Below are 288,358 nucleotides of genomic sequence, written 5' to 3'. Positions count from 1 at the left end.
TGCATGAGTTCGTATCCTTGGAAATTAGCTTAACTGAGAAAATTACTGTGTAGCTTATGTTGAACACATCATCTGCTTGTAGACAGTGGTAGTCTCATATTTGCCATAATCACATTTTCATGTGATAATGTATTAGACATCAATAGCCTATTGGCAATGCATTTAGTTCTGCTGTGGGAAACTTGTAGGAATGGATTAAGCTTTGTTTTGATTTTTCTGCTAATGGGGATTATGATGTCTCTGTTCAGGACAGCACTAAATACCTGACTCTGTGAATGTGTCACTTTTAAGTGCAAAAGCAGAATTGGCTTTACAATAGACAAAGAGAATATACTAATCTGCTTACTGGATTTTGTTTTGTTTTGTTTCTATTTTTCAATAGTGGCTTTGATACACTTTTTTAAAAAAATGTACTTGTTAACTAAATCAGATGAAGACTTTTGAATGAGAGATGCTACGGCCCCAAAAGATTATATATCAAGTCTGAGTCAAGAACTTGAACATCTTATTATTTTTTTTTAAAGAGAGAGAGAGAGAGAGAGAGAGAGAGAGAGAGAGAGAGAGAGAATTTTTTAATATTTATTTTTCAGTTTTTTGGTGAACACAACATCTTGATTTTTTTTTATGTGGTGCTGAGGATCGAACCCAGCACCCCATGCATGCCAGGTAAGCGTGTTACCGCTTGAGCCACATCCCCAGCCCCATCTTATTTTTAAGAAGTTTCCCTAGTCTTCTAATGTACCCCCGAGTTTAATGATCACTGTTTTCTGAAATAAGTGATAAATGTGAGCACAAGTAATAAGCTATTTAGCTAAAACAGAAATTAACTAGATATACAAAATCTACAATTATTTGTAGCTTATATAGGTATATATTAAATAATTGAGTAAAGACTTCAAAAGATGGACAGGTCTCTTTGAAAATCTCTGTGGAAGAATGGAGAAGTTAGAAGACCAAAAAAGAACTAATATCATATCTAAATGTTTTTAAAGGAATAGAAGAGATCTAGACTTGAGGCTGTGTATTTAATTTACCTTGTTGAAAAAAAAAATACACAGCACTAGGAATATTCTCATAATGTTGGCTTGTAAGTGAGAGACTGTTCCTCAACCCTACTTAGGCAGAACAAAGGGAAGTGGCTGAAACTAGTGTGAGGGGTCTAAGTTAGAATGTAAGAGTTTTATAACTGGGAGGAATATTGAAAACATTTCTTAAGAAACATTGTATAACCTCTTTCTCTAGAGGTCTTCAAAATAGAGTAGATTTCCATGTCTAGTTTAAACCAGGAGCTGCTCAACGGTGAAGGAAATCCACAGTGCTTTGTTTTATGCTTCATATTTATTTTGAAGATCTTTTGAAATCTATTTCCTCATTTCAAATGTTGGAAACCAAGGATTTGTGTTATATAATGATATCACTAATTTTGAAAATATTCTTTCACTTTAAGTGAATTTTGCTTTATGAAGATATACATATATATATATATACACACACACATATATATATACACACACATACATATATATATGTATACATACATGTATGTATATCTTTGCCTTAACACTTCTATCACATGGAAATAATTACTAAGTACATCCACTCACACCCACCTTCTTTTTTTTCTTTTTCTTGGTACACTGTGTTTTTGGTCACATGAATACAAAACAAAGTTCAAATAAGTAGTAAGAAGAACACTTTTGGCAGGCTTTGGCAAATCAAATATATGCTATCTATATGTAATGTAAAATAATTATACATGGAAAAAAGAGGCAGAGGGCCCAGAATCTCTTGGCAGCTGTGCTGTCTGGTTAGAAAAGGAAGCGAGTTATAGTTTGGACATTCAGTTCTGAGACATTACTCCTGAGTCAACAGGATTTTAATTATGTATGTGGCCTAGAAGAGACATTTACGCAAGAGGAACATATTGTTGTCAAATGTGTTTGTGATTTGCTCATGGTTCAGAATTGGAAAGAATCCGAAAGTAATTTCTGAAGGTACATAACTGAACTGAAGGAACATAGAATAATGATATCTTTCCTAGTGGCAGGGAAATAAAGGATATCCCTGACTCCCCATTCCCACTCCCTCACCCAACACATTTCCTTTTCTTTTGTAGTTATTTTTGTAGCTATATAGCTTTGTGTGTACATACATATATTATTTGTGCATGTGTTTCCACACTACATTCATATATCTCAAACCACACTACTTGGGCAGAGATAAAAGATGTGTTAAGTACAACTTCATCTTTAAACATTGTTTTCTCCTTTCAGAATGTTGAGAACACTTAGAGATGTTTATAAATTAATTGTGTTCTTTTGTATATTTCAGTCTAGTTTTTGAAAAAGTTAAAAGTTGGCCAGACGTGATGGAGCATACTTGTAATTCCAGCTGCTCAGGAGGCTGAGGCGGGAGGATCTCGAGTTCAAAGCCAGCCTCAGCAAAAGTAAATTGCTTGCTAAGCAACTCAGTGAGACCCTGTCTCTAAATAAAAAATAGGGCTGGGGATGTGGCTCAGTGGTTGAGGGCCCCTGTGTTCAATTCCTGCTACAAAAAAAAAAAAAAAAGAAAAGAAAAGAAAAACTTAACAAGTTTTCTGCACTGAACTGAGATGATACATGAGGTATAGAAAGCCTATTCTGAATTATGGTAAATAACTTCTCACTTATGGATAGATTAGAGGGGAATTAAGGAGTCTGTGGAAGGCAAAGAATTTAGCTTTTTTAAGAGTAAGCTTTTCTTTTTTATGACCCATTGATTCATTCGTGGATTGATTCATTCATTCAATGTTCACTAAACACCTACAAAGTGCTATTACTTAGGCCTTAGCAATACACTTATAATTGTCTTTACTTTGTTTTAACTTATCTTTTTTAAAAATTTGCCTTCTCCACACCCACCCAGGTATGCTGTATTTTGTAACGACATTTTCTGTTTTTAGTAGTTAACAATTATTGAGCACATATCAGTCAGCTTTCGATTGCTGCAATAAAATACCTGAGAAACTCAACTCATGTGAAGGAATGGGTTTATTTTGGCTCATGATCACTTGGCCTGGTTCCTGTGGGCCTATGGTAGCAATGGAGATGGGAGCACTTGGTAGAGGAAGATTGTTCACCTCATGGTAGCCAAGAAGCAAAGAGAGAGAGGAATTTGTGAGGGTCCCAATATCTTCTTCAAGGGCACACCCTCAATGACCTCACTTCCTTTCATTAGGCTCTACCTCCTAAAGATTCCATCATCTCTTAAGAGTGCCACAGGCTGGTCATGAAGCCTTTGGCATATGGGGCTTTAAGGGACATTTAAGATCCAAACCATAAGAAGCACTTAATAGACATTGTCCTAAGGGCTTTTAATATATTGTCTTATTTAATTTTCACAGCAAACAACCTTATGAGGTAAGTCTTATTAGCAACCTCATTTAAATAGAAAGAAGCCAAGTACAGGCAGGATAGGTATGTTGCCCAAGGTCACATACCTACTGAGTGAACCCAGACTGTGGGACTCAGTCTTTGCTCCTAATCTCATGCTGTACTGTCTCCCAGGATTATTAATTCTACGATTTTTTGATTTAAAGGATTTGTTTAGGTGCAAATTTGCAAGACTGTCTCTATTCCTCATTAAATTGTCATATTTACCTTCTCTTTTCATCTCTTTTACCTCCTTGAAATTCCATCTATAATTGTTTTTAAAGAAAGCAATAAATTACTTGAATCTCTGGTTACTTTAGATTTTGCAACACTTTCTTAACGCCATCTTGATTCTCTCTTAAGGCTTATAATATGACCAAATCAATGTGGCAAATTTTAAATGAGAACATAAAATAAATTATTTTAGAATGTAAAGTGATTTTTTTTCACTTAACATCCATACATAGAAAAATAATCCCTGGTGCTTTGTGTATCTAAAAATACAACAAACCCTATAAGGTTCTTTGGTAAAGGGAAGAAAAGTGCACAATGTACCTAAGTGTGTACAGTATTGGTTTTCTTGAGCTTAGTCAGAGACTACAAAACAGAGTTTTCAGCAAACCTAGAAATGACAACTATGATTTTATAAGGATGAGAATTCGAATCATATTTCTTTAATGCCAGTTATACCTTCCAAAAAAACAGCCTTTTAAGATGAGCCAGATCTCACAAACCAACATATCATCTTGGAGCAATTAAAGGTTTTAGGGTTTCCCCCTCTGGAATATTATTTCCAGTTGACAGATTCTGAAGGTTCCCCAAGGATAACCATTTGTAGATGTTATGTACCTTTTAATGTAGGGTTTTCAAAAAGCAAATGATCACTTTGTTAGAACCTGGGGGCTCATGGTTGACTTTGCTCTGTGTACCCCAGAGTTAGCATCTAAAGTAGCTGGGAACAATTAAAACTGGGTTCTCCCCACCATCACCCTGCCTTTTTTTTTTTTTTTTTTTTTTTTTTTTTGAGTCTATCACTTGCTATATAGCTGTGTGGCTGGAGGAATTTACATAAACTCTTAATGCCTTGGTTTTGGCATCTGTAAGATGAGAATATCAACAGAATGCATCTCATAAATTTATTGTGAAATAAGATAATTTATGTAAAGCACACGACAGCATTCTTGGCTCATAAGAAACACTTAGTAAATGTTAGGTCTCATCCGTCCCCACAGTGGTGAAATTGAAGATAACTTATGTTGAACTCAGTTTTTCATAGAATTTGCTATTCACATTGTAAGGCATAGCTTCATGGTTCTAGAGACTTCTAGGGCTTTTAGTTATTTAAAGCACAAAAGATTATTTCTCTCTATATGGACATAATAAGAGAAAATATTTTATGTTCTATATTTTATATTAAACTTTATAAACATGTTTTATTGATTTGTTTCTTTGGGAGATGAGAGTATAAGCAGGCAGTTTTTGCCATCTAGGCTGTACAGTCAGGAGACAGGCAGAAAACAGACACTACAGGATCTTGAAGAGTGGAGAGAATAAAGGGTACGGACTGCAGGCTTGGAGAAGCTAAATGGATCAAGGGGAGGAAGCTGGTCATGTGATTCCCAAACTGTTTGCAAAACTGCTAGCTGTAATTATAGGCACGACCTACAAACAATGCTTCCCTAGTGAAATGAGATTGGAAAGTCCTGGACTAAACATGGTTAAATAGCTTTCTTGATATTGAACTACTCAGCCTTAGTCCAAATTCCAACCTACCTCGTTCTAGTTGTGTGATTATGGGCAGATTGTTCAATTTCATCTTGTTAATAATATTATTATTAGTAATAAAATATTATTAGTGATAATACCCATGTTGGTTTATTATGAATTAAATCAATTAAAATTCAGTGTCTAGCTTATAGTAAATATTATATGTCAACTCTTATGAATGCAATGGTGGGAATAAAGAAGTTGATGTCATTTAATCCTAAACATGACATCTTTGAGGATTGTCTGTATAATGGGGGCAGAAACACCCATGTCTCAGGCTCATTGTGAGAAATGTAATAAATAATGGAGATATTAAAATTGTAAGGCATAGTACAGTATAAAGAGCACAGGAAGATGTACAATAAATGGTAGGTATTATTATTCCCCATATCTCCACTAATTTTATTCACTAACATATATCAGCACTGGGATGATGGTACTATGGGACATACACATGAATCTAAAATCTGTAGAGTGCAACCTGTGTTGATATATGGAGTATCCTAGGACTCTGCCCTCTTCCAGTTACTAGGAAACAGTGAGGAAGAGTTAAAATGGACCTTGGTAAGGGACCTATGTGTTCAAGATGGGTTGGCTGTGCCGTGGATTCAGGCCTTGGCAGTCATGGATGGAGAAAGGCTAGTGGCGCTTGGATCACAGGCATTAGTGTTAATAGTCATAACTTCAAATAACATTTCAACTGTCAACTGTGATGATAGATATACCTTCAAATAACGTTTCACTAGTCAAATAAATTTGGACTATCCTGGTTAAATGATTTTCTTTACTGTAGAAATCCTCAGATTCTTTGACATGCTAATGTGATACTTAAGTATGCATTTTGAAACTCAGGAAAAAGAATATTTTTTGCAGAATTTCCCAAATGAGTCTTTTTCCTTTCTTTTCATAAAACATTTTATGATACTAGAATGCCTTAGAATACACTTTGAGAAGAACTGACCAAGGTCAATAGGGCATCTTTTATGTCCATTTTGGTCCTTGGTTCTCCCAAAGGGCTGCTGATGACCTGATTTACCCTTCAGACTTTCTTATCATCAGCAGGATTCAGCCTTGACTTGTTTTTAGTGATGAGGTAGCACATTGAAATGTGGAATATGTTGAACTAAATGAAACTGCTGATATTTGACTATTTCTGACCTACTAAAAAAAGGATTTCATATGGTTCTAATACTTAGGACAAATGTCCTGCTGGTTAAGGTACTCCTGCATAATAATACCCGAAGGAAGGCAATTAGTGTGTGAGGACTAGATTGTCTTGGTTTGTACCTTCATTAATCAAATATTTATAGGAAGCTTATATATGTCAGACAACATTGCAATTTATCTGAAAAATTATTATCTCCTTCCCCTCATTTTAGCAATCTTTTTTCAAAATATTTGAAGGAAGATAAGCCAAAAATGACATTTGAATTTTTTTTTCTTTCAGACCCTGCAGGCCACCAGATTGACTGCTTCTGGATTTTCCAGATGCCTGAGTTTCTACTGGCTCTGAGTCTCCCGGGGCTCCTCCCAGGAAGCCAGGGCTGAACTTAGACCCTGGCTAGCGGCTTTCTGGGAAAAGATCTTTCCCTGATGGCTTTGGTGGAAGAGAGGGTTCCCTGGCACGTGGTCTCTCCTTGTTTCACATTGGGCTGGGTGTACAGAGAAGGCTGACTGGGGCTACCGTCAAAGCAAGGGATTATTTAATATCTGTTCACTCATTTATTCCTTCCCTCAACATGTTGCGGTGAAACCCAGCTCACTGTGCCAGGTTGGGGATGCATCAGTGAGCAGGGTCTATGCCATTTGTCCTGTGCTGCTTTGGAGTCTGGCAAAGGGGGCAGAAGCTAGCAGACATTTATCATCAAGTGTGGTAGACAAATTGGGAAGTGATATGAAGAAAGCCATATGGGCATGGGGACAGAGGGCCTATTGAGAGTTGTGTGTTTGGAATTCTCTGCCCTGAGTGGGATAGGAGTTTGTACAGGGATTTCACCCTACCTGTTATTAGGTAAGTAAGGAGATTCTTGAAAGGTCATTGTTATTGGATAAATCTGTCTGTTTTGTTGTCCAGGGGATTCAGATTGCCCTATTCAGGGTTTTAAAATATAGTATCTCTCAACACAGTTTGTGAACTCTGCAGGCAACACCAAAAGAAAGTACTGGTAGGACCCCATTTTAATTCAGCTCAATATACAAAAATCAAAATCAATCAAATGTGAAAGCAGCATATGTGGTCTATGTCAAAAACAATCTTCTTACTGTCTTTGGCTTCTGGGTTCTGAGCAGCCCGTCACTGTAGGGTAAAGCCCTTTGAACAGCATTCATATTACAGATGGTTCTTCGTTGTCACAGATGGGGCCACCAAAGTTTCTTCAAATAATCACCCCTCTTTGGTAATGAATATCTGATCTTATCTTCAAAAGTCATATTGACCCATCAATATGACCCATCAGTTTTAAGAAACCACCAGTGTCCAGGGCCTGATTCTACATTTGTCCTCATGTTACACATGACCATCTTATAAAATTTGGAAATGAGATTATTTTTAAATGCAGACTTTTACTCTTAATTCCATAGTCTATTCAATATAATGATCTTCTTCATTAAAAAAAATAAGGATTGGGCTGGGGATGTGGCTTAGTGGTAGAGAATTTACCTATCTTGCTGAAGGCCCTGGGTTCAATCCCCTGCACCACAAAAAGACAAAATGAAAAAAAAAAAAATCAGGGTGGTGTGGGGGAAGACTAAGGAAAGGAGATAGCTTAATTTTTAAGTTTGAAAAGTTGTGACAAAAGTTATTTAAAAAGAAGAAAGGGGTGACATAACAATCTTCTTCTTTAAAAAGTTAACATTGACTGGGGATATAGCTTAGTTGGTAGAATGCCTGCCTTGCATGTATAAGGCCCTGAGTTTGATCCCCAGAACCAAAAAAAAAAAAAAAAAAAAGTTAATATTTACCAGCATACGATGACATAACAAAAGTAAACATAACTTAAGGGGCTGGGATTGTGGGTCAATGGTACAGCGCTCACCTAGCATGAGCAAGGCCCTGGGTTCCATCTTCAGCACCACATAAAAATAAATAAATAAAATGAAGGTATTGTGTTCAACTACAACTAAAAAATAAATATAAGAAAAAAATAAACATATGTCCAAGATAGAGTCCTTTTATTAACATTTATTCATATCCTTGAATCATTTCAAATAGATACCTATATTACTGTACTTTAATGCTTTATTTTGTTTAATACAACTGTGAGATTATGTAGAGAGCCAGGCAGAACAGTGTTTCTCCAACTCCAGGTCATGACCTGTCAGTGGACAGGGAAATTAAAATTAAAATGAGTCATAGTCATGATTTATATTTTATACAAAGGAAGCACAAAATAGATTAGAAAATATAAAAATTTACCACACTCTTTGTAAGGATAGGTTTTGTTTCATGAAATTTAGTTTCAGGTTTATATCCACACACATAGGCACATGTACCTATTTGTATATGCTTATATATGTATGTAAATAGCACACAAACATACATATGATTTACTTACTGTGGAATGCAGACCAAAAAAATTGAGAAATCCTGAATGATGACTATTCTAAATAAAAGTAAAAAATGACCATGTTACACAATAAATATGATTTTATTGCTATGCATCTTTATTACAACAAGTTTTCAGTTTGAACAGATTTATAGTTCTAATAAACAAAAGAGGCATTCAGGCAACATATATTCCTATATGTATATACGGACATATATATAGGCACATATCTAAAAATGGAATTTTTAAAACATTTAAAATATGATTAAAAATAAACTTCCTGATTCCAGAAATAGCATTTATGAATGCTTGTAAAATTATGGTGCAAGTATGCTGATATTTTAAGCGTTCACTCATTCATATGCTCTAAAGGCTAGCATGAGAAAAATTGCAGGTAGCTGTTTTTCTGAAAGGTTATTGCTTATTAACTCGTAGCCCTCACATCTGCCTGTAATGATAGCAGATGGTCCCTGTGATGCAGTTGAAATTCAGAAAGAAATTCTCAAACTGTTAACACTTGAGGAGAGACAATCCTATCCCTCATCTTAGTAACTTCTCCCTGGATCTCTTTCTCTGATCTGAACCAGTCTTGCTTAACATTGTAATACTGCTTTGCCCATTCTTCACCATGGACCATGTAGACTTCCCGGAAACTCTCAGGGCTAAAGACATTCCAGACATTCTTTAACACAATGTTCCTCAAAAGGTTGGTTTCTTAGGCTCCTGCAAGAACACTGCCCACATGGTTCACAGAGACTGCTGCACTAGCCTTCCATTAGCAGACAGCTGCCCCTCCCCTCCTCTGAAAGGCTTGCTGTGCTCAGCCAGGACTCCATCAAACTCCCCTTTAGAGGGGTAGCCGAGGACACTGGGATCCTCAGTAAAGAAGAATCCATCAATGAGGCCAGAGTTTCCAGCAGCACAGCGAAGCTACACATAGGTTGTATATCTTGGTATGATGTGTGTTTTCTTTGGAAACAGGAATTTAAATGAAGTTTCCTTTAGCAAAACTTGCTCCCTAAATCCAAAGTCTCAGAATTACATTTAATGAATTCAAGAAATAGAAATTATTGGAACTCATTACATTAGTTGCCTTTCTTATACATTCTACAAAAAAAAAAAAAACAGGACCCTTATTTCCTTCATTTTCCCTATTGATATTTCCCATTCTGCCTCTTTCCTCCCTCTTTCCTTCTCTACTCACTTCACTTCACATGCGCTTTGTTTGAAATTCTCTCATTCTCTTTTTAGGCCAGCTAGAATGGATATCAAACATTCCAGAGCCGAAGGTTTTCAAAAAAAAGAGAAGAGAAACATCCATGAATTTCACAAGTGACTAGATGTCTTCATACTCTCTCTGGCTAATAAGATATTCACTGCCAATTTCAGTCAGTAAATTTGCCTAGAATCCTTCTTATCCCTTTTTCCCAACTCAACTCTTCCACTTGACCCCCACATTTCCTGATAAACACAACTAAATCCAGCCTCTCTCTCAGCAATGCAAAACTAATGCAAGGTCTTACACACAGTTCTCACACCATGAAATATGAATTTTGGGTCAACTGTTATCAACTGTAATGACACACCTTAATCTGGGAGCTCTAACCAATGGAATTAGTCATCAGGCCCTATTCTTTCTCAGTGACCCATGAGACACTGAGCAAATTACAGGTGCTCTATATTCAGCATGTGACTGACTGTGGGTGAAATATAATTCAGAGCCCAGGGATGCACCACAGAATGAGGGGGATGATTCAGAAACTTGGAGATCAGTTCACACTCCTGATGTATAGTATGAGAGCTAGAAGGAAGCTATTAGCTTCAAGAATAAGCATTTTTCCTTCCTGGCCTCTAACTCCATAAGCTGTAGTCTGGGACTCGCTTGAAGGTGTTCCTGAAATGAGAGTAAAATAGGCACTGGTTTTTCTTCAGCATGAGCAACACTTACATTTCCAGAACCTTTGTTACGTATTTTTCTGGATCTATTTAACCAGATGGCCTCTGCTTTGGAATCTATGGCAGAATTTTCAATGCCTACTCTGAAACAGAGAGGATCACATGCCCTGTAAGATTTTGTCACCTAAAAATACCCCTCATGGATTACTGGGAGCAGGAAATGAAGCAGAGATAGAAAGTTCACACTGACTTTTAAAAGAGTCACTATAGAGTGTTTACAAGGATCCCACAGATGACTAAAATTAGTTTATTCTGCACAGCATTATCTACTGCTGACTCAAGATGGTGATACAAGCAGTGTTAAGCTGTGAGCTCACCAGGAAGCTCATTCCCTAAAATTATTTTCTGGCAGGGATAGACCCCTAGTTCACATCAGCGGATGGAAGATGGGGTATAAATAGCAACTTGTTATGCCATCACTCAGAACTTGTGTCCTGCTTGTCTTCAGTTCTGCTTCTTGCAGATATAAGAGCTTCATGACTGGTCTGTTGAGCCAGTGCTCAAGAGTATGGTGTGTGTGGGTGTGTGTGTGTGTGTGTGTGTGTGTGTAAAAGAGAGAGAGAGACAGAAAGGGAGAGAAGGAGAGAACACCATTCTTTTGGTTATGTGATGCAATAATTAGAAAACAGAGGTTAAGTGACCGGGTTAGGATCATCCAACAACTCACTGACAATTAAAACTGAATTTTTAGACTTATAATCCTCAAAGATGATTAAACATATTAATTTTCTTCTATAAGGTAGAAACCCTATCCTATCAGTTAATCTAAGGGCCTAGAATCAACTTATTAGAAATATGTATAGATAGGTACAGGCAAAGAAGAATTTGTAGATATCGATGCTATCCATGTGGTTTCTCTGTTAAGAAAACAAAGGCTTCCTTTATATTTAATGGTGGATTTATGAGAATGAAGTTGCATTTTCATAGTAATTAAAGTTGCTATTTTTGGTTGCTTCCTTCACATAGTCAATTCAATAATAATTTAAAAAGTCAGGCAAGTGAACTATTTAACTTCATTGGTTAATCAATGAAAGCAGTGAAAATTGGCTCCAGCTTTTCTGTACCCACCCATAGTCTATCGTATTCTCTCTTGCAGTGGTTTGTATTCCTTTTCATATCCACTACAGATTTTTTATAGCATTCATTTCAGGACACAAACATCTTCTTTAGTGTGTGCCAGACTCCTTTGGGTTCTGAATAATCCTATTTCTCCATAGGTGTCCACTGATAACATTGCCCCCCATCTGTTTCATCCATTTTCTGGCTTATTAAGTACTGGGATGATTTCTTCAGTGACAGAAGAAATTATGTATCATTGATTTTCTATTTTTGAAGCCCTGGAAATTTTTTTGTTGGGACACTGAGTACTTCATTTCTAATTAGGCTTTCCTTCTTACTCATGTTTGGCTTTGCTTTATCAATAAATTACACAACCAATAATTGGGAACAGGATCCCAGCATGTGCCGCAAGCATTCTTCCCTGTGACACATGGGGAAGGAAGGAGGATTCAGGGAGAACTGGAATTGGAATTGTGATGAAGGCAAGATGAGTCTCAGGCCTGATGATGGAATGGAAAGTTTGAACTTTAAAGCAACAACTGGACTCTGACGCAGGTTGGTAGTAGTTCTGTTCTACAGCCAGATGAAAGTTCAGTAGGAACAATCCCATTTTATCAGATATTTCCTTTAAAATAGTCTTTGTGCCAAGTACCTTTAGAAGAAGCCACTGGACCTGTTGAACTATATAATCAGTGTTGAAAGTATTTTCCAAGACCTAATTGTAATGTTTCCACTTCCAGTAAGTTTTTCCTGATCCCCGCCCCCCCCCCCCCCCCCCCCAGGTAGGAGCTATGTTTCCATCCTTTCAACTCCCACAGCATTCTGAGATAATCCGCAGAAGGCACTTAGAACAGTCTGGTATACAGAAAGAATTCCCTAAGTGACCATTATTATTGACCCTGCTTTGTGTCTCTGTTATTTCTGTACAATTTATCTCCCTGCAAGCTACTGGAGAGTCTGATGCATCATTTTTATCTCTAGCAGTGACTTGCACTTCCAGGGTACTTGAAAACATGTATGGAGTGAATAATCAACAAATTGTCAATCCTTCTCAGCCATAACCACCTTATGCCTGACAGTCAGTAGGCAGTAAGTGTGGGCATAATGAGGGGGGAAATAAACCAAAAAATCCATTGTTAAGTCCTGAAAGGCCACTGAAGTTCAGCCTTTGTGTTCATAGAGTTAACTTCCTAATATGTTAATGCCAAGACATTAAACAGCAGCAACTACATCACTCCTGATGTAAATGATGTGCTTGCTATTCACATAACTGCTTAACAACTTCACTGATACTTCCCAATGATGAGTAAAATACTTGTGGCTAATTCTTTTTGGAAATTTGCTCAAGTCAGGAGCCAGTCTTTGTTCTAAGCACTTCATATATGCTCACTTATTTAATTCTTTTTTTTTTTTTTTTTTTTTTTTGGTACCAGGAATTGAACTCAGGGGCACTCAACCATTGAGCCCCACCCCCAGCCTCATTTTATATTTCATTTAGAGACAGGGTCTCACTGAGTTGCTTAGCACCTCATCATTGCTGAGGCGGCTTTGAATTCTGGATTCTTCTGTCTCAGCCTCCAGAGCTGCTGGGATTACAGGCGTGCGCCACCGCACTTGGCTTCAGTTATTTAATTCTTGCTGCAATCTCTTTTTAAAGATGAGGTCCTGAGGTACAATGAGGTTGAATCCCTTTCTCCAGGTCAAGCTTTTGACAAACAGCACATTGTAAGCAGAGCCAGGCTGGAGTTGAAGAGGAATTATGGTTTGATGTCATGTTTCTCCATGTTTCATTCAAAAGGCTGAAATGAAAGCAAAGGCCAGAATCAGTCCAACCAAGATGCTGCTGTGCAGAGGTTTCAATGACCCTCTCCAATACACTTGAGCTCTCAGATGTCTTTTCTATTGCAGGTACCTGATGTAGAGGGGGATAAAAGGCTAAAGAAGCTGCTACTTTGTGAGCCCAGAAAATGTTTGCCTACAGATTTAGACTCACTTACCTTTGTAAATGGCTGCTCTGCTCCATCAGGAAGCACAGCCCCGCCTCATCCTCTCCAACTTTCCATCTCATTCTCTGATCTCTACTGGCTATTCCCTGAGCTTTGCATTTTCTACTTTCCTAACCTCCTTCAACTGCCTGAAACCTACAGGTCTTTTGAGGTGCAAGTTAGATGGGCACTTCTTGCTAGAAGTCATCCCTGACTATCCCAGACAATGACGGTATCTGTACAGCTCCCTGCTCATCTCCCAGCATGGGAGATGTTTCTATGTTGTAATTATTGGTTTAGTTATCACTAGTAGACTCCAAGCTCATCAAGGGTGGGGACTCTGTTTTAGTCTCTGGCATCCTAAGAATCCAGCACAATTCTGAGCACAGAGAAGGTGTCTTATAACTGTTTGTTGAATGAATAAAGGATGGAATAAATGAGTCTGTCCCTTCACGTGTCCATTCCACTCTTAAAGTAGTGCATAAACCAACACAGCAACTGTGTATCTTCACTTTTAGATATTCAAGATTTGGCAGGAATGATGCAGCCAAGAATAATAGGTTAGAGATGTTATTTCTCTGTCCCTATGTAGCAGAGAGAAAATGTCCCACTGCTATCCAAACCAAGAACATATGAAGAAAAAATCTTTGATGAGGGAGAGAAAATGTAAGCCTGAAAAAAAAAAGTTGTGGCTGAAAAAACTGTTTCAAACAGCATTTTATTTTTCTCCTCTGTGGGCTTGTTGTGTAAATTATGTGTAAGGCAAATATGTGATAGAGAGATGCAGTGGTAATTACTTGTTCTCAAATGTTTGGTTAGCCATGCCTTTTAATCCCACATACAGTAGTTTAGCACAGAATTAAATTCTGCCCTTTAGGCAGGATTAGCGTTTGAAGTTTCTTGTTTCTATCATTTAAATATTTTTATCCCAATATTTGTACTTTTCCATTTAGAATAAATGCAGAGTGTGTGTGGGAAATATAAATAGCATGGAATTTTTATGATTCAATTCATCATCCTTATTGGTTTGTGGTCGATTTTTATGGATACCAATTTTTTTAATTACTCATCCATAACTAGTTACAGGAACACAGAAAAAAATTGCTAGTTCACTCCCTCCTCTAATGAATCTAGTATCTTTGCCCAAAATTGAAGTTTTTAATTTTATAAGAGAAAAATAATTTCCTTCAATCTTTACTCCTAAATTTCAAGTACTTAATGAGATATTGTTATATGAAATAATCAGGGAGAAAGGTTTTTCTCTATTGCCGTGTGTAGAGGGAATGGGAAAAAAAATAGTTGGTCTGATTAACTGGAGAATCTATATGAGTGGCCTACATTAATAAAATTAATTAGAATTCTAAATGAATGCATTACTAATTTATTAATTCCTGCTACTGCAGGAATTAATTTCTGTGTGCCCAGGATGTACAGCAACAGCTTTATTAGAGATGTAGAAGAACTAAAACTTGGTTTCTGTCCTCAAGGAGCTTACAATGGGGGTGGAGACAGTGGTATAAACAATTACAAAGAAACAAACCATTCTTCCAGGGAAACCTAAGAGCAGCAAGGCTCTTGGAGAAGAATATGAGCAGGCTGGGTGGGGATGATCAGGAATATGGATTTACAGAGGACAGAACATCTGAGCAGAGCCGGCGAGAGAGGCAAGAATTTAGGGGAGGGGAAGGAGGGATAGGAAGGGCAGCAGAATAAAATAGACACTAGTATTGCTGTATGTATATACGTGTCTGTATAAGCCATGTGATTCTGCAACCTGTACACTTAGAAAAATGAGAAATTATACCCCATTTGATTCAAATGTATGATATGTCAAGATCATTGTATTGTCATGTGCAACTAATTAAAAAAAAAAAAAAAGAATTTGCCAGGCAGCAGAGCCAGTGGTTGATGTATGCACAGAGGCTCTCTAGACACAGGAGTGAGACAGACCGGTTGATGGAATCTTTGGGTTTTATTACACCAAAAAAAATGACCCACCTCGAAACTCACAAAGACACATCAGTGTGAGGCAATCCCATTGTAAGCCTTCCTGGCAGTTCTGGGAAGGCTTTAAGCACAGCGGGGACCTGTTCCTTGATTGGCCTGTAGAGTGAGAGAGCTTTCACGCTGGCAGCCAAATGGCAGGGAGACCACTGATGGGGAAGCTGCCTGAGTGTTTTGGCAAATCAAGATGAGTACTGATCTGTAGCAGCAGTGGTGAGAATTCAGAGGTGAGCGGTGGTGAAGAGACAGAAGCAGAGATCTGGTGATCAGCCAGGTAGGTCACAGGGTGCCCTTGTGTGGAAGCCACAGATCTAGACTGACTCAGGTTTCTAGTTAACGGTGATGGCCACCTGCATCGCCCCAAACAGAACTCAGGTTGAGCTTTTTTGTGCTCAAATTAACATGTAGGCAGAAAGGTAAATTTAGCCCAACGTTAGAATATTTTGATGACATTAGGAGGGATATTTTCAAAATAGATTGTCCTCAGCGGGGAAGAATACCTATCTGTGTTAATTTTTTAAACTATTGTTTGTAGCTCCAGGGAGGTAACTGTAGCCCTTCCAACAGGGAACAAACTGAGGCTTACTCATGGTTCTCCATCAGCATTCCTCCCCTGCTTTTTTTCAAAGAAGTTCATAAATATTTTCCTTGTGATTTATATTTTTATGGTGGAGCCAGCAAATGTATAGGGTAGAAGTTGATTATCATAGTCAATCTAAATTTGTGATGTCAGATCTATTTTACTGGTAGCCTGCATCTTCTATTTAATTGCATATTGACGTTTTTCTGTGCTCATGTTCATATCTGTTTTCATAGCTCTTTAGAAATCCAGAAAGGGAACCTGCTCCAGTCACATTGATCTACTGCTGTCCCTGCATTCTGGTAATGAGGTCCTTTCTTTGTGCCTTGGCGCAAATTGTTTTCCTATCTTTCCTATTTCCTATCTCAGAAATCCATGAACTTTTCTTTCAGAGTCTGCCTCAAAATGAAATTTCTCTGAGAAATGTAGTCTCTATTCCAATTACTTCTTTTTACCTTGACATCATTTGTGAACTGTATTAAAGTTGCATAGGTGTTTCTACTTAAGTCTTATTAAACATTTTCATGTAATTATTTAGGCATTTTCAAATAGTATCTAATGGTGGTATGTGTGTTCAGTAGAGGATAACTTTAAATATTGGACAGACAGTGGCAATACATTTCCATCTGTCTGCCCTAATTTCTTGTTTGCCTTTAAAATCTTAGATATTTTCTCTGGAATTAAGATGTCATCCTTACTTCTGACTTCTCAGTATAGTTCTTTTAAAAAAATATTTAAAATATTTTACATGCACAGAAAAGTACAGAATAAAACAAACCAGAATTTTTAAAAATTAAGTATCTTTTTCAGATACTTAATTTTTGTTAGAAAGAAGTAAAATATGACAGATATAGTTGATCCCCTTTTGTGAACTTCTCCCATACTATTTTCTCCCTTTTCTTTCTAAATGCAACCATAAACCTGAGATTAGGGCATTTATCTTCTTCCTATTCTTTTTCTAAATATTTATCCTTTCATGATCAATATTATGCATTAATGTTTGTGTTTTAAGATTGTGCCCATTTGATACATTTACACATTTGGATTTTATTTTCTCTAACTGAACACCTTTATATCTTAATAAGCAGATGTAACACATTTGTATTCATTGTGATTATTGATATGTTTAGGGTTATTTCTAGCACCTTACTTGGAATTTTTTAATTTACTAAAATTTTCAATGCTTTATTTCTTTTCTTCTTTTGTCATTTTATAAGTAACAATTCCTTTGTTTCCACACTGGTTTGGAAAATAAACATTATATTTATCTTACTTATGTGACTACCACTTTAAATTAAAAAAATAGTTGTGATTATTTTTAAAGATTTTCAATCTATATTTACTTTCTCAATCTTAATATGTCAAGATCTATCCATTTTCCCCCACATCAATACAAGTATCTTTTTCCCTTCTTTTATAAAAAAGTGGCTATATGGGTTGGGGTTGTAGCTCAGTGAAGAGTGTTTGCCTACTACCTGTGAGGCACAGGTTCAATTCTCAGCACTACATAAAAATAAATAAAATAAAGGTCTTTAAAAAAGCGGCTATACTCTAATATTCTTCTATAGCTTACCTTTTTCTTATATCATTTTAACATCTTTTTATGTCAGTAATGTAGTTCTATTTCCTTTATTTTAGTGAACACATAGCAAAGATGGTGTTGGTGATATTTACTGAGTGCTTCACTATGCACCAAAGGTTGTGTCTCATCTGAAGTTCTCAACCAATATATGTGGAAAGAAATCCTGTTTTAGAGGCTTTGAGAGATATAGTAGGTAGAATACGACCCCCATAAATGTCTATGTCCAAATCCCTGGAAACCTGAACATGTTTAAAGATGTGATTAAGTCTAATGACCTCAAGATGAGACCATAATAATGGTCTACTATGGTCCATTGATGTGGGCCCAATCTAATTACTTGAGTCCCTAAAAATATAATGTTTCCCCCTGGTTTAGAGGATGATGTGCTAGCAGAAGCAGAGTTAAAGAGATGGTAGCATGAGGAGGACTCAATACCCTGTTGCTGTTTTGAGATATAGGGGCTTCTGTGCAGGGACCAATGAGAGGACTTTAGAAGCTAAGGGTGGCCCTCAACTGATAGCCAGCAAGGAAAGAGAGACCTCAGTTCTACAACTACATGGAACTGAATTCTACCAACAACTGAACAAGCAAGGAAAGTGTTTCTCAGACTTTACAAGAAGAAACACAGCCCTGCCAATGCACAGATTGGCATTCTGGACTTTTAAACTACGAGCTGGGGGTATAGCTCAGTTGGTAGAGTGCTTGCCTTGCATGAGCAAGGCCCTAGGTTCAATTTCCCAGTACCACAGAAAATTAAAAAAATAAATAAATAAATAAACCACTGAACTGCAATATAATAATTTTTATGCCATTGTTTTACACCTCTAAAGTTGTAGTAATTTGTGTGCAGCAATAGAAAATGAATGCAAGTGAGCTGGCAGGCATGGTGGCACATACCTATAATCCCAGCAGCTGGGAGACTGAGACAGGAGGATCACAGGTTCAAAGTCAGCCTCAGCAAAAGAGAGTTGCTAAGCAACTCAGTGAGACCCTGTCTCTAAATAAAATACAAAGTAGGGCTAGAGATATGAGTCAGTGGTTGAGTGTCCCTGAATTCAATTCCCAGCATCCACAAGAAAAAAAAAAGAAAAAGAAAAAGAAAATGAATACAAGTGGCCACAATTAGAAAGTTTAAGTGAAATATGGCTAAATCATAATTCATATTGGTGGATATTTAGGTTGTTTTCAATTTACAGTATTTTAGACAAATGAGACAGATTTCCTCATATTTATATCTTTGTACATTTTAATTAGAATTTCTGTAGGAAAATTCCTAAAAATGAAATTATTGGGTTAAAAGATAAATACATTAAACATTTAAAAAAAATAAATACTGTCACATTACCTTACAAAATGTTCCATGCAACTCATAGACAAGAACCAAAATCAGTAGGAAAAGAATTACCAAAATCTACAGGAGGTGGCTGGATGTGTCACTGGATGTGGCTCATTGATGATAATTTTAACAAAGCATAGGTCTAAAATGGCCATGTAACAAAAAAATGCCTTTCTTCTTCAATTTAGCTGGAAAGCCTGCCAGTGTCTGTTCCAGAAGAGTCCCTCTGGCTCTTTATATGTGTATTGTGCATAAATTCATTTCTTTGTGCTTTTACTTCTGGTTCATGCTATTTGGCCTTTGCATTATTGAGGACTAACAAAAATAAATAGCTTTTTGAGTAAATATCCCTTATGTTACATATCCATTCAAAGGCCTATATTACTTCAACTGAGGCCAGAGTTTCACATGTGCACAATTAGACACTAATACAATTAGCATTCCGTCAATTTTAAATGACAGATTTTCCAGTGAGGCCCTGGAATCCAAATGTTAGAGAAATCACTGATTAAAGAAAATTACCAGGGGCTGAGGTTGTGGCTCAGTGGTGGAGCGCCCGAGTAGCACGTGTGGGGCGATCCTCAGCACCACATATAAATAAATAAATAAATAAATAAATAAATAAATAAATAAATAATAAATAAATGTATTGTGTCCATCTACAACTAAAACATAAATATTAAAGAAAGAAAGAAAAATACCACAACAGACAGCTCAAATGCAAGGAACCAGTGACTAGCTGGTGTTTTATGTGAATCAGGGAAAGAGGATGGCCAGTTCCTTCATCAGAACCAACCTCTTCACGTTAACTGACCCCAGGCTTTGAAAGACAGGAAGGAGTCTTTCTTGCTAAAAACAAATTTACTGATTGACTTTCCTTGGGTATGTTAACTTCATTCTTTTATTTGGACAGTGATCTTGCCTTTTGTTGTTGTTGTGTGGCTTTTGTTTTATGGTGAGAAAGTTGGTGTTTAGAACTAGTTGGTGGTCTCCGGGTAGATGTTCTAAGTTTTATTGTTAACGTCCACAGCTTTGTAATCAGGAACCAGTAAAACATAAGCCTCTCCGAAGGCTTATCAGGGCGTTGACCTTGGCTGTGTTGGTGTCACAGCTTCTTCACAGTCTGAGGGAGTGCTTTGGCTTTGGACAACAAACACAAGCTGCTCATTGCCCTCTTTGTTCTTTGTGGCTGATTCAGTGGTCAGAGGGAACTGGATGGCACAGCGGCTCCAGAGGGTGCTCTTCAGAGAGTATCTGGTCTGCCTTGGGAGCCGTAGTGTCCAGGACTAGCAGAAGGTGGGTGAGATGTGACTTTTTTGTTTGTGGCTGGGGATGCCATTCAGCACAGACTTCTTGACCTTCAAAGCTTTTGCTTTGGTTTCAGCTTATGAGAACTACAGGTATAAATTTCTTTTCACTCCTGACTTGCATCGATGCTGGAATGTATAGATTTTACAGTGTCCTTTCTTTTCTTTCTTTTTTTTCCCATGTTCTTCCTTTGTCCCAGGACTTCCTTTTCTACTGGTGCTGGGATGTTGGTTTTCTCTCTTAGGCAGTGATTTTTAATCCCCAGCGTTGTGGAACCTTTTGACTACATGTTATACTTGCCTTTTGCCTTTGTGCTCAACTGCTTGATCCTGGGACATTGTAATAAACACCCTCTTTGCTGTGAAATAGAAAGATGCCTAATTCCCGATATGTGACTATCTATTTTCGCTTCATTTTACCTAAGAAACCAGAATGGAAATTTTAAATTCTGATCAATTTTAGTGCAGTTTATAATAACACCTGTTTATTGAACATTATTATTTTTTTTGAAAAATGCTTTCACTTATTGAGTTCTCAGAGCCATTCTGTAAGGTAGGTGCTATTATTAACTCCCCGTTTCACCATTGAAGAAATTGAGATTTTGCAAAGTTGCATAACCTGCCTAAGGCTACAGCTTAGTGGAATGATACAGCTGGATTCAAACATGGGCTTTTTTGGACCAGGCTGTGTTCTTAACCACTGTACCGCAGTGTTCTTTGACATTTCAAATTATTGGTAAGTAATACTTCCAGGAATATCTTTAATCAGAAAAATTAAACACAGAGCTAGTTAGTTGTGGTGAAATAGGAAGAACGCTGGGATAGGAGACAAGAGTCCCGGCTGTATCCTCAACCAGCTGAACAAGTCTGTGAGGAAATAATCCCACCAGCCCATCCAGGAGTTTTTTTTTTCATCTGTGAAAGTTCCAGTCCTCTAGCATTCTTAACAAAACTCAATTTCCTCTTCTTTAATTTTTCCTATACAAAGATAGATTAAACCTGCCACTCCCATATCATTGGTGACAGTTAAAGCTGGTATCAGATGACTCAGTTGGCATAGGGGTACTTGTCCTGAAGAAAAGGAAGAAAAGGCAATGATTAAATGCCACCCCCGGCAGAAAGCAAGCTAAGCAGAATGACTCAAGTCCAAAGCCTAGAAAATCTTGGCGGAAGCAGGGTGGATCTATTCCTCTGTCTCCAGTTTTCTCTGTGTACATTCACCATTGACCGTAGAAATCTGGATGAACATGTGACTCATCATTCATCATCATCTCAAATTTGTTAACTCCATCATGGAGAAATAATGCTACCAAACTTTGTCCAGGTAGAAGTGAGACCAGCCACAGAGAAGACTTGCTAACCTTCCCAAGTGTGTATTCCATGTGTTACCAGCTAAATGATGTCAACCCCACCCCTGAATTCATATGTTGAGGTTCTAACCCCTAGTACCTCAGAATGTGATCTTGTAAGACAGAAGGCCTTTAAAGAGGTAAATGTGGTAAAATGAAATGCTGTGGGTGGCCCCTAATCAAATAGGACCAGTGTCCTTATAAGAAGAGGAAATTAGGACACAGATGACACATAGACTAGAGACAATTGTGGAGGAGACAAAGAGAAAGTGGACATCTGCAAGCCAAAGAGAGAAGGTTCAGAAGAAAACAAACCTGTCAACACATTGATCTTGGATTTCTATCTTTCAGACCATGAGGAAATTAATTTCAGTTATTTAACCCATACTGTCTGTGTATTTTGTTATTACTGTGCAAGTCAACTAATACCTCATGTTATAAAATTGGGATAGTTTTAAAGTGTCTCCCTTACTTTCCAGAAATTCTTCCCCTTCATTCTTTTAAAAAATTTCTTTCCTCTTTTGAGGGAGTGAGATTTCTACACCCTAATAAGTCATACTTCTTATCTAGCTTCATCCACACACTGAAGTACAGAGATGTTGCCATTGTTAATGGTATTTGAAGAGAACCTATCATCTTTCTTGATGAGTACTTTGAACATATCTTACATTACTATACTTCTATAAAATCCTTGTCTTATCATTGCTCTTTTCTTATGTCAGTTCTCAATTAGGTGAAATTAGTTTGATTTTATAACTGATAAAATAAAACACTGAATGATAGATAATTGATGATCATTCCCCAGCCCTGCCACTCTGTGAATTGTACTCCCTGTCTTGGGTAAAATGGAAGCAACACCACCCACCCAGGCTCAGATCCTTAAGCTAGGAACTTAGGAGGTTATTTTCAATTCCTTCTTTTTCCTTGCCTCTGACATCTAACTCATTACCTACTTCTGTTCATTTTTCCTTTAAAACATCAAATGGAAAAAGACTTATAATTTTTAAATTATAACATTAAATTTGAATTGGAAATATCAATATGGGCTCATGAATTAAAATATAAAAATGCCCGTGTGTAGAATATATACAGAGGGAGCTGGAGTATAGAGCTAGAGTGTGTGTGGATGTAGATATAGCTCTATCCACTGAAAGAACAGAATTAGTGTAATCCCCTCTAACAATGAGCACTCCTAGAACTCAGGTTTTGGTTTCTACTCATTCTTACCTACTAAAAACAACCAGAATCTTTGGAAAAATAGCTGATTTAGATGATGATGAACAGGAAAAGCACAAGGTAAGTTTAGGGCCAGAAAGCAAGAGTGCTTAGTGACTTATGGGAGTCTTTTAGTCAGCTTTTTCGCTGCTGTGACTTAAGGATCTGATCAGCATAACTGTAGGGGAGGAAAAGTTTAAGGGCTCATGGTTTCAGAGGTCTTAGTCCAGAGAAGGCCAGCTCCATTCCTCAGGGCTGGAGATGAGGCAGAATATTCATGGCGGAGTGTGTGGCAGAGGGATGCAGCTGTCATGGTGATCAGGAAGCAGAGAGATGCCAGCTCCAGATACAAAATATATACCCCATAGGCACACCCCCAATTAAACCACTCCCTCCAGCCACACCCATCTGCCTCTAGCCATCACTCAGTTAATCCCATCAGAGATTGATATGCTGATTGGGGTAAGATTTTCATGATCGATCATTTCCTCTCTAAACCTTCTTGCATTGTCTCACACGTGAGCTTTTGGGGGACATCTCACATCCAAACCATAACAGGGAGCATGTTACAAGGACATCGGAGCTGGTCTGAAGAACTCCCAATAGTCAAATTTTGGACAATTTGAACATGTTTGTATTGATTGTAAAACACTGAATATATATAAATCTCAGTCCACAGTGAAACCCCCAAAAAGTGAAATAAAGGGGAAAAAAGTCCCTCACATCATTATTGGAGATGACTATTCAATAAATCTCTACTCCAGAATTGTAGTAAAAGGAAAAGAATTAGACATTTACCTTTTTTTTTTTTTTTTTTTTTTTGTGGTGATGCTGGGGGTCAAACCCAGGCCCCTGTGCATGCCAGGAAGACACTCAACCAGTAAGGCACATTCCCAGCCCCTACCTTGCCTTTTATTTTGTTAATCAATGAGGGAAAAGTCATCTCTAGAGAATGTCCAAGGAGTGATAATATTTGAAAGTCACTGTTTTGCAACTCTCAATGAAATAATTGACTCAGGTAAAGATCAGCAGTGGGAAAAGATTACTGTAGAATAGGATATTTACCCAGTGAAAAACCATCGTCACACAGGTTACTTCCTAATCTAAGAGTGCAAAAGGGACATCAGGCAGTGACCACTTTGACCAAGTGATCGACCTTAGAATCAATAACATGGGATTAACTGACATTATGATCCTTCTGATGTAATGCAGATGAGAGTCACAAATCAATTTATGAAGTATTTTTGCTGACAGTGTTTAACCTGAATACAATGAAGTCTTCAGATCTAAATTCAAATATATGTATTACAGGGAATCAAAGAGTCATCAAAGTAAAAAACAAAACAAAAGACCTGCAGAATAATCCTGAATGAAAGATATTCTACAAGACAACTTTTTTTGCATTCCTCCAAAAGTCATGATCACCAAAGAGGAGACTGTCTTGGATTCAAAAAAAACTAAAGAGACATAACAACCAAATACAACATATAAACTGCAATGGATTCTTAGCTTAATCAAAATTGAAAAAAAAAGAAAAGAAAAAGAAAGAAAGAAAAAGAAAAAAAACCCACTTTGGAGTGGTTTAGTTAGCTTTTGCATGGCTTTGACCAAAAGACCTGACAAAAACAATTTTAGAGGAGGACTCATGGTTTTAGAGATCTCTGTCCATAGAAAGCCAGCTACATTCCTTGGGGCTCTTAAGCCCCAATAAATCAGAACATCATGGTGGAAGAATATGATGAAGGAATGTGACTCAGGGAGCAGAGAGAGCTCCCCTCATTAAGGATAAAATACATACCCCAAAGGGACCCACTTGCTCCAGCCACACCATACCAGCCTACAGTTACCACCCAGTTAATACATTCAAGTGTATTAATGTACTGATCAGGGTAGGGCTCTCATAACCAATCATTTCTCCTCTCTAAACCTTCTTGCATTGTCTCACATATGAGCTTTTGGGGGACACCTAATGGAGACAATTGGGAAAAATCTGAATATGAGCTATATATTAACTGATGTGGATGTTACATGATGTTAAGGAACCAATACCAATTTTCTTAGATGTGATAATGGCATTGTGATAATGGTTATGTGTAAGAAATTTCTTATTTTTAGGAGATACATTTATAAATATGAAGTGTAATGATTTCAGCAACTTTATAACATGTATGTATGCACACATGTGTGTGCATGTGTTCATGCACGTGTATGGAAATATAAAGCAAATATATATTGGTTATCTCCCTTAACCCTGAGGGATACATTTCAAGACCCCCCAGTAGAAGCTTGAAACTGTGGATTGTACTGATCTCTCTCTCTCTCTCTCTCTCTCTCTCTCTCTCTCTCTCTCTCTCTTTCTCCCTATCTCTCACCCTCCTTCCCTATCTATCTTTGGTTTATCTATGCTGTGTTTTGATCTGAGAGTAGGTCTTAGCAATCTCATTTTTTCCCTTCCTAACTGAGAATTTTCTCTTGATGGAAGTACTTTGTCGCTTCCCTTTGGCATACCTAAATTGCCCGTGTCACTCCTTTTGCACTCTGGGGTCCTTATTAAGTACAATAAGGATAAATTGAACACAAGCACTTCAGTTCTGCAACAGGCAAGCTGATAACTGAGGTGGCTGCTGAAGTGATCTAAGGGTGGGTCACGTACACAGCATGGATATGCTGAATAGAAGCGTGATTCATGTCCTGGGTGGACAGAGTAGAATGGTGCAAGATTTCATCAAGCCACTCAGAATAGCATGCAATTTAAAACATATGAATTGCTCATTTATGTAATTTTCAATTTAATATTTTCAGACTAAGGTTGGTGGTGGACAACTGAAACCATAGAAAGTGAAATCTTGAATAAGGGAGACTTGTATGTGGCAAATCGAAACGATTGTAGAATCTATGTGGAATCTAGGTAGAGATTGTGTAAGTATTTATTTTACTATTTTTTCAACTTTTCTAGATGTTTAGACATTTTCATATTAAACAATTTAGAAAAGTTTTATGCCTCTGCCCCTCATCTCTATCCTCATGGTCACTCTTGTACCACAACTCTTCTTTGCCTCTTCTCTGAGATATTATGGTGGTCTCCTGAATAATTTCTGACTTCAGTCTAAATGCCTCCAAGCCATCTTCCAAAGAGGGCAAGAGTGAGGGAATAAAAATCGTTTCTCACTATTTCCCTACCTCACTGTGGCTATCCCTTCTCATCATCCCCATGGTAAAGCATGAGTAAGCTTAGCAAGCCAGGCTTTTACCTTTGACTCTCCCTGTAATCCTGCTCAAGATAGTCTTCTGTTACCTCATGTACTCTGCCAGGGTAACAGACTCAAATAGTTGAGAGTGTGGGTCTGGGGTGGACTGGGGAGCAGGAGCCTTCTCTGAAGGGAGCGCTGTTACTTGGAACCCATTGAATGTAGCCACTAGAGAGTACAGGCCCAGTGTTGCTAAGTCTTTTTTTACCATGAAGTCAAAAATCAAGATTTGTTTACGAATCATCTCACATCTTAAATGATAATGAGTAATTTAATTTTTTAAAATATTATGAGAGGTGAAAGAAATTATGAAGTAGACCGTGTGACATTTCTGCAATAATCCATGGACTGAATGCTTCCTCTTGGGCACTGTTAAGATTTAGCCATGAGGTGTCCACCAAGAGCTTGTGTGTAAGACCATGGAAGAAAGTTCAGAGGTGAAATGATTTGCTTAGAGCTTTAATCTAATTGTGGTTTCATCCACTGACAAGGATTAACTGGGTTATAACCATAGGCAGGTAGGTTGTGACTGGAGGAGGAAGGTCACTGGGGGCACTTGTCTTTGGGATTTATATTTGTCCCTGGAACTGTGAGCCAAATAAACTTTTCCTCTTCTATGTTGTTCTTGTCAGGTCTTTTGGTCACAGCGTGAAACAACTGACTAACAGGCACTAATTGGTCATTCTTCCATCTGTCACCTTAGCCTAGAATATTTTCTTCCTCCTTCTCCTGGTGAAATTCTGTGGATCCTTCAAAATCCAGCAGGGAAAACCCTTCACATTGCCCTGACTGCTCTAAGCAGGTGCTCCCTCTTCAGTGGACCCCACGCCATTTATACAACTTTGCTCCAGGATTGTCATAGAATTACATATTACATATCTGGCCATCTGTCTTCTTCCACTGGATTCTGAATCCTCATGATTCAGAACCATATTTTGTTCATTTTTGTCTCTGTGCTACTCACAATTTCTGGTAGTCAACATTTGATGAACTCAACATATGGTTGAGTCGCAGGGTATTAAAGGTAATGCTATAGAAGAATGGAGGATATGGCTTCTAAACATCCAGTTGGAAATGTACTTAAGAATGTCTATGAGTCAATTTTAAAAAATCCTTCCTATTATTATATTCCAAGTAAAGTTGTCTTTTGGGCTTATTTGTCTATTATAGGAATTCAGATAAGCAAGGTTAGCTTTCTTTCTAACACTTGAACCCAAGAGAACGATATTTCAGTATTGTTTTGAAGATTGTCTTTCCAGATCAGTCTCAGCCACGATCAGGCTAAGAACCTAGATAGCCTCAGTCATCAGCAAATGCTCTAAACTTGCTTGAACCTCACTGAGTGGTAGGGAGTGTGCTGAACCAAATCACCTCCTCTCTTTGGAACATCAATTCCATTCAGGGCCCTACACACCTGACCCTCTCATCCTCGTCTCTTTTCTGTTTTTCTTTTTGTAGAATGACTTCTTCCTTTCACTAGACATTCCTGTCAAAATCCAGCCCAAAACTTACTTCTTTCAAGAAGTGTCTGAGAAATACTATCTGCCTTGATTGTTCCTTTATGTTGTGTTTTCCATTGATTGGTGTTCTTTTTTGTTGGGTATGGCCTATATCATAGTAAGACTAATTATGATATTAAGAATAAGATAATATAATAAGAAGAACCCACTTGAGGGACTTTGTAAAAGTAATAGATTCCCAAACTCCCCTGGAGATGCTGATACGGGAGGATCTGGCATGAGATGGGGGAATGAGTACGGGTATTTGTGTTTTTAACAAATGTGACAGCTAATTCTTACCATCAGGCAACCCTGAGAAATAATAACACCATCCTTATAAGCTTAGACTTGGATTCAGACTGATCAAATTTTAAAGCTGGGCTCTTGTGCTAACTAGCTGTGTATAACCACATGCAAGTTGACAAGTCCAAAGCCACGGTTTTCTCATCAAGAAAATGGGGTTGATAATCACTGTCATAAAGTTGTTCTGGAAACTAAACAATTCACATGGAGCATCATTATAGTGCCTGGAGCATTCTCAGTAAATGTTTGAAAAGTTATGCGTACATTTTATTGTAATTTTTTGGCTGCATTCCTATGATTCAAGGTCAGAATGATGGTTTCCTTGGGTTTTTCTGCAGCACCATGGTGATTCAGGACAGGGCAACTCACAAGATTTTACCTCTGCCAAAGACTATTTTTGAGAGCTTGCTAACCTCTGCTAACTTTTTATTGCCTCAATGAAGTATTACCATTTGTTCACTTTAATTTTACCTGTCATCTCCATTCAATTATGGAAAGGTCTCTGAGGGCAGTGACCCTGCCATCTAGTTTTGTTATACAGTAGAGCTAGTATCCTACATAGTGGGCTATCAGCCAGGGGCATTATCTAATAGAACACACACTTATTTCGTGTAATTATAGAAACATCATCCCTTACTTAGGTTACAATAGTTCCTAATGACTCTTGAGGCCTTATATTTTTCCCCTTCTATAGGCTTTCTCGACACAGCAGCCAAAGTGATCTTTTAACAATGTAATCAAAGCATGTCCCTCCCATTTCAAAATCTTCCAAAGTTTCTCACTGTATTTGGAATAAAATCCAAATTCCCTACCCTGGACTTGTAAGTGCTTTCCAGTCTGGGCTGGTCTGCTTCTATCTCCTGAAAGTCAATTCCTAGGTCATTATATTCCAGCCACACCACTTGCTATGGTTTGGATATGGTTTGACATGTGTGTAGCCCCCAGGTTCATAGAAGCTCAGCCTCAGTGTGACAATATGGGAGGTGGGGTCTAGCGAGAAGTCCTTAGATCACTGGGGGAATACCATCAGAAGGGATTAAGGTAGTGCTCATGGGATCTCTGAGCTCTCATGAAGTGAGTTGTTATTAGAACAAGCCCCACATCTGAATTTCTCTATGGCTTTCCAGTTCAAGAGAGATCTTTTCCTTTTGCTGGGTGTAGTGATGCATGCCTATAATTTCAGCAAAACTTGGGAGGCTGAGGCAGGAGAATCGCAAATGCAAAGCCAACCTCAGCAACTTAGTGAGGCTCTAAGCAATTTAGCATGACCCTGTCTCAGAATGTGGGGCTAAGGCTGTGACTCAATAGTAGAGTGCTCGCCTAGCATGTGTGAGGTGCTGGGTTCAATCCTTAGTACCACATAAAAATAAATAAATAAAATAAAGGTATAAAAAAAATCACATCAATCTTAAAAAAAAAAAAAGGGAGTGGGGCTGGGAATGTGACTCAGTGCCTAAGTATCTCCGTGTGTTCAATCCCTGGTATCAAAACACCTTTGACTCATCTCATATATGTGCTCCCGCTGTTATATCCTCACCAGAGGCAAAACCAATGGGCTGCCTGGGGCTTTGAACATCCAGAACTGTGAGATAAATGAACCCCTTTTCTCTATAAAATCATCCAGCTTCGGTTTTCATTATAGTAACAATAACAACAAAATAGTCAATACATCTCTGCTCCCCCTCCCTGGACTGTCCTTTCTCTAATTTCACATATCATTCAGCCCAGTTGTCACTTTCTCAGAGACCTTCCATCACCTCCCTAATGTTTTCCTTTTATTAGTTTCTATCCCATTATCTTGCTTTATTGTCTTCTTATCGCTTTCATCTGTTCAATACTGCACTTACTAGTAGCTGAAATTAACTTTTTTCTTTATTGGACACTCCATGAGAGCAGACATCTTGTCTATCTCATATTCGCAGACGGGGCCAGAACATGTTACTTTTGTGGACTTGGTTATATACTTGTCAAATTGATGAATGAACTTTACAGATAAAGAATATCTACAGGGCCCATTAGATTTCAGCCTTTTCAAAACAAGGGACTCTTAATCAACAAAATGTTTGGTTTTCAATTATTAATTGATTTGATTGGTTCTTTTTTTCTTCTTTCTTGACAATTAATAGAATCCTATAGACATAAAAAAGCTTTTAGCAAATCCACAGCAATAGAGTCCTTGTTGTATGAGAGCCACCACCAGGGGGAAATCAGTACTCTGATCAGTAGCTGTGGACAGTGAGAAAAACTTGGCTGAAGCAGGCCTAACCTCGGGGGACAAGGGCAGGCAGGCAAGAGGCGCTGGATGTTCTTGCAACATACTTCCTCCAGAGATTACCCATGGCTCTTCAGAGAAAGCAGAGGAGGCAGGACTATTGTTTGGGGCACTTTTAAATGCAGGGAGATGCTTCTGTACCTGAAGCAGCCCTGGACCAGTGGCTGTAGCACTGTAGGGAGGATGGCAGTGGCTGTGACAGGTGAAAGTGGCAACAGTGGTGGGTGGTAGGAATGGTGGTGCCACAGGAACATCTCAGGGAGGTGCTGACTTATGAAGTAGTTTCCCACCAAGCTCAAGCCACAAGGGACCTGGGGAAGTGGGCAACAATTTCAGGGACAAGCATGCAGCAGCTAGGAGGGCATTTGACCTCCCACACTCTCCCAGTGACAGGAAGGGTCTCAAGGAACTGGAATTCCAGCAGTTGAGCATGTCACATGTGATCGTCATCAGACGTATGGACTTTGTCATCCTTTGTGTTCTTTTGGTTTTCAGAATCATTCTCAAGGATGAAGCAAGATGACAGGTGAAAAAGCACATAGCATGCGATGTAGCCAGTAAATATTGTTTCCTCTCATTGCCAGGAAGCACCAGTAGGAGCACATCAAAATTAGAGTCCAACAGGTAAATAATATGTTAATCTCTCTGGAGGAAACAATGATGATTAAGACTTTGTCCTTGTCTCCAGAGAGCTCATAATATGCTAGGAACGTGATCATCCAAAAAGGTAGAAAAGTGAAAAGTGCTACCCAAAGCACTGCTAAAAAGTCAGGAATGTTCACATCAGCGATACAAATGCCAAGGTAGGGACCAAGTGAATTTTACAGATGAGGCTTGCTTGGGTCTTGAACAATGGATCTAATTTAGGTATGGAAAGAATCAGGTGAAGTATACTCCAAATAAAAGGAATAGTGTGAATTAGTCACAGAGGAGGAACAACACATAACTTCTATAGAAAATAGTTGACTGAAGCATAAGGCAAGAGAAGAAGCATCTTGAGGGGAAAATGCAGACAGATAGAGGTTACAGATGAACTACAACATCCGATTTAAGGTGTTACGCAAAGGAATAACGTTCAGCATTCTATACAAGAGACTTAAACTCTCAAAATGGACTTAAAAAAAATCGAACTAAAGAATTTTTAATTCGACAATCTGTTTGAGTGCCTACTATATGCTAGGCAGTGTTCTGGGTTCTAGATACAATAATTAACAAAACAGACAAAAAGCTCTGAGCTGCAGGAGCTCATGAACCATTAACATGGTTTGTAGGAAGTATTGTCTGGAATGAGATGGAGACTGGCAGGTTATCTAAGAGACTCATAATTTGTTCAGTCTAGAAATAGTAAAGATCCAAAGTAGGGTAGGCTCAGAGAATTAGAGGAAAGGAATCAAGGCGTGATACACTCTGAAGATAGAATTGACAGAGCTCAGCAACTAACTGTGGGTGGAACCAGAGATTAGGGAACCAAGTGACTATAAATTTGACCCCAGGGACTAATGCCATTACACGTGGGAAAGAAAAGGATCAAAGCTAGGAACAAAAGTGGATTTTGAAGGAAAAAAAAATGTGCTGACTTTCAATATACCAGATGTGTTGGGTTAGTGACTACTTAGTACACAGTTGCAGTAGATATCTGGAATTATGAACTGGGGTTTGGGAAATAGATCTGGCCTGAATATATAGGTTTGTAAGTGAATGACCAGAAAGGAGAATATTGACCAAAGAGAAAAAATATTGGGCTTTTATTAAAGAAATATATCCAATAGAAGCAAAAGGAGGAGGAGGTAAATAAAGAATAATGATAAATTTAGGGGGGGAAACTAAGAGGTTTTGAAGTTAAATAAGGAAGAGTTTTAAATAGCAGTTATGATCTAAAGTATCCAAAATGAAGGACTTCTGCTTCTGGTTGTGGTGATGTTATGGGTATATCCCTCTTGCCATAAATAGCTGTAAAACTGGACAAAGCATATGAAGCAACTGTTTTCAGTCACTGGAAATCAGGCAGTGCTGGACTTTGATCCCTGAGAAAAGAAAAACACATGAGAGGAGCCCCTGGGTCACCCTGTCTTTCTTCCTGGAGGCATAGGAAAGTAGAGCCCAAGTTGGTAACAGTTGTCTTGCTGAGCTGAGGAGGTACAGATCAGAACTCAGGGCTGTTGAGTGGTTGGAATTTGTAGGCCAGGGTAATGAAGAGGAAAGAATTGCACAGAGAAAGAGGTTCAGAAGTCCATACAGGCCACTGTTAAAGTCTTTGGCTGATTATTAAACCTAGGGGAAAACAACTATAGGGGAGCTGCAAGCTGCGTGGAGATTCCAAAGGTGCACAGAAATGATGTAGGCTTTCTGAGATCACAGTGATTCCTTGGGGTTTGCAGTAAAGACTCAAGAAAGGCCATAAGAAGCAGAACTACTCTAACCCTAAGATAATATAATAGCTTATCCAAATAAAACTTTAAAACAGCCTTGTAAAGACCAAGTTGTCCCACCAGGAAATTAACAAAACTCAACACTCTTTGTTCTTTTCTTTTCTTTTTCTTTCATTTTTTCTTCTTCTTTTTTTCTTTCTCTCTCTCTCTCTCTCTCTACTGTGGATTGAACCTACAGCATGCTAGGGAAGTACTCTACTACCAAAGTACATCCCCAGTCCTTCAACACTCTTTAAATCCAAAAACAATAACATAGCATTTAATGTTCAGCATACAATTAAAAAATTGTTATATATGTGAAGACACATGACGACAACAGATTTTTAAAATTCAATCAACACATGGCCAAGCATGACAGAGATGTTGGAGTGAACAAGCAAGGGCTTTAAAACAGTTCTTATAGGAATGGGAAGGGGGGTCTCAGGATGGGAGAGGAGAGGGGAGTGAGGAGAGAGTACAGGAAGGATGATTGGTCACGATCAATGCATAACACCTGTGCATGAAAAATCACAGGGAATCCATCCGTTTGTTGTTATATCATCATATCACAATGTTTTAAAATATAATATGGACTCAAGAAAATAGAGAAATTTTTCACTAAAAAAATGGAAATCTGAATAAAACCATCTGGAAACTCTAGAACTAAAATAGTCTATACATGAAATAAAGAAAAATAATCATTAGGTGGGCTTAACAACAAGTTGGATAATATAGAAGAAAAAAGTATTGAACTTGAAGAAGGGCAATATAAACTGTCTGAACTGAATTATAGAAAAACGGCTGGTGAAAATGAACAAAGCCTTCTTGATTGGTGGGATAGTGTGAGGTGGTGTGACATCTGTGAAACTGGAGTTCCAATAAGAGGGGACAGAGTGAGGCAGAAAAATATTTGAATAATAGCTGAAAAAATTAAAAATTTGATGAAAAGAATGTTAACCCATAAATCTAAGAACATCAGTGAATTCCAAATAATATAAAAACAAAACAAAACAATAATAATAACAACAAAAAAATCACTGCTAGGCTTATATCATAGTGAAACTTCTGAAAACCAAGGATCAAAAAGAAAAGTCTTTGCTGGGTGCTATGGTGCATGCCTGTAATCCCAGCAGCTCGGGAGGCTGAGGAAAGAGGACTGTGAGTTCAAAGCCCACCTCAGCAACTTAGCAAGGCCCTAAGCAACTCAGGGAGACCCTGTCTCTAAATAAAATTTCTTTTTTTTTTTTTTAAGGGTTGGGGATGTGGCTCAGTGACTTGGATCCAGTTCCCAATACAAAAAAATAAATAAATAAATAAATAAAATAACATAAAATAAATTAAAAAAGAGAAAAATAACTCACTCTGCACAAGATTCTAGGGAACAGTAATGATGACTTCTCAACAAGCCAGAAAACAAGAGATGGCATCTTCCCAGGCTGAAAGAAATAAAACCTGTTAACCTGGAAAGAGAAACTGAATGAAACGCTTTGTTTGTTTGTTTGTTTTGTTTTGTTTTTTAATGAAGGGAAAAAATAAAGCAAGAAGGAAAGAATAGAGGGATAGTGGAGGGAGGAAAAAAAGTGATAAGAAGAGAGAAACTTTGTCAAATAAAAGCTGAGAGAATTTGTCAGTGTATGTATGTATCATAAGACAAGTTGAAATAGGTTCTTCAGGCTGAAGGAAGTGATGCCAGACAGAAACTCAGATCAACAAGAAAAATGAATGGCTGTTAGTGGTAAATGTAGGTAAACAGAAACTACTTTTTCCATAGTCATTATTTAATGAGTAAGAATTAGATGCATAGCTGAGTGCCTTGCAGTACTCTAAGAGTTAGGAAATCTAGGGTCTAGTCCACTCATGATTCTATCATGGGCCAGGTAGGATTCTAACACAGGATGTTCCTCTCGTAATGGTAAATATCCAAGAACTAGTTTTTAAAAATCATTACCAAATACCTTAAAGAGGTTATCTGCCCATTGCTTCTCAAATTTTAATATGCATATGAAATCACCTGGGAATCTCATTAAATGTAAGCTATAATAATAAAGCTTGTGATTTTGGTTAAAAAAATAGACAAATATATCAACCAAATAGGATGAAAATGTATCACTTTGTAAAGCTCACTTCTAACTGGTAACTTTTAACCTTTGTACTTGTGCTTTATACTTAAAGCATTGTATGAACTGTCTAGAGTTGGTTCTTGTCTTTTTACTCAGTTTCATAATCTCTGCTTTTTTAACTGAAATATTTAGTCCAATTACATTTAATATAATTTTGAAATTTGATTTATATCTACCATTTTGCTATTTGTTTTCTCTATTTTGTCCCATTTTTTTGTTTTGTTGTTTCTTTTTTCTTTTTTCCTTCCTTCTTTTGACTTGTTGAGAATTTATATATATGACATTTTATCTCCCCTATTGGCTTAAAGCTATACTTCCATCTTATTTTTTAATGGATGACATAGGAATTGAAAGATACATCCTTTACATAGTAAGAATCTATGAATCTATGACCTCACAGAATATCACAATATGTGTGGTATAAAAAACTTCCAAAAGTATTCTTCTAATTCCCAAACTTGTTCAGTATTGTCCAAAAGCATGTACTACTGTTATACTTCTATATATATTAAAAAGTACCATGGTAAATTTTCTTATTTTTGCTTTAAAAAGTCAACTGATTTTTTTTTAATTAAAGAAAATTAATAGAAGAACAATTCTGGAAAACTTCCTATAGTAATCAGTAAACTGTCTGATTACTGTATTTTCCAAGCATAGTATGTAAAGTCCTTAATTTGGCTTACCAGCAGTGAGGAAATCCTTCAGTGAAGTCACTGCTACTGTCCTGATGGCTATCCTTAGAGCATCTCTAAAAGTCACACTGGAGAAAGGGGAGAGCAGGGTGCTAGAGAGGAATAATACTAGCCAGAGGCTGAAAGAATGAGACCACGCTGTCTTTTTTTTTATTATTATTATTTTATTAAACTTCTCTTTTTTTGTGAAGTATAACTTGAAGAGTTATATTTCTTTTTACAAAGCAAGCTGTAAGACATTTGGAAGTTAGTTCATCCAGGGAGATGCTGATAATTACATTTGAATTGTCAGTAATTCCCGTTCTAGCTCCAGAAAGCAAAAATGCAAACACTGAAGAATGAATCTTTACTTAAGATCTCTGTGGGCAGAAAGAAATTTGTTTCCTCTCAAGGTCAATGATGATTTAATGATATATTACATGAAGGATTATATTTTATAATTACATCCCATTTTGAGATCTTATTTTTTATGTAGAAAACGGAGTTTGTCTGAAAACTGCAAATGTCATATTTGAGTTGAAATTGCATTTTACTTACCATAAATATGTACTATCTAACAATCTGTTTGCAATGACCATGTATCTCAATTAAAATACATGTCCACATTACAGTGTAAATCTGTATTTATTTAGATATTCTTGAATTTTATAAGAATAGAAAGCCTATTTCAGAAATTTTTATAATGAAAATAGAAACCTTGTTAACATCATATAAATCATGCTCAATGTGAAAAAGAAAATTGGGGCCATCTTAATAGTACCCTTTCTTGGCACAGAGTGCTAAAGCACTGGTATGTAAGCACTGTTTTGTTTTTGTTTTTGTTTTCTTTTCTTTTTCTTTTGTCTTTTTAATCTTCAAATGTTACTAAATTTCATAGTACTTCTTTGGAAATACTGTGGCTTTTGGCTCCCTGGCTCTGTGTTATATCCCAATAGAGATAACAATTCCTAGCCATTCTTTGCATTCTTGGGCTGTCCTTGACTGTGTTTCTTTACCTCCTGGGCTGTGTGACACCACTCCTTCAAATATGGCCTCATGTTTGTGACTGCTGTGTCAAATTATTGGGTCTGGATGCCCCTCCAGCTATTTACCGGCCTGAACTTGTGAGAAGCCCACACAGTTGTCAGAGTCATGGTGCTCTACTCTTAGGTTAAATCATTCTGGTGGTATCCAAAACACTTCTGGTAGAAGAACTATTTTTTTTTCTCTTTTGAATTAATGAAGCAGAAACTTAAGCTGTGAGCAATGTCTGTAAATAGACTTTGCTCTTTTATGTAGAATGGCCTCCATGTTAGCACCGGCAAGAAGATATGTATTAATTTTATGATATTGGTGCTTGTGCAGAGTAATGGCTGGAAAACAAGGTGGGTTTTTAATTTCTTATTGGTTAGTCTTGATTAATGATATTCATGTGAGGGTTTATGGTATTAGGTTAAACCACATAAAATTGCTAATTGTGTAGATAATTAAGTATGGTTCAACGAAGTAGCTTCAGTTCTAGGAGACAAGACATTTTTAGTTAATTTCCTCTATATCATTGTGAATGCATTACAAATATTTTAAATTAATTCATATAATTTAAAACTCAGAACTCAAAAGGCAAGATTCGTTTTGATCTTATTGCTGTTTCTGCTCAGGGTCACTGCTCCCATGCTCTCAAGGAAAATGGAGACTCTCTATACAGAACATCTCCTGACGTCGGCCATTCTATAGCCCCTTGAGAGGCAAGCAAGTAAAAACACAAATATTACTTATTTGATTGTGAGCTAAAGACATGTTTAAAACCTTCTAACAATACTCTGAATTGGCAGCTGTTCCTTTATGAATTTTTATGAATTCTCTTTTTCTGTAGAGGAGACAATCCATCACAGGAATATATTAGCAATACAGAAATGCCTTTCCCCTCCCCCTTCCTCCATATTTCTCTGTTTCAGTTTCCTCTGTACAGAAAGAGAATTCTGGTAGCTTTGGCTGAGACTTTTCAGTCAAAAATGCTTCCAAATAGAAACCAAGAGCTATTTTCAAGACAGACCTTCTAAAATTATCTTCAGGTAAGTTACCTTTCAGATGTCATCCCTTATAGCTAAAAGTAAACACGTTTGATTTAATCATGTTGATAAAAATGTACTTGCATTCAAGTGTTCTTATATATCAGTACTCCTGGATGGATTTGAATTATATTGACAGAAAACATTCATTTCCTCACATTCTCAAATACCAAGCAGGTTTCAGAACCTGGTCTTCAGCATGGTTGTTTTGGAAAAAAAAAAAAATGTTAATTCCGCCAAGGCTTGATCTTGTTTTTCCTTTATTCTTTAAGCCAGAAGCAATTACTTTTCATTTCAGGATTAAGCGCTGTAACGTTGCCACTCGTCGCTGGGGCTCCTGGTTTCAGCATGTCCCCTTGGTTCCCAGCCAGCCTGGGTGTGCAGGTAGCAGCTGGGGCTGGGAGTGCCTCTCCAGCCTGCATTCCTTGGCCATGAATTTTGCAGCCCTGTTTATCTGATGAAGACCTCCCAGTAGTGAATTGCTCATGACATTGTCACACAGACCTTAATGAATGGTTTGGAAAGATACTGAATAATTTCCCCTGGAATGCCAACCAATCTTGAATTTCCCAGCCTATTCATTCTGGCTGATTGCCACAAAGACCTGGTACTGAGATCTCATAAGACCCTTCCTACAGAAAAAAAAAAAAAAAATCTAACAGGATGTTTTCAAGTTCTCTCTGCTCAGGGAATTTTCAAAAATTATATTTGCCCATACATTGAGTCTCACTTCTCTGCACTAATTATTCACTTCAAGTTTTATAGCCATCCCTTGAAATTCTCTAGGGGTTAGTTCCAGCGACGCTTATCCCCTCCCACACCAAAATTCGAGAATCTTCATCTCTCTTATATAAAGTGGCATAAGATTTGCCTATAACCCAGACACATCCTCCCATACGCTTTAAATCATCTCCAGCTTATTTATAATACCTAATACAATGTAAGTGCTATGTAAATAGCTGTCATACGGCACTGTTAGGGAATAATGACAAAAAATGTCTGTACATGTTCAGAATAAATACAATATTTTTTTCTAAATAATTCTGATCTGCAGTTGGTTGAAACCAAGCATGCATATAACCTGAGGATTTGGAGGCGGACTGTACATAATCTACCCATGCCCTCAACAGCTTGAGCACACAAAGCCCTCTTTTCCTTTTCTTGAAACCCACAGCTTTACTTGTGATAGTTGGGGTAGCTTGATAGCATGGCTTTATTATTATTTCACGTTTTAATTTGCTTTCCCAAACCAGATTGTAAATTCCTTGAGAGAAAAGACCCTGAGAATTAGAAACACAAGACATAGTGGGGTAGGGGGATAAATAGAAAGATCTTTGTTGCTCTAAATACTCCAGAAAATTTGCCTTAACACGCTCAGAAGACTCAAGCTCTTCTGCTAGGTGTGGCTCCTTTCCCCTGCCTGCCCTCTGCTGGAACTGCTAGTGAGCAGTAAGATGGCCAAAGCAGGACATCAACATTGTAAGGGAATGGAAAACAGGGGGCTTCTCTCACTGAAAAACAAGCTGAATACCAATTTGTGAATCCACAGCCTCGATCTTTGGGACTTCTCATTATGTGCCTTTGGATAACTAGCAACCTCACAGTACTCCTTAATTGTTCAACTGTGCACAGGCATGTGATTCTATCTACCCACATGAAATGAACCAAATGTCCCTGCTGGTCCTTTTCCTCCTCCATGTTGTTTCTTCTCCAGAACCATCCAACAGATGGCAGACAGCCAAGCCTGGCTATGCCCCCTCCCAAACACAAATGCCCTCCTGTTTACCAGCCCCTCATACAAAGCCTTCCTTCACCTCCTTCATCTATAAAAGGCATTTACAAAGGTTTGGCAAAGTTGACCAATCTGGTAATGTAACACAGGAGATAGGTCTGAAACTCTAGACTGGTTTCCTGTTTCAAAGGGCAGCAGGATGTGTCAGCTGCTTTGCCCTTGGGGAGGAGAAGTGATCACTCCATGACCTCTCCCTCCGGCAGCCCCACAGGGAGTGTGGGCAGTCTCCCTCCTACCTGCTTGGGGCCAGGTGGCTAGATGTTGTGGAAAAGAGGAGGAAAAACATGAATTCCCCCCCCCTTTTTTTTAAATTATTAAAAGAGAGGAATCTCTGGAGAAGCTGAATCCATTAGCTGAATCCATTTCAGTATCTATGGTTAATTAATTTAGGCAGCTTTAATGCAATTTTATTATGTAGCCTTTAAGAGCTGTTCTGGTAAATGCCCATCCCATAAATACTGACTGTACTTTGTATGTATGGTATCCTTCTGGAAGGGTAAATCTGAATTATGAGCTAGAGATCAATCTATCCAGAACTCCAGACAATGAGAAGATGCTTCCTCATATTGTGGACATTGTTGAATATATTCGAAAATGGGAAAAACTGCTCAGATGTGACACTCTACATTTTAAGACTGTGGATGTCAAACCGGTTGCCTCCCAAACATAATTTTGATGACCAGTTTCACCAAACAATGCATTAAGTCATTGGCTTCTGAATTTCATTCTGTAAATTAAACATGTATAGTGTTTGAATTACTAGAAGGAATAGCACAGTTAGCCAATAAACATTTCTTATAATATGACAAAATTTTAATTGATTATATATACTAACACTGATTCATATCTAAGACTTCATCAATAAATTGTCCATTTTAAAAATATGTTTCTGGAAACAACAATGAAGAAATGCCAAGTTTCAAAAGCAATGTCATTAAGGGGAACAGGTCTAGCATTCCGGGCACATGTTTAACTAAATTATAGTCAATAACTTGTGGCTCCACCTTATGAACTTACTCTCTTGGAATGTCAGAATTTAAAAAAGAAAATATTTGGATTTCACTATTTAAAAGGTGTCCTTTATTTGTTCAATATTACAGCAACCTCTGATGTTATTTTAAAATATTTATTTTGTCACTCTGACAGCCTTCTTTTACATTGCTGTTGAATTTTAATTTTGTTTACAGTACTACATTTCAATAGTTGGCTTCAGATTAAATGACTATTAGTATTTGTGATGATTTTATTAATTAGTTATTTTTTGAAAAATATATTAAGCTGAAAGTTACTCCAAAATAGAAGCTCTAAGAATCACGATTACTGGGTAAATGTTAACTTTAAGTCATTTATTAATTTCACTCACTCAATAAAAATATATTTAATACATGTCAGGACTGACTCATCCATAACTCAAAGCAGGGCCATGGTTTGAATGTTCCCTCCAAAATGTATGTTGAAACTCAATTATCATTGTAATAGTCTTAGGAACTGGGACTTTTAGAAGGTGATTAGGTTGTAAAGTCTCTGCCCTTAAGAACAGATTAATTCTGTTATCTCCTAATCTTTATAAAGTATCTAGCTTGTGATATTCTGTTATAGCAGCTGAAAAAGGACTAAGATATTGAGAAAGGTAGGCATAGCCTCAGGGGCCCACAGTACTTAATGGGACTTATGAAATTGTTTTAATTTCTTTTAAAATCATAAGAAAAAATAAAATTTTGGGTCAAAGAAAATGTTTAGAAACAGTCATCTCTTATTATCCTTAGGGGATTTGTTCCAGGATTCCCCTGAATCTCAAAATCCATAGATGCTCAAGTCTCTTATATGAAATGACAGAGGATTTGTGCATAACCTATGTACATCCTCCTGTGTACTTTAACTCACCTTTAGGTTATTTATAATGCCTAATACAACACTGTGTAAATATTTCTTATGCTGTGTTGTTTATGAAATAATAACAAGAAAAAAATCTGTAGATATTCAGTGCAGATGTGTTTTTTTTTTTAAAGTATTTTTGATCCACAGTTGGTGGAATCCATGGATGCAGAACCCATGGATACAAAAGAATGACTATATAACATTTATATATTTATTTTTATATTAATATGGTTATAAAATATATTTTAAAATATCTTTAATGAAGAGCAGGGCCCTTGAAGGCAAAAGTTTCCAGGTGCCACAAAAGTCACTGTGCAACCCAGTGTACTCTATGGCAAATTTTATCTATACTAGAGTCTAGGGATAAGAAGATGATTAGGACAGAGTTAATGTACCCAAAGTACTCTAAGAGTCTAATGAGTAAAATAGACTTTATATCTATCTATCTATCTACCTACCTATCTACACACATATATAGATATAGACATATTTTATAAGGTTGTTTTTAAAAAATTGAACCAGTAATTATAGGCTGAAAGATATGAAGATTTTATTATAAAATGTCACTTAACACATAAACTAGTCTTGTCCTTTCAGTTAAACTTGTGTAAAAGTAGGGTTTGCATATATTATAATGCTACATAGACAGAGTAACCATATATGATTGTTCATCTCAAACACCACTGGTATTACCGTCCAGATCTGTAAGTCAAAATATTCAGATTTTATAAATACCATTTAACAATAAGGTCACAAAGGAAATTTGGTGTCCTGCGTAGTAATGGTCCAATGAGGAAGATGAGAATGAGATATGGTTTTCCCTAGCTGAGCTAATCTTACTTACTTAAGTCATTTGAGTTTTATTGAGGCTTCAGAAATGGAACAGAATCTTGGCTGCACTTTCCCTCTTCATAAAATGTCTCATTTAGATGAGATCCAGCATTTATTTTTTTCAATTACTGTTTCTAATGCCATAATTAGAATAGTCAGAATGTTCTCCTTAACTTAAATCTTGTTAATATTTGAGTCCATTTTCACATTTTTTGTTGTCAATTAGAGAATGATTTTGGAACATTTTCTGTATTTAGAGCAATTCTACCTATATTATCTTGTTACACACACACAAGCGTTTGAATAAGTAGGACATCATAGAACACCAGAAACACTGAGCACAGGCTCAGGCAAATGTGGCTATGAATCTGAATTCTGCCAATCAAGCTATATGACCTTGGTCATTTCATTTAACCTCATTTGCATCTCAGTTTGTTCATCTATAAAACGGGGACCATTCTATGTGCCTCACAAAGTTGCTGTAAGAATTAAAATAATATCTGTTGAATATTAGACCAGTACTTGGAATATAGTAGATGTTAAATAAGTAGTTGCTCTTATTATTAGCCATGTTTTATAAAGTAGGAAACTGAAACACAGACATATCAAATACTTAGGCCAGCTTCAGGGTGGGGAGTCATGGGTGGCACCTACAGGCAAATATTAGCCTTAGTTTTAACCACATTTTGACAGAAAGAGTGTGAGATACAAGTGCAGAAGCAAATTTATAGATTTGATCACATCGAATCAACCAGGTGATCAATATACGGGCATATCATTGATCACATTGTAAGTATAAGGCATTTTGTGTACAGCTGGGCTAGTGGGGATTGCAAATGTCAGAATCTCAAGTTGCTTACACAAAAAGGAGAATTTGCTGGCTGATATCATCCAAACACAGAGGTGGGAGGGTGATGCTGCAGATGTCTGGATTCAGTGGCAAGAACCCTTCTAGGACTTATACTTTGAGACTGGTTCAATTAAATGCACATGTCATCCTTGTCATGAGGCTAGATAAAGCTACAATGAGCAAGCAAAAATAGTAGCATTTAATTTCTACAAGTTATAATAGAGAGCAAGGTGCAGTGGAACACACCTGTAATCCCAGTGGCTTGGTAGGCTGAAGCAGGAGGATCTTGAGTGCAAAGCCAGCTTCAGCAGCTTAGTGAGGCCCTAAGCAACTCAGCAAGACTCTGTTTCTAAATAAAATATAAAAGTGGGGGTGGGGCACTGGGGATGTTGCTCTGTGGTTCAGCACCCCTGGGTTCAGTTCCCAGTGCCCCCCCCCCCCCCAAAAAAAAAAGAAGAAGAAGAAAGATGTAATGGAGAAATTAATATTTTAATTAATTAATTTAAAAGATAGAATTGACTGAAAAAGGCAAGACCCTAGAATTTCAGAATATCCAGCTGAGATATCTTCAAGAGGCCTGAGTGGACATGTTTGTACATTGCTCGGCTAAGAAGAGACACCTATCATACATCCCAATTGTGTTCTTAGACTGCAGACTTAAATTTCTTTCTTAACATGCCTACTTTTTAAAGAAGAAAGTTGTAATGCTTTGGTATTATCTTAGAGAAAGCAGAACTCTTTAAAGAAGCTGGACGGCAGAGCGACATCTCTGTGATTTAAATAGTTGCAGGATGTCTTGTCCTGTTGGGAAGAAGCATTATTCTAACAGATTGCTTAATGCTTTGTCTTCCTGAGTGTGCGGTGGGAGCAGGGACTCAGAGCAGACTCATAAATTGGATTGTACAGTGCATGAGCTTTTCTTAATGTCTTTGCTGGGGTTATTTAAGACATTGAACTGTTGGTCTTGTCTCCAGTGGGTTAACAGCCACTCACCATTACATTAAGGGGAGGATCATTACACTGGCTTAGAGATCTAGAAAGCTGGTGAGTGGGTGGCAAGTCAGTGTCTTGACTTTTTATGTCAACATCATCATTCCCTACTTGCTTCACATTTCTCCTGTGAGTTTGCCCCTTAACTTCAAGGTTACCTTGATTTGTTTCAGGTCTTTAGTCCTTAATCTTTTTAAACTGTTTTTACCTCAGAATGTTCCTTCCTTTCATGAACTCACTTTTCTGTCTCAAAATTAGATGGGTTTCCTACTCTTTTCCTATGTTAATTTTTTCTCTCTCTCACATCCTTAGGAAACTTACTCCGCCCATTACTTCATCTTCTGTTTGCATCTTCAGTTATCACTCTCCACTTATCCACCTACAGAACCATCCCCTTGAGATATCGAATGAGATCTCGCATGGAAAGTGTTCTGTTATTCTAAAATGGAATATAAATATGGAATAGTATCATTATCCTTTCTTCTTCACTCCAAAATCACCTAAAAATTGTCAGTATGAAGTATTTCTTAATTTTACTTTATCACTGTTTGACTCATTACTTAGTGTCTTGAAATCTAAGCTCTGTCTCCTAAAATACTGTGTTGAAGTTCCTTCTCGTAATCCTTCTGCCAGCATTGGACGCAGTTAGCTACACCCTTCTTTCCTGGTTTCCATTCTCTCTCTTCTTTGGTTCACCTCCACTCCCTCTGACCACTCTTTTCTCCTCTTCAGTCGTCAGCCTTTTCCTTCTACCCCTGAATGTGGGTGATTTCCATTATTTTGTCCTTGTTCTTTTTCATTCTTATAAACCCTTGAAGCCATCTACAGATCTCTTTTCCCCTCAACCTCTATTAAATATCAGCTTGTAGTTTTAACCTAGAAGTCTCACTATCACCCAAACACAATGTATGGATAGTAAAATAAACTCTTATCCCACTCCAAATGTTATGGTCAGGGTGTCCTGTTGGGGTCCAGGTCCTTGGTGTCCAGAAGAAAGAATCGAGCAAGATAAACATAGGTAACAGGCAATGCACAGATTTATTGAAGGTGAATATAGCTCTCCGTTAGGTAGAGCAGAGAGTGTGTGTTTATGGGGGGGGTTGTGTTCAAGCCCTGATCTGTGAAATTAGTGTCTTATATGTTGAGCTGTGAGGTGTTCTTCCCTTTGTGGATCTGATTGAAGACCTTCCTCATTTGCTCCCATAGGTTACCTTGTGATACCTGATTAGAATACTGTCCAATTTACCTCCATTGGTCATTGTAAAATACCAAACCTGTGGTGGGAGTTGTCATGGTAATGGAGTTTATTGTAAACAGGGATAGGACTCATCCCCTTGTCTTGTCCTCCACAAACTTCTAATACCCTGTCTCCGCCATCTTGGTGTCCCTGAACTCCTTACCTAACACAAATATCTTCCACCCTCTCTCAGTCAAGTGTTATTCAAGGATCCGATTCTTTTTTTTTTTTTTTTTTTGTAATGCTGGGGATTGAACCTAGGGCCTTGTGCATGCCAGGCAAGCACTCTACCAACTGAGCTATATCCCCAGCCCCCAGGAATCCAATTCTAACCATATTTTAAGTGCATGCTGTTCTGTTCTTCCCTTCACTGTCTTCCCACTCTGCCTTCAGAGAGCAATAGTTCAGGCCTCTGCATTTTGCTCTTAGTTTGTCCAGGAGAATTTTGTGGCCATACTTTTTCTCTTTTTCAGTGTTGGTTCTTTCCCTTTTTAGAACTGAATAACCATCTGAACTTAATTTATAGAATGCACTAAATATTTTTCTATCTAATACCTTTCTCAGAACCTAAAGATACACTAAAAATGTTTAGAAAGGTTTGCATAACAAGCCTGGCAAATAGCAGCCAGGTGTAAGTTGACTGTTGCTTATAAGCAATAACATGACAAAAATGCATTTCATAGCTACATGTCTTTGTTAATATGATTTGCACCTTCAAATACAATCAGACCTTCTTGTCAGAACTTTTCAATCATATTTGATTCGGAAAGCTGAAATTTTGAGAATATAAAGATGTGCTAATGAATATGCACTGAACATATTGCGTGAATTTTGATACTTTTTCCATCAATCATCAGAATGTAATTTCAGCTTATGTCTAATCTTATCAGAAACATCAGTTTTCAATCTCTGGGATTCGAGTCTTCTCATTTTATTTCTGCAGATCCTAATAACAAAGGATACTTAAGGATAGTTTCAGTTTTCCCAGTTTTGACATTAAGGATGTTTGATGTTACAATATCTTACTGTGCGGCTATTAAAAAAGAAAAAGTACATATTTCTGTAATGTGTGTATACAGAAAGATCTCTGTTAGGGATTGAATGTTTATGTCTTCAAAATTCATATATTGAATGTCCTAAACCCAATGTGATAATATTTGGTGATGGGCTTTGGGAGCTAATTAGGGTTAGGTGAGGCTGTATGGCAGAGCTCTCATGATGCAATTAGTGCCTTTATAAGAAAAGACACCAGAGAAGTTGCTGGCTCTCTCTCCATCATGTGAGGACAATAGCGAGAAGGCAACCATTTGCAAGCTGTGAAGAGAAGCAGGCTCTTTCAGCATCCAGAACTGTGAGAAAGTAAGTTTCTGTTTTTAAGCCATCCAATCTATGGTATTTTTTAAAATTTATCTTTTAGTTGTAGTTGGATACAATATATTTATTTTATTTTTATGTGTTGCTGAGGATCGAACCCAGGGCCTCGCACGTGCTAGATGAGCGCTCTACCACTGAGCCACAATCCCAGCCTCAATCTATGGTATTTTGTTGTGGCAGACTGAACTGTCTAGTATAATCTCCAAGATTTATTTTTAAGTGGGGAGACAAGGGTGCCAAAATAATATCATAATTGGGGTAAAAAAGACAAGAGCTGGGTGCAATGGCACATGCCTGTAATCCCAGGGCTGGGGAAGTTGAGACAGAAGGATCACAAGTTTAAGGCAAGCTTCAGCAATTTAGGGAGGCCCTAAACAACTTAGTGAGACCCTGTCTCAAAATTAAAAACAAAAGGGCTGGGGATGTGGCTCAACTGGTAAATCGCCTCTGGGTTAAATCTCTAATTCCAAGAGAGAGAGAGAGAGAGAGAGAGAGAGAGAGAGAGAGAGAGAGAGAGAGAGAAGAGAAAATAATCTAGGCTTGGACTGTCTTACAGACATATTTTTTAAATCTTGGGAAGTGCAAATGAGAAACTGGTAATGTTGATAGCCTGTCGTGCAAGGATAGGAACTTGGCAGATAGATGACAGAAGGGGAAAGGAGCCATTGCTGTTTATCTTTTTAAATTTTTAAATTATTTTTATTTTTGAGGCTTAAACTATGTAAATGTGCTATCAGTTCAAGAAACTAAATAAATAAAATTTACTTGCAGTAATAACAAAAATATTTGTTCTGGAAAAACAAGATTATATTGAAAGAAGAAAAATACTGATTATATTGAAAGAAGGTTATTGAATACCAGGATAAATATAGCAGTTTACTTTTGATGCAGATACAATTTGAACAAGATGAATGATTAGGAGAAGTTGTATTAAATTGCTTCTTAGTTCTTTTATAATGTAGGCAGTTCTTATTGTCTATTTCCTTTCTTGGATCTGCACTGGTTCCTGCAAGCAGAGCTTAGGGCCCCACATGGGATACATATAACTGGAAGATGATGAACAAGATCTCTACTACTCTCAGTAATTCCAGATGGTCTCTGACAGTAAAGCCTTCTCCTTCAACTTTCTTTGGGTGGTGGTCATAGAGACAAGGACAAAATCTGTCAAGAAAAGAATCCAGTCTTTCCTTTGAAACAGGTTGATGTCTCTTCTAAGGAAACAGATGTAACTCTTCTCACAACTACTTTGTCCAGTTAAATCTCCAGTTGTATCAGGTATATTATGTGATACCACCCCAAAGTGTTTCTCTCATATGCAATCTGATCCCCCTCCTTTTTTTTTTTTTTTTGGTACTGGTGATTGAACCCAGAGGCGCTTAACCACTGAGCCACATTCCCAGCCCTTTTTAATATTTTACTGGAGACAGGGCTCGCTAAGTTGCTGAGGCTGGCTTTGAACTCACGATCCTCTTGCCTCAGTCTCTCAAGCCAATGGGATTATGGGTGTGCACCGCATCAGGCCTCTGATCACTTCATTTTTGTTCAACATCTGTCTCCATTAGTTTCAGGATAAAATCTAAACTCCAGAATATGATATTCAAAATTCCTGATCATTTCTGCCTATCTCTTTATCCCCATCTACTCATTTTTTGCTGTTTCTTCTGGACCCCAACGTGCCTTTTTTTCTCAAGCCTAGAGTGAGAAAGTGCCATTTACATTCTCTGGACCACCTTTCTGTTTGTTGCTTTTGATAATGCTTCTCCAAATTGAGGTATCACCTTATATATATTGAATGCCATTGAGATTCTCTATGTGTTCTTTCCTGTCCATCAAACATAAGAAGTACAGGAGTCATTTTGCACCTCTGATACTGGCATCAAGTATGTTCATTTTGCACCTCTGATACTGGCATCAAGTAGGCACTTGATGGTTGAATGAATGAATAAATATATAGTCTGGCTGAAGTTTTAACCGTAGAAATTTTACAGTAACCTATAACAAAATCCAAACCAAGACTTGGGGAAAATGCTCAGCAGCAGGATTCTGTCTACAATTTCAGAGTATTATTCAACCTCAGATTGACTTGTAAGAGATGAAATATATCAGAAAAAATATTGATGAGCCTTTCAATTTTTTGGAAAACTTTCAGTTTTGTAGATTTTTTTTTGTGTGTGGTTTAAAAACTCTACTAGACATCACTTTGATGAACTCATCTGTTTAAGAGCATTTTACTTCTAACATTCTGAAGCCTTAATGACAGCTCTCAATCCAGTGGACTTTCATTCTTATCTCCAGAAAACCACATTTCTTATGGTTTCTTGGTTGTTACATATCTATCAAAACCATCCCATGGAAGTTAGTCTTCAGTTAGAACCTCAAATCCACATTTGCTTGCTAGAGAGCAAGAGTGACAGCCGGGTGAACTCTACCACTGTGTATTTAGATGTGTTTCTCAAAGATATTCTTTTAAAAGTTTGTGTAAGTTTCAGAAAATAAACATATCTTCATAATATTTTTTTGTCATGGTTTATTAATTTCAATTGTCCTATGGATGCCATTAAAATGTGTCAAATGATATGTCTAATGTGTTAGTACTCATTTTTCTATAGTAATGAGAACTGTCACTATTGAACTGAGTTCAGTAGACATTTGAGCACAAGCCTGGCACTAATCTCAAATAAGTAGCACATTTGATCTTAGTGACATGTGGCTGAAGGCAAAACTCAAATCCAACAGAATTTGCTGGGCTTTATTTCTGATGCCATTTCTTGCAAAATTTGGAAATAAAAATGATAACAGTCTTGGAAAATTTCTAACAGTTTTATTATTTTACAGTCACTGAATCTGCAAACTCTCTAGATTTTCTGTCCTTAAGGAAACATTGTCTTAATTAAATAGTTAATTAAGCTCTTTTAAGAACCAGCGATTCTCCTGTGGTTTGCTCCTATAATTGCCTCTTCACTCATGAACTAAAGGACTACCTAAGCTGTCTTATTTGTGCTCAATATGTTTTACCTATTTAATTCATGCAATCATTTATCACACAGCTGTAATATCTTTGTTATCAAAATTGGAGGGTATTGGAAGACAAGACCTGAGTATCCTTATTTTCTGTGGAATCCACACAGCATTAAATGGTATTAAGCAGGGAACAATTATTTTAGTGTGATGATGATGGAGACAGGAATTTAAAGTAGACTGATAAAATATGAGTTTAACATAGAAAAAAAGTTATTGAAGCTCTATATGTACTATTCATAGCACACAGTAACCTATATCAGTTACTAAGAAGTTTAGTATGGGAAGGCAGTGATGAAAATTTTCAAAACAGGCAACTTCCAGTGAATCATAGGGTGCATGTGTCCCTTCAATTGCTCACCTGCTTTTGCTCAAAGTCTATATGTCAGTTTTTATTTCTCCCATAAGGTAAATTAGCTAATTTTCTGTGAGTTCGTTGTCTGGCAACAGGGTTGCTGAGAGAGGAAGTGGTAACGATCACTAAACTTTACTTTTAGGGGTCATTTTTCAATTAAGATCTTGACAGTCAGCTTACATCAATAAACCAACATGCATCAAACCTGTGAAGATATTCTTTTGATGTCAAAAGCTCGGTATGGTTAGTTTGACGGTAGAAGATCTCATATCCACATGAGGAAATTAAACGGTCTGTCTTAATGGACTAGCAGAGTGTGAGGAACAAGCCTTAAAGACAAAGAACAGAGTTTTTTTAGAATTGAAGAATTTAACCTTTGTTCTAGTGCTCTCTCCTGTCAGCCTCATCAGCAGGAAAACTGTCAAGGTTGATTTCAAATGAATCATCTTTTGCAGCACCCCCCACCCAGAACCACTTATCTGTCACTTCTTGGAAATTGCTACTTGCCCTCAGCAATATGCAACAGTAGTTCAGACATTGCACAAAGTTCATTACATTAAAAAAAATTGAAAAAAATCCCACATTATATATTACATGTAAGTAACATTATATATTAAAATAGATGAATAGTTAGATAAATCGATCAATAGATTGATAATAATCTCTCCTAAACTGATTATGTGTCAACAAGTTCAGCAGTTTTACAGTTAAATTCTGAAACCACAGCCTATTTATCACTTCTTGACAGTTGCCTCTACTGTTTTTCCAAAGAGAGATTAGGAAGTATTTGGCTTAGAGATGATCTTTAAAATATGCTAAGAAGGGCATTTTTTAGCTTTATTAACATTACTTCTACCTAGGTGACTCACATGTCTCTTGATGTTTTTAAATGTTTGCAAACTGAATTTATGGTAATATTTCTTTTTCCTTCAAACCTACTCTAGGTCCCTGAGGCACTTGTGTTTTTAAGACATAGAATTAGAGCATTTTCACTCCTGGAGTGTATGTCTGCCATCAAACATGATGCTAATGTGAATTTTAGTTTTAACTCCTAAAATCAGAGCTAATGTTGAGCTTAATGAGCTGGTTGAATTGAGAATGGACAACGAAGGATGTGTCTGAGTCCCCACATTTTTCATAAAGGTTCACAATTGGGGCTGGGGATGTGGCTCAAGCGGTAGCGCGCTCGCCTGGCATCCGTGCGGCCCGGGTTCGACCCTCAGCACCACGTACAAACAAAGATGTTGTGTCCGCCGAAAAATAAAAAATAAAGGTTCACAATCCATTATCTGCAGTTCAAAAATCCAAAGGGGTACAAAAAAGGAGTACTTTTTAGTAACAAATTTGGTGGTCAAATTTGATTCAAAGCTTTATAATCCTTATTCACCTCTTTAATGAGAATATTATTATGTTTGATTATGAGCTTCTGCATAAGATATGCTTACCACATTATTTTCCTAAAATTAAAAAAAGTCAATTTTGAAACATTCTGGCACAAAAGATTTTTGAATAATAATTATTAACTGTACCTTTCCTTAAAATACTAAAGACTTCTGAGAAATCACTAGGAATGGTAGCATATTAAATCTTCCATATTTGGTGGGGGTGGTTAGTTGTTCTCATAATGCTATGTACATTACTATACTATAATGCTTAACATAATGTAGGAATAATTTGTTTTCAATCTTTCAATTTGGACTAGACTTACAACTCTTCTAGAGAGAAATTGTCTTTAAAAACAATGTTTATTGTTTCTGATTATAACACAAGAAAATTGTGTATTGAAGAAATTTTGTAAAATACTTAAAAGTTTGAAGAAAATAAAAATCATACGTAATTGTACTTCTAAAAGATAACCAAAGTTGCTATTATATTTCATTAAGTCTTTTTTTCCTACGCATGTTCTCATAGTAAAACTGTGATAATACTCAACTGTTGCTTTCAAAAGCATATTTTTTGATGGCTACAGAGTAGCCCAGAGATAATGTATTCCACAGACATGTTTTTCTACCATGATTTATATAATTATTTCCTTATTGTAGAACTTTCCGATTGTCACCAATTTTTAAAATGATGAAGAGACAATCTGTTTATGAATCAGATTATAGTCATAGTGCCCTATTGTCGCGACCCCTTGCCCGCAAGGAAGACGCAACTCAGGAATCTTCTCTCAGCAGTTTATTCAGGTCCCTTGATATTTCTTATTCTTTCTTCTTCTCTCCTTCCCGGATGCCCTCCCAGCCTTAATAAAGCATCCCAAGCCCCAATGCAAAGCTGCCGCGTGGAGCTTTCTCACAGGGTGGTGAAAAATCATGTGCCAACTCTCTCAGATAAGGAGTTGTTTGTCACATACCACAGCGGAGCCAGCGCCATCTCGTAATGGCGACCATAGTCTGCAGAAACGGCAGAAGCGGCTCACCACAGTTCCCCCTTTCTGTTTTATTAAAACAATACAGGCGAGAGTAGAGGTCCTATCCCACTGTGCAGAAGTGGCTGCATAGTGTGGCTCAGTCCTAAGGAGGGCCCTTCCCCAGATCCGAGGCCATATCAGCCGACGCCTTTTTTCGTGGGGCGGGGCGTGGACGCGTCTAACCCGCATGCAATAGGACATGCTCTCCTTGAGGTCCACGTCAAGGATCACTCAAGTGCAGTGCCTTGCCTCGCATCCTGTATCGTGACGATGGTGGACGAAGGGGGATAGCTGAGGCTGAACTGTGGCTGTTATTAATGACAAACAAGTTGACAGCACCCTGAAAGAAAGGCACGGACTGTAAAGCGATAAAAAAGCACTAGTGTGGAAACCCATCTGCGTGCAATGGCAGCAAGACCGGCAGAGTGCAAGGGCTTTCCAACACTAGGAGAATAACAAGGAAAGTCATGTCGATCCCAGTGCAATGTTATAATAACTTGGGGTGCAACGACCATGACAAAGGTTTACTGTTTAAGATGCGCAAGCCAGACTTGAGGTGAGTTGCCATTTTCTAAAGCTGCAAGAGCTTGTATGATCATAGCCTTTTCTTGTGCATGGCGAGTTTTAAGGCGACAGAGAAACCACAAAGTATAACACTGAAGCAGCACATTGCACCAAAAATGCCTACTCCCACCCACTCTTTGAAGAAGGAAAAAGCAGAAGATATCCAATCGGTGAATTGACCCAAAGTCACTGGTTCAACACGGGTACTATTCAAAACAGCAATCTGAGTTAGTTGAGACTGGATCAAATTTTCTGCTTCCATGGACCAGGTTCCGGATAGATACTCTCCGATGATGCGGGAGGCATTTCTGGAATCATAAAATCTGACAGAGGTTATACATAAATGTGCACGTTGATCAATACAACCCAAAAGCACCAAGTCAGCCAATTCTTCTACCTGAGTTTGGAGTAAATCTATTCTTTGGTTGGCAGCTAAAATCCCTGACAAAATATGTTGATTAATTGAATTTTGGGATTCAAGTATAGTGGAAGTTTGTTGAACAACTTGATTAATGGTGGCAGCAGTTTGTACTTGACTGGCCATGGCCACTCCGGCCGTAACCGCTGCAGCAGCAGACACTGCCACAGCTGTCACTATAGCTGCCGTAATTCCAAAATCTCTACGGGTTCTAATCAATTCAACAATAGGAAAGGATTCTGGATCTGCAGTAACCGGGATCGGGACAAAGGTTGGAATTTTCATAATCACTGCCATAGTCCAGGAGCCATTCCAACACTCAGACAAGTAGCAAGTAACATTAGAACAATTAAGCATCCCCTGTAATGTAACATTAGCCAAAATAAACAGGAACGGAGATTGGAGACAGACTGCTGCGGAGGGTAATGTAGCATTAGATAATTGTGAATTATTTGCAAAAATTTTAAGCCTCCTACCTCGCTCCGAGTCTTGGGTAATGCCAGAAACATTAAACAGCCAACTTTGGACTCCTAATATTTCCCTGGGGAAACACAAGCGCGGACTAGACTAGCCCAATCTGAAGGAGTCATGCAAAATCTAGTAAGTCCCTCCACTTGAGTGAGAGTGAAAGCGGCATCTATGCCATAAGTGTGGACGGATTCTGCCAAGGTTTTAACTATCTTAAAGTCTAAAGGCTCATGATATCTTCCCCTGTTATTGTCCTGAAATACAGGGTATGCAAGTCCCATATCTGTATTAACTGTCCTCCAAACTTGCGCATGAAAAGATCTCCCGGAACCTTGGCTCCCCCCCACATATGGGGGTGGGGCAACAGGCATCATATCTTCTTCTAAATTTTCAACCTCCTCCTCCTCAGAATTCTGTTGACCAATATTAGATCCCTCCCCCTTCTTACAGTAGGCATGCGCGTCTTGTGTCTCCTTTTTCTTCTTTTTCATTTTTATCTTATGTAGTTGTTGTAACAATATATCAAGGTCCTCAGAACTCTCTGAGTCGCTTGTGTTCTCAGGCGTTCTGAATTCGGTCAAGTCTGGGTAGAGCCTTCTCCTATTTTTATCTTCAGGCTCTTTTGCCTTCTCACTACTGTTACTTTTGATACTCTCTGCCACTTCACTATGTGATCCTTCAGATTTTTCCTCATGTAGTTGTTCAAGAACGGCCTGACCCTCACTCACAGCTTCTTGGCATTTACCATCTGTAAGGCAACTACGGACCATTTTCCAAAGGGGTATCACCCCACCCTCTAATATGCCCTGCTCAGAAGCAAAGTCCAGATCTTTGCCTAATTTATCCCAACTAGGTACAGTAAGGCTGCCCGAAAATGCAAACCACGGTGCAGCGATATCTATCTTCTGTAAAAATCTCTGTAAAGTACTATGTTTCACTTCCAGGCCCTTGGAACGTAACAGGCCATCTAGGGCCAGGAGAAGCGGACTTGAAGATGCGGCACCCATGACACAACAACAAAAGAAGCACAAAAAACAAAAGCGAAAGTACACAGTGCAGCTGCAATAAAATGTAAGGCTCTCTCTGTGTTTACAGAGGAGCTGCCCCGCTTTGGTCGCGGATCCCATTTACTAGGGACTAACCCCGCTTTGGTCGCGGATCCCACTTACCTGGGATTAACCCCGCTTTGGTCGCGGATCCCACTTACCTGGGACTAACCGGTGCACCACCCCTGACTGCTGAAAGTTCTGGTTCCCGGGTTTCGGCACCACTTGTCGCGACCCCTTGCCCGCAAGGAAGACGCAACTCAGGAATCTTCTCTCAGCAGTTTATTCAGGTCCCTTGATATTTCTTATTCTTTCTTCTTCTCTCCTTCCCGGATGCCCTCCCAGCCTTAATAAAGCATCCCAAGCCCCAATGCAAAGCTGCCGCGTGGAGCTTTCTCACAGGGTGGTGAAAAATCATGTGCCAACTCTCTCAGATAAGGAGTTGTTTGTCACATACCACAGCGGAGCCAGCGCCATCTCGTAATGGCGACCATAGTCTGCAGAAACGGCAGAAGTGGCTCACCACACCCTATCACAGTCACTTAGTATAAAATTATTGAATTGACTATTTTCATCCAAGATTTTAGCCTGAATAGGTTTATTAGTTTTAGACATTGAGGAGGAATCTGAAAGAATGAACCCTAGGTAGATATATTTGGTTCTGGAAGAGAGTAATTTAAGTCTGGGTTGAGAGAGGAGAATAACAGAGAATTGCTCAGGGTGTGTGGGGTGGGGAGAGAGGAGCATAAAAGAATTTCTAAGATGAATTTCGACTGTGTCACAGTTTAACATACTGACAGAAGTGTTGAACCATCTCTAATGGCTTAGTTCTCCTACGCTTCTGAAGGAGTAGCTCTTTTGTCACATGTTCTGTTTTCTCTTTTAATTGCTCACAGTTCCTATGAGAGCAGACATGTGCTTTGTGAATTTAATTGAATGTCTGCTTTAGAATAGTGTGACAAGGAAATATTATCTTCTTAGATTTAGTATGTGTATGATAGGTACAGTCATTTCTATAAATTCCCAAATCAGAACTGTGTGAACTTTTCTAAGATGTGGTTCGTCTGACCCAGCACGACTCTCTCAAGCAGGGCCAAGCAGATAGAGACTGGAAGCATCATTTTTACCCTAAAGGGACTAGGACAAGGTCTAGAAAATCCACTAGCAATTTCTAATCTCCTGGTATTCTAATGTTCCTCACATGAGCCCCACCTGCAGAATGCAGGTTACCATAACATCTAACACTGCCTGTTCTGATTTGTGGCAAAGCTACTCTGCTTTCAGACTGGTGAACACCGTTGCAACACTCAATAAGCAATTAGTGGTGCAAACGCTGGTCATGGTAATATTAATGTTCACCTAATTTGTTTAATTAAGTAGTTAATTTCCGTCTGGTATCTTCATGAAAGAAAAACAAGAGGGAGGAAAAATAATCTCAGATTATTAACTACTTTAAGCTTTTCAGGTGCTAAATCTTGGGCTAAAGCGAATCATGAATCTTTAAAAAGCAAAATATAAAATAGATTTAAAATTATGTTTAGACTATCAAAAGGCAAAGAAGATATATTTTATTTTAAAAAACATTAGTTTAACATATTTCTTAGAATAAATATTATGAAGAGACATAGAATTATATGAAATACAAAATTATACTGTATATGAAGTCCCAAAGACTGTCCTCCAAAATGTTCAGAGCCCATGCTTTTTACATTGACGTTCATTATTCTTCTCTGACAATGTCCAACATTTTCTCTATTTCTAGTTCAGCTGTCAATGACAGTTTCCAATGAATCAGAACAATATTGCAACAACTGAATATTGTAAAGCTCAAGAAACACGAACAAAGTCACAATAGGAAGGATAATCCAGATGAAAAAATAATCCCTAAAATTAAGATATCGGAAAGGATTCTTGGCAAAATACAAATTAGTGTTGAAAACTGTCTTCTTCTTAAAGATGTATTATGTGATCTTTAGGTTTTCCATAAACATGCAATTCTGATTTTTATAATATGCTTGCCCACCTTCCCTTTAAAATGTTGTATTTATCCTAGCACTCCCACAGGAAAAAAAAATTTTTGCTTTCCAAGACTGTTTCTTTTCTCTCTCTCTCTCTCTCTCTCTCTCTCTCTCTCTCTCTCTATATATATATATATATATATATATATATATATATATATTTAAAAGTTGTTGATAAACCTTTATGTATTTATTATTTATTTATTTATATGTGGTGCTGAGAATCAAACCCAGTGCCTCACATATGGCAGGCAAGCATGCTACTGCTGAGCCCCAGCCACAGCCCTGTTTCTTTATATTTTTGAAGTCTTTTTTTCTTTAAAAGCCTTTCTACTTTTTTTTTTTTTTTTTGGCTTTTGAGTTGGCAGATGGCATCATTAACTTTTTTCAATTATAGCAAATACAATAAAATAACTGAACAGAGACTTGAGGCTCACATACCATGGGATAAAAACATAAGCATCCTGATTTACCAAATTATAGATAATCTGTATAGTGTTTTTATTGATGCATATGTTGGTTTTATGGTTGGTATATTTAAATAAATTCCTTGAAAAAAATTAATAAGTAGTTGCATATATGACCTGTGTGAACACAAATTACAATTTTCCTCTAGGTTTTATATCAAAATTGAAGTGAGCACGTGCACATACACACACGGGCACACACACACACAGTGGATATAGTAGTATGAGTCATATATCATCTCTAAAGAGTTATATAATCTTGGTATGAATTGATTTTTATTTACATTCAAATTACACACTATAATACCACCAGGATATGTTGTATTTTCTGCAGACAATGTTTTTGTATGGTGGCTTTGATGCTGGATATGGAAGAGTTTCATATAAGATGTCTTTAGGTTGTAGCAGACACTCCTGCAATTGTAAAATCTATATTTAAAAAAAGTTCTTTATAACTAGAAGAAGCCAGGCCACATCTCAAGTGCCCTGTGACTGAGGAAGCACACCTAATGTGGAGCCCAAGCCCCTATTTGTGTCAGGGATCTCAGTTGGGAACTGATCCTTAAATTTTAAAGCAAGATTAACAGTATCATGACATTCCAGCACATGGATTTCTATTAATTCTTCAAATGCACCAAGTTCTCTCTCATCCTGTGTCTTTGCTTATAAGTTCTCTTGGATTGGTGTATTCTGTCCACATTGAATCAACTCCTATCCATCTTTCAATGCTCAGCTCAAAAGTCACCTCTGCAGGGGAGTTTTTCTTGATACTCTCAGACATAGTCACTTAAGTCATTGCATCAAAAAGCCTGTTTATGGTACCCAGGCCATATAAAGGGAGCACTTGGACTTTGTTCTGAGGATACTGGAAGCCACTGGAAGATTTAGGCAAGAAAACAGTCATGTTTGCCATTCAGAAAGACCACATTGGATAATTGACTGTTGCAATAATCCAGGAATCCAATAATTGCATTCAGAATAATGTGGTGACAGAATGAATGGAGAAACATGGGTGGATTTGAGTCATTTTTCAGAGTTAAATGTCAGAAAGTGGTGTTTGATTAAACATGGAGGCAAAAAAAAAAAAAAAAAGCAAAGGATAACCCTTGTGTTACTCACTTGAAAAACTACATCTACGAATGGAATAGGGACTGGGAGAAGAGAAGGAGAAATCCTGGATAGAACATGAGTCCAGCTCTGAGCATGTTGACTTCAGAGTGTCTGTGGGACATCCAATCCACACTATTTCCTAAACTTTTCTGAAGCTCAGCACAAGACCAAAAATGAAGGTTTGAACATTGGTGTCATCAAGCTGGCATTTGAAGTCACAGAACTAGTTTAGCTCACCACAGAAAGGGGCATGTAAAATTCAAAGAAAAGAAATGCAGGGCCAAAAAATTCTGGGAAATACCAACATTCAAAAGGTAGGAAAGAAGAAAAGCAAGGGAACAGAAGCAGAGACAGAGGCAGACAGAAGAAAAGAAACCAGGAAAGAGCAGTATCATTGAGCAAAGGAGAATTCCTGGGACAATTGTGTACTGATTCTGTTAAAATAATTGTGTGTTAATGCTATAAATGCAAACATGATAATATCCTGGTATGGCTAACCTGAAGTTTCCTTGGTCTTTGTAAGGAAATGAAGCAAGTTCATGTCATAAGAAAATGAAGAAGTCTTATCCAAGCACTGTAGTGTGTGTGTACACATGTAGCAACGTATAGATGCATATATGACAATTCTAACTGTAGTGAAATAGTTATCTTTTTCTGTATTTGAATTACCTTCAGTATGAATGGTCTTTTCTCTCAACCTATTTCTTCCCCACAAGCATACATTTGAGTATGAAATAGTTATTAAAAACCACTTCTGGAAAGATAATGTCACCAAAAGCTGTGACTGAAAAAAAAAAAAAGAGCTATGAAAGTTCGGGGCCATGGTCTCCTCTGCATAGCCTTATAATAAATCATGAACTTGTTAAAATTCAACACATTTATATGGTACTTTGTACTTTCAAGGATACTTTATCTCATTAGCCTCTAATGTGGTTGTAATGAGGTAGGTACTCGAGAAGCCATGGATTGTTGCACTGTGCTAAGAGAAAGGGATAGCGGTATGTCTCAGTTCTTCCAAAAGAACTGACAAGAACAGCTTAGAGGAGTAAAAGTTTATTTTGGCTCATAGTTTTAGGAGTTCAGTCCACCATCTTCCGGCTCCATGGCTCTGGGTCCGGAGGTGAGGCAGAACATCAAGGTGGAGGGGAATGGCAGAGGAAACCGACTCAGTTCATGACAGTCCAGGAAGCAGAGAGAGAGAGAGCTCCACTCACCAGGGACAAAATATGAACCCCAGAGTCATGCTCCCAGTGACCTACTTCATCCAGTCACACATTACCTGCCTATAGTTACCACCCAGTTAATTCTATCAGTGGATCAATTCGGTTCTCATAAACTAATCATTTTACATCTGAACATTCTTGCTTTGTGTTGCCCATGAACTTTTGGAGAACACCTCGTACCTAAACCATAAGACAGCAGATGAAGGGGAAACAGAATTGTGGAAATTCAGAGAAGGAACGTGTTGTTTTCATGGGAGGAAGTGGGGAAAAGAGAAGGCTGAGCTTTGATGGTCCAACAGCACTTACTGAGTACTTTTAGTGTTCCTGTAATTGTGGTGGGCACTTTGTATGTTTTCTCATTTGAAGAACTTTGGTATATTGAATGTAGAAATGGACATTTTACAGAGGCAGGTGGATATTTTGGTATTCGTCATCGCACTTGGCACAAGAGCACAATGGCTATTAATGTTAGTGGTGATAATTACTGAATATTTCCTGTGTACCAGAAGTAATGCTAGGGCCCTTTGTACATTTCAACCTCATAACAGCCCTGAGAACAAAGTATTATAACTTCCACTTTACACATACATTCAAGTGACTCATCCAAGGGGAGGACCCTGGTTAAAAAAAAAAATCAAATGACATACTGAACTAAGAATTTTAAATATAATGTTTTTAAAAAGAAATGTTTTTAGAGGTATTGCTGGTTAAAGAGAATTAACAAGGAACACTGAGGTACTCAGGGACTATCAAAAATTGAAAACTAATACCACGTCTAGATAGGGATAATGGGGAAAAAATGGCATTATCAGAACCCAGCTGAGAGTCAGAATCACAAAAGAGGATATCAGCAGAAGAAAAGCAAAAAGGGAGTCAGAGCAGTCCATGAAAGTCAGTTCTCCAGGGCTTTCAGGAAGACAGAAAGTGGTTAACCTTGGACTTGAGCACATGGAAGTTACACAGTGAAGGCAGCCGGGCCAGGTTTCTTTGCATCTAAAACCCATGCCTCCTACACTGCTTTTACATGTTTCTCTATCATATACACAATGTAGCTGCTTAGTAAATACTTGTATAATGAATGAAATCCCAGATGAAAGTTGGAGAAACCAAGTTTGGGGGCTATGTGTCTTGACCTTAGGAACCCAAGCTATGGTTACTCTGAAACTATCTCCCCATATAACTCACTGCGTGCTCATTTGACGAAACATCACTCACTCCTTGGGATGTAAAAGGAACTATATTCAGCAATGACCTTCTTTCACAGTAAAACTTTCTGCAATAATTCTTATGTTGAAACACTTAGGATTTAGTGTAAGACCTATGGTGCTTACTCTTGCAATATTTCTAGCACTTGTGATGGATAAGAACATCATTGAATTTTCCATCTCTTTTAGGATTCCCATCCCCATCCTCAAACACCAGCTTCAATGAAAGTAAATCTTGTATCTGCTACAGGGCAGGAATGTCTGAGATACATGCTATGTAAACTTGACTTCAAAATTCGGATGCTAGCAATGTTATCAATGGAGAAGAAAAATTGCTTCTATATTCATCAAATCCAGTTCAGAGAATAAAAACAGCTGTTTCAAATACAGGAACTTTATACAGGAAATTGGTTATAAAGATGTTGAAATGTCTGGAAGACCAAAAGAAGCAATTTGATAATAAGCCCTTCATTATCATTCACAATTTCATCCCCAGTGCCTAGCACAGTACCTGGCATGTAGCAATGGCTCAGTAAATATGTATTGGATCTATGAACACATTTGTGGGTGAGATTTAGGCTGTCAGCCTAAGAAGGCGGCTAGTTCTTTTGGAAAGCATTAGGACACCTGCATGACTCTTGATAATTCCACTGATGTGGATATGTGTTTTGGCCTTTGAAAGAAAATCGTTCAAAGTCTTCTGTTCAAAATGTTTTAATGGATGACATTCATTGAGCCCCTACTGGGCAGCAGGTACTATTCTAAACACTTTTCTAAGCACTTTGAAATATTATCTTCAACATAACCCTAGGATAATGGGTTCGTTATTCCTCATTTTACAGATGAAGATGAAAGTGAGGCAAAGTGCTTTTAAGTAACATCTGAGATCATACAACAAGGAAATGGCAGAGTCAAGCTTTCACGCACAGAGTGCGGTTCCCAAACCTACGATCCTAAGTTCTGTACCATATGTGTCTCCATGGCTTGTGATGAAAGCTTAGCCTCCCTTTCTACCTTCGTTTCCATTTTATCCACTGCACCCCTACGCTCTACTAGCTAGAGTAGAAATTAGATAGCTGTTTCCCGATCTCATTTGTTCTTCTTCTGGGCCCAAAGAAGATCATATTTTCTAGCCCTTCCTCATGGTTGTTGAAGCTGTGGTAATGAATGTAGCCAGAGGAATGTAAGCAGAGGTGACATGCATCCGTGGCAGGCCTGGCCTATAAACCTTTCACATTTGGTGCCATTCCCATGTTCTCTCCCTTTCCTTCAGCACGAGGAAGGTGAGCATGGTGAACTAAGATGCCACGTGCTGAAGGGCTGGAGTCACACAACAGAAGAAGGCTGGATCCCTGGATGATGCTTGGAGAAGAGCAGAGAATCAAACAGGAGCATCTGCATTCAACTTTAAACAAGTGAGAGATAAGCATTGCCAGATTTGCACTGTTATACAATGGGTTTCCTCCTCCCCTTCCCTTTCCTTCCCCTTTCTCTTCTTTTCTTTCTGAGATGTAACTCAACAAATACCCAATTTGAACGGATCTATTGTCCTTTGAACATTCCTCTGGCTTTTTCCCATAATTTTCTTATTCCCTTCTTCAATTACAGTCTAAAAATTATTCGAGGCCTAAACCAAGGGCAATCATTGACCGTCAGGTACCTTTTTTCCACTCCTGCCAGCTACAATGATAGTTCTTTCTCTCGGCTTCCTGTAGCATTTTGTTATCTACACCTTTCATGTGCGCTTATTGTGGCTCCAATTCTGCATGTCTTGTTTTCCTAATGAGAGTGTAGTCTCTTTAAGGACAAAGATCATGTTTTTATGCTTTCTGTGTGACTCTAAAGTGCATGGCATGGTGTTGTGCCTTGGGAATTTTCCATAAATATGCATGGGGAAAGAAACTTGTAAGTGTATTAAGTTCAATAAAGTCCATTTTTCTAAAAACCATCCTTCATTACTGAAACATTAAGCCATGTAAATTATAATTTATTGGATTTGGTGTTTTTATTATTCTTTTCACCAACTTACACATTCTAACTCTTCTTAACTCCTTAGAGGAGACAGAAGGCAGGCATGCTTATCAAATTTCAGATGGCACAGACTACGAGTAATAAATAATGCACAAAATGACAGAACCAAAACTAGACAAGTTGGGATGTAGCAGATAATATTAAATAGGGATAACTACAAAATTGCATTTTTTAAAACCAGCTGTCCAATTTCAGTATGGAATGACGTGGTTAACACCAATTTACAGGGAGAGGCTTTTAGGATTTATTGAATGCTAGGCTGACATGAGCCCAGAGTGGTGCACAGAACCCTGTTCACAGGATGAGGGTGATGATTGGCTGGCAAACTGTTCAGACTCCAAGATACAGGCATAAATGAAGGTTGCTGGATGGTGTCCAATTCAAAGTGGATCAAGCTGCAATGTTGGGTAAAATCTACAATAAATAGGAAACAAAGTCTTATATTTTAATTTGGTCAAGCTAAATATATGGGTTAACTTTCACCTTTGAAATGCTTGTGGGAATCCTCCATCAGAGGACATCATTAAGTAGTTTCTGATGTTAAACTGGTATTAATTGGTCAGGGTTGATCCCCTGAAAGTTTTGCTTTAGAAGCAGAACCTAGTCTTAAAGGCTTGTTGTTTTACTTTTGATCCTCCTCCTAGGTGTCAGGATTAGAGTTGTCCTTCAGTGAAGTTGACTAATTTTAGAAGCTGGCAAGTGCTGTCATTTGTAAACTCAATTCTCCTTGGGGAAAGAGTGAGAAAGCACATCCCATCTTCTTTGGGCTCAGCTGGGACAACCATTCTCAAATGCTCATATAGATTTGCTCCTAGAAACCCATACTTCCTGAAAGCTGGGATCAGAGATCTGGCAAGAAGACTATAGCCTAGGCCTTGGCACTAGAACTCTGAAAAGTGAATATGGTCTTGGACAGTATTAACAGAAGCCTAGCATCTGGAACAAGGGTGCTGCTCCAGTCACGCTGGTCAGACCACACACATGAATAATTATTTTCCTTCCAACACCATGATTTAAAAAGGATACAGGCAAATTGGTGCACATCAAAAGGGAGATTACTAGAATGTTGAAGGGACTTAGAAACCAAATCACTAGTGGTGGTTCAGGCTCCAAGACTGAAGGGGGTCAGGATGGAAGGGGGCACCATAAATATTCCAAATATCTTCAGGCATGTGCATGCTATTTTGTCAAAGATTGTTGGAACTTTAGGTAATGCCAGAAAGCAGAACTGGGGCCAGTAGGATGTAAGCTTAAAATGATGTTTTACAGCCATTAAAAAATGGAGTCAATTTTGTGAATATGAAAGATTTAAAATATTCAAGTAAAAATTCAATGATTGTCATAGAGTTTTTAGGTGGAATTCAAGACATTGGGCAGGAAGTTAGATAACAGGGTTTCTAATATTTTAGGAGTTGAACAATCTGAATGGTGTGGTACTAGGCATGGTGCTGGCTGCCTGTAATCCCAGAGGCTGGGGAGGCTGAGGCAGGAGGATTGGGAGTTCAAAGTCAGCCTTAACAACTTAGTGACACTCTAATCAACTTAGTGAGACTCTGTTTATAAATAAAATACAAAAAAGGGACTGGGGATGTGGCTCAGTGGTTAAGTGCCCCTGTTCAACCCCTGGTACCCAACAACAAAACAAACAAACAAACAAACAAAAACCATTAAAAAATGAGTAGCTGTGGTACAGCATGTGAAGAGAGAAAGTTATTACCTTTAGATTATTTTGGTGTTATAGCCTTTTTTTGTTTTTGTTTTTTTAAGTTCAACCCATCAAAAAGGGTACAATCCATGGATTTTAAAATATGCAACATATGAGAAAAAAATAAAAGCTTTGTATTATTACAGAAGGAAGAATAGTCTCATAGGGATAAAGAAAAAGAAATGTTCGAGGAATACCACAGGAATTCCAGAGTCTGTACCAATGTGAGGGAAAAAGGCGCAGGGAGGAGGTTGGAAACCCTACTTCCCACGGACAAGGATCTGATGCTACACACTTGGCACCATTCCAGGTGAGCACAGATCTGTACTGGGAATAATACGCTTGCTCTTTGGCTCGTAGGTCTATTGGCCATGGAGACAAACACTCCAGGATCACACTGTTCTGAGAACTGATTGTCCTGTAAAAAAAAAAGCGGTTTTTTTCTCTTTCTTGGACTCTTCCTCTTTTTCACGGTTGAGAGGAAATACATTCTTTTTATAATCTCGTGTCTCATGTGGGGTAAGAGGTCAATTTTGGAGGAAGTCAAGGTAATGCAAACTTGAATATAAAAACAGATTGTAAAGCTAGGAACATGGAGGATGTGGGGCGACCTGGGAATAGAAGAGTGTGGTAAAAAAGGTGAAAGTATCCACCAAAGAACCATCCCATCCCTTGCCTCCTGACCACCAAGAAGACCTCCCCGGTCATTTTGTATAGACCACTGCCCAGTCTCCAAGTCCTCTTTAGGGGCAAGTGAAGTGTGCACCTGCGGCGGAATACAGACCAGGTAGGGGTGACTTTTTGCAGAGACCCATCCACCTGCGCACACCACTCGCCCTCGCTGCTTCCTCGGCTGTCTCCCCATCCCCACGCCTGGTGCGGTGCCCCTGGCTACAACTCTCGCTCTGGCTGCCGCAAAACCCCGGAGCGCTGGAGTGGGCGCGCGGGCTGCGCGCGGGCCGGCGCCGGGAGCACTGGGCATGCTCAGTCGCGCTGGCAGAGCTCCGGGCGCGAGCCGGGCTCCTTCTGCACCACATTCATCGGCTGCCAAGGGGAGCCACTGGGCGCTCGCAGGCTTCGCAAGCGCTGCCCGCGGGAAGACCCGGCCGCCGCGCCCCCGCCGCTGTCCCATCGTCTCACAGAACCATGGCCGGCCTCGGCCACCCCGCCGCCTTTGGCCGGGCCACCCACGCAGTGGTGCGGGCGCCGCCCGAGTCCCTCAGCCAGCACGCGCTGAGGCGCGCCAAGGGCGACGAGGTGGATTTCGCCCGCGCGGAGCGGCAGCACCAGCTCTACGTGGGCGTGCTGGGCAGCAAGCTGGGGCTGCAGGTGGTGGAGCTGCCGGCCGACGAGAGCCTCCCGGACTGCGTGTTCGTGGAGGACGTCGCCGTGGTGTGCGAGGAGACTGCCCTCATTACTCGACCCGGGGCGCCGAGCCGGAGGAAGGAGGTAACTGCCCACCCGGCGACGCGAGGGGCGCGGCCGGGGGCGCGCGCGGGGCCCTCTCCTACTGCCCGCTGCCGAGTTGCCGGCGGAATTGGCCACCCCGGCTAGTTCACAACTTCTCATTGGGGGGCGAGGGGGTGTGCGTACGGGTGTGAGAGAGAGCGTCAAAGAGAGAAGTTCATTGTTCACACCTCCTGGCTGTCGGCAGGCTGCCTTCCAGACGATCCGATTGAGTGTGGTTCTGGGGATTGGGGCAGGTGGGTGGGCTGGGGAATCCATCTCGCAAGCATTTTTATTTGCAAAAATTAAACAGCAGAAAAGACAAAGCAACTATGAGTGTTTCCCAGGAAGTGGGGACTGAGATGGGTGTCGCCCCAGGCGGGCGGGCGGTGGCTGGGTGCCCCTCCAGGGGACAGCGCCCGTAGCCGAAGAAACCCTCAAGTCCTGCCTTGGCGCTTGGGGCTGGGCGAGCCTGATGAATTAACAGGCGTCTGTGCCACAGATCTGGGGGGGGATTCGAGTTACTTTTCAGTGGTGGCGAGTAAGTCCCAAAGAACGGGACTGGCAAGCGAATGAATTTAAGGGGAGCGTTTTGTTGGTGAGCTGTGTATGGGCTGGGTTCAAAAAGCTGTACTCACTGTGGGATGTTGGCTTGTGTGCTTAATTGAAAATATTTTTTCTCAAATTCCATAATTTTTATTCTCTATATTTTTTAACTCATGGCAATTAAGAGAGCTTTTTGTGTTCTCAGGGGATAATGACTAAAATATTGCAATTGTGAAAATGGCTGTGATTGCTTTAAAGACAATGTAGGTTAGTGGGAGAGACAAATAGAGTGAGATTGGATTTTAAAATGCCATCTGGCTTGGGATTCTTCTCATTGCGCGTTAAGAGCTCAGGCTCAAGACTCTCCTTTGCTATTGGCATTATTGGCATTACAAGATGCAGGTGGTTTCTTTCATTTCTGAGGGTTAGAATTTTTTCCCCCATTTTTGTCTTTTTTTGCTTCGCATTGGAAATGCCTCATAAAGCTTATGATTTAAATATGCTTATTCTATATGTGCTCCACTACTTGGATGATGGAATCTTGCATGGTCTGAGAATAAGGATATTCCATTTATTTTTCACTGAAGTAATCAACTTTTTTCTCACCCTACTTTAGAAGAAAACCTTTAAAAGAGTAACAGGTCTCATTCTTTTAGCTCTTTTATTGCCTTTGCTACACCTTTCCACGTTTGAGTCTGTGAGATGCCCACTCTGTTTTAACCTGGTAAGGAATGTAATCAATCCCATTAGAATACCTTCTAATGTGTTATAGACCATATGGCACAACCGTGGTTTCTACTTAAGAGTAAAATAGGTTTCAGAAACCCTTTTAAAATGGTACTCATTTGATGATAGTGGTCCAGTTTTCTCTCAAGAGACTTCATCCATTTCACTTTATTCCTATAATAAAACCTCCAAGTTTATTAGTGTGAGCAGTGATTTTTGTCCCCTGCCCAGATATGGCTCCATTTTGATACCAGCTTGTTGGCCCATTAGCAGAGGTCACAAAGTTCAAAGGATGAGAACATTAGGCTGGATTTCTCAGCCTCACCGCTTCAATTCTATCACCTTGCCTCAATTTTCTCACCTATTGGGTGGGCATGATAATACCTATTTCACAGAATTGTAATAAATTTATTAATCTACCTGAAATTCACAGGTGAGGACATTTGATGAATGTCAATTATTAATTATCCACTTCACGGGTCACGGAAGAATGACTCCTTGAGTAAGAAGCAGTATGCAATACACTGATGTAGTTAGTGACATTTCTACTTCCCAGGGTGAAGGTGAGTCACCTTTATGCTTTAGGCTCCATCTTAATCTGTTCTGTGACCTTGCCTCTTAGCTTGGCTTTCTGTGTATGATCTCTCCCGGAAACACTTTTGCTATTGCACATGATCTGGGTCACCAGGGTAACAGGCCTTCTAGCCAGAGAGAGGAAAACGGGCAGTCAGTGTTGGATGGGATGCTTCAGGAAAACAGGGCCATACGGGGTGATGCTCTTTGAAATCTCTCTCAGTACAATGCTTGTTGGAATGAATGAAATGCTAATTAGCTAATACAGACAAGCCTGATAGTAACTTCAAGATCCTTTTTAGATTGCTATATGTTTTTTTTTTTCATGTGATGTCTACCTTCTTACCTGAAAATATACAGTAGCCAAGGAGTTATTTGATCTCCCTGCTTCTATTCTCTTTTTATTTTATTCCCACACTGTAGCCAAGTTGATCATTTTAAAACTCTAATCTGATACTGTTCCTCCTCTGATTAAAATTCTTGAGGTACCCCCACTTAGCTGGATAAATCCATGGAGCTTGGTTCTGCCTGCCTTTCCAGCGTCGGCTTCATCTCCAAACACTTGGCTTGAGCCAGCTTTATTATACTATTGCTTTTCTGAATGGACTTTTTTTTTTTTGACAGGGGACATGCTTCCTCCTTCCTCCCTTCCTTTTACCTGGCTAATTTTATTTATTCTTCAGTTCTCAGCTTACTGTCATCATTAATATTATTAGCTAACATTTATTGGGTACTTGTTATCTGCCATATACAGATTTGTGACATGTATTTCCTTAATACTCAACTCTTTGAGCTCAACACTATTTTTATTTCTATTTTAAAGTTGAGGGAGCTAAGGCTTAGATTAAATAAATTGGCCAAGGTTATAGAGTGGAATCAGTGAAATCAGGATTTGAATCCAGGTTTGCAGAACTCCTAAGCTATAGTCTCACACTCTGTGTCATTAGACATTAACTTTCCTGTGGATTGGTTCTCTGTTTTTTTTATTGGTGCATAATAATTGTACATAATAGAGGGTTTCATTATGGTGTATTGATATATACATATAACATAATTTGATCAGTTTTTCTCCATGCCTTCCCGTATCCTCCCCTCCTTCCTGGATCCCTTCCTCTGTCCTCACGTGAAAACCTAGTGTTTGCCTCAGTGGGGCCTTCAGAGATTTATAAAACTCAGCTCCTGTGAACACAAAGCTTAAGTTTTAGTGAAAGAAACTGTATATATAGAAAATAAATAAATTATGTTAATTATCTAATAGCTCTGTGTCTTCAGGACTGTGTTTTTAATATGTTTATTATTTTGAAGATAAATAAATCAGTCTTGAAAAGACTATCATTTTTTTTTAGTTGTCAGTGGACCTTTATTTTATTTATTTGTATGTGGTGCTGAGAATCGAACCTGGTACCTCACACATGCGAGGCAAGCCTCTACCACTGAGCCACAAACTCACCCCCAAGCTTGTCATATTTTAAATGAATCCAACTTATTTTTAGGGGAAAAGGCCAATTCTTAAATACCAAAACATGTAAGTACATTCTCTAAAACCTAAGGTAGAACAAGTGACAGAATGTGATGATTGAGTTTTTAAAAAATAATTTAAAATTTTGTATAGGTTACACCTGCCTACAGTACCACATTCAAAAAGTGTAAGAGAATATGCAATGAAAGCAAGCATCACCTTGCCCTTCCATGTGGCTCTCCAGTCCCCTACCTTAGAAGCAACTATCAATACCATTTTCTTGAGTTCCTTTCAGGAGTTTTTTAGTACAAAATCAAATGATTAACAGGTAAAGCTTATTTTAAGCAAAGTTGTGACATGTATCCTGTGTCCTTTTGTCCCTTTATTAAGAATGATTTTATCCTTTCCCAGGTACCTAAGTATCAGTATGTGGGATAATTCTGACCAGGAGAAAAACCATACACACATATTCTCACAAAGTGATAATAGCTTTAATCTTTCCTTGATCATTTTCATTTTTGGACCTCTTTAGGAAGAATGCTTAGAACAAAGTTATAAATCCTGAAAGAGACTTAGGCATCAGGTAGGAGGATGGGGACATAAATGGAAGGAATGAGCATTATATTTTTTGGTAGATGGTCCGTTTCTTTTAGGGCGCTTAACTATTAGGACCTACATATTTTGGTTCTGGGTTTATTCTCTCACTAGGAAAAAGCAAAATTATGTTGATCCTAGAGGCTAGGTGAACAGGAGGATCGTGTCTAGTAACAAGAACTAACAAATACCTAAGTTCTTAAGTGTATATGAATCTAAAAGATGGTATTAGTATTAGCCCTATTTAACAGACAAGAAAAATGAGGCTCAGTAACCAAGATTAAGTAACTTGACCAAAGTCATACACAGATAATAAGTTACAGAAGTGAGGTATTCATGGAAATGTGAAGGTCATTTTTTGCTTAAAGGGCTTATTGCCAATTGTGGTTAATCCTAACAGAATATTAAATAGACACAGAAGAACTGCTTGAAGTCTGTTTTGCACATTTATGATATACAACCTAACTTAGTTGTTAACTAAGTGAATCATTTTACTTGCTTTCTCTCAGGAATGAGAGTAAATTATTTTCATCTTAGTTAAAAAATAACAATTCAATCATTTACATGAACCTCCTAAGTTGCCTGGGCACAATTTGGTACATAATTGTGTCTTGTTTACCAGCAGATAGGTATTTAGTTTTTTTAAATGCACATATTTTCCTCGAACTTCTGTTTTACTTCAGGTGAGGATACTGCCCTGAACCATAATTAGAAATTACTCTGTCACTGAGAAGGAAAGTGAACGTGCTGGAGGCTGTTCACATGGCAGCAGATTAACGGTTCTTGATAAATCATCACCTCCAACTGGTTAGAACAACTGTTCCTTTTCAGGATGTTTCTTTTTCAACTCTTTGCATGGCCTTGGCAATAATATTTAGAAATTGATATGTCCCAGAGACTGGGATCCATTCCATAATGCAATCTATCCTGTACAGTTGATCTTGAAAGCCTTAAAAATAAGAACAAAATGATGAGTAGGGAGTGACTTCTATTAGATACTATTAGCTGAAAATGAGCTTTCTGCAGAGATTCTCGGAATCATTAGAGAATCATTATAAGACTAAGAAGGCAGGGATGGATTCCTTGTAATTCAGACATGCTGGAAAATTGCTTTTGCATGTATTTGAATTTTTATTGAGCTCAGATTTCTTCAAAATTAGTTTTATTATAGAAATGGTAGGTATATATCCATTAATGTAAACTGCAACCACAGAAAAATTTACTTAGACTTTAGAACAAACAGATTTATCTTCTGTTGAGATCTTCCACTGCTTTATGTCATAAATAAATTATTTGTGGCATATTATAACCTCAATATAAATTTGGATATATATGTGGGAAACATGAGTGCTGATTATTATTTATTTTTCTTATTAAAGTTTGTAACCATTTCAGAAATGGTTGAATGGTGATCTGGACATGTGGTAGTGTTCATTTCCCCTTATCAAGGGAGCATCATAATTAAAGATAGAATAGCTGAAACATTAATGAGACAAAGTATCTTTTATATAGAACACGGTGAATTGTTCACCCCAGGTAGTCTGTAATTGTTTATTTACCACAACTGAATCTCCTGATGTTCTGTCAGAATGTTCATCTGACCTTTGAAGTTGGCTTCCATTGCTTTCCATAAACTGATAATAGATATTAAATCTGTCAGAGTCCTCAGACTCATTTCATAAGCAGGCATTTTCCATCTGAATAGACAAGCAGAAGTAATCTCAAACAACAAATCCCATTAAAAATTTCTTGCATATAATGTCATCGTAGTTCACTTTGTCATTGTCAAATAATTTAATAATGTCCATTGTCTTCCTGAAACTGAGTGCTGAAGGAGCAGTTGCATCACATAAGAAGGAATAAATCACCAGACTTTAGACCTCTGTTTCTAAATGTCTAGATCATCCAAGCAAGTATCACGAGAGAAATCAGTACATCGGAGTACAAAGATAAAAGTACAAAGTACTGCAGGTTTGGTTCAGTTTTACCCAGTGAATCAATATGGGCAATAACTTGACTCAGGTTTTATGCAAATTTAAGGGAATGCAACGTTTAAGCTCCTTTTTCTTTTCTTTTCTTTTTTTTTTTTTTTTGTAGTTTTAGTCTTTATTTTCTTCTTTTTGGTCAACCAGTAGGAGTTAAGCTCCTTTTTCAATGAAGAGGTATACATCTATATTTTTTGGATTTGGATATGTGTAAGTAAACAAACCTTTGTCTTCATTAAAATATTTTGCCTTGATTTCTTTGTTCTTATATTGTAAAGAAATATGAAAGTTTTCTAATTTTGTGTGGCAGTAAGTATACCTGGGATGATTGCATTGAAAAGGACTTTGCTTTAGAAAGCAAAGGGATAATAATTGCATCACTCATGTATGTTTGTATTCAGTAAGTTTCTGTTACATGCCAGAAGCAATATTTGGTGCTGGGCAATGTAGATGAGTTAGATACCTCTAATGCCCTCAAGGATCTCATGGTGTAGCTAAGGATCACGTGGCAGACCCTTGTAGAAGAGTGTGACAAAGCTCTGCCTGGTACCGTGGATGCTTCAGGATATGTCTGACCCATACCAGGGCTTCTAGATGGAGCAGTTGTTGTGTGAGAATTAACTAGGGAAGGCAGGAAGGGCAGCCTTTTCAGATAAAGAAACCACATGAGATAGGATGGAGATGATAGTCCAGTGAAAATTAATTTTATTAATTTTGGAAAGGTGCAAAATTGAAAAAAAAAAGCACACTTCTGCCATTTAAGATCACTTAAAATTTCAGATACTTGATTCCAAGTTCACCAAGAGAACTACATTTATAATACTAATTCTTGCTTTGGGGATAGAGGGATTTGGCTGCCTAGCAAATCTCTTGAAATTCCATAAGGGTCTTACTCCCTTTTCAGGATTCCTGATTAGCACACCTTAGGAACTATATAGTCAACCCTGGAGTGCACTTATGTTCACTGTAGGTCTGAGACTCATTTCTGGAAGTTGCCATTTAGACTCTGGAAAGGCACTTTTGGGGGTGAGGTCCTATAAGTTATAAGTATATTCTTTGGTGGGCAATCATTTTTCCCCTTGGCACATAATTTGGCATATTAGGATATATCAGGCAAATTTGACATCCTGTAGCACATATAACATTACCTGCGTCAGTGGCAGGTAGGAAAAGACTATTTTCTACTTGGTGTTGAAATGTGTTTTTATTCACAGATCTCTTCATCTTGGCAGTAGTCAGCCCTGAATCTCACACTAACATAAATCAAGAGCAGAAGCTGAGTGGCATCTCTAATCAGGGTTAAACTTTGTATATGCTCCTGAAGGTAGAAGGTTGGGGAATACAACACTGTCCTGCAGATTAGAAGATGCTGGTTTTGGTTTCTGAAATGACATTAAAATCTAATATTGTTTTCAGCTTGAAAACACCATTCTTTTGAAACTCAGGTGGTGCTTGGGTGGAGAATATAGAATAAGAAAGGGATAAAGAGAAGTGGGAAGTGGTGGGGAGTCTGTGATAAGTTAGACTCATGAGAAGGGATTGGGGTTTGATGAATAAAAAATACTGGATGTTATTCAACCCAAGACATTATACTTTTTCCACTTAATTAACCAATCATATAAACTCATGTCTTGCTAATGGTAATCTATTATGAGATGAAGTTGAATCTGCTAAATCTATTTCACAAGCTCTGCTTACTCAACCATTCATAACACATTTAATGAGTAATTTTTCCTATAGAAGATTTAAAATAAAAAGTCGTTGAAATCATCTAAGATCCTTAGACCTACATAATTTCTGCTATCACGTATCACTCATTAGTGTTTGCCAGTTTGTGTTTCTGTGGTAAATGTGAATCAATGGAAGACAGTAGAATGAATTGGACATAACTTTCATATGTTCATATATGAATACACAACCAGTGAAACTCTACATTATGTACAACCACAAGAATGGGATCCTAAGTTATATTCCATGTATGTATAATATGTCAAAATATACTCTACTGTCCTGTATATCTAAACAGAGCATTATTAAAAAATGTGGATCAATGGTCTAAAGTAAAGGAGAACAGTGGATATGAGGTATGTGCTGTAAGTTAGGTTTGCTATTGTAACCAAAAGTTTTGATTTGTCCAGGTGACTACTTCTTGTCCATAGATTTCCATCTTGATGCTGAACATTTTGTTTTGTCTTCCAAATTTTAACTTTTATCTTCAAAAACTTCACGAAGTTATTTTTCTATGTAAAGACAAAAAAGTAAAAGATACCAACTTAAACATAGCCTTTCTGTAGTTAGCTCTGTACACAGTACAATATTGTTAGTCCTGTACAGTATACATGTAATTATTTTTTATCATGTAGAGATATGGTTGTGGTAAGCCTAGACATATTTGGTCTAAAATGATTGAAATAGTTAAAATTAGTGAGCTAATCCTAATGAAGTTACAAAATTATAATAACAGAAGATAACATGTCCATTTTATAATTCTTCTTTTTAGTCATAAGGGAACCATCATTTCAGGAAGAAAGAATAATTACATTTTGACTTTGGATCATATTTTAAGCCATTTAGGATATAATTTCTAGTTCAAGAGTTTTGTGTGGCAAAATTAAATCTAGTATATTCTAAAGAATCCAGGCCATTTTTGGTCTTGCTTTGGATATTTTTTGAACTTTCTGCATGCTGTCTTAATCCTCTGTCAGGGTTCCTATGCATACCAAGTCACATTGGATTTTTACTCACTTTGCTTGACTCTTTTCAGTCATGGTTTTCTGGCTGTTTAGACCCCTGTCTATTCAGAAAACTGGTATTGAGTACCTAATTCTCTGTGGCCTGGTACATGTGACTAGGAAACATGAAGAAGAAGATTGTCATCTTCACCATTTGCAAGAAACTGATTCTTCCTCTTCTTCTTTGGTGACATTGAGATAGGAAGGCATAGTTTTCCACCTGAACTTTCATCTTTTGCTTCTTTTTTAGAGTAGGATACCAGGGATTGAATTCGCTGAGCCACATCCCCAGCTCCTTGTGTGTTTTATTTTGAGACAGGGTTTTTATAAGTTGTTTAGGGTCTCACTAAGTTGCTGAGACTGTCTTTGAACTTGTGATCTTCCTGCCTCAGCCTCCAGAGCCCCTGGGATTACAGGCATTTTTTTTTTTTTTTTTTTTTTTTGCATTTTTAAAATAGTAGATTCAGTGGCAGCAGTGCCAGGGGCCATATCTAGCAGGAGGGAACAGCTTCTCCCCAGCTTCTCTAGGTGGAGACTGAGACCCACACTGTCACCAAGAGGCCTCAGGGTTCAACATCAAGATTTGGTTGTGGATACTCTTGGAATGAAGATAGAAACTCAGCACACTTTTTTTTCCCCCTAGCTCAGAGAAGTCCAGCATGAGTACTAACACAGAATGTACCAAAAAAATTATAATTTTCATGTTATTCTCAGGTCAGTGCCTAAAGGCCTAGAAACGACCTTGAAAAACCACTGATTTCACCATCTTTCCTTCACACTTCCACAACATCAGACAGGTGTAAATCCAACCTTTATGTGAGAGTGGCCAAAGGAAATTTAATTTTCTTCCCTAAGTATCCCATTTTAGAAATATTTCTTGGTGATGGTGCCTGTTAGGTATGAGACATTTGGTATGATGTGTAAGTTGAGATTGACTGTGACAAAGTATATGTACTGTTTTAGTAATGAGTGATTCCCTGTGATTACAGGGAAACTGGACATTTGATTTTCAATGGTAGCTTCTGATTCCCAGCTATGCAGCCTACTTCTAAGAGTGAAGTGTACTCCCTCACATGTGCCATTTTGTCCCCACAAAAAGAGTGCTTTGAAGATTTTGATAAAAGACATTAATGATAAAGGCAAACTATGTAGCTGTGACATTGTGAAATTGTGTGTTTGTTGGAATTATGTGGTTTGAAGCTGTAATTACATGAGAAAAAAATGGGCAGTAAGATTGTCATGTCCATCTTATTTTTCTTTTGTGAGCACTGAGCTGGATAACTGAATCCTCTGAATGGTTTGCAAGAAAACTGAGGATTAATATTGTTTCTAAACTGGACCCCCAAACAAACTTCTTGGGGGAGGGGGTGGGTAATAAGGATTTAAGTTACAGCATTTTCTTGAAAGTAAATGCAGAAAAACACAGGATACAGCCCATTGGTCTCGGTGCAGCTGAGGACTCAATTATGATTCGATCCACACTCCCTGAAATGCTTTCCTGCCCTGAGGTCAGCCTAATGACTAGAAATGCTGGAAATGTAACAGCTACTGTCTCTTGGCCTATTTTAAAACACCCCTGCCACCACCACCACCACACATACAGTTTGTACACATTCTGAATCAGGTTTGGATAAAATCAGTTTCTAACAGCGACTTCCTTGTGAATAACACTTGGTGGTAAGGTAGGTTAACAGAAATGCTTAGAGGAATCCTTGAGTTACATTATTTTGATGATGTTCGAACCAGGATTTTTTTTTTAATGAGTTATGCCTTTTTACTGGGCTCTTCCAATTTGTGATTGCCTCCATTAGGCCTTCTTTTTATCTTGTTTTCACCCTGGGGATGGGTTTTTTTTCTGGAGCTGTACGTGGGGCAGAGCGTATCTGCAGTTCCTAGAGCTTCCATACCCTTCTTTACCCTGCTCTTTTAGGGGAGCTCCTGTAACACCATGGACTGGTCTTTATACTTTGGGTCTGGCTGGTGATTTGTAAATAAGAAGTTTCAACTCATAAGTGGATCACAAACACACCCTAAGGGTCACTCCAGTGTTTTTGTTTGTTTGTTAGTAAATGAGCTGGAGTAGATGGAGTAGAATAGGAAATTTCAAGTGCATGTGTTACTCAGAGTATAGCCAGGTATTATTTCATGTAAACTTTGTTTCATTTAAAACACATTTATGCACACATGTATGTCCCCTTGCATGTTGTAGGTCACAAGGTAATGAATATTTCTCATCATGGGTCATTATCAAGAGATTTGAAATCTACTTATCTAAGAGACCAAAACAAAACTTAAATAAGTACTGTCATTTTAGTTCTTGTTGCCATTCTTTGCCATTCCCAGAAATAATAGAATTTTAGTATGTGTCAGTGGTACTTGACTTCCATTGAGCAAATATGGGCAGTTTCGTCACAGGGTCCTGGGTATTTATTATCTAGTAGGAAGGTAAAGCTGCTTATCTATATCTAGGAAAATAGAAGAGATGGAGAGGAAGAAAAGAGAAGCATATAGTGTAGGTAGAAAGTTTTGGATTTTCCCAGTGACTAGGAATTGTCAAATATCAAGGACTCCTTCACTAATGCCATAGAGTATTTTCATACACTTAGAAGTGATGTGTTGGTTTGTAAATCAAATAATGTAATGTTGTGATATTATAGTCCAGGATGGCAGGTGTTCAGAAGCATACCACTGGCCACATGAGAGCCCACTACATTTTCATGTTTTGTTGGCCCCAGACTCATTCCCACTGCTTCTACTTTTGCTTACCCCCCACCACCACCACCACTGATCTGTCCACCATAAAGTTGTAGAAAGTTAGTTATAACTTTAAGACTTACCTGCAGAGGGTCTGAATCTCTTTTTAAATGGAGCCCCTTAGGCAATAAGTGTTTGTTGATCAGATGATGCATGCCTGGTCTAATGAGACCCTTCCCCAGGCAAGTATGAGTTGGTGACATTGACCAGGAACTAAACTAGAAGCCTTAAAACCTGCTCCTTAAATGCTGCGTGGCTGAGGGCCAGTAGGTGGCCAATGTGGGCTTTAGGATTTCTGTCTGTAAACTGAGAAATAATTCTGATCTCAATCAACCTCTTGGTGCTGAAGTTTAAATGAAGAAATGAACATGAGGGTAGTTTCTAAGGATCATGGCTGTGGGCATTGTCCATTGGCTGCCTCTGAACATTAAACTCAGCATCCACAGGAATAGGACCACAAGGACATCTAAAGACAGGCCCTCAGCCCCATAGTCCTCTCCAGAACCTTTAGAATCAGCTCTGATCTGCCCGAGATGGCTCCTTAGACTTCGGGTAGCAGGATCTGTATCAGTGGTTCTGAGTATGCCAATCTTTTTACCCTGTACCAAGGTACTAGTTAGCAAGTAGGACTCCCATGAGAAGCCCTCTTGTTGTGAGAGACCCAGGAGATGAATTAGCATCAAAATATTCACCCTGTAAGTAGAAAAATAACTACCATTTATGGTGCTGTGTATTTTCTGATTTGTGTTTCCTACTTCATCTAACCCTTACAAAGCCCCAATTTTATAGACAGGGAAACCAAGGAGAAGTTACATTGAGTTACTTTAGGTCAAGTAGTTACTACGTATTTGTATTAGCCTGATTTATGTTGTTATAACAAAATACCTGAGACTGGGTGACTTATAAAGAGGTTTATTTAGCCACAATTCTAATGGATATTGTCCAAACGTGGTGCCAGAATCCTGGTGACAGCACCCTGGCTTTGTTGTAACGTGGCAGAGAAAGGGAACTGGTTAGGTAGAGAAGGAGCATGTGAGTGAACAAGGAAGCAGGAGACCAGTGAAGAGCCCTCTTACTCTTTATGTAAAAACCCATTCTCTTGGGAGTTAATTCACTCCTTCCAGACCGGATCCACTCCTATGAGACAGCATTAATCCATTCATGGGGGTAGTCATGACCCAGTCACCTCCCTCTAGTTCCTATCTCTTCAAGGTTCCACCATCTCTTAACACCAACCACCATGCTTCTAGAACATGAAACTTCAATGGGAAAAACTTAAGTTATATCCAAACTGTAGCAGTAGTGAAACAGGTTGCAGTGAGGTCTTTCTGACTCAAAAGCCAGAGCATTTAGCCACTGTGCAAACCTGACTGTAGACACTTTGGGTTAGTGAGACCCTATTGGTATAAATACCATAGCCGTGGTCTTGATGTCCCTGAGGTGAAGGTATCCTGTCTGTTAGGACATCAAGAAGAGTAAAGACAAAGGCTTCTCTTGATGGAGACAGGATTTCAGTTCAGCTTGACCTATATTGCTACCCCTTATCTCTAAGGGTAGCTTGGAAACCTTCCACACTCCAGGGAGTCAGGGGCAGTCATTGTTGATAGCCATGAATTTAGTCCAAGTTTAATATTTGTTGGCAGAGTTCTATTCCAAATAACTGTACAACTCATGGAGAACCCTGACCTTAATATAAGCATAGAAGAGTGTGGTGAATAAGAGCCTATAGAGGAATTCTGGGAATGTCCTAGCTCCAAAAAGGAACCCCCACTGGCTCTTTAGAGTAAAAAATAAGGGTTAATTCAATTTTCACACCTGCACTAGCTTTTGCTCACTTTCCTCATAGCCAACCAAAGGGGAAATTACATGAAGGTTGGGGCACAGATTGTCATTATTCTGGAAACAGATGTTGCCCTAAGTCTGTGTGTCTTGGTAAAACAGACCCCTAGTCAACAATACAAACAATAATATGAACCACAATGTAAACAAGAGACCACTTCTGTAATTTCTGTGCACCTCAGTTTTGTTTCAGGGAGTGGGGAAGCATACAGAAGTATGCTTGGACCTTGTTATCTCCATATGTGAGAAGAGGAAAGGCAGGATGACATGCCTGGCTTTGAATCCCAGCATCCCTTAGCCCCACAACTATGACCCTTTGCATCTCTGGTGACCTGGGAAGCCCTTAGTGTGTAAACCTTCTCTCTCCAATTCTGCTCTAGGCTTGGGACCAATATTACCTATGCACAGTAGAAATTATGATTTACCCAAGCTCTTGCTCCTGTTAGTGTAAATCTGAGTTTTTCTTATAAACAGTCCCTCTCCTTACTAGAGGATACTGGAATCCTGCCCAAATTCAAGCCCCATGGGTATCTGCCTTTGGCCAGCCCTGACTTCTGGACCCTGTAGTCTGCTGCTTTCTCTAACCTGCTCTTCTCAACCTCTTTGCTTCACCTCCCACTTGTTTCTGCAACTTTGCTTTCCAGAGATTCAACCTTACCTACTTGAACTTCCACCCACAAAACATATATCTCCCTTGAGCTTAGGTCCAGTTTTCAGGTTCATTGATTCCTTTCAATGTGACCCACCTTCTCCCAGTTAATCCTTTCACCTGCAATGAACAGCAGTAATATAATTTATCATGTATTTATTTGCACCAGCACTTTAAATCCCATCATTCTTACTAGCTGTATTGGCTCTGTTCCAAGATCTGGAAGCAGTTTGGCTATACGCTGAGGAAATAAGGGGCCCATTAGCCAATGGGTCACCTGGTCAGCCTCATCATTTCTGCTGTTGGCCATGCCCCAACATGACCCTTCCTCATTTCATATGCTTATTTTGTGCCCTGGTTCTATTAACTGGGTTTACATCTTGACCCCTTCTGCTAATGTCCTGCTTAGACCTGAAGACTAACCCCTAATCCCTGTATGAGAGAATGCCTGAAACCTACTGCCAAGGCCTCTGGTGCCCTGTTCTGCCAGCCCTCTTATACATCTGTTGGGTTGTTTGGCCAACCCCAACATGCCTTACTCTGGCCTGTGCCCAGCAGCCTGGCCCCTCCTGAAGGGCCTCTGACTATTCTTCCTTTTGCCCAGACCTGGTCACTGGTCTTGAGCTGGACTCAGATCCAACATATGTTTTTATTTTCTAAAGCATTAGGTTCTACCTATTAGGAGGTTTGAGGTAAGGTGACTTGGCTAAAACATAACTTTAATTTTCCATCTTTTTCCTTACCTCCTGTGGTAGCTATCCATTAAATGCTACTTTTCTGACCTCATTTAATCAAGAAACTTCTTCTTGGAACTCTTCAGTAAACTGATACCAGCACAATTTAGTAAAATGGCATTTGCTAGTAGAAAAGTAATTTTATTGTATTTAATTAAACCTATTAAAATATGATTGTATCAGTTGTCAAAACTGTATTTGTAGAGTTCCTGTGTTTTGTGTTCCTTTTTGTAAAAGAAAAATTTTTCACGTTATTGTAATTCCATATAGTACAGAACTGAACAAAGGAAGTGATGCAAATCCTTTAGCAAAAAGGTCAGTTGAGTCACTGGAGTGTCCTGAACCATGGTGGGAATGTGGGGCCGCTGTCAATGCACAGCACATTTCTTCAGATTAAGACGCCAGTCATTTGTGTGGAATTTTTCTTCTGAATATTTGGACTGAAGGAGAGTAGAGGGATATTCATTTGTAAACAAAGGTGGGTGGTGTGGGGAGGAAATGAATGCTTCATGGAACTCCAGAATAAAACAGATTCTCAGAACCTCTCACTCTTAATAATAATTATAATAATTCCTGCCATTCTTTATCTTTTAGAACAGAGGTGTTTGAGAGAATTGAAGAGCATGCTTAGGAATGATAAAAATGTGAATTCTGACTGGTGATCCAGGACAACAACTCAAAAGTGTCAGCCCTTGATATTCTAACAAGAAGGGATAATGACTGTTCCACATCCTGATCATAATTGGTAGGCATTTACTGCAGAACACATGGCACTGAACAAGGTCTCCATGTCTTACTCAGGTCAATGTAAAATAAGAGACGAATATAGGAAAACAGCCGGCTCCTCTTGTGGATGATTTGAGTGAAGGGAAAAAGGTAGTTTTGCAGAGGAGAAATCATTCCAGTGTTTCCATCAAGAATTAGCCTGTTGATGAGGCACTTCAGAAAGCAAAGGCCATTGTAACTTTTGATTAATATTTTGCATAATTCAGACTGACTAAACCTGCAATTCCTGGTAACTCAATTCCTGGTAACTCAATTTGAATCTTTGGCAAGTCTTGAAATGAAATAGGATCTACCTCCAGGCTAAGACTAGCAGTCATATTACTGGGATAGGGATTTTTAGGTTACAAATAACAGAGAACTAACTGTCCATGCCTACTGCAAGAAAAAGAGGAAGACTGTAATGTTAGACTCAAATTGAATCCACAAAATTATTAGGACCCCAGAGTCTCTCTCTTGATGCTGTTGTTTCTCTCTGCGGAATGATACATTATGATTCTTTTCTCCTATTTGTCTATAACATAAGCTTCCTTCTGGTTCACCCAGAGTTTCAGGGACCTATAATAATTTTTGTAAGCCAGTCAACCAAGTCATAGGTAGCTGGCCAGCCTGTGAATATACTGGATTTGGGGCAAGTGCCCAACCTTAATTCAGTCACCTTAGTTTCAGGGTTGAAGGTCATGGTAGGTTTCTTAGAACAGCATTCTGCTACCCATACAATGTATATAAATATTTAGGAAGGCATGGATGGTGTCTCGTTGCATAACTAGAATCCTGCTAGTAAGTGGATCCAAACACTATACTGTTGTGAAAGAAGTACCCTGGGTGGGGAGACCACAATCTAGTCTTTTATTTCTTTAGAGTTTTCCAATTCAAAGATGACCACCTTCCTTTATCTCCTGTTGAAAGGTGGCCCATCCTAAATCCATTTAATGTGAATACCTCTCTCCTGCCCCCAGGGAAAGTTTTAAGACATAATATTAAAAGCTGTTGCTACAGGGGAGAGTGAACACCAAGAAGGGCAAATGGGAAGAGAGAAGAAGAAAAGGAAGAACTATCTAGAAATGAAGTCCTCAGTTTCCATCCATAAATTTGATACATCTTCATCTTGCTCATTTATAAACTAGAAGATTGGGGGTGGGTTGGGGGCAAAGTTGAAGAAGTTAGGGAGGAGGGGAGGTGAGGTTGAAACTTGGAGGTCAAAGAACCAGTAGCAAAGTAATTGTGATGTAGTGCCTCAAGGTGGGTATTCCACCTTGATGTCCTTGATGTGATGTTGTCAAAGGATAGGACAAAAGGTGGACTTAAAATGCAGATGATCAAGTGGGCCTGGCTGGCTTTCAGCTTTCCCTTTTCCTGAAAGCATGCCAGTACACAAGCCCATGAGCAATCACTGTGGCATGACATATCAGCATGAGTGTCTCAACCTCAAACCAGCCTCAGTCAGAGATATACCAGAAAGCAAGCATCTGGGTGTTCCAGACAGCTTTACTGGGTTGTAGTATTTTGAATTTGCCATTTTAACAAATGGTCAGAGTTGCAGATGGCATTTAACTGTTGGGATAAATTCATCTGGCTTTAAAATGTAACATGATCTTTTCAATGAGCTCCTACCCTTTAGAAAGGACAGAAGGACTTCTTTATTCTTTTGTGCAACTTTACTTTTAGCATTATGTCTCTTTCCTAATTTGTTGCCATATGGTCTGGCCTGCAGATCCACATATGTCAAGGTTCCTAAATATCTGGTCTTGGGCCAAGTGCTAACATTGCACAAATCACTAATCTTTTACCCTCTTTCTTGACAATTAAAAAATAACCTACTTGTTGAATCCCTGAATTCATTCTGTTAAACTTAACTCAGATGTCTCTCCTCCTTGAAGCACTCACAGACTTCTAGAGTTATTATATCCTATCTGCTTTAGTCAACCATAGTATCAACCTGGTATCATAGTCACTTACTTGCAAGATGTTCTCCTTCACTATCTGTGAGCTCTTCCTGCAGCTCCTGTGACTGTTTTGCTTCTGAACCTCCAGCACTGAGCACAGTGAGCTGCTTGCAGGCAGTGCTCAGTGAATGTTGGTTGAATTGAGTAGACTATGTTCAGTACAGTTTAGCATTCACAATATTGTCAGGGCCCATTCTGTAGGGCCATCCCAAAGTGACAACTTTGGAAGAACACAGGATTTTGGGTCAGGATGCCTAGCTTTGTTCTTTAGGTGTGTATGGCTTTGGCCCATGTCTCCCTGGATCTTGGTTTTCTCATATGTAAAATAGCATAAAGATTCTTACTGCTCAAGACTTGTGAAGATGAAATGAAAAAAAAAATGTGGAAAGTCTTTATAATGTTAAAGAGTGTAGTTTATTAAGCTGAATATCTTCAAAACCATCCCTTTAGAATTTCAGAAAGTAATCGTCCTTAGATGTAATCCAAGACAGACCTTTCTTCTACTGAATCCTGCTCTGTAGCAAACATGTCATAGAGTTGAAAGCTACACTGTGGGGAGAATGTGAAACATGAAACATCTGGTATGGTGCTGAGCATGGAACAGTCAGGTCTTGCATGACAGCTGCCATTACAGTTACTACTGCTGTTGTTAGATAATGTAACGTTTCCTCAGCTGACTTAGAGGAACACACGTGGTGGTCTGAGCAGGGTAGCGCGTCTTCAACCTCTTGTCATTTCTGTAACCTTCTGTCCCTGCAGAGAACTGATTTCGTGTCTCCTTTCTCAGTCCTCTATAATCTTTTCTTGTGTACTGTGAGGATGACTTTGAGCTCAGAGAAGTGCTGAAAAATCCAGGCGAGTGTTGCTTTCCTCTTGAGCATGTGCTCATTCTCTTGTGATCTGTACTAGGATGATGAGGCCCTAAAAACATCTGCATTTATCTGCAGGACTGATACGCTGCTTGGGGAGTTGGGGTGGAGATGGAAGCCTGTCAAGTACCTGATGCCATTGAGCCTTGTGAATTTGTGAAGAGGTTTTGTATTTGCCCTCTTTCTTTGCCTTTTTTTTTTTTAACCATTCTTAATTTTCCAGTCCTGCTTTTTGTTGGCTTCAGATGTGCTCACCAGAGTCCTGCCAGCTTTAGTTGGAAGGAATATATTTCCGAGCTTAGTTGGACATCAGTTTTTTTTGGGCCCTGCCCAGACTTTTGACAGAGAAGGTAGTGTTAAGGGGGTTGATGGTGTCTAGACAGTAAAATCAGAAACTGTGTAATTTATGTTGTATTACAGACATCCACTTCCCGGATTGGAAAAAGGAAACTGGCTTTTATCTAAGGAAGTTACATTAAAAACCGAAACCCCTGGGTATTTCTGACCTATGAAAAGTTGAAGCTTGAATAGTTTTATATAACACTCTCCAGCCCCCTCAGAGACAGGAATTATTGAGAATAGTACTTACACAGTACTAGAGATGAGAAATAAACTTCCAAGTTTCAGGAGACAATTCCAAAATTGTACAGCAATCCTCTCCAGCTACTCACCTCTGGTTAGACCTCCATGAGCTCACAAGGCAATCTGGGTACTACATATCAGTTTTAGAGGGATATTGGAGAGGAGAGAATCTAATAGCAAAAGAACTTGAAAGACGATTGAAAATCTGACTCAGGGACCCACACCTCCCCTACCAAAAAAAAAAAAAAATCAGATTTTGCCATAAAGAAAAAGCATGCTTTTGATTAGAAACAATCATAATAAAAATAAAAACCTCATCAGATACTCAATATTCTGACTGAGGAAAAGAGTAAAAAGATAAAAATCTTAATAAGCAAGGCAAAATTTCTGTGGAACTAAATGTTTCTAAAGCCTATGACAGCTTTTGTTTTGTTTTGACCTGGATGATTATCCAGGTCCTCAATTACAACTCTGAGTCTCTTTTAGAAAAGTATAAATTCTGTGTAGAGCTATGAGGCATCATATCAAAAGCTGCCATCTGAGCTGTTTTATAATGCATGCATTCGAAATGCTACAGTCTTTGTTAGTATTATAAATTAAATTCGTGTTTTTCTGTCAATCTTTTAAAATATATTACTGTCTCTTAAAACAGGAAAATTAAGCATACAACTTCAGTCATTACTGAGGAATTATCTTGTTTTCCTTACCAGATTCTAGATTAGTCCACTAGGCTTAAAATCTAATTAATTATTCTTTTCTGCAGATTTCGCCTGGTCCTAATAGGCATTCAAAGAGTGTTAGTTGAACCTATCTATTGAGTTGCTTCTAAATCTTAGATAGGAATCACTTTTAAAGTGTAGTAACTATACAATTAAAATTTGTAAAGTAGATAGTTTTTGTAAAGTAGATAGTTTTTTAAAGTAGATAGTTTCCAATATTAAATTAAAAAGGAGTACAATGTATAGGGTGTTGATTGCTAAATACTCGTGTATAATAAGGAGAAATCTCTGAAGCAGTCAGGGATTGTAATGAAAGCCTTTTCTACAGCTTTGTAGCCCTTTGGCAGGCGGACTTGGAGATCAGAACTGTCTCAGACACTTGGGAAGCTGAAGTCATTTGCTCACACCAGTTTGGGATATTTAGGTTGTTGGCTTCCCAGGGTGAAAGTTTCACAGTTCTAGCATAATGCTGGAAGTATAGAGGTACAGTGGGAAATTCTCAATTAATTGGTGGATTATCTGTACAAAAGGACGTTTTTTGTAACCAGAATGAGCTGGGACATTTGTATCTTCCCCTGCTAATTATGTTGTAATGCAAAATTGCGAAACTGCCAAAATATCAATTGATAATAATAATCACCATTAACTAAGCGCTTACCACCAGCTCACTTAATAGTCACAACTACATGAATTTGTGAGTTTCTCTGTAGAGTTTCTCTGCTCTCTCTAGCTCAGAACTTTCTAGCCCTCCTGCTTCACATTCCTCCTTACCCCTACCATAATACTTATCGGAACAATTAGCCCAGGACTGTGAAGCCCAAAGAGATATTGGGCCCCATTATCAGCACATCCAGCAGAGCTCCTGCCGCCTTAGCACCACCCAGTGCCTGAGCCTTTCTGACCCAGGCTCACAGTGTGGCTGTATGGCCAAAGCACTTGTTTTCACCTCACCAGCAATGCAATGCAGTGATATGCCACAATTTTCCCAGGATGTTTTGGCTAAAAGCTTCATTTTTTAGTGCACCGCTCTGTTGGTCAGCTTTGATCACTGTGACCAAAATACCTGAACTCAAAAAGCTCAAAGGAAAAAAAGATCTGTTTGGCTCATGTTTTCCAAAGTTTTGGTGCATGGTCAGCTGACTTCGTTGCTCTTAGGCCTGAGGTAAGGTGAAATTTCATGGTGGAAGGGCATGGTGAAGGAAAGCTGCATAGCTTACAGCAGGCAGGAAGGAGAAGAGAGGAGAGACTGGAGAAAAGATGGAGACAGACACTGACAGGAGAGAAGATAAACCCTTACATGCCACACCCCCATTGACCAGCTTCCCTCAACAAGGTCCTGCCTTCCAGTAGTCTATTCAGTCACTGATAGGTTAATCCACTTAAGAGATCAGAGCCCCCATGATCCAATCACTTCCCAAAAGCCCCAACTCTGAACACATGCAACTTTGGGGGACATTCTAGATCCAAACCATAAAAACCCCAGTCTTAAGTTTCTGAAACACTAAATAAACATTGAGTGAAATTAATAAAATATATTAGTTCTGGTATGGAAAACCTATTCAAAGGCATAGAAAAGAAGTGGATTTTCCTTCCTACAAAGAGTTTATTGGTTGCCAGGACAAAGCAGGGTTTTTCTCCTTTGATTCCCCTGATGACTTTGATGTACTGGAAAATAAAATATAGTACCTCCATATTTTCATAAATCATCCTGCTGTGTGTGTGTGTGTGGTTTTTTTTGGTGAAAATGCATTTTTATGGCAGAAAGATCGGTAGAGGGAAGAGAGTAGGGGGTGGGGGAGGGGAGGGAAGGAGAGATACTAAGTACTGAATTAGAGCAAGATAGATTCCATGCTTTTATAATTATGTTGAAATGAATTCTACTGTCATGTATAACTAAAAAGAACCAATAAACCAAAAAAAAAGAAAATGCATTTTTTAGAAAATTAAATTTAAATACTAAAAGCTTCCTAGAGCTTTAATAAATAATAGGGAATATTGTTTGTGGGTTAGTAAAATTAGTATAGTTTTGTTTGGAATGTCTTCTTTCTTATTACCCAGACATCATGTATTCATTGTGTTCTGAAGCTGGAATAATCTGCGGGATTTATTGTGTGAGGGTCAGTGATTCAACACCTTGTTTTTAATCATGTTATAAATTGTGAAGGAACCAGCCAAGTGCATTTTCTGATTTTAAAATATGACACTTGATTTGGGGAGTGTAGATGTGGCCTTTAACTCATAATTCTGAATCACTCATTAAATGTGAGCAGAGGCCTTATTCTGCTTAATCTTACTCTCATAAGCAGCTATCTCCAGTATTTGCCATCCAGGAAGCTGGAATGAGCTGCACCAGGGATCCTGGCAGTCACCACAATGCTAGGTTATAAGGCTGATTTCAGGCTCAGTGTACTGTGACCATCACTAGTGGCCATTTAGGGAGGATTTAGTGTGTCAGGCACTTGGTGCATAAAATCTCACTTTAATCCTTTGAAACATATGTTAATATCTACATTTACAAGCAGCAAAACTGAGGCTTCAACACAGTCATGATTATAAGAGCTATTTAATAAGTCTTAAAATTGAGCACACCGATTCCTCCCATTTTTTCAAGATTGTTTTAGCTATTCCTTTGCCATTTCATATAAATTTTGGAACAGTCATGTCTATAGATTGAAAAATCTTTTAGAATTTTAATAGGAATTACATTAAACCTGTGTACCCCTCTGGGGAGCATTAATATATTTACTGTGTTGAACCCTCCAGTCCACGTACATGGTATATCTCACTATTTATTTAGATCTTTGATTGCTTTAGTTTCATAGCATTTTATAATTTTCCACGTACTCATCCTGTATATGTTTTGCAGATTATCATCTAAGTACTTCATTTTTTGAATAATTATAGTTTTTATTTTCAATGTCTATGTGTTCATGTTTAATATATGTAAACATGACTGATTTTGTATGTTTATCTCATACCCTCTGACTTGGTTGAACTCACTTATTAGTTCTAGAAGATTTTTTTTTTTCCCTTGAAAATCTTGGGATTTTCTGTGTACACCACCATGTCATTTGCAAACAGACAATTTTGTTTCTTCTTGTCTAATATGCCTTTTATTTTCTCTTATTATCTTGTTGGCAGTGTCCAGAACATTGAGTACTATGTTGAATAAAAGTTTGTGGTAACAGTCACTATCCTTGCCTTGTTCCTGATCTTTGAAAGAAAGTGTTGTCATTAACTCTTTTTTTAATTTGTTTTAATTAGTTACAATGACCTTGACATATCATACATTTGAATCACATGGGATATAATATCTCATTTTTCTGAGTATACAGGTTGCAGAATCACATTGGTCATGCATTCACATATATACACAAAGTAATAATAATGTCTGTTTCATTCTACTATCCTTCCTATCTTAGTATAATGTTATCTGTAGAGTTTTTATAGATCATCTTTATCAAGTTGAGGAAGTTCCTGCTTATATTTTGGGGACATTTTAAAAATCATGAATGGGTGTTGAATTTTGTAAAATGTTTTTATGTATTAATTGATATGATCATGTGATTTTTATTCTTCAACTTCATCCTAATATATTGAAATTCCTTCATGTTGTTGCAGCATCAATAGGCACTCATTCACTTGTATTCCTGAGTATGCAGAATATTCCTAGTATAAATGGAAAATTTGAGAGGTTTTTCTCACCTTTTACCCATTGGGTTAATCTGATATATTGGATCTATAAATCAATTTGAAGAGAAATGACATCTGAATATTTGAGTCATACAAAGAAAACCCAGTATTAATTTAGGTCCTAATGCTGCTTTTGCAACGTGTTGCAGTTTCCATACATAATTAATGTTTTTTAGTGGTATTATAAATGGTATTTTTAAAAATTTACTTTCTAGTTGTTTATTGCTATATATAGAAATGTAGTTTTTGGGTTTTATATAGGAACTTTGTATCTGCAAACTTGCTAAATTCATTTACTAGTTTTAGTAGGTTTTTTTTTTGTGTGTGTGTGGGGGGGGGGGGAACCTTGTAGTATTTTCTGTATATGTGATCATGTCATCTGAGGGGAAACAAAGATTTATTTTGTCCTCTCTAAATGGTGTAATGGAATGCCTTTTCTTTGTTTCCTTTTTTCTTGTTTTATTTTGTTTAGTTTTACTTATTTCTCTAATCTTTAATAAAATGTTGAAAGAAGTTGTAGTTGTAAAAGTGACCATCCTAGCTTGTTTTCAGTCTTAGGTGGAAAGCATTCAGTTTTTAACATTAAATACGATGTTAACTGTGTGATTTTCATAGATGTTCTTTGTCAGACTGAGAAAGTTCTTCAGTTCCTAGTTTCTAAGCATTTTCATGAATTTTCTGAAAGGGTATTAAATGTTTTCACATGGTTTTTCTGCAGCCATTGAGATGATCTTACGAAGGTTTCCTTTGCTCTGTTAATATGAAGAATCGACATATAGTTGTTTAACTAATATAACCATTTAAGTCAGTGATTAATATACAAACATAAAACTATTCCTGTTAAAAATGATCACAAAGTAAGAAGACCTGTTTTCATCTTTTAAAAATAATGTTCTTGAATTTCTGGTTAATGCAATAAAATATAAAACAGAAATAAGTGGTCTAGCGTAATCAGACATCCCTCTATTTCCCCTGCTCTTCTGTCCTGTACTCAATTCCACCTGGCCACTGCCCAGGAATACTATTTGCCTAGGGCTTTGCACTACTTATTCTGTCTGCCTCCGGCACTCCTCTCACACATATGTGTGGCTCCCTCCCTCACAGACTTCAAGTCTTTCCTCAGGAAGTTCTATACAGAGTACTTTATTTAAAATTGCTCCTGCATTCCTTGTCTCCCTTGCTCTGGTTTTCTATAGGATTTGTCACCTTCTCACACACTATATTTATTAGTTGTATTTTTCTACTCCATTGGGTGAGATTTTTTTTAAAAAAGTATTGCTCACATCTATATTTCTATGGTCTAGCACCATGGTCAGCATATAGTAGATGCTCTATAAATATGTATTGTATAAATGGATAACAATTATAAGAGACTGAAACCGTGATTATTTGCCATGCTAAATCATCTAATTAGAAACCCCTAAGTAATCAAGTAGAAAGATATTAAACTAATGGGCAAATCAATTGGAAAGATCAATTGCTATTATAGCATCAGTACTCTGTTAGTAAATGTTTTTATAGTCCTATGCAAGAAGAAACGCATTGGAAAATATTTCATTAAAAATTTGTAGGGATAGTAGAGGGAACTGGGACCAAAGACAGAGCAGGCCCAGCGGCCTGCTGAGGGGCAGAGCCGCCCCCCACCCCCCTCGCCTGCCAGGAAGGGGAAGAGTGACCACCGACAGAAAAGGCCCAGTGGCCCAGGGCGGGACAGAGCTTCCAATCACTCCTGCAAGGTAGGCGGGCCTGCGACCCACCGGCAGAAGAGGAGCAGTCGCCTGCTGAGAGGCTGAGCCGCCCCCTCCCCCTGCGCTGGCATAGTAGAGGGAACTGGGACCAAAGACAGAGCAGGCCCAGCGGCCTGCTGAGGGGCAGAGCCGCCCCCCACCCCCCTCGCCTGCCAGGTAGGGGAAGGGTGACCACCGACAGAAAAGGCCCAGTGGCCCAGGGCGGGACAGAGCTTCCAATCACTCCTGCAAGGTAGGCGGGCCTGCGACCCACCGGCAGAAGAGGAGCAGTCGCCTGCTGAGAGGCTGAGCCGCCCCCTCCCCCTGCGCCGGCATAGTAGAGGGAACTGGGACCAAAGACAGAGCAGGCCCAGCGGCCTGCTGAGGGGCAGAGCCGCCCCCCACCCCCCTCGCCTGCCAGGTAGGGGAAGGGTGACCACCGACAGAAAAGGCCCAGTGGCCCAGGGCGGGACAGAGCTTCCAATCACCCCTGCAAGGTAGGCGGGCCTGCGACCCACCGGCAGAAGAGGAGCAGTCGCCTGCTGAGAGGCTGAGCCGCCCCCTCCCCCTGCGCCGGCATAGTAGAGGGAACTGGGACCAAAGACAGAGCAGGCCCAGCGGCCTGCTGAGGGGCAGAGCCGCCCCCCACCCCCCTCGCCTGCCAGGTAGGGGAAGGGTGACCACCGACAGAAAAGGCCCAGTGGCCCAGGGCGGGACAGAGCTTCCAATCACTCCTGCAAGGTAGGCGGGCCTGCGACCCACTGGCAGAAGAGGAGCAGCCGCCTGCTGAGAGGCTGAGCCGCCCCCTCCCCCTGCGCCGGCATAGTAGAGGGAACTGGGACCAAAGACAGAGCAGGCCCAGCGGCCTGCTGAGGGGCAGAGCCGCCCCCCACCCCCCTCGCCTGCCAGGTAGGGGAAGGGTGACCACCGACAGAAAAGGCCCAGTGGCCCGCGGCGGGACAGAGCTTCCAATCACTCCTGCAAGGTAGGCGGGCCTGCGACCCACCGGCAGAAGAGGAGCAGCGGCCTGCTGGGAGGCAGAGCCGCCCCCTCCCCCCCGCGCCTGCAAGGTAGTCGGAACTGAGACCACCATCAGAACAGGTCAGACCTGCAACCGAGAGACAGAACAGGCCCAGTGGACTGAGGAAGGGTAGAGCCGCCCCCCCCCCCACACGCCTGCAAAGTAGGCGGACCTGCGACCCACTGGCAGTACAGCCCCAGAGGCCTGCAGAGGGGCAGTGCCGCTGCCTGCGCCTGCAAAGTAGGCAGAACTGCGACCACCGACAGAACAAGCCTAGCGGCCCGCAGAGGGACAGAGCCGCCGCCCGCGCCTGCAAGGACGGCGGACCTGCTACCGACTGGCAGAGCAGGCCCAGCGGCCTGCCGGCGTGGTAGGCACATTGCCCCAATTGGCGGAGGGGCAGAGCCGCCGCCCGTGCCTGCGAGGGAGACTTTGCAACTATACAAGACCAATATAAATATATAGGGGGAAAATTCAATAGCACAACAGTTTCACCAAGAAGAAAGGAACGCGAACAGTATGAAGAGACAAGGAAAGAAAGGACCACAAGCATTGCAGGTCAACTCAACTTTAGAAGAGGTAATAGCTGCAGCTGATGGAATGTCAGATAAAGAATTCAGGATATACATGCTTCAGATGATCTGGAGTCTCAAGGAAGACATCAGACAGCAAAATCAGACAATGAAAGATCACTTCAACAATGAATTACATAAACAAATCCAAGAAGCAAAAGATCAACTATACAGGGAAATAGAGGTTATAAAAAACAAACAAACAGAAATCCTAGAAATGCAGGAAGCAATAAGCCAACTTAAAAACTCAATTGAGAATACTACCAGCAGAGTAGAACACTTAGAAGACAGAACATCAGACAATGAAGATAAAGTATATCAACTTGAAAAGAACATAGACAGCTCAGCAAGACTGTTAAGAAACCATGAGCAGAACATCCAAGAAATATGGGATAACATCAAGAGACCAAATTTAAGAGTCATTGGGATACAGGAAGGAACAGAGTTTCAAACCAAAGGAATGAGCAATCTATTCAATGAAATAATTCGAGAAAACTTCCCAGATTTGAAGAATGAGACAGAACCCCAAATCCTAGAAGCCTACAGGACGCCGAATGTGCAAAATCATAAGAGACCCACACCTAGACACATTATAATGAAGATGCCCAACATACAGAACAAGGAGAGAATTTTAAAAGCTACAAGAGAAAGGAAGCAGATCACATTTAGGGGTAAGCCAATCAGGATAACAGCTGATCTTTCAACACAGACTCTGAAAGCTAGAAGATCCTGGAATAACATATTTCAAACACTGAAAGAAAATGGGTTCCAACCAAGAATTGTGTTTCCAGCGAAATTAAGCTTCAGGATGGAAGATGAAATTAAAACCTTCCACGATAAACAAAAGTTAAAAGAATTTGCAGCTAGAAAACCATCTCTTCAAAACATCCTTGGCAAAACATTACAGGAAGAGGAAATGGAAAATAACAATGAAAACCAACAGTGGGAGGTAGGACACTAAAGGGGGGAAAATAATCAAAGTGGAAAACAAACCATGTTTAGTAACATAAATAAACAAATATGGCTGGAAGAACAACCCATATCTCAATAATAACCCTAAATGTTAATGGCTTAAACTCACCAATTAAGAGACACAGGCTAGTAGAATGGATCACAAAACAAGACCCAACGATATGCTGCCTACAGGAGACGCATTTGATAGGAAAAGACATACATAGGCTGAAGGTGAAAGGTTGGGAAAAATCATATCACTCATATGGACTTCGGAAACAAGCAGGAGTATCCATACTCATATCAAATAAAATAGATTTTAAGCCAAAGTTAATCAAAAGGGATAAAGAGGGACACTACATACTGCTCAAGGGAACCATACACCAACAAGACATAACAATCATAAATATATATGCCCCAAACAATGGTGCAGCTATGTTCATCAAACAAACTCTTCTCAAGTTCAAGAGTCTAATAGACCACCATACAATAATCATGGGAGACTTCAACACACCTCTATCACCACTGGACAGATCTTCCAAACAAAAGTTGAATAAGGAAACTATAGAACTCAATAACACAATTAATAACCTAGATTTAATTGACATATATAGAATATACCACCCAACATCAAACAGTTACACTTTTTTCTCAGCAGCACATGGATCCTTCTCAAAAATAGATCATATATTATGTCACAGGGAAACTCTTAGACAATACAAAGGAGTAGAGATAATACCATGCATCCTATCTGATCATAATGGAATGGAACTGAAAATCAACGATAAAAGAAGGAAGGGAAAAGAATATATCACTTGGAGAATGAACAATAGGTTACTGAATGATCAATGGGTTATAGAAGACATCAAGGAGGAAATTAAAAAATTCTTAGAGATTAATGAAAACACAGACACAACATATCGGAATCTATGGGACACATTGAAAGCAGTTCTAAGAGGAAAATTCATTGCTTGGAGTTCATTCCTTAAAAAAAGAAAAAACCAACAAATAAATGATCTCATACTTCATCTCAAAATCCTAGAAAAAGAAGAGCAAAACAACAGCAAAAGAAGTAGAAGGCAAGAAATAATTAAAATCAGAGCTGAAATCAATGAAATCGAAACAAAAGAAACAATTGAAAAAATTGACAAAACTAAAAGTTGGTTCTTTGAAAAAATAAACAAAATCGACAGACCCTTAGCCATGCTAGCGAAGAGAAGAAGAGAGAGAACTCAAATCACTAACATACGGGATGAAAGAGGCAATATCACAACAGACACTTCAGAAATACAGAAGATAATCAAAAATTATTTTGAATCCTTATACTCCAATAAATTAGAAGATAGTGAAGGCATAGATAAATTTCTTAAGTCATATGATCTGCCCAGATTGAGTCAGGAGGATATAGACAACCTAAACAGACCAATATCAATTGAGGAAATAGAAGAAACCATCAAAAGACTACCAACTAAGAAAAGCCCAGGACCGGATGGGTATACAGCAGAGTTTTACAAAACCTTTAAAGAGGAACTAATACCAATACTTTTCAAGCTACTTCGGGAAATAGAAAAAGAGGGAGAACTTCCAAATTCATTCTACGAGGCCAACATCACCCTGATACCTAAACCAGACAAAGACACTTCAAAGAAAGAAAACTACAGACCAATATCTCTAATGAACCTAGATGCAAAAATCCTCAATAAAATTCTGGCCACTCGGATACAAAGGCACATCAAAAAAATTGTGCACCATGATCAAGTAGGATTCATCCCTGGGATGCAAGGCTGGTTCAATATAAGGAAATCAATAAATGTTATTCACCACATCAATAGACTTAAAAATAAGAACCATATGATCATCTCGATAGATGCGGAAAAAGCATTCGACAAAGTACAGCATCCCTTTATGTTCAAAACTCTAGAAAAACTAGGGATAACAGGAACATACCTCAATATTGTAAAAGCAATCTATGCTAAGCCTCAGGCTAGCATCATTCTGAATGGAGAAAAATTGAAGGCATTCCCTCTAAAATCTGGAACAAGACAGGGATGCCCTCTCTCACCACTTCTGTTCAACATAGTTCTCGAAACACTGGCCAGAGCAATTAGACAGACGAAAGAAATTAAAGGCATCAAAATAGGAAAAGAAGAACTTAAATTATCACTATTTGCAGATGACATGATTCTATACCTAGCAGACCCAAAAGGGTCTACAAAGAAACTATTAGAGCTAATAAATGAATTCAGCAAAGTGGCAGGATATAAAATCAACACGCATAAATCAAAGGCATTCCTGTATATCAGCGACAAATCCTCTGAAATGGAAATGAGGACAACCACTCCATTCACAATATCTTCAAAAAAAATAAAATACTTGGGAATCAACCTAACAAAAGAGGTGAAAGACTTATACAATGAAAACTACAGAACCCTTAAGAGAGAAATAGAAGAAGATCTTAGAAGATGGAAAAATATACCCTGTTCATGGATAGGCAGAACTAACATCATCAAAATGGCGATATTACCAAAAGTTCTCTATAGGTTTAATGCAATGCCAATCAAAATCCCAACGGCATTTCTTGTAGAAATAGAGAAAGCAATCATGAAATTCATATGGAAAAATAAAAGACCCAGAATAGCAAAAACAATGCTAAGCAGGAAGTGTGAATCAGGCGGTATAGCGATACCAGACTTCAAACTATATTACAGAGCAATAGTAACAAAAACAGCATGGTACTGGTACCAAAACAGGCGGGTGGACCAATGGTACAGAATAGAGGACACAGAAACCAATCCACAAAACTACAACTATCTTATATTTGATAAAGGGTCTAAAAGCATGCAATGGAGGAAGGATAGCATCTTCAACAAATGGTGCTGGGAAAACTGGAAATCCATATGCAACAAAATGAAACTGAATCCCTTTCTCTCGCCATGCACAAAAGTTAATTCAAAATGGATCAAGGAGCTTGATATCAAATCAGAGACGCGCCGTCTGATAGAAGAGAAAGTTGGCTACGATCTACAGTCGGTGGGGTCGGGCTCCAAATTCCTCAATAGGACACCCATAGCACAAAAGTTAATAACTAGAATCAACAAATGGGACTTACTCAAACTAAAAAGTTTTTTCTCAGCAAAAGATACAATAAGAGAGGTAAATAGAGAGCCTACATCCTGGGAACAAATCTTTACTCCTCACACCTCAGATAGAGCCCTAATATCCAGAGTATACAAAGAGCTCAAAAAATTAGACAATAAGAGAACAAACAACCCAATCAACAAATGGGCCAAGGACCTGAACAGACACTTCTCAGAGGAGGACATACAGTCAATCAACAAGTACATGAAAAAATGCTCACCATCTCTAGCAGTCAGAGAAATGCAAATCAAAACCACCCTAAGATACCATCTCACTCCAGTTAGATTGGCAGCCATTATGAAGTCAAACAACAACAAGTGCTGGCGAGGATGTGGGGAAAAGGGTACACTTGTACATTGCTGGTGGGACTGCAAATTGGTGCAGCCAATTTGGAAAGCAGTATGGAGATTTCTTGGAAAGCTGGGAATGGAGCCACCATTTGACCCAGCTATTCCCCTTCTCGGTCTATTCCCTAAAGACCTAAAAAGAGCATGCTACAGGGACACTGCTACATCGATGTTCATAGCAGCACAATTCACAATAGCTAGACTGTGGAACCAACCTAGATGCCCTTCAATGGATGAATGGATAAAAAAAAGGTGGCATTTATACACAATGGAGTATTACTCTGCATTAAAAAATGACAAAATCATAGAATTTACAGGGAAATGGATGGCATTAGAGCAGATTATGCTAAGTGAAGCTAGCCAATCCCTAAAAAACAAATGTCTAATGTCTTCTTTGATATAAGGAGAGTAACTAAGAACAGAGTAGGGTGGAAGAGCATGAGAAGAAGATTAACATTAAACAGGGATGAGAGGTGGGAGGGAAAGGGAGAGAGAAGGGAAAATGCATGGAAATGGAAGGAGACCCTCAGAGGTATACAAAAGTACATACAAGAGGAAGTGTGGGGAAGGGGAAAAATAATACAAGGGGGACAAACGAATGTCAGTAAAGGGGGCAGAGAGAGAAGAGGGGAGGGGAGGGGAGGGGAGGGGAGGGGGGATAGTAGAGGATAGGAAAGACAGCAGAATACAACAGACACTAGTATGGCAATATGTAAATCAATGGATGTGTAACTGACGTGATTCTGCAATCTGTATATGGGGTAAAAATGGGAGCTCATAACCCACTTGAATCAAATTGTGAAATATGATATATCAAGAACTATGTAATGTTTTGAACAGCCAACAATAAAAAATTAATAAAAAAAAAAAAAAAATTTGTAGGACTGGGCTGGGGTTGTGGCTCAGCAGTAGAGCATTTGCAAGGCTCTGGGTTCAGTCCTCAGCACCACATATAAATAAATAAAATAAAGGTATTGTGTCCAACTACAACTAAAAAATAAATATTAAAAAAATTTATAGGACCCACAGAAGGAAAATTGTAAAACTTCACTTAGAGGAATAGACAACATAAGAGGATAATATATCTGGGTGATCATTACATATCTACATATATTATGAGGATTTCCAAGTTAATTTATTTTTATTAATATCTGATATTATACACACTATTAATTTTAACATTATTTTAATATTGTTTCAGTTAATTCCCAAAGGATTTATTTGCTTTGGCACTTGAATTAAAGTTTGCCTGAATTCAAGAATAAGTGTGTGAAAATAGCTAAGAACATTTTAAAGACACGGGGTAATATTTAGTCAGAGGATTTCCCTTATTATAAGACAGCAAAACATTATATTATACTGTAAAATTGGTACTAGAGCAAGAATAGACATAAAATTATGGAAACATAATAGTCTAGAAATTTTCAAGTGTTTATAAAATTTAACAAATGTAATAGAAGGCATTTCAAATCAGTGAGAAATTGGTGATTTTTTTAAAAATTGGGGTGTAACATGACATCAAAATAAATTCTAGATGAATTAAAAATTTAAATGTAATATGTAGGCCTGGGGTTGTGGCTCAGTTGTAGAGCGCTTGCCTAGCATGTGCGAGGCCCTGGGTTTAATCCTCAGCACTGCATAAAAATAAAATAAAGGTTTTGTGTCCAACTACAACTAAATATACAAAATATTGTTTTAAAAATGTAATATGTAAAAGGACAAGAGAAACAGGTCATTTTAATGATATGGTATTAGGCTAAAAAAATGGAAAACTATAAGCATAAAATAGAAATCACAATGTGAAAAATTGGTCATTTTGGCTATATTTTATACCCCATCTCTTCTAATGTGTTTTATTTTTTAATTAATAAGAAATATGCAAAAGTGTTTATTTTGTTTGAAACCTACATTTGAACTAAATAACTGAAATAAATAATGACCTAAGATTTGTGTGTTTCTTTTCTACACGATCAATAATAAAAAATATTTAACATATTATACATGAATTTTTAATTAGCTAAATCAGAACTAACAAAATATTTTATCTTTCTTTTAAGTTTTAATTTCCTCTGGTATTTTTCTCCAAAATTAATATAGCTTGAGCTATATGTAACACATATAGATTATATTGCATGGTTATTAACTTGTTGACGTTGTTTTTATGAAAGAACATGAATGATTTTAATGATGTTCTTATAAAAGAATGGTACAAAATGTGAAAACTAAAAAGAGATTTCCAAAAAAAATTGCTCATTTTTTTTAGTTTAAGACTTTAGTACAACTCTTGTACATATTACTTGTCTGCCTAGTTGTTGGATTGGCAACAACTCCTGTAAAATTCCTTACAATTTAGTATTTTAATTAGTCTTCTTCAGAATATCATTAAGTTATTGTCTGACTATGTGCATGATATGAATTATTGCAGTTGTCACTGTTGTTTGGCCTTAAAGGTCAGAATCTCCATAGATATCAATCAAATACCCAGAATGCATTTTCCAGAAATTATTGAGGAGAGGTAGATGTCATGTACAGAGGGGAAGAAAGCCCTTCTCCATACCGCCGCCTCCAGCCAGGTTCAGACCCATTCTCTTTCTCTTGGAGCTTCCTTTCCTGGGTATGCCCCCTGGAGCCCCTTACCAGTTCTTTACCTCTTAATTACCTCTCTTCCTGGCACTTCAGCTTTTCCATGATAAATCACTGTGTGGCACATGAGGACCTTAAAAACACAAGCAAGATTGAATATTTTGTGTGTATCTATATCCCTATCTAGAAAGAGAGAGAGAGAGAGAGATCCTAGCTCAAAAATATTTTTTGTTGCCCCCCACCCCCCGCGCCTGCCAGGTAGGGGAACTGTGACCACCGACAGAAAAGGCCCAGTGGCCCGCGGCGGGACAGAGCTTCCAATCACTCCTGCAAGGTAGGCGGGCCTGCGACCCACCGGCAGAAGAGGAGCAGCGGCCTGCTGAGAGGCAGAGCCGCCCCCTCCCCCTGCGCCGGCAAGGTAGAGGGAACTGTGACCACGCACAGAGCAGGCCCAGCGGCCTGCTGAGGGGCAGAGCCGCCCCCCACCCCCCGCGCCTGCCAGGTAGGTGGAACGGTGACCACCGACAGAAAAGGCCCAGTGGCCCGGGGCGGGACAGAGCTTCCAATCACTCCTGCAAGGTAGGCGGGCCTGCGACCCACCGGCAGAAGAGGAGCAGCGGCCTGCTGAGAGGCTGAGCCGCCCCCTCCCCCTGCGCCGGCAAAGTAGAGGGAACTGTGACCACCCACAGAGCAGGCCCAGCGGCCTGCTGAGGGGCAGAGCCGCCCCCCACCCCCCGCGCCTGCCAGGTAGGGGAACTGTGACCACCGACAGAAAAGGCCCAGTGGCCCGGGGCGGGACAGAGCTTCCAATCACTCCTGCAAGGTAGGCGGGCCTGCGACCCACCGGCAGAAGAGGAGCAGCGGCCTGCTGAGAGGCTGAGCCGCCCCCTCCCCCTGCACCGGCAAGGTAGAGGGAACTGTGACCACACACAGAGCAGGCCCAGCGGCCTGCTGAGGGGCAGAGCCGCCCCCCACACCCCGTGCCTGCCAGGTAGGTGGAACGGTGACCACCGACAGAAAAGGCCCAGTGGCCCGCGGCGGGACAGAGCTTCCAATCACTCCTGCAAGGTAGGCGGGCCTGCGACCCACCGGCAGAAGAGGAGCAGCGGCCTGCTGAGAGGCAGAGCCGCCCCCTCCCCCTGCACCGGCAAGGTAGAGGGAACTGTGACCACACACAGAGCAGGCCCAGTGGCCTGCTGAGGGGCAGAGCCGCCCCCCACCCCCCACGCCTGCCAGGTAGGTGGAACGGTGACCACCGACAGAAAAGGCCCAGTGGCCCGCGGCGGGACAGAGCTTCCAATCACTCCTGCAAGGTAGGCGGGCCTGCGACCCACCGGCAGAAGAGGAGCAGCGGCCTGCTGAGAGGCTGAGCCGCCCCCTCCCCCTGCGCCGGCAAAGTAGAGGGAACTGTGACCACGCACAGAGCAGGCCCAGCGGCCTGCTGAGTGGCAGAGCCGCCCCCCACCCCCTGCGCCTGCCAGGTAGGGGAACTGTGACCACCGACAGAAAAGGCCCAGTGGCCCGCGGCGGGACAGAGCTTCCAATCACTCCTGCAAGGTAGGCGGGCCTGCGACCCACCGGCAGAAGAGGAGCAGCGGCCTGCTGAGAGGCAGAGCCGCCCCCTCCCCCTGCGCCGGCAAGGTAGAGGGAACTGTGACTACGCACAGAGCAGGCCCAGCGGCCTGCTGAGGGGCAGAGCCGCCCCCCACCCCCCGCGCCTGCCAGGTAGGTGGAACGGTGACCACCGACAGAAAAGGCCCAGTGGCCCGCGGCGGGACAGAGCTTCCAATCACTCCTGCAAGGTAGGCGGGCCTGCGACCCACCGGCAGAAGAGGAGCAGCGGCCTGCTGAGAGGCTGAGCCGCCCCCTCCCCCTGCGCCGGCAAAGTAGAGGGAACTGTGACCACCCACAGAGCAGGCCCAGCGGCCTGCTGAGGGGCAGAGCCGCCCCCCACCCCCCGCGCCTGCCAGGTAGGGGAACTGTGACCACCGACAGAAAAGGCCCAGTGGCCCGGGGCGGGACAGAGCTTCCAATCACTCCTGCAAGGTAGGCGGGCCTGCGACCCACCGGCAGAAGAGGAGCAGCGGCCTGCTGAGAGGCTGAGCCGCCCCCTCCCCCTGCGCCGGCAAAGTAGAGGGAACTGTGACCACGCACAGAGCAGGCCCAGCGGCCTGCTGAGTGGCAGAGCCGCCCCCACCCCCTGCGCCTGCCAGGTAGGGGAACTGTGACCACCGACAGAAAAGGCCCAGTGGCCCGCGGCGGGACAGAGCTTCCAATCACTCCTGCAAGGTAGGCGGGCCTGCGACCCACCGGCAGAAGAGGAGCAGCGGCCTGCTGAGAGGCAGAGCCGCCCCCTCCCCCTGCGCCGGCAAGGTAGAGGGAACTGTGACCACGCACAGAGCAGGCCCAGCGGCCTGCTGAGGGGCAGAGCCGCCCCCCACCCCCCGCGCCTGCCAGGTAGGTGGAACGGTGACCACCGACAGAAAAGGCCCAGTGGCCCGGGGCGGGACAGAGCTTCCAATCACTCCTGCAAGGTAGGCGGGCCTGCGACCCACCGGCAGAAGAGGAGCAGCGGCCTGCTGAGAGGCAGAGCCGCCCCCTCCCCCTGCACCGGCAAGGTAGAGGGAACTGTGACCACGCACAGAGCAGGCCCAGCGGCCTGCTGAGGGGCAGAGCCGCCCCCCACCCCCCGCGCCTGCCAGGTAGGTGGAACTGTGACCACCGACAGAAAAGGCCCAGTGGCCCGCGGAGGGGCAGAGCTTCCAATCACTCCTGCAAGGTAGGCGGGCCTGCGACCCACCGGCAGAAGAGGAGCAGCGGCCTGCTGAGAGGCAGAGCCGCCCCCTCCCCCTCGCGCCTGCAAGGTAGACAGAACTGTGACCACCATCAGAACAGGCCAGACCTGCAACCGAGAGACAGAACAGGCCCAGTGGCCTGAGGAAGGGTAGAGCCGCCCCCCCCCCCCCGCGCCTGCAAGGTAGGCGGACCTACGACCCACTGGCAGTACAGCCCCAGAGGCCTGCAGAGGGGCAGTGCCGCTGCCTGCGCCTGCAAAGTAGGCAGAACTGCGACCACCGACAGAACAAGCCTAGAGGCCCGCAGAGGGACAGAGCTGCCGCCTGCGCCTGCAAGGTCGGCGGACCTGCTACCGACTGGCAGAGCAGGCCCAGCGGTTGCCGGCGTGGTAGGCACATTGCCCCAATTGGAGGAGGGGCAGAGCCGCCGCCCGCGCCTGCGAGGGAGACTTTGCAACTATACAAGACCAATATAAATATATAGGGGGAAAATTCAATAGCACAACAGTTTCACCAAGTAGAAAGGAACGCGAACAGTATGAAGAGACAAGGAAAGAAAGGACCACAAGCATTGCAGGTCAACTCAACGTTAGAAGAGGTAATAGCTGCAGCAGATGGAATGTCAGATAAAGAATTCAGGATATACATGCTTCAGATGATCTGGAGTCTCAAGGAAGACATCAGACAGCAAAATCAGACAATGAAAGATCACTTCAACAATGAATTACATAAACAAATCCAAGAAGCAAAAGATCAACTATACAGGGAAATAGAGGTTATAAAAAACAAACAAACAGAAATCCTAGAAATGCAGGAAGCAATAAGCCAACTTAAAAACTCAATTGAGAATACCACCAGCAGAGTAGAACACTTAGAAGACAGAACATCAGACAATGAAGATAAAGTATTTCAACTTGAAAAGAACATAGACAGCTCAGCAAGACTGTTAAGAAACCATGAGCAGAACATCCAAGAAATATGGGATAACATCAAGAGACCAAATTTAAGAGTTATTGGGATACAGGAAGGGACAGAGTTTCAAACCAAAGGAATGAGCAATCTATTCAATGAAATAATACGAGAAAACTTCCCAGACTTGAAGAATGAGACAGAACCCCAAATCCTAGAAGCCTACAGGACGCCAAATGTGCAAAATCATAAGAGACCCACACCTAGACACATTATAATGAAGATGCCCAACATACAGAATAAGGAGAGAATTTTAAAAGCTACAAGAGAAAGGAAGCAGATCACATTTAGGGGTAAGCCAATCAGGATAACAGCTGATCTTTCAACACAGACTCTGAAAGCTAGAAGATCCTGGAATAACATATTTCAAACACTGAAAGAAAATGGGTTCCAACCAAGAATTGTGTTTCCAGCGAAATTAAGCTTCAGGATGGAAGATGAAATTAAAACCTTCCACGATAAACAAAAGTTAAAAGAATTTGCAGCTAGAAAACCATCTCTTCAAAACATCCTTGGCAAAACATTACAGGAAGAGGAAATGGAAAATAACAATGAAAACCAACAGTGGGAGGTAGGACAGTAAAGGGGGGAAAAATAATCAAAGAGGAAAACAAACCATGTTTAGTAACAGAAATAAACAAATATGGCTGGAAGAACAACCCATATCTCAATAATAACCCTAAATGTTAATGGCTTAAATTCACCAATCAAGAGACACAGGCTAGTAGAATGGATCACAAAACAAGACCCAACAATATGCTGCCTACAGGAGACGCATTGGATAGGAAAAGACATACATAGGCTGAAGGTGAAAGGTTGGGAAAAATCATATCACTCATATGGACTTCGGAAACAAGCAGGAGTATCCATACTCATATCAAATAAAATAGATTTCAAGCCAAAGTTAATCAAAAGGGATAAAGAGGGACACTACATACTGCTCAAGGGAACCATACACCAACAAGACATAACAATCATAAATATATATGCCCCAAACAATGGTGCAGCTATGTTCATCAAACAAACTCTTCTCAAGTTCAAGAGTCTAATAGACCACCATACAATAATCATGGGAGACTTCAACACACCTCTATCACCACTGGAGAGATCTTCCAAACAAAAGTTGAATAAGGAAACTATAGAACTCAATAACACAATTAATAACCTAGACTTAATTGACATATATAGAATATACCACCCAACATCAAGCAGTTACACTTTTTTCTCAGCAGCACATGGATCCTTCTCAAAAATAGATCATATATTATGTCACAGGGAAACTCTTAGACAATATAAAGGAGTAGAGATAATACCATGCATCCTATCTGATCATAATGGAATGGAACTGAAAATCAACGATAAAAGAAGGAAGGAAAAAGAATACATCACTTGGAGAATGAACAATAGGTTACTGAATGATCAATGGGTTATAGAAGACATCAAGGAGGAAATTAAAAAATTCTTAGAGATTAATGAAAACACAGACACAACATATCGGAATCTATGGGACACATTGAAAGCAGTTCTAAGAGGAAAATTCATTGCTTGGAGTTCATTCCTTAAAAAATGAAAAAACCAACAAATAAATGATCTCATACTTCATCTCAAAATCCTAGAAAAAGAAGAGCAAAACAACAGCAAAAGAGGTAGAAGGCAAGAAATAATGAAAATCAGAGCTGAAATTAATGAAATCGAAACAAAAGAAACAATTGAAAAAATTGACAAAACTAAAAGTTGGTTCTTTGAAAAAATAAACAAAATCGACAGACCCTTAGCCATGCTAGCGAAGAGAAGAAGAGAGAGAACTCAAATTACTAACATACGGGATGAAAGAGGCAATATCACAACAGACACTTCAGAAATACAGAAGATAATCAAAAATTATTTTGAATCCTTATACTCCAATAAATTAGAAGATAGTGAAGGCATAGATAAATTTCTTAAGTCATATGATCTGCCCAGATTGAGTCAGGAGGATATAGACAACCTAAACCGACCAATATCAATTGAGGAAATAGAAGAAACCATGAAAAGACTACCAACTAAGAAAAGCCCAGGACCGGATGGGTATACAGCAGAGTTTTACAAAACCTTTAAAGAGGAACTAATACCAATACTTTTCAAGCTACTTTGGGAAATAGAAAAAGAGGGAGAACTTCCAAATTCATTCTACGAGGCCAACATCACCCTGATACCTAAACCAGACAAAGACACTTCAAAGAAAGAAAACTACAGACCAATATCTCTAATGAACCTAGATGCAAAAATCCTCAATAAAATTCTGGCGACTCGGATACAAAAACATATCAAAAAAATTGTGCACCATGATCAAGTAGGATTCATCCCTGGGATGCAAGGCTGGTTCAATATACGGAAATCAATAAATGTTATTCACCACATCAATAGACTTAAAAATAAGAACCATATGATCATCTCGATAGATGCGGAAAAAGCATTCGACAAAGTACAGCATCCCTTTATGTTCAAAACTCTAGAAAAACTAGGGATAACAGGAACATACCTCAATATTGTAAAAGCAATCTATGCTAAGCCTCAGGCTAGCATCATTCTGAATGGAGAAAAATTGAAGGCATTCCCTCTAAAATCTGGAACAAGACAGGGATGCCCTCTCTCACCACTTCTGTTCAACATAGTTCTCGAAACACTGGCCAGAGCAATTAGACAGACGAAAGAAATTAAAGGCATCAAAATAGGAAAAGAAGAACTTAAATTATCACTATTTGCAGATGACATGATTCTATACCTAGCAGACCCAAAAGGGTCTACAAAGAAACTATTAGAGCTAATAAATGAATTCAGCAAAGTGGCAGGATATAAAATCAACACACATAAATCAAAGGCATTCCTGTATATCAGCGACAAATCCTCTGAAATGGAAATGAGGACAACCACTCCATTCACAATATCTTCAAAAAAAATAAAATACTTGGGAATCAACCTAACAAAAGAGGTGAAAGACTTATACAACGAAAACTACAGAACCCTAAAGAGAGAAATAGAAGAAGATCTTAGAAGATGGAAAAATATACCCTGTTCATGGATAGGCAGAACTAACATCATCAAAATGGCGATATTACCAAAAGTTCTCTATAGGTTTAATGCAATGCCAATCAAAATCCCAACGGCATTTCTTGTAGAAATAGAGAAAGCAATCATGAAATTCATATGGAAAAATAAAAGACCCAGAATAGCAAAAACAATGCTAAGCAGGAAGTGTGAATCAGGCGGTATAGCGATACCAGACTTCAAACTATACTACAGAGCAATAGTAACAAAAACAGCATGGTACTGGTACCAAAACAGGAGGGTGGACCAATGGTACAGAATAGAGGACACAGAAACCAATCCACAAAACTACAACTACCTTATATTTGATAAAGGGGCTAAAAGCATGCAATGGAGGAAGGATAGCATCTTCAACAAATGGTGCTGGGAAAACTGGAAATCCATATGCAACAAAATGAAACTGAATCCCTTTCTCTCGCCATGCACAAAAGTGAATTCAAAATGGATCAAGGAGCTTGATATCAAATCAGAGACACGCCGTCTGATAGAAGAAAAAGTTGGCTACGATCTACATACTGTGGGGTCGGGCTCCAAATTCCTCAATAGGACACCCATAGCACAAAAGTTAATAACTAGAATCAACAAATGGGACTTACTCAAACTAAAAAGTTTTTTCTCAGCAAAAGAAACAATAAGAGAGGTAAATAGAGAGCCTACATCCTGGGAACAAATCTTTACTCCTCACACTTCAGATAGAGCCCTAATATCCAGAGTATACAAAGAACTCAAAAAATTTGACAATAAGAGAACAAACAACCCAATCAACAAATGGGCCAAGGACCTGAACAGACACTTCTCAGAGGAGGACATACAATCAATCAACAAGTACATGAAAAAATGCTCACCATCTCTAGCAGTCAGAGAAATGCAAATCAAAACCACCCTAAGATACCATCTCACTCCAGTTAGATTGGCAGCCATTATGAAGTCAAACAACAACAAGTGCTGGCGAGGATGTGGGGAAAAGGGTACACTTGTACATTGCTGGTGGGACTGCAAATTGGTGCAGCCAATTTGGAAAGCAGTATGGAGATTTCTTGGAAAGCTGGGAATGGAGCCACCATTTGACCCAGCTATTCCCCTTCTCGGTCTATTCCCTAAAGACCTAAAAAGAGCATGCTACAGGGACACTGCTACATCGATGTTCATAGCAGCACAATTCACAATAGCAAGACTGTGGAACCAACCTAGATGCCCTTCAATGGATGAATGGATAAAAAAAATGTGGCATTTATACACAATGGAGTATTACTCTGCATTAAAAAATGACAAAATCATAGAATTTACAGGGAAATGGATGGCATTAGAGCAGATTATGCTAAGTGAAGCTAGCCAATCCCTAAAAAACAAATGCCAAATGTCTTCTTTGATATAAGGAGAGTAACTAAGAACAGAGTAGGGTTGAAGAGCATGAGAAGAAGATTAACATTAAATAGGGATGAGAGGTGGGAGGGAAAGGGAGAGAGAAGGGAAAATGCATGGAAATGGAAGGAGATCCTCAGAGTTATACAAAAGTACATACAAGAGGAAGTGAGGGGAAGGGGAAAAATAATACAAGGGGGACAAACGAATGTCAGTAGAGGGGGCTGAGAGAGAAGAGGGGAGGGGAGGGGGGATAGTAGAGGATAGGAAAGGCAGCAGAACACAACAGACACTAGTATGGCAATATGTAAATCAATGGATGTGTAACTGATGTGATTCTGCAATCTGTATATGGGGTAAAAATGGGAGCTCATAACCCACTTGAATCAAATTGTGAAATATGATATATCAAGAACTATGTAATGTTTTGAACAACCAACAATAAAAATTATAAAAAATAAATAAATAAATAAATCACTATGGAGGATCATAAAAAAAAAATATTTTTTGTTAAATTAATTGGTATCACACAGTGTAAATATCAGGACGGTAAAGTAGATTCTGTGCCTTCTGCTTGTCTTCTCTAAACCAGTAAGTTTAAGCCAAAATTAAAACAGAGAATTCTGAGATTTGGAGTATTGTCTTGTTTTCTTGGTTTTGGTTTGTGGGAGTCAGGCCACGTCTTGATCACTTCAAGCTCCTCATTTGCATTCATCACACCATGCTTTCAAGATGCGAAAATACCAGAATTAAAAGGGAGAAATTCTGTTGGTTATCTAATGCCCTAAATACTAAATGGTTGAGTTAACATTTAAATTTAAATATTAAACATTTAATTTAAATATTAAATATTTGAAGGTTTAGTAGATGAGCCAAATCATCAACTAAACTAAAAGTCATTTATATTTGTTTCTGGAATATGTCATGCAATATTTTCCTGGGAAAATTTACCTCCTTAATTATGTTTGGTTTACAATAATAATAAAATAACTGCATTTCCTGAGTGCAATTCAATTGTGCCATTAAGGGATGTGATGTTCTTTCATCATTCCAGGCAGGGTAGAATCCACTGGGAATAAAAATTGGCCATGAATAATCCACACAAAAGGAAAATAGATTTGATAATCTTGTTAGTCAGCTTTTTGTTGCTGGGATGAACACCTGAGAAAGAAAACTTAAGAGGAGGAAAAGCTTATTTTGGAAACTCAAGAGTTGCAAAGGTTTCATTCTTGGTCCTCTGGCTCAGTTGCTTTGGGCCCAAGGGGAGGCAGAACATAGCATCAGGGCATGACAGAGGAAAACTGCTCAGCTCTGGCAGCCAGGAAGCAGAGAAAGAGATAGGAAGGGACCTGAAACAAGATCCAATGTCTAAGGGCATGCCCCCAGAGACCTTTTCCTCCAACTATGCCCCACCCGCCTACTGGTCCCATCACCTCCCTGTACTTCATTCAAGGATCAATAGATTAATGCACTAATGAGGTCAGAGGCATGATGACCAATCACTTCCCCAAAGCCCTGGCCTTTAACACATGAGACTTTGGGGGACAGTTCATATCCACACCACAGCAACTATATTTAAAAGCATCTATACAAATAGGATTTGCATTATCTCTCTGTTCTGGTATTGCTTAGCTTAGAATCACAGCTGGCATGTAGGGGGCCCTCACTAATTTAGTGAGGTAATTTAGGAAGCAATGCAAGTTACCCTGTGGGGAAAGGAGAGTGGATGAAGAGGCCATGCCATCAAGGAGCTCCCTATGTAGTGGTGCTCCATCTGGCTATCTTGAGCCTGTCTTCATTCCTTCATACTCCAGGATTCAAACTGGAGGTCACAATCTAAGGAGATTGTAGAGGACATGGACCTGAAGTGGGACTACATCACACACAGTCCTTAGAAAAGTTTCTAACTCTGCAGAGTCACCTTACATTTCCCAAGGCACTTCTAAAATACTTATTGTACTTAGGAATGAACAAAATCTCTATAAAACTCATCACATTTGAGTTAACACAGATAGAACCCAGAGGATGTTGGCACAGACCAAATGCCTGAGGATGTAGGAAAGCACTTCATGCTGTAAGGTCCCTACCTCTTGTATTGCTATATTGATTCCAAAACAGTGTGTGGGAAACAGAGAGGCACATGGAGGCCCTTTGCCTCACCTGGCTTGACTGTTCTGGTTGGTTTTTGTTTCTATGATGCTGTAAAGAAGTGCACTTTAAAAATATTACTTATGCCTCAAAGCATCAGTTTTGTCCACCTGGAGGTGCTGTAAAAGGTCAAGGGTTACTTGAGTCAAATAGCATTTACTGGGGTCAAATGTGTTGCTAAGGGAGGGCACGTGGAGGTGTTTTGTTTCTTTTTCTTCTTCTTTGTAAGTACTGGGGATTGAACTTGGGGTCTCAGGCATGATAGGTAAGCACTCTACCACTGAACTACATCTCCTGCTGGTAAAGGTGTTTCTTAGTACTGTCATGGAGCTTTATGTAAGGGAGGGAGGGAGGAAGAGTCTGCTGGTTATTAGACATAGGAGAAGAGTTTCAGCTTAAGGAATAACCTAGTCCCCTCAATCCCTGGAACTTTTATCCTTTCATGATCATAAATTGAAGGCAAAGGGTTTGCCCACCCTGCTCTGCACAACTCTCCTAGCTGTTCTTAAACAGGACTGAAAAACCTCCCATTCTCACCACCCCTCTCCACTTTCCTAGCCTCCTTGTCTGTGGCTCTAGATCTCACTTCCTCTTGTTGCTATCTCCCACCATATGGCCACACATCCTCATTTTTTAATCACACATATTTAACAGAAGCCTTCACCAGAAAATTGTAGTCCCGCAGGGCTCTGATTCTCTGAAGCTAAAATGCTTGATCATCCTGCATAAAGCACTGCTTTCTTTGCTGTCCAGGCAAGCAGGAGTAAACAGGCACCCTGCTGACTGTTTATGTTGCCTGGAGTCACTTGTCTTGAATCTTCACTGCAGGAAGTTGGTGAACAGGCCAGTCCCACTGCCTTCTCAGATATCAGTTCACTGACCTTGGCCACAACCTTAGGCTTGTTAAGTAGCATCCTCTCTAACCAAAGCTCTGGACATGCAGTAAAATCCTTCTGAGCCTTTGTTCTAAGAGGGCTAGAAAGGCAGATGAATAACCCAAAGGATCCTGAGAGACCCAAACTATTTGAATTCCTAATATACAGACAATTTATTACTCAACTGGTTAACACACAGCCTTCTAAGCCAATAAGAGAAGGATGTGGATTGGTGCCACAGAAGAATGAACCTTTCTGTGTACCTCTGATTATACTTCTCAAACCAGTGTTCAGCTCTCAATGCTAGAGGAGACATTTGATACCTGAAGATGTGAGCCTTCCCTACCCCCTCCCTCACCTGTGATATTTGGGGAGACAGTTAATTAGGAAACAGGCAAGAGTTTATGAGGTAGGAGGGGATACAAAAAATATACTCAAATATCAGGGGCTCCTATTGTGACTTTTTCCTGTTCCTTCTACTTACTCTTACTTCTGTCACAACCATAGAGAGAAATAAGAAATTTACACCTTGTTTGTTTTCCCAGAGTAGTTGACAGTCGTGAAAACATACTCAGTTTAACGATCAAGATAGATGATCATTCTGGTCTGTCCCTTAGTTGGCTCTGCATGGACTGGCAGGTCACAAGCATTTTGTACATGCCATTTCTATATAGAGATCTCAGAGCTGTAAAAGTCTTGCTTGAATCCAAGTTACCATATGAACCAGTTGGAATAAAAACCCTAAACAAAGTTCTGCAACTGGCTTATTCCTTCTGAGCAGACTCCTTGACAGAAATCTGAACTTCACATAAAAATTTTTGGAAAATGAACAGATTTTCAGGCATGCCATTAAGCAGAATACCTCTTTTCTATTTTGCTTCCCATGGGCTCCTCTACTTTTTTTTTTTTTCCTTTTTCTTTTTTAAGCTAGCTTGGGGAAAGGAGGGAAATGCAATAGAACTATAAGAATGATGAGCTCTTTATACACTGAGGAACGGAATCTGAGGCCTGAATTCTGTTGTGTGTGGACGTGTGATAAGCACATGCTTGCCTTGGGTTAAGGGTGAAATGGAAACTGGCACTGACATTCACTATGATCCCGAGGAAGTAACCCCACTTCTCAGAGCCTTAGTTGCCTCAGCTGTAAAATCAGGAACTCACACTATGAGCATCCTTAAACTAATAAGGAAGTTTAGAAGTTTTAGCCAAAGTGGGTGTGCTAGGAAAATGTCATGTTTTTCAATCCTTTTGATATTTCAGGTAATTTATTGTTAGGCAATATCAAATTAGCAGAAGTTGTTTGAGTAAATTGGTAGTTGGTTACCTACTTCAACAAGTTTGATTGTTAGGTCTCAAGAATTGACGGGACTGCTTGGAAAGTGACTATTGAATTGCTTTGGCAATAAATTAACATTTAATTCAATTAACATGTATTGAGGGACCTGTAAGAGCAAGGATTTATGCCAAGCGAGACATTATGACATCTTTAATCTTTGCAGCATAAGGTAGTTTACAAAGCATTTTCATATAAATGATTTTATTAGATTTTCATACCAACACTATGGAGTCGACTGGCAAATGTCATTATCCTTTCCAAATAAGGAAATTGAGGCTCAGTGATATCATATAAAATGCTATAATTTGGTCACTTCAGTCTTGGTGTCAAGGGGACAAGAACGGAAAGAACAAAAGGAAAACTTTTCATGGGAATTTAATATAAATAATGAAGAAGGAGGAGAAGGAGAAAACTAACTTTTAATGACCTTTCATTGTTTGCTCAACACTATTCTAAGTGTTCATGAGTATTCATTCATTCTCAAAACAATCTTATGAGAGAGGTACTAAAATTATCCAACCAGTAGTGAATATTGTGAATTCCATCAGTACAGAATTTTTAAAAATCTGTTTTGTCATTGAAACTTCACATCATGTACAACCACAAGAGTGGGACATTATACTCCATGTATGTATAATCTGTCAAAATACATTCTGTTGTCATGTGTAACTAAAAAGAAGAAATAAAAATTGTAAAAAAAAAAATCTGTTTTATTTAATCATATACCTGGTGGTTAGAATGGAGCCTAGCACAAAGTAAGTACTCCATAAATATTTTTTTAATGAATGAATTTATGTTTTTCAGATAGAGAAAATGAGGCCCAGGATAATTAAGGCGCATGGAAAATTTGAATTGAGGCAGCCTAATCCATAATTCTTAACACCACAAGCCATCTTTGTATTCAAAACAAAACAAAATAACCCACCAATCAAAGCTAAGTGTGTGTTTTGGAAGAAAAATTGAAACTATGGAAAGCTATAACTTTTTTAAAAAAAATCCTTGTATTTAGGTTCTTCCAAGGAAACACATAATTGATGGAAAGCCTCCAACTGGATATGTATTCTTTATGTAGTTATGGTGATCAGGCTTGGGAAACATTTGTTTAGCTGAGTATTCTCATGTTGCTGCTTAAGAACGCATTCTCCAAATGTGTTTAGTATTTATTTTGTTTTCGTTAGATTGCTTACTACAAACCAGGAAAGTGTAGTTCTAATTTATCCATCAAAGAAATAGAAATGTCTGAGAGGCAGTGTGATGATTGAAGTTGGAAGTGGGGCCTGAAGGGAGGAATGCAAATTCAGGTCAAAACAAAATATTTAGGAAACACTAAGTCATCATCAGATGTTGCATTTTTTTCTTCTCTTCTTTCCTTTTCTTTTTGTGCTGGGGATTGAACCTAGGACCTCATGCATGCTAAGCACACAGTCTACCACTCAGCTGCACCCCCAGCCTCCAAAAAGTTTCTAGAATTGTGGAAATGGATGAGTGAATGTCTAGAAAGAAAAGAAGTGATGGATTGTCTTTGAAAAGTACAGATCTGAAACTGCAATACTGAAGTGAGATTTTGGTTTCAACATGAAGGAGTTTCAGTGTGAAATCTTACACCTCATTTCATCCAATAGTTAATACAACATGACAGTTCACCTGAAAATGAACTGCAAAGACATGCTAAACTTTAAAAAGATATTGTATGTTATCAGTGACTAAAACATTGAAAGTTCCTTAGCAGAGCATAAATAAATGTTTCAGTAAAAAACATAAATTCTTTCCTAAAAATAACCTGTGATAATAGATTGGTGACTGATAATTTTCATTATTATTTATGTAACTAGTGTCCTGTGTGTATTTGCTATTTTTTTTGCATTCATACTCTAGAAAAGAAAGCCAAGAGTGGATTCTCTTTATTTTATAACTTTTGTATTATTATAAAATTGATAAATACACATTAGTATGTACAAAATCCTTTAAAAAGATTTTTTTTTAATTTAATATCTTAAAACTCAGAGATTTCCAGTAGAGAGGTGATATATATATGCTATAGTAACTCTTTTAGGAACTTAAAAATAAAGGCTGGATTTTCTTATTATATACTCCTGTGAACTAAAAAATAAGGCGATAATGGTACCTATATTTATGTCTGAGAAAATAGAGATGCTGGCTAAGGAAATAAATATATAAATGGGGTTTAAAAAGCATACTCACTATACTGTGTTATGCTGTTTACTTATATATAGTTATATCACCTTAGTTAATGTCTTGCAGAAAAACATGTGATGTGTATTCAAAGATATATTAGGTTGTATAAGTCATACAATAGCTAGCTTAGTTTCACAGTCCCTAATGTCATCTTGATTCCACTCTACTTAACAACCTAAAAAAAAAAAAAAAAAGCACTGATCTCAGTTGATTTTATTGGTAAATTCTACCAAACATTTGAAGAAAGATGGAACCAATTCTCCATAATCTCTTCCAGGAAATAGAAGCAGAAAGAATACTTTGTAATTCATCCTATGAGGCCCATATTACCTTAATACTAAAGTCAGACAAAGACATAATGATAAAGGCCTACTGGCCAATATTTCTTATGAACATATATGAAAATCCTCAATAAAATATTAGAAATTGAATCTAATAATATATAAAAAATAATCATATACCAAGACCATATCATTTTATTCCAGGTATGCAAGACTGACTCACTGTTTGAAAATCAGAATAATCCTCCACTTCAGTAGTCTTAAAGAAGAAAAATAATATGGTCATACCAACATATTCAGAAAAAACATTTGACACATATTCATGATTCAAAACAAAACAAAAAACTCTCAGCAAACTAAAAATACAGAGGAACATCCTTGATACGATAAAGAACTTCTACTAAAAAACTTACAGCTAACACAGATTTAAGGGTAACAAACTAAATGTTTGCCCTTTAACATCAGGAACAAGGTACTTCTATTCAACATTGTATTGAGAATCCTAGCTAGAGTAATAAGACAAGAAAAGGAAATAAAAGGTATACATGTTAGGAAGGAAGAAATTAAACTGCTTTGTTTGCAAATGTTATTATTTTCTCCTTAGGAAAATACCAAAGGATTGATAAGATAAATGAGTAAATAACCTTCTAGAATTAATAAGGAAGTATAATAAAGTCTTGGGGCACAATGTTAGAGCATGAAAGTTAGTTGCTTTCCCATATACCAGCAATGAACATTTGGAATTTAAAGTTAAAAACAATACCATTTAAGATGTCATTAAAAAAGAAGTAAGGAAGAGAGGGGGAAATATTTATGTAAAATCTAACAAAAATAAATATAAGATCTATATGTGGAAAACTATAAAACTCTGATGAATGAAATAGAAGAACTGAATAAATGGAGAGATTTTATGTTCATGGATTAGAAGACTCCATTGTTAAGATGTTGATTATTCTCTACTTGACCTATTGATTGATTCATTTCAAATCAAAATCCAAGCAAGCTATTTTGTAGTTATCAACAAAGTGATCCTGAAGCATCTATGCATAGGTACAAAATCTAGAATAGCCAATTTATCCTGAACAAAGTCAGAGAACTCATACTACCTGGTTTCAAGACTGTCTATAAAGCCACAGCAATCAATACATTGTGGTATTGGTGAAGGAACAGACATGTAGACCAATGGAACAGAATAAAAGGCCCAGGAATATACTCACATAAGTGCAATCAACTGATTTTTGACAAGGATCAAAGGGCTTTTATCTTAGTCTGCTCAGGCTGCCATAACAAAATCACACAGACTAGGTGTCTTGCACAACAGAATTGTTTTTTCCTCACAGATTTGGAGGCCAGAATTCTGAGATTAGGGTGCCAGCATGATTGGATTCTGGTGAGGGTTCTCTTCCTGGCTTGCAGTTAGCTACCTTCTCACTGTGTGCTCACTTAGCCTTTCCTTGCTTCTTGTGCATGGAGAGAGAGAGAGAGCGAGAGAGCAAGCTCTTAATGTCTCTTCCTACAAGGGCACCAATCCCATTTTAAGGATGCTCCCATGACCTCATATAAACCTGATTATCTTCCAAGGGCCCATCTGTAATCTCACTATATTGGGAACTAGGCTTCCACAACATGTGAATTTTTGAAGGAATATAGTTCAGTCCATAGCATCATTCTTTAGAAAAGTGATAATCTTTTCCAAAAATGGTTCTAGAAAAATGGAATGTCCATAAACAAAGTGAATCTAGGCATATACTTTATGATTTTCATAAATATTAACTCAAAGTAGATCATAAACCAAGATTTAATATGCAAAACTATAAAACTTCTTAAGGAATACATAGGAGAAAATCTAGGTGGCCTTGGGTTTGGCAACAAATCTTTATATATAACACCAAAAACATGATTCATGAAAGAGAAATGTGATAATCTGGACTTTATTAAGATTTAAAACTTCTGCTCTGTAAAAGGAACTGTTAAGTGAATAAAAGACAAGCCACAGACTGGGAGAAAAACATTTGCAAAACACATATCTGGTAGAGGACTTGTATCCAAAATATACAAAGAACTCTTAAAAACTCAGTGATAAGAAAACAGACCAATTAATAAATGGCCAAAAGCTCTGAATAGATTCCTCACCCAATAAAATATAAAAATAAGAATAAACATATGAAAAGATGCTTAGCATCATTTTTTGTTAAGGAATTGCAAATTAAAATGAGATACCACTACCCACCTGTTAAAATGGCTGAAATCCAAAAAACTGTCAATATCAATTCCTTAGCCAGGAAACAGAACAACAGGAACTCTCATTCATTGCTAGTAGGAATGAAAATGGCACAGCCATTTCTTTCAAAGCCAACACAGTCTTGCCATACAATCCAGCAATCATGGTGTCAGATATTTACCCAAGTGAATTGAAAACTTATGTTCACACAAAACCTGCATATAAATGTTTCTAGCAGAAAATGTGTGTGTGTGTGTGTGTGTGTGTACTACAAATTGAAAGGAACCATGATGTCCTTCAGTAGGCAAAAGGATGAACAAACTATGGTACATTTGTATAAAGGAATATTATTGTTCAACAATAAGAAGGCATAAACAACAAGTATGTAAAGGATATAAATAAATCTTAAATGCATATTGCTAAGTCAAAGGACCCAGTCTGAATAGGCTATATGCTATATGATTCCAGGTTTATGACATTCTGGACAAAACAAACTATAGCAACACAGAAAAGATCCAGTGGTTGCCAGGGATTCAGAGATAGAAGAAAAAAAGGTCAAATAGGGGAAGCACAGGGAATTTTGAGGAAGAGGTCGGTGCAACTATTCTGTATGGTATTGTAAATATGGATATGTGAATCTGTGCATTTGTCAGCACCCATATGTGCATTTCACAGCACAAAAAGTAGATCTTAATGAATACCAATAAACAATCATTGAGGTGGGTTGGAGTTCCAGGATTGAAAGCAGAACTTGATTTTAAAAAACAGTCTTACTGTATGTATTACAGTGAGTGAAACAACCACACTGAAGTGGGTGAGGGAGAAAGCTGCTGAACTGAGTGACTGTGGAAAACGGTACACAAACAATGAACTCTGATAAAGTAGTTTCTCTTGGAGACATGGGTTAGCAATTCTGACTCTGTTATAATGTGTACCTGAATTGAACAATTAAGTGAATGGTTAGCAGATAGCAGTAGCTAGGTTTTTCACATTGGATTAAGAGTTCACATTTAAGCCAGAAAAACTAGAATAATTCATATGGTAATGGATTAGAGTTGGAGAAATCAATATGAATTCCTTTTCAGTTTGAAATAGATGATTACCTGTGGAGATATTTATAGATATGTATCTATACATAAGTTAGTATGCACATACTTATTTCTTTGCTCTATCAGTTGAGAGGACTTAGAAGTAATAACACCCCAGGAGAAGCAAGCATAACTAACACCCAGATCTTGATTTCTAATACCATTCCCTAATCAAATGAACCAGGCCCCCTTGGAGAAATAGCTGATTCTAGAACTAGGACAGGAAGATATCCAATATGAGCCTGGAGAACCTCATCCTGCCAGAAGGCAAAGAAAGCTAAACAAACAACCCACACACTACAGTGAGGTGTGTCAAAAGAATACAGGAGCCAAATGAAAGAGCTCCTAATGGCTGGTGCTGGAGCAATTTGAGCAACAAGATAAAGTTCTATTGGATTGTAATTTAAAGTATAAAATGACTATCATTCAGTCCATCCTGATATAAATAAATGACTAAGTAAATAAATAAATACATGTGGGGAAAAAAAGACAAATCTCTGAATAATTTATATAGATGCTTTGCCTTCAAGGAGATAGAACAGAATTCCTCACACCCTTAGCGTGGGCTGCGCACAGTGACTTCCTTCCAAAGGGACAGTGTGAGGAAAAGGGCCTGAGGTAGGTGGAGGGAATAGTTTTGCAGGGGAGAAACCTGGCAAACACTGTTTCAGACAGGTGATGGTGGTCAGCATCAGCAGGAGTAAATCATGTTGACAGTGTAGACCCTTGATACATGTAATGAAAATGGCTCTGTAATTCCATAGTCTTCTCACAAAAAAACATAAACCCAGGCCAATCACAAACAAAACATAAGGCAAATCCAAAGTGAGGGACATTCTACAAAAACCCTGACAAGCACTCCTTAAAAATTTCAAGGTATCTATCAGAAATAAGGGAAGTCTAAAGAATTATTATAGCCAAGAGTAACCTATGGAGATGTCATGGATAATCATGCAGATTTATTTCTCTTTTTTCTTCTAGCTGATCACTAACAGTGTACCAGTTGAATAAATGTACCACACCACTATTAAGATGTCAGAAGTAGGGGAAACTGGTTGCAGATGTGTGTGGGAACACTCTGCACTCGTTGCATAATTTTTCTGTAGACCAAAACTATCCTGAAAACAAGGTTTCATTTTAAAATGTCACCCAGCTTTTAAAATGGTACCTAGCAATTTTGTTGTTGCTGTCATCCTGAGGACCACTCATCACACAGCACTATCCCTGTAAAATTCGGTGTGAATGGTCCCTGTGAAACTTCAGTTGATAACAGATCCTGCTTCACTTGTTTGCTCAGAAGGGAAAGGCTGTGCTGAATTAGTGACTTGCCTTTTTCAGGAAGAAGTGTGGAAGGCACTTTCCCTCTTGTTAACAGGTATCAGCCCAACTGCCTATGAGCAGAGGGCATAGATAGACCAATGTTGAGATCTGACTGGCTTCTCCAGTCCTGGCCTATGATCTTCACGCTAGGCCTTTACACAATACTGACCTTGGTGATAGGGCAGGAACCTCAGCCTCACATAAATGGCAATTCTGGTGTTTTAGCCCCCTGCACCAGAAACCAACTCCAATGGACCAGAAAAGCTCAAGGCTATGGGACACTGCGTTGGAAGAATCAGCAGCAGCAGCAGCATTCCTGAGCACAAAGAAAGATGTTTCCAACGTCCAAAGAGATGTTGCATTTTTCCAGCCAGCTTTAATAAGAGGCGAAAAGATAGAAAACTTTTGTTGACGCCTCTGAAAACTTGGTTTAACCAAAATTTGTAAATGAAATATTAAATTCTCCTAAAATATGAGGCCGTATCCTGGTATTTGGTTCATAAATTATTTTCTACCAGATCATGAAGCTCCTGCATTCCAGACCAAACTAATGGTCTTTCACTTTCTGTTCCTATAAATTATAAACTCCAGATGTGTCAAATTATATAATGAAAACCATATAAAAAGAAATTTGTATTTTAGGGGACTTCATAAATTTCTATGTTTTAGCGAAGTTTATTGGTCTTATTTCAGTGGTACAGAAAAAAAAATTAACCTTTCATGTTTTCACTTTATGTTACATTGCAGGGAGATCCTGAATTGTAGTGCAAAAAAGGAAAATGCTCTTCTTGGGCCAATTTTTTTAATAGAGTAGGTCCAGCTGCTGAGATAAGCCTCTTGCTGAACCAAATGTATGTTTTTGTGTTTGGTCTTGGATCTTATCTGCCCACAGCAGCAAGCTTAATAACAAATGAGGTTCAAAGAGATGCCTCTGCTATTTCAGCTTTTCACCCTAATGTTTTCAAAGAGCTCTTTAGATTTGGTCATTATGCCCATCCCTAATCAAAGTCTTTAAAAGCTTATCATCTGCCACATTTCCTACAGCCTTTCCGCAGAGAAACCATTATTTGTAATCATTAGTAGGATGGTATGTGGTGTGCAAATATATGTGATAGGTGTATTTCCAAGACATTTTTTAAGACCATCCTTTAAAGGCTCTCAGCTTGACAATGAATTCTTTTTCATTTTCAAACTGGAACATTTTGCAATTATTTTGCAGTTAATTTCCTAAGTTATTCTTCAGTTTATGAGAGGTATGGTTTTTCCAGTGCAAGTGACTTAAATATATGGTATTTGGGGGTTATAGATGACAATTAGAAATTTTTTTTTTTTGTGTGTGTGTGTGTTTGATAATACTGCAGGAAGCTGCTGCTGATTAGAGAGAGAATTGTGTGTAAGGAGGCTGATAAAGAGGAAAACGATTTTCCTAGAATGAGATGGAATTCATAGACCAACTTCGGTTTTCTTTCAGAGGCCCTGTTGCTTAAATTGTTAGAAAATATGATTGAACTTTCCCATCAACTGAGGAAGGGGCCTGTCAGCATTTGGAGGGTGTGGGGTGGCGGTGTTGGGGATAGAGACTAATGTGATGAAAGAGGGACCAGAATTCCTAGAACACAAGCCTGTTGAACCCACTTACCTCTGTGAATGGGGGCTCCTGACCACAGCCATGCCTGGCTTCTCTCTCCACTGCTCTTCCAGCAGAGCCTACTGATCCAGCCCTGCCAAGAGGTGTCTGTCCTTGGCCAGAGGCAGCTCCTGGCTGCACGCTGTGCTCCACACAGCCTTCCAGCCCAGCGAGCTTGGCTATGGGGATCTCAAATTTCATCTCTAAGTGCCAGGAGAGTCCCTTTACTAAAATCAAAAATTTTTTTTCACCTGGTAATTTGATCATTTCACAGTGGGTGGGTTTCATACACACACACACACACACACACACACACACACACAAAAAAAGTCCTCTAAAAAAAATCCAGTGTTATTGTTCATGATGTTACATGTAATAACACTACCCAGTAAAAGCTACTGAGAGAACCTTGGTCAGAAAATACCAGTTCAGTTGTCCAATCTATTCCACATCTGACCACACCACTTTAAATTCCTTTATAGAAACTAGAGACACCTGTTTTTTTTAAAATAAATATCAAATGTTATTAACTTCATAAGTGTTTCTCTGCAGATAATCAAGCTAATGAAATACTACTTGCAGAAGGAAACCAAAATCACAGTCACACACATACTGTGACAATGTGAGTGACTTTTTTAGAATAAAAGATTCAAAAGATATTTATTGTTTCTTCAATCTTTGAAGTAAATTTTATGGAAATATGTCTTAACATAAGCAAACTCATATTATGACCATCAACATAAATAAATTAGGGAGTTATTTTTTTTTACACTAAGGCTTTCATGATAAATTTTTGTAAAGAGATCATTCCTATAGCTTAATGGTGGAGTGTTTTGCCTAGCATTTGTGAATTGAAGAGGAGGAGGAAAAGGAAAAAGGAGAACTTTATATATTCATAAGATTTATAAAACAAAAATGAAAAAAGAAAAACACTAAAGCCAATACTCATGTACTGATTACACAGATTAAGAAATCAAAACTCAAGAGGCTCCTATGTGCCTTTCCTAACCACATTTCTCCCCAAAGAGGTAACTAGTCATCTGCATTTTATGTCACCCCATTCCCTTATTTTTCATTATAATTTAGTCATCTATGTATTAAAATAATAAAGCATTTAGACTTTTCAGTTTTGAACTTCATGTAAAATAGAACCATACTTTGTATTTTTGTGTGACTTCTTTTACTTAATATGACTGTGTACTAGATTCCAGTGTATGAATATGTCCACTTTATTTATATATGCTCCTGCAGATCGACATTTGGGTTGTTTCAGTCTCTTGCTGTTTTGACCAATCTTGAAGTTAATATACTTTCACATATCTCTGAGGCCACATGTGAAAGATATCTCAGGTAGATATTTAAGAGTAGAGCTGGGTTGTTAAGGTATACAAGATTTTCAGCTATAGTAAGTAATGCCAAAATATTTTCCAAAGTGGTTGTTCCTATTTATTTTCCCACAAGCCCTGGATGAGAGTGCCCATTGCACCACATCCTCTCTAAATTATTTGGTTTTAGTTTTTTCCAGTATTGTGAATATGAAATAATATCCCGTTGTGGTTTTCATTTTTATTTCTCTGGTTACCAGTGAAGTTGGGTATCTTCTCATATGTTTATGGGCCATTGTGTTTCCATTCATTTTATAAATATTGTTTGAGTAACTCCCATGTTCCAGTCACTCTTTGGATCTCTCCTCTAGTTCTTTGAAATGCCTGAATGTATCAATTGCCCATTTTTCTATTGGTTTGTTGTTCCTTTCCAAAGCAGTTCTTTATATGTTCTGGAAACTTCCTTGGTTGGTTATATGTGTTGCAAATATTGTCTCCAAGTTTGTGGCTTGCTGTTTTACTCTGTGGTATTTTCTGATGAACAGAAGTTCTTCATTTTAATGTGGTCAGGTCATTTTCTGATATTGTCTTCTAAAAGTTTTAGAATCTTGCATTTCACATTTAAGACCTGACTTCCATTTGGAATATATTCTTACGTCATATGAAGAAGGAATCTAGTCTCTTTCTTTTTGTTTTTCCCCATGTAGAGAACTAACTCTCCTGACACCATTAATGAATGGTCTAGCCTTTGCCTGGTGAGCTAAAATGCTCTCCTGTCCTGAGACATGTCCCCATAGATGATTGTGTAAATTTTTTTCTATTTCATTGTTCTGTTTCTTTCCCTTTTTCTCTCTATGTCATTTCCTCTGTTATCACTGTCTTAATTATTTATCATAAAAAGAAAAAAAAATTGGAATAATTTTGCAAGTTGAATGTACAGTGCCTGACACTCAATAAATGTTATCTATTACTATTTTAATAGGAAATACATTTTAATATATCTATTAAAATTGTATTGAAAAATCTGTAGACAATTAGTAAATATTTCATAGAAATAGCCACTTTTTGCATTTGATCTGAGTTACTGTGGGTATCTTAAGACTTAAGAAATATCCATTGTCTTTGCCCTTATTGGGGATCAGAAAAACAATACCTCAAAGTACAGCGCTTTGGCAGGCCGAGTACGTTGAACTAAAGGATATTGGAAGGCCTTAGAAGCAAAGCCTCTCTTTCTTCTGTCTCCCATGCCTCCTTCTCCCCTCTAAAATTAGAATTTCTCTTCCTCAAGGTGAATCACAGAAACTAAAACTCTTGTCCTCAAAGCAAGCCTTACAGCCTAGAAAAGTCACTCTCTCCCTTCTCCCTTGAAGACTGCCTTTCCAGAGGGGTCCTTCTCTACTAACAGGAGGAAGGAAGCCTGTACAGAAAGGTCAAGAAGAACCTGAACAAGCAGGCCCCCTGCGGGGTGGGGTCCCCTCTCAGTCATACCCTTTTGTCCAATCACATTTCTACAGAGCAGTCTATTCTTCACTAACCCTAAGCATAAAAAGTTTGCCCTGTTTTTTTTTTTCAGGGGTGGGGGGGCGGGTCTTCATTTCTGAAGGCTCCTGTGTCTTGGAAAACATTGATTAGATAAATTTGTTAGACTTTCTCTCATTATTCTGTTCTAGGAGTGTTGACTGTGACCTGGATGGCTGAGGGAAGGTGGGCCTTTTCACCCCTGCCCTCTTTGGAAGCCTGTAGGAAAGGAGGAAGGTCTGTAGGTCCTTTACTCTTTCTCATCAGCAGTCTCTTAAACTAAATGAAGAAGTTGTGGCTTTGATACTTTGTTTCTTTCTCAGATTTGAGTTCTAGAAGAGAAAATGATGCTGGAAGATCAAAGAACTTTATTAGGGAATGATGAGGGAATGGTAATATCGGCACATCCAGTTTTCTGCTTCTTGCTTCTATGGCATATTTTACTTATTATAAACCCCACTCAAGTTCTTTATAAATGAAACCCATTTGTTTGATGAAGGAGAGGGAAGTGCCACATTTTAACTGTTACTGAAAGAAATGTTCTTTGCTCTGTTGGTCTTGGACTTCCACAAAATGCTTGATTCCAGATGTTAAATTGTTTTTTCAGAAGCCTTGTTAAAGTGCCAGAGCGTTAGATTTTTTTTTTTTTTTTTTTAAGGCATTTCCAAACCCCAGCTGATTATCACAACACACAGGAATCCAAACTTTCAAGCTCAGCTTTGGCTCTGATGTGTATCAGCAGCTGCAAAAAATATGAGCAGAGGCACAGGTTCACAGGACTGGGACCCAGTGTCCTTATATGGTAAAACTATAAGTAAATTTCCTTTCCTTCCTAGTTATCAGAGATTCAGCTCAGTAGTTTAAAACACACCAAATTTCCTTGATGCTATCAGGAATAATTAGCTTGATAAGGTAATAGCAAAACTGGTATTTAAGTTCTATTATATAATATTACAGATTTGAATAAATTCTTTGTTTCTATTAGTTTTTGTTTGTACCAGGGATTGAACTCAGGGCACTCAACCACTGAGTCACATCCCCAGCCCTGTTTTGTATTTTATTTAGAGACAGGGTCTCACTGAGTTGCTGAGCACCTCACTGTGGCTGAGGCTGGCTTTGAACTCTTGATCCTCCTGCCTCATCCTGCTGAACTGCTGGGATTATAGGTGTGTGCCACTGCACCTGGCTGTCTCTATTAATTCTTGTACCAATGTATTCACAGTGGTGAATTTATTTTGAATTTTACTCTAGTTATATATTCTTAGACTACATTTAAGTAAGTTAAGTAAGTAACCTTTCCTCAAAATATTTTATACATAACTATTTGCATTATTAAGTAGTCTCATCATTTTCTAGGGAATAGACATTATGTTTTTCCAAAGATGGAAAGAAAGAAAGTTTTCTCAATAGATGCCTTCCACACAAGGGTGGGAAGAGGTACGATGGGAAAGCAAAGGGAACCTTTGAGCTACACCACATCAATGGAATTTGAGAAGAGGGGAAGGTGCTTCAGGTGAGAAAATAACAATGGCACAGAGGCACTAGTGGCCAAGAGATAGAAGGCACAGGAAGATAGTCTTGCCCTGAGCAGAGGACACATTTTGATTTCTTAAGGACAGTCTAGTTAGAAGAGGCAGGTGAACAAATGGTAGAAGATATCCCCAAAAATGAAATTCAGTGTGTTCCAACAGCAGACTGAGTATTTCTGTGTTAGTCTGTATCACTTAACAAACAGCATTAGAGCATCTAGTAGATTCCACACTCAGTGAATTCTTGTAGTCAGAGGTAGCTGAATTGTATAGTTTATAGTAAATGAGAGAATATCCCAGGCCTTAAAATCTTTCAAATGTTTTTAATTAATTTTTTTAAAAAATTCTATTTCCTGCCATTGGCACTATGTCTGGAATTTGGTACATGTAGGAATTTAAAAAATCAGTCCTCTTTCTCTCCTAAATTGCACAAGCACCTTCTATATAGGTGGGATAATTCAGAAGGAAGCCCTAATGATATCCATGCAGAATATTCTTCCAGGCTGGGTAGGCTGGGGATTTTGCTTTCATCTGTTTCTAAATCCTTTTTCAGCTATTGATTGGCCTCCACCGTGCTGAGGCTGAGATGTCAACTGATCTTTTTGTGGTTCCTTAAGATTCCTCCTTTTTAGCAGAAGCCAGCATGACTAGAGTAGTTCCAAGGAACCCACAGCAGCGGTCCCCATGGGGAGCCTCTGAATGATGGTGAAACACATTTACCCTCAAATGGTTCAGCAGTTGTCATCATGGCAGCTATCGGGAACTGCAGATGTCTTTTTCACTGTCTTTATATTTAAGGCCCAGTAGAATTAATCATCTGCTGTCCTGACTTCTGGGTCTAGACAGATGTACACTAGATGAACATTGCTTAGGGCTGGGGATCCCAAAATGAAAGACAGCCCTAGCCACAGATGAGCTCATGCAATTTAGTGAAGGACACAGACAAGGACTGCACAGCATGGAAGTGAACACACCATTGATCCCCCATAAGAGTTAACATTTACTCTGTCAAATGAGCATCCAACTTTAAGCAGGTCTATTATCTTTCTAATAGTTTTCCCAGTTATATGGAGTTTTCTCTTTATCTTACTTGACCTTAACACTTGCAGTTTGTTTTTTAAATCTTACTCTAAGCTACTGATTGTGATTGATCCAGATGTTTAGTTTATTTAATTCAGTCAGTTCACAACAATTCATTGCTATTTCTTAGACTCCTGACTCTCCACCAATCTGTTATTGGTTTGTTTCATGGATGACGGTAACTGAATATTTTCACATGCCCTGTGGCGCTGTTTTCTGTGATGCTGTGATAATTTGTGAACTAGACCAAGACTGGTTGCTGTGGACCCCTGCCCAGGCAATCAAGTCAATGGACCTATGAAGAATATGCTTAGTGTAGAGCTGTCTCTCAAAGACATCTTCTTCATCCCGTGGATGAACAATGCTGTCTGCAACAGCCTAGGCTCCATTTGATAGTGACTCTACTCTTTCATAGGGTCTCTCTCCCTCCTTCCTATTTCCGTCATCAGATTTTCTGCTCCTGCTTGGTCCATGTTTCTCAAGGTTGCTGGACCAGAAGCAAAGGGATGTTTCTCATTGACTTTAACAGCATTCAAGGCTATTATAGAAGTGAATGCTAACTGCTTTGGAATAGAGAACTAAATATCTGTCAAGGAAGTTAAGTAGCCCTCATCAGAGAGGGAATGTTTGGATTGAGAACTATATGTAGGAGCTCCAGGTGGAGAAAGGTGAAGGATATTTTAGGCAGCATGTGGAAAATCAGAGAGGTGTAACAGAGAATCTGCAGAACAGTGGGACGTTTGAATAGACTAGAACCTAAAGTAACAGGAGAAAAGTTGGGAGATTAGACAGTGAATGCCAGGCTGAAATGATTGTGGTTTGTCCTGTATTGTGATTTGAGGAAGAATGAGGAAGATGTTTCTTTGGAGCAGTGGTACGATCAGATCTTGCTCTTTGGGGATATCTCTGCTGTGGATTGGAATGCAAAACACTGGACAGAGGGAAATAACCTCAGGCGGGGTTCCTGCAGTCGTTCCCACTGAGAAATGTAGAGTTTGCTGTAACAGTGGCTGTGGGAATGGAGAGAAGAGGGTAAAGTTGGAGGGTCCTTAGAATTCGACTGTTAGTGCCATGAAGGCAGGAACCATGTGTGTTCTAGCTCTTGTTGAGATCTCCAGGTTGACATAGCTTCTTCTCTTTCTTGCTAGATTCCTACCATTTTTACCTTTCTACTCAAATTATACTGTTCAAAGTAATGGACCTACTCATTGCTTCCACTGCTATTGGATACACAGAATTGCCATCAGTGAAATAAATAAAAAATTAAACTAAATGTCTTCACTTGTCCTTTTTCAAACACCATTTTGTTCTGTCTGTCCATCTAGGTTATTATGGAAGAATGGCATTAGTTTTAGTGGATGTTTTTAATTTGCCCCATTTCAAAATATAAGCTACATACAATGAAATACTTTTTACCAATGTTTAACATGAAATGGATTAGATGTACAGAAAGAGTAAGATTTCCAGGAAGTAGTTTTTAAAAAGGTAATACATGACAATATTTCAAATACAAAACAAAATTATATATTTTATACACAAAATCATGTAAATCTCCAGAAAACAGTTTGAAAGGGAATACCCTAATTTGACAACAGTGGGTACCTCTTGAGGAAAGTGGAATGGAAGGGAGATCTTTTAGTTAATCTTTATTGTTTAAATATTTTATCACACAAAAAAATAACAACAACAAGAAAAAGGAGAGGAAAATGAACAGGAGGGAGGGGAGATGAAGTAAAGCAGCCCAAAGCAGAGATCTTTTGAGGCAGAAAATTCCTCTTTTGTGCATACATTTGTCAAGAGGAAAAGAAATTAGGAAATTTGTCTGAAGAAAAGAAGGATCTAGCTTTATTATTATTATTTTTCTTATAGTTACTGAAATTGTGAGTGATAAAGAATTGCAATGAATCATGAATCTTATTTCCCATTTTAAAGTAAAAACTCCTATTGCAGACCTGGGCCTGCCTTAGAATAGCTCTGAGTTCAGACTAACAATTTAAAATTCTAGGTGCATGGTCTTCCAGTTCCAAAGGAGGGGAAAAAATACTTACACCTAAAAAGGATACTGGAGGAGACAAATGAGAAATCTTAGCAAAAGAACTGAACTCTTGAATTTTATGTAAATATAAGATAGAATGTCCTGATGTAATCTCACATACACATACTGACAGACATTGGGTATCTGTTGTGTAATGTTTACCAATTTTAATGTGCAAATTAAATTGTTTAGGGTAATCTTGCAACATCCTGAGTCAATATTACAGAAAACTAACAATCAGTTCTTTCAGTTTCAGATTTCAAAAAGCCTCCTTTCAGATTTAAATCAAATAGACAACCATTATTTTTAGTGCTTAAAAACACAGTGCTGTCCCTTTGGAAATCTCCAATTAGTAGCACCATTGTCTAATTAGGTGAAAACGATCATCTAAGAAAGTCTATCAGTTGTTCTAAAAGTAAGATATTATAAATTCAAGTGTATTTCCAGATGCCAGTGAATTGCTGGAAAGCTGCAAGCTTAACTTTCCGCTCTGATAGAGTTTTAAAAGAGGTCAGAGTACGTTTTACCATAGTGTCTAGCAATGTGAGTTTATTCAGACCTTTTGGCAGACATTCCTGCACACTCAAGCTAAATCAGTGAATCATCCATTGTTGGCCAGCTCCACTTTCAGTTGCTAAGAGATTTTTCAAGCATACTAAGGTTTTGTTCTAGATGGTCTGTAGAAGGGAAAAGTACATCAAGTTTTAAAATGCCTCATCTTTCCTAAATTAGTAATTAAAACTTTGCTCAGAGTTTTAATTTTGGGGCAATGGGAAAGTCTATGTGCAGCTAGAGGACTTTCCACTTGGGAAAATACACAAGAAAATGTCCTGCCTGTAACTCTTTAGAAATAGTGTGTAGAGGAAATGGAAATATTTAAAAAGAGGACACAGACACCAAACACAAAAACTTGGGGAGGAAGGTCTAAACTCTTTAAAAGAAATATAACATGTGTTTCTTTTAACGTTTCAAATGAATTTTCTTTAATATTAGTAAATGTTCTCTAATTTTTCTATTCCTGTTTGAGTCATAAAGACCTTTTTTGTAACTTAATACATTATTTTAAAGGTTTGATATGTCTTTGAAAATATAGAATAAAACCATGCCCAGTGGCATGCACTTGTAATCCCAGCAACTTGGGAGACTGAGGCAGGAGGATCACATAAATTCAAGGGCAGCTTCAGCAAGTTAGTGAGGCCCTAAGCATCTTAGTGAGACCCTGTCTTAAAAAATAAAAAGGGATGTGGTTCGGTGGTTAAATCCTCCTGTGGTCAATCCCTAGTACCAAAAAAGAAAGAAAGAAAAAGGAAGGAAGGAATATATAGAATAAAAATTTTTTAATGAATGTTTATAGTATAGTCTGCTCTCTATTGTTAATAACAATGTATTGTATACTTGGGAATTGCTAAAATAGTAGACATTTAGTGTTCTCACCACAAATAAATAAGATGGTATTATACATGTTAATTAGCTTGGTTTAATCATTCTATCACTTATACATATTTCAAAATATAATGTTATACCATAAATATATATGATTTTTTTATCTGTCAATTTAATTTTTTAAATAATTTTATTTATTTATTTTTTATGTGATACTGAGGATTGAGCCTAGTGCCTTACATGTGCTAGGCTACCACTGAGCCACAACCTTATCCCTTTATCTGTCAATTTTTAAAAATAAAAATTTTAAAATGAAATTTATTATGTTCTATACAATAAACATATGATAGTTTAAAATATGTAATAGTTTTACTTATGTTCCTTTCGAACTTGGTGATGATTTCACATTATTGAGAGTCCCACAATTCATCATGGATATTAATCTTTCATTTTGATGAAAGAAAAGGGAAAATCTGGACTATGAATTTAAGAAGAAAGATTGAGTGTAATGTATCTTAACTTAAAAAACAAGATTTTTTTAAGCATATAAGATTTAGATTTAATGATAAAGTAAACTTCTCATAATATGGAATTGTATTTCAGAAACGTCTAATGAAGACTTTATGAAATAATCTAAAAAGAGTTTTATAAATGGAATGTGGACTTTGGAGTTAGACAGGCTTGGCCATTCCAAGTTGTTGATGGTGTGACCCTGGACAAGTTAGTCACCCTGTTTGGGCCTAGACTTCCACGTCCATGAACATAATGCACACCACATCAAATAGCTGTAGGATTCAAGTGAAGAAACACAGGAGCTCTGGCACATAGTGACTCTTGGATGAATGCCACTTCTCAGCTTCTCTCAAACTGTTGGAGGCTGATACCAGTATGCTCTCAAATGCTCACAACCAAACCCTGTTTGCTTTAAGTTGGTGACATTAAGTGTTTTGTTTCACTTCTTAATTCAACTGAGATGTATTCAAGTGAGTAGGAGAGAACATTCGTCTCATGTCGGGGCTTGGGATAAGAGGACATGGAAGAGCCTTGTGGTTCCTTGCAGAGAAACAAAACATTTGTGACTCTTGGGTTCTTGCCTAGCTCTCTCTCGCTCTCTCTCGCTCGCTCTCTCTCTCTCTCCCTCTCTCCCACTCTCCCTCTCTCCCCTCTCCCCCTTCTCTCTCTTTAAGAAAGAAAGGACCCCGCTTTCTCTGAAGACTTCTATTCCAGAGTGCTGTCTCCAATCTACTACTCACTGCTACAAGACAGGGCTACCTCAGGGCACTGTAGATCCAGCCAAGGCCAGCTGTGCAGCAGGGAATGGACTGTGTGCCTTGGTATTAGCCCTGCTGCAGTTCACCCAGAACATGACTTTTTAAGACTTGAACCAAGCTTAAAGAAAAATAAGAGTGACCCTATTTATATACTCAAGCTTCCTGACACCTGTGTTTGTTTAAAGGCAACATCTCCATGTCTGTACTGACAACCCGATAATGCACACCCTTTACAGAACCAAGTACCGTGTTTTTACAGTAAGTTTTTTAATATCAGAGAAAAACAAAATCTCTTCCTCAGGTGTTTGGCTATTTCCTTGTGTAATTTTAGATACAGTTTAAGCCCTATTTCTTTTAAGTAATCTTGTTATTTTAGATGGTTGACTAAATGAAATCATACCCATTTGGACTGTCTAATTAAACTGAAGGGAATTACTAGAATGTTTGCTCTCAGAGTAATGTGAAGTGGCAGCTACATCGAGCTGGTCGAGAATCTGGTAGGTCTGCATAATAAATGGAAGGCCTCATATAACTTAGTGGTACCAGCAAAAGAAACATGTCTGTGCTGATTGAGAGAGGGACGATGACAGAACAAGACCGTAATACTTGTTGTTGTAAATGTTCACCTGCATTTTCCTGATTAGCTTTATTTGTGACTTCTAATGTATAGTTCTTAAAGGAAAATCCCATAAACTTTGTATGAGGGCGCTTAAAAATATCCTAGAAATTTATTAAAACCGATTATAGTAAGATTTCTTAACCTATTAAAATAGCAGAAAGAGGAACAGAGTTATGATCTAAGATCTAGAAATCATTTTGTATTAACTAATATGTTTTATTGTCAGCAATTACAATGTCAGGCTCTCCCAGGGCCGGTTATAGAGTTTAGTCATTCCCTGGCAAAAATGAAACAAAAGAAAATCCAAGGAAAAGGAGTTTAATGGCTAAAGAAATAATGTTCCCCCCAAATATAGAAAATCAGCATGAACTGACAAATTGTGGTGGTGGGGTTCAATGACAACACTATATGAAACAACTCCTGTGGTTTTCTGTTAGTTTCCCTTTGTAATTATAACTTGTATAAGTCAACTTGAGAAAGAGGGAAGGGAAAAGGGGGAGAGAAAGGGAGGGAGAGTTTTCCTCACTTTCTAAGTCATGGTTCAAAAATGTGTTATAAAACACCAAGAACGGAAAAGCCATTACGTAGAATATAAAGAAATACTTGAGTCTACAATACCATTGAACTCTTGGATTCAGTTTCAGCAGACATGCTCTGTATTCCCACAAGTGTCTGGAAAAATTAACTCCTGTTTTTTTCTGTCTGGAGTTGCAGTTAGTATTATTATTTGCTCCCTGGCTCAATCCGGGTCAGACTGTTCTGCAGTAACACAGGTGGATGTTGAAACAGGGAATCTGTTGAAAAGATTGCAGAGAACTGCTTCCCTAATGCAGTTTTGGATGGCAATTTGATGGCAGTCAGCTATGGTAAGGAAGCTCAGCAATACCTTCTAGAACGTGGTCGTTCAGAGTTTGTCAGTGCAGTCCTGTGGGCAGCGGTTCCATTTGTAATGGCTCCTCACAAACTGGTGGCATCACTAAGAAGTGGGTTCTAGAAATGGAGGTCATTGAATGCTTAATTCTTGGGAATTGTATTGTTGATCTGCCTTTTCTGGATTAGCCCTATTTGTGAATTACAATATGTAGCTCTTAAAGGAATATTCCATAAAGTTGTGTGTGTGCGTATATGTGGTCTTGAGTTATTGTAGAAACTTGTTAGAAAAGCCCAGTTTCTTATGTAAATTTCTTATATAAATAGCAGGAGGAAAATAGCTAGCATTTGAGATATAGAAATTGTTTTGTATTGACTAATGCGTTTTATTGTCATCAATTACATTGCTAAAATGTAACAAGTGATTTTGCTTAGAATACATGGATCCATTTGTAAGTAATCACACAAGGGAAACTATATGTTATACATTCTATCCATTGAATCATTTTTTTTTTTAGTAAACAACTTGACATAACATCCATTTAACAACTATGTTAAATTATGGATTAATGCTCCAAAATAAAATTTGAACTGATTTAATACATAATTCAGTATGAGGGGGGAAAATAGATCTCTTCCCAGCTGAGGTTAGACATAATTTTTTTCTTTTGAGAATAACTTATTTTCCCCTTAATAAGTTTAGGACTTGCCTGAACCACAGCCAGCCTTAAGAATCCTTTGTTCAGAAATGTTTAAGGTTAAATTGACTAAGGAGCAACTTGGGGGTTGAGAAATAGATCAGCTTTTCAGTTTCTGACTTTAGACTATTTTTAAAGTAAAGCGCTGAGAGTTCCAATTGAAAAATTGCAAGTGCTCCAGGACACTGTGCCTGGAAATAAGATTCCTGAAGAGTAGAGCTTAGGGATGTTTAGGCGGCCCTTAAAGAAATGAGCCTTCACAGTACAATTAAAGTACGGTGTGTCTTGCACGTTTTGAATGGTTCTTCTCAGACTTTTCTTGGATATGACTATTCTATTTCATTTTACCTTTTTCCGTAATTCTGTTTGCTAAACCTAGGAATTTACAGGTCTAAGGGAGAAATTCCCTAAAATTGCTCTCATTACTCACCAGATCAAACACTAGCAGGCCCTCAGGGAGGGTCCCAGCCCAGGGCCAACACACACAGATCCATTCTTATCACTGTGAACAGACCATCCTCCAGGGGTGTGCATATAGCCTTCTCAAGAGAACAGGTAGCTGTTGAGGTTAAACTAATATTTTTGGAACAAAAATGAGAATTCTGAGAAGATTTTTATTAGTTAATTGTATTTCCTAGAAATGAAACTTTAGGTCAGCTGTATTTACCAGAAAATCCACAAAGCACTTTTGTATCATAGCTTTTGTGACAGAAATTACAGGAGTCAGGGGGAAAAAAAACCAGATTAATCTGAGGCTAAAACACTGTAAGAAATTTATATATACTATATTTTCAAAAATATTTTGTGTATAAGAAAATGTGGGACATACTCTCATTGCTATAGATGACTCTTAATTGAAGAAAAAAACCTTGACATTTTCCCTACTGGAATAGAGAAATGAGGTGGATTTTTGAAGACTATATTTTCAGGACACATTTAAAAAAGGACGAGGTATGAAACAGTTTATGAAAATGTTTCCTTTCAAGTTAGATACTAATAATACTTCTTTTTTCAAATTTACATATAAATGAGTATCTGATTCTACAATTGAATGAAAGATATTTTAAAATAGCTCAAAAGCTGCTTTTCTTAACATTCAAGGTAAAATTACCTTTCAGCCTCATTGCAACTCTTTTTTCTTTAAGCTAACTATTAACCATACCATCATGTATGTGCTGTTTAAATTCTCTGTATTTGATTTATTTAGCGAGTCTGCAGTGCTCCCAGAAAGTGAATAAATCCAGGTTGAAAAAAAAAATGTCAGTAATGAAAGATTTTATTTTTCATGAATTTCTTATTTTTGTAGTAGGCTTTCTTTGGAGCTCTGTGGTCTTGGAAAAAGTGAAGGATTTCTGTAATTTTGTCATTAGACAATGTCAATGTAGTTATAGCTACTTTTAAACACTAGAATGCTATTTCTATGCAGCACCAAAATTTAATGGCAAAAGAGTGCAGTCTACTGTCCTCAGAAGTGTTCACTTTTTAGCCCAGTGTTCTGGGATTGTATAGATTAAGCTTTAGAAACCGCAGACTTCTGCCTGTTATGTATTGGAAGAAGGTAATCACATCATGGGTGTGGATCAAATTTCTGATTACTTTTTATGTTTTTCATTTATGCACCATCATTTTGCAGAAGTGATAGAAGGCAGCCTAGAAAGATATATAAAATATGAGGTACACATAATCAAAAGATGGGTATAGGAGGAAAATAAGAATAATTACCATTAGGTAGAGTCAGGAGGGCAGTTTGTGACAGCAGGATCTGCATACTAGGTGGTCAAAGATTCTACTCTAAACCTTCTTGCTTTCAGTATAGAAGTGAGTTTGGTAGATGTTTCAGTCTATGAAGACTCAAAAGTACAGGCAGTTTGGTTACTGAGGAGAAGGGAAGGTATGCTTACTGCTAAACTCAGAGAGGCATTTCTTCCCAGGGACCCCATGTGGACAGTGTGGGTGAAGTAAACAGAATTCAGTATCACAGCAGGTGAACTCTCTTCATTTAGGTGTGCTGGAAGAACAGGCCATGTCCTGAAAGCTTGGCTGAGATACAACAGAAGAAGGCCAAGAGTCTCCATCCAAAGTGGAAAAAAGTATCAAAAACCTGCCTGTTCACTTGATACATAGACAAAAAAACAAAGCAAAACAACACAAAAACAAACAAACAAAGAAAAAACTCAGACGTTCACAGCCCCACCATTCTCTTTAATGAGGCTGGCATAGAGACAATCTCAAAAAAAAAAAAAGGTATTCATCTCAATAAAACATCTATTTAACTTGGTGTTGTTGTCTAGTGTTGTCTCCAAGATGAACCACTTGAATTGTACCACCCAAGCAACTAAACTGATTTAATTTCTCCCTCATTATTACTTATATGACGAACAAACAACAAAATAACTCCAATTTTAGGATATATGAATCACAGGCACCCTTTCTTTTTTTGTTGTTATTATTAGCTATTAAATTCGTCTTATCCATCCATTCCTAAAGAGCCTGTCAATATGTTTCTACACATACACACACACAGAATATTTCTGACACCAGATATGTGGGATTGTGACCACACTGATCAGTACTCTAACACCAGCTGGACATCCGGTAACTCAATTCAGTTCTAACATCATCTACCTGTTAACAGTAGATCCCATAAATTCAGGGCTCTGTCCCACAAGACTTCCCTCATATCAGATGCTGATCATAAGCCTAGACTTCTTGAACTTCTGAAAAAACAGCTATAAATTGGGAGGTCCCTAGGACATCCTGCTGAATATTTCATAACTTTGTAGGAATGGCTCATGGAACTCAGGGGAACACTTTACTTACATTTACCCATTTATTATAAAAGGATACAATTTAAGAACAGCAAGATGGAAGAGATGCATAAGGCAGGGTATGGAGGTGGGTGTCCAACTTCCATGTCTTCTCTAAGCATGGCACGCTCCTAGAATCTCAGTGTATTCAACAACCATGAAGCTCATCAGATCTTGTTGTTTAAGAGTTTATGTAAAGTTTAATCTCTGTCCTCCTACACTGCCCACTTCCTGGAGGTCAGCGGGTAAGGCTGAAAGTTCTAACCCTTCAATCACTTGGGTCTTTCTGGTGACCAGCCCCATCCTAAGGCTATCTAGAGATCCTACCTTGCCACCTTATTAATATAAACCCAGGTGCAATGGAAAGGATTTTGTTATGAATAACAAAAGAGACTCTTATCACTCAGGAAATTCCAAGGGTTTTAGGAGCTCTGTGCCAGGAACTGGAGGCAAAGACCAAATTTATTTCTTATAATTCCACAGAGATAAAAGAAATAATTATATAAAGAATACTTGTCCTTCTGCTATCAATAGCAGAAGACCAAGCATCTTTTTCATCCAAAAACATTATTGGATCAGTAAAAACCATGCTGAAAAGAAATTAGAATTTTCTCACAATCTTCTATTTTTTTTGTATCCTTTCTTTCCTCTCCTTAAAAAAGAAAAAAAATTGTACATGGAATGCAGGAGGCAAGAGCCATTTATCTCCTTTCCTCATATTTCCTTAAAGGAAACCATTGCCGTGAACCACTCAGGTCCTTTTATCCATAGTAGATGACTAAGGTTGTTGGCCAGCCATACTTCTGAGTGAATTGGTAGGTGGCTTCACTTCAGAAGTAGGAAACAGATTTCACCATTTTCTCTTTGCTCAGCAAAACATCCTTTGCCCTTCTGTTTCCTGTTGGCCTATGGAATGCCGTGGGACAGAAGGGTAAGTAGAGGACCATACTATTGAGTTTTTAAATCAGATTCACCCTGCTTGCAGATCACATTGTATTCAGTTTTAACTGAAAGGCAGGAGACCTTCTCTAATTTGGCCATTACCAGGGAACTCTGGATGAAGCTTATGTCTGACCCCCATTTTTCAGTGTCTCTTCCTAATCAGCTATAAGATGGGAAAGAGGAGGGGGCATGACTCTGACATCCCTGACCACCGGCAAATAGTGCAAAGACCCTGGGGAAGTACTGGGCTTCGCCTAACATAGAAGAATAACAGTATTATTCCTTTCCTTCCTTTGACTTTAAGATATAAAACTGAGTGGAGTTTCTTTTTTCTACAAGTAATAAAGATGCTTCTCTTTTTTGTTAGAAATTAAGAAGTCTTATAGAAATGTTGCCGTTATCACTGAATTAGATTAGCATAACTATAATAGAGTTTTTAGTATTTTCCTAATTGTGATCCCAGTGTGTGAAATTTTCTTCCTAACTCCCTACTTCCATTGTCATTCCATTCCCCTTTGGGGAACTTCATTTAGAACATGAGTTCCCTGAAATCAAGGAGTAAACTTAAATCATCTTTGGGTCATATCATTCATTCATCCCACAAAATCTTGTTAGCCTCTCCTACTTGGTAGGCTCCATGCCAGGCCCTATAGGTTACATGGTGACATAGCCATTGACATGAGAGTAGAGACCCCACACTTGCTGAGCTCAGTCTCTAATGAATACCATCCAGACAAGAGGATTTCAACTAAGTCACCAAGGTGTTGAGCGCAGCCTCTGACATGACATCAGCCTCTCAGCACACATCTGTTCAGTGGATGAGCAAATCTGTAGCAGTAGAAATATAGTTAAATAGGCACATAGTTGGTGTTCTGGGTTTTTTGTTTGAATGGCCTAAATGGCTAGACTAAACTTTAACAGATAATAGTTAATGAACATTCCTTGAGTAGGGCAACACTAAATGCTCATCACAACAACCCTGAGAGGTAAAAATAACTTTTAGCATCCATTTTATAGAGGAGGAAACTGAAACTCTAAGTAACTTCCTCAACTTGCCCAATTAAATAACAACTGTCAAACCAAGTTTTTCAATTCCCCGGTGTGAACCCAAGCATTTTTCTGCATAATCCACAAGGGTTGTCTGTTTGAATGCCATTTAATGAATCCTAGGACCTTAAACTGGCTTCCTGCCACTTGGGGAGCTAAACGCTGTCTTGAAAGTAGGTGAAAATGGCTTCATCAGGAGCTCAGGAAAAGGGACACTTTCTTCTTTTTGTCATATTTCAGGGAGCCATTGGTTGTCCTAGAGTGTTAATAGGTACCAGGATTTTCCTGAGTGCTACATCCAGATCAGTTCAAGAAGACAATGTGGCTTCTTATAGTGATATTTCTATGTAAAATATAGTTTTATACTTGTCCAGGTTCTAATAATTTTGCATAACACATTTAGAAATGGAACTGGGAGGGGGAAAGAGAGGTTGTTCCTACCCATGCTTCTTCTAGTTTCGTTTCTCAGGGAAAACAGTGTACATGGTTCAAAACGATTTTTTATAATTACTTTTCATTCAGTCATTCAGATTATTCCTGTAATCTCATTGTCAGTGACATTTACTGTCTATGTAATTTATGTTTATAAGGCTAGTGTTCAAGAGGCAGTTTCTCTGTTTCTTAGCAGGGTTGGGCTGGTGATGCAGCTCTTAGTAGTAGAAACTAGTGTGTTCTGTCCCCAGTACTGCCAAAGAAACAAAAACCAAACAAACCCACAAAACTGACAGCAACATTAGCTTAAATTGAGAGCTTGCTTTGTGTCAGGCTTTGCACTAGGGCTTTTCACATGCATTATTTCATTTAAACATCACAACAGACTTATGAGATAGGCCCTGTTCTAATCTCCTCTTTACAGGACAAGGAACCAAAAGTAGGAGAACATGGGTGGTAACTCAAGATCGTACAACTGGTAACAAATTGGTAGATCCTATAACTCAATATGAGGTCTGGCTGATTCCAGTCCGTGAGCTCAGCAGGTCTCCTAGGCCACCTCCCTGCCAAGCTGGCCTGACTCAGAGTAAACTTCCATCAGGTCAAAGGTGGCCACTTGGTTAAGTCCTTGGGGTCCAAATTTACAGGTTTCCCAGTGGCAAATTTATTTGAGGAAGAGTCTGGTGATAATTTTGGTTTTCTTTATCAGGGATAAATGGAATTCCCTCCCCCCACCCCCCAAACTATTCAGAATTTGTGTTTGCTTCAAGTAGAAAAGTTCCCAGATGCCTTGCCTTGTGCCAATGTCTGTGAGTCCTTCCACAAAGGCACTCTGGCAGGCCAAGGCTCATTCTCTCTCTCTTTTTCCCCCAAGGCTTTCTTATTCAGGAACTTAAATAGATACTACTGAGGAGAAGAGGAAATGTCAGCAGTGATTATTAATTATGCTTCTAGGTCTCTGTTAATTTTAATATAATGGTTACATTTGCTTATTAATCACTTTGCTATGCATTTCCCAAAAAAGGTCCAGAGACAGACTGCAGTGCAGTACAAATGATCTCCTTAATTAACTTCCAAGCTCTGTTACACTGGAGGACTATATGTGAGCATAGCATTTTAAGTAACATTTAAATAAATCCAAAAGGAAGTTTGATCTTGCTGGCTGCTCCCTCTCATGCCATCATCCAGATCACCAAGAACCACCATGTTTGTTCTTACAGAAGCAATTGCTAGACCTTCTACTTATTAATTAGCTAAGGTGGCAGGGGGGTGATGTTGGTCCTCCACGTTATAATGAGAAAAAAAATAGGCACTTGGGTTATGAGAAATTGCACAATGTTGTTACAGAGGTTGTCAGGGAAGCAGAGTGGCGGTGTGTGGGCTTCAGCAGTTCACTTCCAACTATGAGAGATTAACAGCGATGGAATTTCCCTTTTGCTCTAAACAATTAGGCAAATGGGCCAGCTGTATGAAACAACGACTTTCAGATGGTGTACATCAGGAAGCCTAGGACCAGGATCCCTAAGAGAAAAATGAACGGAGATTTGTAATTACCCTTGCCTACTGTCTTCAGGCAATTTCCAGGCCACAGTAGAGAGAGGGGGAACAGAACAGAGCCCAGAAGTCTTGCTGACAAAGATCAGAGTTTTAGGAAACCAAGAGGGTAGAAATTCCAGGGCAGAGTACCGGAGATAATGGACGGCACAGAGAGCAATCCAGAGATCTGCAGAATCATTACTTGAGTTTTTGGCTGGATATCTGTGCTTAATTAAGAGGAACTACCCAAAGCTGGAGAAAGAACCAACAGAAGATAAGCCAGACAATTCCCAGAGTTCGTGGAAAGATGAGAATAATTTACATTCCCACAAACCAGAATGGAAAGACCTCATAAAACACAGAGCTTCAGGTGAGATTCACAGGACCCATGCTTAGTACTGAGGGAAAATCTCTACTTTGTACCAGAATCTTTATGCCAGAAGAAAGACTGCTCTGGATTCACCATAACAAAGGTGAAAAATAATCCTCAAAAGAATCAAACTGATATGAAATTCATTCAACTACATACCAAAACAAAAGCCAACCCTCTTTAAAGAAATACAGTCCAATCTAGCTACCAGCAGTGTTTACATTGACTAGAATCTAATTAAGAATGAGCAGTCATGCAAAGAAGCAGGAAAATATGACCCATATTCTGGGGGAAAAACTTATTAGAAAGAGACCTGTAAAATGATAGAGATGATGGAGGTAGAAAACAGGTATCATAAAAATCTCATAAATATGCTCAAGTGGATAAAAACTCAGTGTGATGGGACAAGATGTAGAATATGTATTTTTTTAAATCCAAATAATATTTCTAGAAATTAAAAACATATCTTAAGTAGTTATAAGTGGGGAAATCACACACACACCAAAAAAAAACTTAAGAAATAATAGCTGAAAATAATAAAAATAATAACATTTTTCTAAGTTGAGGAAAACTATACTCCCAGACTTAAAATATGCAATTGCAAACAAAGAAAGCCAAACCAAGACACATCATAATCAATAGCTAAAAACAAATGATGAAGAAAAAAATTTAAAAGCAGTCAGAAGGTGGGAAAAAAAAACCCTCATGGTGTACAGAGGAAAAAAGACGAAAATGATAGCAAAATTCTTATTAGAAACATTGTAGACCACAAGACAATATAAGGATGATCTTTAAAGTGCTAAAAGGAAATCAGCAAAAGAAACCATTAAGAACTTGACAAGAGAGCCTACTGAATGGGAGAAAATCTTTGCCAGGTACTCTTCTGACAGGAGATTAATATCCAGAATATATAAAGAACTCAATATATAAAATAATCCAATCAATAAATGGGCAAATGTATTAAACAGACATTTCTAAAAACAGGAAATACAAATGGCCAGCAAATATATGAAAAAAATGTTCAATGTTTAGAAATCTGGGAAATGCAAATCAAAATTACACTTAGATTTCATTTCTTCAGTTAAAATGGCAATCCTCAAGAATACAAATAACAATAAATGCTGGCAAAGATATGGGGGGAAGGTACAATTATGCATTGCTGGTGAGACTGCAAATTAGTGAAGCCGCTCTGGAAAGAAGTATGGAGATTCCTCAAATGACTGGGAATGGAACCGTCATGTGACCCAGTTTTCCGATTCATTGGTATTTATCCAAAAAAATTAAAATCAGCATACTATAGTAATACATGCATAGCAATGTTAAGAGCAGCACATTTCATGATAGCCAAGGTATGGAAGCAGCCCAGGTTGAAATCAACAGATGAACAGATAAAGCAAATGTGGTATGTACACACAATGAAGTCCTACTCAACCATAAAGAAGAATGAAATTATGTCATGTGCTGGTAAATGGATGGAAATGGAGAACGCAATGCTGAGTGAAAGAAGCCAGACTCAGAAAGCCAGCGGTTGAATGTTTTCTCTCATATGTAGAAGCTAAAGAAAAATAAGGAATTTTTTTTAAAGGGTTTCATGAATATAGAAGGGAGAACAGTGAAGTAGAGAAAGGGTATTGAGGTGGAGGGAGGAGGGATGGGTACGTGGAGGGAGGAGGGATGGGTAAGGGGAGGAACTGTGAAATGAAATTGATCAAATTATTTTTTGTGCATGTATGATTATCACAATGAATTCTACTTTTATGTGTAACTATAACATATCAATTTAATATAACTAAATAGAAAGAAGACCAATAGGGTAAAAGGAAGGGGCTAAAAGGGAGGGAGAAAGGAAGGAAAAGGGGAAATCCTAGGGATTGAGATGGAGCAGATTATGTTATATACATTTTGATTATTTCAAAATGAATTACACTATTATATATAACTATAATGCACTAATAAAAATATTTTTTAAAAAAAAACCTAGAATTCTATATCCAGAGAAAACATTTTAGATCCACAGTACCTTTCCTGAAATGCTAATATTTCAAAAATGAGATTTTTCAGATTTTTGAAAAATGTGTAAACTAAATTTTATAACATATCTAGACAGGTCTGAGACAGCACCCTTTAATCAAACACAGCAAAACCTAGGAATAGCCATTGTAGATGAGAAATAAAATCTGTTAAAACTTGCACATTTAATTGCACTTGCTACTAAATGAGTTTGGGCATTAAATTTAAAAACAGGCTATAGTTTTCAGAGATCTTGTACTAGTTGCTTTTCTAGATGTTATAGCTGCATTACCTCTAATCCTTACCAAGTGTATATTATTGGCTGCTATCCCAGTTTTATTGAAGCAGAGACTGAGATTAGTGATGGAGCCACTCTCAAGCAGGAGGAGCTCCTGTCTGCTCTGAGATAACTGAGGAAGTCAATATAAGGAAGAGAAATCTCAACTTCCAGGATTCTACTACCAAAGACACCATCTCCAGCCCCCAAGTAACCCAAAGTTTCCACTGGATGAAGCCCAGGGAAATTTCTGACCTCACAAAATCTGGGAATTGACATGGGAGGTCTTCAGTAGAGAGAGTGGCCAACATTATATCCTGGGCTCTGTGGTGCAACAGTGTGGTATATGAACTGTGGCTTCAGTGTTCATGCTACCATCCCCATTCTACTGTCTTCACACCAGTGAGTAACTAGAGCGAGAACACCAGGAGTGCAAAGGGAGCTTATAGTCAGGATAAGAATATATGACTACAGAAGGCAACAGGGTTCTTGTAGCCAGTGACAGTGAGAGTGTGGCCATTTAAGCCATGATAGTACTAGTGACCTAGGGCCCACGGTAGACCCAGGTCTATCCTGCAACCCGCAGACCCCTGATAGAGCTCAGGCCCAGCCCAGGACTGCCTTGCTGACCTGCATGGGATCCAGGACCCAGGGTAGGCCTGGGTCCATCCCGCCACTGGCAGAGCCCCGCCGGAGCTCAGGCCCAGCCCAGGATCTCCTCACCAACATGCATGGGAGCCAGGGCCCAGGGTAGGCTCAGGTCTGCTCCCACCACCATCATGTGGGAGCCCAGGTCTAACCCACTTTCATCTTGAGACACTTCAACCATCCCCATAGCCTGCCTCATGCAGGAGCCTCTACCCTGGGACAATAGACAGGGACTAGAAGCAGCTGCATCTTAGAGCAGGCATCCCAAAGCCAGTGTAAGGTCCACCCTTTCAGCTCCATCTCTGAAAGACGTTGCATCCACCTTGGGGCACCTCCATTGCCATCTTGAGTACTTCCTGCTATTGCTGCCACCACCTATAGTTGTAGTAGCATGTGTCCTGGGTCACCAGCAGGGTCTGGAAGCCCAATACCAAGGTGAGATACAGACAATCTGCACAGATAATATAAGATTATAGGGTAGAAACTGTAATACCTCAGATCCACACTGCAAGAAAGGAAATCACATAGACAACAGGAAAAAACAAGGGAGGAAAGTGCCCCAAACAAACCAGGATACCACAATAACAGAACTCATGGACAGCATGCCGATGAAATGTCAGAGAAGGAGTTCAGAAGGTTCATAACTAAAATGATCTGTAAATGAAAGAATGACGTAAATAAGTAAACAGGCGAAAATTGATCACTCTAACAAAGAAACAAGAGAGCAAATACAGGCAACCATTGATGACACCAATAAACAGATAAGGGAGCAAATATAGGCATCCATTGATCACACCAACAAAGAGATAAGGGAGCAAATACAGTAAGTAAAAGATTACTTCAAGAAAGAGAGAGAGATTCTGGAAAAAAATCAGAAATACTTGAAATGAAGGAAACAATAAGCCAAATAAAAACCTCAATAGAAAGCATCACCAACAGACTAGATCACTTGGAAGACAGAACATCAGATAATGAAGAAAACAATATACAATCTGGAAAATAAAGTTGACCACACAGTGAAAATGGTAAGAAATCGTGAGCAGAACATCCAGGAATTATGGGATAGCCTCAAAAGACCAAATCTAAGAGTTATTGGGATAGAGGAAGGCACAGAGTTGCAAACCAAAGGAATGCACAATCTCTTCAATGAAATAATATCAGAAAATTTCCCAACCATGAAAAATGAATTGGAAAATCAAATATAAGACTCTTAAAGGACAATGGTTTCCATCTTCTATGGTCTTACAGGACAATGAATGAATGGGTTGCAAAAGACATCAAGGAGGAGATTAAAAAATTTTTACAGGTGAATGAGAACCCAGATACAACATATTGAAATCTCTGGGACACCAAAAAGGCAGTATTAAGTTGCATGGAGTTCATTCCTTAAAAGAAGAAAGTCAACAAATAAATGACTTAACATTACATCTTAAAGCCCTAGAAAAAGAAGAACAAATTAACACCAAAAGCAGAAGACAGGAAATAATTAAAATCAGAGCTGAAATTAATTAAATTGAAACAAAAGAAACAATTGAAAAAATTCACAGAACAGAAAGTTAGTTCTTTGAAAAAATAAATAAAATTGACAGACCCATAGCCATGCTAATGAAGAGAAGGAGAGAGAAAACTCAAATTACTAACATACGTGATGAAAAAGGAAATATCACAACAGACACTACAGAAATACAGAAGATAATTAGAAATTATTTTGAAACTTGTACTCCAATAAAATAGAAAATATCAAAGGCATCGACAGATTTCTAGAGTCATATAATTTGCCCAAATTGAATCAGGATGATATACATAATTTTAACAGATCAATTTCAAGCAATGAAATAGAAGATGCCATCAGAAGCCTACCGATCAAGAAAAGCCCAGGACCAGATGAATACACAGCCAAGTTCTACAAGACCTTTAAAGAAGAACTAATACCAGTACTCTTCAGTTTATTTCAGGAAATAGAAAAAGAGGCAGCACTTCCAAATTTCTATGAGGACAATATCACCTTGATTCCAAAACCAGGCAGACACATCAAAGAAAGAAAACTTCAGACTAATATCTCTAATGAACATAGATGCAAAAATTCTCAATAAAATTCTGGAAAATTGAATACAAAAATATATCAAAAAGATCATGCACCACAATCAATTGGGATTCATCCCAGGGATGCAAGCGTGGTTCAACATACAGAAATCAATTAATGTAATTTATCTCATCAGTAGACTTAAAGAAAAGAACCATATGATCATCTCAATAGACAGAAAAAGCATTCAACAGAATCCAGCACCCCTTCATGTTCAAAACACTAGAAAAACTAGGGATAACAGGAACATATCTCAACATCATAAAGGCTATGCTAAGTCCCAGGCCAACAACATTCTAAATGGAAAAAAAATGAAGGCATTCCCTTTAAAAACTGGAACAAGACAGGGATGCCCTCTTTCATCACTTCTATTTAACATAGTTCTTGAAACACTGGCCAGAGCAATGAGACAGACAAAAGAAATTAAAGGGATACACATAGGAAAAGAAGAACTCAAATTGGCACTATTTGCTGATGATATGATTCTGTACCTAGAAGACCCAAAAAATTCTACCAGAAAACTTCTAGAACTAATAAATGAATTCAGCAAAGTAGCAGGATATAAAATCAACACCTATTAATCAAAGGCATTTCTGTATATCAGTGACAAATCCTCTGAAAGGGAAACAAGGAAAACTACCCCATTTAAATAGCCTAAAAAAATACAATACTTGAGAATCAACTTAACACAAGAGGTGAAACATTTATATAATGAAAATTACAGAACCCTAAAGAAAGAAATCAAAGAAAACCTTAAAAGATGGAAACATCTACCTTGCTCTTGGATCAGCAGAATTAATATTATTAAAATGACCATACTACAAAAAGCACTATACAGATTTAATGCAATTCTGACAAAAATCCCACCAACATTCCTCATAGAAATAGAAAAAAGCAGTCATGAAATTCATCTGAAAAAATAAAGAGACCCAGAATGGTTAAAGCAATCCTTAGCAGGAAGAGTGAAGCAGGTGGCATCACTATAGCAGACCTTAAACTATACTACAGAGCAATAGTAACAAAAACAGCATGGTACTGGCACCAAAACAGACTTGTATACCAATGTTACAGAATAGAGGACACAGAGACTAACCCACATAATTACAGTTATCTTATATTAGACAAAGGCGCCAAAAACATTCATTGGAGAAAAGATAGCCTCTTCAACAAATGGTGCTGGGAAAACTGGAAATCCATATACAACAAAATGAAATTAAACCCTTATCTCTCACCATGCACAAAACTCAACTCAGTGTGGATCAAGGACCTAAAAATTAAACCAGAGACACTGTGTCTATTCGAAGAAAAAGTAGGCCCAAATCTCCATCATGTGGGATTAGGCCCCAACTTCCTTTATAAGACTCTGTAGCACAAGAATTAAAATCAAGAATCAATAAATGGGATGAATTCAAACTAAAAAGCTTTTCAGCAAAACAAAGAATCTGTGAGGTAAATAGAGAGCCTACAAGTTGGAAACAAATTTTTACCACATGCACATCAGATAGAGCACTAATCCCTAGGATACATACATAAAGAACTCAAAAATCTTAACACCAAAAACCTAATAACCCAATCAATAAATGGACCATGGACCTGAACAGACACTTCTGAGAAGAAGATATACAATCAACAAATACATGAAAAAATGTTCGTTATCGCTAGCAATTAGAGAAATGCAAAATCCAAACTACTCTAAGATTTCATCTCACTCCAGTCAGAATGGCAGCTATTCAGAATACAAACAACAATAAGTATTGGCAAGGATGTGGGGGAAAAGGTACACTCATACATTGCTGGTTGGGCTGCAAATTGGTGCAGCCAATATGGAAAGCAGTATGGAGATTACTTGAAAAACTTGGAATGGAACCACCAGCTATCCCACTCCTTGGTTTATACCCAGAGGACTTAAAAACACCATACTAAAGGGACACAGCCACATCAATGTTTACAACAGCACAATTCACAATAGCTAAACTGGAACCAATCTAGATGCCCTTCAGTAGATGAGTGGATAAAGAAAATGTGATATATATACACAATGGAATACTAGTCAGCATTAAAAGGGAATGAAATCATGGCATTTGCAGGTAAATGGGTGGAGTTGGAGAATATAATGCTAAGTGAAGTTAGCCAATCCCCAAAAAACAAATGCTGAATGTTTTCTCTGATTTAGGGATGCTGATTCATAAAGTGATTGGGGGAGGGGCATGGGAGGATTAGATGAACTCTAGATAGTGCAGAGTGGTGGGAGGGGAAAGGAGGGAGATGGGGGTAGGAAGGATGGTGAAATGAGATGGACATCATTACCCTAAGTACATGTATGAAGGCATGAATGGTGTGAATATACTTTGTGTACAACCAAAGATATGAAAAGTTATGATGTATATGTGTAATTTGAATTGTAATGCATTCTGCTGTCATAAATAGCAAATTAAAATTTTTTTAAATAAAAAAAAGAATTTGAGACCTTGGTAGGATGATTCCTGGAAGATACCAGTACAAGATACCATGTAAATGCTCTGTGTGGATGTCAGGTAGAAAGAAAGAGTTGTAGAGGAAGAGAAAAGAGCAGAATTTAACTAAGTTGAAATCTAAAATGATAGAATTACTAGGTTTGACTATGTTTACTTGGATTGTTTTGTACCTTTAGCAATATGTCCAGTTATAAGAAAAGAAAGTTACATTTTTATATAACAGAATATGTGGGTTTTTAAATTATCCGCTACACATTATTTAAGGCCATGGGTTCTGGTTGCTCATCTGTTAAACAAAACAAACAATACCAACTTCACACAATTACATAAGGTTGCAAAGAGAAACATGGGGGGAAGGGTTATACATTTAAAAGAAAATTTCAAATGTGAATATGAGATAAGCTTGGGTTTTAAAATTCTTGGAGATTTCTGTTGTTTTAAGATAATTACTTTGGGTACAGTATGTATGATGAATTGGAGAAGGGAAAGCCATTAGGAGGCCACCACGTAGGAGGAAACAGGGAATGAGGCCACATGTAAGGAAATAGCATGGGTTCAAGAGCTTTCCAGTGATAGAAACATAGAGAAGGGTGAAGAATTAGGAAAGAGTTAAAGGTGACACTAAGTTTCCTCTGTTGGTGATTTAAAAGGACAGGGTAACATATAACTGAGCTGGAAGCATGCACAGCAGCAGGTTTGAGATTAAATTAGTTCAGTTTAGTGCATGATGAATTTACAGGGTAGGCAGATGTCCTGAGTAAGGGGAAAGTGAACTGACTACTCTAGTTAAGAGTGAGCATGTGGGGTGGCTTCAGAGACCAACTGCTGCACAAGTTATATGAGCACTTAGTGCCTCTGTTTCCTCTTCTGTAGAGTGATGGTGAATATAGTACGTGATTCATGGCTTTGTCATGATAGGGAATAAGGTCATCCAAGAGAAGGTCCTCGAAAGGCACCATTATTTCATGAATGTAGCCCTCACATATGTCCTTCATGGTAAGGACCATGCTGTGGATGTGATGGAAAGAGCCCTGCCAACTGCTTTGGTTGACCGAAGACAGCCCTAAAATCTAACTAGCTGGTGACTTTGAACAAGGGACTCAGCTGGGTCTCAGTTCATCTGTGAGATAAGGGATTGGATACTTCTCAATGAGGCCACTTACAGTTTTTAACTTTTGTTATGTGGTTGATACAGATATGCCAAAATGGAGATAATTTATTCACAGATAATGGAGCCACTAACTTCAACATGTTTATTAAACATCTGTGTTATTTTTGCATTTAAAGCACATTAGGAAATTTAGAAATGGTAAAGGTAAAAAAACTTTTTAGATTCACCTCTGAAGACTATATTTTTTTAAAATTTGGAATTTCAATTGTGCCTTATTCTTTACCTATCTCCACAAATTCTCTTCAGGATTTCAGATAAATATGGCACCTTTATTGCCTTCTCCTGTTATGATTGGCTTAGTGATGTCACAGAACAGCTGTCGGGATACTTACTTCATTTGCAAGAATAGGACATTTCATTTGCCAGGATTTCCACTTCTCAAAAAAAATCTGAGCTCCATAGACAGGGTACTAATTTACTGTCACTTTCTCCGCTTTTAAAGCAGAGTGCAATCTTCTTTCCATTACAGTACTAGAAACTTTTTGTTAATCAAGACATGCTAGGCACACAAACAAGCTAAGATTTGCATTTAGCATATATGGGAAGAAACTATGAGAAGGAGATGTTAAGAAACTGACTTCTTAATAGCATACACCTGCTCTATTACTTTGCTTTTTTTTGTAGAGGAGATTTCATTCACCCTCATTATCTTTCTTTATTCTTTTTTGCTTTTCAATTTTTATGCCTACTTATATGTACTAAACAAAATCATCATTCAATTATACATCCTGCATAAATGCCAATATGTGAGATATTGTTGACATAATGCAATGGAATTCTATAAGTCACCTATAAAAATCAGTATAATTATTACCTTATATTCACATGAGTTACTACACATGCTAAACTTTCCCCCCTCATCTTAGATATTTTTTCCAATGTGTTCAGCTGTTAGAAATTAGAAATCGAGTACAAAAACTATGTCATGGTTTATACTATATATTTTCCAGTTCTTGAGTTATGGAGGTTTTAAATATTAATGTAGAGGAAGAGGGATTGTCATCTTACTCAGGAAGCTGAATCTTCCTCAAATAGATTACTCAAAAATCTTACTGCATGTGGGTGTGAGTGTGTGGGTGTGTGTATATTTCATGTGTGTGTCTATGTGTATATGAGAGAGAGAAAAACAGAAGGAAAGAGAGATGTTTTGCTTCTTAAAATAAGACATTGTGAATTACTTTTGATTTAAATTTTTCTCTTTTCAACAAAAGTTGGAAAACATCTAGACCGTAATTCTGCATTGTGTGGACACCTCTAAAAATGCATGTGCCTATGAAATGTCATGGAAGACCATAGTCCTCGCTCTTGTCTTCCTAAGCCAAGCCGCATTTATTCTATTGTCTTTGAGTTTGGTCAGATGGCAGATGGTTCCTCGTTTTGTGGCAGGAAAAGCTGAAATCTTAGCCAACATAAAAACTTTAAACAAAATCTGGTGATTTGTACTTGGGAGTCTAGAAAACAATTTAAATACCCAAGAACATATAATTAATTACACTAATTATTTTCAAACATTTAAGTAGAAACAACTTTTTATTAGCAGTCAACATTGGGTTTTCATCTCAGAAACATTTCTGGTTCAGAAGAAGCTTGTTTTACAGTAAATAAATGGACTTCTTGTCTAATCCTGCTTTTGTGCCTATGACTGGAAACTGTCACTTAAACCTGGTTGGGGCTTCTTCTCCTGATCCTTATGACCACCAAGATCTCTTCTGCATTTTACATTTCATGATTCTGCAACTTTTATATCCTGTGCTAGTTTATTTTCATTTAATTCTCCAGTCCAGAAATTCATCACACATATATCTACATCTAGCTTTGACATGTGTTAGGTGATCAATAAATATTTGTTAAAGTAATGGTGTGTTTTTTTTCTGTTTGTGATGGATTGTGAAATTATTGTAATTTCACAGCTTTTTTTTATTGAGGCTATTACTCATTTTTATTTTTGTTGAATCATGTTATTGTTGCTTTAACATTTACTTTCTACTGTGGCTTTATGCATGATTTACAGTTGGTTTTTATGTGTTCTCTCTAAGGTGTTTCAGAGAAGAAGCTGCAGGAAAAATCATTTTACAACATCTAAACTTGGTCACTGAAAAGATAGACACAAATATTTTCACAATCATAAAGTAATTCAAGAAGTAAACTTTGCTTTGCTTTTATCCAGCTTGGTTTTGCTGGCAAAAAAAAAAAAACAACATTCTCAGTACATGGGCAGTTCCCCCCACACAAACCAGTTGCCCTATGGAAAGAAAAGCTACTCCAACTGTATCCATTGGAAAACTGTCAGGGTAGAGACAAGCATTTGGTACCGTGAGTTTGAGGAGACCTATCATTTCTTCTAAGGCGCTAAGATTTATATAGATAAGGAAAAAAATTACAAAGAATTAATTGCTTCCCGTTCAATAACAGTATTTTAAAGTTAAGATATTCCCCTCAAATTTAGTATTGTTTTCTATCATGTGTTTCAATTAATCTTTAAATGAGGGATAAACTAGATGAGCCATAAGATACATAGTGAAAATACTGTTATTTGCTCTTTTAAAAGTACCTGCCCCCATAGGGGGTCACTTCAGCTTCAATATTTTTCAGTACTTACACCCTAATAACAGCAGTGGCTTCATATGCCATTTATAACAGAGAGGCAGTTAATTACTTGAAGTGAAAAGCAAATTTCAAGCATTTGATCCACTGTATGTTATTATTTGCTCTGAGAGACTATCTTACGATTTATGAGGTTCAGTTTTGAACCCCGGAATAAATGAAGGTAGGAGAAACTTCCCTGATGTTGAAGGGGAAATCCTTGTTTTCTAACCTCCTATGAATAGCAGTATTGTCTATCACCATTTGTGCAGGAGGAACAAGACCTTGCCAGTCCATACTTAGGCTTGTTTTTATTTTTAAAGAATGTTGGAAAATTGTGGAAATGAATGTTTTTTCTTTTCTTTTTTTCCTTAATACCTCATAGATCCTGACCTTTTCCTTTAAACTGGCTTAGTATTTGTTTCCCTTTAAATTGATCATTAACCCCAGAGTAAGTTTGATTTTCTTTTTCTGTGTTCTTCTCTAAAGAATTCTGTTAAGAGCATACTAAACTGGATTACAAACTTACTGAAAAGGTGCTTTGAATTTTAGGCAACCTTGGAATCAAGGGCACAGAAAAAGTAACACTGCACAGAATGAAATTGGGCAAGTTGGTATAAAGGAAAGGAATGCGACTGTATGGTTGGTGTGATCAACATCTTCTAGTAGGTTTATTACCAATTTAATGGAATATGGTTATTCAACCACAATGATGGCCCCAGTTGAAATGTCTGTTCTGCTCTTTTCCCCATACACTTTGGAATGAGTAGAATGTGACAGTGGGGCTTTCAACAAGCTTCATGAATTTTAAATTCTCTTTAGTTTTAAAACCGGGTACATGGTATGTAGTTGGTGTGGACAAGGAGTTGGCAACCTCACCAGGTGTTATGGGATATCAGGTGTCTTCAAGATAATGAGGGCTCAGGTTGACCAGGTACATTCTGGGTCTGCTCTTCCTTTCCCCAGAGAACAGAGAACCTCTTTCTGTCCAACATTTATAATTAATGATCTTGTAATTGTAAGAGTACTTTACCAGCATTTGGTGCAAGACCTAAAATCCTTTTTATTGTCATAGAAGAAAACCTTTACTGATGTCTCAGAACAACTTTTTTCTTGACAGCTAAAATTTTTATTTCATTCTCTCTCTTGCTGATTTAGGTATAGTCAGAGAAGAAAGGATCTGTGAATTGTGACATAGCTTTGAATTCTCAAGTTTTAACACATAACCTAGTTGATACACTTCTTTAAATATTTAAATGTTTTACCAAGTTTGTTCTGTTACCACCATAAAAGTCTGAATCTCAGCTTTAAGTATTCTAAAATTCAATATAAGGAGCTTTGCTTGTTGTATATGGAATTACTTAACAACAAAAGATTATTTTCAAAGATATTTTTTCCAAAAAAATCCAAATTAAAGTAATTTCAGTTAAATTTTATGAATTTATTTTAAATGGACTTATAACAATGCTTTGTTTTATTTAAATATGGAACACGTGCTTATGGTATAATTTTATAGTAGTATGGGCAAAAAATGTTCTTATAAACACGTTTAAAAGGAATGTCTGGAAGTTTATATGACCGATTATTAATAGTGAGTAATATCTATCCATGGCTGTTGGGATCACAAAAATTTTTAATGGTTTTATTTTTCTTACTTCCTAATTTTTCTACATTGGCTGTGTGGGGATATGGGATGCTATCTTTTTCACATCAAGTCCATAGAATGGACTTCAAATATACCTCTTATAGAGTTGATATATAATCTTTGCATTTTGGAAACACCAAGGACAAGTGTCTGAGATATCTAGAGGACAAGAAGCTGGGTGACCAACTGCTTTGCTAGACAGCCAAGAAGGTACTACTGGTTGGGGAGAACTGCCCTGCCAGTTGGTGGACAAAGTATATGTAAGAGTTTATATGTAATAGAAATGGGTCATGTACGAGAAAAGACTGGGTTGGAGCTAGTGCAAGTCCAGTACAAGATGGTAGCCTAGGGATGCAAAGGAATAATCACGAGAACTTAGAGTAACCCACAGGTGGAGCAAGGGCAAAAACTACTCCAATGATACAGCTCCATGTGGTCCAGTTTTCCATATCTGGAGACACATTAGCATTTGGATGTTTAGATAGAAAGTGTGCCCTATGCATAGATTTGCCTTAGGAACAGGTAGTGATTTCTGTAGTTGGAGGGAGTGGATGAAATTTTGACTGTTTAGATTATGGGTCCCAGGTATCTCTCAAATTTTGTCACCAGTGACACATGTTGATCTATCAACCAACTGTAGTTCTAGTTTTATTTTTGCATATTTCATCTTAGTCTATTAACAGCCAGACTTTTTAAAAAATTATTGTAATTCTAGTTTTTTGCTTAATCTTTTAGCTGCTGAATTTATTATCCACATTCTCCTTATCCTTAGAGCTGTCTCCTAGTTTCACCCTGGGTATTTATAAGCATACTCTTGGGTTCATACACTCTCAGTTCTTTAATACTAAATGGCTTAATCACTGAAGAAGGTGTATGTAAAATTGCACCCTGAAGATCTGAAAGAGTTCATCTATTCAGAGTTCCTGAAGTGCTGTCTAGGAGAAACTGAAGTAACAAGAAAACCTGGCTAACTATATAATGTAAATAATAAACATTTTGGTCATATATTTAGATGGTACAAAAATAAGCATTGAGTTTTGACAGCATAAATAGAACTGTATTCACTGGGAATTAATTTCAAGATTTGAAGATCAACCCACATTATATTAAATTCAGTTAAGAGACATCAGAAAAATTTACAAATCATAACCCCTGTTAAGCTAAGTGAAATTTTGCCAACAGATTGTGTGCTTTGTTGGATTGAAAGCTTTATACATTTTATAATAAGCACATTCCTGTTGTGAAATGGAATGTATCTGATCTATAATAAATCTGCTAGAGAGACAATGGATTCCAGCCAGTGCATCCCTAGTTCGAGGAAAATACAGTAAGTAGGGACAATGACATTTATGGGAATCTAATTTCCTCATGCTCTGTCTCATAAGAAGTGTATCGAGATAGTGTTAAGGTTATTGTGTATTGAGAGTTGCTTGCTCCAGAATTGAACTCTCTTCTGTGTTATATCCCTAATGGCTATTCCTCAAGTGATGTTTTACTCAAAAATTAGTTAATAGGTGGTAATAAATTTGAAGCAGAAATAAAAATTTCTTTTAAAAGAAAAGAAAAACTACAAAGAAGGAAAGAAAAACTACAAAGACAGAAGCTTATCATGTGTTTAAAAAGTAATTTGGGAAAGGCAAAATTTATTAGCTAGATGATAATTTTCCTTGGCAAAAGGTTGGCTGGAATGTTTCTATTAGGAAAACACTATTGAACTATTCCTCTTTTGGTCCAGCTGAGGACACCCAGATTGGATAACAGAGAAAAGAAATTGTTCATTGTTATTGTTACCACCTTGTTAGAACATGAACCACTTTCAAATGCAAGGACAATTTTCTGAAGCTAGCCTTCCCCCTCAGCACTGGGGATCAAACCCTGGGACCTTGCACATCCTGGGCAAGCACTCTATGACTGAGGCACATGCTCAGCCCTCAAATCTAGCCATTTTGTTCAACTACAGTTAGAAATAAACCTTTACTTAATATCTATGAGAATACAAGTATTTAGCTAATGTTTTTTTCACTAACAATTTTGCAGAGTAAATTTCTGTGCACTCTATTAAGCCTGACTGGACCCTTTCACCACCATCTATGTTGAAGGCACTAATAATAAAACTCAAAAAAATCCAGGACTAGGAAGGAAAAAAAAAAAAGCACTAGCACTTTCAAAAATAAAATAATTCATCCCAGCCTTCCAGAAGCCTTCCTGCATACCACATTCAGCCCCTGGGAAGTGTGGTACAATCAAAAAAGCACCAGCTCACACCAGTTATGGAGAAGGCTACTTTCAGTTGGTGAAAAATTAGCAAGTTCAATGTATTTATTTTAAAGAAATGCAGCTTTACTCATTTTTAGCACATGCAGCAGTTATGGAACATATACCAATGAAGAGTTTCTCATTGAAGATATTTACCTACGTGAATAAGAATGCATTTTAATTAGCACTGTAAGAATTCATTCAATCCTGTGTAGCTATATAGTGTGAATATGTTTTGAAATGACTGATCCAAAAAGTGTTTGAAAGGTATCCTACTGCCTTGCCTACTCTATTGATTTGCTTAATGACCCTCACCTGTCTCCTGTTTAAGCACTCACAATTTAAAAATTGGTGATTTCTGAAAGGATAAAATTTTGTGCTACTGCCATGTTTTATAGCTTCTACAAAACTGAATTTAACAAGAAAATGTACAGGCAATTGACAAGAAGTAGCACTTGAAGATTTCAGATTCCTGTTACCTCTGGAAAGTTCATTACAATCCATTCCTTTCCAGGACTTTGTCTAGATGGCATCTGTGCAGTCATAATGAATGTGCAGTAAGGAGCCCTTCCTGCTGGGGGGAATTTTTCCAATCATTGCTGCAAATAGCCACCATACCTGGCAACAGCAGTGAGTGAATGAAATCTCCTGGAGCTTAGAATATTATCTTCTTAGAATATAATTATTAAAAGGAATGGATAAAGCAAGCTTTCTCCCATCACTTCTTTTTTAAATTTTTTATTTAGATATGACAGCAGAATGCATTACAATTCTTGTTACCCATATAAAGCACAATTTTTCATATCTCTATTGTATACAAAGTATATTCACACCAATTAGTGTCTTTATACATGTACTTTGGATGATAATGTCCATCACATTCCACCATCATTTCTAACCCCATACCACCCTTCCACCCCTCTGCTCTATCTAGAGTTTGTCTATTCCTCCCAAGCTCCCTCTCCCTACCTCACTATGAATCAGCCTCCTTATATCAGAGAAAACATTCTGCATTTGGCTTTTGGGGGATTGGCTAACTTCACTTAGCATTATCTTCTCTAACTCCTCCCATTTACCTGCAAATGCCATGATTTTATTTTCTTTTATTGCTGATTAATATTTCATTGTGTATATATGCCACATTTTTATTATCCATTCATCTATTGAACAGCATCTAGGTTTGTTCCACAGTTTAGCTGTTGTGAATTGTGCTGCTATCAGCATTGATGTGGCCGTGTCTATAGTATGCTGTTTTTAAGTCCTTTGGGTATAGACCAAGGAGAGGGATAGCTGGATCGAATGGTGGTTCCATTCCCAATTTTCCAAGAACTCTCCATACTTCTTTCCATATTGGCTGCACCAATTTGCAGCCCCACCAGCAATGTATGAGTGTGCCATTTTCCCCACATCCTCGCCAACACTTATTGTTGTTTGTCTTCATAATAGCTGCTATTCTGACTGGAGTGAGATGAAATCTTAGAGTAGTTTTGATTTGCATTTCTCTAATTGCTAGTGATGATGAACATTTTTTTTATATATTTGATGATTAGTTGTATATAATCTTCTGAGAAGTATCTGTTCAGGGCCTTGGCCCATTTATTGATTGGGTTATTTCTTGTGTGTGTGCTTAGCTTTTTGAGTTCTTTATATACCCTAGAGATTAGTGCTCTATCTGATGTGTGAGAGGTAAAGATTTGGTCCCAAGATGTAGACTCTCTATTCACCTCACAGATTGTTTCTTTTGCTGAGAAGAAACTTTTTAGTTTGAGTCCATCCCATTTATTGATTCTTGATTTTAATTCTTGAGACAAAGAGTCTTATTAAGGAAGTTGGGGCCTAATCCCACATGATAGAGATTTGGGCCTACTTTTCCTTCCAATAGACACAGGGTCTCTGTTTTAATTCTTAGATCCTTGGTCCATTTTGAGTTGAGTTTTGTGCAAGGTGAGAGATAAGGTTTAATTTCATTTTGTTGCATATGCATTTCCAGTTTTCCCAGCACCGTTTGTTGAAGAGGCTAACTTTTCTCCAATGCATGTTTTTGGAGCCTTTGTCTAATATAAGACAGTTGTAATTTTGTGGGCTAGGATCTGTGTCCTCTATTCTGTACCATTGGTCTACCAGTCTGTTTTGGTGCCAGTACCATGCTGTTTTTGTTACTGTTGCTGTGTAGTATAGTTTAAGGTCTGCTATAGTGATGTCACCTGCTTTACTCTTCTTGCTAAGGATTGCTTTAGCTATTAGGATCTCTTATTTTTCCAGATGAATTTCATGATTGCTTTTTCTATTTCTATGAGGAATGTCGGTGGGATTTTTATCGGAATTGCATTAAATCTGTATAGTGCTTTTGGTAGTATGGTCATTTTGGTAATATTAATTCTGCCTATCCAAGAGCAAGGTAGATCTTTCCATCTTCTAAGGTCTTCTTCGATTTCTTTCTTTAGGGTACTGTAATTTTTATTATATAAATGTTTCATCTCTTGTGTTAAGTTGAATCCCAAGTATTTTATTGTTTTTTGAGGCTATTTCCTTGTTTCCCTTTTAGAGGATTTGTCACTGATATACAGAAATACCTTTGATTTATGGGTGTTGATTTTATATCCTGCTACTTTCCTGAATTCATTTATTAGTTTAGAAGTTTTCAGGTGGAATTTTTTGGGTCTTCTAGGTACAGAATCATATCATCAACAAATAGTGCCGATTTGAGTTCTTCTTTTCCTATGTGTATCCCTTTAATTTCTTTTGTCTGTCACATTGCTCTGTCCAGTGTTTCAAGAAGTGGTGAAAGAGGACATCCCTGTCTTGTTCGAGTTTTTAGAGGGAATGCCTTAAATTTTTCTCCATTTAGAATGTTGTTGGCCTGGGGCTTAGCATAGATAGCCTTTATGATGTTGAGATATGTTCCTGTTATCCTTAGTTTTTCTAGTGTTTTGAACATAAAGGGGTGCTGTATTTTGTCAAATGCTTATCTGTGTCTGTTGAGATGATCATATGATTCTTATCTTTAAGTCTATTGTTGTGATGAATTACATTTATTAATATCCATATGTTGAACCAACCTTGCATATCTGGGATAAATCCCACTTGATTGCTGTGCAGGATCTTTTTGATATGTTTTTGTATTCAATTGTCCAGCATTTTATTGAGAATTTTTACATCTATGTTCATTTAGCGATATTGGTCTGAAGTTTTTTTTTTTTTTTTTTCTTTTTTCTTTGTATTTGCCTGGTTTTGGAATCAGAGTGATATTGTCCTCATAGAATGAGTTTGGAAGTGCTGCCTCTTTTTCTATTTCCTGAAATAAATTGAAGAGTATTGGTTTTAGTTCTTCTTTAAAGGTCTTGTAGAACTTTGCTGTGTATCCATCTGGTCCTGGGCTTTTCTTGGTTGGTGGGCTTCTGATGGTATCTGCTATTTCGTCACTTGAAATTTATCTGTTAAAATTTTGTATATCATCCTGATTCAATTTGGGCAAATTATATGACTACAAATTTGTCGATGCCTTTGATATTTTCTATTTTATTGGAGTACAATTTTTCAAAAATAATTTCTAATTATCTTCTGTATTTCTGTAGTGTCTGTTGTGATATTTCCTTTTTCAACACGTATGTTAGTATTTTGAGTTTTCTCTCTCCTTCTCTTCATTAGCATGGCTATGGGTCTGTCAATTTTATTTATTTCTTCAAAGAACCAACTTTTTGTTCTATAATTTTTTTCAATTGTTTCTTTTGTTTCAATTTAATTGATTTCAGCTCTGATTTTAATTATTTTCTGTCTTCTACTGCTTTTGGTGTTGATTTGTTCTTCTTTTTCTAGGGCTTTAAAATGTAATGTTAAGTCATTTATTTGTTGACTTTTTCTTCTTTTAAGGAATGAACTCCATGCAATGAACTTTCTTCTTAGAACTGTTTTCATAGTGTCCCAGAGATTTCAATATGTTTTATCTGTGTTCTCATCACCTCTAAAAATTTTTTTGATCTCCTCCTTGATGTCTTCTGCAACCCAGTATTCATTCAGTAGCATATTATTTAGTCTCCAGGTATTAGAGTGGATTTTATTATTGATTTCTAATTTCATTTCCTTATGATCTGATAGAATGCATGGTAGTATCTCTACTTTTTTATATTTGGTAATATTTGCTTTGTGGCATCATATATGGTCTATTTTAGAAAAGGATCCATGTGCTGCTGAGAAGAAAGTGTATTCACTACTTGAAGGATAAAACATTCTATATATGCCAGTTAAGTCTAAGTTATTGATTGTGTTATTGAATTCTATAGTTTCTTTGTTCAGCTTTTGTTTGGAAGGTCTATTCAGTGGTGAAAGAGCTGTGTTAAAGTCACCCAGTGTGTTGTGGTCTGTTTGAGTCTTAAACTTGAGAAGAGTTTGATGAATGTAGACGCTCCATTGTTTGGGGCGTACATATTTATCATTGTTAAGTCTTGTTGGTGTATGGTTCCCTTGAGCAGTATGTAGTGTCCTTCTTTATCCTGTTTGATTGACTTTAGCTTGAAGTCTATTTGATATAAGGATGGAAACCCACAGTCCACGTGAGTGGTATGATTTTTTCCAACCCTTCACCTTCAGTCTGTGGGTATATTTTCCTATGAGATGTGTCTCTTGGAGGCAGCATATTGTTGGGTCGGGTTTTTTTTTTTTTTATATATACAATCTGCTGATCTATGTCTTTTGACTGGTGAGTTTGGGCCATTCAGGGTTATTATTGAGACATGATTTGTATTCCCAGCTATTTTTGTTTATTTTTGGTATTTAATGTCACTTGTTTTCTCCTCTGATTAGATTTCCCTTTAGTGTAATACCTCCCTCTGCTGATTTTCATTATTGTTTTTGATTTCCTCTTCATGGAATAATTTGCCGAGGATGTTCTGTAGTACAGGCTTTCTAGTTGTAAATTCTTTTTTTAAATTTTTTTATTTGTTTTAATTAGTTACACATGACAGTACAATGACCTTGACATATCATACATTTGAATCAGATGGGGTATAATTTCTCATTTTTCTGAGTGTACAGGTTGCAGAATCACATCGGTCATGCAGTCACATATATCCACACAGTAATAATAATAATGTCTGTTTCATTCTACTATCCTTCCTATCCCCCCATCCCCTCCACTCCCCTCCCATCGCTTCTCTCTACCTAATCTAAGGTAACGCTATTCTTTTTTTTTCCTCACATCTTCATACATGTATTTTGTACAACGATGAGGGTCTCCTTCCACCATCCATGCAATTCCCCTTCTCCCTCTCTTTCCCTCCCACCTCTCTTCCCTATAAATGTGGCATTTATACACAATGGAATATTACTCAGCACTAAAAAATAATAAGATCATGGCATTTGCAGGGAAATGGATGGCATTAGAGCAGATTATGCTAAGCGGAGTTAGCCAATCCCCAAAAAACAAATGCAGAATGTCTTCTCTGATATAAGGGGGGTGACTCAAAATGGGGTAGGGCGGAAGAGCATGGGAAGAAGATTACCTATAGCTATAAGTTCTTTTAACTTTTGTTTATCATGGAAGCTTTTTATTTCATCATCAAATCTAAAGCTTAATTTTTCTAGATATAAGATTCTTGGTTGGCATTCATTTTCTTTCAGAGTTTCAAATATGTTGTTCCAGGATCTCCTGGCTTTGAGGGTATGGGTTGAAAAATCTGCTGAGATAAGAATTGGTCTCCTCCTACTTGTGATCTGATTCCTCTCTCTTGTGGCTTTTAAGATTCTATCCTTATTCTGAATGCTAGGCATTTTCATTATAATGTACCTTGGTGTAGATCTGTTGTAATTTTGTACATTTGGTGTCCTGTAAGCCTCTTGTATTTGATTTTCCAATTCATTCTTCATGCGTGGGAAATTTTCTGATGGTATGTCATTGAAGAGATTGTGCATTCCTTTGGTTTGAAGCCCTGTGCTTTCCTCTATCCCAATAACTCTTAGATTTGGTCTTTTGATGCTGTCCCATAATTTTTGGATGTTCTGTTCATGGTTTCTTACTATCTTCACTGTATAATCGACTTTATTTTCCAGATTATATACTTTGTCTTCATTATCTGATGTTCTTTCTTCCAAGTGATCTAGTTTGTTGATGATGCTTTCTATTGAGTTTTTTATTTGGATTATTGTATCCTTCATTTCAAGGATTTCCGACTTGTTTTCTTTCAGAATCTCTATCTTGAAGTAATCTTTTGCTGCCTGTATTTGCTCCCTTATCTCTTTGTTGGAGTAATCAATTTTTGCCTGTATTTGCTCATTTAGGTCATTGTTTAACTCACAGATCATTTTAATTATGAACCTTCTGAACTGCTTCTCTGACATTTCATCAACTGTGCTGTCCATGGGTTCTGTTATCATAGTGTCCTGGTTTGTTTGGGGCACTTTCCTCCCTTGTTTTTCATGTTGTCTATGTGATTTCCTTTCCTGCAGCGTGGATCTGAGGTATTATAGTTTCTACCCTGTATTCTTGTAGTACCCGTGCAGATTATCTGTACCTTACCTTGATGTGGGGCTTGCAGACACTGCTGGTGTCCCTCAATGTATGGTACTGCATTTAAAGGTGGTGGCAGCAATAGCCGAGGTAACTCAAGGTAATAGTTGAGGCGCCCCAAGATGGAAGCAGTGTTTTACAGCGAGGGGGCTGAAAGGGTGGGCCTCGCGCTCTCTTTGAGAAGCTTACTCTGAGATGCAGCTGCTTCTAGACCCTCTCTGTTGTCAAAAAGTTAGGGGCTGCTGGGTGGAGAAGGCTATGGTGGTGACTGCAGTGTCCCAAGATGGAAGTGGGTTAGTCTTAGGCTCCAAGTGGGGTGGGGGGGCAAACTCAGACCTACCCTGGACCTGGGTTCTGTGCAAGTCGGTGTAGGTGGATCTGGGCTGCTGGGATTGACCTCCCGAGGTAATCCGCTGGTAAGAATGGGCAGTCCTGTGCTGGAGGCTGGGCTCTGGCAGGTGGAGGTATGGACTTGGGCCTACTGTGAGCCTAGGTCCCGCAATAGGTTGGTGTGAGTGTATCTGTCCCATCACTTCTTGCCGGTTCAGTCAGTGAATTCTTCCAGCATCTCTTGATTTTAAGTACCTGTTCATGTACTTGACTCAAAAGTTCTTGTTTCAAGTTCTGACTACTATACTCTTCACAAATCTGGACTAGCATATTCAAGTGTGCTGACATCTACCTTTGAGTATCTAGAAAGCATTTCCCATTCAATATGATCAAAAACAGAATTATTAAATTTTCTCTCTTCACATTTGCTTTTCTCCTCCTTGAGTTTTCCTTATTAGGAATTGGGACCCTCGTCTACTCAATTGTTCAAGACAAAAAACAATGACGACAACAACAAAGAACTTTTTTCACCCTCACATCTAATCTACCAACTCCTGTCAAGTCTCCCTTTAAAACATATGCCAAATTGAGATAGGGTCTTTAAAAAGATAATTAGATTCAAATGAGGTTCTTAGGGTGGGCCCTAATTCAATGTGATTTATATCCTTATAAGAGATTAGGATGCAGGCACTCAAAACACGTGCCAAATAAGGACACTTCTCTGTCTCCACTGTCACCACTCCTGTGCAAACCACTATCGTCTTCTGCTTGGACTACAGCAACTGCCCCTCAACTAATTTCCCTGCTCCAATTTGTATTTTCCAATCCACTTTCCACAAAGCAGCTATTCAGAATTATCTTTGTAAGTTAAACCATGGTTGTTCAAACTCTCCAGTGGCTTCCTGTAACAATTCTAATCCTGTGTGCTGTTTTACTAAATTCAGGATGACCTGATCCCTTCCTATGTCCCCAGCTTTATCTGGTAATTGGCTGTATTAGTTTTCTAGGACTATTGTAATGAAGTATCAAAGCCTGGGAGGCTAAAACAATAGAAATTGATTTTCTTATAATTCTGTAAACTGAAGTCTGAGATCAAGGTGTCATTAGGGTTGGTTTCCTCTGGAGTGTCTCTCCTCAGCTTGCAGATGACCACCTTCTCACTGTGTCCTCACATGGTCTTCTGTATGTGTCTATGTCCCAATCTGTTTTTATAAAGACACCAGTAATACTGGATTAGGGCACACTCTTAATGACCTTATTTTAAAAAGTACCTGTTTAAAGACCCTATTGCTAAATAGGTACTGAAATTACTGAGGTACTGGAAGTGTTGAATATATTAATTTGGTGGGGAGATAAAATTTATCCCATAAAGTTTACCCTCTCATTTCAGCCCCATACTGGCTATCTTTCTGTTCCTTGGACAAATTAAGTGTGTTCCTACCTAAGGGCCTTTGCACTGGCTCTTGTTGGAATGTTCTTCTTACTTTCAACAGGGTTGGTCCTTTTGGTTATTATGGTCTTGGTGCAAATGTCATGTTTTCAGAAAGACTGCTCCTGACCGCCCAATCTATAGTTACTACCCACTCACTGTATAGTGAGTCTCCTGAATTAAATCTCTGCACAGCACATATCACTCCCTACTATTTTTTTCTGTTTATTGTTTGTTTACCTAGCTCTCTATTTCCCCATAAGAACATACACAGATTCTTCTCTCTTTACTGAGTACCTAACATAGTATCAGGTATGTTGAACATGCTGAACAAATGTTCGTTGAATGAGCAGATAAATGAATGCAATAATGATTGGAGAAGAGTGGCGGCAGTTAGTGATTTTTGGAGCAAATAGGTCAAGGATAATTTTCTCATTTGGAAATCCTTAGAAATAAAGACAAATCTGTTCACCCTTGAAATGCCAGAGGGTTGTTTAGAAGGAGTCACCCACCTTGTGACTATACCTGGACATTTTTGCCTTGTGTGTAAGTTAATAACATTCCTCGAAATTATGTCCAGTTTGCAGAGTTGTTCAGCTGTTCCTTCAGTTAACATATAGAGCCTGCCGGGGGCCCATCTTGTGTTAGCAGAATGCCCTACGGGACACCCAGAAGGAATGTCTAACCCAGCCAGGAACCACAGTTGGGGTGGGAGCAGAAATATGTCAGAAGGCTTGTAGGGCAGCTTCGTGCCTACAATGTATTAATTGTGTACTGAACGTATAAAATATTTCCCATAACTTCAAGTCTATTTGCTTTACATTATAAATGGCAGTGTTTAACTTCTCTGAATTCACAGAAAATTATGGGCATTTGAGTACTATAGCTGGTGTTTATTTTGGATGGCCTGCACAGTGAATTTTTATGCCTTTTGACTTTCAGGAAAATTAGTTTAAAAATTTAGAATCTTGTCAGCTTCCTGGATTTTTCATATACTAAATTTTGCAGGCCTTTTGGCAGCTGACGCTGACACTCATTTGGTATTGGTGATAAATCATATTTTTATTTGTCCTCTGCAGGCAGAATGTCAGTGGCCCTTAGGTACTCAATACATGTATTGTGCCATTATCGTCAACAAGGAAATGTCCTGCTGAATTGGTACGTTATATGTCAAGAGAGCTGACAAGACCAGCAGAACCCCTGCCTTGCTTTCATTTAAAAAGCTGAATGTTGCTTTCACCCTTCTTCCGGGAAACTGTCTTTCAGTGACATCTTTATGGAGGGACTTGCGAATGCCTGGAACTTTGTCATTGTGTCCCTTCCAAATAATAAGGAGGAGCTTTCTTAGTTTTATCCAGAGTGGTTTTTATTTCTCTGATATACTCTGACCTCTTCGGTTTTTCCTTCCACATTTCTATCTAACCTTCCTTGACACCAATATATCCTCCAGATCTGAACACTGGCTCAAAGATGTAAATGCTGGACATTAACTTTCAGGTCTAACATGCAAAGTTGATTATCTACAGAATCAATAAAGTATAGTCCTTCCTGGGTTGCTTTTAGCCTTACAAGTTTTTATTTTTGATCTATTTCCTATGATCTATTATTATGACTTATTGTTTTTTCTGTAAGCAGGATGGCATTAGTGTTATAAGTAGTAGTTGATCAAATCTTTGTCACATATGAGACATTGTCAGTTAAAATCACATCTTACAAATGGTATAAATCGTGATACGGCTAGTCATGGTTTATACCTGCAGAAAGAAAAAGAATATTCCATTAATAGTTGTTTCTACATTTAAATATCATGAGTTTTAGTAATGCAGTCTTTACTAGTTCTTTGAATACTACTTGTTGGTTTTGTCATGTAAGTAAACTAGTTGCTTTTAGCTGCAGCAGAAAACTCAAGGCAAATTAAGTAAGGAAATGAAAGTCATCATCATGTATGAAGAATTCCAGGGCCTCAGACTTGGTAGATCCAGCATCTCCACAATGTCATTAGGGACTCCCATTCTTCCCATCGCTCTGTCCCACCACAGCTTGGTAGTTGCTGTGTCCTCAGACCAGCACCAGTTCCAGACATCACATCCATATAGGATAGTGTCCAAAGGAAAACAAGGGATTATGTTTCTTTCTACGGCTTCAGGAACATCAATAGATTTTTGCTCATTGGCCAAACCAGGTCACTTGCAAGGGAAAGGGAACTGCCATGAGTGATTTTTACCTGCAGGGATATGATGATAACTAAATGACGCAATCAGTGCAGAATCATTTAGCACAATAATTGGCACTGAAAGGGAATATAATAAATTTATGTATTATTAATTATGACACATCTTTAAATTGTTGATGAGGGTCCAAGTTATGAGTAGTTAAAAGACGGATTCCTCATACCTTGCTGACACTGATTCTATGTTGAGGGAATGGAGAAAGATGGCAAGGATCAGCTGAGAAACTCAGCTACAGTGCTCAGTGGAAGGGTCCAAAACTCATATCCTTAGGGAGAGCACAGAACAGAACCCTGTTCATAGGAAGAGACTGGGTCAAGTTGCTAGCACAGAACTCTTGGGGAAAGAACAAAAGTACTGCCCAGGAATGTGATCTGAAGTGGGCCAATACAGAAAGAATGACTTGATCCTAGGTCTCAGCCTAGCATGAGCTTGTTAGATCCTCTTTTCTCAGGTTAAGATTGATCCTGGGAATCAAGTAGGCAATGGATCGAAAATTGATGAAATCTACTATATGTGGATATGAGAAAACACATAGCTTAGCAACTAAGTAGGGCATGACATCAACCTTCTCATAGGAAAGGCATTATGGGTGTTTACTGTTGGCAGGTAGTTAGCAGCCTTGGAGGAACTGTGAGCACTCCAAAAAAATAAGATAAAAGTGTAACAAGTTAGTGGTAAGCTGACACGCACCTTATTTTCTAGATATAGTTTTTCCTACTACATAAAATCCTTCTGCTTGCTTCTGATAGCTCCCATCCTTCTGGAATTTTTTTAATCCACTCTTGTGGTTTGCTGCATCTTTTCTCTATCCATACACCCAGCCTCTTGCTTCTAATTGAATTTGGTTCAACACCAGAGCACTGTACTCATGAATAACCATCTGGGGTGTTTTCAATAAACTCAATGTGAGGAAAAGAGGACTACACATTTATGCCTACCAAAAACTGTTTAGAGAGTACAAGTCTTAGAAATGTAGAACTGGAAATGACCTCATTTTAAGCTTTGTCCTCTCATTGTACGAGTATGGAAGCAAAGATGCTAAATATCCTCATTAATTTTTAGTACTTGTCACTAGAAATAAGCCAATAAGCTTAGAAAACAATGAGAAAAAAATACAATGGATATGTAACAGTCTGTGGGAAATGTTTTAAAACTCTTATTCACCTAGGTTATTTTTTATAAAAGTTCAAAGGGAAAATGAGCTAAGTATTTATAAAATCTTATGTATGTTGACTTTTATAAACATAAAGAGTTACCAGAATAATCATAGGATTAATGACATTTACTTGACTCTGGTGAGTTTTGAAATTTTCAATTATTGAGTAGTTTCCTGTTCTATGGACCATTTTCCTAATACAATAAGCCCTTCATTAACTAATCATAGACTGTAGTGAGCTATTTACAATCTGAGGATCATCCAGAATTTTCTTTTGCTTCTAAGGAATTTCGGATGATCTACCAGCAGGAATAAAAACTATAAACATTTTGATTTTTTTTAACTTAAATGCCACTTCCTCAAAGAGTCCTTCCTCATCTGAATTATGTCCCTGTCTTATATCTCAAACATGCAGTGTTCCACACCTGCCACAGTTCCTTTGTTGCCTTTATCATAATGTTTAACTGTATGTGGCATGTGTGAATGTTCCATTTCTGTTACCACAAGGATACTAACTATATGTCAGGGGCAACACCTAATTTTGATAGCTACTGGCCATTGCTTAGCATGATGTCTAGCTCTCAATACTGAACACTTACTAAGTGAATGAAAACTAGAGTAAGATTGGGGTGACCCAGACATGTTTTTGCTTTTTATTACTATGTATATACATGTATGCGTATGCTTTGGTCATTTTACCCCATGTGCATGTGTTGGATTTATAAATTAAACAGTATTGCAACTTGTTTTATACATTTTAAAATTTTGACTTTACAACATTTCAGTAGGTAATGGATTAAGGAAGTTGGTGTGTCTAGGACCCCTAAACTCATTTAAGACATAGTTTTCTTGGGAATTTCTTAGGAACATCTTATGAAATGGTACACCATATTTGGAACAAACAACTTGGAAATAAACATTTAATTCAACTTTTCTGCTTCTGACTACAGACCTTTACAAGTATATGCTTAAATAAAATCTGTTTAAATTTGGAGTTTCCAGTATTCGTCTTCTATGGCTGTATAATAAATCACCTAAACATAGCAACTTAAAGGAACATCTGTTTATTATCTCACAGTTTTTGCAGGTCAGAAATTTGGTCATGGTGTATCTGGCTTCTTTGGTCAGGGTTATGCAAGGCCACAGTTGAGGTGTCAGTTGGGCTATGTTCTCATCTGGAGCTTTGGTCCTCTTCCAAGCCCATTCAGATTGTTGGCACAATTCCATACCTTGTGGTTTTAGGACTAACAACCTGCATTTTTTTTTTTTTTTCTGGGATTGTTCTCAATTCTTAGAGGCTGCCCTGTAAACATCCTACATTGGCAATTCATGCTGATTGCTTTTTTCAGAACAGAGTCAGAACATCTTTCTGACTTGTTCCTTTTCTAACCCTTGAGACCCCCTTTCTGAGCTCTCCTTATTAGGTCAGGGCCAGCAGGGACAGCATGCTCCCTTTTGATTAACTTAAGCCAACTGATTAGTTACCTTAATAACAAACATCTGCAAAATATCTTTGCTTGTGTTGTGTAATGTAACCTTATCACAGGAGTGATAGTCCCATCAAATTAACAGGTCCTTTCTGCACTCAGAGGGGGAAGTTTGTGCAGGATATGCATATAAGGGGCAGCATTCTTGGGCACCATCCTGGAATTCCACCAGCCATAATTCACAGTGGTCAAAACTCTTCTCATCTTTTTAAACTTATCATATTGGTTTGAAGTGCATCTGGGTGTCCACTGCTATTATAACTTCACTAATTTAAAACACATATCATTGATTATTCCATAAATAACACCTCATAATCTGATGCTTGAATTAGTAGCTCCCAAACTTCATTAGCTTTAGTTTGTGTATGCTTGGAAAAACATAATTCAGGATCTTTAGAAACCAAACCCAGGTTCAGACAGCTGCAGCACATAGTCTCTGCCCTCCATTCCTTCAGAATGCTGTAGTCCACCTTTTTTTGTTCAAGTGAATAATAATAATGAGTATGATCTGTTTTTGAACAGATTTTGATAGCTCCTCACAATCATTCTAACACTTGTTTCCATTTGAGTGCACAGTAGGTGACTAAATAATCTTTTTGTTAATGACAATATTGTAGAGGAAAGAATAAACTTCAGAGCATAGCTCTCAAAACTTAAATTTCAACTCTGCTGATTACTTCCTGAGATTTTGGGCATGCTATCTACCCTACCTCCGTTTCCTCATTTCTAAAAGATAAACAATGCTTGATCTTGCTTCATTAGGTTGTAAGAATTATATAAATGAAATATGAGTTCTGGCATATAGGAAGACTGTATACATGTTTGCTATTATCATTGCTAATTTTTAAATTAGCAATATAAATTCCTCTGAAAACCTTTGTCCTACATTTAGAATAGAGAAGAGGATTCCAATGTTTTTATTTAGAAATTAAGACTGAGTTGTTTGGTATGTTAAACCTCTCTTTGATCCTACTTTTATTGGTCGTTTTGGTTAGTTTTAGTAATTTAATCAGCACATGTGGAAAAGTTAAGAAATGAACCACTAAGACATCCCAAAATTGAAGGGTGGTAGTTAATATGCAGGCCTTCTTTGGTAAACATCCCTGGTGTGGTTTGTACATTCTATTCATATTACTTAGTGTTCTTAATCTCTGGGTAACTTAACATCCTAAGACCCTAATTTATAGGAATTTCATTTACCTCTGATTTGAAGAGATCATTGAATCCAAAGCCACTTTGGCACAGGATCTTGTAATATCCAGTGGACTTAAGTGTGCAGAATTGGAAAGCAGCAGACATGAGCTCCAGTTCTGATGTGGGCCAGGCTAATCACACAGTAGAGTGAACATGGGGATAGATTCAGGAGACTTGACTCAGCAAGTCAGGTAGCTTCCCTTAGCCTCAGTTTACTCATATGTAAAATAGACATTCTAACAGGCATTCTACCCTTCCTGTGTTTTTGGAACTCCTGTAACATAACAATTAATATTCCATTTTATTGTCACTATGTATTCACAAGTTGTATCTCTTCCACCAAATTGTTATCTTTCTAGGACAAGGACGATAGCATTAAAAAAAAAAAAAAAAAAAAAACTTTAAGGACTGGTAAGTTGACATCCACTAAATGTTTGCTGAACTGAAATGTTAATCATATGAGAAAATATATAGGAAAGCATGATACAGACAATAAGCACTGACGTAAAATTAGCCAAAATATGCAGATGTGTGGATTACCAAAGAATATTAAAGTGGCATAAAGAAATGAAATGTGGCCTTTTGAATGTGACCAGGGTTGACATAGTGTGGCTTTAATGCATCAGCAAGTTCCAAGACAACTGTTCCTTGACATGCTAGAGACATTACATCAGCTTCTTGAGTGGCTTCCTCAGCATTGTCTGAGTGCCACACTTGACATGGAAAGGCACAACAAAATCAACAACAAGTGGAGAAAAGGAAACCATTTCACCACCAACTAAGCTATGTTGCTGCTATTCAACTCTTTGGATAGGATGACAGCATCATTTCAAAGGCTTTTATAATGTGAGCAGTCTTAAAAGGACTTGGAAAATGTAAGTAGGCATTGAAAACAGTGGTTTGTTAGTCAGCTTTCCATTACTATCATAAATACCTGAGATAATCAACTTATAAAGAGAAAAAGGTTATTTTGGTTCACAGTTTCATTCTACTCCATGATCAATTTTTTTCTGTTGTTTTGGGTCTGTGGCGAGGTAGCACATCACAGTGGGAGTGTTAAGGAACAAAACCTCTCACCTTTTGACTGGGACATAAAAGAGGGGAAGCAGAAGGGTTTTGTTTTTGTTTTTTTGGTTCCTAATATCCCTTTCCATGACATGTCCTTAATGACTGGAAAACTTCCCACTCATCCTTACCTCTTAAAGGTTTTACCACCTTCCAATGGCACCATGGGTTATGGGCCAAGCATTTAACACAGAGGCCTTTGGGGGACATTCTGGATCCCAACTATAACAAGTGGTGATAGTATTGACAGCATAGCTTCCAGCACAGGCAGAACTGTGGGTGATTGAGACAGATTGGCCACAGACAGGTCAACTTCAAGGGCCTCCTTCGTAGTCATAACATTTGACAGTCCACTGAGCAGAAGCAGCTAAAGGGAAGTGGTTTAGCTAACAGAGGCTGATGAGTATTCTTTGTGGAGCTGCAGCACATCGGCGCATCAGGCCTGATGAGCGCACTCACCACATTCAGGGTGAAGAAGCAGAACATTCCAAATGGACATTGAAAAGACACAGCAAGAATCAACTTTGGACAGGTCACCTGGAAAATATTGTCTCTAAATAAAGAATACTAAATTAGTCACAGTATGTTGCAAGCTAATATGAACATAGCTTCCTGGGAAAACTGTATAAGGTTTTTGATTCGATTTGTTTTTCTTTATATTAGGGAGAGTTTGGCGGGGGGTGGGGGGGTTGATTTTAGGTTGGGGGAAAGTTTGCAAGAAGAAAAGTAGAGTTGAACTTCTAAGATTATTTAGTGCTGAAAGTGGTGTTTTTAATCTTTTCTTTCTTTTGAAATGTAACCAGAATCCAAACAAAAACTGACTTACTTAAGGCCAAAATACTACTACTAATAATAATAATAGTAACTACTGGTTTTGAGTCCCACATGGCAGGCACTGAGCTAGGTGCTTTCCATGTGTTACCTGACTTATTATTCACATAATCCCTGTTAGAAAAATGTTATCTTGTTTGCAGATGAGGAAACTGAGGCTCAGAGAGGTTAATTTATTCCAAGTCATATCACTCACAAGTCACAGAGCCAGTATCCAAATCTCTAGTACTTTACACTCACTTTGAGGGTCTGAAATGAGAAGACAGGATGATGACACCAACTTGAGAAAACAAAGGAGAGAAAGGAAACTGGGTATCAAGAAAAAGAAGGAATCCTTCAGACTGATTGCATCCTCTAGAGTGGCCGTGTCCTCATAACCCATTCATATGTCTGGGCTGATGTTCTTTTGAGTTCTGTGATACATCTTACCAGTCAGGCCCACTCTGGTGTGGTACCTGCAGATCACTGGTTCAAAGCAGATATTATACAAGAAATGCACCTCATTCTTTCTGGCAGCTTCCAGGACCTGGAAGAAAATCAAATTTGAATGTTTCAAATTTAAATATAAATGTCCTTATATTTAACTTTACATTGAATTTGCAGAAAAGACTACAGTTTTAATTTACTGGAAAGCAGATGGAATCTGTCATGGGGTGGCAAAACACAAGAAACTTGTCCAAATGTAAGAAAAAGGAACAGATTTTTTCGTGGTGGGTCAGTTTTATAACACAAGTATCTGTAAGGATATGCACACAAGCTGGTATTTCACCAAAACAGTAAACGCTGTATCTAACATTTATTGAGCAATTACGGTTATATGTGCTCAGAGCTTTGCATGAATTTAATAATCATGAAGAACTCAACAAGTTGGTATTATTATAAGTAAACAACCACTTTAAAGATGAACAGACCGAAGATCATCAGAATGTTAAACAAACCAAGGTCACTTAGCTAGTAAGTAGCAGAGTGGAGATTTGAACTCCAGGCCATAGATCATAGACTTTCCTAGTGTAATGACTATGAATGTGTAACCCCAATAACTACATTTTTGAACACTGGTACTCCAGCGGAAAAGAAAAGGAGAGAGGAAGTGGAAGGGAAGATAATTACCTCAAGCCTATACCAACTCTTGGAGACCAAGATATATGGCTGAATGAAGGGGAGCATCAAAGGTGATCAGAAGCCACTGTGGCCAGGGAAGTAAAGGGTAGGAGGAGAAAAGTTGGAGCAACAATAAATGCAAATATAGAATAAAACGATGAAATCAAAGTGTATGAGCATGATGATGGAAGGAGAAAGTTAATTCTTGTAAGTCTTCAGAATAGAATAAGAGAATTATATATCCTACTCTAAGGTACAAATTGAGGTTTAAACTAATTAGGGCTGTTTCTCTAATTCTGCCCTTTTCGTTTCTAATTTCATGGGTTATAAACAACCCATTCAGCTCAACCTTTGGAATTAATACTGTTTGTTCTGACGGTTTCTCTGAGTAATGTAAAATTCCACTCTGTGGGGTTACTGTCGCTGCTAAAGGTTGGTGGTATAGTTTGGCCTTTTTTTTTTTTTGTACCTCTTGAAAGTTAATTAAGTCAGCTTTGACCATGGCTGTGTAACAACAGAATGGGCAGTTTCTTGAAGGTTCATGGTTTGGATCTTTTCCTGCATACATTCCCACTTCTACAGTTAAAGTTCTAACTGCCCGAGTGGCTGGCTCAATTTGTGCCTGTGTGTCAGGGCAGGGCCTGGTTTGTGTGCAGCTGCCTTGGTATGCTTTGCTGGAACCTCTGTGCCAAGAGAATGCAGTTCTCTGTGGTCAGCCTATGGGGTTCAGCCTCTCTTGTTTCTTTCTCAGAAATCTCCCTGAGTTAGCATTACCAATTTGACACCATATGGTCCTGCGCTTCTCAAAACTGTTTACTTGATGTTTAAATTTTTAAAAACTCTTCTCCATGAACTTAACTCTGAAAAATTAATGTAGTACTATCAGCATTTGTGGTATGGACCTCTCCTTATGACTTTGTGTAGATGTGACTGAACATTTAAAAAGAAAAAGAAAAAAAAAAGTACTTCCCTTGCACAAAAGCCAGTTCCTTAATGTCAGTGCAGCTGTTTTGACTTTTATAAAAAAACCACAAACATTTTATCCTCTAAAACTTTGATTTTGAAAGATATAAGACTTTTTAAAAAGAAACAATGTTTCTGAAACCTGTGTATAAGTAGCCTTCTTACTGTCCTTTAACACTTAAAAGTTGAATGAAGTTCTTAAGTTGAGAAGTTACATAGTTACAGACAAACTTTTCAGACCAAAATCCATGTTACTGCTAAACTCCTAGTAACCTTTGAGATGTTAAGCTGTAATGGAAGCGGCAGCATTAGCCATAGAAACAAAAGGTGATGGTAGCACAGTTCTCATGATCTCTCTCCCTATGGTCAGTGAATTTTCCATGGACACAGAAGCACAAAGGCCAGAAGCAAATGGTTGTGTGTTTTCCTGGGTTCACAGTAGCTCAACAAGCCATAGTAAATGTTGTTTTCTCTTTTTCCATGCTATAGCAACGATTCCATTTCCTGTTACATAGGAAAACCTATCCTGCTGTTAAAAGAGGTCACTGGATGTATTTATAACAACATTAAGACCATTTTGTCCATGGAAATAATTTTTATTGTTCTGAGTCACTCTGGTTTGTGGAATTTTAGCATGCGTTCCAGGACAAGGATGAGATGATATATTTATTTTACTTTGTATCCTCTTTAATGTTTTTGAATGCATGAATGTCAGCCTTGTTGTCGAAGTATTTCCATATTTTTATTGCTTTAGAGCTGACTCTTGCCATACTGATGTCTCTTCATTGACAAGTCACTCTGTGTCCTCAGCATGCTATATTTTGGCAGAGCCTCCTGCTTCGCCCAGTGTGTTGTGATCTCTTATTTTCCTTTCATGTCTTGTGAATGTATGTCCTTGCCATGTTAAAGATTTTGCAGACCTTCAAAACTATTTAATTTGTTTTTTTGAGTCACTGGAATGACTTTAATTAAATTGTAAGCTTCAAAGGGCATTTGTTATGCCTTATAGTTTTTTTCTCGTATTAAAGTAAGTCTCATTAGAAATGTTTCCTAATTCAGCCCAGAATCTCTCTGTGCTGAGACACACCCCAGAATCATAGAGTCCCTGAATGTCATTTTCTAATATTCTTTGGTTTGACTGCAGTTACTATATTTGTTAATCCTCTCTAGGGAAGTAGGTTTTAAGACAAGTAATCATATTAATTGTTTGAGTATAAACTTAAATAACAATTTAGATTTACAGAGAAGGCTTGGAAGTTCTGGCATTTTAGAAAACACTTGAGCCAGGCACAATGGTGCACACCTGCAATACCAGCAGGAGGTATCTGAAGTTTAAAACCAGCCTCAGCAATTTAGCAAGGCTCTAAGTAACTCAGTGAGACCCTATCTCAAAATAAAACATAAAAAGGACTGGGGATGTGACTCAGTGGTTAAGTACCCCTGGGTTCAATTTCTGGTACTAAAAAAAAATAATAATAATAATAATAATAATAATAGGAAACAATGGCCGCCTATAGATTGAAATTTCAAGTTGTTAGTTATTGATTTTCCTTCCATTATTATTATGTATGTGTGTTATTCTGACTCACCAAGTGACTCAGGATGAAAATTAAGATCTTGTTCTTTCTGGCAAAGATATGTGGACTATGTCACTTGCCTCTTGCCTTTTTTGACTTACATGCCCTATAAAAGGTCAGCTTCCAGTAGTGTCCTAACTGGTCAGCATTAACAGTATCCTAGATAGTGAGTTACTCTCCTCCAAAAAAGAAGACTAATATTAATTAACTCTTAGACTAAAAGGGAACCAAATGGGTAATTTCTAATGATAATTTCTTCTCTTACAAATTGTCATGACTTATCCTGTGATCTTGCACTCTATAACATGTTTCCTACATACATAAGAATGAGAGAGTGTGCGTGTATGTGTGTGTGTGTGTGTGTGTGCGCGCGCGCTTACATAGGAGGATAACAGTGCTCAGAAGTTTTCAGAAATTGGTTTTTGTATTAGGAAATGGTATCTACTAATATGAATTGTTTTATTTTTCAACAGGTTGACATGATGAAAGAAGCATTAGAAAAACTTCAGCTTAATATAGTAGAGATGAAGGATGAAAATGCGACCTTAGATGGTGGAGATGTCTTATTCACAGGTAGAGTTACATTTATTTTTTTATGTCCAAAAATACTTTCACTACCTTAATCATACTCATTTTCTTATAGTTTTTATTTTACTTACTGAAGTAATGGATGCTAAATGCTGAGAATTTGACAAATACAGAAAAGCACAATGAGGGAAAAATTGACCTTCCATTTAGAGATAATCACTTTAACATTTGGTTGTTCATTCCTTTCAATACTTTTGTTTGCATATATTTGCATATTCTGACAAGAATATTATTGGTAGGTAGATGATTAATATGTATCTTGCTTCTGTGTTCTTCTACAATTGATTTTATGAGTGGCATAGTTTTGCATCTAGCGACTGTATGTCTGGTTTGTATTTAGAGGATTCTAAATTCTAGATTAGTGTCATTTACAAATAATTTTCTCTCCAGATGGCAAGAGGAATTCAAATAATTTTCTATACAAATTGACTTGGCTTAATGCCAGTTGAGTAATAGCAGACAAAATATAAATGTTAATGTTATTATTGATCTAACAGAATTGCTTTGTACAATCAGTTTAATATGGCTATTAAAGAAACAGTAATTTTAGTATTTAACCTTTCTAATTCTTATTGATCATAGGACTATTGTTTTATAAAAATCATGTATAAAATTTGGACCCCCACATTCATCTTGGTTATACTGAAGAGCAAGATAATAGTAGTTTTTAAGTCATACCAAGAGTTTATTTTCCTCTGAATGTCAGAGGATGAATACCTGTTTCACCAGTGTAGCCCAAAGAGCAAAGGCTGGTTCTCAGGAATCTGGGAAAACAGCCTCCCTCATGTGACCCACTGAAAGCACAAAGCTTAATATTTTAACTGTTGTGTATTTATATTGAATCCCGTGTATATAGCAGAAGATAGCCTTCCTTGTTTTCATCTAGAAATGTTTTTGTGTTGCTTACATTTGGATATACCTAGTTTTCCTGGGGGAGGAGTGTGTTTATTCTCTGCTCAGTGTCCTGTGCCTGGTGCTGAGGCCATTGTGTTGCCCAGCTCCAGGGGGCACCATTCCACCAACAGCTCTGTGAATAGAACCCTCTAGAGCTATGCACTGCAGGGCCTGTGCTGCCGTGGACAGAGCTGCTAGTGGCCCTGCTGCTGGGGTGTGGTCTGCCGCACAACGCACATTGAGCCTTCAGATGCAGAACAAGGGGTCAAGGAGGCTCAGGCTGCATTCTTAGCTCTGACTGTGCCTGGCAAGACACAGACATTCTTCAACTCTACCCAGTAAGTCCTCCCCATCCCCCACTCAGAATATCCTTTGAGCCTCCCATTGATGGCACTTTCATTCTTTTTGACAGCCCAGAACAACAGCTTGTTTCACTTAGAAAATGGAGTTTTGTGAAAAGCTAGATGTGTAAATCACACTTCCTTAACAATACTTTTTTTAAAAAACAGAAATAGCCATATAATACACAACTTATTGTAAGCAGATACGGATCACATTTGCAGTACAGCTTAAAACAAGCTATGTTCACAGCCATTTAGTTATCTTCACAGCTGAGCTGCACAGCTACCCTAAAATCTCTTCAATGGGAAGGCGCAGAAGGAGTCCCTTCCTGCATGGTCTACAGTCTTTCCACAGCATTTCAAGCCCAGTGCTTTTCCCCATATTCTAATTAGGCACTAAGTACTAAGGCTTACCTTTGATACACTCTGTAGTTTTTGTTTTTTTTTTACTTGCTATATTCAGTATATAAATTACCATCTTAGGTATTATATTGAAAATTGAGATAATGTTGGGACGTCTTTGCTTGGCATCTCATTCAAACCTGATGTTATGTTCTGCTTTCTTTTTCCAACCTCTGAAGTTTTCTTTCTTCCCTCATTTTTTATTGTGGTAAAATATGACATAAAATTTGCCATTTTCACCATTTTTAAGTGTACAATTCATGGGGCAATAATCACATTCACAGTAGTATGGAATATTACCACTCAATTTTTGGATTACACAGAATTGTATAAGAAAATCTGTAGCACTTTCTATGTGTTCTGTGCCCTCTTCCTTCTGTAACTCAAGATTCATTAATAATTTATCAGGAAATGGACAGAAGGAGAGCTGCTTTCCAATTCCAGTTCCTGCTGGGAAATCTGTCAGTCAGGCAAGCAGCTACGGGCTAAAACTGTTTTCATTCCATTTCTCTTGAATAAATAACATTGGCTTATCTCTACTTTTATTTATGTATTTTGGTGAAATATAGAGTGCATAGAACTGAATTGTAAAATGTGTATGTACTGCTTTAAAGACCAAAAAGAAAATTAACACCTGGGTATTCACCCCTGTCTTATGAAATAGAGTATTACCAGGACCACAGAAACCCTTGGGGTCCCCCCATCCCAATCTCTCCCTCCTCCCAGCCTCAAGCAATCACTGCTCAGTTTTGCTTCTCTTACAGCTTTTTACTATTAGTGTCCTACTATATGAACTCTTGCATGAATTTTTCTACTTTTGATTCAAGTCGATGTGTGTAGCTGCAGTTCATTTTCAATGCTGGCTAGTACTCTGTGGAATTATACCACAGTGTATTTATGCACTTTCTGGTGATGTATATTTTGGGTATTTTCTGGTTCTTCTCTACTATTATCTTCAATGCTGCTATGTTAATTTCTGTGTGTGTCTCCTGCAGACATGTACAAGAGTTCCTCTAAGATCAACATTGGGAAATGAATTCCAGGTTATAGGGTAAATTCTTTCTTTCTTCCAATGAAATGATTATTTGATTTTCTTCTTTAATCTGAAACATGGTTAATTATATTAATCAATTTTCTGGTAGTTGACCAGTCTTACATCTCCGGATTGAAATCAAACTTGATCGTGATTAACTCACTTTTTCATACAGTATTGGAATTAGTTTGCTAACATTTTGTTAAGACTTTATTTCATGTCCTGTAATTTTTCTTTCTTGTTATTCTTGTCTGGTTTTGGTAAAGTGTTATATTAGTCTCATGAAAAATATTAAGGGATGTTTCTTATTTTTCTATTCTCTGGAATCAGTACCATTTGAACTGTGTATTCCTTGAGCTGTGGTAGGTAGGACATGTCCATAAACAGTGTCTGGTGCCTTCTTTGCAGGGATGATTTTAAACTGGTTCACTTCTTTAAAGATAATATGACGAGGCTTCCCTGAGTCCATTTTGAGGCATTCCATTTTTCTAGGACTTTATCTATTTTATGTAAAATTTTCAAAATGTTGGGTATAAAGTTATTCCTGTCTTCTGATGTTTGTTTAAGCTTCACAGCAACGGTAGCTTTATTCCTTTTTCATTTGTGATATTTATGCCATCTGCCTGGCTGCCTGTCCCCTTCCTTCTTTCCTTCCTTCCTTCCTTCCTTCCTGCCTGCCTACCTGCCTGAAGTTGGTCAATTTTATTAACCTTTTCAAAGGAAAAGGCTAATGGATTCGTTGAACTCTCTCTCTTGAATATTTCCTTTATTTATTTCCTTCTTTCAGATTTCTTTGTTTTATTGGATTCTTTTTCCCCCTACATCTCAAGTTGGAATTTTATCTCATTAATTTTGAATCTTTTTTTTTATTTTTTATTGTTGGCTGTTCAAAACATTACATAGTTCTTGATATATCATATTTCACACTTTGATTCAAGTGGGTTATGAGCTCCCATTTTTACCCCATATACAGATTGCAGAATCACATCAGTTACACATCCATTGATTTACATATTGCCATACTAGTGTCTGTTGTGTTCTGCTGCCTTTCCTATCCTCTACTATCCCCACTCCCCTCCCCTCCCCTCCCCTCTTCTCTCTCTGCCCCCTCTACTGACATTCATTTGTCCCCCTTGTATTATTTTTCCCTTTCCCCTCACTTCCTCTTGTATGTACTTTTCTATAACTCTGAGGGTCTCCTTCCATTTCCATGCAGTTTCCCTTCTCTCTCCCTTTCCCTCCCACCTCTCATCCCTGTTTAACGTTAATCTTCTTCTCATGCTCTTCGACCCTACTCTGTTCTTAGTTACTCTCCTTATATCAAAGAAGACATTTGGCATTTGTTTTTTAGGGATTGGCTAGCTTCACTTAGCATAATCTGCTCTAATGCCATCCATTTCCCTGTAAATTCTATGATTTTGTCATTTTTTAATGCAGAGTAATACTCCATTGTGTATAAATGCCACATTTTTTTTATCCATTCATCTATTGAAGGGCATCTAGGTTGGTTCCACAGTCTTGCTATTGTGAATTGTGCTGCTATGAACATCGATGTAGCAGTGTCCCTGTAGCATGCTCTTTTTAGGTCTTTAGGGAATAGACCGAGAAGGGGAATAGCTGGGTCAAATGGTGGCTCCATTCCCAGCTTTCCAAGAAATCTCCATACTGCTTTCCAAATTGGCTGCACCAATTTGCAGTCCCACCAGCAATGTACAAGTGTACCCTTTTCCCCACATCCTCGCCAGCACTTGTTGTTGTTTGACTTCATAATGGCTGCCAATCTAACTGGAGTGAGATGGTATCTTAGGGTGGTTTTGATTTGCATTTCTCTGACTGCTAGAGATGGTGAGCATTTTTTCATGTACTTGTTGATTGATTGTATGTCCTCCTCTGAGAAGTGTCTGTCCAGGTCCTTGGCCCATTTGTTGATTGGGTTGTTTGTTATTTTATTGTCTAATTTTTGGAGTTCTTTGTATACTCTGGATATTAGGGCTCTATCTGAAGTGTGAGGAGTAAAGATTTGTTCCCAGGATGTAGGCTCTCTATTTACCTCTCTTATTGTTTCTTTTGCTGAGAAAAAACTTTTTAGTTTGAGTAAGTCCCATTTGTTGATTCTAGTTATTAACTTTTGTGCTATGGGTGTCCTATTGAGGAATTTGGAGCCCGACCCCACAGTATGTAGATCGTAGCCAACTTTTTCTTCTATCAGATGGCGTGTCTCTGATTTGATATCAAGCTCCTTGATCCATTTTGAATTAACTTTTGTGCATGGCGAGAGAAAGGGATTCAGTTTCATTTTGTTGCATATGGATTTCCAGTTTTCCCAGCACCATTTGTTGAAGATGCTATCCTTCCTCCATTGCATGCTTTTAGCCCCTTTATCAAATATAAGGTAGTTGTAGTTTTGTGGATTGGTTTCTGTGTCCTCTATTCTGTACCATTGGTCCACCCGCCTGTTTTGGTACCAGTACCATGCTGTTTTTGTTACTATTGCTCTGTAGTATAGTTTGAAGTCTGGTATCGCTATACCACCTGATTCACACTTCCTGCTTAGCATTGTTTTTGCTATTCTGGGTCGTTTATTTTTCCATATGAATTTCATGATTGCTTTCTCTATTTCTACAAGAAATGCCGTTGGGATTTTGATTGGCATTGCGTTAAACCTATAGAGAACTTTTGGTAATATCGCCATTTTGATGATGTTAGTTCTGCCTATCCATGAACAGGGTATATTTTTCCATCTTCTAAGATCTTCTTCTATTTCTCTCTTTAGGGTTCTGTAGTTTTCATTGTATAAGTCTTTCACCTCTTTTGTTAGGTTGATTCCCAAGTATTTTATTTTTTTTTGAAGATATTGTGAATGGAGTGGTTGTCCTCATTTCCATTTCAGAGGATTTGTCACTGATATACAGGAATGCCTTTGATTTATGCGTGTTGATTTTATATCCTGCCACTTTGCTGAATTCATTTATTAGCTCTAATAGTTTCTTTGTAGACCCTTTTGGGTCTGCTAGGTATAGAATCATGTCATCTGCAAATAGTGATAATTTAAGTTCTTCTTTTCCTATTTTGATGCCTTTAATTTCTTTCGTCTGTCTAATTGCTCTGGCCAGTGTTTCGAGAACTATGTTGAACAGAAGTGGTGAGAGAGGGCATCCCTGTCTTGTTCCAGATTTTAGAGGGAATGCCTTCAATTTTTCTCCATTCAGAATGATGCTAGCCTGAGGCTTAGCATAGATTGCTTTTACAATATTGAGGTATGTTCCTGTTATCCCTAGTTTTTCTAGAGTTTTGAACATAAAGGGATGCTGTACTTTGTCGAATGCTTTTTCCGCATCTATCGAGATGATCATATGGTTCTTATTTTTAAGTCTATTGATGTGGTGAATAACATTTATTGATTTCCGTATATTGAACCAGCCTTGCATCCCAGGGAATTTTGAATCTTTCATCTTCACTAACTTAAGCATTTTCTTCCAAGTACAACTTCTAAATTTTTTTTAATTTTTGTTATCATTTAGTTCCAAATATTTTTAAATTTACATAGTTATGATTTAATTGTTGACTCATGATTTAAAAAAAAACACTTGGCCATTTTTATGTTATTGAAACAACAACCCATCAGTCTAGTGGTGGGTAGGTAAAGGAAAGACACAGCATTTATCTTATCTTTCCTTTTACAAGTTGTATTTCAAGTAGACCAAATACTTGATTCGTAATTTTCTTTTTAGAATTCCAGCCAGCAAATGCAGATCTCTAAAAAAATAGTGGGTCTATGCTTGATCATCAAACAATATGAAAACCATTATGTGAAGAATTGATAGAAAACTGTATAATAGGGAAATTAATCTGATGCCTCCTGAAACCACTGATCCTTCTAGTCTAACTATTGAAAATGGAGCAGTCAGTCCTGTGCTTCCTTATGTAATGCAGTAAAAGCGCAACCCCACCTCTGAAGTTTTCCTATCCAAAAAAAAGGATGAGATTCTAATTTAACCATCTACATTAAACTATGTTTACTAAAAATAGAAAGGATAAAGGAACAGTTTAAATATTAAATGATATTAGGAAGCAATCGGGCAAATCTAGAATGTAGGCTAGTCCATAGATAGACTAAAAGGGCTGGTTTTTCCTATAAATAAATACCATAGAAGTGGGGGAAATGAACTGGCATAGAAGAAAATGACACACAGATACCAAAAAACTGTTTTTAAAATACTTCAATTCCAGCATTTTAGTTATTTCCATCAGGAATGTCATTTAGGGGATCTTATCCATAACACTGCCAGAAACAGAGAAGTACAACTTAACTTTTTAAAGACATAAACAGTATGCTTATTTTTGTACTTTCCTATCATATTTAATTTTATAAAATTGAGATAGCGTGCATGCCCCTCTTAAAACTTGCTTAAAGCATTGAGTTTTTCTTTTTTTTAAAAAAAAAAAAATATTTTTTAGATGTTGATGGACCTTTATTCATTTATTTATATGTGATGCTGAGGATCAAACCCAGTGCCTCACATATGCTAGGCAAGCACTCTACCACTGAGCCACAACCCGCGCCCCAGTACTGAGTTTTTTTTTTAAAGTTGTGTATGAGACTAATTTATAAATGTATTCTTATCTGAAAAGAATTAGTGAAACTTTATTTTGTAATTATAGCTGACTTTTTTTCTTATAAAGTAATACTTTTGCCAAGGAACAGACCTGCCCTACTTAAATTTTGATTTTTATGTCTGAGTTTTCTTAAGAGACTACACAATCATACCATTGCCAAAAAAATTGTCACTGTGCCACAGCAGATTTGTCTGTCTGCCAACAGCATAAACCCTTGGAATTTGTCCTAACATCATTTGACCTGTGTCATTTACCCCTTTTATGAGGACAGATGAAGATTAAAGGAGTAGCATTTGTAAAGTCTGTCAAAACAGTCCCTTTTCCACGGTCATCTTCTTATGTTTATGATGATGCTCTGGGACAAAAACTCACTGATTTCTCTTTGAATAACAAAGGTAACAAAGGGTAATACTGCTAACTTGTCCTTGCTGTTACCTAATTTCTGATTAAAGATTGTGAATGTTTAATTCTTTTGTTTCCTAAATGAAAAGTGAATTCTTTATTGTGGTAAAATATGCATAACATAAAATTTATCATCAGATCTGTTTCTGAGGGTACAGAGGCAGTATGGACGACCTTTATGCTTTCAAGTGGATTTTTTCCCCCAAAGAATTAAGGGAAAATGAAAATCCCCACATTAATGTATTGCTCAACCCTATGTACAATTGTTGTCTCATTGCCTAAACTTAGAGACCATTTTTATTTAGTGTTTGCTTTCTGAATAGAAAAGTTGCAGAATTTCAGAGACATCAAACACCAAGGTCTTTCGTCCTTAACTTTTTTCACTTTGCAAATAGGTATCTTCATGTTTGATTTGAAACAAATAGAAGTATAATATTAAAGACGGAGCTCTTAGAGACCAGACCCGAAGAGCAGTAAGCACTACCCTCATGTTACCCATATGGTTTCTTCAGGCCTTACTTGATGTTTATAAGAAAAGGCCTCTGAGTTAATTAAAAACATTATTCTTTTAGGAGGTAACAAAGGGCAACACTGCTAACTTGTCATTGCTATTACCTAATTTCTAGTTATAGATTATGAGTATGTTTCATTCTTTTGTTTCTTAAATGAAAAGTTAATTCTTCATTGTGGTAAAATATACATAGCATAAAGTTTACCATCAGATCTGTTTCTGAGGGTACAGTCAGAGGCAGTATGGACTTTCATGCTGTTATACACCACCATACCTCAGGCAGTATGCAATACCATACTTCAGGCAGTATGCACCACCATGCAGCGCTAGGATTTTTTCATCTTCCCAAACTGAGACTCTGTGCCCACTAAACTCGCTCATTTATCTCTCCTCTCAGCTCCGAGAAACCTCCATCCTGTTTTCTGTCTCTATGAATTTGAAAAAAAGCTTATTTTTAAGGGCAATAATTTGAGTTGAACTTTTTGTAAAGGGAACAGGGGTCTTTTTGGTGGAGCTGTCCTCTGTGGCAGGAAGGAACTATGTGATGCTTTCAGGTCAGTATTTATAGATAAAAGAAATAGTGCACAGTCACTGGAGCCACCCACTCACTATGTTTCATGACATCTATTATAGGCAGAGAATTTTTTGTGGGCCTTTCCAAAAGGACAAATCAACGAGGTGCTGAAATCTTGGCTGATACTTTTAAGGTAGGTAAAGGATAACTTATGCCTGGCAGAGTAATTACTTGATAAATATTCATAGACCCATTGAATCAATATGTTATGAGTAATGGTGTTTACATTTCACCAGCATGGCAAAATAAGTCCTAGTATTTGTACATTTGCTAGAAGATTTAAACATTATCAAATTCAAATTTCTTGATAATCAAGCTTCATTAATTAATGGGAGCAACTGACAAAGTTAGTGTGACCATCCTCTCTTTTCTTCCAGTATGCAATGATACAAACACCTGGTACATGTTCCTGGAACAATAAGTGACACACACACACACAAATTTGGAGATCCAGTTGACTTTTATATGAAATGTTACTTTTCTGATGAAAATCAGAGGTTGCCTGTACATGGATGCCTACTATGTGCTCGAAACTGGGCTAGGTATTTCACATCTCCTTTCAAGGTCCCTTTCCTGATCATCAATAGATGGGCTCTCCTGACTGCTTATGAAGGGATATAACCACTAATAAGCTCTGTGGTTATATCCCTAATATATAATCCCTAATATATATATCCACTAATAAGCACTGAGCCACAGTTTGCACAGGGTATTAAAACCACCATCCTATAGTGGTCCGCTTTACAGGCCAGAGAGCTGGCAAAGCTCTTGACACAGTCATATCTGGGAGGAAGTTCTGCTTGCTTCTCAGAGGTAGTCTTCATTGCCAATTACCCAGCATTACCAAAGCTGTGGGTCACAGTTTTTCTTCCAGATATTTGGGGCCCGACAGCCTTCAAATGAGCAAGTGCAGTTCAGGCAGGATTTAATCAGTTTTAGAATTACTCTGCAATACCAAACTGCTTGTTATTCTGTTTGTCTGTGTAGGACTATGCAGTCTCCACAGTCCCTGTAGCCGATGCTTTGCATTTGAAGAGTTTCTGCAGCATGGCTGGGCCTAACCTGATTGCAATCGGGTCTAGTGAAGCTGCGCAGAAGGCCCTCAAGGTAAATACAACACAGTGTTTCTCCTTGCAGCAGCAGTGCCTGCTAAAGGGCTTTTCTGGTCATCTGCCAGTTGGGCAGCAATCAGGCCGGCAGGGAGAGAACAGAGTGGCACCTGTGTGTGATATGTACTGTCGTGATCTGGCATTCATTAGAACCAGGAACACCTAAGTGTAGGAAGAGCTCTTCACTGGTGAAATATTTTTAGTCCCATGCCAGGTTTCCTTGAACAACCAGGTTTCAGGATAATAAACACCAAACTCATCTCAGTTATACAACCTGAGGATGAGAGGTCCTGGCCCCAGATAGAGCTCCTTGCAACGTTTTCTCTCTTATGTAAGAGAGTTGGTACATAAAGGCTTGTTATATTATTCTTACCCTTCTGTTATGTCTGAACTATTTCATAATAATCTTTTAGAAGGCTCTGACTCAGAAGTACCTAAAAAGCCTAGCTTCTTCATTTGTATTTGAAGTAATTAAATTTTAGGAGAGGAAATGTCCACATTTTTTAGCTGAGACTAACAAAGCCCAGAAAAATTGTGACTGGCCCAGTCACACAGCTAGATCAAGAGTGGAGGCTGTTGATGATAAAGACTTTCTTTTGTCACAGTGCTTTCCAGTTCAAAGACATGTTTCTTCTCTGTAACTTCAACCCAGGGAGATGATCTGAACACCCCACAAAGGCAAAAACTGTCTGTGTAGCTCGCCATTGTGTTACTTCACGTTAGACCCACTGTGGGCCCTAAATAAATACCTGGTGAGTGGATGGATTGATAAATGAGGCAATGTTACCTCATTTTTGCTGATAAGAAAACTAGATTGAGTGCCTCACCCCAGGTCAGAAGGCTAGCACTAAGTAGTGGGGTGGGACAGCAGCCCCTTCCTCTAAGGGGGCCCTGCACATCAGTATGTATGACTTATTCAAGCACCAAAAACAGAGACTCCTCTTAGGCAAAGGGAACAGATCTGTCTGCCCCCACTTGCACAATTCATTGGTCTGCCTTTGGGGTTCTTCCTTTTCTACCTCAGCGCTAATACGTCTGGGGCAGCGGGCTGGCAAGCAGTCATTCCCTCAAGCTGAATTTCCCCTCTGCATTATCTGCAGCTCTGGCTGGCTCAGCTGGACTTTCTCCCTTTTCCTAAATTCTATCTTTGATGGTATTCCTGGAGATTTTAACAACTGTTGCTGAATTATCTATCTCAAGATTTGGTGTGTATCACGGCGTTTTTTTTTTTTTTTTTTCTTTGTCTCCTTAGAGTATGTCTTTTAGTCTGCTTCATCCAGAAAACGGTGTCAACTCTCTGTGTATAAAAATAATGTTATCTTGAAAGAAAGCATTTGATGAATCGTGTCATTCAGGGGATCTAGGAAGATGGTGTTTCTTCTTCGGGAGTAACTGTGGAATCTATGGCAGTCAAATTGATCTGCACATGTCTGAAATTGAGTATAAAGGAAGAGGAGGGCTTAAGCTGGTCTCCCATACCATGTCTTTGAGTTCATAACTCCTTTCTGGGTGGACAAATTTAAAAAGTAGCCCCTTCTGCTGTTCTGAGCACTAGGTCCCTGACTCAAGCCATGCAACAGGTCTCTAACTCAGAAGGACACTAACTCAAATAGTATGGGGAAACTAACACAGAACAAAATAAGAGATAATATTATATGGCTAATTAACATGATATTATATGAAATACCCTCTAATTTCCTGTTCAAAATTCAGAGGAAAAGGGTGATTCTCTCTGGGCTAGATATTCAGAGAAGTTTCCTAGAGAAAATGGGACTATTTGTGCATCTTAAAGGACAGATGGCATTTGGCAGGATGAGAGTCTTCCAGGTGGGAGTGTAACATAATAAGCAAAGACTAAGCAAAAGCACATTCATGAAATATGAGCAAACCAGCCCAACTGATCAAGGATTTTCTTTTGGACCTCTGAATGGAGAAGGTGAGATCTAAAGAAGTCAGAACTTAAAAGTTAGGAAGACAAGATTAATAGTGTAAAGCAGGAGTCTGGGCACTAGGAGTCTCCACATTTCTTCAGAGATGTTAAACCAACATTTCTTTTTCAGGAAAAAAACAAAACAAACAGAAAGTTGAAGGGGGAAAACCTTGCAGTCAGAAAAGAGGACCACTGATGACCTAGAAAAGAAAGCTAAGGCCTGAGTCCCATTTGTGTCTTAGCAACTCACTCCCATTTCTTCATTCATCTTCCCTTCCATTGTCAGATTCTCTAAGACCACATCTCTTAAGGACATCCTATGTTGACTTCATAGTCCTCCTTCCTGTAGAGTTCTTATGAGTTAGCATTAATAATGATGTTCATTCTCTACTTGAAACCTGTGTCAGAAGCTATAAATAGTCCGCACAAGCTAGAAAGGCATTCTTTGGAGATTGAATTTTCCATCAGCAAATGTGCTGCCTAAACCAGGGGCCTGTGGAGTTGGCAAATGACCACCCACCGTGTTCCTACCATCAAAAACGTCCTTTTACTTTGTAGTGAGAGCAGGAGAACAAACTGAATGAGAGAACAATCAGATCTGCCAGAGGGAAGGAACTCGGGTCAGAAATGGGTGGGTTGGTGAAATTCATATTTGAGAACAGTCTGTCCCCTGAATTAGAGCCATCAGTAAAATAAATAATTGGGTAAATCCTACTACTAACATGGAGACATAAATACTGATGTAGACAGAGAAAACAGGTGGATATAGACACATATATCATTTACAACTGCAATGTTATTGGTTTATTTCCCCCATTTTTCAGGTCAAAATACTGAGAGCTGATGAAATAAGTATTTTGAATAGGATCTCATGGTACCAGAATCACATTTCCGGGGCCCTAATTTCTCTTCATCTCAATTGCCCACTCTGTTAGTTAGCTTTCCTTCTCTGTGAAAAATATCTGAGATAAAAAAGACAAATCTCTTTAAGTTGATTTGTTTGTTTGTTTTTAAAGTGCTGGGGATTGAACCCATGCATGCTAGGCAAAAAGATTTATCTTGCTTGGCCATGTTTCTTTGGGTCGGGAGTAAAGGAGAACATCATGGTGGGAAATGCATGGCAGAGCATAGCTGCTGACCTCTTGGCAATGGGGAAACAGAGGGAGGGGTCAGAGGTCCCAATGCCTGCTTCAAGGGCATATCCCCCAGTGACCTAACTTTCTTCTACTAGCCCCACCTCCTAAAATTCTACCACCTTTCAGTAGCATCATGGCTGAGTACCATTTTTTTTTTTTAACACAATGAAGTCTTTGTTTTTGTTTTGGTACTAGGAATTGAATCCAGGAGCACTTAACTACTGAGCCATATCCCCAGCCTTTTTAATTTTTTTATTTTGAGACAAGGTCTCCTTAAGTTTCTTAGAACCTGCCTAAGTTGCCTAGGCTGGCTTTGAACTTGTGATCCTCCTGCCTCAGCTTCCTGAGTTGCTGGGATTACAGGCATGTGCCACCACACATGGCTGACACATGAACTTTTGAGGGACAGTTAAGACCCAAACTATAGTACCCATCCCATCTACACATTCTTTTTCTGTTGGAAACCTTTAGAAATTATTTTACCCTGGATTGGTTTTTGTGGAGCTCTCTCTTCTCCTGCCCTCTCTCTCCAGCTCTTCCTTCTCTTCCCACTTTTTACTGGTATCTAGGATTTGACTGGTCTTAGGGAAGGAATGAGTTTTGTCCCAGATGTCTATTTTTCCTCTTGCAAACCTCGATGTGGACCTTGCCTCTGTAAAAAGCAGTCCAGGCCCTTTAGGCATCTTTTTGAAAGGCAAATTATTTAAACAGAGGTGAATTGTACTTTCCTGTGCTACACACTGAAAGCTTGATTACTTCCCACATCTGTCACTGCACTCTGAGTACTGGTTTCCTTCAGAGTCTGAAAGCAATTTCTTACATATTCATGTAAAGCGGAGAGCCCAAGGGTTTCTGGGTGGTCTTATTGCATTTGAAACACTTTGCAATGGGCTGCAATCTATTCTTGGTTAATGAAGTGGGTTCTTAATGGAGATAGTCATCATACCTGTCTAGGTTGTAGTACATTTAATAGTGTGTGCATTGTATACTTAAATGAGATCATCCATCTGGGAAGATTTTAGCAACTCTCTGCTAAAAGGCCCAGAACACATTTAATACAGGGTACCAACCTTGCAATGGAGAAAGAAGGACATATTATTATTGTAATATTTTACTTTGGTATGGCCAAGGTACTGGAAGTTAGATTGATTTGATCCAATTCTTAAAGAAATTTAACATCAAATCTGATCCCAGAAATGTTATTTAATCAAAATTTGTCTTTAGAGCAACCTGTTCATTCTATAGATTTCTCCTTCATTTTCCATCATTTCCTTCATGCCCCTGGACAACTGCCACCTTCATCCTACCTCTCTACCTATAAAAAGGAATAAAGTAAGATTTATACACAGGCATCAGACCCACTGGCCACCTTCCAGAAGAAATGTCTGTCTTCTCAAAGATGAGCACTCACTGCACCACAACTGGAACTTCTGTTCACAAACACAACCTGAGCAATACAAGTCAACCTCCAAAGAATACCCAGTGTCATTTATTCATATAAAGTTAAATAACAGGCAAAACTGTTCTACACTGTTAGCTGCCAGAGCAGTGGTTACTTTAAGAGAGGGAGAGAGGGAGTCATGGTCCAGAAGGTCATTTTGTATGTTGGACTTTAATTTTTGAAAACTTTATGAAAAATACATCTATTGTTGGAAGTGGGCTATAGCTGACTTAGAGAAATAATTCCCGAATAGTGAGATCTACCTCTCAAACCCCTGCTTTTTTCTTCTGCATAATGCCTGTCTTTTCTAAGGGCTAGCCTATTTTAATTTTTTTTTTTTTTTTTTTTTTTTTTTTGGTGGTGGTTCTGAGGATTGAACCCAGGGCCTTATGCCTGTGAGGCAAGCTGTCTACCAACTGAGCTATATCCCCAGCCCTTAATTTTTTTTTTTAATTAAAGAAAAAAGAAAGACATTATAAGAGTAAATTCATACTGTACCTCACCCCATTCTTTTTTTTTTTTTTTAGATCCTGTACAAAATCAATTGCCTTCCTTTCCAAGAACCTGGATTAATTACATGCTCTCTGTCAGAGGAGGACAGATTGTGATATCTGCCCTCAGGAGGGACTCACAGTAATTTTCAGTAATGATTTTTAACTCAATCTCCTTGGTGGCATTCAGTCCTCCAGTCATCTTGGGATGGGGGGAGGAAGATTGAAGGAGGTGGGAGGGAAGAGAAGGAGTGGGGCTGGGGGCAGGGAGCAGGAAGACAAAGTGGTAACCTTTTGCTGAAACTAATCAGATGAGGAAGCTGCTGCCCAGCCTCAGGGACTGCAGCACTGACGTGCAGGGACTCTGCCATCTGCTGGCTGGGTAGCAGGAGGAGCAGTCTCACCTTCCTAACCCTGTGCAAGAGACTGTTTTCTCCTTTGGGCATCTACAGTTTGGTTTAGTGCTTTTCTTTCTTTCTCTTATTAATAATTATGTTCCTTTGTATCAATGAATTATCATTTTAAAATAGAATTTTGAGATCACCACTCTACTTTTTTCATGTCTTTGTCATGTAAATGGAGCTGAAATACAGTAAGTGGAATTCCAGTAGGCTTGTAATTTTAAATTAAAATGCCCACAATGCATCTGGATGGAAATGTCTTTTAGGTTTTTGATCTACTTCCTGAAATAACTGACTGCATTTGTAAGATTCCTTGAATGAGGACAAGAACTGCTTTGCAGCTAATTTAAATTGCATAGCACACAGCCTGTTTTTCCTTTGAATGACTAACTACATAATAGAGATCACTCAGACAGTATTTCCTCTTGTTTTGACTCAGCTTCAGCATTGATTTTTATGTCCAAAAATGTCCATGTTATTTTATGGATCGTCATATAAAAAAATGAAGATGGAAAACCCCTTAATGTGTTTGGATTTTGCATGCTTTTATTGTCTGGAATTTCCTTTAATGACAATGAGAACAGCAACAGTAAAACTCAAAAGACAGAATGAGAATTAACTAGTATCAATAGGGTGATTTTGCACTTTTAGTTGTTGTCTCAGGGAATCCTAATATGTAGCCAAGAGACTTTGGATCTCTACCCTGAATGGCATATGACAGTCCCGCTGTAGGTTTAATTTGGTCTTACTTAATCTTGTTATCTGGTTGTCTTTTTCAGTTTTATTTATCAGACCCACAAAACAATGATATTTTTAAAATGTATCATGCCTGTATTAAGAAATCGAAACACAAAGCCAAATAACCGATGAATTTATACCAGCTGCTTATGCTCCTCTTCCTGGCAGCACTTGCCTTATCTGACAATATTCCCAGAGCTGTATGCCAAAAAGGCTGGGGTGGCCAAAATAAAATGCTTTGGCATGATAAGGCAATAAATAATTTGAAGTTGTAAGACCAAAACAGCCATGCAGGGTTTTAGCATTAGTCCCAAGGCAGGAAGAAGGCAAGATTGGCCAACTAGGAGAAAGGGAATAAAAATAAACCTTTTTCCTCCCTTTTGGGGCTTTCAAGAAAATGTCAGAGGAAAAACAGAAAGAAGTTATGTTCAAAGTGCTTTTGTCCATTACCCAGTGGAACATCAAAAAGTGCTCAGCTGCCTCTATGGGATATTTTGAGGGGGAATTCAAGTATCCATGGAATGGCAGAGAAAATGGCCTTACAAGGAACTTTGCGATCTAAGACCTTTACTTACAAAAGACAAAGTCTGTAAGTGACCTCATACTAGTGGTTCCTAGTGAGAGGAGTGGTTCAGAATCATCTGAGAGGCTTTCTGAAAACATGCCTTTGACCTATCTCAGAAAATTCTGGTGTGCTGAGTTTGGGAGAGAGTTCAGACATCCACATTTTTTAAAAGCTCCAAGAGGTGATTCTGATGCACAGGCCAAGTTAAGAGCCACTGCCTTCAAGGATACTTGTAACTTCCAAAAGCCCCTAGCCTAGAATTCCAAATAATTAACATATGAAGAGGTCAACCTTATGTAATATAGTTGTAAAATAACATATTCTGGTTTAGCAGTGAAAGTAAAGTGAGTGTCCAATTAAAGCCATAGAAAACTAGGAACTCCTGACCATTTTTGCTGCCTGAAATTCAACATTATATACACTTGAAATGTAATACCTAACTGGGTAATAATTTGTATGTCATCATTCAATCCTTTTTATGCTAAAATTCTTTATTAAAATATTCCAAGTTATCAAAAATCACTAATGTCATTGTTTTCTGGGAACAGGAAACTTGAATGCAACCCATGTTACCATACCCCTTCTCCCAATACACATACACACAAGCAGAAAAGCCTAATAGAACCTGACCTTAATGTCTGAAGATTTGTGCCAGAAAGAAAAAGAAAAGTTAAACTGCATGCCATTCTGATACTACAGAAGAATTTGCTTTTTGAATAACCGTATGTTGATTCTACTAAAGAAACATTTGTCCACTGGGCCAAAAGGGCTATGAGGGCAAAGCAGGGCACTTAAGAATCAAAATTCATGGATTGTCATTCTGGCTCAGCCTCCAGCTCTCCCTGTGTAACCCCATGTCCTGTACTCAGTCTATTCTTAAAAGAAAAAGAAAAAAAATTGAATCAGTCTCACTAGGAAATGAGAGCATTATTCTTTCCTACTGGAAATTTCAATCAAGGTGCAGGACAATGCCTTAAACATGGGAGTGTGCAACTCTGTGTCAAAATGTAACAGCCATATAATTACAAAGTGCTCATAATGAGAATTCTTCCAAAGACAATTCACTGTAGACTCTGCTACTGTGGTATTCTTTCAGTGGCTGTTAGTGAGGGAGGACTTTTGCTTAGCAACATCTTTATGCCTGTCTCAGGGTAAAATAACACAGAAGACTTAAGTATTATTCCATCTTAAGTTCACTGTGGAACAGGGTAATTGCCTAATGACTGGCTCTTCATCTTAGTGAAGGTTCTGGGAGGTCTGGGGAGGGAGTGATCACAGGAGGCCAGAGTCAAAGGTCAAACATAAGCCACAGACTGGCCCAAAGGAGAAGTGATCATTACAAACAGGACAACCTGGAGGATTGTCTGTTTATAATCAAGAGACAGTGGCTATAATGGGGCCTGTGACAAGGAAAGAAAGAGAAGGTCTAACATAAAAGTTTGGACTGGTCCAACTTGTACCTTGGAAAAAGGACTTGGAGTTTTCTAATCTGTGGGCTGTGGCAGCCACAAAAGTTTTTAGCAGAAGAGTAAAAGCTGACGGTGGTCTTTCTGAAAGGCACTATACTGTAATGATTTATCAAGAATAAAGATTAGGAGTAACAAAACTACTTGGATGCCACAGCATTGTCCAGGAATAAGTGAGAGGAGGGTCAGGACTAGGAGAGTAGCTGTGAAAATGGAAAGGACAGTGCAGAAGGTGAGCCCAGTTAGAGGAAGAGTAGAACCCTGGGACTGGTGGACTTTGAGGGGAAGAAGGGGGATCAGCTCAACCTGGCAGATAATTACAGAACGGCTGCTCTGTGCCAGGCACTGTGGTAGGCCTACTGGGGTAGCCCCTGGCTGTTCAGTTAGCAAAATGACTTCAAAAACATCTACCAGAAGAAAGTTCCTTTGAGAGGATTTTTGGAAAAGAATTAAGACCCTCCAAGGCACCACGAACTCAGTTTTCCCCATCTTCTGCAAAGAAACAAACCACCGAGAATTGGTAGGCAAAAAAGCATGTTGCTCGATTTCACTGACCTAGATTCACGTTTTGGGAACTGAGTGATACTCAAACACGTCCAACTAACTGCAGCCCTGGTAGAAATCCAGTGTCTGTGCTTGTGAGACACAAGTAGGGTTGGCTTCCCCATGTCAGTTTCCATTGGCAGCAGTGGAATCAATGTTCATCCAAACTCCAAGTCTGTCCTTCACTCCTTTCCATTTATTTGTCTTTATCTACTCATACTCAAAGCCCACCCCACCCCCCAAAAAAAATCACTTTAATAACATTTGCATATCTGCCATCTCCAGCAGCGTCAGATTTTTTTCTTGGCTGAATTGATTTGGCAAAAGATCGCCAAACAAAACAAAACACCCAGAATGGTTCCTGTCTCAGGGGCTGAACTTGTACCTCACAGCATGACCCCTGTGATACTCTCAACCATGCCAACACTAGTGCCATTGCTGTTGAAAGGATTAGAAAAAGTGTCAGTTGAGCTGGAAGGAGGAAGGTTTTGAGTTTTGGGTTACTGTTTCTCTGTGGAAATCACATGTTTGAAATGCCTTAGGCGTTGATGAGTATCCTATTCCTTGGCTGAAGGTTAATTAAGCATACGGTAAAACAGAGACACTAAATTTGAAGTGTCATTTTAACCATGTATTCTTTACCAGCCTCTGGAGAAAACATCCCCACTACCTGACACAATCCTAGGACCATCTGATGTGCAAGAGAAACAGATTAAAAGTAAATTTACTACCATACTTCTGTAAAACCATCACACAAGTATTACCCTGCCCTTAATGATCACTTCTTATTCCTCCTTGCTTTCATCTTTTCAAATGTTATATCAGCCCAGCAATCTTTAAGAATATTTGTAAACTTTATTTTTCACTAAGGATCCCTGGATGGTTGTAGTGCCACTTTTGGGTCCCTGTGTTAGTCATAACACTTTTTGTCTGTAGACGTAAATGGTACCTTTGTAAATAGCTGACAGCAGTCATTTCCTTTTATCTCTTTCTGAAGTAGAAACAAGTTCAAAACTGTGACCACATACTCAGAGGTGACTCACAGCTACAGAGTTCAAAAAAAAAAAAACCAGAAGCTTAATCAATTATATATTGTGTGTTTTCTAATCATTTATTTTTTTATCCACACCCTGGCAAGTGATAAGAACTAAATATAGGTCAGCTATTAGTAGTTGTATTATCAGTAACAATAATAATACCTTTTAGGTATGAAGATATTGCTAATTATTTTTTAATTAATCTGTTAGTGGTTCTCAAATTTAATAAACCCAAGAATTATACACAGTATGCATTTAAAATGCACATCACATTCCTGGAGTTCACCATGAGAAATTTTGATTTAGCAAGACTGATGCAGGTAATCCATAGACCACACTGTGGGAAGCTCTGACTCTCATAACTCACCAGACATCATCAGATTCTATGTTGGTGTTTGAGGACAAGGGGAGAAATTCATTTTTAAAGTAAGTTGCTATATCTTTAAAAAGAGAGTACCACCTAAAACCATTCAGAATAATGTCATGTTGGGTGAAATCACTGGCACATTAGAGAAATAGCTCTCACGTGAAGGAAAACCATGCATCACTCCCCAAGATTTCAAAATGCAAATACTTAAGAAGTGGTGACTTCTCTCAAAAATGCTGTGTCTTTTTAGGGGGTATGCTTCCGTAATGAAAGCTTTTTATCATGTTTTTCATATAATATCTTTCTCTCACTAACATTTGAGCATTACAATAAATGTCTCTGCGGTGAGTTTTTTAAAAAATATATTTTAGGTGTAGATGTACATAATATCTTTATTTGATTCACTTATTTATTTTTATGTGGTGCTGGGGATCAAACCCAGGGCCTCACATGTGTGAGATAAGTGTTCTACCCCTGAGCTACAACCTCAACCCCTCTGCCCTGAATTTTTACTGCACTAACTCTCATTAGGCATCTAACCCTCAGACTTGAATAGAAAAGTCTGCCTTCCTGCCCAGCTTTGAAACCTTGTGGCTTGAAAACAAACATGATACTAAGCTCTTCAATTAGGAATAGTGGAAGGAGAAGGAAACCCAGATCTCTTTTTGGATAAGAGGTTTGTCTGGCCACGTCTCTGAAGTTTGTTAGGAAGAATTTGAGAAGGGTTTCTGGAGAGCACCCTAAGCTGATTAAAGTCAAAGATTCAGTAACCAGCATTGACTACACAAAAGGATATGGCAGGAGTGCCAACTGGCAGCCCTTCTGTGCCTCACTGAATGTTCAGTTGTAAGTAAGTGTGTCTTATGGGGAATTGCATCAGGAGACTTTAGGGAGAATTGAAGAGTTGTTGAAATGTTGAAATGCCCTGCTAAAAGATTATTCATTCACTTAATATTCAACAGATATGGATTATGCATCTACCACATGCCAAGCACTACTACAAATTCCTGCACAAGAGACAGTCATAAGACTGTGCCCCCCTGAGAGGCACATCATCACTTCTAGGAAGACTTAGATACCTTGATTCAATTAAACTCAAACAGTATGTCAATCACCAAGAAGGGCAAAGGTCAAAATATGTTTAGTGGGAAGCTGGGGGGTGTAGCTCAGTGGTAGAGTGCATGCTTTGCTTGTACAAGGTCCTGGGTTCAATCCCCACCATTGAGAAGAGAAGAGAAAAAAAGAAGAAAAGAAAAAAATATTACTTTCCGAGTCAGGTGATGACAGTCAGCTAGTTGCTTTCTCTAACATCCATTCCACCCTTCCCCCTGATTAACCAAGCTGTGAGTATTAAATGTGCACGTTTTCACTTGAAATAAAATCCATATTCATAGATTTGGATTTTATTTCCCTAGCATCTGTGTTTCTTTTAAAAAGAAATACTGATATTTGGGCCCCACTCCAGACCAAGTAAGTGAAAAATCTCTGTGGTTGGGGCACAGGCATGTGTATTTTTTAAAAGCTCCCCAGATGATTCTGCTATATAGCCAGGACTGGAAACCACTGGCCTAAGCCACCCCACAAAGCATGGAATAGAAGGGCAGGGAAGGGAGGAGTTGACACTGTTCCTCCCTGGCCCACTTAAACTCTCCACCAAACCAAGACCAACAGAAAAAGCCTCAATGAGTCACAGACCTGGGATCCAGGCCTGACTTTGTAGTGATTTGAGTTATTCCTTAATTTCTTCATCACATTGATCCTCTCTGAAAGGGAAGTGGGCTTGGTAATTTTCAAATTCCTGCACAGTTCTCAAATGTATGATTCTAAGTTTTCTACACAATGATGTCACTTGCGTGGGTATTCAGAGTACCTTATCAGCATTTACCATCTAACACTAATAAAGACCATGTCCAAAAAAGAAATGAAGATTTCTCCTCCCCATTTCAGGGATGTAAAATTGGAATGTAGAGATCCCAGGTAGCTCCCCCACATGGGGAGGCAGCATGGAGATGGGTCCACAGCCTGCTTTCTTCACTAGCCCTGGTTTGGTTGTGGTAATTTGTGGAGAATTTTTGTCTCTTATAAAAGATATGTGGGGACAACAGCTGTTTTATTAAACACCAATATATTTCCAGTCAGGCATTTTATTAGTTCAGAGTAGGAAAAGAAGAGTGAACAATATCCTTATTTGAAAGTTTGATTTCATATTCCCTCTCCTTCCCTCCCTTCCTTCCTCCCTATCTGTCTCTCTCGTTTTTTTTTTTTTTTCTGTTTCCTGTGAATATGTGCTCTTTCCTAAAATATGACTAGATTTGATGGCTTTCTCCAAAAATGATGGTTCTCAATAGAGACAACTCTGTCCCGGGGCCATTGAACTACATCTGGAGACATTTTTAGTTGTCACAACATCTGGGGGCAGGGAGTGTCAGGAGGATGCTGCTGGCATGTAGTGGGCAGAGGCCAGGGAGATAAACATCTACAGTGAACAGGACAGCCCCGACAACGAACACTTGTCCAGGCCAAATGTCAATAGTGCTGAGGTTAAGAAACCCCATCCTAAAGTATGAATGAACTTGGTCAACCTTGTTTCGCAGAAATTTCAGTTTCCGAGCAAATTGCAGTCCCATTGCTTAATCCTAATGCCTTTAGGGACAAAAATGGCTCTCCAACATCAAGCAGCCCATGCCAGCAGGAGTGTTTTCCAGTAGCAGGGAATTAAGTAGCTATAAAAAAAAAATTAAAAATGAAATGATACCATCCTTTGAGAGAAGTGAGTTTGGAGCCTCTGCACTGGGGTGTTCAGATTCCTTCACTGACAAATTCGGTAGAGGTCACAGATTTTGTTTTGCATATGCATGTGTGTGAGAAAAGGTTTGAAGGATTGATCTCAAACTACTGTAATGGTTTGACATGAGGTATCCCCCAAAATCTCCTGTTAATGCAGAAATATTCAGAGGTAAAATGATTAATTTATAAGAGCTGTAACCTAAGCCTAATTTAAATGCACCAACTGAGTGGTAACCATAGACAGGTAAGGCATGCACCCTGGAAGGCTCTTTCCTCTTCTCTCTCTGCTTCCTGACTGCACCATGAGCTGAGCAGCTTTCCTCTGCTGGGCCCCTCTCCCATGACTTGCTGCCTCCCTTTGAGCCCACAGCAATGCAGTCAGCCATCAGTGGACTGAGACCTCTGAAACTGTAAGCCCCAAATAAAATTTTCCTCCTCTAAGTTGTTCTTATATCAGGTATTATAGTCACAGCAAAGTAAAGCTAACTAAAACACCTACCCACAGGAAAAGGAGAAGGGGCGAAGACAAAGGATGTGGTGGGGGAGAAAAACAGGACTTTTAACTTTTTTTTAAGAGTTAGCTTTATTGAAATATAATTTCTACACAATAAAATTCACAAATTTTAAATGTAAAATTTGATGTTTTGACCAATGAATGCACTTATGTAAACTCCAGTAGTATGTTAACTTTTCATATTTGAATCTTTTATTGGACGCCTGTGTTTTGTGATAATTTTACAATTAAAAACATTTTAGAAAAACTGTTTGAGATTATATAATCCTATTACCTCATTTTGCAAAAGTGGCTTACAAAATATAGGAAAATAACAAGTAAAAAATAGAAGGGGAAGATGATGTAAAAGTAGAAACAAGAGCAACCGTGAATCTTCACTTCAGTTTTTACCCATAAAACAATTGGACTTTAAGCCCTGTCAGTGTGAAAGGGAAGCCCACATCATCTTTTCTTGTCTAGAATGTCAATGAATCTAGGCTCCTAGAGAGTAAATACAATTTTCCACTCTACCTTCCAAGTGTTTGTGATTCCTTATTCCATTAGTGTATTTCATAAATTTACAGAAAATTAATCCCCAAATATTGTCTGCCTATAAGGAAACAAAAGTTCCCTAAGCCAAACTTTAAAGTTAAAGTTATCTACAGCATTGATGAAGACTGTAGTGTTGACTTAGAGTAACTTTCTATGACAGGCTAATTTACACTGACGTCCAGGAACCAAGTCTTATAAAACTGTGCAATCTCAGGAATAGGGCAATGGTTTGCAAGTGCCATCTTCCTTGATTGCCAAATTTTGAGGAATTTTGCAGGCTGGCTATTAAACACAGTCATTATTAAAAAGTAAAATTTTCACACTTGCAATTAAATAAATTATATTAAAAGCAAAGGTAATGAATACTTAAAACTTATCACTTCCTAAATACATTCCTATATTTTACTATTATTGGTGTTTTTGTGGTATTTTCATGGCAATAACATGTAATAGGCATTCAAAGATGTCACCGTTGTCACTCAAAATTGGCCACAGTGGGAGTATTTATACCATTGGAATCAGTAAATGCAACAAATCAGGAGTTCACTTATGAATTGTCTGAACATCAGAATATTTAAATTGATGAAAATTTGAATAATGCAGGTATAATTTAAAAGTGTGTTTAGCTAGGCATGGTGGTACATGCCTGTAGTTCCAGGTACTCAGAAAACTGGGTGGGAGGGGTGAATTATTTGAGCACTCGAGTTTGAGGTCCACCTGAGCAACATAGCAAGACCCCATATCAAAAAAGAAAAATCTTTAAAATGTGTTATGTATTTAGCCATTACAGTGAGGGAGAAATGATGAAATATTTTTTCCAGTATTCAAAAACTATTATGCAATTCATCAAAGAAGTCACTCCCATCATTGCCAAACAAATGAAATTCCAATAAATGTCCTCATTGTTTCATTTGCCTTACTCATTAGTATAAACAAAAATATCAGGGGCTAGGGTTGTGGCTCAGTGGTAGAGTGCTCACCTAGCACGTGCAAGGCCCTGGGTTCGATCCTCAGCACCATAAAAATAAATAAATAAAATAAAAGTATTATGTCCATCTACAACTAAAACAAATGTTAAAGAAAAAATATCAACCAACAGCTATGCTAGGACTACACTGATTTGTCAACTGCAACTATAGGTTGGCCTCAGATACACAATCTCTGCAAAAACCAACAAAAGCATTCCATGAGAATCAGCTAGCAAAATAAAATTTCCAGTAATTATTGGACATTTTATTTTATATGTAAGTCATATGCAGCCAATCTTTTTTATCAGTAAAATGTATACTAAACTCATATGGGTATAGTATATTTTGCATACATTTTCCCCAGTTTAATTAAATATACTACTGACTGGAGCTGAAGATCTTAGGTACTGAGCTAAAAACCTTTTTTCCTAATTACTGGGCCTAAGAATGCAATTAAGTAGAGTTATCTAGTTGGGAGTCCCAGTGATGATTTTCTTCACTCTGTTCCAGAAAAAAGAGAGAGAGAGAGAGACAGAGAGAGAGACAGAGACAGAGAGAAAAAGAAAGAAATCACTATTCTGTGGGCACAAACACTTCCCTAACCCCTAGAAAACCCTTTCATGAATGGCCAAGCAGACTGGACAGAGGACTTTGGATAAATGAGAGCAAAGCAATGATAATTATTGGAAAATTAAGACATGTTTAATGCCTTCCCTTTGATGAGATAACCAAGGAATCATTTGTCCATACAGAGAATAAGGATCAATCCACCAGTTACAGGTGTCAGGACTGGTCCTGGGCAGCATTGTAAAATTGTGCATGTTTGGCCATTTCTCATCTCCCACCTTGGAGTTGCCTACCCCTCTGCTGCTTTAGAGGCCATAATCCCTCTTCACTCGCTGTCTTTTTCCATTACAAATTCTTTTTTTTTTTTTTTTAATTTTTTATTGTGGGTTGTTCAAAACATTACAAATTTCTTGACATATCATATTCCACACTTTGATTCAAGTGGGTTATGAACTCCCACCTTCACCCCATACACAGATTGCAGAATCACATCAGTTACACATCCATTGATTTACAAATTGCCATACTAGTGTCTGTTGTGCTCCACTGCCTTTCCCATCCTCCACCCTCCCCCCTCCCCACCTCTCCCCTCCCCTCCCCTCCTCTCTCTCTACCTCCTCCACTGTATAACCCTGAGGGTCTCCTTCCATTACCATGCAATTTCCCTTCTCTCTCCCTTTCCCTCCCACCTCTCATCCCTGTTAAATGTTAATCTTCTTCTCCTGTTCTTCGTCCCTACACTGTTCTTAGTTACTCTCCTTATATCAAAGAAGACATTTGGCATTTGTTTTTTAGGGATTGGCTAGCTTCACTTAGCATAATCTGCTCTAATGCCATCCATTTCCCTGTAAATTCTATGATTTTGTCATTTTTTAATGCAGAGTAATACTCCATTGTGTATAAATGCCACATTTTTTTTATCCATTCGTCTATTGAAGGGCATCTAGGTTGGTTCCACAGTCTAGCTATTGTGAATTGTGCTGCTATGAACATCGATATGGCAGTATCCCTATGGTACGCTCTTTTAAGGTCTTCAGGGAATAGTCCGAGAAGGGCAATAGCTGGGTCAAATGTTGGTTCCATTCCCAGCTTTCCCAGGAATCTCCATACTGCTTTCCAAATTGGCCGCACCAATTTGCAGTCCCACCAGCAATGTACAAGTGTACCCTTTTCCCCACATCCTCGCCAGCACTTGTTGTTGTTTGACTTCCTAATGGCTGACAATCTTACTGGAGTGAGATGGTATCTTAGGGTGGTTTTGATTTGCATTTCTCTGACAGCTAGAGATGTTGAGCATTTTTTCATGTACTTGTTGATTGACTGTATGTCCTCCTCTGAGAAGTGTCTGTTTAGGTCCTTGGCCCATTTGTTGATTGGGTTGTTTGTTTTCTTATTGTCTAATTTTTGGAGTTCTTTGTATACTCTGGATATTAGGGCTCTATCTGAAGTGTGAGGAGTAAAGATTTGTTCCCAGGGTGTAGGCTCCCTATTTACCTCTCTTATTGTTTCTTTTGCTGAGAAAAAACTTTTTAGTTTCATTACAAATTCTTTACTCTTCTTTCATCTACTTAAAAAAAAAAAAATAGACTAGTTCTAAGGAAATCAAGTCATGTAGTCCAGTAGCAAACTCAGATGGCTTCAGGGGCCAGAGATTTTCTGTCTAAAATGCATTCACATGCAAACTTTCAAAATTATATGCATGTCAAAATACATTCTATCTTTAGGGAAAATGAGCTCATAAGATACCAGTGAATGAGCTCTGAGTCTAGTCTTTTTTTTTTTTTTTTTTTTTTGAGTCTAGTCTTTCAAGGTGACAGGGTGGTAGTTTGATGTGAGAGAAGAAAAGTGGGAATTTCAAGATAGATACACTTTGGCTTGAACCCTAGATTCACTGTCTTAATGTGCAACCTTGGACTAATTACTGAATTTCTCTGAACTTTGGTTTTCTCCTCAGTAAAAATGGACATTTTGCCACCTAATATGCAAGGTTGCTATGAGAAATGAAGGAAGAATAGATGAATTAATGTATCAATAAATAGAAGTTGAATGTTCCAATTGTTCCTTGATGTCAAAGGACCCAAGGGAACTTTAAAAGTTTCCATATCCAAAAGAATTACTTTTTGATTGTAGGATGAAAAGTGCCAAAGGGTGTGGTGGTGTAGGTGTCTGAGGAAGCACAGTCAGGGCACAGCCACGTGGGCAGCCCTCTGCTGTACTTACTTGTAAGACATAAGATGATGGGAAGCACAGGCAAGAATAAGAAAGGAAGGTAGGCTCCCAGGTTTCACATTTTGAAAGGGAAGCTACAGTTTGAATTTCCCTCCTCTCCATTCTTGAAATAAAACACTATTCAGGGCTGTCACTCACCCCAGAAAGTTTTCCCCTTGTTCCTCCAGCCCGTTCCCTGCTTTCCAGCCCCCCAACAGAACTCAGGAAGCAGGAGGTTTTCCCAGCCTCCCATAGAGGCCACTGTTTTGGAGGCTCCATCTTAGAAATGGTTCACGTGACGTGTGGTTATAGTTTGAACAACATAAAATTCTTTCCTCCACATATTTGTGTGGTCCATATGATCTTAGCAAAAGCAACAGCAGCAATTCATCAAGAAAAGGGCAGCTGTCTTTGAAGGGACTATTTGGCATTGAAATTATTCTACACAGCTGGGCCTGATGGTGCACACCTGTAATCCCAGTGGCTCAGGATACTGAGGCAGGAGAATCACAAGTTCAAAGCCAGCCTCAGCAATTTAGTGAGGCCCCTAAGCAACTTAGTGAGACCCAGTCTCAAAATAAAAACTAAAGGGCTGGGATGTGGCTGAGTAGTTGAGTGCCCCTGGGTTAAATCTCCACTGCCAAAAAAGAGAGAGAGGGAGGGAGGGAGGAAGGAGGGAAGGAAGGAGGGAAGGGTGGAAGAGAGGAAGGAAAGTCTGCACAGACTTAGCCATGAAGAGCTGTGTAACCTCATTCTTAGAATCTGTACAGCTCATCAATGCAAAGAGGAGGTTTAAAAGAACATCTCAGGCTGTATTCATTTTAAGCTCATCTGTCAAAGATTATAAAACATGAAATATAATATCGATTCTAGAGCATTATCTATAGTTAATCCTTTAAAAGGATTGCCAGAGCTTGATGCCTGTTATAATATCAGGCTCTCAATAGACTCTTGATGCATGATAAATAAATGAATGAATGATCTTAGATATTCAGTAGCAATGAAGTGTTGATTGTGCATTATATGCCTCAATAGACTTTATAGTTAGTTGCTTTTAATGTTGATTTCATTTTGATATGTTAAGATGGGTTCATATGGACATATCAGAGGAAGATCAATTATGAGTGATCCAAAAATGTGCTTTGAATATTTCCTAAATATCTCTAAATAGCATATTGACCAATTAAGTCCTAAATTCTTCCATCAAACCACGAAGCCAGGATTATATTATATATGGTTTCTCAAAGAAAGCATGAGTAAGAAGCAGAGGAATGAAGCTGCCTTCCAGTTCTTTGAATGAAAAAATTCCCAGAAATGTTGGGAACTGCCGGAAATGCCTGGTTGTTAATGCAACTAGCCATGCAGATTCTCTTGTGCTGAAAGCCAGAGAGTTCCCACTCTTATTTTGTGACAGCTCCACTCTGGGGAGCAAGGCCAGTACCAGCAGCTGTGTAACAGACCATGAGGATGACGCGGCCAAGATGATTCTTGGGGCCATTTCCTCTCTACTGCTGGGCTGCGTGCCTTCTTCGTTAAGGAAGTGTCTATGACACAAGTAACGTTGACTTTTTTTTTTTTTTTTTACAACCAGCCTACCTTTCACATGCTGGTCCTGCCTTAAATTATAGATCTTCATCTCCCAATTTAAATTACCTTTGCATCTCTTTTTTTTTTTTCTCACCTCATGCCACCACAGTACCTAGCCCAAAGGGGCCCTCCATAAAGGATAGTTGAATGAACTGAACACCAATTGTATCTAACCCCAGTGGTAGTCTCTCCAATTTTATTTACACAATCAGAAAATGCATTTGAAATAGCAACTCAACTTCTCAAATCTTTCCCCCAAATTCAGTAAAACTTATGTAGAATTTTCAGAGTTGACTCTGAGGCCTCTCAAGGTATAGAGTGATCTGCTCTCCGGGAGAGGAATGTGTGTGAAGTGTAGAGGTTTTCAGTGCTCTCTGCTTTCTGTTCTGGCCAGGGGCTCAGTGAGAAGCAGGAAATACAGTCCCTGGGGTTAAAGGAACACTTTACATAGTGCTCTGGAACAATCACACCTCCTCCACACTTTTTAAAGGGAAAAAAAAAAATGGAACACGGAACTAAACAGCCCAACAGCTACATTCTCGGGATATTTGAAATGATGCTCATCTTTTCACAAAGGCTCTGTGCATCCACAGAGGGGAAATGAGCCTGTTGTCCACCTCACCACTGCAGAGTCCTCAGAAGCCTGGGTTCTTTGAGGCGCCACCCTGTGAGCCTGCAGTGTGAGTGCATCCTCACTGTGCCCATTCACACCCCACAGGGGTTGTTGGAGATGCTGTCACCCCCACCCAATCTTTCTCACACATCCCCGTGGATGGCGAAGGCCCTGCATTATATGTGTACAAGTACCTCCTGGACCCAGCTATAAATAAATGGTACACTGTCTTATTCGGACAACAATAACATGTAAGAAAGGAAAATGTTCATCCTGACAGAAAAAAGGAAACATGTTCATCGCCCCAAAAGACAGAAATTCTGTATTTATAAAAAAACAAAAAAACAAAAAAAAACTTTTCCATGAAAAATAGAAAAGTATTTCTTGTTTAGTATCTACAGTTACCCCTTCCTAAATCCTTTTCATTTAGAAAGACTCCATCAGTAGCTTTTATACTTTTTTGTTTCACAGTCAAACAGAGCCACTCACTGCTCCAAATGGGGTCTATTCATTATTAAAAGTCATTTCTTCTGGCATATTTTTTAATTTGTTTCAAAATGATAACCATGGGGCCTTGATAAATTAATTGAAAAGCTTCTCCTAAGGTGGCTTTGGTGGTTTTGTTAAGACATTTATTTTAAAAGTAACTCTCAGTAGAAATTATCAATAAATTACTTCATCTATTCTCAGCATTAAATTATTCCCCCACTAAGAATATTACAATTCCATTCCTCCCAGCAATGAAAAAATGAAACTATCTTCAAACAATTCTAGATTGGGTACTGGCCCTTATGTCAGAAATTTTAGGAATGCCCCCATCAGAAGGTACAAATTATAAGCCTCAGAAAAGGCAGACACATTAAAGAGAGAGAAAACCAGCAATTAGAATTTCAAATAAATGCCATCAGCTGAAGAACAACAACTCAAATGGGAACCAAGGCAGGGAGGATTGTTCACTCACGGATGTGAGGATGGGGGAATGGGATAGAGCCAGAGTACAAACCAGAAAGGAAAAGCTAGGGTCTCCATTGCACCAGCAAAACTTGGCACTTTCTAAAGTAGGCACAGCCTTGAAGGTTTTGTTTGTTCTCTCACTGGAAAACAAGAAGTTGGCACTGATAACAGTCCTTGATAACACTTCCTCTGGAATGCACGACATTACGTGTGTTTGCTTCATAGTCACCAACAGATATGCATGAGTCAGATGGACAGGTGGGAGATTTGCCCAGAATGTTTATGGAGCTAGGGAGGGTATAGCAAGGCTTCAGACCTATGGTCTTGCTGTGCTTCTTTCTTATGGCCCATCTTGTACCAAAAGATGTGTGATTACTTCATCTATGGATAAAGAGTGCAATGAATCACCAGTAAACCATGAATTAAACTGGAAACTCAACTGGTAGTTATCTGGTGCATATGAGAGGTAGGAGCAACTAGCCTAAAAGTGTTGAACCAAAAGATGCTACCCATTACTCTTCCAAGTGCTTGAGATATTAAGTCAGTGGGAATAGTAGATTATCCTGATTGTGGTTTTTTGTTTGTCTAGATTTGACCAGATAGCTATGGCTGACCATTTCATTATTAAAGACCTCTATGGATTTCTTGAGTTACTGGGGCTCTCCTTAATAAACCTCTGGCCCAGGAAACTGCCTTTCCAGTAAAATCCTGAACTTTTCTGGTAAACTAGATCCAGTTTCTATGAAATTAAGACAGAACAGTTCTGATTACAAATAAGAGCAGACTGACAATCTTAGACCACCTTCAATAGCACACCCTAAGGTGACATGCAGACATGGTATAACTCCACTCCCTGCACCTGGAAAGAAGTGGGTTGACAAGAAAAGCAATTGCTGAATTTTTTCACAGATCCTGACTCTGCAGCCCAGGCTGGCCATCTTTTGTCTAAAGAGCCTCACTGTACCCATGAAGAAGTCAATCTGCCCGTTGGGTTTATGGACAATTTTACTAAACAGGAGTCATAGACTAACTGAAGTTTACATGTTCATTTTGATATGTGCAAAGGGATTGTTTCCCCCTTTCTTTGTTTTAATGCCTTCAGGTGCTAAAAACTTTTCAGTTCACTCCAGGTTCACCACTCCTAATAGGTTACTTTGTCATGTAAAGTCAATAGACCACAGAATGTAGTTCCCCTCTGTATGGCTTCAAGAAAATGACAAACTCACAGTTTCATTGATTTCAGCCAGGTTTCATGTTAATTAATGATTGCATTTCTATTTCTGAACATAGACCCTATCTTATTTTTCTGAGGGAATACAATTATTTATCTATGTGATTGGTCATCATAGCGTACTCCCAAGGTTCTCTCCATATCCTTTGAAAGAGTAAAAAAAAATGAAGAAGTGAATCAGTTCATTATAAATATATTTTGATCATCTGCCATATGCAGAGTGACTTGCAAGTAACAAAAAGGAAGGGAACTCAAATTTATTACATGTTGCATATGTGCCAGAAACTCGTACTAACCACTTTAACATACATTATCTGCTTTGGTTTTTAAAAAATAATTTTCAAAGTTACCCTATGAGGAAAAGTATGGCATTGTCATCCCATTTCACAACTGAGGAAATCCAGGCTCAAAGTGCTTAAGTGACTTTCTCGAGATCATATAATTAGTATGTGGCCAAGCATGACCCAGATCCCTCTGACTCTGCAGCCCAGGCTGGGCCACTGCACTACACCCAGGCCAGCATTCAAGGAGTTATTGATCTGGTTGAAGAAAGACAGAGACTTCACAAAAATCTCACATTAAAATTTTTCTTTATTTTGAAAATTTTGGGAACTGTAGTGATCTAGGCAGATGGAATGCTAAGCCTGTAAGACCATTGAATTATGTGTTAAATAATGTGGTTCTGGAGGAGCCTGGAGAAACTACCATGGGCCCACCAAACATGTAGTCTTATGTGGATTTAAGAATAAGAATTGAGGGCTGGGGATGTGGCTCAAGCGGTAGCACGCTTGCCTGGCATGCGTGCGGCCCGGGTTCGATCCTCAGCACCACATACAAACACAGATGTTGTATCTGTCGAAAACTAAAAAATAAATATTAAAATTCTCTCTCTCTCTCTCTCTCTCTCTCTCTCTCTCTCTCTCTCTCTCTTAAAAAAAAAAAAAAAGTAAGAATTGGCCTCCAAATCAGGTTGTGTTAAAAATGAAGTTGATCATGTGATACTGCAATCTGTACACATGGGAAAAAAAGAATTCATACCCCACTTGAATAAAATGTATGATATGTCAAGATCATTGTAATGTTTTGAGCAACTAATAAAAAAAATGAAGTTGATCAACAATACCAGACCTTAAATTATATTGCAGAGCTATAGTCACAAAAATGGTGTGGTGTTAGCACCAAAATAAACCCGAAGACCAATGGTTCAGAATGGAAGACACATAGAAAAATGCATAAATACTTATCTTATACTAGACAAAGGCACCATAAACATACATTGGAGAAAAGATAGCCTATTCAACAAATGGTGCTGGGAAAACTGGAAATCTATAGGTAACAAAATGAAATTAGACCCATATCTAACCCTGCTCAAAACTCAACTCAAAGTGGATCAAGGACCTAGGCATTAGACCAGAGACCCTGAGCCTACTAGAAGGAAAATTCAGCCCAAATCTCCATCATGTTGGCTTAGGAACTGAATTACTCAACAAGACCCCTAAAAAGCTAAAAGTAAAATTAAGAATCAATAAATGGGATGGTATCAAACTGAAAAGCTTCTTTACAGCAAAGGAAACAATCAAGAATGTAAACAGAGAGCCTACAGAATGGGAAAAAAATGTTTGCCACCTGCACCTCAGATAGAGCATTAATCTCCAGGATACATAAAGAATGCAAAAAACTTAACACCAAAAAAAAAAAAAAAACAATATGGGCTAAGGAACTGAACAGATACTTCACAGAAGAAATACAATCAGTCAAAAATATATGAAAAAATGTTCAACATTACTGGCAATTAGAAAAATGAAAATTAAAACTACTCTTAGATTTCATCTCACCCTAATCAGAATGACAATCATCAAGAATAAAAACAATAAGTGTTGGTGAGGATGTGGGGGAAAAGGCACACTCATACATTGCTGGTGGGAATGCAAATTGATGTAACCACTATGGAAAGTAGTATGAAGATTCCTCAGAAAACTTGGAATGGAACCACCATTTGACCCAGCTATCCCACCCTTGGTCTATACCCAAAGGACTTAAAATCAGCATATTACAGTGATGCAGTCACATCAATGTTCATAGCAGCTCAATTCACATGACTAAAATATGTGACCAACCTAGGTGTCCTTCAATAGATGAATGGATAAAGAAAATTTGGTATATATAATCAATAGAATATTACTCAGCTTTAAAGAAGAATGAAATTATGGCATTTGTTGGTAAATGGATGGAATTAGAGAATATCATGCTAAGCAAAATAAGCCAATTTCAAAAAACCAAAGGCTGAATGTTTTCTCTAATATATGGATGCTAATTCAAAATGGAAGGGCGGCACTAGAGAAGAATAGAATTACTTAAATTAGATAGAGGGAAGTGAAGGGAGGGAAGGGAGGGGTCGCAGGGATAGGAAGGATAGTAGAATGAAACAGACATTATTGTGATTCTACATCATGTATACTCCAAAAAAAAGAAATTATATCCTATCTATGTATATAAAAGTGCATAAATGCATTCTACTGTCATGTATTTAACTAATTAAAACAAATTAATTTTTTAAAAAGAGAAATAACAAAAAATAAATAAAAGAAGGAGGTTGATCAAGCTGAGTGTGGTGATGCATGCCTGTAATCCTCGCAGTTTGGGAGGCTCAGGCAGGAAGATCACAAGTTCTAAGCCAGCCTCAGCAATTTAGCAAGGCCCTAAGGAACTTAGCAAGACCTTTTCTCAAAATAAAAAATAAATGGAAAGGTCTGGGGATGTGGCTCAATAGTTAAGCATTCCTGGGTTCCATCCCTGGTACCAAAAAAAAAAAAAAAAAAGAATGAGGTTAAACATCCACATCTACCAGAATAGTCAACAGAATTGCAGAGTGCAAGCTGAAACCTTGTAACCTTGTTCATCTGATGTAGCTATCATAATATACCTATAGCTTATTAAGGGTTCTTTACTATACCTTATTAAATATATTATATTCATTTACCTTTAATAATGAGTACATGAAAAAACTATTATTATCCCAATTTTGTAGGCAAGGAAACTGAGAAGACAAAAATAAAAAATAAAAACTGCTTAAGTTCACACAACCAATAAAGGTTAACACTCAGGCTCAAACCGAGGTCTCACTCCAGAGCTCATGATCTTATATTGCTTTCTCCCACACAATGGTAAGTGGAAGCTAGTATTATGATATTTTAGCAACAGCCAAAAAGAAAATGTTCATAAGAAGTAATTAAGTAGCAATTCATAATGGAAGAGAGCTACTTGAGTCTGGAATTTTTTCTCTTAAGCTTCTTAATATTGTTTCTGGGCATATCCAATTCATAAAGAGGGCTGATTTGAATGTGATATTTATCTGCTTAGAAAAGCTTATCTTTAAGAGTTGTCTTTCATTTCTTAGTTGCCCATATGATAGAATAGATCTAAGATATTTAATTTGTTGTATTTTTCTAGTACCCGGGACTGAATTCAAAAGCACTCGACCCCCTAATCACATCCCCAGCCCTATTTTGTATTTTTTTGGAGACAGTTGCTTAGTGCCTCACTTTTGCTGAGGCTGGCTTTGAACTTGCGATCCTCCTGCCTCAGCCACCCAAGCCACTGGGATAACAGGCTTAGATCTAAGGTTTTTTGATTAAGGCTCTAAAGAAGGACCCACCTGGTAGTTGATCTGTGTTATGGGCTTCTCTTTTCAAAGAATAGTTTAAGTTTAAAAGTGCAAGAAAGCAGTCCAGTCAAGTCCTTTAGCTACACTTGACCATACCAAGTCATAATAGGATTACATATGAAAAAATAATTAATGGTACTACAGGAGAATAAATGATAAATACCAAATAAGTGTGAAAAAGTAGATGCTATGGTAGTTTACAGGAGGGAGAAATCTGCTGCAGCTTTAAGAAAGGGCAAAGTGAGATTATTAAGATAGAAGGTTTTAAGTTGCAAAGGGCAGGTTTGTATTGACCCATATGACCTTAAGCAAGTTATTTGACCTTTCTCAGTTCAGTGTCTTCATCTATATAATGAGAATTTTGAGATTAGATCATAAGGGTACAATGTATAGCCTGGTGCCCTGCTTTTTTCTTACTGTAAAATTACCCATGTATCTGTCATTCTTCTCCATTAGACTGCAGTCTCTTAGAAAACCGGATCTACATCTTGTTCATCCTTGTGTCCCTCAGCCTTTCCATACAGTGCTTCCTAGGCTCATCCACATCCTTGATGTTACCTTCTGTGAAGGGCATTCCATTATCAGACTACTCCTGGCTTCTCTCCACTCCTGACATAGTGTACATTAGGAGAAGTGAATGATTTTCCTGATTGGCAGGTGGGGAAGGGCTTATTGTTTGCCAATCTTCATGTTTTCTTGGGACTTAATTTTCTACAGGGAGCATGCAGTCTTTCTTATGCTCTTCTGGTACCATAAATCTTCAGTGTCCAATGTCATCATGACTGTGTGTGCAAGCCTGCCTTAGTTATGAGAGCACATTTCCACAAAAATATTGAAGAGTAAAAGGAGACATGACTGGACAGGTAGATTAGAACCAGATTGTGGGAAAAAAATCATGGTATGCCTTCATGGCATGAAATTTCAGCAGATTCCTTACAACATGTGAATGTGTATAAAGAATGAAAGCAGTCCACATGTCTAAGCCCAAAATAAATTTTGCTTTTTCTTTTTGGTGTTTAAATATTTTTGTTGTTTATGGGGGATTGGTTTTTGGCAGTTTTATTTTGATTGTGTTGAGATAAGGATGAGATATATTTGTGTGCAGAGTTTGTTTTTGTGTTCCTTTTTATTTTATACTAAGGGGGTAATAAGTACATCATTTGAAGAGTAGACCTGCTAATTTAGTCTTTCTCTAAGTTTGGTTCAGGGATTCTCTGCTTCAGAATTATCCGGAGAGCTTTCAGAATGCAAATCCCTATGCTCCAACCCAAATCTGCCAAACCATATTCCCTGAAGGTGATCCCTAGAAATATGAGTTTGTCTCCACCCCCACCCCACCCCACCCCTGCTCATTGTATTAAGGGTGTCAGCTGTCAACAGATGGATGACTCCAACTTGTCCATAAAAGAGCAAATTGTGTGTGTGTTTGTGTGTGGTAATTGCTAAATCTGCTTATCTGATTATTGACCATTCTGATTACTGTTATGGTCCTTCTTTTCATATAGACCAGGGCAGCCCTACTTACTCAGCCAGTGATATCATCCAAACCTCTGCTGGGCCATTTATATATGTAGCCATTTTGTGTCTTACTAATTGATCTTATGACCAAAAACTAGAAAATAATAGTTCTAAAACTTTTTTTTTAAATAGGGACAAATATAGACTTTGAAAGAACAACTAGAACCTTTGCAATTTTTCCCAGGAATCAGTTTAGTTGGGTTTCCCTCTTCTGTTCTAGCAACTGGAGGAAATAGCCGAGAACTTAAGCAGCAGAACAGCTCACGGCAATCACTTGCAAGCTTGTGCCAACTGCCTTCCTTCTGTTTGAAAGTGTGTGAGACAATGCTTAGACCTCTTTGTTTCTTTTTGTAGATCATGCAGCAGATGAGTGACCACCGCTATGACAAGCTCACTGTGCCTGATGACATGGCTGCAAACTGTATATATCTAAATATCCCCAGCAAAGGGCATGTCTTGCTGCACCGAACTCCAGAAGAATATCCAGAAAGTGCAAAGGTAAAAACACCATCAATTCTGACCACTGCATCTGGGTAGGCCTCCTAGGGGATTCTTTCATGATAGAGTGGCAGATAAGGGGCTTCCTCCTTCTGAATTGATCAAATCATTAAGAAACCAGAGAGGATAATTTGGGGCACAGTGAAAGTTTACTTACTTTTCTCATTCATGTCACTGGTCACTAATGCATGCATAGTCACTGAGACAAATCATGCCTGGTATTCAAAGCTTTTAAAATAAGTAATCCAACCACCCAAGTTGTGCTTCAGCTCTGATAAAATGTACCTTCCCATATCACATACTTATTAGGAATAAAGACCTACAATCAACTGTGTCATTGTTTTCTGACAAATCTGAGCTGCCCCTTAGAAGAGGGCCATTTGTTTCTTAAGGCAGGGGAATGTGAATGACCTGAGTGCTCCCTGTCAGGGCTGCAAAAAGAGAGGGCTGCACATCCCAGATAGCGAGAAGATATATCAAGAAGAAATGTGGCACACTTGGAACCAGTCAGATGGTCCCTTAAAGAGACCCTGCATTTGTGTTCCACCAAGGGAATTGTCCCTGGATTTGGAATTCTTTCCTTGTATTTCAGAGCATTGTGCTAGTGTCATCTGTACACCTTAGTGATTTTACCAATTTTATCCTACAAGCAGATATAACAGTGCTCAACCATAGATTCTTCAGGTGCCCATATCTCCTAGGCACTTTGGCATCATCTCCTTTACCCAGAGAAGCCAGATATTTACACGACAAGCTTTACAAATTATTGTTTGCTGTTTGTTCATTTTATGCTTTGAAAATATTAGAGATTATTCTATGCCACTTTTTAAATATGCAGTTCTATATTATTACTAGGGTTGCCCTCTGATCACAGTCACTCCCTCAGCAGAAAAAGAGAAGGATGGGGACATAGCTGATTTCTTTCTATGTCCATGGCTGACAGTGTGAACTTGAGGAAAACCTAATATTCCTAACACACTAGGGGGTTAGCAGCTCTTAGATGAATAGTGGATCTCATATTGTAATGCGTATCAGGGCTGTTAAAAATGCAGACTCCTGGACCCCTACCCTGGAATCTGCAGAATTAACAAACACTCAGTTCACAGAACTCAGTTTGAGAAATACAGGTCTGGAACGATCGTGCCTCTTGAGCCACATCGATCACCTGACAACCCAGATGATCATTAACTGCTTCCTAATTCAGTCCTGTGTCTATCAACAGTAATGACAGCATTAATAACATCTCTGTTTACCAAGGGCTTCTTCAGAGCCAGGCACCATGCCAAGCATGCTACAGGCAATATCTTATTTAGTTCCTATAACAGCTCTCTCAGGGCAGTATTATTATTCTAATCTTAAAGATAAGTAAGTACAAAGGCTCAGAGGGCTTGTCACTTAACTGAAACCATAATAGTAAGTTGACAGAACTAGATTTGGATCCCAGCTCTGACTGGCTCAGCCCTCTGAAATTTAAGGAACATGTGCTTTCTAAAGACACATGATAGATTGTTTTTAGGCAGTGTGTTTTCAAAGTGATTTTGTTTTTAAAAGTGGGCTTTGTTTGATCATCAGAGAAAAAAATCTGTGGACTGTTAATTTGAAGTTTTGACATACACCTTCTGCTAGTGTTGAAAGATGCTATAAATTTCACACCTATAATTTAAAAGCAGTGTGACCTGAAATATTCACTTAAATCATATTTTGTCAAATTTTTCCAGTGGTGTTGGTAAGGAAAGAAACATTAAAATATAGTTGAGAGGACTTCAGAGTGTGAAGAGAAAGGATATGTTGAGACTGAACACATGGCCACTGACGTTCACTTACTTAATCTAGCAATGACAATGCAGAGTAAAGACATCTCCAGCAACAACCACATTTCTGACACTTCTTTGGCTTTGAGGTTAAAGCACAGACCTAGAGGTTAACCAGTTTGAACCAGCTCCATGGGGTTGGGGGGTGGGGGCCGGGTTGCATGTGTGTCTTGGAGTTAAATGAGTGAAAAGCTTAGACACACAAACTGAATTAATTTCTCTGAACCTGAGGGTAATAAAACAAGCAGAAATGTAATCCTTCTCTCCCTTTCCCTCGATTCTCTCTGTAGGTTTATGAGAAACTGAAGGACTATCTGCTGATCCCTGTGAGCCATTCTGAACTGGAAAAGGTGGACGGGTTGCTCACCTGCTGCTCAGTTTTAATTAACAAGAAGGTAGACTCCTGAGCCGCAGAGCCTCTCCCCTGTAGCCGGCAGGATGGCCCAGGCCAGCCGATAACTCTGTACCCACTCCCTTGTTTTCCTTGACAATCTACTGTGCCACTGTGCTACTAACTCTTGTTTACAGAAATTTAATTCTAAGTTTAATTGCTTCATTTTCTGCACCTTTGCCCTCCTTCCCCTCACGGTGGTACCTAAGCTGTGGATTTGCTAAATGAATTAAGTAACCTAGAAAATATAGAACTAACGAATCATTGAAATGTGATTAACAGTAGTATGGAAACACTCATTTTTAGTGTTTGTATTATCTGTGTGTGAAAATCGTTTAGTCACAATGTATTCCGAAGGATGTCTTCTGATCAGTCAGATAAGCTAGGTCTTTCTCTGCATCATGAATCACATTTGATTCCTGTGAAATTCCCTGGCCAGTGGATTCACCCTATATCCCTCTTTTATTCTTCTGGACTCCAAAATTCTTTATTCCAGGTACTTTCTTTGCTTCTATCACAGCCACCTTGACCTTGGGTAAAATCTTTTGGGTAAAACCTTTCATCTGGATACATTTCTACAGGTCCACCCTGTCTGCCAGGTTGCCTCTGCCTCACAGCCGAATCTTCTACCACCACCAGCCCTCCCTCCCCTGAGGGCCAAACAGGCTCCTCAGCAGAGTGGTGACCAAAATCAGAGTGGCTGTTTGGGGAGTGTTAACTACACATCCTGACAGGGTTTGCCCCAGAGACCTAAATTCCAAAAGAAGTAGGGCACCACACCTAGGAAGGTGAATTTGGCCCCAGATGGTTGCTATGGGATCACAGATCAAGAAGCTTGGAAACACCCCCTGGGTACACCTTAGGAAGTCTCTAAGTCATGCTCCATGCTTTTTTTTTTTTTTTTTTGTCTCATTACTGGACCTGGAGGGAAGTCTTACTCCAGCTTATTTCTTTTACTATTTCTATTTACTTCCCTTCAGCTTATTTCTGTTTTTCCCCCGACCCCGGCTCACCTTACTTGCAGCCTTCTGCCCCTTGCATTTATCCCAGTCTAGTAATGTCATTTATTTCAAAGGAGACATCACATCTAAAAATGATTATCGATGGTCTTGTGTGAGCCAAAGGGAGTAGACCCCCCACGGTCAAGGAGCCTGATCAGGAAATGATGGGCTGGGTGCCTGAAATCACCCTCAGACAATGGATGACTCTACTTTGAAATATCTTGTGAATGTTTGCTGTGGAATTCAAACTTCTTTCTCTAACACCTTCAAATTATACAACTTTCAACCGACAAGGGTTCCTTACAAAGAACAATGCCACAGTGAAGGAAGAGATCCTTCTTTTGCTTAAAACTGAATCAGGCCAGGAAAACGGTACTTTCCAAGGAATGCTGACTGATCCAGGCATGTGAACACACTTCCTAGTCATCGCCACCTTCCTGTGCTGCCTGTGGCTCACTGTTTTAAGACTCAGAATCAGGGAGGCTAAGAAATATTACTTCAAATCTCACTTTGCTCATCTGTGCTTTTGTAATCAAACATTCCCTAAGCCAGTGACTGAGAGAGTTACTGTCACTCATTTCATCTCCCCTCAACAGACAGAAGTGAGAAACCCCTAAGAAAATCAAGATATCCTTAAGCACTATCAATCTTTTTAATTTATTTAATGATTTTATGCCAGAAACTTGAAGAAATTCCTTCTCCTTCTTCTCTGTCTTGTTTGATTTTAATTTTCACATTGAACACCAGTATCTTAACTATGTGCATCCTTTAAATGAGCCATGTCTTGGTCACTATCATATTTTGAAACATCTCATCATGGGTGGGTGAATAATATGTTTATACCAGAGAGAATGAATGTTAGCCACATTCCCAAGTTAATAAAGAAAAATTGTTCTCAGCAATTATGGTTGCCCTTTTGGGTTAAATCTGGCCCTACACTGGCAAAAAAAAAAAAAAAAGAAGAAGAAGAAGAAAAAAAAACCCAGAAATTCTCCCTGGGAGAGCTCACCATCTCAAAACAACCACAGGAAAAACAACCCGATCAGCCAGTTTAGGCTAACTGGCATATAATTTTCAATAGCATTTCTTCTTTCATCCCAAATTAAAGAACTGTTCTCCATTATGTTTAGTCAATTGCAAATGAATAGATTTTTCTTTTTAACAATTTGTTCTGCCAAAGGCAGTTTAGCTCTTCCTTTTTCTTTGCTTCTTTCCCTCTTTTTTTTTTTCCGTTTGTCTCCAAAAGTCACTTAGAACCTGTGTGCCTCTTCTACATCTTACTCTGAGCTGCTATGTTACCTATTAGACTGGCTTCTTTGGACTCCCTATGTGATATTAAGATGTGAGAACCTTAAAGACTTTTAGTGTAATAGTATTACTTTGATGCTCTCATTAGCATAATATTATCTTTGAAAAGGAAAAGATACTCACAACATAGGTTCCCCTTCTTGTACATTGTGATTTATAAGAATGGAAAAACTAACAAAAACTGCTTTTTGAGATTATAAAGACATGAGGAATTATATTTAAATAACTAACTGTTGAATCAGAATTACTGGGTCAGTATTATTCAACTTAATGAAGCAATGCCATAGAGCAAATATGTTATTTAGCATAATTTCTTCAACTATAATGGATTGCTATAGAAATCAGCAGGCAGTCTCTCTAATGTGTATTGATTGCTCTTTTAAGCTACTGTGAACAGATTACTAAGGTCATCTCTTCATCTCTAAGGGGGAAAATAGTCTATAAATGAAGAATGTTGCATGTTAGTCTCTGTAACCATTGACTCGTCAACATTCTACAGAACTCAGACATGATTTCAAAATGATGTTAGTTTTGTGCATTTTAATTTTCCTGCCCATCTTGTTCCAGCCAATGTATAGTTATCCACTCTGTGTGCCAAAACCTGTAACGCCTTCTATGGCCCATTAGTCCAGAGAAGTTCTGCACTGATTTTAGTCTCTCGCTGTCCCAATCCTACATGTATACCAATCACGATGGAATAAAGTGTGAATTGTACTGTGATCAACAGTGTATGTGTCTTTTTTGCAATAGAAACTGCTGTGGGGGACAAAGTCATCATTTCTTTGCCATTAAACATAAGATACTGCCAGGTACAGTGGCGCATGCCTGTAATCCCAGTGGCTCAGGAGGCTGAGGCAGGAGGATCTCAAATTCAAAGCCAGCCTCAGCAAAATCTAGGCACTAAGCAACTCAGTAAGACTCTGTCCCTAAATAAAATACAAAATAGGGCTGGGGATGTGGCTCAGTGGTTGAGTGCCCCTAAACTCAATCACTGGTGCCCTCCCACCAAAAAAAAAAAGATATTTTCTTGTCTCCTATAGGCTATGGAATTAGAACTTCTGTACCTATAAGTCAATTGCCATCAAAATTTAGGTTAAAATGATATTTGAGTGACACTTCATACTCCAGGCACTTTCATAGTATGCATATTATCTATGCTGAGTCAGGACGCCTTGATTTCATTTCACCTGTGTGTCTTCTTTAAAAGTGTCTGTCCCTTCTTTTTTATTGCTCACCCTAGTCAGCACATTATGTGGTTTAATTATGGAGGCAGTTAACTGATTTCTTTTCTTTGCTCATCCAAGAGTTTGTTTTTTGTGCATTCATTTTTTATATAGTAAACATCTTTTAGGAAATGTGAAGTTTCTTTTAATGAGGCTTTTTTATTTTCAACAAAATTTTTGTAAGCTGAAAGAGGTGGGTTTTGTGGGGTTTTTTTTTTTTTTTCTTTTCTGTTTGTTTGGTAAAAATAATACCTGGTGTACTATAAAAAATAAAATCCAAACAATACAAAAACTACAAAAATAAAAGTAAAGGAAAAATTACCCAAAATGTATAATAGCTACTATTAAGACTTCAAAGAATATCCACATATGTATGAATAAAGATAAAATATGGAATTATTTTCCATAATCATGATATTCTATAATTTGTTTCCCTCATTTAGCAAAGTATTGTGGGCATCTCATCTCAATAAACATAGATCCACATCATCAATTTGAACAGCCCCAAATATTTCATAATATAGTCATTGAAGCATCTCTTTCTAAATTACACAGCATGTTATATCACAGATGGTCACTGTGCTCCCATTGCTATCAGCCAAGGGTCTTCAGGCTATCAAAAATGTGCTGCTTATAAGCTTTCACATGACCCCAGTGTTAGTTCAATTTGGTGTATTGTTATCATAACTGAATGGCAAGTGGGAATGTTCACCAGATGCACAGAACAGTTCTAAAATTCCTTGGAGCAGTCATTGATTTAATCACACCTTATCAGTTGAGGCTGTTGCATTGATTGAATTCTCCATTATTTAGTTTGGCTTTGGCATTGGCAATGAAACTGAAAAATGCCACCCCTGCAAACCTGCTCTGGGTCCAATAGGAAATGGAAGCCTCCTTCTAAGTGCCAGAATGCAGTGCTCCTCACAGAGGGGAAAGGATGGTCCTCTTTAAAGGAAGAGTGGATAGTGGTTCCTCAACTGATCTTCCTCTCAACCTTTTGAAAAAAATGAGGGAAATACTCACTCATGACAAGCTGCAGGTTCTGGAAATGGGGACTTTACTGAAAGGAGAACACGGGCAACAACAGTGTTAGACAAGTGAGCCCATATTAACAAATGCCCACGTCCTGCCAGGCTCTGGAGCACAGTCCCTGTCTTCTGAGAGCTGACCATTTGGGAGGGACAGGGAAGAATGGGCACATATAATCACTAATGATTGACACACAGCAGGTAAGGTAAGAACTGTCAAAGGACAATGTTGTGCTGATCCCAAGTTGGGGACACCCAATAGAAGATCAGGGTGTGATCTGGGCTTGGAAGGACAGCTCTGGCTCCAATAGGTCAAAATGGAGTCCAGGAGATCTGGGCTGAGGGAAAAGTATGAGCAAAGGTGGGGAAGCCTAGTGTGCACTTCAGATGCAAGTGTTTGTTGAGGACTTACTATGTGCCAGTTACGTTGGGTTATGTCCTGGGGATGTAATGGTGATGGTCCCTGCTTTCCTAGAGTTTCCATGTAGCAAGGAAGACAGACACTAAACAGCTACAGCAAGTGAGATGAGCTTGATGAAAGGGGAATGGGGTGATGCTCAGAGCAGACAGTGGGCACAAGCAAGTAGTTCTGTTTGGCTAAAGCATGGCATAAATCCTAGAGCATGGCAGGACAATGTAGACATAGACAATGTGTGTCAATCATTAGTGCATATATGTGCCCATTCTTCCCTGTCCCTCCCAAATGGTCAGCTCTCAGAAGACAGGGACTGTGCTCCAGGGCCTGGCATAAATCCTAGAGCATGGTGAGACAATTTCCAGGGCCCTACCTGCTGAGTTAGGCTATTTGGACTAAATTTGTCAGTTCATGAGGGTCCCCTGAAGACTTCTGGGTCATGGAGAAATACTACTGGAGCTTTATGTGGCAGTATTATATAAGATGATTTGGAACAGAGAAAGGCTAGTATTTCTCTTAAGTTGAATTTCTCCAAGTTTAATTTAAACATCTCTTCTGACCACCAAAATGGAGCCCCCAAACCAGACAATTAATTCTCTTCTATTTACTCTCCTGAAGAATGGTTTAATAACACCTTCCCCTCCCAACTCCAAAGGGACATTTTCAATGCAAATGAGATAAAAGAAATAAAGTGTTCTTTGGAAGAAAGGTATAATGTAAATATCATTATCATCATCATTATCCTCATTAACTTGCTATCACAGCATGTTTGGATCCCATCAAAATGTCATCTTCTATTTGAAACATCAATCACCCACTCCAGAAATAACTCAGAATTTTCCTCTTTGATGCCTCTAAGTTATCCTGACAGCTTCCACGGTGAATTCACAGGTGTCCTTGGTGCCACCATGGCTGCTCTGTAGACATACTTGTATCAAGAAATATCCTTCACTGCCCCTTAGGCATCCTTCACTGCCCCTTCCTAGTGGCTGGCAAATTAAAATGTTCCTGTCTCCCTCCCTGCTAAAAACACTCATTTGTAGCTTAGAGCTGGGCCACTTGTAGCACAAGATAACTGGGGTCATCAGGCTTTTAGAGGACATTTAAGTGACAAATATGTTACTGGCACTATAAATAAATAAAAGATTCAAACAAGTATGCCAGTGAACCACTTGCTGAAATCCTGCCTGGGCTGGCTTGTGACATGATGCCTAAACACAATGATGGGTCTCTAGATGTTGGGAAGCCCCTTCTATTTATAAACAGAAAGTTTAGTCACTTAGTTATGAATACAGAGAAGGAGCTTGCATGATATATAGACCTACGAAGGTAGTTTGTTTTTTCCTATCCTTAAACACTTTTTTTTTTACAGTTTAATTGACAAATACCTATTCCACCTTCCTCTTTAAAAGTAATTTTTAAGTTATGCTCACAGACAAGGAAACTTATTGATTAGCTAAGACTTTTGTGAAAGAATGCAGAGGACAACACCCCAAAATCAACTAGGATATTATGTACTATATTTGAAATTTCCCTCTATCCCATAAGAATGCAATGACTGCACATTTCACATTGATGCCGGAAAAGTTCAGGATTCCGAGCAACAGTCTAGCTTTGTAGAAATGTTAGCTTTTCCGTTTCTGGAAGAAGCTTGTGGAATAAACACTGATTCATGGATCCAAGAGAGGCTTAAAATTCCAAGGCAGGATGTGAACAAAGTCATCTATTTTGTTTACAGGGGACTCAGAGGAGTGCATGAGATCCCCTAGAGTTAATGCTAGGATAGAAACATGGGGATTGCTTTCTTTGTAGGCTTGGTAATGATTGGGGGATACAGAGGAAGACTGTTACCAGGGCAAGATGGTAACGAGCAGTCTGGTAGGGAATAAAATTCATTGCCACTGGATTCAAATGAAGAGGTTTTAATGAAGGTCTGTTTCAGAGGTATGAATGTCAAGGGTACAAAGAAGAAGTGGTCCAGAAACCAGCTGTCAGCAGTGCTCTAAGCCCAGAAGGACAAGGACACGAAAAAGAAGTACTATTGAATTTAGGATAAAGGAGACAAGACCCCATCCTCAGCCAAAGACCGGGTTCCCTAGCAGGGAAGAATGTTTCTCTCTGTCTCATCTCACTCTCCGATCTGTTGCTCTGTCCATTAGCTGAAAGTGAACTGCAAGATGCTACTGAGGGGTCCCAGGTGATCTGGTCAGCAGGGGTCAGCATCCCAGGGCAAAGAGCTGGCAGAGAAGGGGAGGGGAAGGATCTGGAGAGCTAAGAGGATGGCCGCACAATGCCACTATGAAAACAAGTTTAACCTACCAGAAAGGGACCATCACCAATGCTGTTTCAGAGATTGGCATTCAAAACATTAATTCCTGGCAAATTCCTCAGGCACATGCCAATTCTGTAGTCTGGTCCTCACTCCCTCAATATCAAAAATGACTGGAGTAGAACCAACAACAGAACATGAGCGCGCATGGCCTGAGGGTGAAAGATGTTTGCATTCCAGACCCATGAGTCCTGGACCTCTTTAATAAGCACGATGTTAATTCTAAAATTAGAGCAGTCTCTAGGGCACCTGGTATCCAAAAACAGTGCGTTGTTGCCATGCAAGCGCATGACCTTCTGGTGACATAAAAGTTGCATAAGATTCTGAAAATTCACTCATTTCCTCTGTTTACCTTTTTGTTTGTGCATCCAGCCCACCTAGCCAGGCACAACCTGCTGTAATTTTATGTGGTCAGGTCGTTAATGAGGATAACAGTTTAAACTGAAAGTAATGAGTTCCCTTTCCTTGGGGGTGTTCAAGAAGAAACTGAAGGACCCTGTGCGAGACTAGAGATAGAGACTACTCTGTGCAGTAACATCTGCCACAGATAGTATCTGTATCAGGGTACTCCCTGACCACCCTGATAGCCTATCATTAGGCCTTTGTACTCTTCTGATCCCAGGTACCACCTCCAGTGATCTTTCTTCCCCCTGTACCACCTCCAGTCTCCCAAACAGATGTCCTTATCTAACAAATGACCATAGTAACACTGCATCTGTGGATCCACTTCCGAGTGAAATTGGTGAAAATTATTTCTGATAAATAGACATTTAAAGTCTCTGGAAATGTCTGTAAAAGTATACAGGAAATGAAACAATTATTCAAGAAAATCTACTAACACTGGGTAAGATCGGTAAGTATCTGTGGTACTTGAAGCAAGACCCACCCCTTCCTCCCCACTCGGTGAGGCAGAAATCTCACTCCAGCCTGGGAAGCTGAGGACATGAGGCTGTCTCTCCCACTGATCCCAAATGAAAGTTTATCTTCCCAGAAGGGCAGAATACCAGCAGTGCTCATCCTGTGCCCTGTGCCCCACCGATATGTTGCTGAGACAAAGGCCTAGACAAGGGTGATCATCTGGTGGGGGCCCTCTTCCTTTTCTCAGTCCCCTTGAATGGGACTGAGGCTCTACTTTGAAACCATGGCACCAATAAGAATACTGGGCCCTCAACCCCTCTGTCCTAGCAAGCCATAAAGACCGGAATCTGCTACCTCTCCTCCATCTGGACTCAGCAATTAAAATTAAGTTGTCACTCAGAAGTGGGCCATTTACCCTGCCTGCATCTCCAGAGTAATAACAGCTCAGAGATTCTGCACAGGGTTAGAAGCAAACTAAAGAAGAAACATATCCAAATCTCTCCCCAAAGAACTGACTCCATTTGTAACACAGAGTACAGTTTGAGGCTAAGGGTGCCCTCAAAAACAGTGGAGATTGTGGTAAAGAGGCATCTGAGAGATTGGTAGATTCCTTAGAGATTTAAGCTAAATAGCAGGTGTTCAGTTCAGAAGAAGTAAAAGCCATCTCTATTTGCAGATGATGTCATCTTCATATGGAAAAATCCTACGAAATCCATTAAAAATTATTAAAACTAATAAATGAGTTCAGCAAAGTTTTAAAAGGGTCAGAATCAATATATAAATAAATTAACTGCATTTCTATACATATACTATGAATAATCCAAAATGATATTAAGAAAGCAATTTCATTTATAATAGTTTCAAAAAGAACAAAATACTTATAAACCAACCTAATAAAGAATGCATTTATTCCCTGAGAATAACAAACTCAAAGATCCAAGTAATTGAAAAAACCTCTCATGTTCATGCAGTAGATGACTTAATATTATTAAGATGGTAATAACTTCCCAACTTGATAAACAGATCCAATGCAATCCCTATTAGAAACCCAGCTAGCTTCTTTGTAGATATTGAAACATTAATCCTAAGATTCATATACAAGTATAAGGGGCACAAAAATAGCCAAAACAATATTGAAAAAAAATAAAGAAATTGCATATCCCAATTTTAAAACTGCAAAAGCAACAGTAATCAAGACTATGGTATTGGCGTAAGGATAGACATATAGATGAATGAATAGAATTGAGTGACTGAAAGTAAATCAGCTTGTCTAAAGGCAGCTGTTTTTCAACAAAGGTACTAAGGCTTCAGTGGGGAAGAGAATGGTCACTCTGCTCAACAAATGCTTCTGGCATATCTGGACACCCTCTGCCAAAGAATTAAGTTGGACCCTTCCCTTACACCGTAGAAAAAAAAAGTAACTTAAAATAGATCAAAACCCTTTATGTAAGAGATAAAATATAAACTCTTAAAAGAAAACATACTGGTTAAATCTTCAGGACTAGGGATTTGCTATTGGATGCTTACATGTGACACCAAAAACACAAGCAAAGAAAAAATGGACTTCATTAAAACAGAAAACCTGTGCTTCAAGAACACTATCCAGAATGTGAAAAGACAACCAAACTGAACAAGAGGAAATATATGCAAATTATATCTGATAAGGGACTTATATCTAGAATATATAAAGAATTCATCCAACTCGAAAATTGAAAGAGGCAAAATTTGAAAATGGGCAAAGGTTCTGAAGAGACATCTCTTCAAAAAGATATATGTGTGGCCAATAACCACATGAAAAGATGTTTGATATCATTAGTCATCAGGGATATACAAATCAAAATCATACCCAATAGAACGGTTGGAATTGTAAAGTCAGCTAAAACAAGTATTGGCAAGGATGTGGAGAAATCAAAGCCCTCCTACACTCCTGATGGGAATGTAAAATATGGCCAATTTGGAAAACAGTCTGGCAGTTCCTCAAACACTTAAACATTAAGTTACCCTATGACCCAGCAATTCCACTCCTAAATATGGGCCTGAGAAAAATGAGAGCACATTTCCACACAAAAACTTGCATGTGAATATTCTTAACAGTATTATTCAAATTAACAAAGGGAGAAAACAACCCCAGTGCATACCAGCAGATGAATGGATAAACAAAAATGTCCATACAATGGAATAATATTCAGCTATAAAAGAGAATGAAGTTCTGAACATACCATGCCATAAATAAACCTTGAAAACATGCTAACTGAAAGAAACCAGTTACAAAAGACTATATATTACATGGTTCCATTTATATGAAATGTCCAGCTAAGTAAATCTGTAAAGACAGAAAGTAGATTAGTGGTTACCTAGAAAATGAGAAGGATAAAGGGGGTGGTAACTAAAAGATAGGGGGTTTCTTTCTGAAGTTGATAAAAATCAACTGTGGTGATGGTCACACATATCTGTGAATATGCTTAAAACCATTGAATTGCACACTACGTGGGTGAATGTTTAGTATGCGAAATATAGCTCAACAAAGCCTTTTATTAAATGACAGTAATAATACTCATTGTCCTCATATTTCACAGGGTAGTTGGGAATATCAGTGACAGGATTTATATTAAAGTGCTTAGTATTCTGTGAATACTATACAATGCAGCCTATTTTTATTGAATAGGATTAATCAGCTTTTCTTCCACACCTCTCACTACAAAACCCAGAACCTGCCATTCCTGAAACTACCTTAGCCCTCCATTAGAATTCCTTTTCTTCAAAGGTTAAAACACATCAACAGAGTCCAACCCTTGAAATAGTGCTGCATAATAAATAATTATGGAATGCTTCTTACCTACATCACCTTTTCAAAAAAAGAAAATAACATTTCTTTCATAGGTTTTCCTAAAATTCAACTCAAGTGCATATAATTTCCACATATACCAAGTTGTTAATATAACTCTGGAGCCCACGGGCTCTTATTATAATTTGCTGACCGGTAATGGTTCCTTTCCTCTCTTGTGCCCAGACTCAGCATTACATTTTGGTCCTTGCCCTGCTCCTCTGATCTGGGGGGTATGGCAATCTGAATAAGCAAAAGGAGGTAAGAGTGAAATTTGCTTCGCTCAGTGAGTTTGAGGGTGACAGGGACAGAAGTTGATTCCTGGCCAGGTGAGCCTATGAGAGCAGCACCAACACAGTAATTTTACATAAAAAGAGGAAGAAGCCAAGTTAGTTTTCTAGTGGCACTTTCTTGGTATGGTGTGACCTATCCCATTTCACTCTCCAAAATGTATCCCACCATGGGGAAGGTACTGGGGAATGAAATGGACCAATTTATATTACATTGTGTGCATGAATGAGAATATTAAACCCCCCCCAAAAAAACTACTATGTATAATTATAATTCACCTATAAAATATATAAATATAAAAAGAATTATCATATATACCTTACAATATGTACAATTAAAATAGTGATTAATTTTTAAAATGTAGCCCCCCCACACACATACCCCTCGTTTTTCATTCTTTCTCACAGCTTCGGAACACAGTCCCCCTTGCATTTGCTTGGCAAGGAGCTGATACGTTTTTAGTCTTTTTAAAGGTTCTGTAAACAGTAATTAATGATATTAGCTCCTCCTTTCCCCACCACTGGCTCTCAGCACTTCGGTGCCAGGACTTAAGTGATGGGCCACTTGCTTAAGTGATAGGCCACTTGCCCTATGAAGCAGATGATGTCCAGACTCAGTCACTGGACCAGGTCACACAGCTAGTGAGTGTGGAACTGGGGCTCCAGTCCCGGTTCTGTTCAGCTGCATGGTCATTCCGAATTATTCTTGGCTGCACACTGAAAATCACTGCCCTATTAATTTTTCAGAATTATTTCACATCCAGGCATTTTCCAAACGTATAAAATGTTTCCCCACTTCTGCTTTTCTGCATTAATGCAGGGTGTGTGCTGCCTTTTTCACCAGAGGCATCCCTTGGTTAACCCTCAAAACAAAGGCACGGGGTACACCCGGGCTTGCTGAGTTCAGGTCTTGCTGACAAATTGTGGAGTAGCAGCGCCCTCGCGTGGTCACGCGCGTTTTCTCAGCCAGCCTTTTGGCGGGGAGAAGTGGTGATAAGAATGTGTGGCTGCTTACTGGGTGGGTTTTGTGGACACGTGGAGAGTCTTGCTGCTCTGAGTAAACTGAGTCTGCCTAGGACCAGGAGGCAAACCAACAGAGTCATCTCAGGGACCCATTCCCAGCCCCGGCCTGGGCAGATCCAAGGCTGGCTTCTCCCAGCTGGCTGAAACCAGAATTGGTGTCAAAGTCCTGGTAGGGGTGTTTAAGACCCACATATGCTGGAATCTAGGAGGGTCTGAGCCAGGAACTCCCTCCTCTCCCGGGTGCCTCCCATCTCTTGGCTCAGGCCTGTACTTCCTCCCATGGAGCACTGGCTCTTTAGCTAAGGGTTTGTTGCCTTTGGGAAGTGGAGGAGAGTACCAAACTGTGAATTAGGGGTGAGGGTAGTAACACTTTGATTCTTACTGATTCTCAGTGTGAAATATGTTGATCCAACCCTTTACCTGGTAACAGGTGTTTTAAGGGAGAGGAAAGGGCCGAAGGACAATGAGAGGCAGTAGTAGGAAGTGAAGGCAGAAAAGAGAAAGGGCAAGGAGGAGAAAGGGGAAGGGAAGGAAGGAGGGGAGGAGAAAAGGGTGAAGGGAAGTGGGGAGAGGAGGGGAGAGAGAGAGGGAAGGAGAAAAGAGAAGAGAGGGAGGACAGGAGCCGGCTCAGACCCTTTCACCTTGCTCAGTCCTCATTGTCCCAGCCCAGGCTCCCAGGCATGAAGTGCCTTTTTTTTCAATACACAAGGCCTTCTAGTGGCTCCCGCTGGACTCCCATCATTGTTTGGTGTGTTACGCAAGGCTCTCCAGAAAAGCAGAACTAGAACCAGTGGAGGTATGTGTGTGTGTGTGTGTGTGTGTGAGAGAGAGAGAGAGAGAACGAGAGTTTTACTATAAGGAATTAACTCATAGGATTATGGAGGCTGACAGGTCCAAAATCTTCAGTCAGCAGTTGAGGACCCAGAATTGCTGATGGAGTAAATCCTAGTCTGAGTCTGATCCCAAAGGCAGAAGAAGAATGCCCCAGCCCCCCCCCCCCCAAAAAAAAAAAAAAGTCTACAGAGAGAATTCTTCTTTCTTAATCAAATTTTAGTCAATTCAGGCCTTTCAGCAGGCCAAATGGAGTCCACCCACATTGTGGGGCCGGGGGTGGGAGGTGATCTGCTTTACTCAGTGTTTTAGTCTGCTTTGCATCACTGTGACTGAGGACAACTTAGAGAAAGAAACGATTATTTTCACTCACTGTTTCAGAGGCTCTGTGCATACTCGGCAGACTCTGTAGTTCTGGGCCTGAGGTGAGACAGAATACAGTAACTATCTGCGTGTCTGTGCCCAGGCTGTCTAGATAGTAGAGGCAGGGGGCAGACACATGCTTTTCCAGCCTCAGACCCCCAGTACCTCACACAACACCTAACAGTAAGTTCTCGGGGTGTTTGAGAAGTACAAAAATAGGCAAATGAACAAATTCAAAGATTTGAGGACAATATAAAGAAAACACAGTGGTTGTCTGTACACTTGTATGCTTTACAGAGGGCAGTGTGCCTTTTCTCTTCGAGGCTGTGTAGGCTCTTGCATTTTCAGTGCTGGGTTTGGTATCTGATACACAGCAGGTGCTCAATTAATATGTGGCAACCCAGAGATGACTGGATCAGTCAGTGAGTGAGGGAACAGATCCAGTTGGCCATCTTCCCAGGGATGGGTAGGCTTTGCTTTTTACCTAGAGCTAACTGAGAATCACTCTTACCTGTGGTCAGGAGCTGAGACTGGGTTTTACCTACTGGTATCCTGATGCTTTCAGACAGATTTGAGAAGCCTTTGTAAAATTCCAGACTTGCTTGTTGTGTAACCACAATTATCCTGAAGCTGTCAGAACCAATAGGACCCCTTTGGGGGAAATCCACGAAGGTACAGAATTACTGCTGTCAGTAAGGAGCCTGCGATAGCACCATGGGCCCTTCCAGGAGAGGAAGAAAATTCTGATTAGATAGAGACTGTCACACTCAGTAAGCCTGCCAGGCTGACAGGATCTGTGCCCTAACATTGTGAGACAGGTTTCTAGAAAAAGGCCTCGCCCAGCTTCATCGCACTTAACTTGCTTATAGTCTCTGCTGCTCAGGAAAATCCAAGAAAGAGAAATCCACATTTTGGGTTTCTCTGTCTCAGTTTTGAAACAGTGAAGGTGGCTCTAGAGGGAGGCAGATTAAAGGAAAGGACACTGTCAGTAGATGTGGAATTTTCATGGAAGTATTTGGGAGTTAGGAGGGGGTCATCGATTTCAACCCAATAAAACCTGTTAGTTACCACTTCTCCCTACTCCCAGAGCCATGAAGACATGAGCTCTAGAATCAGAACCATCTCAAATCCTGGCCCTAACATTGATGAGCTTGAGCCTTGCAGTGGTGGCACCAAGGGGTAACATGGAAGGACATTAGCCACTCACCATCTCCATGAGACCCTAGGGTATCTCAAATATTGATAATAATCATTGTGATGGACAGTGGATATATTGACATATTCTTGATCTTATGTGAAGTATGCATATAACTCTATTAGAAAATTTTGGTATCTTTGCTATGCACAATCTAAATTAATACAGTGTGTTTTTTACACAAAGCATCAAATGAAGCCTCAAAACTTTAGGACAAGTCCCAGAGCATACCCCCACCCCATTGCCTCCCTGGGCCCCTCTTTATATAGATTCTGGAGCTAACACTGGCAAATCACTTACTTCTTTAAGTCTTGGTTCCTCTCTGTTAAAACAATAAAAGATATTATAATTGTTATCATAATAATATAATTATTATGAGTCCTTTCTGTTTGCCAGGAACTGAGCTTTCTTTCCAAGAAAGAGAAACTCAGATGTTTTGATGTGAATTATCCCATTGAATCCTTACAACAGTATAAAGTAAGTCACTACCACTCTGAGCTTCAGTTTCTTAAGTTGTGAGATAGAGATATAAAGCCTACCTCTTGGGATTGGAGTGGCGGTGTAGTGCTCAATAAATATGATATTGGAGAAGCATATGAGGAAATGGAGGAGGAAGAGGAAGAAGATGAAGAAGATGAAATCATGGCTCCTGGTGGACAGAGGCTGTAGATTATATAATCAGACCCACCCTCAAGTTCTCATTCACAGTTGCTTTCACTCCCAACTGAAATGTCTCAGCAATGTCACCATATAGTTTTACTCATGCACACTGTTTATGTCAGCTTTTCTGCCACTGTGACCAAAAGACCTGTCAAAAACAACATAAAGGAAGAAAAGTTTATTTGGGGCTTACGGTTTCAAAGGTCTCAGTCCATAGGTGGCTCACTTGGGTGCTCCGGGCCAAGATAAGAACAACATGGCAGAAGGGTGTGGTGGAGGAAAATAGCTCAGGAAGTGGTACCAGGAAGCAGAAAGAGAGATCAGCTTACCAGGTACAAACTATAAACCCCAAAGGCCCACCCTCAGTGACCTATCTCCTCCAGTCCACACCCTATCTGCCTGAAATTACACCCAGTTAATTCCCGTCAGTGGATTAATTCACTGATGAGGTTAAGACTCTCAGCAGTTTAGCAAGCTCTAAGCAACTTAGCAAGGCCCTGTCTCAAAGTAAAAATTTCAAAAGGGCTAAGGGTGTAGCTTGCTGGTCTCAGTAGTAAAGCACCCCTGGGTTTAATCCCCAGTACTGAAAAATAAAAATAAAATAGAAGCCAGATGCTCTTCTTTTCCTTTTCTACCTTCCAATATGCTGAAATCCAGTCCTGGTCCTGGTGAGGCAGCTTCAGCCATGAAGACAAAGGCAACCCTTGGGGTTGACTAAGCAGCAAGGTAGAAGCCACCTGGCTTCCTAGTTGACCTTGACAGGAGGCCACTCACTTATCTCTGGATTTTTCCTTGGGAATTTTTACAAATCTGTCTTATTTGTCTAATCTATTGTCCACCAGGCGACCAGCACACTGGTTTCATTAAAGAGGTTCGTGGCATAAAAGTTAACTAGTGAGATCAAAATAAAACACACAGACTCAATTACCTTTTTCTATGACCAGGTCCCAGACGGCTCTCACCTCTCTGGCTCACACCTCGAACCACCTGGTGGGGCAGCAAGGCTTACTCAGGGCTAGCAGGAGAGAGAGAGCACGCCAGGGAGTGGCCTTTTCTTGGGGAACAAGAAATTCAGGGGAAAATTCCATCCAATGAAGGTCGAGGGGGGCAGCATTCCAAGGTCAGGGTCAGTGATTGGCCTCAGGGTCAGTGGTCAGTCACACCCCCACATGCACAGGCTCTCGCACCTGGAGAGGGTGGGGAAAGCTCCGACACAGTTTAGCCAGAGCACCTCAGACCCAATACGGGAGGTGCCCAATCACGTGCGAGAATGGCTTTCCACACTACTGGTTAAGGCAGCATAGACTATACCCTCACTTGTCAGTTGTCCAAAATGAACACAGTATCCAGGTTTGACAGTAGGAATGCTTGGGCTATTATCCCAGTCAGCAGGCCACCAAATATAAGAGCACCTCCAGGGCCTCTCTGAGGAGACACAGGACTGGTCTTCAAAGTTTCAGAGGAAACGGCATGAATTTCTGGGGCTGAGGTGAGAATGGCTAAAGTGCAAGGGAGGTAAGCTGCTTCCATCAGAAAGGGCAGAGAAGAGCCCCTTCCTAGACATCTGGGGTCAAGTTCAGGCCAAGGCAGATGTGACATCCAAGAAATGGTTTATTCCTGGGGAATAGCAAGACACAGCCTTCTCTCCACTTCACCCTGGCTTACGTACTATTGTATGGCCTGGTATACAGAAGAAGCTCAAAAAATATTGACTTGCATATTGATTGAATGAGTAATGAGACTTGTGAATTTTGAGCTCTTCAAAACAGAAATAGTATTGGCAGCAAAGACAAACAGCTGGGCACCAAAAGGAAAGGAGAGTTGGCTCTGTTTGACCAGTTTTTAATGGGACATCCCTCTTAATTTAAAGGGACAAAATACAAAGTCTTATATTTTGTTGTTGTTGGCTGGTGGTGGGGATTGTTTTTGGTACTGGGGATTGAACCCAGGAGCATTGAACAGGGGATTGAAACAAGGTCTTGCTAAGTTTCCCTGGCTGACCTTGAACTTGCATTCTTCCTGCCTCAACCTCCTGAGTGGCTGGAATTACAGAAGTGAGCCACCATGCCCAGTTTAAAAGTTTTTTAAAGAGCAGGCCTCTCTTGGGCATCCCTGGCTCACTTCCCAAGCTTTGACAAACAGGGAAGCCACAGGCTGTGGCTTTGAGAAAACTGATTTGGGGAGGTTGGGACTGGGGAATTAAAGTAACTAAGGAAACAACATTAAATAAAACCACCTTTTTCCACCATCCATTCATTCAACACAAGTTTGCTGATGTGCTTGTAGATGCCCGCACCCAACCAAGTGCTGGGATTATAGAAAAACGTTCTAGAGGCTGGGGATGCAGCTCAGTGGTAGAGCACTTGCCTAGCATGACCAAATACCTGGGTTCCATCCCAGGCACTGAAGTAAAAAAATAAAATAAAATAAACTTTTAGATCACAACACTCTCCCCACCCTTAATGAATTTGTGTACTTCCCCACATCCTTCCTCAAAGAAAGAAAGATAGCAGGGAACACAGCAAAACTGCTTAACATAGACTGGAGGCTGGATGTAGAAAATCAACAATACTACCATCCATCCAGCAGAAGAAGGGAGATGATTTATCCCTGCCAGAATTGTCCTGATCTACAAGCTAAACTTGTCCTTTGGACCTCCACACCCTTTCTGCATCTTTTGAAAGAGGGGTAGAGCAACCATTACTATAAGGTGACACAATACAGAATCCAGACTGCTGTAAATGCCTGTACATGCTGCTGGCTGGAGGGTGGAGACAGAAATCAGATCACAAGGCTTTCCTGGTTGGATCCCAGTCACAGGTGCTGATACACCCACTGCTGTTTGAAGTATCATAGCTCTGAGAGCCTCCTTGACTTTGACCAGACTGGAAGTGGGGAGTGACTGGAGGAAATTGAAAGGAGAAAGACTGAACAGCTTGGAGGGCTGGGTACCAGTGTGCACCTGGGGGTTGGGAGAGACATGGTGGAGTGGGAAGGAGAGAGAAGCAGAAGCCCCACATCTGCTGGGAATTGTATCTGGATGGTCATTTTTTTATTGTTATTGTCATTGTTTTAAATCAGAAAGCCCGTGTATGTGGCTACAATAGTGGTGAGTAGGAAATGGGATAGTGCATATCAGGAAAAAGTGATCGGTGTCCATGCTCCTATATATCAGGAGAGTCAGCAAAGAAGAAAGACAACCAAAACCTGGATGGCTTGTTGGAACAAAATGCTGACTGACTTCTAGTTGGAAGCATGGTTTTCCATTTATGATTCATTTCATAGTTTCAAAACCCAGCATACACATTAAAAAAATGTCAGGCTTGTTTTTTTAATTTTTATTTTGGACTCATTTGAGACTTGCAGAAAGGTTACAAAATAGTACAAAGAGTACTATTCTTTTATGTCCTTTAACCCATTCCACAAATGTTAATATCTTATATGACCATGATATAATTATCAGGAACGGGAAATTAACATGAGTATGCTATTGTTAACTAAATTACAGACCTTATTTGAATTTCATCATTTTTTTATGATAGATTTTTCTGTTCCTGGATTCTATCCAGGACCTCACATTCATTTAGTTTCATATCTTCTCATGTCCTCTAGTCTGTAATAGTTCCTTCATCTTTCATGAGCTTGACACTAATGAAGAATAGTGATCAATTCTTTCATAGAAGATCCCTGAATTTAGGTTTTTCCAGTGTTTTCTTATAACTGGAATCATGTTGTGTTTTTGGCAAGAACATCACAAAAGTTATATATATATATATTCCTAACATTTTAAGGGGTTCATGATGTTGATATGTCTTATGCCTGGAGACGTTTATGTTGATTACTTAAGTTGGTATCTGCCACATTTATTCACTGTAAACTTATCATCTTCCCATTCATAGATAACAAGCAGTTTGGGTATGACTTTAGAATTTTTCTGAAAATTCATCATCTGCAATTGATAGTGTCCTATTGTGGTTAACTTCAGTAGATGACAGTACCCTGACCTTAAACTCTCTTGGGGTCATTAGTTTTAATGATTCCCAAAAATTATTCAGTGGCTATAGATGAAAAGTTCCACAATGAATCATAATTACCAAATGCAATGTGCAAATCTTGTTTGAATTTTTATTCAAACAAATCAATTACTAAAGGACATTTATAAAACAATCTGGCATTTGCATCCACGGTCTGCAGCAATTCATTTCCTGCCTCTCTTTATTCCTTTTTCTCCTTCCTCTTTTCATCCTTTATTATAAAAGGAAATCATAGTAAAACCATGAGGTTGTGATATAGGTCAAAGTAGATATGTCTGATAGTACTTCATTAACTGGAAAGCGTTTATAGGACTTTTGTTTTATTGCTTTATTTTCAAAACAGGAACTATCTTCTATGTGTGGCAAGTCATCAGTTTAAATGTTGAGCTTATTTATTTGGGATTTTTGTTGTTGTTGCTGGGTTGATTGGTTCTGTGCGGTGTGCATTCCAGTCCCTGAGGGAATTACTGGTATTCTAAGTAGCTAGCTAGCCTCCAGGGTAACTGAGATACAGATCTGATTCTCCTGAGATGACTGTCACTCTGGAGCATGCTACCTAGACTCACTCAGATGAGAAACTTCTCAACTACAAATCAACGAGGTGCTCAGTGTGCCTGCCCTTATGACTCTTGGTTGTCAGAAACTATGTTGTTAGTCCTTCTGATAGTAGGACTTATCTCTCCAGATTGGCAGGTGTATAGGCCTCTTACTGAACCTCAATTTCAACAACTCTGGAGGATTCCTTGAGGTGTCCCCCAGGACCCTGTAGGCATGTCAGTAATGATACCTCTCTTCCCACCCTGAATTCTGAACCTCTTAAGAAATAAAAGACCAAGCAGTTAGAATCCAAAATATCACACTTACTATTGATAAAGTTTAGAAGACCTAACATGTACCTATTGGCTCAGATACAGATTTAGGAGCAACTCTTTCATGGCAGTATTGAGCCAGGGCAAGCCCCCTCACAAGCCAGAGGCTGCCCTGGGGTTGCTGAGCAGAACATGTGCTTGCAGATGATGAGTCTGCCCTCAAGAGGAAAAAGTGAAGCTAGGCGCCGTGGCGCACACCTATAACCCAGCTGCTCAGGAGGCTGAGGCAGGAGGATCTTGAGTTCAAAGCCAGCCTCAGCAATTTAACAAGGCACTTAACAACTCAGCCAGACCTGTCTCTAGATAAAACATTTTTTTAAAAAGGACTGGGGATGTTGCTCAGTGGTTAAGCACCCTTGGGTTCAATCTCCAGTACCGAGAGAAAGAGAGAGAGAGAGAGAGAGAGAGAGAGAGAGAAGCACTGATCCAAACTCCTAGTTTCTCCTCCCAGGTTTACTAAGCAGAGAAGGAACTCTGTCATGGACCAGTTCTAGCCAAGGACTGTTCTTTTCCCTCAAAATCCTCTTGGTGCAAATGTTTATAGAGTGACAATTTCCTTCAAGGGGACATCTGGTCACCCTGTAATCTACTCTGTTCTAACAAAATAACTAAAATACCTCTCTTTCATGCCCTTTCTGGTGTTTACCACAAACCGAAGTTGTGTCCTGGTATTCACACCTCCCACCACGCAGTCACTTCTTCCGTGTACCTAACACCCAACACCTACTCACCACCAGCTGTAGTCTGAGGGCACACAGGGAACAGTGACTAGCACCCTGCATTTCCTTTCAAACAGTTTAAAGGACACCACCCGTCCCTCCTTTGTCTTTACACAGACACGTTCTGCTGGCAGCCTTCACATTTTAGGACTTCGATGCCATTAAGTGTCGCATGGCCCCACACAAAAATAAATGGAAAATCTAATCATTTGTATGTTTTTAGAAGTCAGTTCCATTTAAATGAGTCATACCATTAAGTCAATACACAGTTTCTCTTTAAACCTTTAATCAGTTTCATAAATACCAAAGGGTTCACTCTGAACATGTGTTGTGTTAGGGTTTTTTCCTTGTTCTGTAAAACTTTCGTTCTTGGATTACACATTTCCAGGGAAGACTGCCAACTCCTCCCTTCACCCTCAGCCCTTCTCTGCACACTCTGTGTCTATGTTTTATGTCAGCATCCTGGTCCTGCAAATAAAAGTCACCTTTCCTGTTTTCTCAGCAACTTGAATCACTTCCAATTTTCCACTGGGTCACCTTGTCCATGTTTAGTGTGCATGCTTTGCTGGATTGTTCAAAGAAGCTTCCCACTCCATAGAATTCATGAAGGCAACCAGGGTAAAGAACATTACATTGGGGAAAAAAATAGAATTTTCTGATTCTTTGTGGAGATTCAGCCTCTTCCTTTGAAGATCCAGCAGCTGGGCAGGTGTTTAAGAGAATCTGGAGGATAGTCTGTTCTTCCGTCTTCTTCCCAGTAACGATTTATATTTCCTTCCGCTAAGTACACAACATCTGTATTTTAATGACTTGCTTCTTTTCTTTTTCCTTCCCTGGTGTGTGAATCTTTCCAAGGAAGAAGCTCTGTCCTGTTCTTTTTATCAGTCCCAGCTAACTCCTGACTCCTAGGAGGAGTTCAGTTATTATTTGAGGAAACTTAGAAGAGAGGAGAGAGGGGAGGGGAGGCAGGAGGCAGGTCCCAGTATCCTTGAATATGCTAGCACCCCTCTCTAGAAAGATGTTCCCACACATTTTTCCATGGACAGCTCCTTTTCTCTCATTCTTGTGTCCATTGAAAATCACCCACTCAGAATGCCCTTCCCTGGAGTCTCCACACAGACACACATGTATACACACACCCTGTCTCATTTTCCTTCACAGTCTGATGTCATTTTAGCTGGTTATTTGCTCTGACTCCTCCCACAATAATGTAAGTGCTACAGGGTACCTTAACTTCGTGATCTTAAGTAGTGCCTGGCACCTGGCTAGGGCCTAACCAGTATCAGTTGAATAAATAAGTGGAGGAAGAGAGAGAGGAAGGCAGTCTTACCTCATCCTTTTACCCTATTTAATTGACACTTTAAAATGCACAATGCTGGGAACCTCCACAGAGGAAAAAGGAAGTTCTTCTGCCATTTGCTGACGTGTTCACCTGGCCCTTTTAATGTGCACCTCAGGGCCTGGAAGACATCTTTAGTAAAAGAACAGGTGAGGGAAGTATAAAAGGTCTCAAGCTATTTATCTTTCAAGATGCAAAGGAAGAAAACTCTAAGGAATATGACCATCCTGAGATGTGGAGCCCTCCTAGAGACAATTCCAGCCACACTGTCTGTACTCAGTAAAGAACAGACAGAGCTCCTGATAGGACTATGGGAAACAGCACAGACACCCACAGGCATGTAAACAGAGATGATGGTTTATTGGCTATGTCAAGGCATCTGAGAACAGGTGGCATAATGAGAACTCGGGAGGACCTACGCGAGAGGGTCACACTGTTGAGGTGTGGCAGCTGGTGAAAGATTCAGAGAAGGGGCTATGTGGCTGATGATCACCCTAAAAGGTATGACCGTCTTTACCTTAGTTAACAGATAGTAAGCTCCAGATTCTGATAGCTGAGAAGCAGTTTATTATCATTTCTGTTCAAATGTCCAGATGTTTTCCATTTGTCTTTCTGTCATTAACCCAAGAACACCTAGCACTGGAAGTATAAAATATAAGAGGCTGCCCTCTGAAATATTTGCCAGGTCACTAAGGGCATTAAACACTTGTTTCCAGTGTTAGTGAAACTAAAACAGAGACCATAGGTCAATGACAGAGAGATGTTTAAAGCCTAAATTGGCCTAAGGAAGTCAAATACAGAAATCCTGTGGGCAGCTTTCCACCTTCCTCTTTCATCAATTGCACTGCCTGAGAAAACAGCTTCTGGAATGTACTCACTGGAGTCCAACTAGCTCAACAAAACAAGATTGAATGTATACCGAAAGTATCTGAAACACCTCTCCGGGGGTGATTATGAGATCAGTTCACACAACCTTATGTCTCCCTCAACAAGTGAGTCAGAACTCATTCAATTGATTTGCTGGCATTTTAGCCTAGGCGTACATTTTTAAAATGACCCTAGATGAGCTCATTGCTTTTCTTTTTTTTTATGCTAGATATTTTTAATTAAATTTATCTTTAAGCAATTCATTTCTCTGTTGTTGGAAACCTATTTGATGGACTGGCAAGACTTAAGGGCATGAGTGGGGCCCAAAACAACATGGCCCCAAGGATAGATACAGCTCCATATGTCTTTAATAGTGGACAGGGACACATTTACAAAGATGGTATTTCCTCCAGAGGAATATTCCTACTCTAAGTACAACAAGGTATGTGTCCACCATTTTCTTGGCTCATTAGGTTCAGTTCTGATCCCAGGAACTATTCTGTGAAGACTCAAGGTGACCATATCCCCCAAACAGGTGCTTCCAGGTGCCTTGACAGTTGGAAGGTGGGCTTCCTATATGGTGTGGAAGAGCTGAGGGCTGAGCAAAGTCCTAAAGCATAGTCATCACTGTGACTGCAGCCTGTGGACAATGCTCACCAGAGTCTCTCTTTCTGTCTTTCCCCTGCACCAGTGACTTCTGAACTTAAACACTACAGATTTGGCTCATTTATTCTCTGCTTTAAGAATCCCCAAATACAAAAGCTGGGAATGGAACCACCATTTGACCCAGCTATTCCCCTTCTCGGACTATTCCCTGAAGACCTTAAAAGAGCGTACTACAGGGATACTGCCACATCGATGTTCATAGCAGCACAATTCACAATAGCTAGACTGTGGAACCAACCCAGATGCCCTTCAATAGATGAATGGATAAAAAAAATGTGGCATTTATACACCATGGAGTATTACGCAGCACTAAAAAATGACAAAATCATGGAATTTGCAGGGAAATGGATGGCACTAGAGCAGATTATGCTAAGTGAAGCTAGCCAATCCCTAAAAAACAAATGCCAAATGCCTTCTTTGATATAATGAGAGCAACTAAGAACAGAGCTGGGAGGAAGAGCAGGAGGAAAAGATTAACATTAAACAGAGACATGAGGTGGGAGGGAAAGGGAGAGAAAAGGGAAATTGCATGGAAATGGAAGGAGACCCTCATTGTTATACAAAATTACATATAAGAGGTTATGAGGGGAATGGGAAAAAAAAACAAGGAGAGAAATGAATTACAGTAGATGGGGTAGAGAGAGAAGATGGGAGGGGAGGGGAGGGGGGATAGTAGAGGATAGGAAAGGTAGTAGAATACAACAGTTACTAATATGGCATTATGTAAAAATGTGGATGTGTAACCGATGTGATTCTGCAATCTGTATTTGGGGTAAAAATGGGAGTTCATAACCCACTTGAATCTAATGTATGAAATATGATATGTCAAGAGTTTTGTAATGTTTTGTAATAAAAAAAACAAAAATCAAAAACAAATTCTAAAAATAAAAAATAAAAATAAAAAAAAACTTGCAATAATCATATAGAATCAAAATCTTCCTGTATTAATCCATCCCAGAGGCTCCTTTTTGGTTAATAATTTTTTTTGGTATGGTATTTAAGATAGTATGTGAAAACCATGACTGTATTATGTTTGAAATGAATATAAAGGTGGAAAATAAAGACGTATGCTCATCTCTGCCATAAGAAGAATGTGGCCAGCTACAAAAAAAAAAAAAAAAAGAATCCCCAAATACAACAAATGACTCATATAGTTTTCTGGGCTGGGAGGAAGATCCTCAGGGTTCAAGTGAAGAAAAGCAGAGAGCACAGAGATGGAAGGGGTGTGAGAGTTGGGGAGAGGCAAGTGAAAAACACAGGGTAATTCTTTCAAATATTCTCCCACTCCACATATAGGATTAGGCCTTGTGCCTATATCTAAGCCTTGTTATTGTACAATTGTGTATACCTGTTTCGTGTGAGTTTTGCAGGGCTGCAGGAGTGATATGTGGACCCCAAATGTAGAAGAAAGCATGAGAAGCTGGGTTTGGCTTAGTACTCCACAATTGGGGGTGAACAGTGGAAGTCCTGCTGCAGAATTGACCAAGAGACCCAAATCTTATGATATGCACTCCAGTGAGACAACACTGTAGCATGTTTTACACCAGCGCTGTTCAATAGAAGTATAACATGAGTCACACGTGTAATTTTTCATTTAATAGCCACATTAAAAAAATAAAGTATATTTTTAAAGTAAAGTATATTTAAAAGTAAAATATATTTTAACCCATATATCTAAAATATTATCATACAAACATATATAAAAGTTAACAATGAGATATTTTCCTTTTTTGATACCATGTTAGAAATCTAATATGTTATTTTATGTTTGAAAAACAATTCTTGTTGGCTATATTTCAAATCTATTCTAGCCACATGTGGTTAGTGGTTACCATACTGATCAAAGAAGTTCTCAAAGTTTCACAGCAGAATTGAGCCCCATTTACCCACAGTGGTAATCTTCAGATTACTACACCCCATCTAGACTTACTTCTCTCCCTGAATAATTTCTTCAGTCCTCTACAGAATTGAAGAGCTTCCAGGGATCTTGTACCAAATGAACTACTTCTTCTTAAATCTTTCTTTTTTTTTTTTTTTTGGTACCAGGGATTCAACCCAAGGTCACTTAACCACTGAGGAACATCCCCAACTCCCCTTCAACCTTTTTAAAATTTTATTTAGAGACAAGATCTCACAGAGTTGCTTAGGACCTTGCTAAGTTGCTGAGGCTGACTTTGAACTTGAGATCCTCCTGCCTCGGCCTCCAGATCCTTTGGGGTTATAAATATGTGCCACCGTTACCAGCTTGTTTTAAAATTTTTGTTTCTGAGTCAGCGTCTGAGAACTCAACCTAAGACATTGTGGCTCTAAACATAATGACTCTACTGACAGACACAGCTTCCTTTAGTAGTTAAATTATCCTCAATGTTTAATTTCCTTTTCGTTATTTTTACACGGAGTGAATTCTTGTTAAGAGTTACAGCAAGTTGTATTCTGTACTGTGGCAATCTGGAGGGAGGGACTGCCCATTCTTGAGCCCAAATAGCAAAACAGAACAGAGTGTCCCTCCCCTGAGGCCAAAGTGGAGGTAGCAGTAGCATCACTACTGAGATAGCTGTGCCTGGTAGAGGGGCAATCTCACAATGTCACCAGAAGCAAGGTGGTTGAGAAGAGGGAGGCTGGGAAAGAACACCAGGGACCCATCTTGCTTTCACACAAGATGGCCCTGCAGACATTCAGACAGGCCAGGGGGCAGCTTCCAGTCACCAAAGCAAGGGAGCGAGCACCAGCTACCACCATTTTATACTTAAGAGGAAATTTAAATTTTGGTAGGTGAGGATGTGGAGGTCAGGACATCTGGATCACATGTGAACTTAGTCTCTTTTGGCCGTCTCAGATAGGATAGCTTCATAGAATCCTCCATCTATGCCTCTGAGAATAAAGAAAAACAATGGCCAGTTAAGATGCAAATCCATGCTAGCACTATTCACAAATTCCTCTAGAAGAAGTGCTTTCTTTCTTTAAAAAAAAAAATTGATTATACATTATAGAAGGGCTCATTGTGACATATTCATACATGTCTATAACATAATTTTTTTTTAAAAAAAAGAGACTCCTTTATTTTTTTAAATAGGCCTTTACTTTGTTCATTTATTTATATGTGGTGCTGAGAATCAAACCCAGTGCCTCACACATGCCAGGCAGGTGCTCTACCACTGAACCTCAATCCCAGCTCCTCTATAACATAATTTGATCAATATCATTCCTCAGTACTTTTTTTTCCCTCCCCTTCACTCTCCCTTGATCCCCTTCCTCTATTCTACTGGTCTTCCTTCTATTTTCATGAGGCCTCCCATCATTTTTTTTTTTTTTTACTTTTTTTTTTCTCTAGATTCCACATATGAAAGAAAACCAACCTTTGACTTTCTGAGTCTGGTTTATTTCACTTAACATGATGCTTTTCTAGTTCCATCCATTTTCTTGCAAATGACGTAATTTCTTTCTTATTTATGGGTGAATAAAACTCCCTAAGGAGTCAGAGCATGACTTAGAGGGATTTCAGTGCTTAATACATAAGACAGCTCTATCCAGGTGTGCACAAAGTGAAGAGAGCAATTTCATGTCAGTAATCCCTAAGATATCCCTAGAAGGAACCTGACCCCAAAATGCCTACATACATTAACAAAATCTTTTGTCATTTATCTATTGAAAATGGAAATTCCTTCCTGCTTACTTATATTTTGGCTCCAATTCTCTTATACAAACTGATACAGACAATCCTTTGTGAACTTAGCTGATAGTTCCAAGCACATTTTTTCTTGAGCCACCAAATAAAGGCTAATAAATTTTAACTGCCATGAGCCAGACATTATATAAAATATTATACAGAATACTGGTCTAACCTTACCTCCCCAAACCATGTGCCTTCATTACCTTTTCCAGAAATTTAATTTAAAATAATAGCAATAACAACATTTCATTTTGGTTTCCATATGCATTCTACTGCAATTACTCTAAGGTCACTTAGACCCCCTATCCTAAAACCAGGATATTCTTTCAGTTCTCTTCCTACTTGAATTTTCTGGAGCATTCAACATATTGATTAACCTTTTTTTTTTTCCTCTCATTCCATTCCAATAAATCTTTATTGATAGGCTACTATAAACTAAGGACTAATATTAAATATCCTGAATACATCAGAAAACAAAACAAAGACCTCTGCCCTTATGGAGCTTACATTATAGCAGGGAAGACATCATAAACCATAAACTTTGGTAAATGGGAGAGTGTGTTAGAAGATGGGGACCACATGGCCCTTTCAGAGACACAAGAAAAGGGAGGCCTTGGGCTTCAGAGGGAGGAGAATGTGAGTCAGAGACTGACAGATGGCCATGTGAGCTTCTCACCCCAAGTATTCCCAAACAGTCTGTAAATTCCAAAGCACCACAAAACACCAAGTGAGAAGAAATTTCTTAAGGAAAACAGAGTTGGGGTGTTGCATCATAGCAGGGTCTAGTAAGTTTCTCCCTTAAATCCTCTCTCTTCTGCCCCCAGGTGGTGAGTTCTGCTCCAGTGGCCACCTCAGCCTTTAAGCTGCTCTCTGTCCTGGGGTTCTTGTCTTCCTCTCCTCTACCTCATCTCCTGTATTGCTACCTGGGGGATCATCCTCTAAAATACAAAACAAATCCTGTCATCACTGATTTTTTTTTCTAAAATTCACATCCTATATTGGCAATATATGCTTTCTAAAGATTCTCTGATAATAAATACACTGAGAGACACAGGCTCACCTACTGATAGAATCCTACCTAGAAAAAGCACAATGGAATCCTTTTTATTCTCTTGAAGCAAGAATGAAATGCTATTCCTAGTAACAGAGTTGACACACTTGTCACTCCTTCAGGAACTAACTGTGGTTGAAATACACAACTTGATCCTAAGAACCTACAGGTGGTTAATAGAGCTAAATGAATTTTGACAGCAGCCAAGATAATCACAAGGAGCTGCTTAGGAATTTTTAGAGCTGATTCCAGTTTAAATCACATCAAGTAAGCTTGCTGCCCAGAGGTTGAGTAGCTACAAATTAATCCTGAGATTCAGCAGCTTGCCACGGCCAGAAGCAAACTAGGTACACAATGGCCCAATCAGAAACACAGAATCAACTACTACTCCTTAGCAGTAGTAAGTTTAACTTCTGCTCTGAAGGTTGATCAATGGTGTGACACTGCCTAGGGAGAACCAGCACTTAGGGAGGCAAAGCAGCACAGTTAAGGGAAGAAGTTGTGTAGTGGCTGAGGGAAATCAAGGTCATCATCAACAAGGTGGGGCTGACAAGCACGAGATAAGAAAGACCAGTTAATAATAAAAATAAGTCTCAAGAGTATGAAAGAATGACAGTCACTAACATCTACTGCCTACATGATATATCCAAGAAACTAATTACTTTTGGTCTTTGCATCAATCGATCTATGAGGTAAGATTTTGCTATTTCTTTGTCTTTGAATGTAGTGTTTCATAATATTTCACTCTTATTTCTCTCTTTTACACTTATGTAAGCTTTTTTCCTGGGTGGGTGAGAAACCTGGGTCACAGAGAACCTAGGTAATTTGCCTGAGTTTGAACAGTAAGTGGTAAAGGAATGACTCAAACCCAAGTAAAATGAAGCTGAAAAACAGAGAATGAGATGTGAGTCAGAAACCACAAGGAGGCGGTCCAAATGGACGATGAGGATGGAATGGGTTGGTGCAAGGGGTTTAGAACTAAAGCCAGAAAGAGCTATAGAACATTGAATTTTCCTTTAGCTGCTTCCTGGTGTCTTAAAAGTAATGGTGGCTGGGAGGAGCCATGCAGGTAATGGGGAAAGTACACTGGCATAAAGGGATTAAGTATGACTCAGTTATTTGGTACATATTTATTAAACACTTACTATATGCCAGGAACTGTTCTAGGAGCAGCACTGAAAAAGTGGAGTGCTGGCCTTACTGAAGTTATAGTCTAACTGAATACTAAATAGTTTAAACTTTAAACAATAATTACAGTAGATGGGGTAGAGAGAGAAGATGGGAGGGGAGGGGAGGGGGGATAGTAGAGGATAGGAAAGGTAGCAGAATACAACAGTCACTAATATGGCATCATGTAAAAATGTGGATGTGTAACTGATGTGATTCTGCAATCTGTATTTGGGGTAAAAATGGGAGTTCATAACCCACTTGAATCTAATGTATGAAATATGATATGTCAAGAGCTTTGTAATGTTTTGAACAACCAATAAAAAAAAAAACCAATAAAGATAACAGATCTTGTACACCCTGTACTCACAGCCAGCTCTGTTCAAGATTAAAACCTCACTGGAACCAAATTAGGAAAACCAAGGCAAGGTAAGGAGAAAAGTAACAGCTTCATATCCTTCAGGCCATGCCTCTTCCATTGTCTAGCAGAGATGTTCAAGGTACAAGTGGCTCTGACGGTATGAATAGAGCCTTAGAGCTGGGAACACTAACAAAATTGCTACAACAACCCTCTGACCCTCTTCCAATTTTTGAATTGCCTTCTGTGACAGCATCTCTCTCTCTCTCTCTCTCTCTCACACACACACACACACACGTTATCTGGGCTGTGCTTACAAACCTTGAAGGAAAGAAAGCATTTCTTGTCAATGAAACCCACTGGAGAGAAATATAGTTTTATTTTATTTTATTTTGCTTAACTTTTATTGAGTCCTGTTAAAGGTCATCTAACCTTGAGTCTGCCATTAAAATTATTTTATATCCTCAGGTATGGGTCATCCACAAATAAACATGAATACCTTCTGGATAAGTGATTTTTTTTTTCAAACAATGCTCTATTAAATACCTAGGTGTTTTGAGGAAGGGCTTGGAGGCAGTGGGCTGGGTGTGCAATAGAAAAAAAACTTTAACAGGCCCTGTAGACAGGGGCCTCAAAAGCTCAAACTCTCCTCAGCAACACCTGGAGAGGTTCCACCTTTCTCTGACTCATCATTTCAGCTTCCTCGAGGATTTTATTGGAAGAAAGTGTTGCACAATTAGAAAAAAGTTTGAAAACCCCCACCCTTGATATTCATCCCCAATTCATCAGTCTAAATGTTGACTCAAAGAGACTTGAGAGCACATTTCCCTGCACATGGACAGCAGTCACTCCTGTCTGGAAATGAGTGAGAACCAGCCTCATTATTCCACATGAATTCCCAAGGCTTACAAATGACCCTGCAAAAGGCTCCATGAAGGTGTCAGAGTGCATCCTGAGAGTCACTGTTCTGTCTCTACCATTGATTCTCAGCCCTGGATATACATTAAATCAATTGGGAAACTTCAAAACTATCACCAATACTTAAGAGGTTGAATATAGTTGAATATGACCCAGAAATTCCACTCCTAGTTCTATACCCAAGAGAAATGAAAACATGTTCATGCAATAATTTGTATATGAATATTCATAACAACGACACTATTTACAGTAGCCAGAATATGTGGAAATAGCTCAATGCTCATCAGCTAAACAAACTATGGCATATACATACAATGGAATATTAACCATAAAAAAGGAATGAAGTACTGATTCCTGCTACCTTGAAACACTACGCTAAATGAAAGAAGTCAGACACAATAGGCCATGTATTGTATAATTCTATTTATATTAAGTGTTTGGTGTAAGCTAATTTACAGAGATAAAAAATAGATTAAGGGGTACCTAGAGCTAGGAAAGATGTAAGCATTGGAGGTGATGACAAAAAGATACAGTTTTCAAATTAGTACAACTGCTGTGGAAAACAGTATGGAGGCTCCTCAAAAGACTAGGCATGAAAACACCATATGACCCAGCTATACCACTTCTTGGTATTTCTCTTGAAGAATTAAAGTCATCTTACTACAGTGGTACATGTATAACCATGTTTATAGCAACACAAGTCACAATAGCCAAACTGGAAACAGGCTAGGTGTCTATCAAGGCTGAATGGATGAATGGATAAAGAAAATGTGGTATATATACACAATGGACTTTTTATTCAGCCATAAGGAAAAATGAAATTATGGCATTTGCAGGAAAACAGATGGAACTAGAGACCATCATGTTAAGTGAAATAAGTCGAACCCTGAAGGTCAAGGGTCATATGTTTTCTCTCATATGAGGAAGCTAGACAGGAAAAAGGAAAACAAAAGTGGAGGTGAATCTCCTAAAATTCAAAGGGAGATAAGTAAAGAAAAGGGACCTGGGGTGAAAGGCACGAAGGGAGGGGGGAAATTCTGGGGAGTGATATAGGTCAAATTATACTATTACATTGTGTGCATGTACAAATATGTAACAACAAATTCCATCAATGTGTACAAATATAATGCTCCAATAAAAAATGTGGAAAAAAGATACATGTATATTTTGGGAGTGATGAAATATTCTAAAACTGACTGTGACTCTTCCTATAAGTGTCCAGAAGTAATCTGTGAAAATGATGCATTATTTTTTTGACCTAGAAAACCCCACAAAATCATGCAAATCAAGAGGTTCAAATCTTCATATTTAAATCATGGATAACATTTACTCTTCTGGAGCGAATCTGGAAGATCTACTTCACCCAACTAGACTCAACTTCCTACAGTATCCATCACCTCCCAATAATGTCATCAAATTATAAATCAATAGATTAATCCACTGATGAGAGTAAAACCATCATGATCTAATTGCCCAAAGCCCCACCCACCTCTGAACACTACTGCATTGGAGACTAACCCTTCAACCCATGAGCCTCTGGTGGACATTCCAGAACCAAACCATAATACCAAGCAAACAAAGTACCCGAGATGCACTGCCATACTTTCAGAGCTCATGGTGTGAGCCCTCCTCCCCACCCCCGTCACATTGAGATGACCTTTACTGAAAAGTAGCAAATTGTTTCTAAACCAGAAAAGGAGGTGGCACAGAAGAAGACATCCCAGAAACGAAAGAACTTATGGCACAGGAATAAATTCAGCACAAAGTAAATGCAAATAAAAGTAAAAAAAAAAAAAATGTGGTGATGGCTGCACAACTCTGTGAATACATTAAAAGTCACTGGGGCTGGAGTTGTGGCTCAGTGGTAGAGCACTTGCCTAGCATGTGTGCGGCACTGGGTTAGATACTCAGCACACATATAAAGAAATGAATAAAATAAAGGTTCATCAATATCTAAAAAACATTTAAAAATTAAAAATTTAAAAATAAGAGTCACTGAATTGTGGACTTTAAAATGTGTGAATCATATGGTATATACATTATATCTCAATAAAACTATGAATAACAACAAAAGACTAACCCTGCCAGGCTCCCTGAGAATTTTTGAAGTTGATCTGGGGTGGAATTTGGACTTCAGACCACAGGAATAACCAGAATTCTAATAAGTAGCCCAGACTGAGAACCACTGATTCCCAGTGGGAAGGGAAACGACTGATTTTGAGGGAAGCCATGCTGCCTCTTGGTGGTCACCTTCCTCCCACTCTAGGCTCTCTGGGACACTCCTCTAATACTCCTTCCCAGAATTATCCCTGCCCTCAAGCCAGACTGGATTGTGCAAAATAATCACCTTCTTTCCCTTTATGAGATTTGTATTAGTAAACATTCCTGAATTTTCAGCTCCCCTCATGGTTGCCCTTGATCCTTTATGGATTCTCAGCAGCAGCAGGTGCTCTCATTCCCAAGGTTGTTTCTACACCCTTGGGTACCATCTGGCAGAACCATGCACCTCTTAACTAAAGCTCATTCAGCTCTTCATTCACCACAGAAGAGTGTTTTTTGGACAAACTCAGTGTACACTGTGAAGTCCATCCTATATTCTTAAATGTCAGCTTCCTCTTCACGATATTGATGCTGTTTTTAAAGTCCTGCTCCACCAATTACCAAGCCCTAAACAGTGGGTCCATTTCTGATCTCTTCCACCTCTGAGAGCTGCAGGATGCTTTTATCAGATTAAATTTCAGGGTCCATCAAGAGCCCCAGGGGTCCCTTTCCTGCTGATCCTGGGGTATCATTTTCTCATTAGGGAATTAGAAAGTCACAGGATAAGTTTCCTGGCTTTTCTTTTTCCTAGCTCAGGCATGGAGAATGGAACTAAAACCATTAAACCATTTGCCTTGCTCCAAGAAATGCTTGAGTAGCTTCTCTGAATTACCATGCCCTGAAACAGTTACTAATTAAGTACAGCTACTAATTAAGAACACTGATCTTGTTATCAAACATCACAAAGTTGCAATCCTGATTCTGCTACTTGGTTGGAGAGTGGCCTTGGGCAAATTATATTTCCTAAGTCTAAGATTTCCTCTGTAAAGTGAGAATAATAAAGTCTACATCGCAGGACTGTTAAGGGATTAAATTGTGACTGCAGATGTCAAGTGCTTGGCTCCAAGTGGGTGTGAAATAAATGGCCAGTGATTATGTCTTCAGGCAATTTTAAGATGAAGAGATCTATCTCCTCCTCCAATGTCTGCTGATGCATGTGCCCGCCTGCACTCTCCAAGTGGAACAGTCTTCTAGGGGAAGGTAGGGGGAAAAAACCTTTCTCTCAGGTTCCTCATCAGCCCCAGCAATGTCAAAGTCTTGGGATGCACTTGCAAACATCCTCAGAGCATTTGCTTAGGCCCATTCCCACAACCTAGCACCCTCCTGTTCCTTTCTTTCTACGTTGATAGTCATTCCTGGAGATAGGGCTACCCGGAGTCTTCACAAAGCTCTGTGCAGAAACAGGTCAATTTCATCACGCATTGTCTTGCCATTAAAACCCAGGAGTGTCTGTCTCAGAACTGGTTGCTTTGTCCCCCAGCTATTTACCGGAAATTTATAAGTCACCATGACCTGGAATTGAATTTGTTACTCAACATAGCATCTAACATCTGACAAGAAAGTTTACAACAAATCGTTAAGAAGCAGTTAAATCTCCACCTATTAAAATTCTCACAGCTTAAATACTCCTCTTTCAAGTTGTCCTGTCAGCTGGAAATGATTTCCTCTTGCCTCTCTCTGCATTCCTATAATAGCTACTTTTATCCAGTACTCATTGATTGTTCCAGAATCATACAGCTAATGATTGCCAAATCCAGAATCCAATTGCACTAGGTTGAATAGCATTTCTCCAAAATTCATATTCATGGTAACCTCAGAATATAACTTTATTTGAAAATATAGTCATGTGTCCATTAACAATAGGGATAGGTTTTGAGAAATGCATTGTTGGGTAATTTCTTTATTGTCCCAGCATCATAGAATGTACTTTACACAAACCTAGATAGAATAGTTATCCATATACCTAGTCTATATGGTATGTATATATTTCTCCTAGGACTATTCTGAGCAAAATAACATGAGATTAAATCAAACATGAGGGAAAATGATGCACTCAAAAGACATTTTGTAAATATGAGATACATGAAGCTTATGTCATCATAACAGTTTTGCTTTAAACTTTTTTATAAGTAGAAGAAGTACACTCTAAAAGAACTATTAAAAGTATAGTATAGTAAACACATTAAACAATAGCAGTCATTTATTATTATTATAAAGTATTACATACTGTATGTAATTATATGTGCCATACTTTAAATGACTGACAGCACAGAGGTCTGTTTATGCCAGCATCACCACAAACCTGAATAAGCAGTGCACTCTGATGCTGTGAAAGCTCCATTAGGAAGTGCAGAGCCTTTTCAATTCTTTTGTAGTGTTACTGGACCACCCCGTACATGTGTCTGTTGTTGACTGAAGCAGCCACATGTGGTTCATAACAGAAAGATCAGTATAGACATAACCAAGTTAAGATGAGGTCATATTGGAGTAGGGCGAGCCCTAAATTCAATGGTTGGTGTTTGTTTGCTTGTTTGTTTGTTTGTTTTTTCTGACATAGACAGAGGTTTATTTAGGAAGAATAACATATTCAAGAGAGAAGGCAGGCTGTCTCAAGAGTGAGAAGCAGCCTGACTTGGGCTGGGGGTCCAATCTTTATAGAAGGGCTGTTTCAAGGACTGGACTAAAGGTGCATCCAGGGTGGAGTTGCATAATTTCAGGCCAGTTTTCTCTGCGTTTGCTTATTCCCCTCATTTTACAAGGGCGTGGGCCAAGGGTGTGTTGCCCACGATTTACAACCATGCTTTCTACTTCTCAACAGCTTGTGGGTGTTTCCTTTAAGATTCAGTATTTCTCTCTCTTTATCCTAAATTCCTATCTTCCCTCAGCCCCTACTTTGATCCCTTAATCTTAAGGATTGTTGGGAGGTGAAGATCTCTTCTTTGGCTACTTGAGGCGGGCAAGGGGCAATGACCCTGCCTAGTCAGGAATCAAAAGTCTCATGCTGATTGTTCTGAAGGAGATAGACACTGGTCTCAGGGATGGGTTGATATTCTTGTGTTGCCATCTTCTTAACATGGAATTGTTATAGTCTGGAAGATACAAGCTTTGCTAGATTTAAAAGACCCAGACTGAGCAATAGGAGCAGAAGTTACCAGAGTTCCTAACAGTGGTAACAGGCAAGTGAGGTTAGGTAAAGTAAGTATTAATAGTTTTATGCCTGACAGGATCTGAATATCTCAGGATCTGAATTTTTTTAAAGCATATCATATCAGCAAAATTAACTTAGGGCAAACATCATTTTAACAGAGTGTCTTCTGATTGTTAATATCAGTCACTCGTGCATAAGACTCCTTTTTTCTATATCCTTTATTTACTTTTGGTAAGGCTGATGCAAATGTACATCAAGTTACATTTACAGTCTTTCTTTTTTAATCTCCAATTATTATTGTTCTTTAGGTGTACTTTCCTGCCAGGTATCTTAAGAGCAAATTAGTCAAAAATTGACCTTGTTCCTATCTACTGTTAGGGTTAGCTGAGATACCTCAGGGGTCACTTTCAGGAGCTTATGGGAAGCCTCTTGGCTCTTTCAGTCTTCCTTTACCAGTTGTGCCATCTGCCAGGATAGGTCAGGGTCTTGCTGGCCATGAATGGCTTTCCTTGAAAGTATCAGGAACATCTCCCTCTTCACTGATGCTCCTCTTTGCAGAATGTGCACTGGTTGGTTTCCTGGTCTCTTCCTAGAGAGATGGTCAAGTGATCTGCCCAAAGCTGCAGGACATTTAACGCATCCCATGGTTCCCTGGATAGTTGGTGTTCTTACAAGAAGAAAAGTTGGACACAGAATCACAGAAGGAAGCACAATTAAGGCCACGTGAAGATGGAGATGGAAGGGAGCCTTCTTTTTTGCCCTTTACTGTACATGGGACTCTTTCCCTGTCTTCGACATCATTTTATTTCTGACACTTTCAACATTCTCAAAACTCATTCATTTATTCACTTAATCAACTAAAAAGGTAAGGGTCTGGTTTGGTCAGAAGTGGAAATAATGGAACAAGGAACAGGGGTTGGATAAGACTGAATGAGAATCTTGGGAATTTTTTACAGGTGACAGTTAATATTATGCTTTTCAGGTTATGTTCTTGACATTCCCAAGTGATGGTGCCATGGTACAAAGAATGCCAGGGTTTGCTAGCACCCAACAGAAATTAGAAAGAGGAAAGGAAAAATTCTTCTCTATAACCCTACTGACTTTAGACTTCTAGACTCCAGAATGGTGAGAGAATAAATTTCTATTGTTTTAAGTCACCTAGTTTGTGGTAGTTTATTACTGCAGCCTCAGGAAAGGAATATGCCAGCCTAGTATGTCACGTGCCAAGATACTCTGGTGTGCTGCCTATGTGCATAGCAGCTAAGATAGTGCACTTAGAAGTTGAGGTGGGGATGGAGACTATGCTGGGGAATGGGAAAGAAAGGAAGAATGGGCAGGGGTTCTTTTCTTGAAAATATTGCCCAACTGTCATGTGGAGGCTCTGACCCAGAAAATAAGGCTCGAGTTTCAGCAGGTGGAAGAAGATGCAAGAAGTGGTGGGAATATTGGTCATTCTTTATTCGGAGGTGGCCATTAGCCAGCTCCCCAAGCCATTTTCATAGGCCTTTTTAAAATATAGCTAAAACAAAGAAGGAACACTGCTATAGGTAACATAAGGGGGTGGGGGGTGAGCATGCTCACAAGTTCATGTTTATGACCTTGAGTCTATATGCTGAATCGCAATCTTTCTAGCCTTGACTAACCATACATAGCTCGTTCCCAGGCCTGGCTACAGACTAAAATCAACATAGTCCACTGGAAGTCTTCAGCGAAAGAGCTTAACTACAGCCATTTGGGGGCCTGCCCCAACACCAACCTTCATTATATTTTGACCCTGTGAACTTGCAGAAAAAGAAAAATTAATTTGCTAATGAAGGAAGAAGGATGCATTAAAAAATAAGGAGTGGGAACTGCAAGGTCAGCTACAAACTAGCTCTGTGATCAGGCACATGGGGTTCAGATGTGGTTGCTTTGAGTCATAACATAAAAAATACTGTTAACTTTCAACTGTAAAAAATTCCTAAGGTCTTCATTCAGTCTTATCTAATCCCTGTTCCTGTTCCACTTCTGACCCAAACCAGACCCTACATTTTAGTTGACTTCATTAATAAGTGAGTTAATATTGAGAATGGAAGATTGAAGGCGTCAGAAATGAAATGATGTCAGACAAGGAAAAAGTCAGATGTACAGTAAAAGGCAAGAAAGAAGACTCAAGAATCGAATCAGACTGGTTTGTCATTAACATTTGGTAACTAAATGCCATAATAGAAGCAAATGTGACACTTACAATCTTGATTATGTGTTAAGGGTATTTATAATATTATTCTTTATATTTTGGTAAGTTCGAAGTGTTTCATTTTTAAAAAGAACAGTAGTATCCTCAAAATGGGTGCATTGGATTTGAATCCATTAAAGCATTCAAATCCCTTGCTTTAATGGATTCTAAACCTTGTCTTTCATCAGCAAAGCTGATATGATTGTAGGCAAACATTTCATTCCCACGTGTGAATAGACCAATACAGCCCTATGGGGAGAACCTGTGGAAATATACATGAGAAGTCATAAACTATTAATTTTCCTGGACCCTGGGTATTTATTCAAGGGCAAAGATAATTATTACAAAAGAAAAGTTTGGGGACTATGTAGATGAATAACTCTATGCAAAGTTTTTTTAATCTGTGACAAATTTTTATAACAATAAATTACAAATAATTTAAGGTACAAATAGAGAATGCGCATGATTCCCCCAACTGGTCATGCTACCCTTACCTCTGCCTGGATGGTTGTGGTAACCTGCAGCTGGTCCCTGCTTCCACCGTGTTCCCTGCAGTCTGCTCTCAACTCAAGCAGCTACCAGACACTTTCAAGATGAAATCAAATCTCCTCTCCACTTCTCTTCAAAGTATTCTCACCGCCTTCATAGCTACCATCCTAGTCTGAACCACCACCTCCTGGGTCCTAAATTATAGCAATAGCTTTCTAACTAGCCTCCTTCTCCCACTTTCTTTCACCTCAACACAATAGTGAAAGTGCTTCTTCTCAAATGATAAATCGGATCATACCACTTCTCTGCTCAGAAGCCTCCAGTGGCTTCCCATCTGACTCAGAGTAAGCCTAAATGACTCAGAGCACATCACAGTAAACTTTGACAGTGGCACACAGGAGTTCATCTCCTTCCCAGTCACACAGGAGAATTTTGTTGGCTGTTCCCTCTACTCAAAACACTCTTTCCCCATATGATTCCATGTAACTTATATAAAAAATTTCAAATGTCTACCTCTCCTGCCCCAAACATAACACATCCTAGAATATAAGTTCCACAGGGAAAGGGATTTTTATCCATTTATCACAGCTGTTTCCCAGTACTTAGAACATGGTTGACATTCAATAAATATTTGTTAAATGAAAGCACAATTGGTTAAATAAATTGAGTTATATCAAAATGATGGAAGATCAAGCAATCAGAAAAAGAGTTTTTATGTATCAATGTGGAAAAAGACTTAATATAATGTAATATAATGTTAGTGTAAAGATCAAAGCTTGTGGGCTGGGGGTGTGGCTCAAGCGGTAGCGCGTTCGCCTGGCATGCGTGTGGCCAGGGTTCGATCCTCAGCACCACATACAAAGATGTTGTGTCTGCCAAAAACAAAAAAATAAATATTAAAATTCTCTCTCTCTCTCTCTCACTTTAAAAAAAATTAAGATCAAAGCTTGTGTTGTGATCAAAACTACATAGATATGGTTTTGGCAATGATGATCTTTTCTGGTTCTTTTGCTTTCATTTAAATATTGGGGCTGGGTGTGAAGGTGTATGTTTCTAGTCCCATTGAGGTGAGAAACATGCAGAAGGATCACAAGTTCAAGACCAGTTTCAGCAACTTAGCAAGATCTTCAATAACTTAGCAAAACTCTATCTCAAAATAAAAGTAAAAAGGACTGGTAAAGTTTCCCTGGGTTCAATGCCCAGTACAAAAATAAATAAATAAAATAAACATTGGGATCCTCAAATTTGTCCTTAGTCTCTTGTCAATTTAATCTACTTTGTAGCTTCCTATACCCTCTAGTTTATTACTAGTTTATTTAGTATTTTGTACAAACTACCTTAGGCCCTCTAGAGCGTCTTATCCATGTATATTTTATATACACTGCTGTTTGTTAGATGGTTAGTCATTTATTCATTAGTCTCCTTCAATAAAATGGAAAACTCTCATAGCATAAGATGCCTAGAACACATTAATAAGAAGTGATAAAAGAAAATAATAAAGAATCCAATTACGTGTCAAGTACCTCTAAGAACTTTGCATATACTCCCAGCTGCCCTGTGAAGTAAGCCTATCTCTGTTACACAGATTAATAAATGAGGAAAACTTATGCTTGTAATGAACAGTGACCAAAAAGCATATAAGTGTTACATTAAGTTGTGAACTGAAGTTTCTTCAAAGAGGTCACATTTGTATTTGGGAGCTTTCAGGTTGTTTGAATTTTACTGATTGGATTATCTAGACCTGTGGGGAGACAAAGTACTGTAAGAAGCTCAAGTTGTATTGGGTTATTTTAGGCTCCTTTGACTGCCATTGTGTCTGATCTAGCATTTTTGTGACTACTGGATAAATGTGTATGCGAAGCTTGACAGACCTCTGGCCTCTACTGAACATTATGGCTGGGAATGAGACAGTACCTGAATTTTGTAGGAACTTTCCCTACTTTATTGAAAGCTTCTGAATCTTGTGGAGGTGTTTCATGATGACACTACCCGCTTGGGGGGTCTAAAAGTTTGTATAATCTCTTCATAGAAGAACCATGTCCTTGGTAATCACTGTTCACGGGGAGCTCATGCGGTTAACTTGAGTACTTGAGTTTATGTTACCAGGGCATAGTCATTACCTGCGAATAAACCATTTACTTCCTTACAGCAGAGTTATTTTCCATCGATAAGGTGCTAAAGTGGTGGGATTGTAGCGGTTTTTTTTTTTTCTCCTCCAAAATTTCTTTAATTGTAGTTAAGCTGCGTGTGTGTGTGTGCATGTACGTGTTTGTGCGTGGCCAAATAGTTGTAAAATTTAGACAATACAGCAACAGGAAATCGCAAAGTCTGGGAAAAGGGGAGGAACCCGAAGACAATGACAGCCGAGATCAGACTCCACCAAAGCGAGCACTCTGCGAAGGCGGGGAGTGCCCCCTGGGCTGAGCCGTGAGGGCCCAACCCACAGAAGATTCCTTATTGGGAGGCCACCCAACGCCTCACGCCAACGACCTGAGGAGGCGTGGCTTGAGGTGTAGTCGTCTATGGGCGGAACCACTCCGGAAAGCCCGGGTTCAGGGACAGAGACAGGCGGTCGCTGAATGGCTGACGCAGAGGGGGCGGGCTCCACAAGACCCGCCTCTCCGAGGGGCGGTGTCTGCAAATGAGCCACTAGGAGAGGGAAGTTCTTCTGCCGCGAGGTTACGCTGGCGACGAGGTAGGTTTATAACGCCGTTGGCCCAGAGGCTGAGCCGGAAGCGCTACAGTTTGACCCCCCAAGTCCCTGCTTTTTAAGGGACGGCTCTCTTTCCCCCCCGCCCCGATCTGCTCCACTTCCTCTCCGCCCCGGTTCCCGGAGGCGAAAGCCCCTGGTCAGGGCGGGGCGGCGCCGCGGAATCCCCCGGCCCCGGAAGAAGCGCCATCTCCCACCTCCGCCATGGAACCCACCGCGCTGTCCCTCACCGAAGAGGACCTGACTGAAGTGAAGAAGGACGTGAGTAGTACTACCTGGCCCCTGGTGCGGTTGGGGGCGGGCTACAGTCCGGCGGGAGAGGAAAGCGGAAACCCGGAGTCGCAGACGCGGAGGAGCCTCTTGGTAGGAAGAGCGGAAGTTCCACGCACTGGAGGACCGCAGCGAGCCCTGTATTGTATTCAGAGACCTTGGTGGAAGTGGTGCCCAGTGACCAGTTACTCGACGTTTGAATCACTAAACGTAGGGCTTGGATTTTAAACCTTTTCCAGCTGAGAGTTTGTTGACAGTCATCTTGCCCGTTCATCGCCTATTTCATGATTCTCCCCCCACCCCCTTTGCCACTGTGCTCTTGGAGCTACGTTATTAGGGAAATGGTTCAGGTTCTTCGTTGAGTCAGACTGCCTAAGTTGCAATCTCACTCTAGAGCAAAAGCTGGATCAGATAAAAGATCCCATGCAGTGGAGCAAATACGTGAAACTCTTCTTGCAAAGGGGACTGGGGACAGCTCAACAGCTGAAAGTGCAGCCTGGAATTCCCCTAGTAAGCAGACGCCCACATATTTAAATGGAGGTGGGGGGGGGGGAGACGTATACGTGTAGCTCAGAATTAATTTAAAGGTAAACGTAGAAAATATTCAGTAGCCAAATTCTGCTGTTCTGCTTGGAAGAAGCAAGCAAATTACATGACACTTTGGGGCTGATAATGTGGTTCTAACGGTTTAAAAAATTAAAACTGCACAAATCTAAATATTTAGTTTATTTAGGTATGACTTGTTTCCTTTTTATTTGCTTTTAATTGTTTTATTAGATGAAGCATAAACACCACTAAAAAGTACTTTATATTAATTCTAATTACTTTTACTAAATCATCTTTGCAAACTTGCTAGGACAGCAACTTTTTGAATGCTTATCCCACTTAAAATCCCTTTTTCTTCCCTCCTCTGTATTGTTTATTATACTGTACTCATAATTAGAGTTGCTGTGACTCATTAGCAGAAGGAAACTGGATGTGACTGGGGATTGTGCCTTAGTTTCCTCATTCACTGGAGATTTATGGAGCACTTATTGTGTGAAAAGTAGTGCCCTTTGGCCTAGAAGGCAAAAAATGAAGGCTAGGCCCATATTTTATATTCTAGTTGAGATAAGACTGGGATACTGAATTATTTTAAATAAGTGTTGTCTTATTCAAGATGCCAGTAAAATCTGAGCTTGAAGAGCTAGGTTCATTATGTTCCAGATTCTTCATCACACAATTTTCAATTTTTCCACTTAGTCTTTACAACAACCTCTAAGGAAGACAATTGCTATTACCATTTTACAGCTCATAAAACAGGACCTGAAAGAGAAGTGAGAAAGTAACACCTGTGTACAAATACAGATGCAAAGAAGTACTTCCAGATCTTTGTAGCTCTCTTGTTGAATCATTAATGTTATCCATTTCCATAATTTCAATTTATACTTGTATTGGAAAATTATAACCTTGAGGAAACCTATGGATGAGTTTCAAGAGGTCTATGAAAAAACTTTTAATTTTTCCTAGATATTTGTCATGTTTTCAAAATTGTTAATGAAAACTTGGAAAGTTTGAAAATCATCCTTTGCATATTTGACCTTCCTTCTCTCTCAACTCTAGGACCTTATTTCCAGTTGTCTACTGGAAATCTAGTTTCTATGTTCTACAGATTGCACACCTTTTATCATCAAGAGTTGAACTTTTCATTATCATCCTTCCCCCAAAGTTGTTTGCTGTTCCTTCTGTATTTTCTGTTTGATAAATGATATACATTTGTGCCTCTGAGGATAACTTTCTGTTTTCTGAGGTTTTACTTTCTGTGGTTTCACTTGCCATCATCCAAAAGTATTTCATGGAAAATTTCAGAAATTCATATATTTTTAAATTGGGCATTAAGTAGCATGGTGAAATCTTATACTATTTTGCTCCATCTAGCCAGGAGTATGAGTCATCCCTTTGTCCAGATTATCTGTGCTGTGTACATTACCTGCCCATTAGTCACTCAATAGCTGTCTCAGTCAGATTATCATGGTATCACAGTGCTTGTGTATAGGATTTGGTACTGTCCAAGATTTCAGGCATTCACTGGAGTCTAGGGGTCTGGGTTGGGGTCTGGTCCTCCAGGAGCTCCCATTTCTTCACTATCTCCTCCTCCCCCTCTTCCTCATCTAGTTATTTACCTTATCTTTTTGGTTGAATTTAATTCATCTTAATAAATACAAATTACATGACACTTTGAGGCTGATCATTATCAGTTGGTTCTAACAGAAAATTAAAATTTAAGACACGCTTTTAATTTTAAAAGAGCTCAATTTCTTGGGGGAAGGGAAATAGACATAAAATGATTATTTTAAGTCACAAAATACGTGTGCAGTGAATTTTACATTTATCTAAAACACAGTGTGGCACTCTGTAAGTACAGGGTATTTAATATTGAACAAAATATACCTGGTTCTTGCCTGTTTTAAACATATAGCTCATTAGAGTTGAAAATATATATGTGTGTATTTACAAATTATGGTAAGTGCTATGAAGGAGACAAACTGGTGCTGAGACAGTAACAGGAAATCTGCTTGAGATAGCATGGTCATTGGATATTATATTTAAACTGAGTCCTAAAGAACTCAGTATGACAGAACTAGGGGAAAACATTCTAGGCAGAATAGAATTTGCTACAGACTTAAAACAGGCAGGACCTTGGTGGACTTGAGAATATTATAAGAAGGCAAAGGTGAAGTTAAACATGTGTCCAGAGCCAATTCATGTTTTTTCTCCCAGGTATAGTAGAAATTTATTGAAGAATTATATATATATATATATATATATATAATTTTTTTTTTTTTTTTTTAAAGACTCCTCTACCTATTCTGTGGGCTTGAGAACAAGAGTAAGAGTAGGGAAACCAGTGAAAAGACTCCTGGAATTTGTATAGATGAAAAATGATGGTGGTTTGGATCATGGTGAGGGCAATGGAAATAGATGGAGCACAGTTCCAGGTACATTTTTGAAATAAATGATAAATTGAATATGAGAATTGGGAGAGTGGAATCAAGATTGGTCAGGGGACATGTCAAGCCAATTAGATCCACCAAGTCTAAAGGTCAGAAGAGAGGTCTAAGGGAGAAATAAAAGTATGGGATTGATTGATTTCACTTAGGAAGTTGAGTGGTAAAAGACAAAAGGGTTTTCTAAGACCCTTTAAAAAGAAGAATTTGAAAAAACTAGCAGTTAAGCCTTAGAGATTGAGTGTAGTATTCATTTAAGACAAGAATTATGTTTCAAGGAGGGAGTGGTCAACTGTGTCCATGCTGCTAAGAAGTAAGATGAAGATGAAAAAGGAACTGATTTGGTAATAAGAACATCATTGGTGGCTTTGAGAAGAATAATGGAAATGTCTGGGGATGAACTGGAGATGAGGTAAAAGAAGAGACCTGATGTATAGAAAAGTGAAATATAGTCACAAGGTACTACAAAGACAGAGGAGAGGGGTACCTGTCAAATCCTGGGAGATTAAGGAAGAGCTTTTCAAAGGAGATGACTTGAATTTTTTTTTCCCCCCTCCTGGTACCAGGAATTGAACTCAAGGGGTGCTTAACTACTGAGCTACATCCTCAGCCCTTTTTTGTATTTTATTTAGAGACAGGATCTTGCTTAAGCCCTCACTAAGTTGCTGAGGCTGGTTTTAAACCAACAATCCTCCTGCCTCTGAACCACTGGGATTACAGGCGTGCACCACTATGCTGGCAAGATGATCTGAATCTTAAAGGATGAATAGGGGCTTAGAGTTTGAAAAAAGAAAAAAAGACAAAGGTGACAACATGAGTAAATACGGAGTAACAGCAGTTTTAAGGGGAACATAAAGTTAAGAGATCAGAGGTAGTGAAACCATATTATCAAGAATCTTTCCTATAATAATCAGTCATTATTTATTGAGCATTTATTGTATGTCAGATACTGTGCTAAACCTTCATCTACACCATCCCATTTAGTCTTCCTAAATGTTCTACAAGTTGTTTTCATCATTATTTTATCAGTAAGGATCCTGAAGCTTTGAGTGATTAACTAAACTTGCCCCAACTCTCAAAAGATGCGGCAGATTCAAAATTTGAAATGAGATTAACTCCAGAACTATGCTTTTAACTTCTCTACTATTCTGCGTGAATTTTATCCCATAAGTCACAGAACAATTTTCAGTTTTTAAAATATTAACATCACTGCGGTATTAGAATTTATATGATACTTTAGATTTCCATTTTCTTTTGATAAGTAAGAGATCTAATAGATGTTTAAAGGAGTAATTTTAGAAAGAGGAAGGAAGTAGGAAGTATGGTTAGGCTTCTATTGTTAGTCCATGTGAGATATGATAAGGACACGAAGTAGGGCCAGCAATAACAATAGAAGTGATGAAGGAGCAGATTGTGTGTGCATATATGTGTGTAAATATGTATGTGGTTGGTTGGCAGGACCTTGTGGATGGGTAATTGGATGTGGCAAGTGAGTGACAGAAAGGAAGAGTTTAAGCATGAGTTCTAGATTTATAGCATGGCTGAATGGATTGTGGAACTTCCAAATGAGTTGAGAATGTCAGGGGTAAAGAAAGGGGGAAGATAATTTAGTTGGGGTATGTCACATTTGAAGTATATTTAGGATGTCTAAGTGAGGAAGGTCTTGATCATATAGGTGGTAAAATGACTATAGATGAGGTTTTTCAAGGAGTTCATCTTTTTTAAATATAATCTTTCTTTGCATCCTTACAACTTAGATTCATACATTCAACTTATTCTATGTAAGATGATTGTAGCAATCTTCTGATTGGCCTCCTTTCTCCTTTGGACTCCCCCTAGTCCTCTGCAAATGTTTTCTTATTGCATCTTTGATGACTCTTCCTTTCGAGTATAGGGAAATTTGTGTCCTTGAGCATGTTGTAGAAGTCTTCCTATGATGTAACACTAGTTTTACTTCCCAACTTCATTCCTCTCAAACCTTTCATACACATCTGTGTTCCAGCTACACCCAGACTTCTCATTGTCTTTTGCAGTTGCACATCTTCATGCCTTTAGCTCAAGTATAGCCTCTGTAGATTTCCCAAGTCCTGGGGATAGCTCCTGCTCACTCTATGCTTGCCCAATACTTGACCTATAATCTTTTGTGGGGGGGCCATATCAGTAATCTGATAGTTATTGTTTTGCATGTGGTATGTATTCCCAACCTAGACCAGAAGCCCTTTGAATACAGGATTCAAGTTTGTTCATTTTTGTTTACTCGGTGTTCCGCACTTGGCTTACTAGGAATTTAGATACAAAAAAAAATCTCTTATATGAGTAAATACTGTATTTCACTGCATAATTGTTGCCACAGCATTAATATACATTCACAAGTATTCTGTTTACCAAAGACAGTTTAGTAATGAATATTTTTTAAGTTATACTGGCACAATTTAAAAAAGAAAAGGGATTCACCCACTGGGCAAACCTCATATTTTTATTAAAAAAAAAAAAAGGCATAAACTCTGCAGTGATTGTATAGTGAAATACAGTTAATGCATGTAGGAATTCAATGAACTGAAAACTATACGATGTCTTCACCCAGAAGACTTGGTGTATACTAGGATGCTGATGATTCCTTCTATTGCTTTTAGGTCATCATTTTTGAATGTGAGTCAAATAAATCATCATTGTCATCATCCCTACTATGTACCAGGCACTTTTCTAAACACTTTGCATATAATATTTATTCCTTACAAAAATGATGAAAGAGACACAGAAGAGTTAACTAACTTACCTAAGATCACATATCTAGTACATAGAGGAACTAAAATGCAATCACTGACATCAGATTTATTAATGGCATTTATTAAGTCTAACACAGACCTGATTTAAACAATGTGCAATATATACATGTATCCAAACATTACATGACACCCTATTGATATCTATACTTTTTGTGTTTTATGTATTAGTTAAAAAAATATATAGGAACAAATAATTTTTAAAAAAACATGTATTTTCTGCAGATTAAGCCTATTCAGGCACTTCTTAGGTCTAGACTTGTTTCTCCTGTCTCCTTTTTCTTGATTTATATTTCCTAACATTCACTTTCCCTTTAGGTTCCTCTCCCCACACACACAACACACGTTACATATCTCCCCTTCCACCTAGACTGACTCGGGAAGTTATAGTTTTTCTAACCAATCCCAAAGACTGACACATTATGGGCTCTTTTAGTTTAGGAGTTTTGTTTTCTGTTTGTTTGTTTTTAATGGTTTCACTCTAAGGAGATGGAATAACTAATAACAAATATGAGAAACTTAAAAATTATGAGGCTTCATACTAAGTTATCCTCCCTGTTTCTGTTTAATTCTGAATTCCTTGCCAAATGGTACCTAAAATGTGCAGTAGTCTGTTCCTATCTTTACCACCACAGGTGAACCTAAGCAGACCTTCCTGTTTCTAAGGACCTGGGCTCTCCAGATTTGACTGGTCCCTCTTTAAACAGCCTGGTCTTGGTTTTCAGGTGGGAAGGCAAGAACAGAACCAGGCAGAAACGGGAATATCTGAGAACTTCTTATACCTACTTGAACTTTCATCTTAATTCACATGCATTTTAAGTGACCTGAGCCTCCTGACTTCAGAACATTGTCTCACACCAATTGAGATTCCTAACTAGAACTAGGAATGTAGCTCAGTGGTTGAGTTGCTTGCCTAGCACACATGAGGCCCTGGGTTCAAACCCCAATACTTGTGACTACTTATTAGTTACCTGTGTGGTTTTACTAGATGTTACAAAATAACACTGAAACATATTTTGTCTTTTAGGCTTTAGAAAATTTGCGGGTTTACTTATGTGAGAAAATCATAGCTGAGAGACATTTTGATCATCTACGTGCAAAAAAAATACTCAGTAGAGAAGACACTGAAGAAATTTCTTGCCGGACATCAAGTAGAAAAAGGGCTGGAAAATTGTTAGACTACTTACAAGAAAACCCCAAAGGACTAGACACTCTTGTTGAATCTATTCGGAGAGAAAAAACACAGAACTTCTTGATACAGAAGATTACAGATGAAGTGTTAAAACTTAGAAATATAAAACTAGAACATCTGAAAGGTAAGGCATCTTAGGTTTCAAAGAGTTAATATAACAGTGCTTTTTTTTAATATTTATTTTTTGGTTGTAGTTGAACACAATACCTTTCTTTTATTTATTTATTTTTACGTGGTAATGAGGATCAAACCCAGGGCTTATACATGCTAGGCGAGCGTTCTACCACTGAGCCACAACCCCAGCCCATAACAGTGCTTTTCAGAAAAGTAAAATAAAGTGCAAAACAAAAATTGGAAATAATTATTATTATTCATTTTTTTACCATGTGATATCATTACATTGCAAGAATGAAATATTCAGTATCCTGTATTTGTATTTATTTAGCAATATCATTTATAGATAGATGATGAAAGTAATCTCTGTAAACACTGTACATCGCATATTAAGAATTGTATATAGGAGAAGTACAACTCTGCTAATTCTCTTACCGGTTGATCACAAGATAAAGTTATTGGCATGTGTTTATAGCAATCATGTATGTACACACAACTTTAAACACTAGAGTCACACAATTTAGCAAGGCATGAGAAACATGAGAACTGAGACTGATTAAGGGAATAGCATTACCTCTCCCATTTCACTTTCACCCCAGAGCACGCACATAGTGATTGAAATACTGTGCTTCTCTTTCTAGAGCACTAATTTAAATCTTCACATGATATAGCTTTACTCCATTTGTTCTTGGCATTAGAGATCAAGAAATGAGAAATTTAGGGATCTGCCCTTAAGGAGCTCATAGTCTGTATGTCCTTACTGAGACACTTTGAACGTTTCCCCTCATGAGCCATATATAATAGTTTCTGTAGCAAGGAACAGAGTGTAAATGTATTTTGAAAAACTAGTGGGAAAAAATGACATGTAATATGTATATTGCACATTGTACTAAAATTTGTCAACTCAGGAGTTTCCATTCCTTTAACGGGTTGAATATTTGCTGAGCCTAACAGAAAGATAAATTGTACTTGTATTTATTCTTTCAATTCTGGGGTTAATTGTCAACTAGACCCTTCTGATACAATAAAATTGTTTTATAGGAATAAACACTGTCATTTAAGTAAACTATTATGTTGAGAACCCAGGGTATTATCTATCACATTAAGGTTCTCACTTTCCCACAAAATAGTCGTGGAATAAGAATGAGTTACCTGGCTGGGTGTGATGGGATACGCCTATAATCCCAGCGGCTTGAGAGGCTGACGAAGGAAGATCAAAAGTTCAAAGCCAGCCTCAGCAAAAGCGAGGTGCTAAGCAACTCAGTGAGGACCCTGTCTCTAAATAAAATACATAAAAGGGCTGGGGATATGGTTCAGAGTCATGTACTCACAATCCCTGGTGCAAAAAAAAAAGAAAAAGAAAAAATTACCCATCTCTATTGGTAATAATGAGATGACTTCTAAAATCCTTTTGAGTTCTAATACACTATGATTCAAGAATCAATAATTGCCATTGATCAGCTCATAGCATATGCCCTGTTTAAATTTTGTTTTTATAGGCCAATTGGATTTTGTTTTTTACCAGAATGCTAAAAATATTAGTTGTGAAAACTATTTTCTTATTTTATGAAAAAAAATTAGGATTGCTTCATTTTTTCCAGGTCCTTCAGTGTTTAAATATGTAAATATACATTAAATTATAGCATGCTAGTTAGCTTCTTTGAGACTGCTTCCTTATCTAGAGAATGTGATTTTTTAAGAAAAGCAAATGAGATTGAAATGGATTATGACAGAATTTATAAATTGCAATTTAAATTCTGATCATGTGGTAACTAGTTCATAGTCTTTTTTTTTTTCCCCTTGCTACTGAGATTGAACCCAAGAATGCTTAACATTTAGCCACATCCCCAGCCACAGCCCTTTTTTTGGAGTGGGGGTACCAGGGATTAAATTGAGGGGCACTTGACCCCTGAGCTATATCCCTAGCCCTATTTTTTTTTTTTTTTTTTTTTTTTTTAATTTAAAGACAAGGTCTCACTGAGTTGCTTAGCACCTTGATTTTGCTGACGCTGGCTTTGAACTCGCAATCCTCCTGCCTCAGTCTCCTAAGCCGAGTAGCAAAACCTTGTCTCAAAATTGTAAAATGGGGAAAAAAGGAGGGTGGTGTCTGAGTCCACACCTATCTTGTAACCTCTATTTATTTTTTGTACTGGGAATTGAGCCCAAGGTGTTATATCACGGAGCTACATCCACGGCCCTTCTTACTTTTTATTTTGAGACTGTCTCACTAAGTTGTCCAGACTGGCCTTGAATTTGCCATCCTCCTGTCTCAACCTCGAAAGCAGCTGGGATTATAAGCATAGGTATGACTGAATTAAACTCAGATTTTTTTAGTTACTTTTTCATTTATATCTGAATAATTTTATTGTAGGACTGAAATGTAGCAGCTATGAACCTTTTCCAGATGGAGCCATGAACAATCTTTCTAGATCAAATTCAAATGAAAGTAATTCTTCTGAAAAACTGAGAGCATCCACTGTCATGTACCATCCAGAAGGAGAATCCAGCACAGCTCCCTTCTTTTCTACTGATTCTTCTCTGAATTTGCCTGTCCTGGAAGTAGGCAGAACTGAAAATACCATCTTCTCTTCAACTACATTTCCTAGACCTGGGGACCCTGGGGCTCCTCCTTTGCCACCAGAATTGCAGTTAGATGGAGGAACTTGTGGAAGCTCTAGTGAGATGTTTCTTCCCTTAAGATCACGTGCTGTTTTACCACAATGACACTTTACTGCCTTTTAATTTTTTTAGTAGTGACAAAAAAAATGTTTTAAAGGATATGAATCTTTTTATAAAATCACTATAATGATTTGCTTCCATTTGATAAATGTCTTTTAAAACAATGTAAGTATACTTTGTAAATATAATTTTTTAGAATAAAAGAAGCATACTTTTGGAATAGCTAAATGTAAATCATGTTGATCATGTACTTTTCAGTATTTTTTTTCATTTTTTAGGTGGTTTAGTACTTTGAAATTTTTTATATTGTAAGATAATTTTAATAGGGAACATTTCTCTATTTGGAAACAGAAAGACTGGGAATAGTGTTCTCAATGCATTTGTACAAGAAATTTTCCGAGTATAGCCTTTTCAACCCATTTACCAGTAAATTTTCAGCATTAAGCTATTTCTATTTGGCAAGAAGCTGACGACTGATGGGAAAGCTGCCAGTAAACTGAAAAGAATCTCTTTCCCACTCATTTGGTCTTATGGGGTCTTCTCCTGATTCTGGAGGAACATATGGAGTTTGAGCCACTTATGATCTGTTTGCCAAAATTCTTACTAACCTTACTAATTGATACTACTTTCTTTGGGTTTTTACAGTCTATCCTTTATAATTTTCTTTCTCCAAAAAAATATCTCGGTATGAATCTCATTACATGTAATTTGGTGAGATTTTTAAAAATACTTTCTCTGTATTTTTCATTCTTTTAATGAGTACCACTATACAGTTGAAATGGCTAGAACAAATTGGTTTTGATATGTGTGACAATTCTGTTTTTAATACTATTTGAAACAGTTAGGCCATTAGCCAGATTTATCTTATTCTTGTATAACAAAATTTAAGTAATTTCACACATATAAATCTTATGTTCTCATTGTCTTCATTTAAATTATAATTCTACCAGTTTCCAGACATTCACCTCCTATATATTCCTATTATTTTAAAAACCTAGAAGTGGAAATTTGCTATCAACAATAAAAGTTTTTTAAATTGTAGTGATATGTTTTAGAGTTTCAAATTTTTCAATAGGGAATGTCTAAAATACCACCACCCAGGTAGAGGTTAGTTTTAATACTGAATTTCTTTTAGGCTATTGAATAATGATATAAACAATAAAATGAAGGTCTTAAACTTAGGCTTTGGATTTTGAATCCTATAAGTCAATTTTTTTCTCTTTAAACACTAAAAGCTTACCATTGCCAAAAATATACAAATTAGAATGACATAATGACATGATATGCAATTTGTTACTGTTGATTAATGCAACAGTGAAAAAGTTACTTTTCAGGGTACCACATTATCACAATATAAAACAACACCTTTAAGTTCACTTCTTTTTTAAAAAAATGGAGCTGGGAGAGCAGTGCACACCTCTATAATCCCAGCAATTCAGGGGGCTGAGGCAGGAGGAGCACAAGTTCAAGGCCAGTGTGGGCAACTTAGCAAGATTCTGACTCAAAAAATAAAAAAGGGCTAGTGCTATATAGAGCATAGTTGTGGGGCATACCTGGGTTTGATCCCCAGTATCTCACACACACACACACACACAAAAAAAATAATACTTTTTGGTGCAGTTGTAGGTTTACATAAAAATTGATCAAAAAGTATAGAGTTCTCAAATACCCTTTCTTCCCCCAGTTTTCCATATTAATATTTTGCATTGTTGTGATACATTTGTTACAATTGATAAACTAGTATTGATACATTATTATTCCAATCTTGGTACCTTATTATTAGCCAAAGTTCCTCATTTATTTTAAGGTTCACTGTGTGTTGTACAATACTATAGGTTTTTAAAATGTATATAATGTCATGTATCCACAATTACAGTATTATACAGAATAGTTTCACTGCCTTAAGAATTCCTATATTCCACACATTTGCTCCACTTTTTCTGTTTTCCACCTTCTGACCCTGGCAAATATCCATCTTTTATTATCTCTAGTTTTCTTTTCAGTATGTCATCTAGTTAAAATCATAGTAAGTTGCATCTTCAGTCTGACTGCTTTCATTTAGCCATGTTCACTTATGATTTCTCCAGGTCTTTTCATGAGTTTACTTTTGATGAGATGATTCATCTTTGGTTATCCCAATACAGATCAAACACTGGCAAAACAGTAGGCCAGAATAATGGTGGGGTTTTTTTTATTACTATTTTGAAAATTTTTATTTTAGGGTTATTTATTTGGTTTTGATGAACATTTTAAGTGCAATTTGTCGATCTTTTTATGTCAGTAATTTTTGTATACTAATTTGTTATACATGATAGTAGAATGCATTTGACACATATACATAAATGGAGTATTTCTCATTTGTCTGATTGTACATGATGTAGAGTTACTATGTCAGTAAGTTTTACTGTTTAAGAGATTTTTTGCCTTCGCAGCATTTTGATGCTATTCTCCTGTTTATTTCTGTAAGTTCAGTTTTACTTTCCTGTTTAGCTCTCTGGTCCATTTCATTTTAAAGTAATTTTTGCATGAAGTATGAGATAGAAGTTCAAATCTCATAGGTACTGTCTAAGCAATGCAAAAGGAGGAAGAAATTTCCATCTTCAACCTCACTTATCACTTTATAAATATGTATACTGTTGACTTGGAAACAAAAGTAGCAAACCAAGAAACAAATAGACCTATAGTTATTAAATGTGGCCTATGAAGCCTTTCTGAAAGAGCAGATATTAACACAGATAACTTGAGTGCAGCTCCTAAAATCCTCACCCTAAATTTGCCATATAATTAAAAAAAAAAAAATTTTTGTAGTTATAGATGGACAGAATGCATTTATTTTATTTGTTTATTTTTATATGGTACCAAGGATCAAACCCAATGCCTCACACATGTTAGGCAGGCACTCTGCCACTACAGTCCTAGTCGCTGCCATATTATAATTTAATGATCAGAAATTGTCCTTTATTGCAATGGTTTTGAAACTTTGCTTTCCATTTTGGAGTCAACAGGGGAGCAGCACCCATACTAATTAACTTCAAATGTGTCCTTATGGAAACAGGTGATTCTATGTACAACAAAACTTGGGAATCACAGCCTTATTGGATGCCAAGTACTGTGTTTGGTGTTTACCCATGTGTAGTCTTGCAGTCTTGTTTGTAATCCTAATAATAATCCTACAAGGTGGGTTTGTTGTCTTTTTTTATTTTAATAAGAAACTTTACCAAAAAAAAAAAAAAATGGCAAATTCTTTTTGCAAAAAAGAATTGATAGCATTATCAGGAAAGACCTCTTAACAGCAGGCGACCTTTGAGCTGAGACCTAATAGAAGAAAGGAAGCTGTCCTGTGAGATTCTGGAGGGAGAGTTCCAGGCAGGAGTTGCATTGAGTGTAAAGGCTGTATTGATCTATGTGGCTAGAACATAGGGAGGTGAGGGTGACTGGAGAGTTCAGGAGCCTGCTTTGAGATGAAATTTCACAAATGGAGAGGAGTGCCTGCAGGGGTGGCCCAGCATCCAAACCTGAAGAAGTGGGTAGGAACAGTATGAGGAAAGAATCTGTAGAAGGATAGGTAATGCAGATGTCAGACCCTAAGTGGGGCAAGCAGGGCTTTCCACGGGGAAAGGGATAGCAACAAAGAGAAGATCAATTGCATACTTAGGGATTGATCAAATAAGGAAACACATTTAGGATAATGGGACCCAGATCTCTCATGATACAGAATGAAGCTACAAATATAGAAAGAGAAAACTAAAAGAAACTCTATAGTATTGAATTAAAATTGAAGGTATAAGTGCAAACTCAAGGTTTTCAATATTTCTATGAATGGATATGGAAATAAATAACATTCCTTAGCTTTGTCTCTTGGTGAGTCCTGGAAACATTAATATCTCCTTTTGCAATGAGAACAGCACCCAGATCTTGGCTTCTAAATGCTATTCTCCACTAAAAAGAATTGGGATTCCTTGGTGAAATGACTAATTTCAGGGCACAGTATAAGATCAACTTTGGGCCAGACATGGTGGCTCATGTGTATAATACTAGTGACTTAAGCTGAAGCAGAGGATAACGAGTTCAAGGCCAGCCTTGGGAACTTAGCTAACTTAGCAAGAATCTGTCTAAAAAAAATAAATAAAATACAAAGGGCTGAAGATATAGTTCTGTGAAACCACCCCTGGATTCGATGAGCTTAAAACATGTTCCAGGATGCAAGCAAGTCCTCAAGGAATGGTGGAGACGTGCAGAGGACACAGATGCCACCTTGAAGGGTTTCCACTGGCCAAATCTGAAACAATTTCAACATCAAAATAAAAATAATACTTGATCATAACTCACTAGATAAAAAGTGACACCATGAATCAATGCTAATATAAATAAATGAACAAATAATTTGGTAGAGAATAGAATATTGACACAGTTTCAAAGTGGCTCCCAACAAAATTCTTATTAATTACAAAAGGGGGAAAGGTGGCTTTACAGTAGAGAAACCTAGCCGACTAAATGATAAGCAAGAAATCAAAGTTAGATTCTTGAGTCAGGGCAAATTGAAATGTGCCTTCTAAAAGTCTGCAGTGAGAAGACTGCAATACTACTTTCAAGATATTCCTGCCAGAGATTTATAACCTGAATCTAATTGTGAGGAAACAACAAACTCAAATTCAAGTTTCTTCCACAAAATAACTGGCCTATAAGCTTCCAAATAACAAAATCATGAAAGACTGAGCAACGATTCCAGGTTGAAGGAGACAAAGACACGACTACTAATTACCACATGTCAATCTGAGCCAGATATTTTTGGTAGTTTGGTGGTTGTATGAGAAGTCTTTGTAATATAGACAATATAAACAAATAAAACGTTTTTACTAAGCTTAAAGTTTGGGGGCATAATAAACATCATCTCAGATGGGTCAGAAAAAAAGTTCTTTGTCCTTGCAATTTGTGCCTGCAATTTTCTGTAAGTTAAAAAGTGTTCCAAAATTAAAAAATTTAAGGATTATTAAATATAAGGAAAAATTAACAATAAGAATACTCTTGCCATTTTCTAAGCAAAAGATGAAGATGGTAGAAGTGGAGTTGGTCAAAGTGGTAGAATTTGGAATATATTTTTAAACTTGGAATGACAAGTTTTGTGGAGTTTTGTCCTGAGCACCTGGATGAATAGTGGTGCAATTTAGGGATAGAGAAGACTGTGAGAGATGGAAAGTACTGGTGGAGACTGATCTGTTGCTACTTGGTGCACTACTCCAAAACAGTATCTTAAAATAACAACTATTTATTTATTTATTAGTATCAACTTGAGCTTAGCTTTATGGTTCTTCTGGGTCATTCCTGGGCTAGACTGGGGCTGGATAATTCCAGATGACTTCACTCACATGTGTTTTCCCTGAACTAGATGGTTGCCTAGCAGGGACTGGCTGGGGTTCTTCCTCTCCTCACGCTAACTCTAGCAGGGTACTGCACCTCTTCACAAGGTGGCTCACTAACTCCAAGAAAGCAAAACAGAAGCATTATATTCATTAAATCAAGCTACAGGGCCAGCCAAGATTTAAGTAGACTCCAACCTTCAATGGAAAGAGTGATACATATGCACAGGGATGGGAGGAATTATTGGTGGCTGTTTGGGTAAGCTTTTCATCACCATGACCAAAATACCTGACCATAACAGGTTAGAAGAGGGAATATTTTTGGCAACTCACAGTTTCAGAGGTCTCAGTCCATAGACAGCCGACTCCATTACTCTGGGCCTAAGGTGAGGTAGAAGGGTGAAGGAGAGGCTCCATTCATGGCAGCCAAAAAACAGTGGGGAAGGAGTCACAGACAAGATGACGCCTTCCAGGCCACAGCCCCAGTGACCCATCTCTTCCAGTCATTCCCCTGCTGCCTACAGTTACTACTCATTCCTTTCACACTAGGATGGACTGATTAGGTTATAGCTCTCCCAATGCAATCATTGTTCTTCCATATATTCTTGCATAATGCAGGAGCTTTCGGTAGGGGACACCTCATATCCAAATCATAACAGTGGCCATCTTTGTGGACAATCTACTACAACCATGCTAAAGTTTCAGGGGCTTCTCTTAAGACATTGAAGTATGAAATTAGATAAAGCAGTTTGGTCTACCAAACTGGACTGATTTTATAAATGTTAGAATTAACATAAATAAGTATTTAGAGCCATTAGACTTGGAAAGTTCACTTTGAAAAGTAGGGTAGATAAAAAAGAGAAGACAACCCAAGCCTGATCCTAAGGTGCTTCAACATCTAGAGGTGAGATGAAGAAAAAGGCAACAGAAAAACCCCAAAAGGGCCCTGTGAAATAGGAAAGAACTCCAGTGTTTAATATAGGGAATGGCAGGAAAATTAAGGGTTTCAAGAAGGAGACCTCTGTTGTTGAAATATCAAGTTGGAAGTGATTCTTAGACTTGGTCACACAGGAGCTATTAGTGGATTTGATAACAAGGACTTGTGTTGCTTAAACTAGGTGCCCCAACCCCAGTAATACTCAACAGTGGGCCACTTTTAAAAGTCATAAAAGTAGTTATGTTCTTAGAGTACCAATTTTACTCAATAATTAAGCCATTTTAAAATATCTTTTAGGAAAATAAAGAACTGCATTAGGGACAACTGTGCAAAATTTGCATACATTTTCAAGATACTATATTGTATTTACTCCCAAAATTGTATGTCCTTGGGACTTTGGACCACACTGTATCAGCTTGACCTCTGGAGGGACTGGAGACAGCTCAGTCATGTAGGTATTCTCCATACCAATATAGCCAAGCCCCAGTAAAAACTCTGGACACCAAGACTTATGTGAGCTTTTCTGATAATATACTCCATGTATATTATCACATATCTTTGCCCTGAGAAATTAGTACTTTTCATGACTGCATTGGCAGAAGACAACTGGAAGCTTTGAATGTAGAACACTCCTAGATAGACAGATCTACCTCTTCCTTTTTCTTTTCTCTGTATTCTTTTGCTGTAGTAAATTATTACCATGAATATAATAGCTTTCAGTGAGTTCTGTGAGTCCTGCCACATTATTAAACCTGAGGGTGGTTTCTGAACTTGCAACTGGTGTCAGAAGTGAGGCGGATTGAGGGACTCCCAAACCGCACTTTAGGACTAATTTTCCTCTGTCAATATAGGCATTTGGAAACGGAAGGCTCACTCTTTTCCGTTCCCTTAGGTTCTCGGCATTAGCTGTGCCAGTCCGTGCCATTGGCGCGTCTAGTAGCCATGCCACAGAAAATTGAGGAAATCGAAGATTTTCTTCTCACAGCCAGGCGAAAGGATGCCATATCTGTCAAGATCAAGAAAAACAAGGATAATGTGAAATTTAAATTTCGAGGCAGCAGATACCTTTATACCTTTGTCATCACAGACAAGGAGAAGGCAGAGAAGCTGAAGCAGTCCCTGCTCCCAAGTTTCAACTGAAATGAATCAGACAAGCTGATTCAAACTACATTAAAATGTTCAAAACACACACACACACACATACATATATATGTATAGACATACTTGGATGGAAAAATGTGAGAAACCATTATCTAGACATATTTCCTGGTAAACTATTATAATCAAAGAGTATATATTGATCATTTGCTTGGTAGACAGGACTGAGTTAAGTTCTAGGAATATAAACATAAACAACGCACAATCCATTCCTTCCATCAAGGAGTTCATGGACATTGTCCTATAAGATTTAGGATAGAGGAGTGAAGAAGATAGACATATCTTTGTCCTTGTAGCCTACCTCTGGGGAGGAATTGCAAGTTTTAAATGAAGGTGAGTATCACCTGAATGAGCAGGCATGCTTGAGTGGGGGTCTAAACATTTACACTGACACCAACTTCATTTGAGTATCATTCCCTCTTTAGTTCACTAGAGTCAAAGATTTCTAGTTTCTGTGGTAGATAGGTACATGATTATGTAGTTTTCTAAGACAAAGAACACAATGCAGAGACAAGTTATATGGAAAAACAAGGTACTATTACAATAAGTAAAACATTAAGGTCCCAGCAGGATGTGCCTGTGGAAAGTTTAAGAGCCAGTGGAGGTTTGGTCTGGAATGTGTGAGAAAAGGTTGGGGCTAGAGACCCAGATTTGGGAGTCACAGCATAAGATTCTTGATGCCAAGGAAAGAGGTGAGCTGACATGCAATTTTGTACACCCTCTACAAAATGTTAGCAAGTGTTGCTGAAAGATAATATGTTGGGAAGCACCAACATATATGGTCCATAAAGGAATAAAGCAGGCATGGAAAGAGGCTGATAATGGGAAGTCAGAAAGTTCAGAAGACCCCCCAGAGAAATGGGATGCAATCCAAGAGTGTTTCATCAGAGAGACTCTTCAGAGTGCATTTGAATGAGTTCAAATGAAAAGGATTTGTTTTTTTTCTTGGGGGATAAAGGCCTTCACCACTCCCAAAAGTGCTTCATATCAACTGAGGGAAGCACACCAAGATTATTTTTTTTTTTTGAAAGAGGAACCTGGAAGAAATTCTAATCTCTAGTGCATAATGCCCCCTCCCCGCCACTTCATTATCTGATTCTTCCAATCATTCCAGAAGGATTTTAGACATATCAGTAACAAGAATGAACTTATTAGAAGGAAAAGTAAAAGCAAAGAGGGATACTCTAAAGGGAGACAATAGGTCCTCTCAGAGATGAGAGAGGCAGTGCACCTCCAGTTTTGTTGGGGGGGGGCTCCAGAAAAGTTTCCAAAGTTCTGCCCAGGTCCACCCCTTGGCTTTTGACAGGATGACATCAGATTTTTTTTCAAGTCCCCACCGTGCATGTCAACTCTAGGTCAAAGTGACCTAAACTGATTGGTTCTAATGGGAACCTATTCTTATAGATTCTATGATTAGGGGAACTTTCCCTTATCACCCTGAGTTCTGGGATTTGGTCTGTGTAAGGGTCACAAAAGTCCCACCCTTCAGAGTAACTTATGTTCTTTTTATTGACATTTTGGACCTGCATTTCCCCTGCAGGTAACAGGTTGTTTACTGAAGAATGTAACTCGGACAGGGCTGCTCATAAATTGCTTTTGAAAAGAGAAAGTGGGAGTCAGCACAATGGGTCCATTTTATAGAATTATTCCCTTAACCTTATGTTTCCATTACTCCTGTCAGTCTATTCCTTATTAGGCAGTGACTAGAGTAACACTGAAAAGTAAAAGTTCTTAGCTTTCTATGCCTTCAGTAAAACTTACTGAATGCTTAAAGTTTGGCTGGGACCACTGGCTCAGAATCTCCTCTCTCCTGAGGTCTCTTTGGGAAAGAGCAAAAACAGATTTGTCGCATCCTGCCTCCAGCTCTCAGTCCAGGAGTAGAAGCGCAGCCCAACCACCAGGGGTCGCAGACCGCGAAACAATTGCAAGAGTTGGGGCGGAGCCAACCGTGGGGAGGGTCTTGAAGCGGCTTCCGGCTTCCGGCAGAGTCGTGGGTCGTCGTGCGCAGCCGCCATGGCAGCCGAGGAGAAGGATCCTTTGAGCTATTTTGCGGCATACGGGAGCAGCAGCTCAGACTCCTCCGGCGAGGAGGATAACAGCGAGCCGGAGGAAGCGAGTCAGAAGGGCCCGGATCTGGCGAAGTCGGCGGGCGGCTGTGGGAACAAGGCAGAGAATCGACTGCCCGGACCCGATGAGCTGTTCCGGAGCGTGACTCGCCCAGCCTTTCTCTATAATCCGCTCAACAAGCAGATAGACTGGGAGAGGCACGTCGTCAAAGCGCCTGAGGAGGTGAGGTCCCCGACCCCGTTTCCCGATCTTGGCCCCGGCCTCCGCCCCATTCTTCCTAAGCGCGGTCCTAGGGGCCGGCAGTCCGTTCCCCCACACGCAGTCATCCCCCGTCCCCCGCGGGATGCCGCACCACCCCCTCCCATCTCCAGCCCTAGGGAGCCCGGGTCCCCTCCCCATCCTGGTGGGTGTCGGACCGGACCCGCAGCCCCGCCCCTTGTGAGGAGACCCAAACCTCCGCGCTCGGTGCCCCCACCCGCGGGGCGAGGACTAACGGTGGTGACTCCCCCGCCCCCCTCGCTGCAGCTTCTCCCCGAGACCCCTTCCCTTTGACGCCGAAGTGCCTGCGGTGCTGCCTCCAAGACAGTGTCTGCTGCAGCCTCCTGAAGGGGTCAGCCTTGGCGTAGTATCTGAGACTGGATTCTTCTTTGGTAACTAAAAGTTATTAGCTTTATTCATATAGGGAACCCTTTGGCTTTTCACTTAACAGTATTGTGTTTTTGATGCAAAAAAAATGTATCTTTAAACCTTAAGAAAAAAAAAAAGTCAGCACGGTAATCGAACGGCAGGGAGGTGCATGTGCTCATATTAATCATGGAACCTCGGTTCGTCACAGGGCTTCTTAATGTGCTTACTTAACAGCCTCCAAAGGAATTCAAAATATGGAAGTCAAACTATGTGCCACCTCCAGAGACCTACACTACTGAGAAGAAACCTCCGCCTCCAGAGCTGGATATGGCAATAAAATGGTCGAACATATATGAGGACAATGGTGATGATGCCCCACAGAATGCTAAGAAAGCTAGGCTTCTACCAGAAGGGGAGGAGACATTAGAATCAGGTAAGAAGAATTAGGCTCTGGTGGTGTTATCTTGGTCCCTGTGATGGGTTTAAAAAGAATGAGATATTTAATGAACAAAGTTTAAACCTAGCATTTTGACAAACTGAAATGGACATTGGATACTTTGTGCTCTATTTTTGAAAAAGATATTTTCAATTTTAAATCGAAGTCTGATATCTAAACCAGTAGTATTTGCTACTGAAAGTGAAACATCATAAATTATTCAGGTTTTAAAATGAAATTTCTGATATCACAATCAGTTTACATGATTTATGATAATTTTATTAGAACAACAGGAACTAATTCATGGATTCTTGTGATTGCACTTGTGAAGTGCTGACAGTTTCAATTTAAAGCAGTTGTGCTTTAGAACTAAAAATCAGTGTGATAAGATGGATTTAAGTATCACTACATAGTAATAGGAAGGAAATGATCTGGTTTTCTTGTCTTAGTTCATAGTATCATAATTTCATTTCTTACCTGAACTGTCACAGGAATCTCTGCCTCTGAACTCTAAACCCCATGGTTTCATCCTTTACACTGCAGCTAGTAGTTGAGGCTTCTAAAAGTCACAGATTATATAATTTGCCTGATTAAAACCCTTCAACACAAGATAGACTTAAGAGCTTTTTGATAGGCCTTGCCTGTGTCTTCACCATCATTTTGTTTTGTTGGGTACCAGGATTGAACTCAGGGTCACTAGACCACTGAGCCACATCTCCAGCCCTATTTTTTGTATTTTATTTAGAGACAGGCTCACTGAATTGTTTAATGCCCCGCTTTTGCTGAGGCAGCCTTTGAACGCTCAATCCTCCTGCCTGAGCTTCCCAAGGTGCTGGGATTATAGGCTTGCACCACCATGCCTGGCTTCTTTATCATCATCTTGAAGGACCTCATTTCTAACATTGTAAGATTTTGAAATTCAGAACTGCATACATCATGCTATTTTATGGTGCTCTGCCTTTTAATATATTTCACCTTAGTCTAGAATATTCTTTCCTCCCTGTTTGGCTGGTAGATTCATTCATCCTGCAAAATCCAGCTCAAAAAATAATAATAATTATCTCAGGTGTAATTTCTAATTAATAATTGCTCCTCTGTACTTCATATATGCTAATGTTGCTAATGTCATTTATCACCTGTGTCTTGATTATTTTTTCATAAGTCTGTTTCCTTCATGAAAATAAATTCATCAACAGGATCCTGGTCCTCTGTATGTTGTATCATAGTTATTACTTTGTAAGTATTTAGCAAATAATTGTCAGATTGAACTTAATGAACATAATGTTTTGGACTATCCATTTTTAGAAAGGGTGTGCCTTTTTTCTAACAGATTTCTGATCTCACAGTGCAAGCACCACTTATGTAGTTCCCTTTATAGCCTCACAGAGAGTTATGATTTAAGAGAAGGATTAACTAATGGGCAAATGTTCATATCCCAGTTTTGATTCTACCTAATTTTTCTTTCAGTAGTCTCCTGGTGTGTATTAGGAGTCATGAATGAAAGCATACGCTTAGTGAATGGCATCCTTTTTTGGAGATCTTAAATCAAGTGGGCACTTATAGTATACCTCCTATTGTATAATATTTTATATAATTAATAAAGTACATTTGCATAAATAATCTTTAATCCTTACAGAGCCTTGTGAAACCACATGGGAAAATGTGGAAATGAGAACTTAACGTGACTTGTCCAAGGTCACAAAACTAGGAAATACATGCTCTAAAATAGGTAATTTTCACACAAGTTTTCTAATTAATTACTCTTAACAACTTGATAAATTAGTGGCACATGATGCATTTTTACTATTTTTTGTTTGTTTTTATTTTATGGTGTTGGGGATTGAACCCAGGGCCTTGTGCATGTGAGGCAAGCATTCTACCCAACTGTGCTATATCCCCAGCCTGCATTTTTACTATTTTATAGACAAAACAATCTCAGATAAAATAATTTGTCTAAATTCACAAAGATAAAAATAGGCAGACTAGGGTTTCAAAGAGATCTTTAAATGGAAATTGTGCCTTGTTAAGCTGAAGGTGCTTTCTTCATGTTTTCCAAACTAGAGTGCTTGAGAAATAGCTTTGTTTCTGTAGGAAGGTCACTAGAGTTGTTATTTAAACTAGGTTGTCATTAGGCTGGTGCTTTAATATTTTTTTCCCTTTATGGAAAAGGCCAGGATTATTTACCAGGGCAAGCAAGTAAGAAATAATTATTTCTCTAACTTATTTCTTAGTTCAGTTAGAAGGCATTCCAAGCAAGTGGCAAAAAATACTATTCTCTCAAATAATTTATGTCCTTTTGATCACAGGATGGTTGTTTATCAAAGTAAATTAGGCAATAGCAAAAGACAGAGACCCAAGATTCAGCTGGTTTATAGCTGGATCATATGATTAAAAGATAATTCTGCAATTTTCAAATTTGACTTTAATGGTAGTTATTAATGTGACTTTTCTTTTTGTAGTAAATAACTTCCTCTTTAGAAGTGGTTTCTGTTTTTGCCATTGTAGACTTCCATCAAAAGCCACTCAGATTCATTGTTAAAAATCAGTAAGATTTGCTTATTTTTTAAATTCATGAATTAAAAATTAAACCATGTGTTTATCATGTTATACTTAACTTTTATTTTGCCTTCCATTTCCTGTCCTTTGGCCTTTTTTGCCATTTAATTTCTTTCAGAGACTTTTTAGAGGAGTTGGGCAAGGTTAAACTCATCTGTTAGGTCTTGCTGCTTTGTAGCACTGTTGTTTTGATCTGGTTTGGTTTGGCTTGCAATGGTGGGAATTAAAGCCCAGGCTTTGCGCATACTGGACAAGTGACTACATCCCCAACCCTTTTTATTTTGAGAAAGGGTCTTACTATGTTGCTCAGGCTGGCCTTCAACTTGGATTCCTCTTGCCTTAGCCTCCAAATAGCTGGAATAGCTGGGATAGTGTGTACCACCACTTCTGCCTTTTTTATCAGCATATTTAGTGTTCATAAAACATGGATAAGAAAGGCTTAGATACTCTTTGTAACTTCATCAGCATGTAATTGTAAAAGCCTAGCTAACATAGCTTATTATTTTTATTTATTCTAAAATTTAAAAAGTTTATATTGATGTTAAACTCACTTACCTTGTGCTGCTTGAGTTCCATAATTGATAAATTATTTCTGCACCAGTGCAACAGTACCATGTGACAAAAGCTCCCTAAAGTTGATGAATGAGCATTTTCAGATTTGTTTTTCCTGCGCTGGTTTTTGAGGTAATTCTTTGTCTTGACACTAGATGGCATCAGCTCCTCTACTTAAATCACTGATAGAAGTTATTTTTTTTCAATCTCAGTAGTTTGTGGTTTTGTTATCAGTAAATTTACTTATAAGTGGCAGAATAAAAGGAGAAGGAGAAGTGTCTTGGGGTCATCTTCTCAATATTTGTTAATAGTGAATTTTATAGGAGGCTTAGAAAGTGCTTTTAATTTTTTTATTACCATTCCTGAAAATAATCTCAATATAACCTTGATGGTAACTCCAGTTAAAAAACAAATATTGGGGCTAGGGATGTGGCTCAGCGATAGAGTGCTCGCCTCTCAAGCACAGGCCCTGGGTTCGATCCTCGACACCATGTAAAAAAAGTAAATAAATAAAGATATTCTGTCCAACTACAACTGAAAAATAAATATTAAAAAAAGCCAAACGTCCTGGTCAGGTACAGTGATGCATGCCTGCAATCCCAGCAACTCTGGAGCCTGAGGCAAGTAGATCCCAAGTTCAAGACCAGCCTAAGCAACTTAAACTTTGTTTTATAAGCAAGACCCTGTCTCAAAATAAATAGAGCTGGGGATGTGACTCAGTAGTGTAAAACACCCCTGAGTTAAAATTCCCAGTCCCCCTACCCCCCCCCCCCCAAAAAAGTTCATGGCTTAAATAGAGTATTGTATCAGTTAACTTGTAGAGTCAGTATTTTTCTGTGTACATGGTAAACTACTGATTAAAACTTTGATTTGAAATTCCAGATTGGAGTTATTGATATGAGTTGTATTTATTGTATTGCTTATATAAATTCATAGTGCTCTATGAGACATGAATGATATTGCCAAGTTGTATTTGAAGATAAATGAATAGGGATCACTTGATACTAATTATTGTCCTCATTAAAAAATGAATTGTTCTGAGTATGGTACATTCATTAGAAGAGAATTGAAGGCTTAAGGTTTTAAATGTATTTCAAGTAGTTTGTGATTGGATATCAGGTTCTCCAACTTTTTAATAAGAAGGTACCTTTCAACATATATTTATTGCATCACTTATGATACTTGTTGGACTTTGAGTCTCTGATCAAGAAAAACTACAATTCATTAATGCGATGAATAAAATTTTGTGTTATAAATCATAACATCTTCTACATGTGATGTATTTATTCTGTATGGAATTCTTAAAATAGTGCCACATATTTATGTAGGGACGTGGGAATTAGCAACTAGTCTGTGCTACCCTGTATTTTATTGAACCATATAGTTGGAATTTTATGGGTTTTTTTGTTTTGTTTTTGGTACTGGAGATAGTAACTAGAAGTGCTTAAACACTGAGCTACATTCCCAGTCCTTTCTATTTTTCATTTTGAGAAAAGGTCTCACTAAGTTGCTCAGGGCCTCACTAAATTGCTAAGGCTGGCTTTAAACTTGGAATCCTCATGCCTCAGCCTCCTAAGTGCCTGGAATTACAGGCATGCACAACTGCACCTGGCAGATTTTTTAATAGAATAAAAAGATCCAGGGTTGGGGATAGAGCTTAGTTGGTAGAATGCTTGCCTCGAATATACAAGGCCCTGGGTTCAATCCCCAGCACCACCCAAAAGAAAAAAAAAAAATCCACTTTTTTAGATTTGACAGTTTTTGTTCATTGGAAATTTTCTGTGGCTACAGACACTAGTAATGTTTTGGAAGTGTTAAAGATGGTTTGGTTGGTTGGTTGGTTGGTTGGTACTGGGAATTGAACCCAGGAGTGCTTTTATACTCTTAGCCTTATTTGACTTATTTAGAGACAGGATCTCTCAGTTGCTTAGGGCCTGGCTAAATTGCTCAGGCTGGCCTCAAATTTGTGATCCTCTTGATTTCAGCTTCCCAAGTTACTGAGATCACAGACATGTACCACCTTACCTAGCAAGGACACTGTTTTAATATATGGTTTTTCTCTACCTCCATCCAAATTTGACACAATATGAAGAGGGGAAGATATGTGTTCTTCTGTTGCCATTGGAATTTTCTGACTTAGGAATGAAAATTAGAACTACACATGGCAAAACTGAAAGTAGAGGTTCAGTGAAACCTTTACTTGTGCTTTTTAACTTCAAAATGCAAGGGGGAGTGGTTGCTGAGAATGGGGGGAAAAGAAATAGTTGTGAGAGGAAAGAAAGATTGAAAAGGATAACCGATAACCCCTTAAATGATGTCATGGTTAGATTGATCCTTCTTATAGTAAGAAAACAGTGTGCTCCATTCTTACAAAGTATAGATGTCATTAATATGCAATGTATATACTGTAGAATATTAGAGAATAATTTTTCAGAGCAAATCTGATTTTCATGGAAACTCTTTTATTTAAACTACTTTAATGTAGTACTAAATAATACATTTGTGCACTGGGCACCATGGCACACAGATGTAATCCCAGTGGCTCAGGAGGTTGAAGCAGAAGGATCCTGAGTTCAAAGCCATCCTCAGCAAACATAAGGTGCTAAGCAACTCAGTGAGACCCTGTCTCTAAGTAAAATGCAAAATAGGCCTGGGGGTGTGGCTTAGTGGTCGAGTGCCCCTGAGTTCAATCCCTAGTAACAACAACAACAAAAAAGGTAAATTTGTGAATTTTATATTGCTGTAATTGAAAAAAAAAAAGTTTGTTTTCATTTAGAGTTTAATATCCGTTCTAAAAATTATTTTTAAATTTTTATTTGGAAATTCTAACAGTTGAAGGTGTTTATTTTGGTATAAAACCTATGACATTTTAATGCTTTCCATGTTGGTTGCTTTTTAAATTACTGATTGAAACTCTTCCTTTCCTATTTAAAGATGATGAAAAAGATGAGCATACTTCAAAAAAGCGCAAAGTAGAACCAGGAGAACAAGCAAAGAAGAAAAAGTAAACAACCACAAGTGACAAGAATTTTTGGACTACTAAACTTGTTGAAATGTGTCTTTGGGCAGATTAATTTGATGTTGTGGGTTATTATGACAAAACATCTCTGTGAAAGTACATATGTTAATGAACTAATAAGTATTGCTTCAAGAACTTTCCACTGTAGAATTCATTTTTAATTTAAAACTTGTATGTATTTAAAATTCAAATGGTGATCTGTGATTGTGAAATTAACAGTACTTGGAAGCATTCTTGTTATCACATAATTGGTGACATGCTTTGAGAGTTTTGTCACATATTGACATGGAAATGTTCTATGAACCTTTTATAAAGGAATATATTTTTAAAGTGAATATATTGTAATGTACTGTGAACTTGTAGGGTGCTTTTCATCAGTGTTTGTACAGTGTAAATAGATCATGGAAATAAAATTACTTATTCAATATTACTCTTAACTGCATAATATCAACATTTGAATATTTGTGACAAGAACCTTCCTTGTGACAAGGAGGAATTACCATTGGGGGAGTGCCTCATGTTCCAGGTGCTTTGTATATATGTTATCTCTAATCCTCAAGCAGCTTTGTAAGAAAAGTACTAGTATCCCATTTTATAATAAAGAGAGCTTGAGTAACGTGTCCAAGGTTGCACAGATAGTGATGAATATTGAATTTAACTCAGGACACTTGAACTCCAAAGTCATCACATTAAACCACCTGCCCACGTTAAGCCACTTGAAAATTTAGTCATCTTTCAAGACCTACATTAATTGCCATCTCTTCCAGGTACTCTTCTGTTCCTCCCCTGAGTGTGATTGTACTTATTAGATATGGCCTTATGTTATTCATTAATTTTCCTATTAAATAGTATACTGAAGAATAAGTGTTCTCTATAAAGGGTTATCAAATTTAGCAAAGAAAACTACAGAGCACCCAGTTAAGTTTGGATTTCAAATACTGGTAAACAGTGTTTTCAGTATATGTGATATTTGGGACATACGAATATCAAAGTTTGTTTGTCTAGCCAGGCATCATGGCACACACCTATAATCCCAGCTACTTAGGAGGCCAAGGCAGGAAGATCACAAATTAGAGGCCAGTGTGGGTAATTTAGGCCCTGTCTCAAAAATAAAATATGAAAAGGGCTAGAGATGGAGCTCAGTGGTAGACTAGCATGTATGATAAAGGGTACTAGGGTTTGATCCCTAGTACCACAAAATAAACAAAAAACCCTGTTTATCTGAAATGCAAATTTAACTGAGCATCTTGTAATTTTATCTAGCAGTCCTATTTCTACATGTTTTCTCTAGTCTGTTCCTATTTTTTTTTTTTTTTTTTTTGATACCCAGGATTGAACTCAAGGGGCACTTGACCACCAAGTCACATCTGCAGCCCAATTTTATATTTTATTTAGAGACAGGGTCTCACTGAGTTGCATAGCACCTCACTTTTGCTGAGGCTGGCTTTGAACTCTCATCCTCCTGTCTCAGCTTCCCGAGCCTAGGATTACAGGCATGTGCCACTGAGCCTAGCTCAGCCCCTATTGTAATGGTGTGCATATAGTAATACTCAAAAAAACAAACTAGGGGTATTTGGGAAGATGTAACCTTGGATTTGAGTAATACAATCCAAAATGCAGTAGTTATTCATAGGTTTTTCTTTGTGGTGCTAGGGGTTGAACCCAGAAGTGCTCTACCACTAAGCTACCTCCCCAGCCTTTTTCATTTTTTATTTTGAGACAGAGTCTCACTAAATTGCCCAGGCTGGTTTTGAACTTACCCTCCAGTCTCTCAGCCTTTTGAGTCATTAAGATTATAGGCATATACCACCTTGCCCAGTTTATTTGTAGCATTTAGAACAATAAAAAGACACTGCATCAATCTTTCCATGATTCTTACACTTTTAAGAGACAAAGAGGAAATTATAGGACACTGCACATTCGGTATAGAAAACTGCCAAAATTTTAAAAGTTATATAGAATTCATTAAGTTGGGAAAATATATTAAATATATCATAATTCGTAAAAGTCATTAAAAGTAATTGTGCCAGCTTTCGTGTTTTGTTTGATGAGGAAGGAACATAATGATATATCTCAAACTTAGAAAAAACATTTCTGTCACTTACCTAGGTTTGCAAACAAAAATCCCAAAATTGAAGTAATTGCTAAAACAAGAATTTTCTTTAAAGATCAAAGATATAGAAGGGAGTAGCAGCTGGTAAAGCATGACCCCAATTTGACACCAAACTACATATAAATAAAAGAATTATTAGGCTGTGATTCTCAAACTCTGGAGAAATCCTTAGTCCAGATGCATGGATTGTTGAAATAAATCTAAGAAGTTACTGAAATATTGCAAGATTTTAAAATTGAGGAAAAGGGGGGAAAAAAGGCCCAGCGTGCCACTGTCTGAAAATTTTTAAGTTTCTTTACTACCCATTGATTGAACTCATCAATTAGTTTATGACAAAGAATAAAAGTGTATTGGTTCCCTGGTGATAATTTGAACTTATTTTCTAGAAAGTACCAACTGGGGAAGCAAATATCTTTTTTTTTTTTTTTCTTTTTTTGGAGAAGGGGTTATGTTTTAGTTTTTCAAACAGGTGGTGGCTGCATCTGTGGGATTAAGCAGTTCTGGGAGCTATACACCTATGCCAGTATAGATCATGGCTAGTTTTTATTTTGTAAAAGGGAATAGAGGGCTCAAGAAGAAAGTTAAGTATTTTGTAGTCATCTGACAACCATTTGTATCTATCTTAAAAAAAAATGTTTCTTTTCAAAACATGGCTAAAAAAATGGAAAGGGAAATGAACTTTCTTATGAATTGCTTCACAGAAATATCCCTGGTCAAAAAAAAAAATGGACTTTTCCATATCACTCTCCTTCACTGCAATAGAGTGGATTCTTTTTCCCCTTCAGAGGTGTCCTGGGAACATTTTGCACAAGTGTTCATATGGGTACAGAGGTTCATCTAGTGAAAACTCAGCGGGGAGGGGTCATAAAAGTTCATATAGATAACTCTTTTATTCAAATATCTTCTTAGAGAATCAAATCACTTGATATTCCTGATTGTTTCCTTATCTTTCAGGAGGCTAAACTACATCAGGCATACATGACTTTTTTGTACAAGGTAATTTGAAAAAAAGACGAAGCATATGTGAGCCGTATTTTAAAATTTACAGTATAAAAACTTGATAGAATTGTTTGGAAAGCATTCTAACTGGAATCAAAAAAAATTACAAATTAAGACTGCTTTTCAGCCATTAAAATGCTAAAGCCTGAACTTATGGCAAACTTGTGGCTAATCTTAACCTTCAATTGTATGTAGTGCGTTTATGTTAACACATTCAACACATACTAGTATTTTATTTTTTAAAAATCCTATGACATAGGTTTTATAATTTCCAAATCAGAGAACAGAAAATAGGCTCAGTGAGGTGAAGCAATGTACCCACAGGTGCACAGTGAGTCAGCAATAGAAAACAGGAAAGCGCATATGAAACTGATTGTGCTTAGTTGGATATAATGACTGAGCATGAGGTTTTGTTTTACTGCAAACTTTTTAAATTAAAATATGAATGGACGAATGTAGGTTTGGATATGACCTACACAGAAGATATATTTCATATAATTAAGTTAGAAAGCTCAGCCACAAATATTTGAAAATATGTTTTGTCAGTTTTATACAATCTGAATGAATTCTCGACAATTCAATTTGATTAAGTCAAAAACTTTGACTAAATCCACATTGGGCTTTAAAATATATCATTGGTTGGATTTTGACTTTTTAGTTTGGTATCTATACTTAACTGCTTCTGTATTTCACCCCTCCATTTGATAGTAATTGCAGAAGTTCAGATGTTCCTACAAAGAGGTGCTAAAACTCCCAGCAAATATTTTGGAGTTTTCATTAAACCCTAAAGCTTTCTTTCTTCATCTCCCTGCCCTTAGTTTTTTCCATATGAATGAAGAAAGAGTGCTCATGAATTCCTTTTTATATGGTCCAGAGAATAGAGAGACATTTTGCCTGTTAACTAAAACAATGCCTGGCATAAGTAAGCAAGCACTCAATAAAACTGCTAAATGTTGAAAGTGAGCTGAATTCCTCACCTTCAGCTTAGGGTTA

At 38.6% G+C, this 288,358-nt stretch overlaps 4 protein-coding genes across 5 annotated transcripts; all 4 read left to right on the top strand.

Annotated features, from left to right (window-relative positions):
- Nucleotides 1-65,821: 65,821 nt before the first annotated feature.
- Ddah1 (dimethylarginine dimethylaminohydrolase 1) lies at nt 65,822-216,059 on the top strand. Its single transcript, XM_027935216.2, has 6 exons — nt 65,822-66,124; nt 175,897-175,996; nt 184,845-184,918; nt 185,773-185,892; nt 213,506-213,649; nt 215,751-216,059. Exons 1-6 carry the CDS (start codon nt 65,822-65,824, stop codon nt 215,865-215,867), a joined length of 858 nt encoding a protein of 285 aa, XP_027791017.1. The 3' UTR covers nt 215,868-216,059.
- A 41,426-nt stretch (nt 216,060-257,485) lies between these two features.
- Bcl10 (BCL10 immune signaling adaptor) lies at nt 257,486-268,734 on the top strand. 2 transcript variants are annotated; one of them, XM_027935167.2, is made up of 3 exons: nt 257,486-257,780; nt 264,587-264,875; nt 267,237-268,734. In XM_027935167.2, exons 1-3 carry the CDS (start codon nt 257,724-257,726, stop codon nt 267,587-267,589), a joined length of 699 nt encoding a protein of 232 aa, XP_027790968.1. In that variant the 5' UTR covers nt 257,486-257,723; the 3' UTR covers nt 267,590-268,734. The 2 variants fall into 2 exon arrangements, with proteins under 2 accessions (XP_027790968.1, XP_027790967.1); XM_027935166.3 differs by lacking the exon at nt 257,486-257,780 and adding an exon at nt 258,130-258,299.
- Nucleotides 268,735-274,780: 6,046 nt separating this feature from the next.
- LOC139707459 (large ribosomal subunit protein eL38-like) lies at nt 274,781-275,022 on the top strand. The gene has a single exon (XM_071618758.1). It carries the CDS (start codon nt 274,781-274,783, stop codon nt 274,976-274,978), a length of 198 nt encoding a protein of 65 aa, XP_071474859.1. The 3' UTR covers nt 274,979-275,022.
- A 1,951-nt stretch (nt 275,023-276,973) lies between these two features.
- On the top strand, nt 276,974-286,734 carry C10H1orf52 (chromosome 10 C1orf52 homolog). Its single transcript, XM_027935154.2, has 3 exons — nt 276,974-277,285; nt 277,925-278,123; nt 284,169-286,734. Exons 1-3 carry the CDS (start codon nt 277,010-277,012, stop codon nt 284,240-284,242), a joined length of 549 nt encoding a protein of 182 aa, XP_027790955.2. The 5' UTR covers nt 276,974-277,009; the 3' UTR covers nt 284,243-286,734.
- The last annotated feature ends 1,624 nt before the right edge of the window (nt 286,735-288,358 follow it).

Source organism: Marmota flaviventris, chromosome 10, assembly GCF_047511675.1.
Source record: "Marmota flaviventris isolate mMarFla1 chromosome 10, mMarFla1.hap1, whole genome shotgun sequence".
NCBI classification, from domain to species: domain Eukaryota; kingdom Metazoa; phylum Chordata; class Mammalia; order Rodentia; family Sciuridae; genus Marmota; species Marmota flaviventris.
This window is presented reverse-complemented; position numbering and strand designations above follow the sequence as displayed.

Bases quoted from the DNA above. Each gene is read 5' to 3' on its own strand.
- Bcl10 (XM_027935166.3), top strand. From the start codon at position 258,213: ATGCAGTGGAGCAAATACGTGAAACTCTTCTTGCAAAGGGGACTGGGG. The intron at 258,300-264,586 runs GTAAGCAGACGC...TTTGTCTTTTAG, and splicing joins TGCAGCCTGGAATTCCCCTA to GCTTTAGAAAATTTGCGGGT. The intron at 264,876-267,236 runs GTAAGGCATCTT...ATTTTATTGTAG, and splicing joins AAAACTAGAACATCTGAAAG to GACTGAAATGTAGCAGCTAT.
- LOC139707459 (XM_071618758.1), top strand. From the start codon at position 274,781: ATGCCACAGAAAATTGAGGAAATCGAAGATTTTCTTCTCACAGCCAGG.
- Ddah1 (XM_027935216.2), top strand. From the start codon at position 65,822: ATGGCCGGCCTCGGCCACCCCGCCGCCTTTGGCCGGGCCACCCACGCA. The intron at 66,125-175,896 runs GTAACTGCCCAC...ATTTTTCAACAG, and splicing joins CGCCGAGCCGGAGGAAGGAG to GTTGACATGATGAAAGAAGC. The intron at 185,893-213,505 runs GTAAATACAACA...TTCTTTTTGTAG, and splicing joins CTGCGCAGAAGGCCCTCAAG to ATCATGCAGCAGATGAGTGA.
- C10H1orf52 (XM_027935154.2), top strand. From the start codon at position 277,010: ATGGCAGCCGAGGAGAAGGATCCTTTGAGCTATTTTGCGGCATACGGG. The intron at 277,286-277,924 runs GTGAGGTCCCCG...CTTACTTAACAG, and splicing joins TCGTCAAAGCGCCTGAGGAG to CCTCCAAAGGAATTCAAAAT. The intron at 278,124-284,168 runs GTAAGAAGAATT...TCCTATTTAAAG, and splicing joins GGAGGAGACATTAGAATCAG to ATGATGAAAAAGATGAGCAT.